This window comes from Typopeltis vanoorti, chromosome 6, assembly GCF_054136105.1.
Source record: "Typopeltis vanoorti isolate ZY-2024b chromosome 6, IOZ_Tvanoo_1.0, whole genome shotgun sequence".
NCBI classification, from domain to species: Eukaryota; Metazoa; Arthropoda; class Arachnida; order Uropygi; family Thelyphonidae; genus Typopeltis; species Typopeltis vanoorti.
The window spans coordinates 38906492-39182224 of NC_143554.1; the positions used below are offsets into that span (position 1 = coordinate 38906492).

The 275733-nt window shown below is 35.9% G+C and overlaps 1 protein-coding gene and 1 non-coding gene across 2 annotated transcripts; one reads left to right on the plus strand and one right to left on the minus strand.

Moving 5' to 3' along the window:
• Positions 1–3321: 3321 nt before the first annotated feature.
• Positions 3322–159789, minus strand: LOC150105393 (uncharacterized). The gene is made up of 5 exons (XM_090393951.1): positions 159687–159789; positions 117517–117684; positions 88738–89760; positions 8840–8911; positions 3322–4565 (listed from the first exon to the last, which is right to left on the minus strand). Exons 1-5 carry the CDS (start codon positions 159787–159789, stop codon positions 3322–3324), a joined length of 2610 nt encoding a protein of 869 aa, XP_090250077.1.
• TRNAS-AGA (transfer RNA serine (anticodon AGA)) lies at positions 12870–12952 on the plus strand. Its single transcript has one exon. It is a non-coding gene; the product is annotated as a tRNA-Ser (tRNA).
• Positions 159790–275733: the final 115944 nt, after the last annotated feature.

The following is a 275733-nucleotide window of genomic DNA, read 5'->3' on the forward strand; positions in this document are numbered from 1 at the left end:
ATAGTTCTGAACCTAGCGTATCTTCTCCCGGTGATTTTCCGTTTCTTGTTTCTTTCAGGCTGATTTCTAATTCTTCTTTTGTTTTTTCATTTTCATTAAGTGTTTGCCAATTTATCTGTCCACAATTCTGTATAGAAATTCTTCTAATTTCAATTCGGTGTTTAATTTAATGTTTTCTTTAGTATCTGTATTTAAGTGTTTCAAAATCTTATATACATTGGTTCTTATTTTATATAAATCATGTTCTAAATTAGAAACAAATTTGTTCAATGATTCTCTGTCTTTTTCTGACTTCTCTTTTAGCTATGGCTCTTATTCTTTTATATTCTAATCTTTTACTGCTTAACCATTTATGATAGGCTTCTTTTTTTCTTTTTGATTATTTTGATTTCCTAAGCTTTCATTTGCTGCTGCATTTAGTATCGTTTTTATATTAAGCCAATCTATTTCTATTTCTTCAATTTCTTTTATTTTATCTAAATATTGGTTAATTCTTTGTTCATATAGCCATTGTATATTTGTGTCGTTTAATAATCTAGTTTTATAAACAAATGTTTTAACTTTTCTTTCTGTTCTTGTTATTTGTAGCCAGATGGTAATCTTAGTTTTATTTTAACGAGGAAGTGGTCACTACTTATTTCATATCCTCTGTGAACTCTAACATCTAAAGAGAACTTTGATGTCTTTTCATTTAGGATAAAATAATCTAATATTGATTTCCATCCTCTTGCTGCCCAAGTATATTTATGTTTATAGAAAGAATTCATTATTTTTAGGTTATTATAAACTACAAAGTCGATCAATTTTTTACCATTCCTGTTTAAAGTATGTTCTCCATATATTCCTATATTATTATTAATTTTCGTGTTTCCAATTCTTGCGTTTAAGTCTCCTGCTAATATTACATAATCATTTTTATTTATTTTTATTTGTTTTTATTTTTTGGAGAGCTAAGACGCTTATATGCAAGGAGTGTTCCGAAACTATTGCACACCCGATGCGCTTGGAGTGTGAGTAATCTTGAAATGTGGTTAATCGTGTTATGTTGCTTCATCTCTCAGATTCAGATCAGTATACAGTGGTGTACAAAGTTGTATTAACCTCCCAACCGGCCGAGGTAGATGAACTACAAATACTACTTGAGGATTTCTTAAGAATCAAAACACCAGGCTTTCCATCTTTTATTGTGTGATTACCTTTCTGCGCCGTAATCCTTAACGGCATTTGTAGAGCCTGTAACGGAGCGACCTTTGTGCCTACGTGACTTAATATATTCTCTTTGTTCTCAAGGATAATCACTACTGCTGCTGGTTGCAATTTCTGAAATAAGCTGGCTTAGAAAATGCTACCTAATAATCCTCTCTGTCCCGGTAATTGGCTGAAAACTTAGTTACACTTACCGCAATTAAGAAAGAATACTTCCTCATTAGTCGCACTAAACAGCACGAAGTAGTAGTTTAGTATGTGCAGTGTACATCTTGTTTCATTTGATTAATTCTTAGATATTTTAATGCCGATATTTCTTTTGCAGGCTGATGCACTATTTTTGTCAAAGTTAATTCTGCTTAAACCTGAAACTTGCACCCTTAAACTTGTTATTGCATAAACAACTGAAGTACTGGAAGAAGGTTGTTGAAAAATGTGAAACAGTTTGCAGTATCAAATATCTCAGGCAGGACAGTATGAATGCCACTTGAAATACACCACCAATTATACAAAGACTTGTATGGTTAAGCAACTGTAGATAGTACCGTCGCTGAGCACAAAGTTGATTTTCGAAAAGTGAAAGCTTAAGTAGTTAATCGGAGAAACTCGGCAAATAAGTCAGATCACTACTGAACACTGGATTTTAGCACAAAAGTGTTACAGAACTTGGCTATGATAAAGAGTGAGCAGGCTGGTCGTCACTATATTTACTAGAGAAATGAAGCAGAAGAGCCTGATTGCATATATTAACAATGGAAGGCAATGATTTATTTTCACAGATCGACACTGGAAACAAAAGTTCGGTCTATTATGAAGCGCCAAAATGAAAAATCAGTCTATGGTATGTCACCAAGGACCAAACAGTGCATGCTGAGTGTTGTCTTTTGGGAAAATGACGCATTTTCTCCAGAAGCTCTATAAAGACCCCGAATACAAAAACCAATGAATTAATCTAGCGAGGATCCACCACTCACTGATTTTGCAACACGCAAGAGGACTCCTCCACACGATGTATCGAAGAGATCTGATTTGACGTGTTGAAACTCCCTACAGCATGGACTTGGCTCCCTCATACTTTTTATTTCTTGCTATGTTGATTGTATGTAAATTGAAGACGTATATCACAAGGATATATCTATTTTTGGAAACGAGAAACAAGTCAAAGCAGAAATGAGAACATGTTCCATAAACAACCTAAACCAAGACGTATTTTGAAAAGCAGGTTATGCTATGAAGAAAAGATATTGAAAGGGGGGAAGATTATGTTGAAAAGAGTCTATGAAAATAAATCGGAGACTTCTGATTCCATTTTCTTTTTATCTCGTTGAGAAGGAATAATAATTGAAATGTACTTTAGGATTGTTTGTCGCACTTAATCTGTGGCAAGTGATATTTGATACTACACACCGTTTCCTGCTATTTTTATAAGTTTCTAATGTATATTTTCAAGAAACGCAGACTGAACATTGTCCAATTTAGTTTATTTCTCGGTAAAGGCAGATCTGAAATAAATTATTTTTGTGTGGCACAGTTTTTAATAAAGAATAATCCTAACTGAATTTAGTGACTCAAAATGGTGTCTTTTTGCGATGTACGGACGTGTACTATCATCATCTTTCCACTTAATAAATGAGCCAGTTTAGAAAAATTAAATTGTCAGCTAAATTTCAGAACAATAAAATGTTTTAATAGAAATGCTTTTTACATATATATAATATTTATTTTCAAGGTATAAATATTATTCTTTTTCTTTTAACCACGCTACCGGCCAAGACGTCTATAGACAAGTTTATGATGGATGCGAAGTTCATATTAAAATTATAATATCATTGATATTACATTGAAAATATGATGGATACGAAGCGTATGATGATGCCTATTTGATCCATAATGGCCGGTGAGGTGGTTAATATCCCCGATAAAATGTTCCCTCATAAATATTGCAAAGAGATACCGGTGTAATATTCTTTATTTCAGCTTGATTTATTTATTTCAAAGAATGTTATATCGCATACTATTTTTCTTTCTTTCAGTCTATAATTATGCTAAAATGTTAAAATCACAGTGAATTATAGTCACTATGACTGTTACAAAAATATGGCAAACACATTTTGCTTAACTGCATGTTGTCTCAAACAAAATGCGGTTTTCCCTGATAAAATTCAAAAAGTTGTCCAATGGACAGAAAATCTTATCCGAACTTCCTTCTTTAATCCCTTTTCTGCAGAAAGGGGTTAATGCAGTGACATCTCTGCCATCGTAAACAATTCTGATGAAATAGTTTTTGAAGGACTCACTTCGTTTCGTATCGACTATAGATGGTAACAAATCAAATAAACATTTCATCGGAAACATGCGCAGACCTCGGTAATAAACTTCGAAGATTAGTCTCGATGCGTAAGGTACGACCAAAGAATCTCCAAACCCTAGAGCGGTCGTTAATGGAATCAGAGTAAGGTCATGACCGGAATAAAGGACAAAACGCGGTGCCTCTTTACATCGATTAATGAAATTCCTGATGTGATTTCCTATGCTCACTAATAATCCGTATACGGTAACATCGGAACTTGTTTTAAATTCCTTAGTTGAGATAATATTCTTGCTCTCGGTTGCAAAGAAGTTTGCCAGCATTTTTATGTCCTCATTAGTTGCACATTCCTCCGTCTCGGGTATACAAGGCAATGGAGATCCATGGCATGCATAAGCTAAAAGCGCATCGAGCAGATCATAGGGAGAAGTGACATTGGCTTGGTTTCTATATCGTTTAAGAATGGGATTAAGACGTTGGACCATTTCTTCAGCTCCACTTTGAGAAAAGAACGCTTCCTTTTGGAGATACTGCATGGTCTTAATGAAGTCAATATTCGGGCATTGGCAATAACGTTGCTCTAAACAAAAGCTGGAATTGTCGGATGCTTCGATACTGGGCTGGGAATCAGGAAATGTAGGAAGGAACCCATAAGAAAAAGCAAGAGCACTCTGAAAAGAACGTGATTTTACCGTGCTGTAAATCTTCACCTGCCGTGGGGACCAGTTACAAGAAAGAAGACGATGCTTCTTATTATACACAGACTTCAGCAACTGGCCTAGTTTCAGATGCTGAAGGGCTCCTTTCATCGTCAAATCGTTGAGAACCACGCAAGAATTATAAGAAGGTACCAGCGGGAATTCTGAGAAGGGATCAGCCGAAGAAGGGCGTTTTAAATCTTTCATGGTCGAAAGGTATTCATCAAGAACATCTGAATTCTCAGCACTACAGTCAATAGACGCTAAGTCCCTTACTGGCACTGTTGGGGCTCGATCGCCATGTCGTATCACAACGATGGCCATCTCCAGCGAGTAAGAACTGCCAACTTTACCTGAAACGAAACATTTTAGAAACATTACTCCACTACTTCTTCAATGTAGCTAATCATAAATTTTTACACACAAAAACACAAATATAAAAACCATACATCTTGAAATCAAGAGTGAATTTAATTTATATGCATTTAAAAATACTTCAGACTACCCAAATACTGTATCAAGAAAGCAGCGAGTCGGATGCAGTTTAGAAGCTACTTGGTAGACGATTTTATTAGTGGAGTTGTTTGGGGCTGCTGCAATTGTGTTTGGAACTTTCGAAGGGGGGTATTTATATATTTGTATACATTTGAAACGTTAATGTCTTAAAGTGAAAGTTCAAATTTCACTTTCTGAGTGCTTGCTTTTTTTACATGAGATGTTATTTTAATACACTTCTTTACATGCCTTGAGCACTATGAAAAGAGACACCTATATTTTAGCTTAATTTACATCAAAGCTGAAATATAAGTGTCATTTTCCAAGATGGTCCAACGTCTTAATTTCAGAAAATGGTTAATGCAGTAGTTTTGTCTCCATTGTGGCCCTCTCTTAAACCTCCCGCCCAGTAGCAGCCCGTGCATAAGCACTGCGACACTGCAGTACCCCCAAGGAAAAAATTAAACGTCTTAATTTCAGAAAATAGTTAATGCAGTAGTTTTGTCTCCACTGTGGCCCTCTCTTAAACCTCCCGCCCAGTGGCAGCCCGTGCATAAGCACTGCGACACTGCAGCACCCCCAAGGAAAAAATGAAAAAATTAAATTTTGTTTGTGTTTATAAATAATAACAATGCTAACAACATTATATAAATGCAGTACATCATGTTAAAGGTTACAGCTTATGTTTCGACATTGATTGAATAGTTAATAATTGGAATTGTTCGATTAATGCTTTTGATTACGAAACAAATGCACTGCGATCTAACGCTGATATTAGTTTGCTCTTGCCATTGCACGTTACGTCATTCCCAACTGTAACTGCTCAAACAGCAGTGTATTTTTAATAAGCTTACTGCCTTATTTCTGTGAGATATGAAACGTTTATTATTGGTGCTTGTTTGGTGAATTATTTTTTGTAAATCTTATTTTATTTTGTTAAAATAATATTAATTATTTATTTATTATAGATACAAGGCTGAATTATGACGAGTGTCACTGTTGAAAATATGAAAAGAATTAAATTTGGGAGTGTTGGTGGATAGGGAGTTGAAGTTTAGGGGCACATCGCAAAAGTGACTAAATCAGCTCATCAAATCACTTGGTTGCTGAAAAATACTTTAGCAAGCAGAGACAAACAAGTTATTGTTCCTCTGTATCGAGCCTTGATGAGACCCCATCTAGACTACTGTGCCCAGATATGGGTGCCAGGGTTTCTTCTTGATGGGAAGGAGGTGGAGAGGATCCAGAGAGACGAGTCGCCAAGATGATGGTAGGTCTATGAAATGAACCTTTTGAGAACAGGTTGAAGATTTGTGGGTTGCAAAAATTGGTTGATAGGCGGAAAAGGGGTGATATGATTGAGACATTCAAATTACTGAAGGGTTTTTATAAGATTAATCCAGAACATATTTCTGAGAATAGGACTTGTGGTGGGAGGACTAGGGACCATACATGGAAGCTGGGAAAGAATGTAGTTAGCAGGGGTATTAGAGCTAGGTTTTTTACTTGGAGAGTGGTGAATGAGTGGAATAGGCTGTCAGAGTCTGTTGTGGGTGCTCTGACTGTGAATGAGTTCAAGGCGAGGTATGATAGATATTGTGTGAATGTCGAATAGTTGTTCTTGACATGACGTTAGGGCCTCCCTCGATGAGTCTATCGACTCCTTGGAGTTGCCCGAAATAATAATAATAATAATAATAATAATAATAATATTTTTTTAATTATTGTTACACGAAACAAATGCACTGCGATCTAACGCCCATATTCGTTTGCACTTGTCATTGTTATTGATACGAAACTTTTATCATTGATGTTTGTTCGTGGTGAGGATGAGATATTTTTAATAAAGCAATTTTTAATATTAAATTTATTTATTAATAAATTCGTTACTCATTAGGGGGAAAAAAAGTTTTTTTTTTTTTAATCCGATAGTTGAATTCGTGATCCGATGTTTTAAATGTCATGAACGAGAGTGTGGCAGACAATTGTATAAATATTCATTCTGTGGTCAGTTGTTCGATTGTGAGGTGAAAATGATGGAGTTTCTAGAAGGGCGACTCTACTTGTCTGATCCAAAGATCGACTAACTCTCTAGAACCAACCAAAAAAAAAAAAAAAAAAAAGAGCGGAATTCCCTAGTAAGCCACTAAAATCGAAGAATGTGTAATGGTCTTTCTTCTCGTGATATAGCATTACGAAAGCAGAAGGATTGCCATAATCTTTACTACTACTATGAGAAAAAATTACTTTTCATCAGTATTGTTTTAAGCATGCTCAGATTGCTTCATTGGTATGAAATAGATGTATAAATAGGGTTAGACATAATGAGGCTAACAATTGCTTTACTTACGAGTGCATTTCAAAACCATACATTTATGCTCGGTTTAATTTATTTATTTGTTTATATATTGCTCAGGTTGTTTCATTAAGTGAATTTAAAGTTTCAGCTTGCAAATTTCTATCGAATACTCCTGGCGAAGTATTTTTAAGTTTGAAATAGTTTTATTTTTTTTCTTTGACTATTTATATTGCATTCAAGTTACACTGGAAATGAAAGAGATGTGAATATTGATACACACAGAGAAAATCCATTGAACTGCTTTTAAAAACTCTCAAATTCCAACTCTCTCAAGACACACAACTAGTGGTTAGATAGAATAACGAGCCCCATAGTTCAGTCAGAAACAACTTATTTTGGTTCGAAAAACCTCGGTTCGAATCCAGTCTTTGATGCAGGGAATACAGATAGAGGCTTTTCTTTTGAATCATTTAATAATAAATAATATACACTGTTGTAAATGATCTATTATTGTACATTTTGCAGGCAGAGTGGTTAAAGAAACTGCTTTCCAACTAATATTGAGTTCGAATCCCGCTGCGAGGATGGGTGTTTGTGTTTTTCTTTAGGTTTCATCGCCCATTGTGAAACCGCAACTTGTTAGGATTTGAAATGGCTTGAAAGAGTTCCATGTTTGATCTCTACAATGGGTTTCCAAAACATGTAAGAATAATTTGAAAATAAAAGAAAAAAAAAACCTTAATCCTCCATGGGGGATGATGTAGTATAATTTCACAATAGTTTGTTGTGGAGGGGAGATGCAATCATTGTTTAAGTACAGTGTCAATTTCATCGTCCGGTGTGAGAACACCGGAACATCCTCCTTATTGGAGGCCTGATGTGGCTTGAAAAAATTCCATGTTTGGTCTCTAGAGCAGGAAAACCTGCTCTAGAGACAAAAAAATACAATAAAAAGTACAATGTTTATAATATAAAATAAAAAATATCTTTAGCCTACCCACAGCACGTTTGTGCGATAGATTTCTATAAATCTTCCGTGGGCGGGAACTACACACACACACACACACACACACACACACACACACACACACACACACACACACACACACATCAAAAATTTAATTATGATAATAAATTGTAAACGTATAATTATAAAGAGGTTAAGCCTGATGGAAAATTTTTGTGTAACTACAAAAATCTCGGGATTTTGAACTGTACACCAGGGTTAATGCTTTAGGTTATAACACCCAAATATCATTCCTTTTAAGAAGCACTGTTCTAGGAAAGGATTAAAAAAACTAATTTTAACGCTTCCAATATTTCATCTGAGTCACTGTGACATCTTCAGGGATTACAAATAACACTTGTAGCACACTCAAATAAAACACAATACTAAGTGAAATGCGTGAGTAACTCTAAATTCCTATCTAGGTAGTGCACCCTCTATGGGCATTTGTAGGTTGCCTAGGCTCGCGAGCCACATTCGGTCTCGAGCAATTTTGACTTTTATTGTGTTTATCATAAACAAATGACAAAATCATCTGAAAAAACCTTATGGCTCTTGGACCTACGTAGCTTTCCCCCTTCCCGGTATAGGCTTTTTTATGTATACTGTATCTCTGTAATTTTGCTCTCATATTCTTGGATTTATAAATGTTATCCATAAATAAAATCTTCAGACATTTTTTTAAAAATGAATTTGAATTTTTTTTATTGTTTCGTTTAAAAGAAAAAAAATTCATCATTTACGGACTTCCAGAAGGCATAGAAAACAACAGAATTAGTAATGGAAGAATTTCAGATGCTTAACTTGACATCCAAAACCCCACTTACCTTCCTTTCCGAGTACAATATTTTGTGGCGAATTACAGTACCGCTTAGTTTCCGTATCAGAATACGTCAAATCTGTGAACAGAAAGGAGAAATAATTATGCAATAAGAAAATAATACAAAAAAAAAATACTTTTTATCCTGTTTGATAATGCAAATAAGAAGCATGGTGCTTTTATTTATTTAGTGAGGATTGCAAAGCATCGTTTTCATTGGATGAACTCTTAAATGTTCTAGAGATTTCATGAACGGAGAGATTTATATATATATATATATATATATATATATATATATATATATATATATATATATATATATATATATATATATATATATATATATATATATCATCTCCGTAGTCAGGGCTCGACAAATACTTTCGTCCACTTGCAGGTAGCGAGTAATTTTGCCAGTTGGCGAGCAGCTGAAGATCGGACGAAACAGATTTTCTTATTTATTAAATATATATATATATTTAAACATAATTTTATATGTATATATAAACACCAGATACAGTAACATTGATCAGTTTATGGGGCTCCTATTGATTTATTGAGAGAGATAATTTTTTTTTTTTTTTTTAAAGGAGCTTTCGGCTAGTACATTTTTACGTGTCGAGTAGGATTTTACACCATTTGTCGAACTCTGTGCAGTGAACGTTTACTATGGGATTATGTGAAATCACTATATTCATCATTTAACTGCTACTGTAATGTGTGAATGTTGTAATAAGACTGTTATATGAATGCACTCATGATTAAAAGAAAGAATCCATAGTGGGCTTTTGTTGATGTGGTAGTAGATGATTATAGCATTAATCTGAACGCCTGGTGCATACGCAGAAATATTTTTATGCTACAGTAAGTTGAAACCTAAAAGTTATATTAAATTTTAATGGCAAAATACCTAATGATATGAACTTAGTTACAAATCGTTCAAGTAATCATTATGGTCAGCTTTCTACACACACACACACACACACACACACACACACACACAATGGTGATTATGGTTTTGTTGGTAATACTATGTGATATGTAAAGCATTAAGCCTTAGACCCCTCAATATTTGTGAACCCTTTCACCTTCCTACGTCATTTATGCCTTCTAAGATACCAGCGAAATTTGCAAACTTACAATATAAATCACACTTTGATTTAATTACATTTATAAATTCCCTTTAATATAAAAAATCCCTGAATACTAATATTCAATAGAAGAAATAAGATAAAGAATACTAAAAGTTTAATTAGAAAAGCATTTCTTTTAAAGTAGTTTGAATTAAAAAAAAATAATTAAAAGAACAGTTCGTGTAACTTTGGATCCTTGTACAGTATATTCTGTTCATGGCTCCCACAAGGGCGGGGCTCACAGGGCTCTAGCCTGGGACCCGGAATTAAGGGGAGGGAAGGCATTTGTCGGGTCGGCCAGTTAAATGAGCCTAATAAAAGACAAAAAGAAACTTTAAAATATGAATATGTGCCGAGAGGGACTACTAGCTTTTGCAATTGTTTCCAACCCATATTATCCATCTTTTCGGACTTATGGTTACTCTTCTGAACTTCCCATTCGAAAGGATTTACTTTAGTTTTCGTTCGCCCGTCTCGCTTTCTATGCACGCTTCGTTTCAATGCCGGCTTTACCGGCACACTACCATACCTACGTTGTGATGCTACGGATGCTGAGAGGATTTTATTTTATTCATAAAAAAAAAAAGCTTTATTTGATTAGTTTTAGTTGGCTAAGTTGATCTCAAGAAACTGAAAATTTTCTACAAAATTCTTTATTTGAGAAGAATTTGTCTTATTGGAATTAAACTTTTGCTGGTTAGTAAGTAAAAGAAAATATAAAGCTTTTTAGTTATGATTTTTTGTATGAAACAAATTTAATTATTATTTCTTTTCAGATCATATAAATTTGAGATATTAAAAACATTTAAATAAATTGCTCTCAATCAAGCAAAACGTTCTACTTAAAATAAATAAATTCTCAATGTCTGATTCAAAGTACAAACATAAGTCCGGGGTTCAGAAGAGGAAACTTAAATTCGAGAGAGAATCGAAAGCATCGCGAGGTCGTCAATTTCTAACCAAATTTTTCAAATCTTAAAACGAAAAGGACGTAGTTCCCAGTACTGATCATAGTGAAGGCGGTGATAATGTTTGTCACATTGAAATCCAAACAGAATATCAGTGTCAGATCGAAACTCATAAGGCAGTCGAAAGTCAAGCGACTATTACATGTGAACCTCTTGCAACGGAAGAAAAGGTCTTTAGAAGTTTATTTTTCACTTGGTTAGAATATAATAAATTTAGTTTAATCCTTTATCCAAATGTGAGCAAACAAAGTTTGCGCTTGAAAATATCTTCAGGACTGGGGTAAGGTAGTACAACACCGAGAAACTCGTAGCAAAGGTGGACCAAGCTAACATCACTCCTATCTCAGTATCTCCCATAATGCAAAACACATCTCCTTGCGGATATGTATAATGTTATGCATTAAGGGAAGGGCCACAACCCAGACTAGTTTCGACCTTTATCGAGGTATATTTAAGTAAAGACCTCTCTAAAAATTAGCCTATCCCGAAAGATCGCCCAACTCAGCGTTGTTCCACTCAGTGACAGGCCCATCCTGTCACCAAAAAGAACTTCTCAGCGTTGGCTCTACCCAGTGGTAGGCTCACCCCACCACCAACCAGAGCCATAATCTCAGCAGTGGCCCTACTCAGAGACAGGCAAAAACCTAGCACAAACAGAGCCTCTCATATGTCTTTTTAGTGGGAGCCAGGCCCAGAAGTGGAGATACCAGGCAGAAGCAATGGCGAGGTCATCTTTACCTATAGGAGTTGCCAAAAGGTGTGCCACCTTTTTATTAAATTACCTGCTGAAAAATCTGATATAAAATGTGATGACCTTTACTTGGTCCAGAATAATCTCAAAACAACATGCGGCAAGAGATAGTACGAACTATCGGCTTTCAAGAATTCCAAAATATTTATAAGTAGCCAGGAACGACTTAATCTTGCAATTTTGTGCATCGAAAGTGATTTTGCTAAGCGAATTGATTTTACTGACATTATTGACAAACGCTAGAAAATATACTTTGAAGTAATTTTGAATATTATTATTAGTTTGTATTATGTATGTTGGTAGTTTTTTAAATAAATATTGCTTTTGTGTTATCACTTAAACTAATTGATCCTAAACCCTGTAGACTGTATATAGCAATGTGTTGTCCTTAACCTGAGCGACAGATAGGGGGCCCGCCAAAAATCTGGCCTGGGGACCCGCTTCAGGATGTGGGTGCCATGATTCTGTTTTATTGGTAATTTCATATTAGAAATAAATCTCATACGTAAAAACAGAAGGCAGTTGGGAATTTTCAGAATTAGTTGCACTGAATATAAATTTTTTTGTCTGATTGCATTCAGGCGTCCTTTTCAATGCCGAGCTCGGTATCTTCCGACTGGCTTTAATTGGAAGATTATTCCTACTCATACACATTGCTGTATACTTTTATACCCAAAATATTAGAGACATCCTTAAGCTGAATGGAATGCACTATACTGGCTGTGTGTTGCTCGTGCTGACACGTGGGGAAAGGGGGGGGGTTTGGATATAAAACAAGCTACAAACTGATTCCAGGAGACAAATATGCACATTTAGATTGTGTGTATGAGAGAGAGGAGAATGAATAAACAGGACGTTTGACTTCGTGCGCGGGGTGGGATAGTGAAAGCGAGGTGGGGCCTGTAAGAACATCTTAGAAAGCGTTGCTCTGCTTCGAATAAGATGTGTAAGCGTCTCAATTATATTAAAAACGGTGTGATAAACGAAAACACCAAGTCAACGTCTCGCATGTGATTTGACACAGCTGATCGATGCGAGAGGCAGTAGGACTGATCGAATTATAAGATCCAATAAGCACGCTACTGTTTGTAAAAATTAACAATCAGGGACCGCGAGGAAGTTTATATGTGCCTGCACCGAATGGGATATAGCAGCATATCTCACACGTGGTTTGTCCCAGTCGAAGCAGTCGTGGCCGAGTGGTTAAGGCGACGGACTAGAAATCAGTTGGGGGTCTCTCCGCACAGGTTCAAATCCTGTCGTCTGCGGAGGACTTTTTTTATCCATATACGGTACTAACGTACTATAGGTTAACCAGCCAACCTCTCGTATATGGGCCCAACATAAAAATATATAAAAAAATATGACTATTGAGGGTAATACGCCTGTCCAACAAAAGACGAAGGTGAGTGAAGGGACATCGGCACTGAACACAACACGTCTGAAAAGAGATCACAGATGTAGTAATAAATCTCGATTTCCGAAGGACAAAGATAAGGTGACAACACAAAGCCATGAACCCACCATGCCTTGTTCACAACAATACAAATCTGCGGAATGTTTTGCTAACATTCCTTAGGATGCTTGAACAGCAAGCAGCGAATTATGCGGTACAACACTTAGTGCATCCATTTATGTTGGCTATTTAACCTGCATGGATACCTCAAGAAGGAAACTCATCATGTCATTGGATACATGTTGTTCAGGATGGTCTAAGAATCATAATAAGAAATATAATGGATCGTTTCCAATCCATTCAGTTACCTGATCTCAATATCACTGAACATATTTGGGATGTGGAGTGTTTTCTGAAACTCGACAAGTCGATGATTCCAGCTAACTATGCTGTTCTAAACCTTACGGCAGTCGGTTGACGTTATGAAACAGACTGGATAGACAGAAGCAACTAAAGCTATGAAGTCATGCATCATGTCTGTAATTACGTGTTCTTCTAACCGGTTTGACGGTTTTGCGGGTTGAAAACCCCATTCCACTTCCGTTTGAACACCTTCAGTTGAAAGCCCTAAGAAAGAGGCAAATATGGTGGTGGTCATGGTGGTCTACGACTCTATTTGGATATCACTAACACAAAAGGCAATTGTATTGTGTATTGTGTTAGTGATATTGTGAAGTAATGCACATTTAAAATATCTCTTCTGGTTCCCATCTGCCATACGGCCGCGGGAGGGTAGCTAAATGCTACCATTCTAGGGAGAGATGATTATGAGCAAGGTGGTTTCCCGTTGCCTTCCTTACCGTAAGTATTTATGACTGTAACCTGTGTGTTCACGGGGGCCGGTTTGCTTGCTTGCGGGATGAAAAACCCCAGATAAACTGGCGGAAAAAATCCTGCTGCCCACGCCCAAGACCGGCTAACTTGGCTATGGCTGAGGAAGATCCTTAAGCTCCTCATGTCGTGGACGGGAATCGAGCCTAGGACACTCCTTCCCCAGGCATATGGTTGCGAAGCGCAAAGCCACTAGGCTAACCGCGCGGACATTTAAAATATAATAAAATAAAATAAAAACTTACTTCAGGAACCATAAATTTCCACTTAATCATACTCGTTCGTAGACTAACACCACTTTTCCTTTTTATTTTCTTTATTTACTGGCTTGCACTACTAATCGTAGCGGCATCGATATCTGAAGTCATGGTATTAAAACCAATGTTTTGATGCTGAAGTTTTGTCATTAATAACCATTATTTTAATATAAACATTCAATGTGATTCTTATTTTTGTTCCTCGGGATGTATCGTTCTGGATGCCAATATTTGAATTCAAACCGGTATAAAACTTACATTGTAATAGATGCTATAATACTCGTTCTGTAGTCGTTTGCACAGGAATAAATATTCGATTGTTACTTTTATTAAAAACTAATCCTACATATCTTATCGTATTTATATGCGAGTTGCAAAATTATACATGGTGATCTTTTATATCTATTCATTCTCACAGACAAAACAAAACTGCTCAAATATACACCAGCTAAAAGAAATGAAGGTAATCTAATGCAGCTTATTCGGACAGACTGATCAAAACTGTCAGTCGTTAGAAACGCGACTGCTCTAAAGGATAATTTTATGTGTCATCACGTTTGCTAATTTGAATCTTGAAGGAAAAAAAAAGTGACGAGTTGTCTGTCCATACTAAAAATACAGCTTGCATTTCAGAAAATATTTTCCTATTCAGATTATCAAACTGTCAATGACTTGTCGGTTTTGAACAGCAGTGTAATTCTTGCTTCACCGTTGGAAAAGTGGAATGATATATAATAATATAAAAATAATCATTATTATTAATAATTTTATAATAATAAATATAAAATAACAACGTAAAAACTAAATAAATTATATGAAATTTGAAGGATATTTTTAGCACTGCAACCCAGACAAAAATGTTGACTTTTTTTTTTTTTTTTTTGGATTTAAGTCCGCGCGGATTCAAGAGGGGTAGAGCTAAGAATCTACACTGTAGATTCTACAGTATTCACAATAATATAAACGGTGTTGTTATATTATTGTCGACTGAGCTGCGCAGGCTGGGTTGGTGTTTTTGAATTACAGCTAAAGCATTTAAAGTTACAAGACCAGTCCATTGTGTCTGTTAATTACGTGTATTCTTTTTCTAGCCGGTGTGTATTTGTGTGAGAAAGAAATCCTACTCCTCATACCTCCTAATACTTAGTTGAGAAGCCCTTATTAAAGAGTCTTTGTATCCTAGAAGGGTTTCGAATCCAAGTCTTCCAGCCAAAGGACCATCCATACTAATGAGATGTTTTCAATTTTGTGGATTAAAAAACGATAGCAATTATACTTGAATCCTCACAAGAAATTATATTATTGTTTTTATTCTATTTACACCTAAGAGTGAAATAAAAATGTGTACGTTAATCAATGTCACAACCAGTACCGTCGACAGGGTGTAGCATAGAAGCAGCCTGTCTCGTGGCACGCATTAATAAGGGAGCTCGTTCAGCCATATTGCGGTAGGTGCCGTCGCTACGTAAACAATTCCTGTTAGTGTAACAAGTGCGGAAAGAAGTTTTTCCAAGCTTAAACTGATTAAAAATTATTTGCGAACAGCAATGACCCAAGAAAGATTGGTTGGTCTAGCAACTATATTGATAGAGGTGGACATAGCTTACAATTTAAATTTAGAAGAGCTTATAAACAGTTTTATTGCGCGATATCTCCGTAGAACAAACATTTAATAAATATTATTATATAATCCTTTTGCATTAATGTTTATCTTGTAATAAAAACAAAATAGCAATTGGAGATTTTCTTATAGTTTTGTTTTATAATCCATCAGCGGCGATATTTAATTGCTTGCCTCAGGGCGCGATCTAATCTGGCAACAGCCCTGATCACAACTGTGCTTAGAGGCAGATGATTTCAATTCTATTGTCTTAGAATTCCATAATATACAGCGAAGTTCCTTTTGACATGTATGTTACTATGGGTGATGGAAAGGGTGACGTATACTTTACGTTTTAATCAAGAGGGAAAAATACCGACTGAGCTAGTTCGATACCATCGATTCATCGAAATCATTTGTGACTTCGATTGAATCGATGGAATAACAATCTTACTTCGATGTATATATAATTCATAATTGCAACAGTTGTTTAAAAAAAAAAAAGTTCAATCGGTATAGACGAAGCCCTTTGGAAAGACCTGGGTTCGATTCTCGTCCATGACGTGACGAACCTTTATCTGGTGTCTTTCAACGAAATAAATTAACTGGTCTCATTCGGTGGTACACGGTTGTTCACTCGGAAACCGGACGTTTCGTCCCTCAAAACAGGTAAACCGGCCCCGTAAACACACACACACACACACACACACACATCTGCAGACATAAATATATTTTCCCCAACGTCAGGCCGGTTGGGGTCGCTTGAAATCGTATCACGTAAATAGCAGACCCTGCACCAAGCCGGATAACGTGAAGAAGAAGACTTCATTTTATATAATTTTTATATCGTGTTCTGTAAATATATATTTGTTACCAGAAAAGAGTACTAACATATAATTAACAGAAATGGTAATAATAATAACTGAAATCACTGTTCAAAATGTAGTAGCAATGTTTCATAATACTTGTTCGTATGGATGACGTCTGTGTACACAGCTGATGGCATACTGATCTCGAAAACTATCCAGGAACTAGAGGTTGGCTGTAATTTAAAATATATCGATGACGTCAATTTTGATAATTGAGCGAAACTGTTGTTGCTATAGTTATGAAATTGTTCGAATTTCAAAAGAAATTTGCATTCTCATTTAAAACAGTAATGTCAACCAACCGCCAGCTTCAAAATTCCAGTCCAGAAATAAATGGTCAGCTCGGTTGAATGATGTGACCTATAGCAGTGCTATGCATATATATATATATATAAAGATAAGTCGAAATTTGAAATGTTTTTATGTCATGTTTTTTGTCCCACTCTTCCCCCCCCCTCAACTCGAGGGGTTGAGGGGGGGAAGAGTCTCCAGGTATATATATATATATATATATATATATATATATATATATATATTTTTTTTAACCTTCTTCATATCCTGTCCTAAGTTTTATTCCATTTGTAGTTGTTGCTTACAATGTGTAAGAAATTTCCAAATTCGATCGAAAAAGGGTGAACGATAGAATTGGCTCGGAGTAAGAAACCCAGACATGGGTTCCTTACTCCTAGATATTTGATATGCTTCTCAATTGCATTTGATATCATTCTCGATATTGAAAGTGCTCAAATAATTTCTGCCCATGTATATTACCAGTTGGCATGCTGAATACGAATTATAAATTGGAATCGAACCAGGATTGTAAATTTTGCTATCATTTCCATGCAGATAAATGTTGAAATAATCACATCTTTGTACTAGCCCCATCACCGAGATAAGACCAAATCTCTGCCCCTCTCACAACTTTTTTGGAATGATACATTCCTGTTTTCTTATAAAAATCATGAAGCAAACCTCTCTTATCTTTCGGCTTAAAGAAGCTTATAACTTAAGGTATTTTTCGCGAAATAGCTGTCGATGGTTTTGATTTGTTAGAAGCATTGCTTCCTTTATGCTCCAGTAATCATTCTACAAAATAATGCCGTGTTTAGCTGCTAAATGTTTTCTCATCGTTGAAACGTTTCCAACTTTGACGCTCTTGTTGGAACATTTAAATGAATTGAGCATCTGAGTTTGTTACCGCCTTGAAAAATCCTCAAAATTTTCATTCAATTCTTATCTGCTTATCCTTTTTAAACTATACAAAGGAAAATATTTTCAAACTTAAAATAAAAACAAACATTCACGACCACACGATGCACATATGCTAAGCCTAAGCAGTTCCTGCCACATGCAGATTGAATGAATAAATTGCCGTCGTCACACGTGTGAAATGCACGCACGCACTCTCTCTCTCTCTCTCTCTCGCACACAAATATATAAAGCTTAATTTTGTTAACCTGTTTACTTTTTACTGAATCAAGAATAAACACAGAGCACCGCCTTACAACGATCCTCTCATACGACGGTTTTAACGACACGACGCCGCCGTGAATCAACGGATATGCAGTTTCTGCAGACTTGCTCTCCGCTTTTCTTTCTTTCTCTCTCTCTCTCTGTATGTCAGTGTTTCGCTGTGAATTATAAACTGTTTAGAATTATTATTTTATTTTAGCATTGTCAATAATGGTAGATAAAAATCAAAGTAAGAGTACTGTTGCTTCCAGTGAAAGGAAATCTCGAACACGTATCGTATTACACTAGATAGGTCGCAGGCTAAACTTATCTCGCACTGCTGTGGTTACAGTTGTTTATCATGCGTATCAAGGATTTAGGCCTAGCATGGCCTGTTCCGCCTTAGAAGTCATCGTTGAATCGTTTAAGACTACCTGGTTTTCTTTTTCCTAATGGCTTGTACTTTAAGGCTTGTTTTAGGCTACAGTTGTTTAATAACAATATTTTTAACAGTTGTTTTGGGTTTGCGAAAATTATTCCAAATTTTTCTTTGCGTCTGACGTAAATAAAGTCTTTTTAACGTCATTTATGCACGTATATGACTGCTTCTTAAAACATTATTAAACCATTACAGGCAGTGGTGAGTTATGGAAATTTTAACAAAAGGCTCGCATAGTCGAGCAAAAAAAAGAAAAAAAAAAGGCCTACTTTAGCCCTTATAATACTTATATTGCGACTTTGTAGAGCTTCTGACAGATATGATAATTCCTGTATCATATCAATCATTAATGGTAGACCTTTTAAAAATTCCAAATTGAGAAGTCGATTGAAAAAGCCCTTATATTTATCGTTCGATGCAAAATGCGTGCATAAAGCCGGGTAATTTCTCCACAAAGCAAGAGCCGTTCGTAAACTGCATGCTGCACATCGTGGTCCAAACACTCGGCAGATCTAAAATTTCGATACCAAGGTCTTTTGCAATCTTTTTAATTCTCGTTGATTTTTTGGTAATTGATGATAAAAAGCATATAATTTATCCATAAATATTTCAAAATGATTTATTTCTTTAATGTTTTTTATCGAATCGTCTAATGCTAAGTGTAAACGATGAGCGCAATGCCAAATCGCAACGTTGGGATATTTTGTAGAAGTTTGATTGCAACACCTGATTTGTTTCCTAACATTACACTAGCTCCATCAGAACAAACTGCAATGAAATTATTTTTTAAATAGTTATCAGAAAATCCATAATGAATTTAAAGTAGCATGTATACATTCCGGTGGTATTTTCTAGTTCTACAAGATTATTAAACAAGAAGAACAAGGGGCTCGCAAATTTTAGAAAAATTTAACAAAGGGCTCGCGCGAGCCCCTTATAGCTCACCACTGATTTCAGGCATCTACGGGAGAGGGGAAAGAAGAAAAAGGAGACTGATTCGATATATGAAAGGGGGTGGTCTGAAACCTCACATGTTGTAAGACCGCAGTACGTCCGTAGAAAAAGTGATATGAAGGTGAGATATTTTCTGAATCCAGTCTCATGGTCGGGTTTTTATAATGGGCCTTCGTGACAGTTTTGATTCAACTCCTGGTCTTTCTAACTGAAGAATAAATTTCGTTGCTACGGAGATATTCCTTGTGTTTGTAGTTGCGGAGTTTGGAATCGGATATGATTTAGAATTAATGCCAGGATACGAAAGACCACAAAATCAGTCTATTATGTCTGACGACTGCACTCTTTCTCGCTAATATACACATATACAGGGCTCGACGAATTATGAAAAACCTTACTTGCCATGCAAAAAATTTACTTTCCCAAGACTTCCATGTCCCAATAAGTCAGTAGGGGTTGTACATTATGATTAATGGTTCTACCTAGGTTGGAGATATTATTATTATTTTTTATTAAATAAAAATATTCTGTTTTGTCCACAGTGCAGTTACTCGCCACAGGCGAGTGTATTTATTGAGCCCGTGTATATTATACGAGGTGTGGCTATTAAATAACAAGACTGGTTGCAAAAAATGTGGTTTATTATTACAATTGTACAACTTAATTGTTATCCCCTTCAACATACTCCCCTTCTCTATCTATACGCCTTTGCATACGAATTTTCCATTGTTGGAAGCAGTGCTGCAAGTCGTCAGGTGTTATCTGCCTCGTATATTATTATACAAACACCTCCTCGAGTCGAGACTCATCAAGGGAGGCTATAGTAAGATGCATTCTAACAGAGATAATGTTTATCATACCTCATCTTAAATTGTTTCACTGTTTGCACACTCACCATCCCATTTAGCAATGAATTCCACTCATCAACCGCTCTCCATGCAAAAAAAAAAAAAAAAAAGTCATGCCGCACCACACCTTTATACAATTTCCAAGAATGACCTTTTGTCTCTATCCTCTTCCCTCCTTCAACGTTTGAAAAATATCCTCGAAATCTATTTGATAAGCACCCTTTAGCAATTTATATGTCTGAATCATATCGCCCCTCTTCCGCCTACTGACTAGAGTCTGTAATCTGCATTCTCTCAACCTGTCGTCATAGTCAGTATTACACAATCCCGACATTGCTTTTGCTATTCGCTTCCGAACTCTTTCCACAGCTTGCTTCTACCTAGGAACGCAGGTGACCAAATCGAGCAGTAGTCCAGATGTGGTCTTATCAGTCTTGTACAGCGAAATGACCACATCCTTATCTCTACTTGTCAGTGTTCTTCTTAGTATACTGGCATTTGCGCTGTTTTTATTTTTTTTTTGCAATATGTCCCCTGAACTTTAATTCTTTATCCACCAGTATCCCAAGATCACACGCTTCCTCCACTTCCTGTAATACAATGTCTCCAATATGATACGTAGCTTTACTTTTTTGAGATCCAAAATGCAAAACCTTACATTTACTGATGTTAAATTGACATCCCCACTTGGCTGCCCACATAGCACTTTATTCAGATCGCTCTGAATCACTAGCACATCTGTATCATTCCTAATAATTTTTCCCAGCTTAGCATCATCCGCAAACAGCTGAATATCAGCTTGCAGACCACTCGCAGTATCATTAACAAACAAATTGAACAGCAGTGGCCCCCTGTGGGGGACTCCACTGGTAACTCTCCTCCTCAGAGACGTGGCACCTCTATACACAACTGTGATATCGATTAGAAAGCCAGTCTGCTATCCAATCAACCAAATGATTTTCCGATCCCATTTGCCTTAACTTATATACCAGTTTATTATGTATGTATTTGTGCATGCGTCTGACAACATCTCTCTCTTTCTTATATATATATATATATATATATATATACATAAAGTTATGCAAATACAGTAAAAATGTCGCTAACGTTACCATGAATCCTGAGAACGAATTTCATATCCGGATTCAGAGTATTGCAAGAAAAATAAGAATAAAAATGCTTTTTTCTTTGTAATCCATTGAAAAAATTTAAACAAACCTAAATGTAAGCTGTTCTTTCAAAATTTATTTTCTTTACCTCATAAAACGCTTTACTTATATATCAAGATATTAAAAAAAAAAAAAAAAAGCTACAAACACACTAGGGTAAAATTTCGAAATATCACTTATAATTAATTCTGTCTTCAATGTTGAATAGACTGAATTTGGAATTTTCTAATTTACAGTCATTAATGAAAGTAAAATAACACTAGACTACAGAAAATAAGTAGGATAAATTCACATAAAATTTATATATGCGCATTAATATAGGTATGCAACGGCTTTTTCCATTTTTTTTCTACTGAAAATTTTTAGCTTAAAAATTAACATTGTCAATTTTTGCCAAATTAAAATTGGAGGATTAACTGTTAATAATAATAATAATAATAATAATAATAATAATAATAATAATAATAATAATAATAATAATTACCTTCAGAAAGAGCTTTCACAATCATAATTACAGCAATGATAAATCTATAGTTTGTCTTCAACGTCATTATTTGTTTAATCACTTAACTGCTAGAGTTGTTTTTTAAATATCTGCTAGTCAGTATATGTCACGTCTAGTTGAGGAAGACCATGGAAATGGTAACTGGCAGATTTGTAGATGATGAATGCACCTTTTGAGCCCGTGTATATGTTGTGTGTGTATATATAGATGTGTATTTGTGCATGCGTCTGACGACAGCTCTCTCTCTCTCTCTCTCTCTTTGTTCAAAAGCGCATGAATAAGTCATTTCCTTGAATGTCATATGACGTACGTTAGCAAACAGCACGCATATTCGCCAACTGAAGAACACCCTCAGGAATCAACATGCTATCAGCTAATCAGATTTTGAATTAGGGATTATCCTAAGATATCATACGTCTCTTCAGGGCTTTTGTACTTTGACGCCTCCTCAAGTTGCCCGAGTGTCACGCTGCCTCACTCCCTCATCAAATATGCGAGAAAATGTAAATACCAAAAAAAAAAAATATATAAATAAAATTACTCTTTCAGTAACTTAAATAATTACATATATTTCGAAATCACACTATAAATAATAGTTTTTTACTGTACACTCTTGAATCTTTTGAATATTATTTTTAAAGTTTTTAAAATGTATTAAATTGCTATGTTTCTAATCTAAAAAACTAGTCTGTAATTTTTGTAAATAAAAAAAGTAACTTATTATATTAAGGTCCGCGCGGTTAGCCTAGTGGCTTTGCGCTTCGCAACCATATGCCTGGGGAGGGAATGTCCTAGGTTCGATTCCCGTCGGAGACGTGAGGAGCTGAAGGATCTTTCTCAGCCATAGCCAAGTTAGCCGGTCTTGGGCGCGGGCAGTAGGGTTTTTCGGCCAGTTTATCTGGTGTTTTTCATCCCGCAAGCAGGCAAACCGGCCCCGTGAACACACAGGGATACAGCCAAGAATACCTTGAGGAATGGGAGTGACCATTCTATCCTCGTATTTCGGGTACGAAATCCAAGCATGCTTGGAAATTTGTGGGCCTTAAAGGCCTGTTAAAGCCATTGGGATAGATATTAAGGAAATCTAAAAGATCGGGTTTGTTTTAATTTAAACTTAGTAGACGGGTAATTATAATCACTGGTCTTGTTTTAATTCTTTAATCGAGCGGCAGCAGACCAAGTTTACGCATGAGAGATGATACTGGTTACGTATATTGTACACAAACTGACTTCGAATGAAATCGCTATTCACTAAAAAGTTACAGCCTGCATCCGTTTCCAATTTCAGCTTATCATTTTATAGTATAGAGTAGATAAAGCACATTTCCTTTTGGGCTGGTATATTGCTATGCATTATCAGAATTTAAAAAAAAAAATACTCGAAAAGCTAACTATCGCTGCGTCTCCAACACTATTTCAGTTATTATACTGTGTTTATGCATACCGACTATGTAATGAAATAAAATTTCGAAATCGAAAAGCCATAAAGCCAGATAATTAGGATTGCAAAAGGGACGGACAATTTTTATTATCCAGTCGAGCCTCCGTAGCTCAGTCGGCATAGACGAAGCCTTTCGGTCAGAAAGAGAGGAATATATATAGCTTCATCCTTTATTAGGAAGGGCCCAACCATCGCCCTCCAAAGGAATGGGGAAACCCCATACAAATATTATATTATTATTTCCAGTTTTATAAAGACACACACACACACACACACACACACACACACACGCACACACACACACACACACACACACACACACACACACACACATATACATATGTGTGTGTGGTGTGTGTGTGTGTGTGTAACATTGGAAATTCCAGTTTAGAAAAAAAAAAAAAAGTCAACTACAGTTTTATTAACTCAAACAGACAGTGATACAATCCAGTTATACCGAAATTGGCCTCTCAGCGGTTCGATACTTCGTATGTCAGATTGTTATATCATTATACAGCCATGAACGTATGTGTTAAGGTTGGTTAAATAACCAACCTACTCTTAAAAACTTTTTCAACCGTCCAATAATCATCATATCGAGCAATAAAATTCGTCTACTTCCCTAAAATTGCGAATACAATTGTTTCTGTATAAATTATTCTTCACTGAAAAAAAAAAAAAAATGACATAATTAGAGCTTAGAATAAAAGTCGTCTTAAATAAAACCTTCTAAAGTCAGCATTGCGAGATTAATATATTGAAATCTCTCTCTTCTTTTCCTATTCCTGTGTAGTAGCATATTTAAATTTCCACAAACTGTTATTGAAAGAATGGAAATACAGATGCTAGAATGCTAACGGATGAATTATTATTCATGATGTGAATGATACCGGAAACATCCAAGAACCACATTCGCGTTTGGTGTGTGTCGGGGGGGGGGGATATAAGAATCAGCAGTTGCAAGAGATTCATATAATGCAAAAGCACGAAAAAGTAAGTGAGAATAATTTCCAAATTTCGTTAGATTTTGGAAACTAATTAACCACACCCAACGAAAACAAAAAAACAAATATTAATAAGTTCAAATTTATCTTACTAATAATAGAAAAGTGTCACCAAGCAAAGAATTATTAGAGCTTATTCTGTTGAATTCGTTTATATTAGTGGCATAACAAAACACAAAGTGGCAGCATGAATAAAAGTATTTCCTTCTAGTTAGACTGAATTTTTCTTTTCTGCATACAAAGTAAAATATGTGCTATCATAATAAACCTTTGGAAGTAACAAAAAATGTAGCCTCTGTACAGTACACAACTATACGGAGACCACATTTTCGTGGAACCACAAATGGTTAACTTGTGGATTAATTAACTGTGTAAACATACAAACTACGTTTCTATTATTCTCAAGTCCCATGGAATTACATGACTCTTCGGATTAACTACGAGATTAGCTCGTATTAGAAATCTATACTATATACGGTATATCACTTTTCTTATACAAAAAATTGTCAATTTATGTATAAAGTAATACTAATGAGATTAATCATTGTGAATCTTTTAAGAAACTATTCCTAAGACTCCTATCATCATCTACTTATTTTATAAAACCACGAAGTATATAAGCCGATTCAAATCTGCATTTTAAGTACATTATACATAAAACGAAATACAACTTTTGTTTCACAAAAACACAAATATATTTCAATAATAAACTATGCAGAAATTTAAGGTAGTTATTCACGGAAACAGCTTTCATTCGGATGATTACCTATACATTTCCAGAGGAGGAGGAGAGTTTGTCAAAATCAGAATCTCACTAAGGCTGTTCTTTAATATTAACAAACTGGGAGGTTTGTCGCAGTTCCTGTCATGTACATGTAGCAACAGTTGGTATTTCAGTAGTCTGACTGTCCAATTCAAAATTGCAGAGTTGTATGGTGCAGTATTTAGAAAATCAACAATTTCTAATTGAAATTGGGGGAGGGTGATGTGAGGGAGAAGAATTCCCGATCTTCTGGAAATGTGCGCTCAGGTTGGCGAGTTCTGCCTCTATACGTTTCCAATTTATAAAATCTGTATTACTGCAATGGTGTAAAGAATTTTAATAAAACTATTATTTTGGGGAAAAAATACTAATTAATACAAATTCTTTTCAAAAATGCTCTGTTAATTAATTAAACTGTTGGTATAGTTCACCCACCATTTATAGATCCCTTCTTGGCTTGGTGCCAAGAATAGTCGATTCATGCTGAAGGGGAGAAAGAAATGATGTACGAATTGGTCGCCAACATGCGAAATCACGTGCTTTCTTGTCTGTCGCTGTACTAGTACTAGCTTGATTTTTGTTGTTCCTTTTTTGCATTATTTTTTTATTATTCATTTGTATGATTGTTCCAGTACAGTCAACAAGTTCTATTGTTACACGTTTCAGTAGCTCTTGCAAAAGAATATTGAATAATGTGCTGACATTCTGCGAAAAAGAATCGTCAGAAGGCCGTCTTCTTGTTCCCCTTTCTCAAGTCATAAAACGTGCAAGTGCAATTGCGGGCGTATCGGGGTCGATTGTTAAAAGAATTCGTAGGGAATCAAAAGGTGAAGGTAAGCCAAAATTTAAATCTCCTAAAAAAAAAAGCGCGAACCTTTGGTGATCAGTTTAAGTGAAAGTGATGGCGATTCGGACACCGATTCCAACATTTTTTTTTGCATGCTATTGAGAGTCACACGAAGTCATAAATAATTAATCAGTTTAGGACATTAAAGTGTCTCAGTTCTCTCAACTGTAAGTTTAGAATATCTAAGTTCATTTGAAATAATTTCCATTTTTCGGTATATTTTTATTTTATAGAAAACTTTCTTAAAAATAAACTTAGTTACATTTTTGTTTTATGCTATACTTTTTTTAATTTTATTAACACTCTACGTACATTTTTCCAACTGTTATACAAGCAAAATAGTTACACTTTAAAAACAGCAATGTTCGTAAAAGAAAAGCTAAATTTTTCGACCTGTAATAATAAACAAACTCATCCCAGAAGACAGACTGATTACCCTATTATCGGAATGGATTCTCCTTTTTCTGACATGCGCAGAAGTGTCGAGGGACCTCTAATCGGTGGGCGAACTATAAACATGATCATATTTAGGAAAGCCTTTCTACCTCCATACAAGCCCTGCTAAACTACCAACAATTGGTAAGTTAGAGAGTTTAGAATTCGGAATCTGAATATCAAATTTGGATAATTGATTCCTCGATTAGCAGTAGTAGCGATGTGCCCTTTGGCTGAACGACTTCTGAATGAATGCTTTTTCTTTTATTTTCTTTTTTCTTCCCTGTGGTTTAGCAGTTTTTGTCAATAGCTTCCGGTATTGAGACTACATGTTTTAAGATAAATAACGAGTTTAATAAATATATAAACTACTTTTTCTAATACTCCTGACGATGTAAATCGTCAGATTTACATCGTCAAGGGTATTAGTAAAAGTTGTACAGAAAAGAGACAAACAATTAACTACACATATTAGATGTTATCAGAACTTCACAATTTGTACATATAAAAACATTAATTTTATTATGTGAAACAATGCTAATTGCTGCTATCACATTACGTAGCACATCGTATCCTAGGTCCGCGGCAGTTAGATTTTTGTGACAATGTATACAGTAATTAATTTAACGTTTTTATTCTGGTTGCTTATTTCTATGTACCAATTGTGAAGTTTTGATAATATCGAATATGTGTAATTAATTTTTTCTAGTCTCTTTTCTGTACGACTTTTGCGAATACCCATGACAATGTAAGTCTAACGACTTACAAAACTTGTTGGGATATATTTTATTAAACTCGTTTTTTATCTTAAAACATGTGGTCTCAATACCGGAAGCTATCTACAGAACTACTTCTGAGCTGAGGGTGAAACGGGCTATTTAGAATGAATGACGAAGTAACAGTCGAAAAGATAGTGGATTGCGTTTAACGGTTGCATTGCGAGTGGAAAATGCCATGTCTCCGTTAGGGATAAAACACACATACCTCGTTCGTCTTATATCGATTATTAACATATGTTCTTCAGACACGAAAAAAGTTCCTCACACATCCTGTTATTTATTTTTTGGTTTTTCAACCGAAAAGTGTATCGTTCTTTCGATGGCGTTCTTCGATTTTAGGTATTTCAATCAGGATGTGGCGTTTGCACACCACAGCACTTGACCGCACGAAGGAAGACTTAGTTTCGAATTTAGTCGGCGACTAGAACAAATTTTTCTAAGCCTTTTTTTCGACCGGTATTCTAGTCTCCAAAACTAATCAGATGTTCAAATCTCACCACTGATATCAGGGAAGATGCCGAAGTTCACCTTCATGCTCTTCCAACACGACTGTACAGTCCAAGCTATGCAAATGCGGACAATGTCGTTTTGGAATATTACATTGTTGTTTGGATCATGAGATGCACTTGATTACCCAAAATGTCCAAATAATCACTTGCAGTAATTCTACCATGAAGAGTAATAACAGGACCAACACCAACAGAATACCACGGTATTGCTTCCCAGACCATCACAGAATCCTCCCCCCCCCCACCTCGCCGTGCTTTACTGTTGGAACCACGCTTCCTTGGGTGGACTCCAAACGTAAACTCATCTTGATGTAGGAAACAGCGTGAAGATCGACTCATCTGACCATATCACACCTTTTCAGTTTTCTAATGTCCTGGTTTGACGGTCGTGACACTATCGTTTACGCAGAGCATCCTTTTCAGTAATCAGAGGTTTAGCAATCGCATCTCTATCGTGAATATTCGATTTATGAAGCTAGCGTTGGACAGTTCTTGTGGAAACAGGTTCTGCAAGATGAATATTTTATGCTGCTACCTGTGCTGTAGTAGTTTGATTTTTTGAAATAGTCTTTCTCAACGTTCGACGTACTCTTTCTGTAATTTTTGGTTTTTGCCCACTGTTTCTCTTCGATGATGTTGTCTTGCCATGCAGGGCCGCGCCAACCAGAGGGTGCAAGGGTGCACCGCACCCGGGCGACATTTTATGTAGTTAATATCTAATTTGGATTATACGATGCAGTATTAGGGGCAGCCGATAAAAGTTTGCACCCGGGCGGCCAATACCCTTAGCGTGCCCCTGTTGCCATGATTTATGTATGCCGACATAACCTTAGAAACTGTCGATCTCGATACACCTAATAATATGGCAGTTTTTGTCATTGATGTTCCAGCTAAACTCGCGCCAACGATTTGTCCTCTTTTACGGACAAGTTTCTCATTTTCCTATTTTTTTTTTAAAACACAAGTTATCACTCAGTACAATCACTAATACACTTGCATGAGAACTAGCGTAAACAAAACAAGAACATTCAGTGTAGCCAACACATTCTTTTCCTAAATATCTTAGTGTCTCCATTATTTACAAGCCTTGGTATATACGTATGGGTAAATTGCGTGTTTTCTCCTAGCTGGGATGAAAACCCGATTTTACTGAAGGAAAATCCCCCTACCCTCGTATGAGATTAGGTGACTCACCTTTAGCTGAGGAGCCGTGATAATGGTTCTCCCAGTTCTAGATGGGATGCAAAGCCAGTTCTTTCCAATGAAAGATCTTTGTCAAAACATTTGAACTACGTAAGCTCTATTTTTGTGATATGCGCGAATTCTAGTAAAGCGATCCACGTACAATAATAGATTTCCCTGTACTGTTATAACATTTAGAACAAAATTTCAATCAGATATATAGATCTGTCAAATATTATTACTTGCATTAAAATGGTTTCCTCTAGAAAATCAGTGTTAATATTAATCAACGGGTGAGGTCTGTTCCAAAAAAAAAATGCTCAAATGTCACTTTATAGTAGAGGTTAGGCCGGATACGCGTGTGCGCCTCACGTCCTGACTCCTAACTGACGAATGCGCGCTGCATGTAAAAAAGGTCGGTAATGTAAGGCGTCCCGGACACCGCCAGGCGAAAAACAACTTGAAGTTTTTGCTAAATGTTATTAAAAATCGCAGTATTTTTTACAATATATTTAGTGAACAGCCACATTTAATAAACACTAATAATAAAACTTTTCAATAATAATTAAGGGAATACAAATGTAATTAAGGGAATACAAATCCCTTGTTGTTCAACTGCCGTAAGCAAAACTCTAAGATCGAGAACTGCGAATCTATGAGTTTCATATATACCGAAAAACTATCGGCGAATCCAAGTGTAAATGACCACTTGGTAGTACAACACCAAGGCAACTCGAAGCAAAGGTGGAGCAAGCTCCCTCACTATCCTTGATATTTTCTCATAATGCAAAAACACAGCCCCTGTTGTTGTACTACCAAGTGGTCATTTACACTTGGATTCGCCGATAGTTTTTCGGTATATATGAAACTCATAGATTCGTAGTTCTCGATCTTAAAGTTTTGCTTACTGGCAGTTGAACAACAAGGGATTTGTATTCCCTTAATTATTATTAAGGATGCCAGAAATATAGCCGTTTGGCTTTCAATTTATGTTATAAAATAAAACTTTTCATTTTTTTTCCTACTCAGTTCAGCGCTCCGATGCGACGCATCGCCTGCAACCCAGAGGTATATAATTTCTTGGTATCTTTGTAGAAAGTGCCTTGCGTTTGTTATCTTCTTCTTCTACGCGTTATTCCCGCTTCCTATGCAGGGTCCGCGTGTTACTTTTAGATGCGACTTCTTGTTAGTACTACTCCCAACCGACCCGTCGCCTGGTCTGCCGCTGGGGGGGATATATTTTGGACTGTAGAGGCGTATGTTCACGGGGCCGGTTTGCTTGTTTGCGGGATGAAAAACGCCAGATAAACTGGCGGAAAAAACCCTACTGACCGCGCCCAAGACCGGCTAACTTGGCTATGCCTGAGGAAGATCCTCAAATTCCTCACGTCTACGACGGGAATCGAACCTGGCATATGGTTGCGAAGCGCAAAGCCACTAGGCTAACCGCGCGGTTTGCCTTGCGTTTGTTATCGATTATTTTATTCCGACGTTAGAACTTATTCTTTTTCAGTTTTTCAGAGAGGGTTGGGAATGAATGAAAAATGTAAATATATCTTCTGTAATGTAATGTAATGAAAAATGAAAAATGTATCTTCTAGATAGTTCAAAAAATAGTTTGCCAAAGGTGGAGACAGAGGGCTACCCGTGGCAGTACCTTAAACTGGTCTATAGATCTTGTTTTTCCAGCTGAAATATCTTAATTGTATGACAATTTCAAAAATCTTTGCAATATCAGGAGGGTAATCATCATATAGGTATTCAGTTCACCATGGAAAAAGAAAAGGCTGGTGGTTTACCATTCTTGGACATTTGCCTAACAAGCACAGCCTCCAGTAATTACGGTGGATATCGTGTAATTTATCAATTGCATATTCAGTTTATGCAACAGCCTTTCATGTGGTATCCAATCAAATACCTTAGAAAAATCAAACATTATCAATAGTATATTCATTCCCTTTATTCAACTAGGCCGTAACATTGTTATAAAATATTAGCAAATTGCTAAAACATGAAAACCTTTAGAATACCCATGCTGTTTGCTGAGTACAGCCTGATTGTCTACTCATTTCTGTATCCGGATTCTTACCAACTTTTCTAAAATATTCATTACCACACCAGAGCTACTGTGATAGTTCAAGTAGTTAGATACATCAGTTTTTGTAGTGCCCTTGTACAATGAAACTATCGTACATTCCTTCCATTTCTGCGGTATCATTGCAGAGCTGAGACTCAAGTTATGCAAACATGTGAAAAGCTTAGCCAGTGCAGGTGAACATTCCTTTAGCAAACAGGCTGCTATTCCATTTGTCCCTATTGATAAATTCTTATCTAGGTTATGAAATAGTTCTTCAACCTCATTTTGATGAACCTTTATAACTATTCATTCAGTTTAGCAGTAGCACTGTGCACCATGTTACATACAACTGGTTGATATATCTTAGCAAAGTGAGTACTCATTAATTGAACAATCTCATTAGCTTCCAATTAGATTCAATATATTTTGATTCGACTTCAGCACTGAAGATTGTCCTAATTATATGGGATATATTCAGTGGCGGCGCTAGGGTCTTTGCTGCCCGCATGCAATTTCTATCTAAGCGCCCCTGTAACGATCCGGGCGTGTGTGTGTACCCCGGGCGGAAGCGCCCCCTTCGTAGCGGCGCCAGCATGCTCTGAATGCCCGCTTCCGCCGACCCTGTACAGTGATATACTAAGCTTTTGATAGACTGCCACATGGGAAGCTGTTAAATACACGAAAAAAAAAAGGGATTGGATAACAGACCAGACCAGTGAGTTGGAATGGTGACTGGCTGACAGATACTGTAGGTATCAGATAGTTCTCTGTGGAAGTGCAGTAACGCAAAGGAGAGAGTCATTAGTAGTGTTCCACAAGGGTCTGTATTGGGGCCATTGTTATTCAATTTGTATATTAATGATATTGGGATGGGTTTAACTGGTAATATGCAGTTGATTGCAGATGATGCAATATTGGGAGAACAATGCAGAGTCAAGCAGATGTTATGTCCTTAAAGAAGGCCACAACATCTTACACTTTGCAACAATGAACTGTCAGTTCATTGTTTCAAAGTGTGAGATTTTGAAATAACGATGGGATGCAAATCCTCCCATCCCAGAGGTACAAGAGATGTGATATCTGGCATTGGTGGACAAGGACCAAGAGCCAACATTGCACAAGTTGTGAAGTCATCATTACATCGGACAATGGCAATGATGACGAGGATCTTGATGTGCAGAAATAAAGCAGTTACGATTCCATTGTATAAGGCCTCCTATGGAATGTTGTGCACATATTTGGTCACCGGATTTGCATTACAATTATGTTACAAAGAGTCCAGAGAAGATTCACAAAAGTGGTAAGTGGTCCTTGGAACTTGGAGTATGAAGACAGATTGAAAGAATGTAAATTGCAAAGCCTCATGAAGAGGAAATTTATATGATTGAGACCTATACGTTAGTCAGGAGTTGAAATAGATTGACATGGAAGAAATTTTTCATAAAATGGGGAGAGTGGGGGGAATAGAACAGGTTTACAGGAAACAACAGTTACCTGGAAACTGTATAAGGAGGGTGAGCAGAGCAGTGAGGACTAGGTTCTTTGCATGGAGAGTTGTTGGTGAGTGGAATGTATTGCTTGAGTGTATTGTGAATATAGACACATGCGAATCAGTTTAAGCATAGTTGAATAAGTTTTGTCTGTGTGATAGTATGTACCTCCCACAATGAGCCTCTCATGCTATGGTGGTTAGATGTTAATAATAATAAATTAGATGTATACATGTCATTATTTAAATTAATTTACACAGATCTAAGAGTTTGGTTAGAAATGAAACAGTTAAAGACTAGAGACCACATATGAGTGTTCTGAGAAAAACTGAGAGTGAACAGATGGCATCAATAGCAGAACCATATTAGATGTTTGGAAGGAACTCGGGAATGTGTGATTATGTATATTTGCTAAAATGTTATGTCCTAATTTACTATTAGGACAAGATTTTGGTAAATATCCATTTGCTTGCAGTTAGTTAACATGAAAATAAACATCAAATTCAAATAAATTTTGAACAGGGTTCATATATCAATATTTCTATGGAGTCCTTTGAAAAAATATCTCAGTAATAAAAGATGTAGTTATGCGGAAAGGACTGAAGATATTGCAAGCAATTCTATTATTTCAGGGAAAATCAGTCAAATAGCAACTGTTCAAACATAAATCTGTCAGGTCAAGAAGATCAGATTGATCTCTTTCATTCCCTCTATATCCTTCTTCATGAATACTATTCCAGCTTATTATTCCACCTCTCCCATTGCAAATTTCATTTTATACATTCCTCTCGGGATTTTCTTTTTGCAAGTCTGAACTACTTTAGAACAGAAATTTACAGGTATTCGTCTACACTATTTAGTTCCAATACATTTAGAAATGTCCATATTACATATTCTGTCTTTCACTTTTTACCTACACTGTTCTCAGAACTTTCATTTTTATTTTATATTCTACCATTATCCATATTTGTTAATGCCTTTGCTTCATAAGGGAAAAAACTTCTGTTAATCAAATCTTACTCTACAGTGAGACTTCAGTATTTCAAAGGAAGGCTACTTGCACTAGTGCAGAAGCCTTAGCTCCAATAACTCAAGGAGTTATTGGAGCTAAGCGAGCTCATATCAATTATTGATATGAGTTCACTTATAGAATAATATGATAATACTATGATTAAAGTTACATTATTGTTAACTTCTTATCAATAACTTTCCTCGAAATTAATTTTTTCTGACAGGACACTAGTATTGTTTGATCTTATATTTTGTGTCTTCCAGGATACTACTAACTGCATAAAAGTATTCCTTTAGGTCACTTTATTGCAATTAAAATACCTGCTTTCCTTTTCCATTCTGTTAAAGTGACTATACACTACCTTAGATTAGTTCTGTTTACACATTCCAGAAAGCAAACAATGTTGAGTTCCTTCCTAATGTCTTCATTTTTATTATGATTCTGCCACATGTAGTCTGTTTGCGAACCCTAATTTTCCCAAGAAATGTTTTATACAATATATACAATAAAAATATACAATATAGGCTCCTAAAGCGAGCATTTTTTAATTTTTTTGTGAACAGTTTAGAAAATAAATTATAATCCGAAATATCTTGGTCTGAACATGCAGCTAAATCTCTCACATCTTCATTTGTCAAAAATAGTTGAAACGTCAATCCAAACATCAAGTTCAAATTTATGAGTGATCATGGTATTACCTTGATGGACCTGTGATTTCAGTCAGGATTTCTCCTGACTGTAGGTCATAGAGTCCAGCTGTTCCTGTCTTATGATCATGGTATGCTTTCACTTTTCGCATCAGATCTGCCCTTTAGATTAATATTGATATATTTACTAAATTGCGCTCAGAAATAATTCTTCTTTCATATGCTTCTTATGCTGCCATCTTCTATCGAAGGTCAGCAAACAAACTACATTCTTGCATTGATCTGAGCACTTATACGCTGCTCTTTCCTGTCCATCCTACCAAAATGGTTTGTAGAAGCTGATGTTTGCCATTTCTCATGATGTAGCCAAGATAGGATGTTTTTTGTTTCTTGATTTTTTGGATGAGATCTTTGATTTTGCCAATGGATTTTAAGACATTTTCATTGGTTATTTTTTTCTGTCCATGATATCTTTAGCATTCGTCTATATAGCCACATTTCAAAGACTTAAATTTTCTTGATGGTTGCTACCTTCAATGTACGTCTCAACTCCATAGAGCAAAATGGACCAGACGTAACATTTCAGCATTCTGCATCTGACTTCTGTTTAGATCTTTATTGCAGAATAACGTTCTCATTTTCATGAAAGACTGCTGTGAAACTTCAATCCTTGTCTTTATATCTATTTCAGGATCACACCTTTCATTAAGCCAGCAACCAAGATATTTATACCTTGACTTGATCAATAGTTTTTCCATTGAGTATCAGTTTCATTGATGAGATTGGATGTTTGCCGATGACCATGTATTTTGTCTTGTTGATGTTTATATTTATTCCCATTCTTTGTCTTTCTCTGTCAATGAGTTTGAGATCGATGATGTTATCTGTAATTAGCATGGTGTCATCTGTATATTGTAAGTTAAAATCTTTCCATTTATTGTGATTCCCTCTCTGGATTCTTCCAATACCTTTTTAAAGATTACCTCCGAGTATATGTTGAACAAGAGTGGTTAGCCCAAATATCCTTGTCTCACTCCTCTTTTGATGTTAATATCACTGGTAGCAATGTTCAGTGCCATAACGAGGGCGTGGTAAAAGAGGTGCCCGTCACAGGCACAACTAGGTTTGGGGATGCAAAAAGTTAAAAATAAATAAATAGATATAAAAGTCCGCTATTTTATATTGCATTTTTAAATTTCAGCAACACACGCCACTTTAGACATACAAATTCTGCAACACAGCGGAATTCCACTACATTTGGTAACACCAGTGAGTTCCAAATCGTCTCGAGTTAGATGGCAACGACAGCACCTAATATCACGACTTGAACATAACATTTATTTGCAATTGTTCTTGTTTTTGTCTCAAGTAAATTGTTCTGTCGCATCATTAATTATTAATGAATGTATTTTCGCATTTTATGATTTTGTATTTCCAAATTCCCGTCTAATGGTAAACATTTGCATAGATAATCTAATACATTCTTCTGTTATCCTCCTAATGTGTATCTGCCCATCCCAAGTTTATTACCTTCCATATTATAATTTTAATCCCTTTATGACCTCCTTCGATATCATTCCATCTACCTGAATCCCTCGTTTCATGACCCACTCACAAAAATTATTCGCCAGCCCTTATTTACACCCATCAAACCCAGGATCCAATGAAAATCAATCTTCCCACCCTCAATATTTCCATTCATCTACTTTTTGTAGATTAGAGAATTTCAAAAATCATGTAATTATTATTAGTTTTGTTGTCATTCATAACATCAGTTGTGTTATTGCTGTGTTGTAATCAGCACCATCGACAGGGTGTAGCATAGAGGCATAACCTCACAGCACTGCTTAATAAGGGCGCTCATTTAGCAGTATTACGGCAACAAGAGATTTTACAAAAATACAGGGTTAATTTACCAAATAAAAAAGCATTATTTCCCATTGACAGTTAAATATGTGCTTATTATATTTTATTAATAAAAAAATTAGTCATACATACTAAAACTAAACATTTTAGAACCCACTTATTGGATACCTAAGGAAACAACCCATAAAGTATCATACGATGTGAATTTCATAAACTTTTATAGTTTATATATATATATATATATATATTAAATTATATTATGCATGAATTCTCCTACTCAATTAGGGAGTCACTATCGCCCCAACTTTTCATGTTGGAGCGATAACTCGCTCCCTGCAGTAAAAAATATGCCCTCCACAACAGCAACTATACCACAGAAACACGAAAAACAATTAGTTTTATCATGTCACTGAATAAGGTTCAGACATTTGCAGACTGCGTAATATATTTCTCAACAAATAGTGCAATTAGACAACTGGAATATAAACACTAACTAATGAATCGCATCTCCCCTCCAACAGAAACTGCTGTATAGACTCAAGCAAATCACATGTTACAAGTGCACCATGTGATTTGCTTGAAGCTATCCCGTCATAAACGTGTTAAAACTAAGAAATATATAATGCACATCTTTCACTTCTCATTAGTAACTTGTCAAGGATTGTTCATTACGTATCTCACGTCTTAAATTACTGGTAATTTTTCCTTGATATAATGGGAAAGATTACTCTATTTGAGTAGATAACTTTGATTGCACACAAGGAAACCGCTCTCGGTTTCAACAAGCGATATGAGATTTGGAATTTTAACGAAAGACACCGAAGTGAACAAGTTTTTAACAGAACCCCAAAAGTTATAAAAATTTCAGCACCAACCGTTGGAGCAGCTTCTACATTCTCCACCAACACAAAGGATTCTCCCGCATTAGCCACTGACGTAACCATTTGTGGTGATTCCAAAAATGATGAGGTAAACGATGATAGCGACAAACAGGAATTATGAACAGATGATCCACCTCTGGTTCATTCAAGCTTAACTGAATTAAATCTGCCTTCTACAAGTAGTCATGTTTCATGTGAAATTGAAACAGAAGAGAAAAGTACAACTGAACACCAAAACCAGGAAATCGAGAAGCAATGTAATAATGATAGTTATATGGTGGATGTTAAATTAGAAAATATTGATAATGCAAAAATAATAATTTTAATGATCCCACATGGCACATAACCAATAGTAACATACAAATATTTCTTCAACGTGGACCCGAGTTTAAGTAATAAGGAAATCGGCATTTTGATAAAAAATAGTTTGTAAAAACCATGTCAAGCTGATAAATTGGAAGCGAAAAGATGCACTGTTCTGTTTTCCATGTATTCTTTTTGGAAAAAATCAGAATGTATGGACCACTGCGGGGTTTCGAGACTGGCAGCATTTGAATCCTATGTTACCACGTCATGAAAATTCATTATATCATAAAAAAAAAATTACGTCGAATGGAAAACTTTCGAATCAAAAATTAAAAAAGGTGGTTTTATAGACGATCAATTACAAGGAGCAATTTTAAAAGAAAAAGAAACGTGAAGGCATATTTTAAAAGTTATTTTGGATGCCATTCTGCATTGCGTAAAAAAAATAATGACACTTTGAGAGGAACTTGTGAAAAAATTGGTCATCTCGAATGTGGAAAATTTTTGAACACAATAGAATTAATTAGTCATTATGATCCTATTACTGCGCAACATATTGAGTCACAAGAAAAATCAAGTTAATTATTTCTATCTTATAATATAATACAAAATGATATAATTAATATAGTTGCTTCTAAAATTAGACAGCATATTATTTCAAATATTCAAAGAGCAAAATATTTTTCTATTTTATTTGATAGCACACCTGGCACTTCTCACCAGGAACAGATAACTCATATTTTGGGCTATGTTAAACATTGATCCTAACATGAATAAATGTAGCAGTGAAGAAACCTTCATAGATTTTGTGACACATGCAAACACTGGCGAAGCACTTGTGAATGACATCGAATAAAGATTATCAGACGGATTAAATATTAGAAATATAAGAGGACAGTCATATGATTATGGAGCGAATATGACATGTAAATACGAGGGGGTACAAGTCCGGATATTACGTTTAAACAACATGGCGAGGTTCGTTCCATGCACTGCTCACAGCCTTAATTTAATAGACGTTCATGCTGCACAAACATCTGTTCAAATGAAATCATGTTTTTGAACAATTGTTTAACTTTTTTTTTTGTAAATTCTACTAGTAGATGGGATCTTTTAAAGGAAAAATTATCTGTTCGTCTTAAAGGTTTAAGTGACACGAAGTGATCCGCGAAAGCTAACGCGCTAAAAGCCTTACGAAATCAAATGCCTTTAATAATACAACTTCTTAATGAAGTGTGTGATGGACAAAGCCAAGTTACAGTAGACTCTGTAACAAATGCTCGAATGTTGCTAAAATTATTAACAAAATTTAATTTTGTTGCACTATTAATATTTTGGGATACAATATTAGGAAAGATAAAGTAAATTTACTTTTACAAGAAAAAAAAAAAAAAAACAGTCGAAAATGCTGCGAAAATGATAAAAGCTCTAAAAAAATGAAATTGAACAGTACCGAAATGATTTTTTCGATTCTTCACAATTCTGCAAAAAGTTTAGCCGAAACAAGAAATATTGAAACTTATATTCCAGAAAAGAGATGCTGCAAAGTAAAAAATATGCCTGGTGAGAAAGCTAATGATGATTCATGAAGAAATGTGTGAAGTTTTAGATCTAATACTCATACAACTCAATGATAGATTTACTGCTTTACGAGAGGTCGCAAGCGACTTCAATTTTTTAAATGGACACGCTTTAAAAATTATGCAGCTAGATGATCTCAAATGATGTGCAGCTGACCTGGCATTGAAATATAATAGCGACTTAGATGTTCCAGAATTTGTATGTGAAATTGAGAGTTGCAAATATCAAGCAAGCCATGGAAGTTTTTGAAAATTTAGGCGATATGGACGCTTTTCAAATCTTGCAAAAAAATTACGAACTCTCATTGCAAAACACGTATCCAAATCTAGACATAGCATTAAGGATTTTCATAACAATGCCTGTAACAAGATTCCTGAGAACGTTCGTTTAGCAAATTGAAAATTGTAAAATCGTACCTTCATTCTTCTATTGGACAAGAGCGATTGACAAACATGTCTATAATATCAATTGAAAAAGATATTACAAAAACATTAAATTATGACAATATAATAGATGTTTGCAAATAAAAAAGCTAGAAAAATTTCTTTAAAAAATATGCTGAACTTATTTATGTTTTTATTGTATTATACCTATGTTATGTATTTCTTTATTTGTTTTTTTCACTTTATTTCACTGAATATGAATAAAAATTTGTTCTTATTTAATAGATTATTTATTTATACAAATACATAATTGGATTTAGGCAACTCATTTTGATGGGGTTAATAGTAAGTATTTAACATATTACATTTAGTAAAAATTTAACTTGTTACATTTAAATTTTTCTAAATTTTTGGGTTAGGGGGGGGGTGCAAGTTAGACACTTGCCAAAGGCGCTTCATACCCTCGTTACAGCACTGGTAATGTTGTCTAATTGAATGGTAGTTGATTGAGTCCAATACAGATTTCTTATTAGTCTTGTCTTTTTCATCTAGCCCTATTTGTTGAAGGACTTCTATTAAGTTAGTGTGTCTAACCTTGTCAAAAGCCTTTTCAAAATCTATGAAACACAAATTCAAAAAAAAAAAAAAATCATTCACTGGCAACAAAATGCCAATCATGACATGGAATCTTTACATTCTTTACCAAACACACCTAATAACAATTTAATACATACATTTCACAAAATGTATGGGCACTTAAGATTCATTTTGGCCATCAGTCTACATGCTGGTTATTTTATGGGATAGCTACTGAGATGTGATATCTGAAATCATCTCCTATTTTCAATCTGTTTTCAGGGGCCACAAATGGGAGAACATGTTAAAAATATATACTGCAATAACTGTGCCCTAACTGAAATTTAATAATCTTGGGGATTTGTGAAACAAGCAGCTGTCTGACTGAAAACTTCAATGAGTGCTGATAGCAGCGAGATGACATGAGCAGATAAAATAGTTGAATTGCTGGGTGACCACTTTGTAATGGTCTATCAACCGAGAAAGGTCACTGTAATGACAACACAGGTTAATAAATTGGAGGAACTTAGGACATTGCACAATCTCAATGTAAATATGGCCATGAGATTAGATGGGATATCACCTTGGGTTTTACAAGAATGTGCAAGGGAACTGGCAATGCCTCTGACTAGGCTGTTTAATTTATTTTACCTTCTTTCAACTCCAAGAGACTGGAAAGAAGGCAAAATGAGTCTTTTGCATTAAGGAGGCTCTAAGATTATTATTATTATTATTATTTGACACCTCCAGGGAGTCCAAAGGCTGATCGAGGGAGAGTGTGCCAACAGCATTGCAGCAGCAAATTACAGAGCAATTAGTATCTCAGGAGTGGGTGGCAAAAGTACTGGAAAAGGTGGTCAAAGAGAGAATTCAGAAATGAGTGAATGAGGAATAAGAATATTATATTCTATGCAGTAGCATGGCTTTGGGAAGGGCTGGTCATGCCTTATTAATTTACTAACTTTTTATAATAGAGTGACAGCTGAGCTGGAAAAGGGAATGGCCAACATGATACTGCTAGATTTTGCAAAGGCATCTGACAATATCACATACTCTGTTGTGCATATTACAAAAAAATGGTGATCAATATGAAATTGATGATGTGGATAAGAGTGTAGCTAACAGAGAGATACCAAAAAGTAATATATGGAGGAACAAAATCCAGGAGAAAGCAAGTGAGTAGTCATGTGAAGCAGGGTTCTGTGCTGGGACTACTACTACAGGGTAACCCATCAGTCATGAAAGGGTTTAAGATGTGAATAAAGTTTTTTGATTCTTAATATTTTTCATTTTTTTTTTTTTCAGGTATTCTAAGAAACATTTGGAAAATTAATCATGGAAAAGTTCACAACCCAACAAACCAACCAAAATCAATTTTATTTTGAAAATCAGCATTTAATTATTCTAATACAAATAGCATATCGTCACCATTTTAATGTCAGAAATGCTCCCTCAGAAACAATGATTTGTAGCTTGATTGAATGTTTTCAGCAAGAGGATTCATGATCCAGGAGACCAGTCCATTCAACCAGGACAAAGGAAAACATTCAACATTTTCCTCTTTCTCTGGCCTTACTTCTTTCAAGTTGATGACGGTAATGCAGTGACGATTACTGGAGAGCTATAATAGGCCATGACTGAAAATTCTGTATGCCTTGCAGTAGAGGACAAATGCGAGATGTGGTTTCAGCAAGATGGAATAAGTGCCCACACTGCTAGAGCTGGAACTCCTAAGGCAAATTTTTGGTGTGCAAATAATTCTGCAAAGATCTGCAATTAATTGGCCATCACATTCTCCAGATCTGACAACTCCAGACTTCTTCATATGGAGTTACCTGAAGGAAAAGGTGTATGTGAACAACTCCAGACAATCAAACAGTTGAAGGATAGCATTAACACAGAAGTTAGGGTGCTGTAGCTAGAAACATTAACAGCTGTCATGGAACATGATGTAGAAAGGGCTTGTCTTTATGAAGCTGAAAATGGAAAGCATAAGAATTTACATGATGTGGTTTTTCATAACTAATAAAAAAAATTTCCAGGTTCTGTATTTCATTATAACAAAAAAATAAAAATGTTATTAAATATTTGAACCCATTGTGACTTATGGGCACCCTGTATTTAATTTGTACATAAATGATATAGGGGAAATATTCAGTAATTTGATGTTAATGCAAAATTGGATGGAGTAATAGTTAATCAAGATGTGGAGAACTTGCAGGATGATTTAAATAGGCTGTCAGTATGGATAAAAGGTAATGGGCATCACTTCATGTTGAGAAATGTATAAAGTTGTGCATTTTGGGATAAACAGATGAGAAGCTGTGCACCACATTGATGGAGCTAAGGATTTGGGAGTGGTAACAGATAAAATTGAAGTTCAGAGCATATTGCTAAGGTTGCTAATGTAGCTCAAAGGATTATCTGATTATTGAAGAACAACATGTTAACAAGGTGATCAGCAAGCTCAGAGTAGTACAAGGCAGAAGAAGAAAGGTGACCAACATGGCAAGGAAGGCAAAAGCAGATTATCTGAGGAAATTACCTGTGAAGGCCAAGAAGGGAAATCTCAAAGAGCTCTTTCATTATATGGCAAGTAAAAGGAAGGATAAGTGCTGATGGTATCAAAATGACAAGAGAAGACAAAATAATTCATTTACTGAGTGTCCACTTTGCAAGGGTCTATCATAAAGTGAGAATACTCCTGTGATATATTATTATTATTATTATTTAGGCCCCCATGGAGTCAAAAGACTCATCGTGGGAGGTCCTTCCTAAGAACATAAAGTCTGTCAAGACTCATCGAGGGGAGATTCCCCCTAAGAAACACAGTCTATCATACCACTCCTTAAACTCATTGACCGTTCTCGCCCTCACCACTCTATCAGGCAATGCATTCCATGGCTCAACCACCCTCCATGCAAAGAAACCACTCCTCACCCTCTTGCTCACAGTTTCCTTTCGTAACTTCCAGGGATGGCCTCTTGTCATCACTCCTTCCCACTGTTCAACCAAGTGAAAGAACTCCCCAGTGTCAACCCTGTAACCACCTCTCAACAGTTTAAAAGTCTCAATCATATCACCTCTCCTTCTTCTATCTGCCAAACTCTGCAGTCCACATTCCCTCAGCCGATTCTCATAACTATCCTTGTACAGTCCTGAGACCATCTTTGTATCTTTTCCACAGTTAATTTATCCCCTTCAAATCCTGGGGACCAAATCTGAGAACAATAATCCAAGTGTGGTCTGATCAGAGACTTATACAACGGAATGATAACTCTCTTATCTCTGCAGGTCGGTGTCCTTCTCATAATAGCAGCAATCCTCTGTGTTACCTTCACCACCTTTGCAATATGTCCCCTAAACTTCAGGTTTCTATCAATCATCAACCTCATATCTCTTGTCTCCCTAACTTCCTCCAGTATAACTCTTCCCATAGAGTATGCAGCATCCCATTGATGTTTCCCAAACCTCAAGACCTTATATTTTGCTGCATTAAACTGACACCCCCATTCATTTGCCCATCTATCTAGCTTATTCAAATCCTCTTGAAGGGCTACCACATCTGCACTATTACTAATAATCCTTCCCAGCTTTGCATCATCCGCAAACAACTGAATATCCCCTTGCAATCCACTGGCAATGTCATTGATATAAAGGTTAAACAATATAGGTCCTAGTACTGAGCCCTGTGGGACCCCACTTGTAACCTTCTGTCTCCTTGAAACTGCTCCACCATACACAACTCTCTGTACTATCAGACAGCCAATCCTGAATCCAGTTGACCAATCTGACCCATGTGTTACAACTTAAATATCAGCTTATCATGTGGCACCCAGTCAAATGCCTTTGCTGAGTCTAAGAAAATTGCAGTATGCCTTTCCCTCATCTAATGTTCTTGTAACTTTATTATAAAAGGCTAGCATATTGCTAAAACAAGAGCATCCTTTCACAAATCCATGTTGACTCTCACAGATAACATTACCCTCATTTGCCCAGTGCTGTATACGGTCCCTCACTACTTTCTCCAAGATCTTAACAACTACTGATGACATACAGACTGGTCTATAATTAGACACTTATAGTCTGTTACCACTCTTATACAATGGCATTCTTACCTTCCTTCCATTCCCTGGGCACCTTTGCCGAAGCCAGACTTTCATTGAAAAGCCAGGTTAAAGGCACTGTCAGTTCCCTAGCACATTCTCTCAAAACTCGTGGTGAAATACCATCCAGTCGCAAAGCTTTATTGACATCCAGTTCTCAGTATCTGAAACACACTCTCCTCCTGTACCTCTAAACCTCAAACCTGCCCTATTCTTCCAGCATTAAAACTGACTCCTCCAGGAAAATACTCCAATAAAGTGGTCATTGAACAATTCCACTATGTCCTCTGCATCAGTCACTCTATTCCCATTTTTATCCCACAATATCATTCTTCCACAGTCATTTCTCCTCCTACTGGCCACATAGCTAAAAAATTCCCTAGGAATTTCTTTGGATCTTAGGGCCAATCTCCTCTCATATTCCAGTTTCGCTTTCCTTACCACACTAGTCACTCTTCTGGCCTGTGTCTTATATTCTTCACACATCCTCTCTTCAACTGTCTCCTTATATCTCTTCCATAGCCTGTTTTTCACATGCAATTCTTGTTTAATATTGTTTGTCAACCACTTTACTCCAAATTGTGTCCTCTTCTTCACTCGTGGTATACAACTTACCATTGCTGCTAACAAATATTCTTTCACAATTTCCCACGCACTAACGATATCCCGGCCTTCCAATTCCTCCCTCCATGAAACTTCCCGAAGTTGACGTCTAAGACTATTATAATCACCTGCATTATAATTCCACATAAGTTCCCGTCTCTTTGATACTCCTGCATGTCTATTCATTTTCCAAGTCAAAACCATATGGTCACTCTCTCCAACTGGTGGGAGAGATGTCATCTCAGTTATTATCAACTCTTCTGATGCTATAACCAAATCTAAAACTCTTGAACCTCTTGTTCCCTCTGTTACATGTTGCCTAAGACATTTGTCCCTCAAGAATTCTAGAAATTCCATTCCACTATTGCTACATGCATCTTCCTCTCTCTAATTTATACTACTGTAGTTAAAATCTCCAATAACAATCATTCTTCTTGCACTTGCCAAACTTAGCTGTCTAAACATCTCTTGGTCCCCATCCTCCATGCTCCTTGGTCTGTAGCAACACCCCACTAAATATCCTGTCTTGCTTAACTCTACCTCACACCATATGCTCTCAAAATCATTTGTCTCACTTCCTTCCAAAGCCTCCACTCTTAGAGGACATAGGTCATCACTTATCATAAGCAGTACCCCACCACCACGCTTTCCACTCCTATCCTGATGAAAAATGCTATACCCAGTGACTTCTATTCCTGTTATTATATCCCCTTCTGTCAACCACGTCTCAGTGATCCCAATAATTTTTGGGATCACTGAGTAATAGAAACTGATGTGGGAATACAAGTTGTTGAATTGGAAGTATCAGGTAACCAAAAAAGTTTGTGCGGTTTTTGATAGTTTGCTGCAATGACTTGTTTTCTTTTGTAGCAGTTTTTTTGTGTCATAAGGCACAGATACACATCAGTCAATCGGTGCGCTTTCTTGGTGTGTACTCTTTTTCTGTGACTTTGAACCCATTTAAAATGTCAGTTGAACAGTAATTCAGACTTTTTTTTGCTTTATAAATTTAAACTTGATTTGAAGGCTTCAGAAGCATCCCATAAAATATGTGTGGCATTTGGAAAAGATGCAGTAGTAGAACGTACTGCGCAGATGTAATTCAGACTTTTTTTTGCTTTATAAATTTAAACTCGATTTGAAGGCTTCAGAAGCATCCCATAAAATATGTGTGGCATTTGGAAAAGATGCAGTAGTAGAACGTACTGAGCAGAAATGGTTTAAAAAATTTGTTTCTGGTCATGAATCACTTAAAGATGCACCACATTCAGGAAGACTCTCCATCATTGATAATGAAGAATTACGTGCCATTGAAAATAATTCATGATTAACATGTCAAGAACTTTCACAAATGTTTAACATGAGTGGTGAAGCAATTCATTTACACTTGCATCAACTGGGAAAATCATGGAAGCTAAGCAAATGAATTGCACATGCATTATCAGATGACAATAAATTTCAAAAGGCTATCAATTTGTTCTTCACTTCTTTCCTTCACATATTGGGCTATCCTTAGCCCTTCCAAGCCATACCTATCCCAAGGATAAGGTGGCTAGCCTTATGCCTCCTGGTGTGTCCTATGTCTGTAGATGCATATGTTCACAGGGCCGGTTTGCCTGCTTGTGGGAGGAAAAATCCCAGATAAACTGGGGAGAAAAACCCCTGCAGTCCACGCCCAAGACTGGCGAACTTAGCTATAGCTGAGAGAGATCCTTCAGCTCCTCATGGTGGTGACGGGAATCGAACCCAGGACACTCCTTTCCCAGGCATATGGTTGCGAAGCGCATAGCCACTTGGTAAACCGCATGGGCACTTCTTTCACATCATAAAAACGATCCGTTTTTGAATAACTTGCTCACTTGTGATGAAAAATGGATCTTGTACTCTCATAACAGAAAGCAAACTTATCATTGGTTGTCACCAACAATCCAGTACCACACACTTCAAAAGCACCACTTCATCACCATGCACAGCATAGTGGACTGGAGCCGATATTGACCACTACAAGTTTTTTGCTGCAGGCCAAGCAATTATGGCTGTGATCTACCTGATGCAACTCGAGCGTGTGAAGGATGCGTTACTTCAGAAACAGCCAGGACTAGTTAATCAGAAGAAAGTGCTATTCTTACATCAACTTTTTGCATTATCCTATTCTAGGATAATGCAAAACTTACCCATGAGAAGATCTGTGCTTTAGGATTGGAGATACTCTCTCATTGTACAATATTCTCCTGACATTTCTCCAAGTGACTGTCACTTTTTTTTTTTTTGGAGCTAGACGATCACATGTGAAATAGACAGTTCCACAATAAAACCAAGATTGAGGCAGAAGTTGCTAGGTTTATTACTTCTAAAGACAAAACGTTTTATAAAAGTGGAATTTACGAACTTGTATCTTGTTATGAAAGAGTTGTAGATTATGAAGATGCTTATTTTAATGAATAAAACATTTTATGAAAATTTCTGCAGTTGTATAATTTTTATTATGAAAAACTGCATGAACTATTTTGGTTACTATATACTATTGATGCAGAATCTCCATGCAAATAGCCATAGGATTAGATGGGATATCAGCTAGCATATTATGAGAAATGTGTAAAAACTGGCACACAACTGACTACACTGTTTAACTCGAGTCTGAGCTCAAATTAAAGTGTTGTAAATTAACCAATGAATATTTCGAGAGAGGTGGTAAAGGTAATGGGAAAGATGGTCAATGAACAGAATTCAGGAATGAGTGGATAAGAATATGATAGTCTATGGGAACAGAATGGCTTTGTGAAGAACAGGTTATGCCTAAGTAATTTACCTACTTTTTATAATAGTGACAGCTGAACTGGATAAAGATGGCCAAACAATAATAGCAATGGATTTAGCAAATGAATCCAATAGGATTTTGCATGGAACTCTGTAACACAAACAGGGAACATGAAGCTGGTGATATAGATACAAAGATGACTGATGAAGAAATACTAAAAAGTAGTATATGCAGGAATCTAGAAGAAAGCAAGTGATTAGCAATGTCACCTATTTTCTCTCACCTGCAATGTGCAGGGGTGTGTATTATTACTATTTAATCTGTATATCAATGATATATAGGAAATTATTTGAAGGAAAATACTGTGTCTGCCAGCCTGGTTGGCCGAGTGGTTAGCGTATCCGCTCTCCAGCCAATAGGCTGCGGGTTCGAATCCCACATAGGCATGGATGTTTGTGATTGTCTTCCACTTTCATATATTCCTTCACCCAAGTATAGACATACTCTCCCAATATGGACTGGGTCACCATGGGAGCAGTAGACCCAAACCCCCCGCAATGAGAGAGGCTTTCACCCTACAGCAGGTAGAAAAATAGGCTGTTCATCATCATCATCATCACTGTGTTGTCTGCTGATGATGCCAAATTGGGTACTGCAATAGATAAGGCAATGTAGACATTACAGCCTGCAGGATGAATTAAATAGGCTGACATCATGGACAAAATATAACAAGTACCAGTTTTGCTTGATGCATTTTAGGATGAAAAAAATCACTGTGTATCATACTGATGGAACTGTACCCCAGGAATATGGAAGTGTTGGTGGATTTGAGGTTGAAGTTCAGAGGGTATACTGCAAAGGTGGCTCATAGGATTGCTTGATTATCGAGAAAGAACAAGCTAACAGGCTTGTTCTTTCATAAGGAAGTTACCATTTCCCTTTATAAGGCACTCATATGGCTTTATCTAAATTACTATGCACAGGTCTGGTCACCTGGGTTTCTTGGATCCTCTCCACCAGTGGTTGGAGAGGTCTCTGCAACAAGTCTTCAGATTCTGTGAAGGTTCCTGTATAATAATAATAATGCAATTTCAAGTAAAAATAAAACTTGTATGACAGAATTTTATATTATGAAAGTATCAAAAACCAAAGCAAAGGATGTACCATTTCATTTCTGGGTTTTAGTATTGAGGAAGTTTGCCTTGTTGAAAAAGAAAATGTTTCGGTGAAAATTTTCAGGTTACCTGCAAGAAATGTTACTGTCAACTTGAATGTAAAATCTCAAACAAGATCAGGTGATAAACATTCACAATCATTTTCAAAAAATATTCTGCCTGAAGAAGAGCTAGGTAAATTGTAAAAAAAAAAAAAAAACTTTTTTTGAAAAGAACAAATCTCAACATCTAAAATGTAATAATCTGTTTTGTTCTTAATATCAATGAAGGAAATGGGGATGCAGATACCTTAGATAGGGTACAGAGGATTCACTAAGCTGGTGTCAGCTCTGGAATAATATGGAACATGAAGATGAGTGAGGTATTGCAATTTGCAGACCCTTGTGAATAGAAAAAGGAAACAAGGGTGAACAAGAGGCCATCCCTGGAAGCTACATAAGGCGAGTGATCATGGAAGTGAGGTGCAGTTTTTTTGCATGGAAAGTTGATGAATGAAATGCACTGCCAAGAGTGTAGTGACTGTAGAAACTGCAAATGGGTTTAAAGCATAGTCTGATGACATTTTTGTGTGGGAGCATGGACTTTTTCCCATAATGAGTTTTTACTCCACAGAGATTTGATGTTAATAATAAATTAAAGTGGCAGAATGCAAGATGAACAGTAATAATAATAAATACAGCTTTATCTAGTGCTAACAGAAATATAAGCGAAGGCTTCTATTTTCAAATGTTAGTATAAGTAAGTAATCCTGGTAAATGCTCAAGTTAACAAATATTATGCGAGTGTGCTGAAAAGTTGTGCTAATCACCATAAAGGAATTGACATGTCTTCTTATATATATATATGTCCTAAAAGAAAAAACAAATTATTACAATTTGATGAAAGATGAGAGTTAAAGGGTTTTAAGATATGTTTTTGTGTATGATTATCAGAATTTTATCAGAATTTGCTCACCCCCCCCCTTCATATTTGGCATTGCTTATCAAAACAAATTATTGCTGATTTTATTAATACAGTTTTAAATGAAGCGACTCAAAGATCATTAGCTCTTATCCTTGGGTCAAAACAAACAGGGTTTCTTTATTGACTGACTAGTGGTTTTAGACTTTGTCAAAATGCAAGGCTGTGTGTGTGTGTGAGCAAGTGACAATTTTATAAATTCTGTTCTCAGACAAGTGTACTATTTCAAAGAGTAAGCCTAGAGTCTTCATATGAGGTTAGCTAACTTATCTATAGTTTAACTACCCTAAATAAGGATTCCTCTTGTATTATGAGAATCTCAGAGGTGGGAGACCACCTCCCTGCTCATTGGAGGTGGCCTGAACTGGCTTGAAAAGTTCAATGTTTATCTCTTGAATAGTTTCTGGACTATGTAAAAAAATATAAAATTGATAAAAATAGAAAAAAAAAATCATAGCCAACCCACAGTACAAAATGTACTATAGTTTTGTAAATAACCTTTTGTTAGTAGGAGCAACATAAAAAAAACTAAATAAATAAAAAAAATCTCATCTGTGTTTTCTAACCGAAGGATGTCATTATATAAGACATTCCACAAAAAAATTGTACCAAAAATATAAGATGAAAAATTTCAAAAAAGTAAAATATATCTTGAAAGATTGTAAAGTTCACTATGTAGAATAATGACAGGCTAGTAATAATACACTGATAAAGTAATTTTCATTACATTTTGCTGAGTTGAGTTCAACACTGAAGAATAAATTTAAGAAATAAAATAATAAGAGGCCTCAATTTTTATTTTCTGATAGTCACTTCTGTTAAAACACTCATATGTTGGCAATTCCCTTCTTTTTATTTCTGAAGCTATCTGATTCACTACATAACATTACACAGTTCACAATGTATATACAAGCACACCCTTACTATCTGCTGCCAGTTAAAACCTAGAGTTCTATAGTTTGAACAAACAACATATAAAAACATCACAAGGTAAGAGAATGTTCAATGGAAATATTATCATTCTAATTTGCAACAGGCATTAGGCCCTGTTGCTGTTATAAAACAATGATTTTTAGCAACATTTCATGATGCAAATTTAACAGAAACTGCTTACACAAATGAATGTAATTTCTAAATCGTACACAAAATAAAAAAAAATAAAAATTTATCTTCACAAATATCAGGGCATATATATTCAGGATATGCTAGGTGTGCAGTACACACCAACAAATAGCAATATCACCGATATTATATTTTTTGCATTTATTCCTGTTAAAGACTCCCCTAATTGTTTTCTGGCTTTGCATGATTCCTAAAATTAAACACAATATACTAATGCTTCATGAAGGGGGACACTTTTCGATGTGTAAACATTACATCACCTTCGCATTAATAGCCTGGTGTGCGGTCACAAATATGGACACCTCTGAGCGATTTGAACATGTACAGATGGCAAGCAGATCAAATTCTTAACATTCCAGTGGTTTTAAACCATCCAGAAGCAAGGGAGGGTGTGCACTGAGACAACAGCACCTAGAAATCAGTGGCTGTGATTGATTATTGTGTCAACCAATTCAATTGAACGTTGTCATGAGTTGCTGTTTTTGTTTTCTGAGTTTCATTTGTTTTGCATGCATGAACTGTGAACTGACATGTTTAGAACGCCGATAAAGGCAAGTTTTTTAATCTATAATTTTCTATGAATAATTTATAACTTTTTTTGCTGATATTTACAATGGGAAACAGTGTTGAAGATCTATTGAATGTCCTGTTTTCTGCCGGAGCTGTTGTAGATTGTATGATTGTAGTTGGAGGAGATAAGCTTCATCCTCCTCTTACAAATTTACTATTATATTTACACCTTTGAGTAATTCAAATATACCAACCAAATATAGCATTCTCTTTTATTACTGTTTTCTCATATATCTTAAAACAAACACAGTTTGTTTTACACAGCTTTACAGCACTCCGCAGATTTGGTTACATTAATTGCATTGGACCAATTAAGATGAGTGCTGATGTACTATGCACTCTTTAAACATTCATATGTCGATAAAAATAAGATCATACAAATCAAATTATGAATTTTGTAGCACTGGTTGCATAAGCCACATGACAGCACACTCAACTGAAATGGACATATGATGCCACTTCTATATATGTTAAAGATACTAAGTTATTTTAAATATAAACCTGGTTTTATTTATTCCATTTCCCAAGTAAGCAAACAGACAAGTCAGTCAAGTTTGTGCCTGCAAGTCTAGCTGATCCTGTATGTAGTGCAAGACCAAGGCAACTCGTGGTAAAGGTAGAATAAGCTCTGATCACTATTCTCAATATTTACCCTTAATGTAAAGCACATTTCCTGGAGGAGATGTATGATGCTATGTATTAAAGGCAAGAGGCCACTACCCAGACCGGTTTCGATCTCATCAGTGGGAGCCAGGCTAAGAAATACTAAGTTTTAAGTAATACAGAGCTTATAAATATTTTACCAACACAAGTTACCATAAGTGCTTTGACCTTATTAAATAAAAATCTCAGGATGAGAGATAGATGCAAAAAGGTTTTTACCTTGGGTATAATATATGTTAAAAATACCAAAGTGGTATCTTTAACATATATTATACTCAAGGTAAAAAACTTTCTATATATATATATATATATATAGCAAGGAGCACTATAAAATTTATAAAAAAAGTGTGTGCTAAGTAGCATGAATAAAACATTCTTCATCATGTGGGCTGTAGCAAGGTAAGTAAATTTTATATTTAATTATGTGCTGATATTGTCTAAATTGTAGATCAAGTGTTATTGTGAGATATTTCAGTGTGGAGTACAGTTTAGATAAATTTCTTAGGCAATATTATCATAAATTCATTGTTTTTGTTAGCACACTGATACAACATGGCAGTGAAAGGCAAATCATTGCATAGGATGGCATGGATGACAAAGTAAACGGTGTGGATTTCTCAAAAATGGTATGCTGCCATGATTGTAGTATATACGTGTGGGAAGATGTCATGGATATTTATGTAGAGGCTGAATAACAGGAAAGAACGAGAGTGGGTATGTAGGAAATGCGATATTCTGATGGACCATGAGGGGTGCTCAAACATGAGTTTAAATATAATTAGGAAATATGATGTAACTGACATGGCAGTTGAAGATTGTGCGAATACTCTGTGTGTGTGCTTGGAAGTGATAGTGAGGAAAAGAGTTCAATTGACGATACAGTGGGCAATAATGACATTGAAAAACAGAGTGTAATTAATGGTAAGGTGGAAAGCAGGTTGATGCCAAACAAATGTGTGTGACTACTGATAAAATAGCATGAGCGAATGATAGCAAAAAAAAAAAGGAGGCAAGATTTGAAAGCAGAGTTGGTGAAGATGAAGCAGATGCAGAGTGAAATGAAGAGAATTGTAGATATGTATGGAAGAATGAAGACGACAAAAACAAATGTTGCTGCTATGAAAAAAGTAATGAAAGACTGAGTGGCAGGTGATTCGATTATTAGGCGTGGTAAACAAGATGATGCATGAGGTTTGTTTTCTGGGAGGTAAAATGAATAGACTGATTGCGGCATTGGATATGAGGAATAAGCAAGCAAAGGAGTTGGTAGTAGGGACAAATGACTTGACTGGGAACAAGGAGAATGTAAGATTGTATATATCAGGAAGTTGTTGAGAAGGATAAAAGATAATAGTGTGATAGGAAAGGTAGTCAGCATGTTGATCAGGTAGTGATGAGATGAGGCAGAGAGCAAGAATTATGAATGATATGTTAGCAGAAATGTGCGAAGAGAAAGGAGTGCATTTGCTAAGGTGTGGAATGAGCTTGAAGAGAGGGATGGACTGCATTTGAATGATTTTGGTGGGAGTCATTTGGAGAGAGAGACTGTTGCCAGGAGGGGAAATAATGAGTGCAGAGAATGAATCTGAGCAAGTTAAAAGCAATGTGAAAGAGCAGAAAAGTGTAGAGAATGAGAGAACAGGTGTGCAAGGGAAACAGGAAAACTCAGGGTGGAAAGAGAAACACAGCGTGAGAAAGGTTGATGTTCCAAGAGGATGCAAATGCGTGTATAATCTAGGTTTTGTATTAACCTGATATATATTTGTCCAATCTTCAGGTGCCTGGAAACTGTATTTTCTGTTTCACTATGTCAAATATTTTTTTGAAGTTGATAAGTAGCAGACAAGGTGGAAGTTGATGTTCTCTACATTTTTCAGTTATTGGTTATAAATTGTATGTCTATGATCTGTTGTGGAGAATCCTGCTTACTCTTTGCTACTGTTTTCATATAGAACATTCAGAAATGCTCTATATTTAGTATGGTTCTTGTGAACATTTTATATGGGTGGGATAGGAGACATTGGTTTAGAGTTATCAACATCTTTTTCTTGTATTTTAGGGATAAGGATGGTTTTAGATGATTAAAGACTAAGTGAACCTTGTTGCCAGAGTTTTGTAAAGAATGTTTTCTGCCTTGACATCTGCTATTCTTATTTCATCTGTCCCTGATGAAATCCCTTATTTCATCTATCTTCATCCGATTAACTGAATAATTCTACCTCTTCTAGCAGTATCTTTGGTGTGTCTTTATACTCAATTAATTCTATTGGAGCAAGATTTTGTGTGGATGAGTTGGGCTTACTGTATTAATTCTGGATGATTTTTTTCCATTTCTCTTGTGTTTGTTTTCCTGATATTCGGTTGTTCGTCTAGGAGAGCTGGTGTTGTTTCATCCTTAATTTTGTTTCTACCTTTTTTAGGCTCCTTTGCTTTTTTTGCTACTGATTGTAGTTTATTCTAAATTGGGTGTAATCTTCTATCTTTATTCTCAGTAATATACTAATTGTTATACATTCTAAATGTATTACCTGAATCTTTTAATTCTCGTCTTTTACTTAGTAGTTCAAGAGTTTGTCACATGTTCTGCCTGTGTTTTACACTGCTTTATTTGTTGGTTGAATTTGACTAGGTCTTCTAAGCTCCAATCAGTTTGCTTTACTGATTTACCAAACTACTCCCTGTCAGTTAAGTAAGTTTGAGCGCGATTAGTAGTTGGAAGGGTGACAATCGTTCGATGCTGCTGGCACACTCTCCCTCGATGAGTCTTGGGACTCCCTGGAGGTGTCAAATAATAATAATAATAATACATTTCAGTTGTTTATGGTTTGATATTGCTCATATTTATGTTTCCTGTATTTTCTCTGTATGAAGAATGTCTTAAATGATCTGTGATCCAAGCATATGTCACAATAGATTTTTTCAATTGCTCTTAACATTTTCTATGATTCTTTTGCAATCTGTCATAACGTTAGTTTCATTTTTTGTTACTCCATTTGAAAATTGTTCTGTTGTTCATCTTCCTTCCAGAGCACTTTTTAAAGAAAGTTTTCATTATATATAAAGAGTTACTACTTCAGAAAACTCTGTCAGACACTCTTCTTTCATTTATCTTTTGTTGCCCATTATCTCACATATTTCTCCAGTCTGGCATTGAAATTCCCACATACTATTGTAAATGTGATTTTTTTTTTTTTTGTCCATCTGTTTACTAACCTAATTTCCCACTGGTATTTGACCCAACCTTCAATTACGTTCTTTTCTGCTGTGGGTGACAAAGAGGTTAACCTCAGCTTGACTGGGTTCACTGGCATTTCGCTCATTCACCGTTCCTGCTCATTTTCTTTACTTCCAGTTGCTATCCCATCATCCCAATCAATATTGATGTAATTAAAATCACCCAAAATGATCACTCTTTTCCCATTTGCTTGACTAATTTGTTTATACATTTCCTGACTACCCTCCACTACCAGATCTATAGCAACATCCGATGAAGTATTTCATTCTATTCACCTCTATCTCACATCATACCGCCTCCAAACCACTACCACTGTTTCCCCCTTGCATTTCTGCCTTGTATGGACAAAATGGTATAAAGACAGCTGTTGCGGAATGTGTGGTGGAGATACTTAATGAGCAGTTCATAAAGGTCTTTCAATCTTGTGAATGCGACTTCATGGAGAGAGAGTGAGAGCAGTTGATGATGGGGAAGAGAGACTGACTGTAAGTGAGCAAGAGGTGTATGGGGAGTTGATTAAACTAGATGTTAATAAGGCTGTGGGACTTGATAATATATCACCACGTATTCTGAAGGAATGTGCCAGAGAGTTGACACCTGCCTTGACATATTTTTTAATACAAGTCTTGCACTCGGTCAAGTTCCTAAGGAGTGGAAGGAGGGCAAGATTGTGCCACTTCATAAAGGATGTGATCGAACTCAAGCATCAAACTATAGGCCTATCTGTGTGTGTGTGTGTGTCAGGTGTTGTGGTTAAGTTGTTGGAGAAGCTTGTGAGAACTAGGATCCAGAGTTGGGTTGACAACAATGGTATTATCTTTGATGGACAGCATGGATTTGCTAAAGGGAGGTCATGTTTTACTTATTACAATAAAGTGACTGCTTCCTTGAACAGAGAAGGATACACAGTAATATACTTGGATTTTGCGAAGGCTTTTGATAGAGTACCTCATGATAAATTGACAGTTAAACTAGAGCAGATGGGGGAGCAATATTCAGGAAAAGGAAAGTCACTAGTGGAGTGCCTCAGGGGTCTGTTTTAGGGCCATTACTGTTTAACTTGTATATTAATGATATTGGTGAAGATTTGGATGGAGATATTCAGTTGTTTGCAGATGATGCAAAATTGGGACGAACCATGAAGAGTAGTGAAGATGTTGTAGTCTTACAAGAAGACTTGAATAAATTGAGTGATTGGGCACAGAAATGGGAATGTGAGTTCAATGTTGCAAAATGTAAGGTTTTAAAATTTGGAAAACAAAGATGGGATGCAGAATTTATGCTTGGTGAGGATATATTGTTGGAGGTGGAGGAAATAAGAGATCTGGAGGTGATAGTTAATAAGGATCTAAAATTTAGGGGACACATAGCCAAAATTGTGAAGAGGACACAGACGTGTAGAAGCAGGGAGATTCTTGTTCCGTTGTATAAGGCTTTGATAAGGCCACACATGGATTATTGTGCCCAGATTTGGTCACCTGGTTTTCAGAAGGATGAAGAGATGTTGGAAAGGGTCCAAAGATGACTGACTAAGGTAGTTTCTGACTTCTGGAATGTAGAGTATGAGGAAAGATTGAGAAGATGTAATTTGGAGTCTGGTGGACAGGAGGAAGAGGGGAGATATGATAGACCTACAAGTTAGTTGTTATAGGATCAATGCTGGAGAAGTTCTACAGAAAATAGATCAGGGAGAACCAGAGGTCATCCCTGGAAACTGTATAAAGAGGGTGTGAGTAGGGGAGCGAGAGGCAGGTTTTTTTCGTGCAGAGTTGTAAATGATTGGAATGCCTTGCCTGAGAGTGTGGTGTCTGCAAGGAGTTTGAATGTGTTTAAGACATCGTATGATGAGCTGTGTGTGTGTGTGTGATAAAAGGACCTCCCAGATGAGTCTTTGACTCCATGAGGTCTTGGGGTAATAATAATAATAATTTCATTTTCAGTCATCAATCTCCACCTCCCTTTTTACTCTTTCTATCTTCACGAAATACATCATACCCTTCCATCTCTATTCCTGTCAGGATGTCATCCTCATCCAACCATGTCTCACTTATTCCAATAATTTTTGGGTAAACAAACTCAATCAATGCAACCATTTCATTTCCCTTGTTTCTGATACTTCTAGCATTCATATACAAACATAGCAGCTCATTCCTGGATCAATAAGAAATTTCACTGATACCACTTATTGGATGTGACTTCTCCATACTTTCCTTGAACCATTTCTTTTTCTCTTTACTCATCCCAGAACTTTCTTCAAATCTAACTGTTTTTCCTTACATCTCAGGTTATCCCTTCCCTTTTTGTCTATACACGCATTTGCATCCTCTTGGAGCATCAATCTTTCTCACGCTGTGTTTTTCTTTCCACCCTGAGTCTCCCTGTTTCCCTTGCACACCTGTTCCTCATTTTCTACGCTTTTGCTCTTACTTCTTCATTCATAAGCACCACTTCAGTCTCAGTCTCTCCTTCTTTACTTTTCTGCTCTTTCACATTGCTTTTAACTTGCTCAGATTCATTCTCTGCACTCATTACTCCCCCTTCTGGCAACAGTCTCTCTCGAAATGACTCCCACCAAAATCATTCAAATGCAGTCCATCCCTCTTCCTTCAAACTCATTCCACACATTAGCAAATGCACTCCTTTCTCTTCGAACATTTATTCATAGAAAATTATAGATTAAAAAACTTGCCTTTATTGGTGTTCTAAACATGTAAGTTCACAGTTCATGCATGCAAAACAAATGAAACTCAGAAAACAAAAACAGCAACTCATGACAAATAACAACGTTCAATTGGATTGGTTGACACAATAATCAATCATAGCCACTGTTGTCTCAGTGCACACCCTGCCTTTCCTTCTGGATGGTTTAAAACCACTGGAATGTTAAGAAATTGTTCTGCTTGCCATCTGAGCATGTTCAAATCGCTCAGAGGTGTCCATATTTGTGACCGCACACCAAGCTATTAATGCGAATGTGATGCAATGTATACACACACATATATATATATATTAGATTTTCATGCTTTTATAGTACTTAGTGGTTCTATAACATATTTTTATTGAGATATTGCCATATTAAATACAGCTATAAAATGGCTCCAAAAATCCAAGAAATGGAATGCCTAAAAGAGAAATCAAGAGGGTTTGTCCCACTAAAGAGGATATTGAAAATAATTTAACCTATGAAATTGTAAAGTTAAAGCAGATTATTACACAGACAATGGAGGGGTTACAGAAAATCAAATGGTATTTAGAGGAACATAGAGAGGATAAGGAAGTTAACCAGCAAAATGAGGAACACAAGCATGAAATCAGGTAAGTCAATGCATAACGAAAATCAGGTAGGTAACGTTGAAGCTGTAAAAAGATGGATGCTATTTGGTATGGCAACTCTCATAAAACATACCATTGGATGAGTGGATTATAACTTCAAGTTTCCTGGAGCAAAAATTAAAAATATGTTATAACAAAAAAAAAAAGGCATGCAGGTAACTCATTGTCTGTATACAAATGCTAGGAGTATGAAAAACAAAGTGTTAGAATTTGTTGCATTGGTCAATGTGTTGGGACCTCCGATTGTAGGCATTAGTGAGAACTGGCCATCAGAAGCTATACTTCTGATGGCCAGTTCAGAAGTATATTAACACTCTGTACAAGTTAGCTATACTAACTTGTACAGAGTGTTAAGGGTACAATATTTTTATTAAGGATAGGAAAGGAGGGGGCATGTTGCTAATATTAGATAACTCGAATCCAGTTAGAGTTGAGACCTATGGCTGCAATATTAGTAACAGTTTTTCACGTAGCAGTAAGTTTGAAGCCATCTGGTGTGAGGTGAAGTCTAACAAGATCAAACACATAGTATAGTGTTGTTAGAGACCTAGTGGATCAGTTACTAGCGATGAAGAAATGCATTACCAAATAAAGATGATGGGTGAGAAATGACTAATCATAATTGGGGACTTTAATTATTCAAACATTGACTGGATAGGAATGAAATCTCATGAAAAGAATGAATTTATTGACAGCATGCAACAGAAGGAACTCCAGGTCAAAGAGTGTTAGATCTGATTAGAGTGCAAGAGGGGACTTAAGTTAAAGACATTCTTGCCTCCAGTTGGTGACAGTGATCATGTGGTACTAACTTGGGAATTGAGTAAGTTCATGAATGTTCAATTCAGAAAAAGTTACATGCTGAATTGCAAAGCAGGAAATTACAACCAACTGAGGAGTATGTTGAGTTATGTGCCATGGTATCAGTTGTTGCATGGGAAGGATATTGATAACACATGGAAAGAATTAAAAATAGTTGAATGATGCAATATCAGAATGTGTCCCTAGAGTTCAAAGAATAGAGGAGGAGTAATCTTATTAAGTAAGAGATTATTATTATTATTATTATTCAGGCCTCCATGGAATCAAGAAACTCATCATGAGAGGACTTTCCTAGGAAACAGTCTATCATACCACTCTTTGAACTCATTGACCATTCTTGCTTTACCACTCTATCAGGCAATGCATTCCACGGTTTGACCACCCTCTATGCAAAGAGATTCAAAAGTTTTAGTAGATAGGAAGTTTAAGGGCCATATAGTAAAGACTGCAAGCATAACTCAGAGGATAACTGCAAAAATGAAACAAACCTTCACATGTAAAGATAAGTCATTTTGCCTCTTTACGAGGCCCTGATAAGACCTCACTTGGACTATTGCATGCAGATCTGGTTTCTGTGATGATTCTGATACAGCAGAAAATATGCCAAGGAATATTAAAAATGATATTGGGATCGTGGAATACTGATTATGAAGACGGGTTGAGAATGTGTAGATTTCAGACACTAGCAAACAGGAGAAGACAGGGAGTGGGGGTGATATGATTGAGACTTACAAACTTCTGAAAAGGTCTTACAGTGTATCAGCATGATGGAATTTTTCATTTTATGGAAGGTAGGGAATGGACAAGAAAGCATCCTTGGAAGTTGAGAATGAATAATGTCAAAAAGGGAATGAGAGCTACATTTTTCTCTCATAGAGTGGTGCATCATTGAAATGGACTACCAATGCATGTTGTGTGTATAAGTGGTGTGAATGAATTCAAGATGTATTAAAAGAGATCTTCCTTGATGAATCCTTGACTCCCTGGAGGTCTCTCTTTTCCATTGACATTATAATCGGGTCCATTACCTTGCTTTTTGTTGCGACAGTTCCTCCAGAAATGGAACACCACTATAAACTAAGGGCTGTAATTTATATCTGCAGTTTATAGTTAGCTTTATATATTATATAAAATATTCGTAGCTAACAATTAGTTATGAACTTCTTGTTATGGAAGAAGGAGAGCATGAAATTTGTAAATATTTTACAGTGTGCAAACTATATAGGTTTGAGAATCTCTACTCTAACCCCATCAATTTCAATTTATATCAACTTATGTGGCACACCTAACAGCTTCTGCAAAATCAAATATACTACTGTATAAGCATCGCCCTTGTCTAATCTGTAACATCTGTCACCTCAAGATGCCAACTCTCTGACACTGATCCCCCAGAGACTGCTACCATCAGTCCAATTCTGGATTACATACCTCACCAACCTCCCTAACCATATTTTTAGGCCTATAATCTGAAGCCTCAAATATGTCACCCTTTGTGAAATTAGAGGGTTTTATCACTATTTCACATCTCTTTGAGACCTTCCCAATTGCATGTCTAGGATCAAACTCTCTAGAGTCTTGGTGCCTTACTAACCATCTCCACTCAAGCTTTGCATAATATCACATTCAAAGATGAAATGTCTTGATGATTTATTCACTAAGTATTTCAAATATATGATCTGAGGACAAGTGGACTACCGTTTTTATCATTTCTTCTATTCATCACAAATGTAAGAGCTCTGAGATGTTTCTTGGCCTGTTATTATTGGCTATCTGCTGCTCACACTGCACTTTCTTTACCAACAAAGCTGCTTTCATAGCTAGCTATTATTTTCCTCCTGTAACTGATCTCACCATTCATCTTTTTTACACCTACTTGATCCTTTAAAATCCATAAATAGCTGGCAAAGCTACTATAAAATATTATCTTAGTATCTTGAATGTATTTGAAGATTTTTCCAAGATTGGGACCTACTGTACAAGCAACTTCTAGAAAATTCATTTAGCATTTGATATTTAAACACTTTATAATCAACAAACTACTTTACTCTCCTAAAATTGTAAGCAAATTTTATCATTTCTTTAGTAATAGATGCTTCAACAATTTCAAAAAAAAAAAAAAAATTAAAAAAAAGTTTTCCTGAGGTTTAACATTAAAAATGTCATTAATTTTTCTAGAGATTTTGACAATTTTTCATTTTGTACAAAATGATGAACTGTCAAACCTCACCTCATTTTCATTTGACCATAATAAATGAAAATCTGAAAATAATTCTACATTAAATAAAACTAGATGTTACAGAAAACCAGTTAAGAAAAAATAAGGATGACTAACATATTTTTCCTTAATTCATCAACTTAAATAAATCAGTTATTTGACAGTATGGTATGTGGTTGATAGAAAAGGAATAATGCGAGATTTCTTTGGGAATTTCCAAAAAGTCACAGCTATGCTGAAAAAAATAAAATTTAATGAGCAATGCCAAAAGTCTGTATCATAAGCATTATTTTCTTGCCAATATTCATAAATGTTTATTGTTCAATTTAAGAAAAAAAAAGTTTCCCTAAGCTTTGGCCTATGTAATTTATGAGTTACTTATTTTAGTCTTCTGCAATAAAAACAAGAAAATTGTAAATAAATAAATAAAAATAACTTGTTTAATTAATGCCAAAAATGAAATATATACACATATTTACATAGAATGTAAGTTTCGAGATACATAAGGGATGTGGTTTCTCATGCACAATTAAAATTTATCCTCTAAACTCAGTATGTTAACATTGAATTATACCAATTAAAGAGCTATTTGTTAAGTTTTTTAAAAATTAATAAATTCAATATTTCTCCATGCACATATATACAACTACTCTAGATGACAATTTACTTCGAAAAATGGTCTGTAACTCAGTCTCAAAAAATATTAAATATTTCAGTTAATAAACATCAATATCAATCTAACTTTTCTTCAATAATAGCTTTCTTTGGGTCTTAAATTATTTTTAAAAATCCAAAACAAACATAGCAATTTATGCTCTCTCTCTTTTTTTTTAAATAAAAAAATCTGCACAGATTACCTTAAGAAAAACTAACTGACCTCACAGCAGGTCTAAAAAAGAATGTCATATGTGTTACCTGTTTAAAACAGTATTCCATGTAACAGACTAGACATTCAAAATTATGAGTTAGCATTATGCTATGTCAGTTTTGCTTTTCCAACACTTTCACTTTATGAATTGCTTTTTTTCTTATTTTGAGAACACCAATCAAGAGATTTAAAGTACTTTTGTCTGGAATGCACAAATAAATCCATTTTCAAGAAATGAAAAAAAATAATAAAATAACTTTTCCTAAATTTTGATGACAGTTCAACCTTTAGGACAATAATACAGATGACGTTACATTTTTATTTTACAGTGGTCATTTGCTATTAAAATCTTAATATCTATATGTTAGACCATCTCCCAAAACACAAAAACCCATTTGAATCGCTAATCACCACACAACTACATTATATGACATAGATGTTTTGACTATTTCCTAATGTAGATTCGTGTTGTATGCTGTAGATAAAAGCTGCAGATTTCTCCTTTTATGGCTAAGAGAAAAAGTGTAAACAATAAACTCCAAGGTACGAAAAGAAAAACTTTCATTTTATAGTTCTCCTAAAGAATAAAATGACAGGTTCTTAATATCTCTGGAGAAGTACTGATTGTAATTTTTAGTCTGAAAATAATCAGTAACTCCATGTATTAAGTCAATTACTATCACAAAACATCAATGAATTCTAGTGATACTTAATAATATAAATGCAAGTAATAAGAGTACTAGATGAAAAAATATAAGAATAATAAATGCACTTTCTAATCTTGCATCAAAAATATATCTGTACACCACAGGTAAAGGGCACTATGTCCTTTTTTTTTTTTTTACGGAATTGAGTTTCAGGTATATTTTAATGTTTTTTTTGCGCTCTTTTCAGTTGTGCAAAGCACTATCTCCTGTGTGTAATAATAAGCGGATTAGCCAGTTGGAAAGGGCACTATGTGCCATCATGGTATCGAGGTAAAGAGCACTAAGTGGACAAGCAGCCACTTAGTGCTCTTTACCTCGATAAAGAGCACTAAGTGGACAAGCAGCCGTTTACTTTAGGTTATTAGTCTTTTTACAGGAACTATGTCCAGTTAGTGCTTTTTACCTCTAACGCTGTAGGATGACTCATCGCAGACCTGTTGAAACCGGTGTAAGAGCCACATGGTCCGATCGATTCAATTTGTTTGTATTCAGTCTCTTTCTATTAGATATTAGGTAGATACAGTGAGTTATGTTCTTGTTTTCATCTTGTGAATACTCGCCTTATAAAAATGAATTTTGATGCATCCAACTCTTGCAGGAAGCAGCTTGTACGACTTGCGTTGAAGACAGAAAAAAAACTACAAGGAAAAAATAAAGGTGTTAGATCTTCACACAGTGGTCCCAAATGATTGCAAGGTTGACTTAAAAAATGACGACGAAAACAATAGGCGTCATGTTTTTTGTTATCGTACTTTTTTTAAATTTCCGTTTTTATTTTATCAATAATTATTGAAAATAAAATGCGATTTCGAGATAAATTCTTTCAATTCTATTATTCTGTATTTTCTTCGTCATTTATGGTCAACCTAGCAATCGTTCAGGCCACTGCGTTCAGTAAAAGCTGAGAATAAAACATACTGAATATGAAATTCTATCTATACTTTTCTTATCACATTTCACACAAGAAATTATAACAGTTGTGTTGAAGGTTTGTCGTCTATATTAAAGAAAATTCAATGATTAGCACTGGAATTTGAAAATAGCCATAATGCTGAAAATTATGAAGCTTGCTGTTCAAAAGATGTTTTAAACTCAGTTCATGACAGGCAAACATTGATGACAAATGAAATAATGACCAATGATTTGTACTTAAGTGGATGTGAAAGTGATGATACAGATATAGATGTGAATTACATACCAGAAGAAGAAAGTTCAGACACAGATTGTGAAAATTCAAGAACCAGTTTCAGAAGAAAAGTTGTAAACAAATCGCAAATTGCAAAGGAAGGTTGAAAACGTGAGCGAAAGCCAGAAAAATGGATATGTAACAACAAGTGAAAGGCAAGTCATGCAGCAGGACAAGAATATCAACAAAAGGAGAAGACAATTCCGGCAAGAGCAATGAAACCTCCGTGTACATGTAAGTTTAAATGTGTGGAGAAAGTTCCAGAAAACATAAGATTAGAAATTCATATTTGTTAAATTAGGGACACAAAACACACGTGTTGAAAATTTCAACACGTGTGTTTTGTGTCCCTAATTTAACAAATATGAATGCTGATCACCGTGTAACCTTAAAAGATATGATTAGAAATATTCCAGCAATACTGGGATGGAATAAAAGATGTAAATGTCAAACGACAATTTATTAGTTCTTGTGTTGAAGTGAAACAAATATGCAGACCAAGGCCAAGAGATGGTGGTAAACAAAAAAAAAGAATATTGGAAGTTTATTTTCCACTTGGTTAGACTATAATAAATTTAGTTTAATCCTTTACCCAAGTGTAGGCAAACAAAGTTTGTGCCTAAAGTAGTTCAGGACTGAGGCAACTCGTGGCAAAGGTGGACTGAGCTCTTATCACTCCTTGTCTCAGTATCTTTCATAATGCAAAGCACATCTCCTTGCAGACATGTATAATGCTATGCATTAAGGGAAGGGCCATTACCCAGACCTGTTTCGACCTTTATTGGGGTCTCGTCAGTGGGAGGCAGACCCAGAAGTGGTGATACTAAGGCAGAAGCAATGGAGAGGTCATATTTACTTATACGAGTTGCCAAAAGGTGTACCACCTTATTATTAATTTACTTTGGATTTAGAGAAAGATATTAGAAGTGATACACCTTTTGGCAACTCGTATAAGTAAATATGACCTCTCCATTGCTTCTGCCTTAGTATCACCACTTCTGGGTCTTCCTCCCACTGGCAAGACCTCAATAAAGGTTGAAACCGGTCTGGGTAGTGGCTCTTCCCTTAATGCATAGCATTATACATGTCTGCAAGGAGATGTGCTTTGCATTATGGAACATACTGAGACAAGGAGTGATGAGAGCTTGGTCCACCTTTGCTACGAGTTCCTCAGTCCTGAACTACTTCAGGCGCAAACTTTGTTTGCCTACACTTGGATAAAGGATTAAACTAAATTTATTATAAAAAAAGAATAATAGTTTGATGTACATGTTTTTTGTAAATAAAGAAACAGTAAGGGTTTGCAAAACAATGTTCTTAAATACTCTATGCATTTCAAATAAAGTTGTTATTAATGCACTTAAGAAAAGGCAACTTGGCATAATAGTGGAACCAGATTGAAGAGGAACAAACATTCTAACAAATAAAACTGAACAGGAAGTTATTGGTACTGTTTACAATCATATTGCTACGTTCCTATCTTATGAGAGCCACTACAGCAGAGAAAAAACGAGAAGAAAATTTCTAGAACGAGGTCTCACCTTTTCAGAAATGTACAAATTATATTTAAAATTCTGTTCTGAAAACAACGTAGACCCAAAAAAGGTTACTAAAAATTGGTTGTACTGCGAAATTTTCATTAAAAAATTGAATTTATCATTTAAATATCCTGAAAGTGACACATGTGATGTATGCGATTCTTACCTTGCTAAATTACAGTGTGACATATCTGAGGAGGATAAAGAAAAATTAAATTTGATTATGATACCCATCTGCAAGAAGCAAAAAAATGATATGATGAAAAATATAGCGATACAACTGTTTCAAAAAATAATCCAAATAATAAAGTAATTACTGGAGATCTCTAGAAGTGTCTTGCAACACCCCTATTGTCAAGTACTGAAAGTTTTTATAAAAGGAAGTTGTAAATGTTCAACTTCACTCTTTACGATTTGTCAGATGCTTCAGCTCACTGTGTTATGTGGGATGAATCAAAAGCAGGCCGTGGGGGAAATGAAATAATCTCTGCAATCTTGAAGTGGGCAGATCATGTTATACCGAATTCTATAGTTGATAAAATAACAATCTGGACCGATAATTGCTATGGTCAGAATAAAAACATGTCTGTTATTGCGTGTTTTTTTTTTTTTTGATTCTGCATAAATACAGCCAGGTAAAAATTATTAACCACAAATTTATTTTGAAGGGCCATATGCACATGGAAGCAGACACAGTCCACGCTCTGATTGAGCACAAGATAAAAAAGGCTCCCACCTTTAACAATATTATCACCACGAGACTGGCAACAGATGGTTCAAACATGTAAAAAGTTTACCGTACACAATATTGAGTTACAGAACGTGGTGATAATATTGTTAAATAAATATTTCGGTGTTGTACACAAATACCAACAATATTCCCTATGTTGTACACAAAATTTTATGTAAATAAAAAACCACTGAAATTATCACAGTGCAGTCACCTTCATGTATAAAACGGGAAAACATTGGCAGTCTTTTTTTCAAAATTAGTTTTGAACATGATAATCTCCAAGAAGTAAATTTAAGGAGACATGCCAGAAAAGCAGTTACATTTCCACAAACCCTGGTTAAGATTTCTAAAGAATCCAGACCTATTTCTTCACAAAAATACAACGACCTTTTATCGCTTTTAAAGTTTTTGCCGACGAAATGCCATCCATTTTACAAAAGCCTACAACGCACAAATATTGCGACTGACTTTCCATTGGAAGACGACAAAGATTAAAATTTTCTTTTTGTGTAATGTGTCATCAACATTAAAAATCTGAAATAATCAGATGAAGTTTCATTGTACTAACATTACTGTATTCTATTGCTTACAAATGTACTTCATTTCAATAAAAAATTATAAATTGGGTTTCAAGTAACAACTACTGTTTTTTTAATTATTTTATGAAGAATTTACTTGCCAAATAATGACATAGTGCATCACAATTTTTTTTATTTGCTAATTTTTATAATAGAGGTAAAAGGCACCAAGCCCAGTATTTCATAAACAAATAAAAATAATCAAAATTTGAGAACTGGATGTTAAAAAGGCATGAAATGTTTTCATTATTATGTAAAAGAAGTTTAAGAAACTTGTTATTGAAAAATGTGCAAATGAAACAAACATGAAAAAAACTTTCATTTAGCTCTCCTGCAAAATTCAATAATTGTGACATAGTACCCTTTATCTCTGGTGTACAGATATGAAAAAGAATTTTATTACTGTAAATAAACTCTTTGAATCATTATTATTTTTGATACAGCTAGATACACTGTCAAGATCAAACTTGTTGCATAAGAAAGTTTACATGATATATGCTACAACAAAATTAGAATTATCACTACTTTTTATTTTTATTTTTTTATGAACAACATGATGAATGAATTCCTTTCATTTATTATGAAAAACTAAATGTGGTTCATGAGTAGACTATATGGCATCAATGGTGGTACATTATTGTAAGCAAAGGAAAAAACACTTGAAATTATGTGACCTGCATTCTTCTTTCCATTTTATCTAATGGAAAACAAATGACATTCATCAATTATCAAAAATTAAATGTGTGATTCAGATATACTGTATTACATGTTATGTGGCATTTATGAATGAAAATCATCGGGTACTCCAGAGATTGTGCAATTATACAGTCATGTAGATAAACAGGTTTGAAGGTTCATTAGCTTGTAATTATGAAATATTGTTTTCCCAGAGACAGTGCACTAGTCTAATAAGAACCAGCAGACTAAGGTCCAGGTTGAGTGATAAGTAAAGAGTAGATCATTTTATGTGTGTGTGTGTGTGTGCGTGTGGCAAATAAATGATAGAAAATGGAATGTAGGTGCCAGAAAGTGCTATGAATGAATTTAAGGTACAATATGAGAGATACATCAGTGACTGAATGGGCCTCCATGGAGGTTAAGTTAAATTATGTAAGTTAACAATAAAACTTCAATGATATGCTGTTAACATCTAACTACTCTACTCGGAATGAATAAGTGGACTGATAAAAAGTAGAGTACAATCATGCACTAGTAATCTATCTGTAGAGCAGTTAGCATGATCTACTGTCATTTGTTTCTGGTTATCACAATAATAAGCACACTCAGCCTGGTAACAAGAGGTGGCTTTCAAAGAGGGGCACAATATCAGCAAAAGAAAGCTAATATACAAAAGAGAAAGGACAAGCAAAGAATGGAACACACAATCAATAAATAATTTGTGATGACAGAAGCAAGTGCATAGAATAAAATAATTATTTTAAGGCAAAACTTCATGGTCTAGTGACCACAAAATTTTGCTTGAGCACCAGATTCGATATCTATGCAATAATAAAACTCAAAAAGCTGATAAAAGTTATACATTTTAACATTGTTTTTGTATATTAATGGATTATCCTCATGAAGGGACAAGGAATCTAATGAAACAATATTAAATGAAACCAACTAAGTTCAGTAATATTTTAATTAATTTCTGGTGGTGATTTTGCACCAAGCAATGAAATTCATTTACCACCCAGAGAGGTTCAAAATTTCCATGCTATAGTGGAATGCAGACCCGCAGTCTGTTGTTTGGAAAGGCAAAGACACTATCCACTTGACCACTCAGATAATATGAATTCTTGTAATTAATGCACTTTGTTTCCCTTTTATATGCATATCAATGGCAATAAACAATTCCTGACAATTTAAATGCCTCATGAAGGAGCATTTAAATGAAAATTTACAGAACCAATTTCTCATCCCATTCCACCAAGAAATCAGATGTTTAAACTGATATCACCAAGGTCAAAACCTGCTGTTGAGATGTTAGAAAAGGATTACTGATAGTAAATTTATACAAACGAAATCACATAGTTCTAATTTATTAGAACAATTCTAAAATAAGGAAATTTCTGGAACTTTGAATTGATAACAAATAAAATTGTGAATAAAAAACATTCATCATACACTTTTTGATTAGATTAACAAGGCAAATAACTTTTTAATTCTTAAATACACTGTCAACATTATTGAAGAGCATTAGTTGCTTATGATCATACCACATAACAAGAGAAACTAACAAAAAACAATAAGCATAAAGGCTAGAGTAGTAGTTGCACATGTTGATCTCAAATGCAGACTGGTGGAGGTAAGTATTCCAAATTTCATAAGTCTTGAGTAGCTATTTTTTCTCCAGTTTTTTTTTTGAAGGATTATCTCTTAATCTGAAGGATTTTTTTCCAGATTCTTAATGCTCCTTGCTTTAGCCAAAATAATACACATGCAACTACTTTTGCACTTGCAAGAGTTTCAGTTTTTAATAATTTTATGTAATAAATCAGTTTATAATGGTTCAAAAATATTCAATCAAAAAATTTATAACAGTTTACACTGAATTATAATTCTCATTGTTCTCAGTCATATTTATTTATTTATTTTCAATTCAAATTTCTTAGAAATCTTCATCACTCATATGCAAGTTTACTGAGCTGTAAACTTATAATGGTACTGTTAAGTTCTGAATGAAACTAAAACTGTATTAATTTATATTTTCTTCAGAACTTAACATGCATCTTACATTTTGGCATATACTTATCAGTATATATATCTGCCTAATAGATATAAAATCAATTTTATCTGCCTGATATATCTATCAGGCAGATAAAATTGATTGTAAATTACCAGAAACGTTAATAATTTAAGAATCCTTTTATTTATCCATAGTGTTGTAATGCATTTACTGTGAATAGTCGATTGTTTTATCTTTGCTAAATTTGTATAAATACTTGCATATTACTGAGAGAAGGCTAATCGGATTAAATACCGATAGTCAAGAGCAAAACACGTATGCGCCAAGTACACGTGCACTGTGGAAGGAGAGCACGCGACCCCCCCCCCCATCAAAGAGTATGCTCGGGGAGATTGTGGCGCTAGATGCTGGAAGATGTTAGGTGATGTGAGCAAAGAGGGAGAAATTTAATGACGTAGTAAGGAAGCGCTGCGTGGAATTTAAAAGGCGAAGCAGTGCCAGCTCAGGGCCTTTTTTCACCAGTTTTTCTTTAGTTGTCCTATTCATTTATCGATGTGCATTCCCATTCCTTGGAGGGATCGTCAAGGCAGAGATCGTGGGAGAATGCTGAGGAATCCTTGAGAAATCGCCGGTAAAGGATTTCCCCGGCGAAGCTGAGTTCCTGTTTACCGCAGAGTCAGCTAAGCTTTGCTGAGCTATATGACCAGTGAATGCCGAGCACGTGTCTTCATCGCAATAGATATATCCAGTCCAGATCATTCAGTGGGGTAATGCAGACCAAGCAGAAGAAAAAGTGGACCTGGAGGTGATGTTATTATTACTATTATTATTTCGGGCAAATCCAAGGAGTCAACAGACTCATCGAGGGAGGCCCTAACATCACGTCAAGAACAACTATTCGACATTCACACAGTGTCTATCATACCTCGCCTTGAACTCGTTCACAGTCATAGCACCCACAACAGACTCTGGCAGCTTATTTCGCTCATTTACCACTCTCCAAGTAAGAAACCTAGCTCTAACACCTTTGTTAACCACATTCTTGCCCAGCTTCCATGTATGGTGCCTAGTTCCCCCCCACCACCACCACCAGTCCTATTCTCAAAAATATCTTCTGGATTAATCTTATAGAAACCCTTCAGTAATTTGAATGTCTCAATTATATCACCCCTTTTCTGCCTATCAACCAATTTTTGCAACTCACAAATCTTCAATCTGTTCTCATAAGGTTCATTCCACAGACCTGCCACCATCTTGGTCACTCGTCTCTGGATCCTCTCCATCTCAAGAAGAAACCCTGTCGCCCATATCTGGGCACAGTAGTCCAGATGGGGTCTTATCAGGGCTCGATATAGAAGAACAATAACTTGTTTGTCTCTACTTGTTAAAGTCTTTTTCAGTAACCAAGTGATTTGATCAGCTGATTTAGCCACTTTTGCAATGTGCCCCCTAAACTTCAAATAATCTTCACTAACACTCCCAAATCAAAAATCTAGGATTCAGGGTGGCGCAGTATAATATAAATTTTCCCTGAATCCGAAGAAAGAACCAGCACTGAAACAAAGGAATTCCATTGTCTATTAGGAATTTCTTTGTCTTTTACCCACGTGCAATATCCTTAAAGTTGTTAACGGCCCAAAGTAAATGTAGAGACTGCATAAATTAAAGAGTTATTGAGGTATAATTAAGGTTATAACAGAAAGTGTTGAATTAAGGAATTATTAACGATATAGACACGAAGTAAATAATATAAGCAAAGTAAAGGAAAAATATAAGGAAGTGAGGACGTAACAGTACAGCAGTTTGGATGCAGACAAAGTGAAGGAAGAACAGAAATAAAATGAAGATGGAAAAAAATATCACGGAAAGTTCACATAAATGAAAATATGTAGAGGCAAAGTAGTAGTAAATAGCAACAAATAAACTGACCACAGCAGGAATATCATATAATTAATATATTGTGAGAATGGAAATGAAAGAGCCAGTCAAGTAAACTAGATACAACACTATATGTACCTCAGCAACAAATTCCAGGATAAGTTGCATCACCAAGAGAATTGCGTAACGATTATAAGGCTAATTTAGTGAAGCCAGTAGATTAATGGTTGATCAAATCATTGCCACTTTGGTATACTGTTTGAAATGTAATATAGCTTGTTTTTGTGTGAGCGTGTACTCCAGATGATTGCCTTATTATAGAGGTCGAAACATCGGGAAATTAAAATAATTATTCCTAACACAGTTGTAGTCTCCATAATTTTACTGAAATCAAAGCATTCATTATAAAAATTATAGAAACATCGAGTATTATTTTGGTTTTTTACTTTACACGACAGTTATTTCCATAATTTTTACAATGAATTATAAGGCTATATTGCCTACAAGGAAAGGCACCATATATGCACATTTCAAATGAAATCAACACAGTCCACATTACATGTTAAAGAACTACAACAGGTAAAGTATTCATATTAAATAAATATATGCACTGATGCATAATTAGTAAAAAATACAAAAAAACCTATTTAATAACTTAGGTTGACGTTTCATTGATGTGACATTTTGTCTGACAGCAAAATTAAAAACATTAACACTAAACAAAAATGCTTTTTCAATTTTAACATTTCTATCAAAGGTACCATCTTTCTACTTGTAGCATGTGGAGAGAGAGAGAAATAATGTCTTTGATAGATATGTTAAAATCCTGCATTATTTAAGAGTATCACTTAAGTAGCAGTACTTAAGCAGTATTTAAGAAATTACATTTTTCTTTTCATTTACAGTCTGCCTAGATGCACTGATACAAACAAAAGTTTGCATAGGAAATATTTTCATGACTAGCTATTTCTAACGAGAGCAGTTAACTTCATTACAAGTTGCTCTTGTAATCCATAATGCAGAGCACACTTCCTGGAAAGTAATATTATGAAAATAATCACTCTTCAGGCTGGATGTGACCTTTATCGAGGTCTCATCAGTCATATACTAGATCACAAAAAATATTAAAACCTGACCTCCATGGATTGAAAGGACTCATCACAGGAGGTTTATACTCTCTCTCATGCCAAAGGATCATAGAACTGTGCCTTGAACGCATTCACAGTTTCTGCACTCACCGCACTTTCAAGCAATGCATTCCACTCACCAATCACTCTCCATGCAAAGAATCTGCTTCTCACTCCCCCTGATCACACTTTCCTTATACAGCTTCCATGGATAGGCTCTAGTTCTACTGTTCTCTCCCTTTACTCTATGAAATATCTTTGAAGTTAATCTGGTAACAACCCCTCGCCAACATGTTTCAGTCATATCCTCTCTTCTTTTTCTATTCACAAGAATCTGTAAATTGCATTCCCTCAATCTCTCCTCATGTATGACATTCCTTAGACCTGACACTAACTTAGTAAACCTTCTCCAATACATCCCCCCCCCCAAATGAAACCAGGTGACCAAATCTGTTCACACTATTCCATATGTGGCCTGATCAAAGCCTTATACAAAGGAATCATAACCTATTTGCTTCTGCATGTCAATGTCCTTTTCATTATTGCCATAATCTATTGGGATGTTATTACAATTTTAGCAATGTGACCCTTAAACTTCAAGTCTCTGTCCACCATCGCTCCCAGATCTCTCATCTCCTCCACCTCCCCAAAATTTCTCTATTAATTGTATACTCTACATCCCAACCTTGACTGTCAAACTTCAAGAACTTGCATTTTGCAACATTAAATTGATAGCTACACTCATTTGCCCATTCACAGTCTATTTGATCCTCCTGTAAGGCACACACATCTGATCTACTTCTCATAGCCCTTCCCAACTTTGCATCATCAGCAAACAGCTGAACATCTCCAGTAAAGCTGGTCCCAGTGTCATTAACATACAAGTTAAACAATAATGATCCCAAAACAGATCCGTGTGGCACTCCACTAGTGACCCTTCTTTTTTGATACCACTCCTCCATATACAACCTGTTGATACCTGTCCAATAGCCAATCAGCTATCCAATTTACTAGTCCATTATCCAATGCCAACTGTTTCAGTTTAGCTGCTAGCTTTTCATGTGGCAAAGATCTTTGAAAAATCCAAGTATACCACTTTATGTGCATCTCCATTATTGAGTGAATTTGTTACCTTGTTGTAATATATAGGCAAGATTGCTGAAACATGACCTTGCTCCATATCAAACCCATGATGACCATCATAAAGACTGCTGCTACTATTAATACACTTCTGAATCCTAGTCCTTGTCAACTTCTACCTTAACAACCTGGCCTATAATTTGTAGCCTTAATTTTATCCCCCCCCCCCTGTGTTTGTGAAGTGGAACAATTTTCACCACCTTCCATTCCTTCAGGACTTATCCTGTTGCAAGACTCATGTTAAATAGTTACGCCAAAGGTACCATTAATTCTATAAAGCATTAATGCCAGTGTCATCAACTAGCATCATTCTCCCATAGTCATTTTTCCTTCTACTTGGCACATATTGAAAGAACTCCCTAGGATTTTTCTTAGCTTGATTGGCTAACCTCTTGTCATACTGCACTTTTGCTGCCTTTACCAAACTAGTTACCTTCTGGCCTGTTCTTTGTACTCTTTATACAATTAATCATTACCAACATTTATCTTTCGCTGCCTCCACAAGATGAATGTGTCTTCTTCCGGATTTCATGCTTAATCGTCAGTCATCCATTTTACTCCTACCTTATTTAGTCTTTTCATCTTTGGGATATACTCAGACATTGCTGCAGTTAAACAGCTCTTAATCAATGTCCATGCAGTGTCTATATCATTCCCACTCAACTCTTCATTCCATGCTATAGCTCCTAAGTTGTCTCCTAAGCTTTACATAATTGCTTGCCTTATAGTTATCCCCCCCTTCTTTTTTTTTTTTTTTTTTTTAACAGAAGTTTTCATGTAACTGGATTCAATTCATGTGATCACTTTTGGTCACTCTCCCAGCAGGGGGGGGGGGGGATTAGACACACCATTCACATCCTTTGATGATATAACAGATCTAAAACTCTTAACCCTTATGTTCACCCCCCCTTCCCCTGTTATGTACTGCCTAAGATTGTTATCGCTTAAGAACTCGAGAAATTCATTCTCCTTATTTCCATCTCTTTAGCAGCACCCCATGCCTTTCCTATCTTTATGAAAAACATCATATCCCTCCATTTCTATTCCCATCAAAAAGTCATTCTAATCCACTCATGTCTGTGCGGTTAGCCTAGTGGCTATGCACTTCGCAACCATACGTCTCGGGAAGGAGTGTCCTAGGGTCGATTCCCGTCGATGACGTGAGGAGCTTAAGGATCTTCCTCAGCCATAGCCAAGTTAGCTGGTATTAGGCGTGGACAGCAGGGTTTTTCCCTCAGTTTATCTGGGGGTTTCATCCCGCAAGCAGGCAAACCGGCCCTGTGAACACACACGGATACAGTCAGGAATACTTAAGACAATCCCTCCAGCCATAGGTCTGAATTGTCAGCTATGCCGGTCCCTAGCCCAGGTAAAAATAGGGAGGGGGGAGATTGAGGTGGTGTTGTACCCCCCCGTAAAAGGGGCTCACGGCCATTGAATCACCATACGAAATGAATGAATTCACTCATGTTTCATTTCCAACTATTTTTGGGCACATAAACTCAATGTATATCCCATACATTAATAAGAAAAGACTACAACTGAATGAATTCTATTCTTGATTTCAAAATGTAACAATAGTAGCAGCTGAAGCAACTAATATAAGCGATTAGTCTTAATTTCTGGTGTTCTCTGGCTAGTGTGCCTGTTTTACAAGATGAAAAACCTTGGACTGATTAATGCAGCTCTAGTTAAAAATCCTTCATAAAGATTCTTCTCAATCCAGAAGGGATCTGAACCAAGATCTTTCCAGCTGATGAGCAAGTGTAGTGATATCCTCGTGAATGCCTATAAAAGTACTCCAGATATACAGGAAAATCTTGCTTAGCATAAATTCGATATGAGCGATTGAGTGAAATGATACTATTTCCCCTCTTTAAGCAAGTGATTAATCTTAACACCATTTTTTTTACAGTATGCGAAACTTTTTGTCAACAATCTGCTGCGAGCAGTGGCACTTATCAATGTAGTGGCAGTGCTGCAGCTGGCAACACTTGCCATGTGACTCAAAGCTATCATCGCAATTGCACATGCAAACTCTTTTCTCTTGCTCAATCACTTTCGTGATCCAGCTTATCCTTGGTCTGTCCCCTTCTACGTTTGGTGGTTTTCCGTCCTGTAGGGTAATGTAAGGTCATTCTGTTCACCAATATTAAGAAAGCTGCTAAGATCAACAGCCTTCAAGATCTTTCAAAACAGACTTCATTAAGAGAAGAGTGGAGAAGATGGACTCATGAAGTACTCAACATATCCTGACGGAAGAGAATCAATCATAAGGCTTTATTATATTCAGCCCCTGATAAGGAAAAGAGAAAGACTGACAAAGAAAGCAGAAGTAATAAAAAGAGAAGTAATTACATTGGAGGTAAAGCTGGAAGTCAAGAGACATTAAAGTGGCACTAGTAATACAATGATTGTGCAAGACCTGGGATACAGCGAGTCTACAGTTTGGACTATATGAAATAAGAGCAAAGAATACAAAGAACAAGGAAAAGTTGCATGCTTAAAGAAGCAGGCAGATCACACGAAATAGAAGTCATTTAATGATCGAGACGGAATGTCTTTTATCATTCTGGATTGAGGATTATAACCAAAAAAGAATGCCGCTTGGGTAAAAGGAATATTCAGGCAAAAGCTCTCAATATTTTTACATAATTGAAAGATACCAAATTTCAAGAGGAATGTGAAAGTTTCGGATAGTTTGACCTTTTTAAAAATCGAGTTGGACTGCATAACTTAAGAATAACTGGGGAACTGCTCATACTGATAAAGATTCTGCAGTCAAGTTTACTGAAGAATTCCAAAGGATAATTCTGGAGGGTAATTCGATCATCAAATACTCAACATCGACGAAATTGGTCCCTTTTGGAAGCGTTGCCAACAAGATCTTTCCTCACTAAAAAACACATGATGTACTAACCACAGTGATAAGTTTTAATACATAAATAGTTCATCCCAAGTATCTTGGGACATCCTCAGTACAGTAATTCAAACAATACTAGGAATAACATATAATTAGGGCATGATTAGAATGGAATCTCAATGTGCGTGCAGTAACGTGTTGTAGAAGTAAATTAAAATATAACTGAATAATAAAAAAAAAAACATATAAAGAGACTATTTTACAGAATTTTGTATGACAATTTCCCATACTTTAGGAATAGTAAGAACGCCGTTCGGTTTCATCTGTGTAGTAGGGCTTCAGCACTTTCTTTATATAAACATTTATATTTATATAAAGATCTATGTAAAAGTTTCGACTTTTCCCAATGGATCCTATGGTTTCGGTTTTCAACTCCATGTTGAGAGAGACCAGATTTCTGCAGAAAAGGAAAAGTTGCGGTTTGAAAAGGCAAATGTGGTCTTGATGTTCCGAGATGCATTTATGAACAGATCTACCTGTCTATCCAAAGTAAGACAAATTACAGGAGTATGGGATCTCATAAAGGTAACATCAGAGATGAGAATTTGTCCTTAGGAGAAGGTAACAAGTTATAGATCTGGTTGATGGGTTTGTAAGTAGTGACAAAACTGTATTTCTTCATAATTTTTGAAAGATGTTCAGAGATGCCTTTGACATAAGGTATGGGAATCCTATGGGCATCTTCTTGTTGTTCTTCTAGGTTGATGTGTGGGGAAGTGACTGATGATTTTCTGAGTTGTTTTAAGATGAATTAAAATTCTTTTTAAAATTTTTTTAGTGATGAATTAACCACAGGTTTGATTGTATAAAAAAGATCTTTCCTAGCTAAAACTGAAGCATCTCAACCAGGATACAAAGTATCTAAAGATCATCTTATGCTTTTATTAGAAGGCAATTACAATGTAGAAGATGACTTTAAACTCAAGCCTATGTTAGTTTATCATGCACAAAATCCAAGATCTAACATTATTGAAGAAATCAGCACAATTGGAAAAGAACTAGGATTTAATGAATTGGTTAATGAAGATGTGAGAAACTGAAACTTGCTCTATTCTCATTCAGAACAATTAAGCGAGAATGATCTCCTTCAACTAAAAGAACAGCGTGCATATGAAGAAGATGGTAAGGAGTGCGAACAAGATGAGAATGTTGCACCTAAGATGCTATCTGCAAAAGTACTCGAGCTAGTTTTCAATCACATCGTGCATGCTAAGGAAATTTTGTTTCCTTAGCATGCTTAGAAATCCTGATAGGGAATGAAGCCTCGAAGTCTGCCGAAATCTTGATTAAGGGATCGCAAATTGCATGACAAGATGAAAAAGTCGACCACTATTCAAACATATTTACTTTTTTTTTTTTTTTTTTTTGTAAAAAAAGTAGCTGAATCAAATGTTTAAAAATTAAATAAAAATTTAAGCAATTGATTTTTAATAACTTTGATGATTTTATCCTCTAATATAGCTTATACTATAATTTTTGTTTTTCAAATTTACACTAACTGATGGACAAATTATAATTATTCCTATTGTTTATTGTATTCGCTTAACGCGCTGGATTAATTAATCGCGTTAAGCAAGGTTTTCCTGTGGTATAAACATGGTTAGGTATTATTTTGTAAGTGGGTATTCTATATTATGAAATGCCTAGGACTTATAGTGAGCAAAAGTGAGTTAAATAGGGTAACTCACTTCTGCTGGTGATACAATGTTCATAATGAAATTTTCTTTTGCCAATTCAGTGTTTTTTACTCGAACTGTCAGTAAGTAAAAGCATTAATAACATTTTTTTAATGGGGTGCTTAAGGGTCAAAGCTGTATAACTGAGAGGAGACCTCCACATAGCCTTTAAAGGAATGTGGAGAAACGCCCAGGGCTTCTGTCCTAATGTCCAATCCTCAACTTCTTGTGGTGCACCCTGTTGGGTATCTACTTGGATACTGAACGAACGAGGATGGGCTGGCAATTTGGGATTTAGCCGACCAAATTGTATTCTTATTGGTTAAATAAAATTAAAAATGATGGTACAACATGACAAAATTTCATGCCGGCTGGGGCGTCGCCTGGTTAAACAAGGCCCCCGTTGTTTTCATTAGGGAACCAGGGCGAACAGCAAAAAGTCAGCTACCGGAACAAATCTGAAAACAAACCCCAACTCAACATTACCAGAGTTAAAGATCGGTACTATCAACGTGAGAAGCCTGAATGGCAAAGAAATGGAGCTAGCTGAGGAATTAGATAAGTACCAGATCGACATAATAGAGGTGACTGAAACAAAAAAGACCAAAACTGGTCAGATCTTTCTGAGCAATAAATACAAAATGTTATATTCAGGCAATAACAATCAAGGAAAAGAAGAAGTAGCCATAGTATTCAACACAAAATACGAGGCTAATCTTCTTGAATGGCAGTCAGTCTCAAGTACAGTAATGTGGGCAAATATGAGAATGGGGAACTGGACAATGAGACTTATTTGTGCCTATGGTCCCACAGAAGGTTCTACTAAGGTAGAAGTGGATGAATTTTTTGATGCTTTAGAAAAAGCAACTGACACAATGAAAAAGGAAAAGTTGGTCCTTGTTGGGGATCTAAATAGCAGATTAGGAAATGATTGTGAGACATACAAAAATTTTTTGGGAAAATTTGGAGAAAAGAGCAAAGTTAATAATAATGGCAAATATCTGTTGGATTTCTGCTCAGGACATGGACTGGTTATTACTAACACCATGTTCCAACATAAAAATGTGCACAAATTCACATGGAGAGAAGAGGTTAGGAATAAGAAAAGTCTCATTAATTATGTTATTGTTGATAGTGATGTTTTCTCCCTGGTGCAGGACACCAAAGTGTACAGAGGATTTGAAATTGGAAGTGATCACTATTTAGTCTTGAGCAGGATAAAATTGAATTTCATATTGAAAAGAATAACATGTAAGAAAGTTTTAAAGTGAATAAAAGTTGAGCAGCTCTCAGATGTGAACTGTAGACTAAAATACACAAAGATTATTGAAGCAAAAATGAAAGAGTTTGAGAACAGGAATCAAACCTTGGAGATTCAGTAGCAAACTCTGAAGAGAACATTGATTGATTCTGCCAGAGAGGCATGTTGTGAGGTTGTCTGCAAGGATAAAAAAAAATCAGAACTCCCTGGTGGACACAGGAAGTTAAAGAGGCAGTGAAGGAAAAGAAGAAAGGATATCAAAAGTTCCTGTCAAATAAGTCAGCTTGTACTCTTAGAAAATATAGAGACAAATGCAAGAATGCTAAACACTTTGTAAAACTAGCTAAACAAAAGTCATGGGAGGACTTTGGCAAGAATATAGAAGATAAATATCAAGAAGGTGGCAAAATATTCTGGAGGTTGTTGAAGAAGCTTAGGAATGGAGGAAAGAGTGCCATAAAAGGAATTAGAGATGATAAAGGTGACATGAAAATGAGAGAAAAAAGATATCCTTGAAGTATGGAGTAATTACTTTGAAAAACTGCTAAATGAAACAAGCAGTGATGATAGCACAGTGGTAAAAAACACTGACCAGGCATGCAATCAGGAATACATATCCATACTTGAAGTAGAAAAAAGCCATCAAAGGCTTGAAATGTGGAAAGGCAGCAGGACTAGATGATATTCGACCAGAAATGCTGAAGTATGGTGGTATAAGAGTCTTACAGTGGCTGCACTGCATAGTTCAGAAAGCCTGGACAGAGGGACAAATTCCTGATGATTGGAGTAGAGCTCTCATAGTACCCATATATAAAAAGGGAAATAAAACTGAATGTGAGAATTACAGAGGTATTTCCCTACTGAGTGTTCCTGGCAAGATCTATGCAAGTATACTTGAGAAACGGTTGAGAAGAATTGTGGAAGAAAAGCTTGGTGAAGAACAAGCTGCATTCAGGCCAAATAGAGCTGTCAGGATCATATCTTCACTTTACGACAAATAGTCGAGAAAGCATGGGTATATAACAAAGATCTGTATTTAAGTTTTGTCGATCTGGAAAAGGCATGACAAGGTGCCACGAGAGAAGCAATTCAACACGCTGCAGTTATATGGTGTCAATGGGGCATTATATCAAGCAATATTTAGTCTTTATTTGAGTTGTAAGTCAGCAGTTAGAATTGAAGGAAGTACAGGAAGATGGTTTAATGTTAAATCTGGTGTGTGACAAGGATGTACATTATCCCCTCTGTTATTCATTATCTATATGGATTACATTATGAAGGAAAGTGGTATTAAACATGATATCAAAATTGGAGATGTTAATGTCAGCTCTTTGCTTTATGCAGATGATGTTATACTTCTAAATAAATCTGCTACAAGTCTGCAAGATTCTCTGACTAAATTGAATAGCTGTTGTAATAGATATGGTATGAAGGTCAGCAATAAAAAGACAAAGACAATGAAAATAGGCAGAATCATTGAAAATGTCAACTGTGTTGTGAATGGAGAACCCGTGTAACAAGTAAAACATTTCTGCTATTTAGGCACGATTTTTACTGAAGATGGTAAATTAAATATAGAAATAGACAACAGAATCAGCGAAGCTGGTATGGTGGGAAGTCAATTGAATAAATTCATATGGAATAAGAGAGAAATTAGTCGGAACACTAAATTAGCTGTATACAAGACAGTGTTCAAACCAATTTTAACTTATGGATCTGAGAGCTGGGTCAGAAGTAAAACACTTGACCAAAGACTAGAGACCGCAGATATGAGAGTCCTGAGAAGGATTAGAGGCGTGAACAGATGGCATCAATGGCAATATCATATTAAAAACGAGGATATTAGGAAAGAACTTGACATTGTCAGCATCCAGGAATGCGTTAGCAGAGCTAATCTCAGGTGGTATGGTCACTTAAACAGAATGGGCAAGGAAAGATTAGCAAAACAAGTGTTCTCTGCCAGATTGGCAGCAAAACGACCCAGAGGAAGACCAAGATATAGGTGGATTGATACGGTACAAAGTGCTTTAGACAATAGAAATATAAGATCTGATAATGTTGGAGTCTTGACAAGTAACAGTCTGATTTGGAGGAGAATTGTAGATAGGAAATTGATAATGATGTAATTTTTTTCATGTAGTACTATCATATCCTGTACACCCCTTGAGTGTACATTGCAGGAATTTGATGATGATGATGATGACATTTTTTTAATATAGTGCAAATTCATATAAACAAGTTTGCCTCTTCTATGATATTAAAATATTTCATGTTTAAAGAGCCAAGAGATTAATGACAAAGTTTAATATTGAAAAGAGTCGACTCAGTAACAAAATCCTCAGTATCAATGTTAACGATATGGAAAAGTCTTCAATCAATACAACATTGTTAGGGAACATAACTAAGACAAATAAGATCCATAAAGGATTATAGAACTTACCTTTATGCATAATTAAGTGCCAGCCTAGTTGGACAATGCTTCTGCTTTCCAACCAACAGGTTGTGGATTTGAATCCCACTGTAGATATAGCCATCTTGTAGATGAATTTCTTTACTTACTGGAGCCTAAATCACCTTGAAAAAGTTCAATGTTTAGTTGCTAGAGCATACTTTCCAAATTATCTTAGCCTCAATGGCTTACTGTGAGAATTTTGCAGGTCTTCATGGAGGGGATGCACCAAAAAAAACAAGCAATCTTGCATACATTTTGTTAATTTGCTTACATGCAATCTTTCTATACTGAAGATGCAAAGATACTGCATATGTATATAATTTCTTTACATATGCTATTCTAGTGTCATGCATATCCTTTAAAATAGGTAACAAAGAACCAGATACTGGGGAAGTAGACAGAGTTAGCCACAGATGGTGGCTGTAATATAGTGCAGAGTGAAGTATAAATTTTTAGTACAATTTAATTATGAAAAGATGAGACTGCCCCATAAATCATGGAGAGAACCGTGAGTATTAGTCATGCTTACCCAAGAATGGGAGTGAAATATTGTGAGAAATGACTGATTAAGCTTTTCTAGCTAATTTCTACAGGCAGTAGAGCAAATATGGGATGTCATTCAATGCAGAAGGTGGTAAAAACAATGGGCTTGTTCTTCTTCCAGAAGTGGTGGTGGAACCTCAAGTGAATAAATGATGAGCTATAGCTGCAACCCATCAGGATCAAATTTAGAAACACTGGATTATAGAGATTAATGTGAGAGTTCCACTCCCCATTAAAAATGTACGAATAAGCTATCTAGGTTTTACTGAAGAATGGATAGCTGGGATATTTAGCCTAGACCTGGCCAAATAGCAAGAACTATTACTGACAAGACACACAATGACAGACTGCAGGCATCAACACACAATTTTGGTGCGAGCAAGTTTGTAGAAAGTGCAGGGACAACAAAGCATCCATTTTTCACTTGCCTTCTGAGAAAGAGCAAATTTATGCCAAAATCATAGAAAATAACAAAAAATCTTGAATCTACAGGCAGAGCTGAAAATTATAAAGAGCAACATATGAATGAAGCATAAGGGATTCATTTAAATAATGAAACAATTTGGATGATTCATAAACTACATCCTAGGAAGCAAGCTTGAAAAGAATAAAGGTATGCATAATTGTAGACAGCAACTCAATTTCACTAAGTTTCCAGGCATAACTAGGACAGAGAAAGAAAATGTCTGGAAGAGAAAGAAACAGAAATTAAAAAGTTAGAAGGGTTCTATGTAGAAAAGTAGAATGGATAAACAGAAATATAATTAACAGAAAAGAATTTTCTGAGTCTGACACTAAAAAAAAATAATAAATAAATAAATAAATAAAAATAAAATAAAACAAAAAAGACATAGGGGAGAGCTGTGGAAGCGTGATAAAAGTCAAGACTCACTAACTAACTGGTTTATCAGTATCTTAAAGAAAAGACATTTTTAGATGGTGTCTCCACCATGGAATAGTTATGTTCCATGAACTACTACTATTTATTCTTTAGCTAGTTAACCTCTAAGGTTCTTAGCTGCATGAACCAACTTCTTCCCTTCCTTTCTGCCTTGAGCTTTTTCATTCCAGTTCTGAATTCCCATCTCATTTAAGTCTTTTTGGATATTATTCTCCCAGAACATCTGCTGTCTATCTCTGAGTTGCTTTCCATCAGGCTTCATCTTGAATGATTGTTTAGCCATTCTCTCCTCACCCATTCTTTCCATATGTTCAAGCCATCTCACAATGTGCTTGTTTGAATCTCATCAACTAGATGTGGAGGATCTATAGAGTTCATATAGTTCTTGGTTATGTCTTCTTTTCCATTCTCCTGTTGTGTTATCTCTTACAAGTCCATAGACTCTCCTGAGGATTTTATTTTCAAAGATCTGCAATGCTTTTGCATCTTGGTCTGTTATGCTTCAGGTTTCTGCTCCATACAAAACAATATGTCTAATGATTGTCTTGTGTATTTCTGTTCTAACTCTGCTTGATAGAATTTTGGAAGATAATAAATGATGTAATGAATGATAAGATCTATTGGAGGAATGTATTCTAGCTTTTATTTCTGTGCTAATTTTATTATCTTGAGTAATCAATGTTCCGAAATATTGAAGGAGGTGGCACTTTTAAATTTCTGGTTATTATTATGTAACACTTCCAGGGAGTCCAAAGACTCATCGAGGGAGTGCACCTACAATATAACTCTCCACTAACTGCAACTACACCAATGCCATATACCACCTACCACTACTAGTATTTCCACAGACAATCACAAATATCCATGCCCAAGGTAGGATTTGAACCTGCAGCCTTTTGGCTGGAGAGCGTATATGCTAACCACTCAGCCAACCAGGCCGGCTAATCAATGGTAAAATGTTTGTTTTCCCATTGATTGTGATTTCTGTATATATTTAAATATTCAATTTTTATCCTGGTTGATTTGTAATTCTTGTTTTTCAGCAGTGATTGAGTTTTCTAAATGTTGTTCTAATGTCTTCAGCTTTTCTCCAACAAAGCATATATCATCTGCATATTCTAATATTACTGTTCTGTTTATGTTATCTTTAACAATTTCTCGAATGCATTTTTATAATGCTAAATTAAAAAGAATGTGCAAAAAGGGCATCTCCTTGTTTCAATCTTGTCTTAATATCAAAAGGTTCAGATCTAATTCCATTAGCTAATACCATGCTTTGGTTGTCAGTGGTGCAAAGTTTGATCAGCTGTATTATCTTATAAGGTATTCCTAGTTCATCTAATATTCCCCTAAATCCTTCTCTATGAATGCTATCATATGCTTTTCTAAAGTCTACAAATAAAATATGGACCACAGATTGCATTCCCATTTTTTCCCCTAGTATCTGTCAAGTGTAAATATTTGGTCAACTGTTGATCTATTTCTTCAGAATTCCGCTTGATATTTTCACCAATATTTTTCAATTTCAATGCTACTGTCACTACTGTCAGCAGTAGTCATTCATTATTTCGATATTTAATGAGTTCAGCTACTATTCCATTAGTGCCAGGTGCCTTATTTTTGAGCAGCTTTATACTTTCCTCTACTTCAGCTAGGTTGTTATTATTTCTGGTTGACATGTATGATGAGTATTTTGTTTGAAAGACGTAGTAGGTTCATCACAATTTAGGTGTTTGTTAAAGTACTCTCTCCACCTGTTTGCTATTCATCTCTAGTGGCTAGTATTTGTCCATTGCTATCGTTGATGATGTTGTTTTCATATGTGGGCCTGTTTTTTGGTTTTTAGTTTCGTTGAAAAATTTTCTGGTAAATGAATTATTTACTGTAAAGTATTTCTGGATTTCTTCAAATCTGTTCATGAAAGAATTTTCTTTTCCATTGTATTATTATTTTATTGACCTCTTTATGTCTCAGAGGCATGAATATCAGCTGGGTTATTAAGACACATGCGTCTATCTTTTTACTTTTTCTTCATTGAACCACTTTTTACGCTGCATTTTACTTTGAATTCCAAATGAATTTTCTTTTGCTACTTTTATGCTATCCTTGATATGATTCCAGTTGTTTTTGATATTTTCATTCTTCTCCGGTTGTATATTTTTTAATTTCTGTTTTAATTCACACTAATGTTTTCTTCTTTCTTCTGTTATATCATCATCATCATCATCAAATTCCTGACATGTACCCTCAAGGGGTGTACAGGATATGATAGTACTACAGGAAAAATTTACATCATTACTAACTTCCTATCTATAATTTTCCTCCAAATCAGTCTGGAGGAAAATTTACTCGTCAAGACTCCAACATTATCAGATCTTATATTTCTATCGTCTAAGGCACTTTGTATTTTTACCATATCAATCCATCTATATCTTGGTCTTCCTCTGGGTCGTTTTCCTGCCAACCTGGCAGAGAACACTTGTTTTGCTAATAAGATGCAATTTTTAAAAGAAAACCGTGGTTTTCCCTAAGTTTAGCATAGGTAAAATTTACCTTATGTGTATGTATTAAAATTATCACACTAAAATTGTTCAAAATGCAGCAAGCCCATAAGACTTTAAATACATATATTTTGGATGGCTTAAATTTGAAAAAGTGCTTTTTATACTGTACTCATAATCACTGCACAATAGCATAAATTTCAAACAACAAATTACACGATAACCACAGTAATCAACTTCAATGAAATGAAACCACAGATACTTCATATGAAATCAAATATAACCACAGTAATCAACTTCAATGAAATGAAACCACAGATCTTCTGTTATATCTAGTTTGTTAATATTGTATCTCAGGTGATTTGCATGTGCTGAAAAATGTTTATTTTAACCTTAAGTGAGGCACCAATTAGAAAATGGTCACTATCACACTCAGCTCCTCTGAAGCTCCAGATATTCTGAATGCAATTTCAGTCTTTTACTGATTATGATATGGTCTATTTGATTGAATGTATGACCATCAGGAGATTTCCATGTTTGGCTGTGTATATTCTTCCTCATAAACATAGTGCTGCTAATTATTAAATTTCTGAATGTGGTCAAATTAATTAATCTTTATCCATTAATATTTGTCTCTTCATGATGGCTTTGGCTTCCAATAACTTTTTTTTTATAAATTTCTTCTTTTCCAATTATTGCATTGAAATCACCTAATAAAATTATTATATTCTTCTGGGAATTTTTTCTAGGATTAATTCCAGTTTTTCATAGAATTCATCTTTATTGAATCTTCTGCAGGTGCATGTACATTAATAAAGGTTATCTTGAACAATTTTGCTTGTACTCTTAGCTTGCTTATTCTTTCATTAAAAGCTTCAAATTCGATCAGAGATGATCACAATTTTTTCCGAATGATGAAGCCTGTTCCAAATTCATGTTTATCAGAGTTGCTTCCACCATAAAGTAGCAAAAGGTTATCTTTCTTCAAATTTCCTTCTCCTGTCCATCATGTCTCTTGTATTGCTACTATATCTAATTCATGTATGATTTCTTGAAATGCTCCAACTCTGTATAAACTTCTGACATTCCATGAACATATTCGTAAAAGTTCATCCAGTACAAGATAGGGTTGTTGGCCTCATGCCCAACCCCCAACCTGGAAGACTCTCTTTGTTTGATCCCTCAACTGTGACCTATGTAGCTTGGGAGGCGCTGCTGGTACCACTGGTACTTCTGGTATAGCTCACAAATGTTCCATGAATACTAAAAGTAATTAGTTGCGTTAAAAACCATATCAGAGAAGTGTTGTAAGTTTGTCTACCCCTGCTTTTCAATTATTTGAACTTTTAATTTGGCTCAAGTGAATCATCCATGAGACTGTCTGAATCCGAAAGAATGACTAATTCGGTCTTCTTTCAGATTCAGAATCAAAATTGTCTCCTCTTAGTTTGCTGTAAGTTTGTATATACTACATTTTCCTAGCATATTTCATTCAGATTTGACTGGAAGAGACCCACTAGACTGGAAAGAATAATTATTTTGAGATGTTTGTTAGTACAGGGCAGATGTCACTGGTTTTCCATAAGAGATCTGAGTGGTAAAGCTATGTCATGCATGCTTCCCTCTGCTCAGATCTGAAGTTTTATTTCTTACTTAATTTGCATGTGGGGAACTTTTTAGTGTTTTAGGTATTAAAAAAAAAAATTTAATCCAAATCGATGCAATTCTGGAATTTAAAAAACTTACCACAGAAAAAATACTATCCAGAGAATCAAATTAGTTCATAATTTCTAGTAATATAAATTACTTGTTTTCAGTTTAATAAGATTATGCAGGATAATGTCCCTTGCTGAGTAAATGCATTTCCCAAGAAAGGAAGGAAGGAGGGGAAAAGAAGTCTTGAAACCAAAAGCAACTGGCTAAATGTACAGAATGTCTTGAAAGATTAAATCTTACAGTTCTTTAATTCTCTTAAATAATTATAAAAGAAGCCATATTCAATAACTTATTTATATTCATATAAAACAGTTTTTTTAAAATTAAACAAGAACTTAACATACGGTATACTCAAGTTTAAATCAAAATTACATTATCAAAACAAAAATAAAAAAACAGATAAAATTTGGTTTTGTCAACAAGTTATCAAACATGAAAAACAATAAATAAATGTGGAATGCATCCTAGAACATATACACGCACAGTTAAAATTCTGTCTTCACAACTTCTTCTTTGTTTTCTCTCTCTCTCTCTCTCTCTCTTTTTTTTTTTTTTTTTTTGCAGCATGCCAAAATATAAATAAATATTATTTGGAATGTATCAATGATAACAGTAACTATAACAATGTAATGGATGGTAAGTGAATCAATTTAATATAATAGTTTTACTCATAGGAACTAGGCCTGGGATCATAGTGATCATACTCTGAAGTTGAAGACATATCACATGCGGCTTGGTATGTGGACGCATTCATTACTTTAAAAAAGTCTTCACGAATAAATCTAACAAAATGTTCATATGAACAAGGAGACGGACCCAAAGGTTTTGATGGTTTACCATCTTTCTGCTCAATTTTACAAAAAGATGTATGTTTTGTTAAATCTTTGCCATTATATAAAATTTTAATTACATAACTCTTTTTCCCTGAATCTGCAACAGTAGTACTGTACAATTCAAATACTATTCGGGATGCATAGGGAGGAATGATACCATCATCAAATCCTAATGTAGTGGCCAGCGGTGACAAGGTGATGTCATGTCCTGAATACAGAATAAAGCGATGTATATACTTTCCATCAATAATGTTTTGCATATGCTGTAGTAAATTCATCAAGAAACCATGCATTTTCAACCAAGAACTTTTTTTATGTGTGTGATCTCTAACAAACTGTTTCCCTTCCCAATCTAGAAAAGACATTAGATTCCTTACATGGTCAATTGTAATGCAATCATGAGATTCTGGTGCACAAGGAAGGACAGAACCATGGCAGACATATCCCATTAGATTGTCAAACATCACAGTAGGAGAAGTAATATCTGAATGATTTGGATGCAGTTTTACAATTGGATTGAGACGTTGCAGTAGACGGACAACAGCAGGATGAGAGTTTAATAACTTCTTCTGCTTTTTCTCTAAAATTTTTTGGTAGTGATCTAAAAGAGGACACCTGCAGGTCTCTTCATCCATACAGAATCTTGTGTCTGCTGACGAAGTTATCTTAATATTGGAATAGTTAAAGACAGGCAAAAATCCAAAAAGAAATGCAAGAGCACTTTGAAAGGTTCTTGAATATACTGTACTATATATCTTCAACTGTTCAGGAGACCAGTTTCGGGAAAGGAGCTTCCATCGACCGTTGTATAACTTCCCCATTAAATGACCAAGCTGAATATGCTGAAAAGCTCCTATCATTGTCATTTGAGCTGAAGAGCAGTGCTTGTAGACAGGATGAAGTGGGAATGCAACAAAAGGATCACGAACTTTTGCAGGTCGATGAATCAATTTCATATTGGAGAGATATTTATTAAGAAGACTATTGGAACGTGACACACCACAATTAATTGTCGATTGATTTCTAATGGGACGTAATGGAGATCTGTCTCCATGACGTATTACAACAGCTAAAAGTTCAAGTGTATAGTTGGATTTCATTTTCCCTGCAAAAGAAGAAAAAAAAAATTATACAAATCCAATGCTGAAGGACACAAATACCTGAAACTAATTCATATCAGTATCAATTTATAAAGCTAATATCATCATTACAGTTACCTAACTAATAAACAAAATATTAAATAACTAGAAAAATGTGATAAAATTAATGCATACAGTAATTTACGACATATACATAAATCTTTTAAAGTTTTTTGATGTGGCCGAGTGTCACAAAGATAAGAGTTGGAACATGAGGAACAAACCAAAAGTTATAGAGAATGAAAGTGAGTGTTTAAGGAAGTGAATGGCATGCAAAAGGTGTCAAAAGATGTGAGCATCATTATATGTGAATCCCATCCAGGCATGGATGTTTGCGAATGTCCTTCCATGGGTGGGATGTAAAGAAGCTATGGGGTTTTCCGTTTCCTCATCTCTACCTAACTCCTTTATGGAACATTTCGAACAACTTATTCTGGACGTTTTTTTCACCCAAACCATTGATTTGGTACAGATATGTTGATGATGTTTTTACTGTATAGAACTCCTCCTTGTCCGATCTTCATCATGAATTTCTTGAAAAAATCAATTCGATAAACCCAATAATCAAAAGTGGAAGTAGAAGATATTGTCTTCCTTTACTGGATGTTCTCAACCTACATCAACCTAATGGTAGTCTACAGGTCTCAGTATATAGAAAAACCAACTCATATTAGTAAATACATTGATTCTAACTCACATTATCACCCTTGTCAAAAATATGGTGTAGTCAAATCTCTACTAGACAGTGCTCAAAATAAGTTCTACAGATTCTCTTCTAAACAAAGCACTGTCTATTATCAGAGCTACCTTTATCTCTAATGGTTATAATAGAAAAATATCGATAAAATAATCACTAATTATGGTTGTTGTTTTAAATCCGCCTCAAGAGGAAGTTACCAAAATTTGTATTCCATATGTTAAAGGACTTAAAGAAAAAAAAAAAGGAAGAAAAGGAAGACTACTTAACAGATTGACTTACCAGTCCCTTTCTGTCCAGTTCATAAACTTAATACCTTCCTTATCTCTCGTAAAGACAAATATCCTCCTCTTATCGTGGAATTTACAGAATCCCCTACTCTTGCAGTTTGTTATCATAGACAGGCTGGTCATTCTGTACAATTCATCTTGAAGAACATCAAGAATATATTTCACTTAGAGAGACCAATAAATCTGGTTTAGCAAACCATGCATTATCCACAAAAGACAAAACTAGTGTTGCATAAAAGTTATTTTCTTCCAGACTGTACAAAGAAGCTGAAGCACACATTCACAATCCAAACCTTAACAAAAACAATTGCCTTATTAAATTTTCTCAATTTTGGGAAGTTATACTAATATTCCCCATTTGTGTGTTCCATAAATTGTAATTAATTAATCGTTTATATTTAAAAATATTTTAACTAATTTTTATCATAATTATTTTTGGATATCTATTAATGCAGATGAAACTATTCTCCTGCAGCCGATAGTGCATAAATATCACACACTTTCAATCAAACTGGATGTTCTCTTTTTTTGTGAGCATTTTCCTGTAATTAAAAAAAAGCTGAAAATTCTACAAATAAAAAGATTTAAATTAACATAAGTAATTCCATTATTAATTAGTTATAATGAATTCTTTCACTTATGTCAATTAAGATCAAAAAAACATAACACTTGCTAGTGGTACAATGAAATAGATGATGCTTTGCATGGAAGGAATAAAGAGCTATTAGAGATGGCTTATTCTGGACACAAATGACCAAGAAGGTGAGATGAAGGATTCTGACAAAAATATATGAGAGTTGTTGTAAGAGGTGAAGGATAACAGCATAAGGAGGGTAGTTAACGTATGTTGTCTAAGTATGACAGCAATGTACTGAAGTATTGAAGAAAGCAGAGATGATACAATGATTGAGCAATATGAGGTGAAAGATGTAGTTTGTAAATGTATAGGATGAATTTGAAAGAAAGCTGGAGTAACTGAGAGGGATTGCATTTGAATGGTTGTCGAAGAAAAGAGCAAAATATATGAAAGAGATGAAGTAAGTTATGAATATGAAAGAATGAAAAATCCCCTGACCAGGCTGTTTAACTTAAGTCTCAGCTATGGTAAAGGCCCAAGTAAGAAAGAAAGAAAAATAGTTCTGTTAAATAAATTAGGCTCCAAGACTGTAGAAGCAATTATAGACCCATCTTGAGTGGTGTTAAAAGGTATTGGAAAAGATGGTCCAAGATAGAATTCAGGAATGGATAAGAATATGGTACTCTATGGCAGTATAGCTTTATGTAGGCTAGGTCATGCCTTAGTAATTTACTAACTTTTTGTAACAGAGATAGCTGAATTGGATGAAGCGACTGACTACACATAATATATTGTTGGATTTCATGAAGGCATTTGACAGGATAGCACATGGAAGACATGGGAATGAATATGAAGTGGATAATGTGAATATGAAAGTGGCTGATGGACAGATACCAAAACATGGAAGATCAGAATCCAGAAGAAAGTAGGTGAATAGCAGTCTGATGCAAGATTCTGTGCTTGGACTATTGCTGTTTAATTTGCAAATGATTTAAAATACATACATACAGGAAATGGTGAAAAGTATCTAGAGGCAAGTGACAAAAATGTGAATAGTCTGTGGAATGCTGCCTATGATGATAGATTGTGGGTTTGTGGATTGTAATAGTTGGACAGGCAAAAAACAAGGGATGTGATAGAAACATTTAAGTTACTATAAGGAGTTTATAGGACAGATATAAGTGCCTTCGTAACGCAATTGGAAGAACGACAGTACATTGCGCCCCTTGATTGGCATAGCCCTAAGTTCAATTCTCGTCATTATAATTACGGGTAGCTCCATGGAGTCAGTAGACTCATCGCGGAGACCCAAACTAGCAAAACAATATCTGTCATATCTCTTCTTGAATTCATTTACAGACGAAGAGCTCACAATTAAGTCAGGCAATGAATTCCGCTCATTCACCACCCTGAAGGCAAAAAACACTGTTCTGACACCTTTATTAACCACACTCTTCTTTAATTTCCAGGGATGACCTCTTGTTCTTCCATCACTATCACACAGCTGAAACATTTCCCCTGCATCAATCCTATAAAAAGCTTTCAGTAATTTAAATGTTTCTATCATATCCCCTCTTCTTCGCCTATCAAACAATCTCTGCAATCCACAAGCTCTCAATCTATCAATGTAGGGAGCATTGATGGGAGGAATCTTAATGAGGACTTTTTCAATTGAAAGTGAGTTAGCCGATCTCATACAGAGGTAGTAGGGTTTTTTTCTCCTGGAAACTAGGTTTTTTCATCCCGTATACAGACAAATCCATTCAGAACACATGCAATTTACAGACAAAAATACTAGTTGTGGTGGTGGGCGGTAGATGGCGTTGATCAAGATGATTGGTAGATGTGGTGGAGACAGTTTTATAGTGGGTGTCCTCTCGTGATGAGTCTTCGGACTCCTTGGAGGTGTCACGAATAATAATAATAATAAAAAGATGCAGAGCACTTGAGCAGAGAGGCCAGAACAAGGGATCAGACTGGAAATTAAGAGTGGTTAGCAAGAGAATGATGACTAGATTTTTTGCCTGGGGAGTGATGAATAAGTGAGTAGAGTGGGTTGCCAGAGTCTGTTGTGAGTGTTTTGTTTGCAATGCTCCCTTTGTCAGCCCATGTGCACAAGTTTCCAGTCTCAGATTCAATATGTACACTAATGTAATATTTATCATATTAATGTTGCCCTTTTTTCAACTAACTATAACCTGGAGATTTCTGAGATTTCTAGCACTAAATTAATTTGCTTAAATTCACATAGCTACAAAAATTCATTAACGTTTAAATACAAGTTCAAGTAACTGTGCTGTCTAGACCGTAGACACTCTAAATCATAGGTTCCCAAAGTGGGCGGTACTGCCCCTAGTGGGCGCTGAATCTTTCTAGGAGGGCTATAGTGGGATCAGAAGCATTTGGGGGCATTCAGGCGGTGGGTCTTTATAGAAGAAATTAATAATATCCTTTCTTTCAAGCTTACACGGTGATCAAATGCATTTTTGAAAATTATGGAGACAATTACCGTGTTTGAATAAAAACTTTAGTTTAATATAACTAAAATCTACATTCGATGTTTCGATCTTTATGTCAAGGTCATCTTCTGGAGCATACAACTATACACAGAAAACAAGCTACATTACAATCAAATCAAAATGGTTTGTTAAAGACACTGACCAACCGCTACAACAATGATTGGCCTGACCTCTGGTGAAAAAAAAAATATATATATATATATATATATATACAGTATATATATATATATATATATATATATATATATATATATATAAAATTATACATCAACGCTAGAGTCCTATTATTAGTGTTATCTGTTGGTTGTAGAAATACATTGGGCACAACAACAAGTATCTATCTATATACATATATTAACATCATGTACATTCCAGCCAGTTGGTATGGAATGGTTTCTAATACTAGCTGAAGATTGGCTAGAGTCCTGACTTATGCTGGATCTTATATATTAGGCAGGCTGCATGTGTGCCATCCAGATCCTTGGAATTTTCATGCCATCTTTGTTGTTGATATTTGGGTGGTTTATCAGGATTTCGCAGGCTTCCTTAAATTTCCTTTCGTACCAGGTTTTTGTGCGGTGTAAAGAGCAGGTGCTTTTCTAGTTGATTTGGTGTAAGGTGTTGAGTGCGTGGTCTGAGAGGCCTGTTTCACCATAATGGTTATATTTAATCTGTCTAATGTGTTCTTTCTTGCGTGTAGGGATTGTCTGTCCTGTTTCACCAATGTATGGTAAGTTACAGGTGCAGCGGATGCAATAGACTCCATGATGTGCTAATGGGAGGAGAGGATCCTTAGAGGAGTTGAATAAGGTTCTAAGTTTAGTGGGTGGTTTAAAGGTGACATTGAGGTTATAATGTTGTAGGATTCTGTTGATTTTTTCCGATAACCCTTTAATGTATGGGATGGCTATGGTTTTACTGTAATCTAGATTCGTTTTTGTTGTTGTTTTATGGAGTATTTTATTAATAGTATTTTTTGTTATAGCCATTATTCATGAATGTGTCGTTGATGATTTTTAGTTCTTGTTTCAGGGCTCGCTGGTTAGAGCAAATTGTTGTAGCGCTGTTTTTAAGGATGTTAATGACTCCATATTTTTGTGATGGGTGGTGGTATGAATTAGCATGTATGTGGCCAGTGTGTGTCGGTTTTCGGTAGACCACTTTAACCGTCCCTCTGATGTAGTCATTCCTTATCCATGTCTCCGCACCATGGAGCATTGCCAGCGTCACCACCATCTTATACAGCTTTCCTTTCCTCTTACAACTCACTCTCTTGTCGCACAGGACCCCGCTCAGCTTCCTCCAATTTATCTAACCGCATGTTATTCGGTGCTGTATTTCCTCATCCAAGTCACCATTCCTCTCGACAACCGACCCAAGGTACTTGAATTTCTTCCATGAAATTAGCCTTTCACCCTAGAGTCGTATGGCCATATCCTCGTCACAATGTCGTATGCCTTTTCCAGGTCTATAAACACCACTTGCAGATCCACTTGCATCTCCCTATATTTCTCCATCAATTGCCTTAGCGCAAATATCGCATCCGTTGTCCCTGGCATAAATCCAAACTGCTCCTCACCAATTTTCATTTCCTGCTGTATCCTTCCTTCAATTACTCTTTCCCATATCTTCAATGTGTGTGACATCAGCTTGATCCCTCTATAGTTGCCACAGTCTTGAACATCTCCTCTTCCTTTGTAGATTGGGACGAGAATACTTTTCCTCCATTCCTCTGGTATCTTTTAATAACAAATTAATAATATATATTTAAAAATTAATTATTTTCGTGATTTTGCGATTAGATAATCATTTAAAATTTAAATATTGCATTTTAATTCATCTTATGCCCGTCTTACACGATCAATTTTTTAATCAATTTTCTATGTCAATGAAAAAATAGAGCATGTATATATGTGTGTATAATAGGTTATGTTTACAGTAGCAAATATATCGTTATATTTCATTTCAAAATATATCTAAAATATATAAAACCACCTTTCTAATTGATTTGTACAAAAATAAACCCAATTTTATATAATTTAATATTACGAGTAAAAATAATAATGACAAGAAAGAAATAAAATCGTAAATTTTAGTTAGCCTAGTTAGTACTAATTTATATTGCTAACTAGAGGGAAAAAACAAAGAAAATATTATTCGAAACTTATTATACTGTTTTCTGGTTATGTTTTGTAGGTTTGTTGCTTATATCTTGTGTAATTATTTTATTTATTAATTATTATTTATAATTATTCAGACAATGTCGTGGTCAGACGAACAAAATGCGCTTGCATGCAAAATAAAAAATTGAACGTGTCACACAGGATATTTTAACTTCTATTTTTTATATACTTAAAAAATTTATTCATTTTTTGCTATTGTAAAAATTGATCGTGCCATACAGGCTTTAGTCTATCCACGCAGCAGACGAGTCTTAACTAGTAGTATGTTGGTCAACTATTACGTACGTAATTCACTCAATTCAGCATGTTTTGACAGGAATATGGGTGCTTGCAGTGACTTGTTCAAAGCACGAGTATGATGGTATCGCAAACAAGTCAATGCATGCAAGTCGATTCGGGCTAGATTTCAAATCTATAAATACCAGTGGTTTAGGAATAAGTTTCATTATTTTTTGTGTGCTTTGCCAACAATCATCAGTCAAAAGTGTGATAGATAAGTGGAGTCATACAAAGTGTAAATTAAATCTTTTATTTTGTGAATATTTTTGCAAATTTTATTACTTCATTATGTCTGAATATAAGAAGAAATGTCGACAGTACAGTATTGAGTATTTGAAATATTCTTTTATTCAGTCTCCTACAAACCAATTATTACCCATGTGCTTGATTTGCCAAAAAGTTTTCAAATGAAGCAATGAAATCTTCTAGGCTACAAGAGCATTTGACTAAAATGTATGTTGACAAAAAGGATAAAGATTTGTCTTATTTTCAAGTACTAGAAGAAAAATATTTTAAACGTCTAACTATATCAAAACTTTTTATGTCGTCCACTAAACAAGATAATGAGGATTACAAGCTTCTCATAATATTTCATTATTAATCGCAAAAGCTGGAAAACCACACACAATTGGTGAGGAATTAATCTTGCTGGCAGTAAAAGAAATAATAAACACTGTGTTTCATAAGCCAGCGTCAGATATCATCAGGAAAATTCCTTTGAGCAATAATTCAGTGCAAAGAAGAATCGATGAAATGGCTGAAGACGTTGAAAAATCATTGTGCGATTATTTGAAGACATGTCAATTTTCTATTCACCTCGCCCAAATAATGAACCACTACTTTTATCATATGTACGATTCATAAAAGAAGAAAAAGTTTGTCAAGAATTATTATTTGCTGAAAACTTGGAAGCAGATACAAAGGGAGAATCTATGTTTAATATCATGAATAAATTTTTTCAAGAGAAAGACATTCCTATTCGTAATATTTTGTCTGCTGCTACTGATGGTGCTCCAGCAATGACAGGGCGCCACAAGGGTTTCATAGTGCATTTGAAAAAAGCAGTACCAAATGTACTCGCTATACATTGTGTTCTTCATCGTCAACACATTTGGTTGCGAAAAATTTAAGTGAACGCCTGCATGCGTCGCTCCATTACGTTATGAGAGTCAACAAGATTAGAAGCAATTCATTGAGTGACAGATTGTTTAGCCAACTTTGTAGTGAAAATGATGAAGATTTCAATCGTTTGCTGCTTCACACAGAAGTTCGCTGGCTTTCAAAGGGTATTTGTCTGAATCGAATTTACAATTTGTTTGATTCAGTACTAGAGTTCCTAGAAAACAGAGACGACGGATTGCAGGCCAACCTGATTACATCCAAAAATTACATTGCTTTTTTGACAGACCTCTATAAAATATTTAATGAAGTCAATCTACAACTACAAGGTGATGAATTGAATTTAATTAAAACAAACAACGTTATTACCACTTTTGTAGGGAAACTTCTTCTGTTCAAGCGGAATATGGGCTGAGGGGAATATAGCCACTTTTCAAATTTATCAGCAGTGTCTCTCAAAAAGGAAGATTTACTTACATACTGCCAACACTTGGAGGTTCTCCATGCTGATTTCAATGAACGATTCAAGGATATTCTAAACATGAATATACCAAATTGGGTTCTAGATCCTTTCTCACATGTAATTCTAGTGGAAAGGCTTAGACGTTGGTTATGCATTATTACTAAATAGTTTAGGGAAATAACAACATAGACTAGGATATACATTAAAATAACTTTTTAATACAAATCCAATATTTCAGCAACGTCACGTTGCCATTTTCAACAGGAACTTATGAGCAAGGCACTTGCACGCAGGCACAGCAAACAGTAAATGAGGACGAAGCAGGAAGCTATTCTTTCTCCTAAAGTCCTATTGATACCCTAGCGGGCAATGTTGGTATTATTGGGCGATTGGGCTGAGGTCTTCTGATGTAGGTTTTCCAAATTTGAGGCAGTCTCATGCAGCCAAATATGTTGGATTGTTTCTTAGGGCTGAGGCTGATTCCATGAAAAGCCTTTCGTACTTGTATTTACTACGGTGAATGATCGTGGCTTTCTTCCACCGTATTCTATGGCGGGTATCCAGAGCATGGTCTGCAAGACCATGCTCTGGATTGCTGTCCTACTTTAGCCAAACAGGCAGGACAGCCAATATCAGAATTACAGAACACAAGGACTACATCCGGTTCCACCAATACAGCCACTCTGGTCTTGCAGACCATGCTCTGGATACCCGCCATAGAATACAGTGGAAGAAAGCCATGATCATTCACCGTAGTAAATACAAGTACGAAAGGCTTTTCATGGAATCAGCCTCAGCCCTAAGAAACAATCCAAACCTCAACAAATTTGGCTGCATGAGACTGCCTCAAATTTGGGAAACCTACATCAGAAGACCTCAGCCCAATCGCCCAAGAATACCAACATTGCCCGCGAGGGGGGCACCAATAGGACTTTAGGAGAAAGAATAGCTTCCTGCTTCGTCCTCATTTACTGTTTGCTGTGCCTGTGTGCAAGTGTCTTGCTTACAAGTTTCTCACACGTAAGCACAGCAGGATCATCAAATTTAGAAGTGGAACTCATAGAACTCACAACAAATGAAGAACTAAAAATAAAATTCAAAACTGGATACCAAGAATTCTGGCTTCAAAAATCAATACCGACACTGTACCCTAGATTATGGGAAATAGTGCAGAAATTTTTAATTGCATTTCGATCTTCTTATTTGGCTGAGCGTGGGTTTAGTGCTGTAGTGAATTTACTATCTAAGAAAAGGAACTGATTGCATATAACTGAGCATGGCGATTTACGACTGTTTTTAACGAAAGTTGAACCCGATATTAACAAACTTTTAAAAATGCACCAGGCTCATCCTTCACATTAATTTGTTATTTTTTCTTTGTATTTTTACTTTGTAAGTTCGAAATAAACCATCTAATACATTTGATGGTGTTTTAATTATTACAATAAGATTCTTACTAATGTAATGCAATCACTTAATATGTATTCCGAATTTTCATATTTTAATCATTGTATGAAACTTCACATTAATTTGTTATTTTTGCTTTGTGTTTTTACTTTATAAGTTAGAAATAAAGAATTTTGTAATATATTTAATGGTGTTTTAATTATTACAATAAGATTCTTACTAATGCAATGCAATCTCTTAATTGTATTCCACATTTTCATATTTAAACCATTGTATAAAACTGTGCATAATGCTATTCCAGCATACATATTACAATCTTTACATATGGGCTATGTTACACCAAAATCGGTACAGCAATAACTGTGTTCAAGATGAAGCACATATTGGCCACTTCTTTTTAAAAATTTAACTGCATAAGCAGTAATGTATCATTAGTTGCTATTTACGTCAAAAATATCAAACAGCTTGAACCCGGAAAACTGTTATAATTGGGGGCGCTATAAAATTTATGTCTTGCAAAGTGGGCAGTGGCCCGAAAAAGTTTGGGAATCTATGCTCTAAACAAATATGCCTGTGTAACTTGCTGATGTCAGTATCAATTCATCCACACAGCACAGGCAAAAGTAATTAATTAAAGTTTATTAAGTTGGAATGGATTAAAAGAGTGTTTCTCAACCTGTGGTCCATGACGATGGAGCAGGTGGTCTGCAAACAGACTTAAATTAAAGAAATACTTATATATTTTTTAATTATCCAAAAAAAAAAATTAATTAAAATTGAATAAATAAAAATTATTGAAATAAAATAAATAAATGTTCATGGAATGAACATTCAACCAACTGCTTGTTGTTTATTGCTTTTTATTATTGAAGGTTTACCTCCTTCAACCAAGGCTCAGTATATCTTCAGAAGTGCTAAGTGATAGTTGGACAAAGTGTGTCGTGAGTTAACCCAAGTATTTTTATATATTTTGGAAACCTTTCTAATAATGGAAAAGTGGCTTAGAACTAGACTTTGAAAAGAAAAGCAAATGAAACAGGTGGTGCTCACCCTAATTGTGATACACGTGTTGTAACGGCGAGTAAATCTGATACTATTAAAGTAGAAGAAAAAGTAGTTCAAAGAAAAAATACAGTAGGAAATATGAACGTGAACAGAAACCTCAATGTGTTTTGTGTTATGAAGTGTTGTTGAAAGAGTGCCTCAAACCTGCAAAACTCCGACGACATTTAGAAACTAAGCATTGTGATGTGAAAAATGAGCTTATTGAATTTTTTCAGCGACGCTTAGATATTAAATCATAGGGAAGATGTAGTTTCGGCCATAGGTTCAATTAATAGCAAGGCACTGGAAGCATCCTATCTCTTAAGTTTGCGCATAGCAAAAACAGGGAAACCCCATTCTACTGGGGGGGGGGGGGGAATTTCCTACTTCCAGCTATAAAAGATGTGGTAAATAAAAACTATGTTTGGCAACAGGCTACTAAAAGATGTTGATTTGATTCTTCTTTCAAATGACACTTTCGGTCGCAGAATTAATGATACGGCAGATGACGTAGAATCTGTTAATCGAAAGAGTTAATAAGAGCCCTTATTATTCGTTAGAAATAGACGAGACTACTGATGTTACAAATGATGCGCAGTTAATATGCTATGTAAGATATGTGCATGATAATAACATTCATGATGATATTCTGTTTTGTAGAACTTTGTCATCCCGAACAAGTGGAGAAGAAATATTTCACACTCTCAATAATTACATAATACACAAAGGAATCCAGTGGGGAAAATGTATGGGCTTCTGTTCGGATGGAGCTCGTGCCCTTACAGGTAGGCATAGTGGGGTTGTTTCAAAGTTCAGGGAAGTAGCTCCAGATATGAATTGGGTACATTATTTCATACATAGGGAAGCATTAGCCTCCAAAGGAATGGCATCAGAATTTAAAACTGTGCTATACAACGCTTTAAAGCTAGTTAATTATATTAAGGCTCGACCGTTACATAACAGGTTATTTTCAGTACTCTGAGATGACATGGGCAATGAATATATACAACTTTTGCTTCATTCTGAAATTCGGTGGCTTTCCAGGGGCCAAGTACTAACAAGGTTATTTCATTCAAGGCACAAAGTTTTATTGTTTGTAAATGAATGAAATTCTGATTTTGCATCACTCCTTGTTGACAAAGCATGGTTAGCAACACTAACCTATCTTTAAGACATTTTTTCGAAAATAAATGAGCTAAATCTCTCCCTTCAGGGAAATTCTTCAATTGTTCTTGATGCCTACGACAAAATAAAGGCATCAGAGAAAAAATTGTGTTATAGAAAAATGATATTTTTCTTGATTCTGTGTTTCTGGAAAGGAGTTGTGACCACCTCAAAACTCTGAAACAGAATTTCGAAACACATTTTCCGAATAACTTTTATAAGAAATTTCTGGATTTGCGATCCATTTCAGGCTTACGGTCACAAGAACGACCTTTCGTTATGGAAAAAAGAACAATTCACCCTGCAGAGGTCACGGCTGATCTGACAGATACGAACAAATTGTTTAATATAAATATTCTTACACGTATCCAGTGTATAGCTTGGTGGTCATGAGTAGCTGCGCATGCATATATTACGAGTGATATTCCACACTGTTTATGCGATCAGTTTTAGTTTAACACTTATTATGTAAAGATGTGTGATATTTCATGGTGAATTGTATCTTCAAGATACCGTGACCTCCGATGTCAGTATAGCATTGGTTTAGTTTTTTTTTTTTTTTTTTTTTTAATTTACTGTTGAAAATGGCTGGAAACAATATATCAATTGGATAATCCATCAGATATTGAAGAGATTCAGCGATTTTGTTACTCGAGTCCAATGATGAGAATGATAGAGTCGAATGCAAAAGTGAAAGTGATATTTGATAGTAAATTGTATCTGAGAGATACTGCGAACTCCAATGTCAGTATAGTAATTGTTTAGTTGTTTTTTTCTTTGTTTCTTTGTTCAATAATTTCTAGATTGTAACTGAAAATAAATAAACCATAGTGCATTATATCTGTAGCGTTTTTTTTTTTTTAAGTTTTATCGCATTTCAGCACATACTAGTAATGAATGTATCTCTCAGATACACGCGACCTATGTTGCAGTTTTTCCGACCGCAACCTCCACAGGGTTAATTGAGCTTTCAAGTGACAATGGACTTAAAATGCAGTTCCGTGATCTGGTTTGGTTCGATTCTGGATCTTGCCTTCAGTGAGAATTGAATTTCCCGAATTATCTGAAGAAGCAGTGAAAATCGTCATGCAGTTTTCTATAACCTATTTTTGTGAGAAAGTATTTTCATCACTCCTTCAAATAAAAATAAAATACAGACGTCGTCTTAGTGTGTGTGCCTATCTTCGACTGAAGTTGACCAATACTGAGCCTGATATCCAGCAATTCTACAAAGGCCAAGAAGCTCAACTATCTCATTAAAAGTAAGTAGTAATATAATTATATCATATTATTTATTTGTTTAATAAAATTAAAACTTTGTTCAATGATGATACACTTTTATGTTTTCATTATTTTTTTTCACAATTATGTTTTCACATGTATTCAAAACATGCTTTTAGATTTATTATGTTATAAATGGCATAGTTTTCCGCAAATGCTGGTGATTCCCACATAGGTTTTTTTTTAAAAAAATCACACAACTTAGTGGTCTGTAGAATTGTTTTAGGCATTTTACTGGTCCTTGAGCTTACAAAGGCATAGTGGGGTTGTTTCTAAGGTCAAAGAAGTAGCTCTGGATATGAACTGGGTGCACTGTTTCATACATAGGGAAGCATTAGCCTCCAAAGGAATGCCACCAGAATTTAAAACTATGCTATAAAACGCTGTCAAGCTAGCTAATTTTATTAAAGCTTGACCGTTAAACAACAGGTTATTTTCAGTACTCTGCGATGAAATGGACAGTGAATATACACAACTTTTGCTTCATTCTGAAATTCGCTGACTTTCCAGGGGCAAAGTACTAACAATGTTATTTCAATTAAGGCACTTATTTGTAAATGAACATAATTCTGATTTTGCATCACTCCTTGTTGACAAAGCATGGTTATCAACACTATCCTATCTTTCAGACATTTTTTCAAAATTAAATGAACTAAATCTCTCCATTCAGGGAAATTTTTTTAACTGTTCTTGATGCCTATAACAAAATAAAGGCATTTGAGAAAAAACTGGATTCCCACTGGATCCCTTTGTGTATTATGTAATTATTGAGAGTGTGAAATATTTCTTATTCAGTTGTTAGGGATGACAAAATTCTACAAAACAGAATATCATCATGAATGATGTTATCATGTGCATATCTTACGTAGCATATTAACTGCGCATCATTTGTAACATTGGTAGTCACGTCTATTTGTGAAGCATAATAAGTGCTCTTCTTAACCCTTTCAATTAACTAGGATTCTATGTCACCTGTCATATCATTAATTCTGCAACTGACAGTGTGATTAGAAAGAGAAATCAAATCAACAACCTTTTAGTAACTTGTTGCCAAACATAGTTTTTACCACATCTTTTATAGCTGGAAATAGTAAATTTTCCCTGATAGAATGAGGTTTCCCTGTTTTCGCTATGCACTATTAATTTGCTATTATTAAAAACTTCAATTGGCTTATTTTTCACATCACAATGTTTAGTTTCTAAATGTTGTCGGAGTTTCGCAGGTCTCATGCACTCGTTCAACAACACGTCATAACACAAAACACATTGAGGTTTCTGTTCACTTTCATCTCCTCACCAAGTAAACCCGAATTCCAAACATGAACTGTTATATTTTCTACTGTATTTTTTCTTTGAACTGCTTGTTTCTTCTAGTTTAATAGTATCAAATTTACTAGCCGTTACGACACATGTATTACAATTAGGGTTAGCATTACCTGTTTTGTTTGCTCTTCTTTTCAAAGTCCTAGTTCTAAGCCACTTTTCCATTATTAAAAAAACGTTTCTGAAAAATATATAAATACTGCGGTTAACTCACGACAAACTTTGTTCAAGTATCACTTAGCACTTCTGATGATATACTAGCCTTGGTTGAAGGAAACCTTCAATAATAAAAATCAATACACAGCAAGCAATTGGTTGAAATGTGGATAACACATGTTCACTTCAAATCTGACAAAACAGCAAGGAAAGGCGGAAGCAATAAAACTATATTGTTTTTCACTTTACCCCTCTTTTATTATTCGTCATTTCTGCAGCTACAAATTTAGTGGCAGAATGATGAATAATAAAAGAGGAGTGAAGTGAAAAACAATATAGTTTTATTGCTTCCGCCTTTGAACATTCTGATGCTATTTGTTGGTTTTTTAAGGCTCCATTTGATTTCAATAACTTGTATTAAAATTTAATAAGGTTTACTTACTTATTCAATTTTAATTTTTGTTTGGATAATTAAAAAAATATATTTATTTAATTAATTTAAGTCTGCCTGCAGACCACCTGTCCCATCATCGTGTACCACAGATTGAGAAACACTGCTATAGACTAAACACGGATCCACCACTACACACCTGAGTCCAAGCAACAGTCAAAACAGTGGACAATGCAGTGAAAGAGCACTGAAAAAAACAGATTACTTTGTCAGCTGGGAAGGTGATGGCCACTGTTTTTTGGGATTCCTGAGGATATCATGATAGACTATTTGGAAAAGGGTAAGACAATAACAGGAGTCTATTATGCGTCACTGTTGGACCATTTAAAAGAGGAACTGAAGAAAAAAATGGCCAAGATTAGAGCACTAAAAAGTGCTCTTTCATCAAGACAACGAAACGTCCCACACATTGACCATCACAATGGCAAAATTGCACAAATTGAGGTTCAAATTGGTTCCACAGCCACTGTATTTTGTGGACTTGGCCCCATGTGACTACTTCTTTTTCCCAAACTTAAAAATTAGGCTTGGTGGGAAAAAAACTTTCTTCAAAATTTGTCATCAAGGCTGCCAATGACTATTTTGACAAATCCTACTTTTTAGATGGGATGAAAAAATTGGAAACTCGTTGGACCAAATGTGTAGACCTTGATGGAGACTATGTTGAGAAATAAAGGTAATTTTTTTCAAAAAAAATGTATTCAACTTTTGTTTAACCAAACTTTTCAAACAACCCTCATATATGGAATATATGACTTCTACATTGCTTTAACCTTAGTATCAAGTTTAGCTTTCAGTGATGAGTCCTGAATAAAGGATGAAACCAGTCTGGACAGTAACCTTTCCAATATACAGTGGAACCTTGGTTGTCGAACTTAATTCGTTCCTGAAGGCTGTTCGGAAACCGAATTGTTCGAAAACTGAAACCATTTTCCCATAAGAATTAATGTAAAATGGATTAATACGTTCCCGAACCCCAGATAATTGTTCATTTAAACCTTTACAACAGTACTTCATGCATAAGATCATACACAAACATAATGAAAATGCATAAAATCTTACATAAAAAGAATAAACACAATAAATAGATAAAATATATACCAAAATTGATCGCCTCTTTATTTTTGAGTATTGTACAGATCGTTGATTTCGCCATATCGAACTGCATAGCAAGATCCAAGACACGAATGCCATTTTCATGTTTGGATATGATATTTCTTTTTTCATCTCTATCGTGATTCTAACAACTTTTCGCTTTGCTGCTATCACTATTCTTCTGTGGCCCTATGGTGGCTTAATAATAATTTATGAAAAAAAAACAACAAGAAAACACAAAGAAAATCAAGAAAACTCACTGCAAATCCGAGCAGGTGTCTGCACTGAACGAAGGCTGCCACGTAACTGACACTTTCCCGCCTTACAGCTCAGCACGTGGAGCACGTGGTTGGCATTTGCCTGTTCGGGAACCGAAATTCTGTTCGGAAAATATGTTTGGGAACCGAATTGTTCGAGAACAGAGGCGTTTGACAACCGAGGTTCCACTGTATATACATTGGAAAGGAGGTCAGTTTTGCATTACTGAATACTGAGACAACTGATGTGACATTGACACCTCCATGTAGTAAAGTAAACTAGTCAAGAAGATACTTCACATGCAATCTTTGTTTGCATATGCTTTGGAAAGCATTAAAATAAGAATATAATTTCTTGTCAAGTACCATATACTTTGTAACCAAATGAAAAAAAAAACCCTCAAAAGATGCACGATATGAATTTCTATGCAGGTGTGAAGAAAAATTATTTAAACTTCATCATCATCATCATCATCATCAAATTCCTGCCATGTACCCTCAAGGGGTGTACAGGATATGACAGTACTACATGAAAAATTACATCATTACTAACTTCCTATCTACAATTTTCCTCCAAATCAGTCTGTTACTTGTCAAGACCCCAACATTATCAGATCTTATATTTCTATCGTCTAAGGCACTTTGTACCGTATCAATCCACCTATATCTTGGTCTTCCTCTGGGTCGTTTTCCTGCCAACCTGGCAGAGAGAACACTTGTTTTGCTAATCTTTCCTCTCCCATTCTATTTAAGTGACCATACCATCTGAGATTAGCTCTGCTAACGCATTCCTGGATGCTGACAATGTCAAGTTCTTTCCTAATATCCTCATTTTTAATATGATATTGCCATTGATGCCATCTGTTCACGCCTCTAATCCTTCTCAGGACTCTCATATCTGCGGTCTCTAGTCTTTGGTCAAGTGTTTTACTTCTGACCCAGCTCTCAGATCCATAAGTTAAAATTGGTTTGAACACTGTCTTGTATACAGCTAATTTAGTGTTCCGACTAATTTCTTTCTTATTCCATATGAATTTATTCAATTGACTTCCCGCCATACCAGCTTTGCTGATTCTGTTGTCTATTTCTATATTTAGTTTACCATCTTCAGTAAAAATTGTGCCTAAGTAGCTGAAATGTTTTACTTGTTCCACAGGTTCTCCATTCACAACACAGTTGACATTTTCAATGATTCTGCCTATTTTCATTGTCTTTGTCTTTTTATTGCTGACCTTCATACCATATCTATTACAGCAGCTATTCAATTTAGTCAGAGAATCTTGCAGACTTGTAGCGGATTTATTGAGAAGTATAACATCATCTGCATAAAGCAAAGAGCTGACATTAACATCTCCAATTTTGATATCAGGTTTAATACCACATTCCTTCATAATGTGATCCATATAGATAATGAATAACAGAGGGGATAATGTACATCCTTGTCTCACACCAGATTTAACATTAAACCATCTTCCTGTACTTCCTTCAATTCTAACTGCTGACTCACAACTCAAATAAAGACTAAGTATTGCTTGATATAATGCCCCATTGACACCAAATAACTGCAGAGTATTGAATAGCTTCTCTCTTGGCACCTTGTCATATGTCTTTTCCAAATCAACAAAACTTAAATACAGATCTTTGTTATATTCCCATGCTTTCTCGACTATTTGCCGTAAAGTGAAGATCTGATCCTGACAGCCTCTATTTGGCCTGAATCCAGCTTGTTCTCCACCAAGCTTTTCTTCCACAATTCTTCTCAACCGTTTCTCAAGTATACTTGCATAGATCTTGCCAGGAACACTCAGTAGGGAAATACCTCTGTAATTCTCACATTCAGTTTTATTTCCCTTTTTATATATGGGTACTATGAGAGCTCTACTCCAATCATCGGGAATTCGTCCCTCTGTCCAGGCTTTCTGAATTATGCAGTGCAGCCACTGTAAGACTCTTATACCACCATACTTCAGCATTTCTGGTCGAATATCATCTACTCCTGCTGCCTTTCCACATTTCAAGCCTTTGATGGCTTTTTCTACTTCAAGTATGGATATGTATTCCTGACTGCATGCCTGGTCAGTGTTTTTTTATCACTGTGCTGTCATCACTGCTTGTTTCATTTAGCAGTTTTTCAAAGTAATTACTCCATACTTCAAGGATATCTTTTTCTCCTGTTTTCATTTCACCTTTATCATCTCTAATTCCTTTTACAGCACTCTTTCCTCCATTCCTAAGCTTCTTCAACAACCTCCAGAATATTTTGCTACCTTCTTGATATTTATTTTCTATATTCTTGCCAAAGTCCTCCCATGACTTTTGTTTAGCTAGTTTTACACACTGTTTAGCTTTCTTACATTTCTCTCTGTATTCTGTAAGAGTAAAAGCTGACTTATTTGCCAGGAACTTTTGATATGCTTTCTTCTTTTCCTTCACTGCCTCTTTAACTTCCTGTGTCCACCAGGGAGTTCTGATTTTTTTATCCTTGCATACAACCTCACCACATGCCTCTCTGGCAGAATCAATCAATGTTTCCTTCAGAGTTTGCCACTGAATCTCCAAGGTTTGATTCCTGTTCTCAAACTCTTTCATTTTCTTTTCAATAATTTTTCTGTATTTTAGTCTACAGTTCACATCTGAGAGCTGCTCAACTTTTATTCGCTTTAAAACTTTCTTACATGTTATTCTTTTCAGTATGAAATTCAATTTTATCCTGCTCAAGACTAAATAGTGATCACTTCCAATTTCAAATCCTCTGTACACTCTGGTGTCCTGCACCAGGGAGAAAACATCACTATCAACAATAACATAGTCAATGAGACTTTTCTTATTCCTAGCCTCTTCTCTCCATGTGAATTTGTGCACATTTTTATGTTGGAACATGGTGTTAGTAATAACCAGTCCATGTCCTGAGCAGAAATCCAACAGATATTTGCCATTATTATTAGCTTTGCTCTTTTCTCCAAATTTTCCCAAAATATTTTTGTATGTCTCACAATCATTTCCTACTCTGCTATTTAGATCCCCAACAAGGACCAACTTTTCCTTTTTCATTGTGTCAGTTGCTTTTTCTAAAGCCTCAAAAAATTCCTCCACTTCTACCTTAGTAGAACCTTTTGTGGAACCATAGGCACAAATAAGTCTCATTGTCCAGTTCCCCATTCTCATATTTGCCCACATTACTCTACTTGAGACTGACTGCCATTCAAGAAGATTAGCCTCGTATTTTGTGTTGAATACTATGGCTACTCCTTCTTTAAAGGCTACTCCTTATTTAAACTTTTTTATTTAAAATTATTATTAAAATTATTTAAAATTTAAACTTTCAGCTTTCAACTAATACAATAGGTAAAATGAAATAAAAGAATTCTAGACTTCTCAGGCATGAGAAAATGATCATAGTCTTAACCAATCATATCAGAAATGTTGGATATGCTTCATCCATAAATCTCATTAGTAATTTGAAAACCAAGTAGCACACAGAATTATACAGACATGGAAGACACACACACAAGGGATTTTTGTCCACATAAGGTAGACATAAAAGAGGGAATCATGGCAATAGTTTTCAGGTAGTGTGGTGTGAGGTGAAGGTAGACATAAACTGGACAGAGGAGAGGGATATACAGTAATATACTTAGATTTCGCAAAGGCTTTTGATTACTTATAGATTACTGCAATAAGTTGATAGTCAAACTAGAGCAGTTGGGCCTGGATACTAGATTAGTGCATTGGATTGGAGACAGGCTATCTGATAGGTATTAGCAAGTTGTGTATGGGGGGGGAGCAATCTCCTGGAAAAGGAAAGTCACCAGTGATGTACCTCAGGGGTCTGTTTTAGGGTCATTACTGTTTAACTTGTATATTAATGATATTAACAAAGATTTGGATGGAGATATTCAGTTGTCTCTAGATGATGCAAAAGTTGGGATGAACTATGAAGAGTAGAGAAGATGTTGTGGCCTTATATGAAGACTTGAATAAATTGAGTGATTGGGCACAGGAATGGGGATGCGAGTTCGATGTTGCAAAATGTAAGGTTTTAAAATTTGGGAAACAAAAATGGGATGCAGAATTTATGCTTGGTGGGGATATATTGTCAGAGGTGGAAGAAATAAGAGATCTTGTTATGGGGTGATAGTGGATAAGGATCTGCAATTTAGGGACACATTGTCAAAATTGTGAAGACAACACAAAGACTTCTGGAAATAATGCGGAGGACTCTGACCTCTGCATTAGGGAGATTCTTGTTCCATAGCATAAGGCTTGGATTAGGCCACACATGGACTACTATGCACAGATTTGGTGACCTGGTTTTCAAAAGGATGAAGAGATGGTGGAAAGGGTCCAGAGGTGACTGATTAAGGTGGTTTCCAATCTTTGGAATGTTGAATATAAGTGGAAAGGTTGAGAAGATGCAATTTGCCATCTAGTGGATAGAAGGAAGAGGGGACATATAATAGAGACCTACAAGTTAGTAAGGGTTTTTTTTTATGGGATCAGTGCCTGAGAGGTTCTACAGAAACAGTGGGAGATCAGGGGAGAATCAGAGGTCATCCCTGGAAACTGTATAAAGAGGGTGTGAGCAAGGGGGGGGGGTGAGAAGCAGGTTTTTTGCATGCAGAATTGTCTATTATTGGAATGCCTTGCCTGAGAGTGTGGTGTGCAGAGAATTTGAGTGTGTTTAAAGTGCGGCATGATGAGCTGTGTGTATGATAAAAGGACCTCCTAGATGAATCTTTGACTCCATGGGGTCTTGGGGTAATAATAATAATAAAAGAGGGAAATAATGACAATGGTTTTCAGGTAGTGTGGTGTGAGATGAAGGTTAACAGGAAGAGATATTTAGTTGGATGTTGCTATAGGCCAGAGAATGTGAGGGGTGGCGATAAATGTAGCAACTTCAGTTAGTGAACAAGGAAAGAGTGATTATCATAGATGATTTTAATAATAGTGGTACAGACTCTCTATAGTGTATAGACTGAAATCAAAAGACAGTATTTGGGAATAAGGAAAATTCTCAAGTTCTTGAGAGATGGCACTATCTCAGGCAGCATGTAAAAGGAGGGCACACAAGGATTGAGAATTTTGAATCTGATCATTTCCTCAGAGGATATAATTGTGAGTGGGTTTTGCACTTTCTTCCAATTGGTAAATCATGAAGTAATCACATGGGTTGTGGCTAGCCATATGATGACTTCTGTGAGAAAAGGATGTGGAAGTATAAGGCTGTGTTTTAAGTAGTGTAAGATAAGGCAACTCCGATGCTAAGGATTGCATTCTCATAAGCTCTCTAGTCAATTTACAAAATATTTCTAAATTAACAAGTGCTGCCACCCCTTGGTACCTAACCTTAACAGGATATGTTATTGTCTGAAATAGTGTAGGTTCTAGGATCGATTGTCTTAAGTTAGGGGTTAAGTTCAAGTTCTTTATTTCTGCTATTCACTATGTGGATTATTCTTGCTTGAAAAAAAATGGATGGATTTCTTCTTTTTTCAATGGGTTGGAAATATGGGTTGTAGGTGAGCCACCAAATCTATGGGACTTTTAGGCCATCATTCTTGTTGAGATTTGGGTGGTTGATAAACATTTCACAAGCTTCCTTGAATTTATGTTCATGCCATGTTTTGATCCAAATGCAAGGACTGGGTGCCTTACAATTGAAACACCAATCAAGTGATGTTTCAAGTGCATGGTCAGAAAGGCCTGCTTTCTGCATAACTAAAGATACTTGATTTGTTATTTACAGGGCTCCAGAAATCCACTCGCCACAAGTGAGAGAATTTTCAGTCTTGTTCTAAATACATTTAAAATATTATTTTATTATTAACATCTGACCTCCATGCAGTCAGAGACTCATCGATGGAGGTACACACTATCAAACAGAATGCTCATCCAACCATGACTTAAACGGATTCAATGTATTCACGTTCACAATACAGTCAGGCAACACATTCCAGTCACCAACCACTCTTCATGCAAAGAACCTGCTCCTCACTCCTCTGCTCACACCCTCCTTATACAATTTCCAGCAATGGTCTCTTGTTCTACACCCATCTCTCATTCTCTGAAAGATCTCCTCTATGTCAAACTGATAACAACCCCCGACTAGTTTATAAATATGTCTACCCCCCCCCTTCTCCTATTCATGAGACTGCATTTTACATTCTCTCAATCTGTCCTCATACTCCAAATTCCAAAGGCCACTGACCACCTTTGTGAATCTTCTCCGAACCCTTTCTAATATATCCTCATCATCACAAAATCCCGACGACCAAATCTGTGAATGATAATCCATATGAGGCCTTATACAATAGCATCATAACCTCTTTGTTTCTTGGTCCTCTGCATCATTGCCATTATCTGATGTGACGTCTTCACAATTTGTGCAATGTAGTCCCTGAATTTCAGGTCCTTGCCCACTATCACACCCACATTTATCACCTTCTCTGCCTCCTTTAAAGTTTTCTCACCAAGTATACTTTACATCCCATTACCAAATTTCAAAATCTTACACTTTGCAAAATTGAACTGAGAGTTCCACTTACCTGCGCTTTCATGCAATCTATTCAAGTCTTCCTGTAAGCCACATCTGCTTGACTCTGCAATGCTCTTCAAAATTTAGCATACTCTGCAAACAGATGCATATCACTTGTCAAACCCATCCCAATATCATTAATATAAGAATTGAACTACAATGGTCCCAAAACTGCAGTATGCCTTCCTCTTTCGGGATACTGCACTGTCATATACAACTTTCTGATACCTATCTGACAGCTTGTTGTGTGGCAGGCTATCAAGAACTTTTCCAAAATCCAAGTAAATCACTGTATATGCATCTCCCCTGTCCGAGGTATTTGCCACCTTGTTATAGTACATAAGTTAGTAAAACATGATCCCCCTTTAGACAAATCGATGTTGATAACCACACAGAATACTGCTGTTATCAACCCATTTATATATCCTACTTCTCATCAATCTCTAGTACCTTCACCACAACTCCAGATATACAGATTGGCCTATAATTTATAGCCACAGCCTTATCACTACCTTTATGCAGTGGAACAATTTTACCTTCTTTCTACTCCCTTGGAACCTGTGCTGTTGTAAGACTCTTATTAAACAGTAACGCCAGTTCCGCCTTATTGCCATCAAGGTTTATTTCCACAAATACCTCCTGCTCATTCACAATTAAGCCATCCTCTCCTATGTCCTCAACACTTATGCTGCTCATGAATCCACCCTGATGAGGATGAAATCCTTATAAATTGATCACTGAATACCTCAATGTCTTCTGAAGTTACCATTCTACCATTTTCATCTGTTAACATCATCTTACCATAATCATTCTTCCTTCTACTTGCCACATACCTAAAAACTATCTAGAATTTTTCTTTGTCTGATTTTCCAATTTTTGCTCTTACTCTTGTTTTCCTTACTAACTGAATCACTCTGCTGGCTTGTTCTTTATACTCTTTATGTAACTGATTACAGGTATCCCTTGCTTAACGTGGGATTTGATCAACGCGGAAAAATTAATTGAGACAATCCCTTTATATAAGCAGCAAGTTTTAATTAACATGCCTTTAAATTTACCACGCAAAAACATGCAAGCATCGAGGAGTGTTTCCTGGCTGAGAGAAAAAAAGTTGTGAGCATGATGATGTCATTCCTTCCATTAAGCATTAAGAGGAGGTGTATTACAGCTCCAATTGTTCTGCTGTATTTACAAATTACGTTCTTCGTAAATTTTTTCATCCGAGAAAGAATTGAATCCAAATTCTCTTAATGATTTGTGTGAGAATGTGAAAGTTTTATTTTTCCACCAAATACGACATCATTGCTACAACCCATGGACATAGGCATCGTTGCAACTTTTCAAAGCCTATTTTCTTAAAAAGGCATTAGAATGGGAGAAAATGCGAATACACTTCAAGAATTTTGGAAGAATTTTAACATTAAGCATGCAATTGAAAACATTCATGCCTGGTGGGAGCTAGAAGGGACACTTCTGATATGCTCTACATAAAAATGGAATAACATAATTATAATTACAGTACACAGGACTGAAGTGTGCATTATAATTATGGGTTATCAGCATTATCATTATTATTATATTTATATGAAGACATTATTTCTTCCAAAAGTGTTGGTTCTTTCAAGATGCACTCATAAAAGTCAATACATGAAATGTCAAAGTGTGTCTTGATCCCAATTATTGCTTTTACAGTCTTGGTGTTGAAGTGGTTCTTTTCATCAGATCACAAAGAACTCATGAGAGAAAAAAAATTCTCTCTATAGCTGCATTTGTTCCTGGGATTGCTATAACAAACAAAACAATTGGCAGTATGTTTTCGTAGTGGATGTTTTTTTCTTGGAGCACCACATCACCCTACTTTATGTCCATTTCAGCATTTATGTCCTTCCATTCTTCCATCTTGGAGTTCACAACATTATTTATATGGCTGACTTCATGAAATAATTAATCTTTATCAATAATATTGAATATTTTGCTGTTAACATCACTGATTGCTTTTAGGCTGCTTGCAACTTCTGCCCAAGTTAGTGGAGTTTGCAATTTAATTCAGTGAAATGCTTTCAGTGGCTGGAAATGATAAGTCCATTTGCTTAAATATTCAGGGAAAGTATATTACAAAAAATAAATTTGTAGTGTCTAAAAATTATTTTTCATCAAAGACGCCCTCATCTTTGAACTCTGAAATAACTGATGACATTTTAAATGTTTGAAAGTTCTCAGCAGTTTCAATTCTTCTACAACTTCAAGTTGCCGAAATATTTTCCTTTTCTATTTTCGTTATTGTTGCTGAGAATATTTTCAGCTTGCTTTGCATGAAATGGAGCCAAAGTATTGGTTGGTTACTGAAAAAAGATTTCAACAATGTAGGGCATTTATCTTGTGATAAAAAGTAAGATCTGTGTCCATCATACATGTCAATAATCCTATTCAATTTCTGTAAATGCGTAGAAATTCTTCAATTCCTCTACTCTCAGGAAGTAAATGCGGAAATACTGAAATATTTTACTTACAATTGTTTCGATATCAATAGGCAAAATATCAGCACTTGTCTGTACATGATTATGAACAGCATGAGCAGCATAGCCAATAGTTCATTTTTAACCCTTTGTTGATGAATGTTCATTTTTAACCCTTTGTTGAGTCTTAAAATACATTCTTGGAACCACCTCGTTTGTATCCACCGAAGTTGGTGTTGCAGTTATCTGCAGAAAATGCAATAATTTTCTCAGTCAGCTGTTGTTTCTGCAAAATATCCAGTATATGATTTGCAAGCAGTTCTGCTGTTTTTCCTGTTATGTTCTGAAAATCTATCACTTTAACCTGAATACCTTTATTTGGGATGAAGTATCTAACAAGGACAGGAACCAACTTCAAAGCTCTGTGGTTTGATGTGTCTGCCATAACTGACACATATTTGCTTGTTTCAATTCTATTGCTATTTCTCACATTGCATAAGGTGCCAGTACATTCACTAAAATTGATTGACACTTTGTTTATCCACATGTAAATTTCTTTTAAAATAAACTTCTCAATATTGCAGAGATGCATCCATTGACCTCAAAGAAAGGTTATGTTTCACCGCAACACAAACAAACCTTCTTGAGCTGCAAGACATTTACTTTTATCAGTTAATTTCTCTTTTGAATTTTTCGTGATAAATGATGTAACATCTTGACTTGAACTGTGAGCAGCGGCTGCCAATTTATGTTTTTGTTTCGTTAAATGCTGTTTTATATCAGAACGGTCTCCATGTTTAATCGAAAAAATCAAACGACACACAGTACATTGCAACTTGTTTGTTTTGTTTCGTTGTCTTTCAAGAAGGGATATTCTTCTTTTAAATCCCAAGTCAAACTACACTTCCTTTTCAGCATGATAAAATATCACCACTCACAATATATACTTGCTTTAACTTTCACAATTACTAACAGACTGGCATAAGAAGCACAAAACAATGGTATGCTAGACAAAGTAACCTTGTTACTGCCCAGATGCAGCAGTGCTGCCACTGGTTGCAGCATTTTCATCCTATCACAGAGAGAGAGTGCATTCATAATGGTTGATAATCAAAGTATGCATGGTTTGCATCTCATGCAATCATATGTCACCAGCAGAGACATTATTCTTTCCATATTCGAACATAAAAGAATGAAGCCATACCACAAATTCAACATAGGGACAAAACGGGACTAAAATTAATAAAAAGGGACAATTAGTGTCCTGTTAAGGTTTTGGTGGGACAACGGGATGAGAGTATAAAAAAGGGACACCTGATCACCCTAGTCTAGAAGAACATAAAAAATACATGTCATCATAAGAATGGTCAATCAGGGCTTGCTGACCATGTCTTGGATAGCTTACACAGAATCAAATGGAAAAAAAACTAATATACTTCACCACAAAATATACAAATTTGAAAGACTTTTTTTTTTTAGAATCAGCAGTGGATTTAAAAAATCAATTTAATCTTAATATGGTTATATTAAACTTCTTAAACAAGATTTGAGAAACTTTAATTCTTAGGCATCCCACCCAATAGTCTAGCTAACAGTGCCCATAGGGACACCTCTCATAGGATTTTAGGCTTTCAGTCTAATCTTTTCTGCTTGTTGTTTTGTGCAAATATGTATGTAATTTTGCCATTTTAATATTGTTGACAATATCTCAGTAACTGAGATGAAATATAGAAGTGATTAAATGTGTTGTTTAGTTATTTATATGTGCTGTATTTATTCCATTAAAACTTAAATAAGTTTATCAAGAAAAAGGATATGTTGCAGTTTTAAAATTGATGATGGTCTAGAATTCCCAAGGATTTCAATGGATCACCTACAATCCATGTAGCATCTGGTAAAAGAAGTAATCCATTAATTTTTTGAGCAAGAACAACCAACAATGAATACTAGAATAAAAATTGGATAACAGCATAGTAACTCTCAGATAACCAACAGAAATTTAAAAGAATAGGACTACAGGAAACTAGTAACTGCTGATGAAGTTTTACCAATGCAAATATGGATGTTTTATTCCTACCAGAGGTCAGGCTATGGTTTACCATAGCCTGACCTCTGGTAGGAATAAAACAAAAGAATGACTGCTTTGGTCAACTCTTGACCAAAGCAGCCATTTCTTGACCCACTGTAGTATGTAGCAATGTATCCTGTGATCCAGTATATATATATATCTGTGTGTATTCCTGAAGATGACCTTGATATAAAGATCAAAACATTAAATTTTATTTTAATATAATTAAAACTTTAAATTTGCTAACATGGTATGCCTCCATAATTTTTTATAACGAATACCTTCACTGAATTCATTATGTAATGTAAACATAACTAAAACAACATATAGACAAGAAAGAAATACATATACGCACCTTCCTGTGATAAAGAAATATCACTAGGTGGATTACAGTATTTGAGTGGCTTTGTCATCTTGAAGCTACCAGCTGGAGGCAATCTGTTATGATGAAGAGAATGGGCTAAAGGATGAGATGTTCTTCTCAGTCGAATCTTTGTATGGCTGTTTCGTCCCATTAACGTCACTAGAGAGTGAAAATATGTATTGTAATTACACAAGAGAGGGTAAAAAGATTTAAAAAAATTAAAAAAAAAAAACTTCTGAAAGCTTATACAGTAATTATACACATAGGAATTAAATAGTTACACACTTATTTAAGATAATTCTGATACTGATTTTCTTATCAAAGCATTATGCAACACTTATAATTCAATACAGTAATTACAAATATTGTAAAATTATCTAACACATAAAAACAAGTAAAATGATTAATTTGCATAACTAATTAACTTCCTCTAGAAAAGCTCTTCACAGCAGCTATTTTCAGTGCTTGAAGTCAGAGTAAAAAGTGCAATGGATTATGTATTTATTATTTTTTTAAATTTTTACTGTAACTTAAAAATAGTACAACTGTTTAAAACTCTTATTAGAAATTAGAGGAGGTTATCTTACTTCAAGTCAATATGTTAATAAACATATTAAATTCTGCAGCCTTCTAGATATGTCTAAGAATTTATTCCCCCCACTCCCCATTTATAAATTATTTGGTTTCACAGGCTGATTATAATTGCTTTAGGTTTTTAATTAGCCCATGAAACCAAATAAATTTATAGATTAAAGAAAGAAGATTACAATTTGTAAAAAACAACCAGCATGGCAAAACTTAAATTTCTGTAATATCTACAAAAGCACTAACTTTTTTATGTAGTAAAAGTACTCCATCACATTACAGAAATTTCCTAGAATGCATTCTAGGATTGAGCAAGTTATGTTCTATGATCTTGGTACTTCTCACTCTAACAGTTTGATATTTCTAATAATGGATCTAGTCTTCATAGGTGAAGGAAAGCTATGACAACTCATTGTCAGTCTATTTCAACATAGTCAAAACGTTGTCTGTGCAGGAAATGTACCATCTATCAGAACCCACCAATTGGTCAGGATATGCATCCTCCAGATACTTCATACCCCCCTCCCCCATCTTTAAATTGCTGTGCACCATCAAAATGGCATGATGTATCAACAAGACAGTGATATTGTGTTGTTGCAGGAGCATGCCATTTTGATAGACAGTGCTTGGTTAAGCTCATGAGAAACTAAATGCATTTAAAATTCTACCAAATGTGCAACATGACCTTTCCAAACTGACCATTTGTCAGGACTGCAAGTACTACTTGACCCAAGGTAATCAACTGATGATGTGTTTGGAAGGTTGATGTAGACTTGTTTTTCACTATGGGTCAAAATTTCATACACAGTGAAAACATGTTTGATGAAACGAATACATACATGCACACAGAATAGGCATCATGGCTCAAATTAAGAGAAAGATTATGCCAAACTTTGTTCTCTCTTTTGCCTATGTTTTGAATTTTAGGAGAGCAATCTGAATATATCCTTCCCAGAGCCAAAGTATTAAGAGAAAGATTATGCCAAACTTTGTTCTCTTTTGCTTATGTTTCAAATTTTAGCAAAGCGAACTGAATATATCCTTCCCACAGCAAGCTTAGAAGAAAAATAAGGGAAAAAAATTATTATTATTATTTGACACCTCCAGGAAGTCCAAAGACTCATCGAGGGAGGGAGGGGCACCTGCGCTACAATTCCGTTTCCACCATTCAATCACCAACTGACAGCAACTACACCAACCCCATCTACCGCCGACCACCACTGGTATTTCCACAGACAATCACAAACATGTGTGTAGTGTTCGTGCAAGCTCCTGATAAGATAAGTATTATTTTCAGTTATCGTTGATAAAATTAGTTAATATTGCGTAGTTTTGTTTGCCTTGCGTATTTTAGTGCGTCTGTTTGTGTGTTTTTGGTGTGTATAACTTATTATTTGATAAAACACGTGGCAATAATTATGGCACCTGTACAAAGGAAAATGGCGGCCAGTAATGATGGTTCGCCATCGTTATCAAAGAACAGTAGTATAAAAGAAATGAGTCAGTGTACTAGCTGTGAAATGTACGCTTTACGGAGTGCAGTCGGAGTGTGGATAGATGATAATAAAGGATTGAATGTGTGTAGAAAATGTAGGGAGAATGAGGAATTGAAGTGTATTTCGGATCGTGAGTGTGATATTTTTGTCAACCTTCAGAATGAAGAAAATAGCGATATGACAAGAAACGGCAAGGTTGTACATGAGAATTATGAGAGTGTGAATGGAGAAAGTGTGAATGATAGTATTAATGGTTTCTCAGAGAATAAAAAAGATGAGATAGATGCATTGAATGAGATCGCGTTGTTGAATGGTGCGATAGAAAGGGCAAAACAGCAGCTAGAGTGCATGAAGAAAAGTCGACTGAATGAACCAACCAATAATAAAAGGTATGACAGGAAAAATAGGCGTATGAATGTGAACATGAACAAAATGAAGGATAGAGTGCTGCATGGAGACTCGTTAGTATGAGGTGTGTTAGTAGAGGATTTGACAAAATCGTACCAACCTGGTGCAACCATAAAGGATGTAACTGAGTCTATTAGAGAGCAAAAGGAAAGGGAGAAAGAAATGATTGTTGTGGCAGGTACGAATGATTTGAAAGGAGATAAAATGGAAATGATAGAAGACCTGAATGAATTGTTTGAGGTAGCAAAAGAAAAGAGTGAGAGAGTTAGAATGATTAGTCTTTTGCCACGGTATGACAGTGAAATGTTTAAAAGGAGGGCCATAATTGCGAATGACTTTATGTGTGGGTTATGCATGACGAGTGGTGTGGAATTTGTGGACGTGTGGAGTGAGTTTGATGGGCGAAAGGATCTATATAAGATGGATGGCTTGCATTTCATTGGTTATGGTGTAAGAAGACTTGAGAAAGTGTTGCTGAATGTAGTGGATGTGCAAATTCAGGGAAACTAGATTCGTTAAGGGAGGGGGGAGTAGATATACAGTCCTTAGGGAGGCAGTTGAATGTAAGAATGAATATAATATGCTAGAGCAAATAAGGACAACAAACCAGAGTGGGATAGTTAATATAAGGCATCAAGGTAGGGTTGGGGCTAATGGGGGTCTTAAATTCATGTACACTAATACTAGGAGTATTAGGAACAAGAAGGAAGAGTTTTTGGCCATGGTTGGCACTTCCAGACCACAGGTTATTGGTATTAGTGAAACATGGCTGACTGTGGATGATATAGCTAGTGGGATTGAATGTGATGGGTATAGTGTGTTCAGGAATGACAGAGAGAATAAAATGGGGGGGAGGAGTATTGTTGATGATAGCTGATGAGCTACAGCCAAGGAGAATAGAAGTTGAATTGCAGGATAAAGAAAAGAGCACATTTGAGGCCATTTGGTGTGAGATTGTGGCTAGCAGAACTAAATATACAATCGGGTGCTGCTATAGACCAGGTGATGGAAAAGATGGTGGTGACAGTAGTATGCACAAGCAAATAGAAGAAATGAGTGGAAGGAGGGTGATTATTATGGGAGATTTCAACTATGGTCGCATTGATTGGAGTGAGGAGAGGACACACGGGAGGAAGTAACTGGATTTTATGCGGTTATTAAGGGATAACTATCTGCGACAGCATGTAATGGAAAATACTAGGGGTCAGAGAGTGCTTGACCTAGTAATTACATCTGATGATTTGGCTGTAACAAATATGACCACATTGCCACCAATCGGTGAGAGTGATCATAGGGTCTTGACTTGGGAGGTGGCTAAAGGTGTAGAATTTTCAATTAAGACAGGGTACACGTGGAATTATCAGGCTGGAAAGTATGACAAGCTTAGGAGTTTGATTGGCTCAGTGCCATGGCATGTACAACTGCAAGGACTAGAAGTTGATAGTGCATGGGAGGTGGTTAAGAAGTGCTTGCATGAAGCAATGGCTGAGTGTATACCTAGAGTCCGAATAATAAATCAAGTAGGGGTTAAATGGATGAATAACACCATTAAGCTTGAGCTGCAAAAAAAGAAATAACTATGGAGGGAATTTAAGGATAAAGGTGACCGGTAGGCACATGAACGGTATAAAGCGCAGGCCAGAAGGGTGACGAGCGTGGTAAGAAAAGCAAAAAAGGATTACGAAAGAAAGGCTAAAGAGAATCCTAAACAGTTTTTTAGATATGTAGCAAGTAAAAGGAAAAATGTACATGGCAGAATGATTTTAAAGAATGCCGATGGTAGGGAGGTAACTGAATCAGTTGAGATAGCTGAGTTACTGAGTGAGCACTTTGCAAGAATATATCATCCAGGTGGTGACATTGCAGAAACGAATAAACCAGTAGATTATACGGGAATTGTGGTGAATGAAGTGGAGGTGAGTAGTCTATTGCATAACCTCAATGTCAATACATCTGTGGGGTTGGATGGTATACCAGCTCGTGTAGTATGAGAAACAGCTAATGAATTGTCAGTACCCTTGACCATTTTGTTTAATTTGAGTCTCGGGTCTGGGTTAGTCCCGAGCGGGTGGAAGGAGGGGAAAATAGTTCCACTGCATAAAGGTGGTTCCAAGACCGCTGTTGTAAATTACCGACCGATTAGCATATCAGGAATCATTGTCAAGGTCTTAGAGAAATTAGTCAAGAAAAGAATACAGGATTGGATAGATGAAAATGGGATATTGTATGGGGGACAACATGGTTTTGTGAAGGGTAGATCATGCCTCAGTAACTTGCTCACGTTTTATTACACAGTGAACTGGATAAGGATAATGGGTTTACAGTGATACTACTGGACCTTGCCAAGGCCTTTGACAGGATACCACATGGAACCCTAATCAGTAAACTGGAGCAGATGGGGATAGATACAGGGTTGGTAAGATGGATAGGAAGGTGGTTGAAGGAGAGATACCAGAGAGTGGTTTATTCAGGAGTGGAGTCAAAACGACATCTTGTGACTAGTAGAGTGCCGCAGGGCTCTGTTCTTGGACCACTGCTTTTCAATTTGTTCATTAATGATATTGGAAAGGATTTGAGAGGAAGTGTTCACTTGTTTGCTGATGATGCAAAGTTGGGTAGAGCAATTGTGAGTGCACAGGATGTCAAAATTTTACAGGATGATTTGGATAGTTTGGAGGACTGGGCTAGGAAAAATGGATGTCAGTTTAATGTGGCAAAGTGTAAAGTTATGCACTTTGGGGTGAAAAGAATAGCAGCAGTATATCGCATAGGTGGAACCGTACTCCAGGAGATCGATGAGGCCAGGGATTTGGGAGTGCTGGTGGATAGGGAGTTGAAGTTTAGGGGGCACAATTCAAAAGTAACTAAAACAGCTCACCAAATCACTTGGCTTATGAAAAATACTTTAACATGCAGAGAGAAGCAAGTTGTTGTTCCTCTGTATCGAGCCTTGGTAAGACCCCATCTGGACTTCTGTGCCCAGTTATGGGCACCAGGGTTTCTTCGTGATGGGGAGGAAGTGGAGAGGGTCCAGAGACGAGTGAACAAGATGATAGCAGGTCTGTGGAATGAACCTTATGAGAGTAGGTTGAGGATTTGTGGGTTGCAGAAATTGGATGATAGGTGAGGGAGGGGTGATATGATTGAGACATTCAAATTACTGAAGGGTTTTTATAAGATTGATCCAGAAGATATTTTTGAAAATATGACTGGTGGTAGGAGGACTAGGGGCCATGCATGGAAGCTGGGCAAGAGCGTGGTTGACAAGGGTGTTAGAGCTAGGTTTTTTACTTTGAGAGTGGTGAATGAGTGGAATAAGCTTCCAGAGTCTGTCGTGGGTGCTACAACCGTGAATGAGTTCAAGGCAAGATATGATAGATACTGTGTGAATGTTGAATAGTTGTTCCAGACATGATGTTAGGGCCTCCCTCGATGAGTCTGTCGACTCCTTGAAGTTTCCCGGAACAACAACAACAATAATAATAATAATAAAAAACATCCGTGCCCACGATGGGATTCGAACCAGCAGCCTTTTGGCTGGAGAGCGGATACGCTATCCACTCGGCCACCAGGCTGACGTTTATTACTAAATAAATAATAATAAAATGACATTCCAGGAGAATGCAGAACATATTGCATAGCCGAATAAGAACCAAAGTAAAGCATATAAAAAATGTCATGGATATATGAAAAAGATCCAAGTAATATTTAAGAAACTGTTGATAATCTAGCTGGGTTTCCCAAACTGTGTTCCGTGAGAAGTTCTCCTGGAATTTGTCATTTTAGTTTTCTAAGCATTTTTCATGAATAAATATTTTATAGTGGAAATATTCTGAGGAGAATAATATTCGTGAATATGTCGAAAAGCTCAGGTCCAGAATGCCTAATAACATCTGTGTATTGTTAATTTTCACACATCGAAACCTTTCAACATTTGGGAAAGGGAATATCGCAGTTTATGACCAGTCATAAAAATTGCCTGCAAGCGGATTATAACAATGGGCGGCATATCCTCTGTTCTCAAAACTGAAGGAAATAACATCTGTGTTGCAAATGTTAGTGACTAATCAGCAAGGAAGTATAAAGAAAATTTTTCCACTAAAATTGAAGATCAAGGTAGTCTGTATCCAGTTCTCAAAGTTCGTAACGTAGGATGAAAGTTTTGAAACCATAGTTCCGTGATTTTTTAAAAGTAATAGGCCTACAGATTTAAATTTTAATAATAGACAAGGGACTTTGTTTAATTTTGGTATTAAGAAATCTCTTATTGAAGGTGTTTGTAACACATACAGATAGTAAGTCATCCACCACCAGCCTGCAAAACAATCTCCAGGATGTACGAAAGGAGGGGAAAACTACAACATGGGAGAAAAAGTCTGCATTCACTTGTAAGTACTTATATTATAAATTTTTGGTGATCAGAATGAGATATGTCAATGAAAATCAGCACAAATTAATTTAATGATGTTGGCCTGGGAAACTACAATATGCTACAAGATTTTATTAGTCCATTGACTGATAACTGATTTAAATGTAATTTTATATTTGTCAACATGTCACACTGTATACATTAGTGATTATGCCACAATTAATTATTAATATTGTAATGTGTTAATTAATTAATAATTAATGATTATTAATTATTTAATAATTACTTAAATATTAATTAGTACATTACATAATAACCAAGGCGTTCCATTAAAATTTCTGGATTTGTGAAGTGTTCCGTTGTAAGAAAAGTTTGGGAAACGCTGATCTAGCTTTTGCAATGGCAGAGACAAACTGAAGGAGGAAAAAAAACTGATGTATTGGACAAGTTAAATAAATGGATAAATTAAATGCACACTTTGTAATGGAAAATAAAAACACTTCAGATTTGCACTGATCAGTTAGCATATCTTTTACTAAAAATGGCAAAATAAGCACACCACCAAGAATAGTCGTCATTAATAATAGGAAGAAGTCAAATAATTTTTAGCTCACCTGTCAAGATAACAGAACTAAATATTTAATATGGCTATAAAGCCCCTAAAAATAAAGTGAGAGGGCTGCAGAACTAGATGTAACAAACAAATATTGGAATTCCAGTACAAATACTAAAAACTGGATTTTAGCAACTGCCTTGAAACACTTAGTTTTTCATCAGCCAATCCAAAGTCGGCTATTTGGTGAAAGTATGCAGATGACATTTTTTTTGTCTGGAAGCATAACATTGCAGACTTAAGTTTTTTAATTTTTTATTTCACTCAAATTCTTTCCACCAAAAATCATATAACATGAATTGGAAAATGAAGGCAAATTACCCTTTCTCAATGTCTTAATATCAAAAAAACATCCGGGGATGGATTCACTTTAGACATTTCAGAGGCTATTTCAGTTTCTTATACTGGTATTCTCACCATCAAAATTGCCAACCACCTTAAAACCCATAACAGCGAAGTAGCCTTCATGCTTATTCTCACCATGCAACAGTCTCCTTCATTCTCATAAGGACAGTAACCTCTTCTACAAACATTCAGGGATCTATAGAATCCTTGTTTCACCATACCCATCCACCCACACCAGACTTGCAGAAATTTCAAAATAAGAAAGAAGGAACATCTTAACAATGTGGCTTGTAACAGAGAGGAAGGTCTGGTTTATGACTCTTCCAACACACATCATGATATAGATTGGGACAAAGTCTACATTATATCTAGAGGATAACTTACTTTCTTATCAGATTAAAGAATCCAGCACCGTTATTTTTTCACATGGCTCACTCAACAAAAAAAGGACTCATCTTAAGTGATATCTGGAAATTGCTGATTAAATTGCTGCACACATGTGACTTTAAATTTTCAGTTAATCATCTCCAAACAATGATAGAAAACAGTTGACTCATGGAACACTTCACTGTCTCTGCATATTTTGACTGTTTATACTACAACACTTTCTTTCTTTCTTTTAATTTTTTTTTTTTTTTCAATTATCTTTGTATGTACTTGTAGTGAAACTAACTGGTGTCTCTGTCAGTCTTTTTATCGTTTTAATGACCAACAAACTTAGTTTTATAATAAGGTAAGGACTATATGTATATTTTTACTCGGAGAATTGTGAATGAGCAAGACGGGTTGCCAGAAACATTTGTGGGTGCGCCATTAGTTATTGAGTTTAAAGAGATGTATGATAGGTCTTGTGTGAAGAATAGTGTTGGGTCTAGTGTGATAAGTCTTTGAACTTGATGGAGTTATCTAGATGATGATACTATAATAATAAAAGTGCATCCAAGTCAATTTGATAATTTGATAATTGATAATTATAAAATCATATAAAAGAACTAAAACAGTTATTATTCTGGCATATCCACATGGAAACAACTACTATGCAAGAAAATATTCCCAACTGAATGCAACTTAATGCAGAAAAAAATATCCTCTCCAACTCGCACATCATTCCTCCTCTTATCTAACCCATTCCACAGATGGCGTTTCCTTTCCTTCATACCAAAAGTTCCACAAACCTGACACTACCTTACTTACTGACTTGAAAGCCAAGTCATCAAAGCAGTGAAAAGCAGTCCAAATGTAAATTGATTAAGGCTTTATACAGTGGAATTGTAACATATGTTTCTCATCACTGTCATATTCCATTGTGTATTCTCAAGTCTTGCAATGTAATCCCTAAATTTCAGTCCATGTCCACCATAATTTCCTTCCTAAGGCCCTTATTTCTTCTACTTCCTGCAATCCAATAAAATCATATGCACATCTCACCTGTCTTTCAAATGTCAAAACCCCAAATTCCAGATCACTCAAGGGACTCACACCTAGTGAGTACAGTAATGGAAATCCCATAGAACCTGATGCTGGACCACACCTTATTTCAAATAACAGAAACCTTACTGTTATCTCTAGGTTGGTCCCTACTCTTCTTTCCAACTTCTCTTTCTTCCCTCTTCATTTTTCTTTCCGAAGCTATTAGAGTACTCAAAGGCTAGAAGTGAATTTTTCCTATACTGCTGAATTTATTACACTAAGCAGTGGGAGTCTGCCTTTTCTCCCCAGGTACTTGTCCCACCTTAACTGTGGACACTAACTGGTTTTTGGGCCCAGTTACAGTAGTAGCCCCAGTGTTGAATTATGGTAGGTCAGATATATAAAAAGAATCGGCCATGTGATTTGACCAGCCCTCAGCACTGTCCAGGGATCTGTCAGCCTGGAAGTGAGAAATTGATTGCTGTAGAAACCAAGGAAGTTAGAAATAAAAAGAAATAAATGAAGTGTTAATATTCAATCTTCTCACATGGAATGTGAGAAGATTGAATCAACTTGGAAAAGTAGAAAACATGCATAGAGAAATGGAACGACATTAAAATACTTGGATTGTCAGAGACATTTTGGAAAGGTGATATGGAATTCTTAAGTACTATTCCAAATGGAAAGGAATATAAAGTTATGGGAAGTGAGTCTAGAAAGAAAGTTGCATTCATTAAGAAAAGAAATTCTCACATTCAGTTATTAATGTTAATAGGAAATCTGAAAGAATAATATCAACTTTAATAGAGACAAACACAACCACCCAACCAACCAAATTGACCATCATTATCCTTTGTCCACAATGCCAATTTATTTAAATCAACCTGCAGAATATCTACATCACTTTTATCAACTAATGCTCTCCCCAGTTTTGCATCATCACCAAACAATTGCATATCCCCTCTTAAATCTTTCCCTATGTCATTGATATACAAATTAAAGAGTAGTGGCCCCCTAGTACTGAATCCTGAGGTACTCCACTAGTCACCGTCATTCTCCTAGATTCTACTCCACCATATACTACTCTCTGATGTCTGTCCATCAGCCAACCCCCTTATCCATGCTACTAGCCTCATATCCATTCCGATCCTTTCCAGTTTTGGTAATAGTTTTCCATGTGGTATTCTGTGAAATGCCTTGGAAAAGTCTAGCAGTTCATGGTATAGCCATTACCTTTATCAATGCTACTGTCACTTTATTATAAAATGTGATAAGTTACTAAGACAGAAAGAACCTACCCTTCACAAAGCCATGCTGTCCACTATAGAGTATTGCATCACTATCTGCACACTGTTGTATTTTACCTTTCACCAACTTTTCCAATACCCTAACAACCACTCCTGATATATTAATTGTTCTGTGGTTTGCTATCTCTCTCTTGAAGCCATCTTTATGCAATGGCATTATCTTGCTCTCTTTCTACTCCCTTGGAACCTAGCTAGAGATGAGATTTAGATTGAACAACTTCATCAGAGGCAATGCCAAGTCTCTTGCACATTCATGTAACACATGGGCTAATATGCCATCCAATACCACTGCTGTGTTCACATTCATATTTTTTAATATGTTGAACACTTCTTGTTTATCTACCTCAATGTTGATATACATCTCTGTAACATCAGCAACTGTAAAATCACAACTACCTGGATGATACAACTTTGCAAAATGATCACTCAGCAACTCAACTATTTCTTTTGGTTCAGTCACCTTCCTACCATGAGCATTGTTTAAAGTCATTGTACCATAGTCATTTTTCCTCTTACTTGCTACATGATGAAAAAAAACTCTTTTGGGTTTACTTTGGCCTGTTTGGCAAATTCTCTCTCATTCTCTGATTTGGCTTTCCATACCACACTAGTCACTCTTATTGCTTGAACTTTGTACTGCTAATGTGTATGCTGATCACTTTTTTCTTTATATATTCCTCCACAATGTTTTCTTTTTTTCCCCCTTGCAGCTCTTGCTTTATATCCATACTCATTCACTTAATTCCAACTTGGTTTATCCTCGTGACCTTGAGTATGTAGACCTTGGTTACTGATACAAGCAATCTCTGACCATTTGCCATGCACTACTGACATTCTTTCCTTGTATTTCTCAAGCCATGGCACTGTTCCAAGATGACTTCTTAGTTTCTCATAATCACCAACCCCATAGTTGAACATAAACCTCCTCTTGACATAGAATTCCATGTGTTTGGCAACTTCCCAGAACAAGATTGAATGGTACTCCACCCCCCCCCCCACCAATTGAAGGTGGTGTTTACCTTGGTTACTGATACATCTTCTGATGTTACTATCAGATCCAATACCCTCAAATCCCTTGTCCTCTCTATAACATGTTGTTTCATGTAATTATCCCTTAGCAACTGTATAAATCCCACATCCATCTTGCTATACCCCCTTTCCTTCCTCCAATCGATATCTCTGACAGGTAAAGTCTTCATAATAATTGTTTGGTCCTACAATCATTGTGTTGATACATTATTAAAAACAACACCTAAGTCCACAGTAATAACTTTAATTAATAAATAAGGTAGATATTTCATACTAAAGATAATAGTACATCTTCAGCGTTACAAATAGGTAGGAATAGAATACAAGTAACGAATATTCGGTGGATCACCTATTAAAATACAATGTTGTCGCGAGCTAGGAAATGAAAGAAATTAATAAATAATTAATATTTAAGATAATTAGTTTTTTAATGATTACATAAAATAAAAGTCTCCCAGATCTTCGAGAGCAAGGCAATCATTTCGATTTAAATTCGGTCGGTGTAAAAAAGCTTCACAACTTTCTTTAAAGAGGCTTTCATATTTGAACCTGCATCTATGAAGTAGAATAGCTTTATCCCACTGGATATTATGGGTAGTGGTAATACTGTGTTGTGCTAGACCAGACTTCTGAGGTTTGTTGTAATCAATATAATATTGATGTTCTTTAATTCTTTTTCCACAGAACGGCCAGTTTGTCCAAAATAAGAAACATCACATTCACAAGGAATTTTGTAAACGCCAGCCAAAGACAGAGATGACAGTTTATCTTTTGTAGAAGGAAGAAATTTTGTTGATAGGAATATAAGTGGGAATCAATTGGTACTTTTTAAAATTCTACCTATAGGTTCTGAGATTCCTGGAATGTAGGGGATTGGAACTCTGCGAACTGATGAAGAAGCCTTAGGTATTGGAACATAAGATTCAATTATCTGTTGGATTTGATAAGGGTGGTAATTATTAGATACCATTAACTTTTTAATGATGGAAAGTTCTTGTTGTAAGATTTCTGGAGAAGAGCAAACTTTATGTGCCCTATTAATTAGAGATTTAAGAATGCCAAATTTTTGAGATGTATGGTGAGCAGACATTTTATGAATGCATCTGCCAGTAAACGTGGGGTTTCGAAAGACACTTGTAGATAAGGTACCAGAAGAAGTTCGAGTAAGCAGGATGTCCAAAAATGATAAAGTACCAGAATTTTCCTTTTCCATAGTGAATTGGATACAAGGATGAAGGTGGAAAGCTCATCTTCAGTATGTGACCAAATGGCAAAAACATCATCGACATAACGATACCAAAGAGATGGTTGAGGGTGAATGGATGAAAACAGTCTCCTCAAATTGTTTCAAAAAATAGTTAGCCAAAGGTGGAGACAAAGGACTACCCATGGCAGTACCTTCAACTTGTTTGTAGAACTTGTTTTTCCAACTAAAATAACCTGAATGGATAACAAATTCGGAAATTTTTGCAATATCTGGAGGGTAATCTTTATATAATAAATTGACTGTGTCGGCTAATGGGATATTGGTAAACAGAGATATAATGTCAAAACTGACTAACAACTCAGACTCTTTGTTTTTTAAATCCTTGATTTTTTCCAGGAAATCTGTTGAATTTTTTATGTAGGATCTTGAATATCCAGTGAGAGCACTTAAAGAACGAGACAAGACTTTTGCAATTCGGTAAGTAGGAGAATCAATGCAATTCACAATTGGTCGTACTGGATAGCCTTCTTAGTGGATTTTTGGGAGACCATATAGACGAGGAGATCTTCCAAACTAGGTGTGTGATTTATCCACATAATTTGGGTCCCAACTGATGACCTCATCAAGTAATTTATTTAATTGTTTAATCTGTGAATTTATAGGATTATGCATGATCTCTTTGTAGGTAGATGTGATTTGTAGGTTTGTAGGTAGATTGATTCTCCTATTTACTGAATTGCAAAAGTCTTGTGTGACATGTTTGAAGTGCATGGTCTGATAGGCCTGTTGTACCATAGTGGAGGTATTTAATGTGCCGTTTGTGTTCATTTTTTTTTTTATTGGGATGATGTGTCCTGTTTCCCCTGTGTAAGGTAGGTTACAGGTACAATGAATTTTGTAAACCCCTGGGGGGGGAAGGTATGGAAGAGGATCTTTCGAGGAGCTAAGTAAATTTCTTAATTTTGCCCGGGGATTTGAAGGTTGTCTTAATATTGTATTTGAGTAGTGTCCTATCTATTTTATCTGAAATGCCCCTAATGTAGGGTATGGCATTCTTGTAATCTTTTTTGCTTTCAATGACATTTTTATGAAGGATCTTGTGAACTTTTTTTTTTATTATTATTATAACCATTTTTTACAAATGTTTGGTTAATGATCTCAAAATTCTTGGTTCAGAGCTTGTTCATTGGAGCAAATTGTTAGGGCTCTGTATTTGAGGGTCCTGATGACTCTCAAACACAGAGGATGTTTTTTGTGTTGGATGGTGGTATGAATTTTTAGATATGTATTGGCCTGTATGTGTAGGTTTGTGGTAGACAAGTGAAGGAGAACCAGCCTGAGAGAAGACGTGTGACGAGTGTGTCTAGTAAAGGAAGAGAGTTGTTATTTTTAATTTTGTGTTGTTCATTCAGGTGGCTTAAGAATGTAAAACATTAAAATAGTTCGCAGCTTGTGGAAAAATGGCGAACATATCATCAAGCTCATGCTCAAAGTCTTCCATGTAACAGTTAGCTAAGGGGGGGGGGAGTGTTGAGCCCATGGCCCTATTTTCTTTTTTGTAGGTAAAAATTATTTTGCCACACGAAATACCCAGAGCGAAGTACACAGGCAAAGAGGGCTATGATACTGGGTGGAAATATGTTTTGTAAGAGAAGAATAATATCACCGATTGAGACATTGGTGAAAAGGGCAGTAATGTCAAAGCTGACTAATATATACATTTTGGAAAATTATGGAGACAACTATTGTGTTTGAGTAACAACTTTAGTTAATATAAACCAAAATCAACACTCGACGTTTCAACCTTCATATCAAGGTCATCTTCTGGAGTATATGCACTATATACAGAGACACAAGTTGCACTACAATCTACATGGTTTGCTAAAGTTACTGACCAACCGTTAAAACAATTCTTGGCCTGACCTCTGGTGGGGGAAAAAAAACCTTTACTACATCAACGCTAGAGTCCTATTATTATTATTACGGGTGACTCCAGCGAATCCTTAGGCTCATCGAGGGAGGCCCTAAACATCATGTCCACACAACTATTCGACATTCTCACAGAATCTATCATACCTTGCCTTGAACTCATTCACTGTCATAGTACCCACAACAGAATCTGGCAGCTTATTCCACTCATTTACAACTCTAAAAGTAAAGAACCCAGCTCTAACACCCTTACTAACCACACTCTTACCCAGCTTCCATAGATGTCTCCTAGTTCTCCCACCACCAGTTCTGATCTCAAAAATATCCTATGAATTAATCCTATAGAAACCCTTCAGCAATTTGAATGTCTCAATCATATCTCCCCTTTTCTGCCTATCAACCAATTTCTGCAACCCACAAATCTTCAACCTGTTCTCATAAGGTTCATTCCATAGACCTGCTATCATCTTGGTCACTCGCCTCTGGATTCTCTCCACCTCCTCCCCATCAAGAAGAAACCTAGGTGACCAAATCTGGGCACAGTAGTCGAGATGAGGTCTTATCAAGGCTCGGTACAGAAGAACAATAACTTGCTTGTCTCTGCTCGTCAAAGTATTTTTCAGCAACCAAGTGATTCGATGAGCTGATTTAGCCACTTTTGCAATGTGTTCCCTAAACTTCATCTCCCTATCCACCAACACTCCCAAGTCCCTGGCCTCATCAATCTCCTGGAGTACAGTTCCACCAATGTGGTATACTGCTGCTAATCTTTTCACCCCAAAATGCATAACCTTACATTTTGTCACATTAAATTGACATCCATTCTCCTTAGCCCAGAATTCCAATCTATTCAAATCAACCTGCAAGATTTTGACATCTTCTGCATTGACTATTGTCCTACCCAACTTTGCATCATCAGTGAACAAATGAACCGTTCCCCTTAGATCCTTCTCTATATCGTTAATGAACAAATTAAACAGCAGTGGTCCAAGAACAGAACCCTGCGGCACACCACTAGTCACAGGCCATCTTTTGGATTCTACTCCTGAATAAATTACTCTCTGATATCTCTCCATCAACCACCCACCTATCCATCTCACCAACCCTATATTCATTCCCATATGTTGCAGTTTACGGATTAGAATTCCATGTGGTATCCTGTCAAAGGCCTTAGCCAGGTCCAGCAGTATCACTGTAAGCCCATTACCCTTATCCAGTTCAGCCGTCACTGTGTTATAAAACTTGAGCAAGTTACGGAGGCATGATCTACCCTTCACAAAACCATGCTGTCCCCCATAGAGTATCTTATTTTCATCAATCCATTCCTGTATTTTTCCCTTGACTACTTTCTCCAAGACCTTGACAACGAATCCTGATATGCTGATCGGTCGGTAATTTGCAACAGTAGTCTTGGATCCTCCTTTATTTAACTATTTTCCCCTCTTTCCACACCTTTGGGACTAAACCAGACCCAAGACTCAGATTAAACAACATGGTCAAGGGCACTGATAATTCTTTAGCCACTTCACGTAAGACCTGTGCCAGTATACCATCCAATCCCACAGATGTATTCACATTAAGGTTCTGCAGTTCTTCACTACCAATTCATTCATCAGAATTCCCATATAAACTAATGGTTTCTTCATTCTTTCAATGTCACCACTTGGATGATATACTCTTGCAATGTGCTCACACAGTAATTCCACTATATCGACTGATTCAGTGACCTCCTTACCATCTGCATACCTTAAAATCATTCTGCCGTGTACAGTTTTTTTTTTTTTTTTTTGCTTGCAGCATATTTAAAGAACTGTTTGGGATTCTCTTTAGTTTGCATAGCTAGTTTCCTTTCATAATTCGCTTTTGCTTTTCTTACCACACTAGTTACCCTACTGGCCTATGCTTTATACCGTTTGTGTTCCTGCAGGACACCTTTCTCTTTAAATTCCCTCCAGAGTTGTTTCTTTTTTTGCAGGTCAAGCTTTATGGTGTTATTCATCCATTTAACCCCTACTTGTTTTACTATTCGGACCCTAGGTATACAATCAGCCATAACCACCTGTAAATGCTCCTTGACCACTTCCCATGCTCTATCGACATCCAGCCCTTGCAGTTTTATATGCCATGGCACTGAACCAAGCAATCTCCTAACAATTATCTATTAGTTACAAAATTACATTGAGCTGGAGAGCAACATGTTTATATATATATATATATATATATATATATATTAAAAACATGATATTAAGTAGGCTGAATATGTGCCATCCAGATTCTTGGAATTTTCATGCCACCATTATTGTTGATATCAGGGTGGTTAATCAGAATTTCACAGGTACTTTTCCAATCAACTTGGTGTAAGCTGTTGAGAAAGTTATCTGAGAGGCCTGCTTCACCAAAATCGTTATATTTAATGTGTCTTTCGTGTTCAATTTTATGTATAGGGATTGTACGTCCAGTTTCACCAATATAAGGTAAGTTGCAGGTGCAGTAGATCCAATAAACTCCAGGAAGTGCCAATGGGAGGAGAGGATCCATAGAGGAGTTGAATATGTTTTTTAATTTTGTAGGTGGTTTAAAGGTGGCAATGAGATTATAATGGTGTAGGATTCTATTGATTTTTTCTGATAACCCTTTAATGTATGGGATAGCTCTGGTTTTACTGTAATCTAAATTCTTTTTTGATGAAGTTTTATGAAGAACTTTATTAATGGTATTTTTGTTATAGCCATTATTTATAACTGTGTTACTAACAATTTTTAATACTTGTTTAAGAGCTTGCTGATTAGAGCAAACTGTTATAGCTCTGTTTTTAAAGGTGTTAATAACTCCATATTTTTATGATGGTGGTGGTATGATATAGCATGTATGTATTGGCCAGTATGTGTCGGTTTGTGGTAGACTGTGAAGACACTGCCTGTAGGAAGACTGTGACCAGTGTATCTAGGAATGAGAGAGAATTCTGATTATCAATTTCGATAGTAAATTGTATACGTTCATGTTGTTTGTTCAGGTGGCTAAGGAATGTGTTTAATGTTTGTTGCCAATGTGGCCAGGTAACGAAAACATCGTTAACGTATCTAAGCCACACTGTGGGTTTTAGAGTGAAGGAACCAAGAGCACTTTGCTCAAAAGCTTCCATATAAAAGTTAACAATTGGGAAGGAATAGTGGTGAGCCCATTATCTCATACCTTCTTTTTGCAGATAAAATTTATTTTGCCACACGAAGTAACGGGAACGTAGTACATGGACAAAGAGGGCCATAATGTCGGACAGAAATTTGTTATGTAGGAGAAGAATTGTGTCATTGATTGGGACATTTGTGAAACGGGCAGAAACATCGAAACTGACTAATATATCATCTTTGCCGAGTGTTATGTTTTTAATTTTGTTTATAAAGTGTTGTGTGTTGTTCTTTATATAGGAGGGGGAATGACCTATCAATTCCTTGAATGTCAATGCTAATTTCTTGGCTATGTGATAATTAGGGCTATCTATTCCTTCAACTATCGGCCGAAGCAGCACGTTTTGTTTGTGTACTTTAGGAACACCATATATTCTGGGAGAACAGGCATAATGACACAATTCTTCTCCTACATAACAAATTTCTGCCCGACATTACGGCCCTCTTTGTCCATGTACTACGTTCCTGTTACTTTGTGTGGCAAAATAAATTTTATCTGCAAAAAGAAGGTATGAGATAATGGGCTCACCACTATTCCCCCCCCCCCCAATTGCTAACTTTTATATGGAAGCTTTTGAGCAAAATGCTCTTGATTCCTTCACTCTAAAACCCACAGTGTGGCTTAGATACGTTGACGATGTTTTCGTAACCTGGCCACATGGGCAACAAACATTAAACACATTCCTTAGCCACCTGAACAAACAACATGAACACATACAATTACTATCGAAATAGAAAATCAGAACTCGCTCCTGTTCCTGGATACACTGGTCACAGTCTTCCTTCAGGCAGTCTATATTCCACGGTCTACCGCAAACTGACACATACTGGCCAATACATACATGCTAAATCATACCACCACCCATCATAAAAATATGGAGTTATTAACACCCTTAAAAACAGAGCTATAACAATGTGATCTAATTAGCAGGTTCTTAAACAAGAATTAAAAATTATTAGTAACACAGTTATAAATAATGGCTATAACAAAAATACCATTAATAAAGTTCTTCATAAAACTTCATCAAAAAAGAATTTAGATTACAGTAAAACCAGAGCTATCCCATACATCAGAAAAAATCAACAGAATCCTACACCATTATAATCTCACTGCCACCTTTAACCCACCTACAAAATTAAAAAACATATTCAACTCCTCTAAGGATCCTCTCCTCCCATTGGCACTTCCTGGAGTTTATTGCATCTACTGCACCTGCAACTTACCTTATATTGGTGAAACTGGATGTACAATCCCTATACATAAAATTGAACACGAAAGACACATTAAATATAATAATTTTGGTGAAGCAGGCATCTCAGATAAACAGCTTACACCAAATCGATTGGAAAAGTACCTGCTCTTTACACCATACAAAAACCTGGTATGAAAGAAAATTTAAAGAAGTCTGCAAAATTCTGATTAACCACTCTAATATCAAAATAATGGTGGCATGAAAATTCCAAGAATCTGGATGGCACATATTCAGCCTACTTAATACTTAGTATTATGTTTAAATATATATATATAAACATGTTGCTCTCCAGCCCAATGTAATTTTGTAACCAACTGATAATAATAGGACTGTAGCGTTGATGTAGTAAAGGTTTTTTTTTTTTTTTTTTTCACCAGAGGTCAGGCCAATAACTGTTGTAACAGATGTTACAACAGTTATTGGCCTGATCAGTAACTTTAGCAAACCATGTAGATTGTAGTGAAGCTTGTTTCTCTGTATATTGTGTATATGCTCAGATGATCTTGATATGAAGGTCGAATTGAGTGTTGATTTTGGTTTATATTAAAGTTTTTACTCAAAACAGTAGTTTTCTCCATAATTTTCCAAATCTATTCTGATCACCATGTAAGCTTAAAAGAAAGGTCTGACTAATAAATCTTTGCCATTGAGTGTGATGTTTCTAATGTTGTTTATGAAGTGTATATTTTTTATGTAGGAGTGGGAATGACCTATCTACTCCTTGAGTGTGGTCGCTAATTTCTTGGCTAAGTGATAATTAGGGATATCGATTCCTTCAACTATTGATTGTAGTGGTGTGTTTGAGTTGCGTATTTTTGGCTGGCTGTAAATTCTGGAAGCATAGGCATAATGCAATGCAATTTTTTGGTTATTTCCTCTGGCCATGTAGTCACGATTTGATTAATTCTATTGTTTTCTCTTTGATGCAGTTTGTATGATTGTAATTCACATTTAGTATGTGTTATGGTTGGATACCAATTAGTTAATTTTTTTTCTAGGTATGCTGTCCGATCAAGAACAATGGTAGCATTACCTTTATCTGCTTTTGTAATCACACTGTATGGGTTATTTTTTAAGGATTTAAGGACCAATTTTTCTGTTCTGGTTAGGTTGCAACTTAGTTGTATATTAGAGTTTAATATGTATGATGTTTCCATTCATATTTTTTCAGCTAAATTAGAGGGTAAATTGAAGTGAAAGTGGATGTGCAAAATCAGGGACATTAGAGCTTTTAAATGGGGGGGGGGGGTAGCTGTTGAGTGGATATGCAGACATCAGTGAGACAGTTGAGTGTAAGAACATGTATAATATGGCTAAGTTAATACCATTGGTAACAAACCAGAATGGGATAGTTAGTGTATAAAGCATCAGGATAGCAGTGGGCCTAATGGACTTTTGCACTTTATGTACACTAATGCCAGGAAAATTTGAAACAAGCAGAAGGAATTTTTGGCATTGGTTAGTTCATCCTGGCCAAAGGTTAATGGCATTAGTGAGACATGGCTAACAGAAGATGATTTAATTAGTGGGATAGAATGTGAAGGGTATAGTGTGTTCAAGGAACAGAGAGAAAAGAATAGGTAAGGAGTGTTATTGATGACAGCCGATGAACTGCAACCAAAGAGAGTAAAAGTCTAACTGCAGGCCAGTGAAAATAGCACATTTGAGGCTATCTGATGTGAGATTGAGGCCGGCAGAACAAAATATACAGTTGGATGTTGCTACAGACCAGGGGACGGAAAAGATGGAGATAGTATGCATCGGCAAATATACTCAATGAGTGAAGGGCAAGTAATTATTATGGGGGATTTAAACCATGGGAACATAGATTGAAAGGAGGAGAGGACACATTGGAGGAATGAAATGGAATTTATTATAGCATGTGATGGAATACACTAGGAGTTCGAGAGTGCTTGATCTAGTAATTGCATTTGAGTATTTGTCTATATCAAAAATAACCACGTTGCTACCAACTGGTGAGTGATCATATGGTCCTGACCTGAGAGGTGGCTAAATGTGTGGAAATTTCACAAATTTATATCTGTAATTACAGGGCTGGTAAGTATGACAAGTTCAGGAGATTGCTCAGATCAGTGCCAAGGCATGTGAAAGCGGAAGAGCTGGATGTTGATAGTGCATGGGATGTGGTGAAAGACTGTTTGAAGGAAGTAATAGCAGACTGCATACCTAGAATCAAGAGAATAAATCAAATGGGAGTTAAACGAATGAACACAAGCATTAAGCTAGAGCTACAAAAAAGAAAAATTTGTGGTGGGAATTTAAGGAGAAAGGTGACCATGAACGAAAAAATGTTTATTGCAGGATAATTTTAATGAATGCTGATGGTTGGGAGGTAAATGAATCAGTCAAAATATTAGAATTACTAAGTAAACACTTTGCAAGCGTATATCTTCAAAGTAGTGATATTACAGGAACAAGGAGGGCAAAGACTTATATGGGAACTGAGATAAATGAAATGAGGAGCAAAGCATATTACAGAACCTTAATGTGAATACAACTGGGAATTGGATGGTATACCAGCTTGAGTTTTATGTGAAGATCGAGGAATTGTCAGTGCCCTTGACCATATTGTTTAATCTAAATCTCAGTTCTGGGTTGGGTAAGGGCAAAATACAGGAATGGATAGATGGAAATGGGATACTGTATGGGGGGGGGGGGGGGTCATGCCTCAGTAACTTGCTCATGTCTTATAATAATGACTGCTGAGCTGGATAAAGGTAATGGGTTTTCACAGTGATACTGCTGGACTTTGCAAAAAAAGCCTTTGATAGGATTGAATAATATAAGCACGTAAACACAAGAAAGATATTTAATTAACCAAATATTTCGGTCTGGAAATAGCAGACCATCTTCAGTGGCACTACAAGAACAGTTTTAAAAAAAAAATACAAGGTGGAATACTAACAATAGATCATTTAAAAATAGAACAAGCCGTGTGATGTTATATCACTAAGTATTAAAGGGAATATTTTTAAGCAGAGACATGATCGAAATAAAGATATTAATTAATAATATTAAATAACAAAATTAATATGAATTAATGAGTTATTCTGATTACACTTTCCCAGATTTTTGATATAGATATACAGTCATTCCGATGGAGTAAATCCTCTACGCTTTCTTTGAATAAACGTTCGAATTTATAACGGGATCTATGTAAGAGGCGAGTTTTTGACCAAAAGATGTTGTGGTTAGTTTCAATCCTGTGCTGAGCCAATCCAGATTTTTCAGGTTTGTTGTGATGAATGGAGGATTGATGTTCTTGGATTCGTTTTTCAAGAGAACGTCCAGTTTGTCCAAAATAGGAGAGATTACAGGTGCAGAGAATTTGATAAACTCCAGGAAGAGATATAGTTGAGTGTCTTTAGAAGGAAAATGGAAAGATAATTTGTTAATAGGTGAATACGTAGCCGTTAACTCATATTTCTTCAGAATTCTTGAGATAGGTTCTGAAATTGCGGAGATATATGGAATTGGAACTCAACGTATTGAATCTTTGTTGTTTTGTGGTGGATTATAAGAATCGAGAAGATGTTGAGCACTATTTTCAGAAAAGCCATTGAGTTTCATGTGTTGTTGGATAGTAGAAAGTTCTTTCTGTAGAAAATTAGAAGTAGAACAATTATTTTGGCTCTTCTGATTAAACATTTTATGATTCCTGTTTTTTGACAAAGATGATGGGCTGATTCTTTACGAATATAACGACCTGTGAATGTTGGTTTCCTGTAAACTGTAGTTGTAAGAGTATTTGAAGGTGACCGGATGAGGAGAATGTCTAAAAAAAGATAACTGGTTGTTTTCTTCCATTTCCATAGTAAACTTTATACGATGATGTAAGGAATTGATACTGTTTAAAAAAGAAGGTAAGGAGTCTTTGTTGTGCGGCCATATAGTAAAGATGTCATCTATATATCTTACCCAAAAGGATGGTTGAGGGAAAATAGATGAGAAGAGGACTTTTTCTAGATGTTCTAAATAAAAGTTGGCTAAAGCAGGGGGGGGGGGAGAGAGAGAGAGGACTTCCCATGGCCAGTGTGACCACATCTAGTACTTTTTATAAATTTTTAGTGTTCTAGTACGTTCACCAACAGATCTAGTACTTTCTTCCTTCCGAATAATAATAACAACAACAATATGAGAGTTAGCCATATGAGTTTAATATATTTCTTTTCTCCCACCTCTCCATATATCACATTCAGCGACACAAGCATGATTCCCCCCCCCTTCTCACTGTTTGCTAACTTTCTCTTCCCCCCACCTCCCGAACCCATACTCACGCAATCCTACTGGTATTAGCTAATGAAAATATATTCTTTACTATTCAAACACCCCTCACGCATTATAAGATCACTACAGCAATGAAAAAAACAACTGGAAAAATTAAATATTTTAATATGAGTAACACCAGCTAGACTTAGTCGGGCTTTCTTCGACCAAGAGGAGTGGCTGTGGAACTGTCGACATGGATAAGGGGTGGAAGCTCTACTACTCTGGTGTGAGCCCAACAATGTCTGCTCAGGCAGGTGTGGGGGATACTCACAAGCCCCCAGCTGTCAGATTGTGTTGCTGAGTGGATCCCATTTTGGGGAACGGGTATGTGTGTTAAGGCTTCAGATGAAAAACCATGATTTGGCTGTGGTGCAAACCTATGCACCTAATCTGGAGTCAGAATGCTCTGCCTTCCTAGAGGAAGTGGATGCTGCTTTTGACAGGGTGGCAGACAGGGGATCAGTCCTGCTAATGGGTGACTTCAATGCACATGTTGGAATAGATGACCAGACATGGAGAGGTGTGGTTGGGAGGAACGGCGCCCCTGACCTTAACGCGAATGGGTTGAAATTACTGGACTTTTGCTGTACTAACAGCTTGTCCATAATGAATACTTTCTTCCAGCACCGAGAAGTCCATAAGTATACCTGGTACAGGGATACACTAGAACAAAGGTCTCTGATTGACTTCTTTATAGTCTCAAAAGACCTATTTTCCTCAGTGTTGGACGTTCATGTAAGAAGAGGGACAGAACTGTCAACTGACCACCACCTTGTTGTGTGCACTCTACGGCTTCAGAAACCAGATGCTACCATCAATGCTGGTAGGCTTAAGAAGCTATACTGCATGAAATGGGAAGCATTGGAAAATGAGGCTGGGAGGAAGAATTTTGCAGATGACATTTCCTCCAGGTTCAAAGAGATTCCCAAGCATACTGCAGATGTTGAGGAGGAGTGGAAGCTGTTCAGAACAGCTGTCACTGCCTCTGAACTCTCATGCTGTGGCAGAAAGCGGCTTGGCGTGGCAACGGGCAGTAAGAAAAGGACACCTTGGTGGAACCAAGAAGTCCAAAAACTGTCTGGACAAAAAAGGAGTCCTACCTAACATGGCTTAGGGTAAGGTCAACTGAGATGCGTTTGCGGTATGCTGAGGCACGAAAAGCTGCTGCTGAGGCAGTAAAGATAGCAAAGCAGAAGGCTTGAGAATCCTTTGGAGAAAGATTAGACTCATCAAGTGCAAATGCAAACAAAGTATTCTGGCATCTTCGAGGGAGGAAATCGTGCACAGCAAGGGCAATTAAGGCCTCTGATGATGCACTTTTAACAACCGAGAAGGATATCCTCCACAGATGGAGGGAATACTTTGAGAGCCTTCTTAACCTAGGTGGCCCAGCAGTTGTGGACATCCAAGAGGTGCAGATCGGGGCAATGACTAGTCTCGCAGAAGAAGAGGTCCATTTAGCTATAAAATCGCTGAAATCGGGCAAGGCTGCTGGCAATGATGAAATTCAGCCCAAAATGCTAAAAGCCTTAAATCGAGACGGTGTTCTCTGGCTGACTCGAGTGTGTCAGGCTGCTTGGATATCTGGGCGAGCACCAAAGCAATGGCAGACTGGTATTATTATGCCTGAAGGGAGACCAGAAGGATTGCAGTAACTATCGTGGCATCTCTCTGCTCAGTTTGCCTGGGAAAGTGTATGCTAGGTGCTTGGAAAGACGGTGCAGGAGCATAGTCGAGTCAAAGTTCCAGGAAGAAGAATGTGGCTTTCGTCCTGGTAGAAGCACAACTGACCAAATCTTCACTTTAAGGCAAATCTTTGAGAAATCTTGGGAATATGCCAAGGATGTCTACACATGTTTTGTGGACTTGGAGAAGGCATATGAGTGGGTTCCTTGGGATAAGCTTTGGCAAGTAGCACAGGAGTATGGAGTGGTTGGCCAACTATTAGCTGCAATCAAGTCCCTGTATGAATGCCAGGAGTTTTGTGTCAGGGTAAACAGCACAAAGTCTGAATCTTTCACAATCTCCATTGGCCTCCACCAAGGGTGCGTTCTCTCACCCCTCATTTTCATAATATTTATGGACTGGATTGATAGGCACAGTCAAGGCAGTGAGTGTGTCAGAATTGGAAGATGTAGCATTGGATGTCTGCTTTTTGCAGATAACCTAGTTCTGCTTAGCTCTTCCACAGATGACCTCCAGCAGACCCTGGATAGGTTTGTAGCTGTTTGTGCAGACGCCGGAATGAAGATCAGTGTGGCCAAAACTGAAACATTTGTGGTCTCAAGACAACCATCCCGTTTAAACATCTTGGGTTCATATTCACGAATGATGAAAATGAGACGTAGAGCTATATACTTGAATTGGCTTATCAAGCTCAATATTGCGGGAGCTTGGCCGTTCGGTAGTATTGAAGCAGGAGTTAAGCCATAAGGCAAAGCTGGCTGTCTTCAATACAGTCTATGTCCCTATCCTCACCTATGGTCATGAGAGTTGGGTAAGGACCGAAAGAATGCAGACACGAATCCAAGCAATTCTTGTCTGCATGCAAGCGACTCATGTCCGGCTGAAATGAGGTTCCTTCGAAGGGTTGCAGGGGTGACAAGACTCGACAGAGTCAGAAGCTCTGCAATTCAGGAAACCCTCAATACTCAATCGCAGCTTCTCTGGGTTGAAAGATCACGGTTACGTTGGTAGTGCACCTGGTCAGAATGCCACAAGAGAGGCTCCCTTAGCAAGCCCTCTTTTCCAAGCCAGAGGGTGGGAGACCACGTGGAAGACCAAGGACTCGCTGGATAGATTATATCCAAAACTTTGGGTGGACACGTTTGATAATCCCACCAGAACACCTGAGCTTGGTGGCAGGGGATCGTGACCATTGGAAGTTCCTCTTGCAGCTGTTGCTCCCACAACCCAATTAGGAAAGGTGGCCTTGAAGATGTATGTATGTATAATATGAGTAACCACCTTTTATTTATGCACAGCGTAAATTGGACCCATTGAAAAGATAAATCCTGCCGACAATGGTCAGTTTTTAGACATAGAAATGTATATCTAGGGGCATTACGAAGAGCTTGATGAAGAATGGCAACTATTAAAGACTGTAGAAGCATTTGAAAAAAGTTTTTTTGGAATAAAATTTTTGAAATGAAAAATGTGTTTTTTTTTTTTTTTTTTTTGGAATAAAGGTTTTAAATTGAAAAATGCTGTAGGAGAACAAATGTTTCCTAATTTAGCAACATTAGTTATAGCTGTATTGTACCTCCCTTATTCATCAGCTGCAATTGAAAAACTATTTTCAGCAATAAAAATAAATAAGAATAAAATAAGAAATCAACTACAAACTCCCTTGATGAATGGACTCCTTTTGACAAAAGAAAAATTGAAACTTTCACCAGCTACAGATTTTACTATTTCTGAAGAGTTAATTAATTTAGCAAAATCTACTAAAAATAATGAATAAATACTTCCAGTGTTTTTGTTTGTGAACTGGCACCCCCTGTATATGTATATATGTAAATAGCATATTAAATAAATGAAAATATAATGTTACATTATTTTAAATACTAAAAATTATATATTAAATTAATACACATATTAAGTGCTAGGATTACAACTGGGACTTTTATGATGAATGACAACTGCTGCTCTTGGACTCATAAATGACTACAATGAGATAAGTTTTGACTTTTTTCATTTCATTTTTGTCGTACATGTGTTAATTTAGAGGTTTTACATTGAGTTCATCTATGATAATAAGGTAGTGATATCTTAAAATGCCAAAAACAGAGTGAAACGAAAGCAAATAAAAATCTAGTACTTTTTTTTCAGATTTAGTACCTTTTTCTTGAATAAGTTGGTACGAAATATTTTTGTTGAGTGGTCACCCTGCCCATGGCCATTCCATCTACTTGGCTGTAAAATTTGTTTTGACATAAGAAATATCCAGAGTGTATTACGAAATTGAATAGTTTTATAATGTCTTCTGGAAAGATGTCAGCAAGTATTTTAAAGTCTCCTTGAGAGGTACATTTGTATATAAAGATTCTATATCAAAGCTCACCATAAGATCTGTAGGTTGCAATGAGACATTTTTCAATTTTTCTAAGAAATCTGAGGAGTTTTTTAGAAAGGAACTAGAGTTGTCTATGTGAGATTTCAATAATTTAGCTAGATATTTGGCTATACGGTAAGTAGGAGAATCAATACAATCTACTATTGGAAGAAGAGGAAAGTCAATCTTCTGTATTTTAGAAAGACCATAAAATCTAGGAGGTTTTGCAAAATGAGTTTTAAGTCTTTCAATTGTGTCTCTATCTAAACTGATGACTTCATCTAAGAGGGAATTTAATTTCTTTAGTTGTCTGTTGGTTGGATTATTTGATAGGATACCACATGGAATTCTAATCAGTAAGCTGGACACATGGGGGTTGGTGAGGTGGATAGGAGGATGGTTGATGAAGAGATCAGAGTAGTTTATTGAGGGATAGAGGCCAAAAGAAGGCCTGTGACTAGTGGCGTGCTGCAAGGTTCTGTTCTTGGACAGCTACTGTTTAATTTGTACATTAACAATATAGGAAAGGATCTGAGAGAAACTGTTCAGTTGTTTGCTGATGATGCAAATTTGAGTAGAGCAATAGTTAATACAGATGATCAGCAAACAACTGAACAGTTTCTCAGATCCTTTCCTATATTGTTAATGTACAAATTAAACAGTAGTGGTCCAAGAACAGAACCTTGCAGCATGCCACTAGTCACAGGCCTTTTTTTGGACTCTATCTAAAAAAAAAAAAAAAAAAAAAAAACAATTTTGCAGGATGATTTGGATAGATTGGCAGACTGGGCAAAGGAGAATGGATGTCAGTTTAATGTGGCAAAGTGTAAGGTTATGCATTTTAGGGTGAAAAGATTATCAGCTCTATACCACATTAGTGAACTTGTACTTGGGAGTACAGGTCCACTGATGTGGGAGTACTAACTTAAGTTCCCCCCCCTCCTAAACTTTAATTCCTTACTAAATAAGGAATTAAAGTTTAGGAGGGGGGGGCATACAGCAAAAGTGGCTAAAGCAGCTCATCAGATTACTTGGTTACTGAAGAATACTTTGACAAGCAGAGACAAACATGCTATTGTTCCTCTTTATCGAGTCTTGATAAGATCCCATCTTGACTACTAGGCACATATCTAGTTGCCAGGGTTTCTTAGCAATGAGGAGGTGGAGAAGATCCAGAGGTGAGTGATTAAGATAGTAGGAGGTCCTGTTCTCGTAAGGAATGAACCTTATGAGAACAGGTTGAAGATTTGTGGGTTAGAGAAACTGGTTGATAAGCAGAAAAGGGGTGATATGTTTGAGACATACAAATTACTAAGGGGTTTTTACAAGATTAATTCAGAGGAACTTTTTCAGAAAGGTCTGGTGGTGGGAGAACTAGGGGCCAATCGTGGAAATTGAGTAAGAGCGTAGTTAACAAGGATATTAGAACTAGGTTTTCTGCTTGGACAGTACTGAATGAGGGAATAGGTTGCAGAGTCTATTACGGGTACCATGAATGAATGAGTTCAAAGCAAAGTATGATAGATATTGTGCAAATATTGGATAGTTCTTGATATGATGTTTGGTGCCTCCCTCGATGAGTCTAAGGACTGCTTGGAGTAGTCTATAATAATATATATATATATATATATTTTTTTTTTTTTTTCTTCCTCTTTACAGTGCTTTTATTCCACCTTTGTGCAGGATCTGCTATGATTATGTGACTGTGGGAAACCCAAACTGGATTGTCACAGAGTCTAGCAGTGGAGGTCAACTGCTAGACTTATGATTTTTGTGAGTGTGGGTGTGTGTTCATGGGGCTGGTTTGCCTGTTCTTGGGTACAAAAAAAAACCTGAGTTTCCTGGTGAAAAAGACTCCCTACCTCCGCATGAGACCAGCTAAACCCACCTTTAGTCGAAAGAGACCAGATAAAGGTTCCTCACATTTTGGACAGGAATCAAACCAAGGTCATTCCAACCAAAGGGCTTCATCTATAGTGACTGAGCTATGGAAGCTCAATAATAATAATAATATATAAACACAAATATACATTACTGATAAAAGAAAGTAGCAGATAAATATCATGAAAGTAACAATGCAGGCTATTGAAAACAGCTTGAAATGAAGGCATATGTACTGTAAATGGAATTAGAGATGAAGGCAACAAAAAGTGAAGATATTCTGGATGTCTAGAGTAATTACTTTGAAAAACTGTAAAATGCAAGTAACGAAACAAGGGTAGAAACTATTCAAGAGGAAAATGCAAGAGGATGTGAAGTTATTAGCTCCTTTATACAAGTTGCCTGAGTCCTGAAAATAGTTCAGGTGCAAACCTTACGCTTGGATAAAGGATTAAATCAAGAATCCTTTGATTCTTGATTTAATCAAAGGATTATGATTATCAAAACTAACATTTCGTAGCTGTTCTTTATTTATGAGTGGCCGGACGTCGTTTCAATTTACTTTTGTAAATTGAAACGAAGCAAGCCCATGTTACGAAGTGAGTGCTTTCCTATCTTGAGTGAGAGCAAAGTGACAGAGTGATATGCCCCCCAGAAAAATCTCGATCCGCAACCTAAAAACACGTCAATAAAAAAAATTGTCATCCACATTTCAATGTATGAAAATTTTTTTTTTAGGAAGGTGGGTCATTGTAAAAATTCGATGCAACAAGAATAAATTTTGTATAACGAACACATTGAGTTTTTACAGTTAGGCAGAACCCAGAACACCTGTAAATAGTCTTTTCTCTTAACATTTTGTATTGTATGTAACATATGTACAGCCCAACGGGAATTAGCTATCTCTTTGAACAAAAGATGTAAAACTTTCAAGGCTAAGGGAAACGCTCTGCAGTCAGAAAGCCGTTTGAAATTTTTTTTACGAGTTTAACCATAAGTGACCTCAAGGTCAATGCAAAAAGGGAGCGGCAAGATTTCAAATGGATGTTCCGCTGGCTGACTTAATGAGATTAGAAAACGAAGACGGAGAAGAAAGGGCTTGTCGAAGGTTCCAGAATCAGGAATCATATGACAACATAAGGGATACGCATAAGTGCATGGGGTTTAGAAAACTGAACCCAGGGTCTCAAAACTGATGGAATATAAGATGGAACTTCCAGAGACACAGGGAGTTTTTTTGCACAGAGAAGAAATGAGCATACAAGGAGTCGATGTGATAGAAAGCCTTAGAGTGAAGTCCTGACGTGTCAAGGAGGAAGCCAGAGGAGGGAAGCTATGCCGCGACCCATCAATTAGCCCAGAAGCATAATGACCAGGGGATGAATCAGTAGAAGAGCCAAACTTCTCTATGAGCCGTTCCGCTTATCTAAGTCCGTGAAGGCCCTGACAATTTGCAACGCTTCGCCAGTGTATTAACACGCCGATGAATCGTCACCCACATCCCGTGAGCCAACCTGATGAATGGCCAGTATCCCAAGGACCTGAAGGAGGAGAGATCAAAAACCCCAGATGAAGAAAAGGAAACATAGGAAGTCACAGCCAATGGAATTGGAGAGTGCAACCTAACAGAAGACAGCCCATGTGAGTTAAAATACTGTTTTATTTAGACTGTGTGATGCTATAAGAATAGGTTGTAGAACTGGAAAAATGCATGCAAGAGGGACATTAATAGCCAGAATAACTTTTAGAGACTTGTTCTGTCTGGATTTTGATGATTGCATCTGAGAATGAGAATAGCTTTGATGATTGCATCTAAGAATGAGAATAGCTTTGATGATTGCATCTGAGAATGAATATAGCTAATTCCTAGGAAATATTTTGGGTTATGATTTTTATCTAACACCTGTATATAATCTTGTATGATTTTTCTTAACTAAGTTTACAATATGTTATATTAATCGTAACATGTCCTTAACGCCGATTATTCAAGTATTAAGATGTTTGTTAATGATATTTCTTTAAGCTAGATAGATAACATGATGTGTGCCTTATATTAATTGAAGATAGAGATATGCAGGTGTTGAGAAGTTTGTCGATGATAATTCTTTAAGATAGATAGATAACATGATGTGTGCCTTGTATTAATTGAGGTAGAGATATATGCAAGTTTGTTTTTAGAGTTTTTTTTTGAGAATTACAGAGGATCACCCTCTGTCCTTATAGTGTAAAATATATGCCTGTTTGTTGACTATTAAATCCAATGTTGCATTTTAAACGAAATTTTTGCCTGATCTTATTTTCAATTGCAATGCATTGATTCTAAATAAAATCGAACCTAAGCGGGAAATGTTGATATAAATAGTAAGTGAGAAAAGGGCCAGGACTGCAAAGCAAATTGATAACTTGGGGACGATAAAGAGTTTTTGTTGTGAAAGATTTAATAACCTACTGGAAGTACTATATTTCTTGCACCATATCGAGGCATGAATGGCGCAGTCATAAATCTAAATAAATATTTTCATTGCTCTAGGGTAGAAGGAGTATAGAATACAGAAGGTAGGAATCTAGAGTACAATAAGGGGAACGTATAAAATTAAGTGCCGAGAATATTACACTGCCGCAGCAACACCGGGATATTAAAATAAGTAATAGGAAACACAATATATTACAATGGTGCAGCATCGACAGGATATATAACCAAGGAAGGAAAAACCGACACATTTACAATGGCACAAGAGAATGCATGGATTTGTAGAAAGTGCAATACTTTGTTAGACTACAAGTTAATGAATGCAAAAGAGATTGAAGAAATGAAAGTTAGCATAAATGAAAGAAAAGCAAACAGAATGAAGAAGCAAAAGGAAGTAAAGTAAGGTGAGACAGAATAAGAGGTAGCTGAATGAAAACTGATTTTTCAATCATTCAGCTACCTCTTATTCTGCGACAAAGTGAAACTGCTGGAATGCAAGATTTGAAGAAAGCTATTCAAAATGAAAAATGAAATGAGCAATATGCTGAGATATTAGACATTTAGTGGAAATAAATGAAAGAGTGCAAACTAATAGGATGAAAGAAAAAAGAGAAAAAGAGGTGATGAATGATTCAAGAATGGCAGTGTATGGAGATTCTATTGTTAGAGGACTGGTTAATGAGAGAATTCGTAAGATCTACTATCTAAGAGAGAGAGAGAGAGAGAGAATCGGCAAGATAATTCTGCTTTAAACATCAGTAGGAAACGAGTGGGAACAAATGATTAGATGGACATAAGGAGAATGTGAGAGCAGCTATCAGGAGATTACTGAGGAGAGTGAAAGATTTTTGAATCATTCAGCTAAAATAGCAGGAAAGGTTGTCAGTGTGTTGGCAGCAAGGTATCACAATGATGAGTTCAGACAGAGAGGCAGAATCATGAATGCATGAGAGCAGAGCTGTGTGAGGAGAAGGGAGTAGTTTGTAGATGTATGGTATGTATTTGAGGGAAGAATAGAATTACACAGACATTATGGATTGCATTTGAATGGCTCTGGAGTGAACAAACTGGAAAAACTATATAGATAACATGATGTGTGCCTTATATTAATTGAAGAGAGATATATGCAGGTATTGAGAAGTTTGTCGATGATAATTCTTTAAGATAGATAGATAACACGATGTGTGCCTTGTATTAATTGAAGTAGAGATATATGCAAGTTTGTTTGCTAGATGTGCAGTGCATAAGCAAGAGATCAGAAATAAGAGTTGAAGTGAAAGCAAGATGATGAAAGCAAGAGATCAGAAATAAGAGTTGAAGTGAAAGACCAGGAGAGTGGTATGGAAGAGACTGAATGCCTGGATGGAAACAGTAATGGTGTGTGAGAGATGAGAGAACAGGAATACAAAAGGAACAAGTAAATGGGGGACGGGACTTGGGTGGATAGGAAGCCATGGCATAGGGAGAGTGGAAGTAGTAGTGAATGTATGTATGGGGATGATAAGCACAGAAATGGAATATATCAGGATGTGTGTGGGAAAGTTGAGACTGAGCAGATATGTGGTAAGTGGTGATAAAGGTGATTGGGCTAGGACAGGTGTGATGGGGAAATCGCAACCAACAAGTGGCTTGGGTAGGACTGGTTATAGACCTAAAAGTGAACTGCTGTGTTTATTTACAAATGCCAGAAGTATCAAGGGAGATGAAATGGTCTCATTGATTAGTTTATTCATCCTAAACTTGCCAGAATAAGTGAAACATGGTTGAATGAAGATGATATCCTAATGGGAAATAGAAATGGAAGGGTACAGTACTTTTCATGAGGATAGGAAGGACAAGAAGAGAGAGGGAGTACTGCTGATGATAACAGGGGAATTATGTCCACATAAAGGTAGACATGAAAGAAGGATATAGTGGCAATGGTCATGAGGTAGTGTGGTATGAGGTGGTGGTTGAACATGAAAACATATTTAGTTGGATGTTGCCATAGGCCAGGAAATGTGGAGGGTGGTGATGATGAAATGTATAAACAACTTGGATTAGTGAAAAAAGGGCTGTTTCCAAATTATTATGGCCAACTTTAATTATGGTGATATAAATTAGAATGAAGAGATAGCAATTGGGAATAAATAAAATTAATTTCTTGAGAGATAACTATCTCAGGCAGCATGTAAAAGACATGCAAAGATTGAGAGTTTTAGATCTGATTATTTCATCAGACAATGTAATTGTAAGTGGGATTTCACATTTTCCTCCAATTGGTGATATTGATCATGAAGTGATCACCTGGGTTGTGGCTAGCCATATTCAGATTTCTGTGAAGAAAAGGATATATGTGGAAGTACAATGCTGATGATTATGACAAGCTTATGAGACAGCTTGGAGCTATAGTGTGAAATGGGGGAGTTGAATAGTAAGGAAATAGATACCTTAGGAACTGACAGAAATATATAACAGCATCAATGTGAGAATGTATTCCGAAGGTCAAAAGGCTGAATAACGTAGGTGTAAAATGGATGAACAAGTGGATTAAGCATGAAATCTGGAAGAAGGTGCTTTTGAGATAGCATAAGATGAATAATGATAATAATCAATTGTATGAAGAGTATAAAGAGAAGGCCAAGAGAGTGACTCAGTTGGTAAAGACAACAAAAGTGCAGTATGAGCAGAAAATAGCAAATCAAGCTAAGAAAAACTCTCGAGTTTTTTTCAATATGTGGCAAGTAGAAAAAAAATGAATGATTACGGTAAGATATGTTAATCGATGAAAGAGAGGGATTGGTAACTGCTGCAGAGGACATAGTTGAGGTATTCAATGAGCAGTTCATTAGCGTGTTTCATTCTTAGTGTGAAATCAGAAGCTCAAATGCAGAAAACAAAATGAGAGAAGACTTAATGGTGAGCAAGCAAGGGATACATGAGGAGTAAGTAAGCCAGATGTCATCATCATCAAATTCCTGCCGTGTACAGGATATGATAGTACTACATGAAAAAATTAAATCATTACACTTCCTATCTACAATTTTCCTCCAAATCAGTCTGTTACTTGTCAAGACTCCAACATTATCAGATCTTATATTTCTATAGTCTAAGGCACTCTGTACCGTATCAATCTACCTATATCTTGGTCTTCCTCTGGGTCGTTTTGCTGCCAACCTGGCAGAGAACACTTGTTTTCCTAATCTTTCCTCGCTCATTCTGTTTAGGTGACCATACCACCTGAGATTAGCTCTGTTAACGCATTCCTGGATGCTGACAATGTCAAGTTCTTTTCTAATATCCTCGTTTTTAATATGATATTGCCATTGATGCCATCTGTCATGCCTATAATCTTTCTCAGGACTCTCATATCTGCGGCCTCTAGTCTTTGGTCAAGTGTTTTACTTCTGACCCGGCTCTCAGATCCATAAGTTAAAACTGGTTTGAACACTGTCTTGTATACACTTAATTTAGTGTTATGACTAATTTCTCTCTTATTCCATATGAATTTATTCAATTGACTTCCCACCATACCAGCTTTGCTGATTCTGTTGTCTATTTCTATATTTAATTTACCATCTTCACTAAAAATCGTGCCTAAGTAGCTGAAATGTTTTACTTGTTCTACAGGTTATCCATTCACAACACACTTGACGTTTTCAACAATTCTACCTATTTTCATTGTCTTTGTCTTTTTATTGCTGACCTTCATACCATATGTTTTACAACAGTTATTCAATTTAGTCAGAGAATCTTGCAGAGTTGTAGCGGATTTATTTAGAAGTATAACATCATCCGCATAAAGCTAAGAGCTGACATTAACATCTCCAATTTTGATATCATGTTTAATACCACTTTCCTTCATAATGTGATCCAAATAGATAATGAATAATGGAGGGGATAATGCACATCCTTGTCTCACACCAGATTTAACATTAAACCATCTTCCTGTACTTCCTTCAATTCTAACTACTGACTTACAACTCAAATAAAGACTAAGTATTGCTTGATATAATGCCCCATTGACACCATATAACTGCAGCGTATTGAATAGCTTCTCTCCTGGCACCTTATCATATGCCTTTTCCAAATCGACAAAACTTAAATATCTTCTTTGTTATATTCCCATGCTTTCTCGACTATTTGTCATAAAATGAAGATCTGATCCTGACAGCCCCTGTTTGGCCTGAATCCAGCTTGTTCTTCACCAAGCTTTTCTTCCACAATTCTTCTCAACCGTTTCTAAAGTATACTTGCGGTAGGGAACACTCAGTAGGGAAATACCTCTGTAATTCTCATATTCGGTTTTATTTCCCTTTTTATATATGGGTACTATGAGAGCTCTACTCCAATCATCGGGAATTCGTCCCTTTGTCCAGGCTTTCTGAACTATGCAGTGCAGCCACTGTAAGACTCTTATACCACCATACTTCAGCATTTCTGGTCGAATATCATCTACTCCAGCTGCCTTTCCACATTTCAAGCCTTTGATGGCTTTTTCTACTTCAAGTATGGATATGTATTCCTGCCTGCATGCCTAGTCAGTGTTTTTTTACCACTGTGCTGTCATCACTGCTTGTTTCATTTAGCAGTTTTTCAAAGTAATTACTCCATACTTCAAGGATATCTTTTTCTCCAGTTTTCATGTCACCTTTATCATCTCTAACTCCTTTTACAGCACTCTTTCCTCCATTACTAAGCTTCTTCAACAACCTCCAGAATATTTTGCCACCATCTTGATATTTATTTTCTATATTCTTGCCAAAGTCCTCCCATGACTTTTGTTTAGCTAGTTTTACAAAGTGTTTAGCATTCTTGCATTTGTCTCTATATTTTCTAAGAGTACAAGCTGACTTATTGGACAGGAATTTTTGATATGCTTCCTTCTTTTCCTTCACTGTCTCTTTAACTTCCTGTGTCCACCAGGGAGTTCTAATTTTATTTTATCCTTGCAGACAACCTCACAACATGCCTCTCTGGCAGAATCAATCAATGTTCTCTTCAGAATTTGCTACTGAATCTCTAAGGTTTGATTCCTGTTCTCAAACTCTTTCATTTTTTCTTCAATAATCTTTCTGTATTTTAGTCTACAGTTCACATCTGAGAGCTGCTCAACTTTTATTTGCTTTAAAACTTTCTTACATGTTATTCTTTTCAATATGAAATTCAATTTTATCCTGCTCAAGACTAAATAGTGATCACTTCCAATTTCAAATCCTCTGTACACTCTGGTGTCCTGCACCAGGGAGAAAACATCACTATCAACAATAACATAATTAATGAGACTTTTCTTATTCCTAGCCTCTTCTCTCCATATGAATTTGTGCACATTTTTATGTTGGAACATGGTGTTAGTAATAACCAGTCCATGTCCTGAGCAGAAATCCAACAGATATTTGCCATTATTATTAGCTTTGCTCTTTTCTCCAAATTTTCCCAAAAAATTTTTGTATGTCTCACAATCATTTCCTACTCTGCTATTTAGATCCCCAACAAGGACCAACTTTTCCTTTTTCATTGTGTCAGTTGCTTTTTCTAAAGCATCAAAAAATTCCTCCACTTCTACCTTAGTAGAACCTTCTGTGGGACCATAGGTACAAATAAGTCTCATTGTCCAGTTCCCCATTCTCATATTTGCCCACATTACTCTACTTGAGACTGACTGCCATTCAAGAAGATTAGCCTAGTATTTTGTGTTGAATACTATGGCTACTTCTTCTTTTCCTTGATTGTTATTGCCTGAATATAACATTTTGTATTTATTGCTCAGAAAGATCTGACCAGTTTTGGTCTTTTTTGTTTCAGTCACCTCTATTATGTCGATCTGGTACTTATCTAATTCCTCAGCTAGCTCCATTTCTTTGCCATTCAGGCTTCTCACGTTGATATTACCGATCTTTAACTCTGGTAATGTTGAGTTGGGGTTTGTTTTCAGATTTGTTCCGGTAGCTGACTTTTTGCTGTTCGCCCTGGTTCCCTAATGAAAACAACGGGGGCCTTGTTTAACCGGACGACGCCCCAGCTGGCATGAAATTTTGTCATGTTGTACCATCATTTTTAATTTTATTTAACCAATAAGAATACAATTTGGTCGGCTAAATCCCAAATTGCCAGCCCATCCTCGTTCGTTCAGTATCCAAGTAGATACCCAACAGGGTGCACCACGAGAAGGTGAGGATTGGACATTAGGTTAGAAGCCCTGGTCGGTTCTCCGCATTCTTTTAAAGGCTATGTGGAGGTCTCCCCCTCAGTTATACAGCTTTGACCCTTAAGCACCTCCTAATAAGGCACCTTATACATAATAACCCCCTAATAAGGACCCTTAAACACCCCCCCCCCCTAGTATGCCAGATGTCAATAAGGCAAAAGGACTTGATGACATATCAACATGTCTTCAGGGAATGTTCCAAGGAGTTAGCTTTACCCTTGACCAATCTGTCTAACAAAAGTCTTGCAACACATACAAGTCCCAAAGGAGTATGGTGATAAAGCTAAGGTGATAATTATAAGGTGATCTGTATATTTGGAGCTGTAATTAAGGTATTAGAAAGGTTAGTGAGAGATAGATAGAAAAGTGAGTTGATAACAGTGGTATTCTTTGTGCTTGTGTCTGCATGGATTTGTTAAAGGGAGGTTGTGCTTTACCATCTTGCTTATGTACTATAACAAAGTGATGAATGTATAGCACAAGGGAGAATGCATATCAAATTTTGCAAAAGTTTTTGATAGATTGCCACACCACACGTTAGTAACTAAACTGAAGCAGATATGATTGGATGACAGACTAGTGATATGCATCAGCAAGTTGTGTGTATGGGGTTGGTGACACTATCTTGAAAGAGGAATTCACTACTAGTGTGCAGAAAGAGTCAGTTTTGGGACCACTGATATTTAATATGCATATTAATGATATTGGGATAGGTTTAACTGGTGTTATATAACGTTTGCAGATGATGCAAAACTGGGGAGAGTGAGGAGGAATCAAGCAGATGTTGTAGTCTTACAGAAGGACTTCAAGTGGGTAACAGTATGGAACTGTCAATTCAATGTTGCAAAGTGTGAGGTTCTGAAATTTGGTTGGCAACAATGGGATGTAACGTATACACTTGGCAGGGAAGTTTTGGAGGGAACTGAGGAGATAAGAGATCCTGGAATGATGGTGGCAGACAAGGATCTGAAGTACAGAGAGCACGAGTTGCGAAGATATCGCATCAAGTAATGGCAAATGATGTAGAGGATCTTTACTTGTAGAACTAAAGAGGTTCTGATTACATTATATAAAGCCTTCATCAAGCCTCATATGGATTATTGTGCACAAATTTGGTCCCCTGGTTATCATGGTGATAAGGATATACTGAAAAGGGTCCATAGAAGACAAAGACCAGTTACAATCTTAGCAGATGTCCTAAAAGAATACACAGAGAAAAATGTAAAGAGAGCTTAGCCATGTGTAAAATAGCTAAACAAGTCATGAGAAGAGTTCAGTAAGAATATAAAAGATAAATATCAAGAAGGCAGCAAAATATTCTGGAGGCAATTGAAAAAACTTAGAAGTGGAAGAAAGAGTACAATAAAAGGAATCAAATAAAGGTGATAATAAAATATGATGACAAAGGTGACATGAAAATTGAAGATAAAGATATGCTAGATATCTGGAGTAATTACTTTGAAAAACTGTTAAATGAAACAAGCAGAAAATATCCAAGAGTAATGCAAACAGGGGTATATCACGACTAGTTAAAAAAGATATAAATCAATTGGAAAGAGAAGGCCAGGTAGATCTCAAAAAAGGATATTAGATGGATAATGAGACCGGAACAGACCAATATGGTCTATATCCATAATTAACGTTATGAGCATGATGATAGTTAGAAAAGCTATCAAAAGCCTGAAATGTGGAAACACAGCTGGAGCAAATGATATTCAACCAAACATGCTCAAATATGGAGGTATAAAAGTTCTGTATTAACTATAATGAATAATTCAGAAGGCCTGGTCAGAGAGTCGAATTTCAGATGATTGGAGTACAGCTCTCATAGTTATCTATAAAAAGATGAAATACAAGAATGCGAGAATTACTGAAGAATTTCTCTACTAAGTGGTCCAGATAAGATTCATGCAAACACACTTCAGAAGAGTCTAAGAAAATCTGTTAAGAGATACTTGGAGGAAAAACAATCTGAGTTCAGGCTAAACAGAGGTTATCAAGGTCAGATTTTCACTTTACAAGATAGCTAAGAAATCATGGACCTGTACTTAAGTTTTGTAGATCTGGAAAAAGGCTTACAACAAGGTGTCCAAAAGAACAGCTTTTCAAAATGCAAATATAGGGAGTAAATGAAACATTGTACAGGGAAATACATAGTCTATATTTAAGTTGTAAGTCAGTAGTCAGAACTGAAGGAAATACAGGATCATGGTTTGATGTAATATCAGGCGTAAGACAAGGGTACATTATGAAAAAAAGTTAAATCTGATATTAAAATCAGAGATAGCAAACTTAGTTCTTTGCTTTATGCAGATGATGTTGGCATGAAAATCAGCAATAAAAAGACCAAAACTATGAACATAGAAAAGTTCAGTTGCATTCTGAATGGAGAACCTATAGAACAAGTAAAATATTTCAGCTATTTAGGCACAGTTTTTAGTGAAGACAGCATATCAAATATAGAAACAGAGCTAGTACAGTTGAGAGTCAGATGAATAAACCACTGTCATTATACAAGACAGTGTTCAAACCAGTTTTAAGTTATGGATCTGAGAGATGGGTTAGAAATAAAGCACCTGATTAAAGACTAGAGACCACAGATAAGAGGGGAGTGAACAGATGACATCAGACAAAAAAATATTAGTGGTGACAATGAGCAGTAGATGGCATTGCATAGATGATGGAGATAGGGAGTTGTAAAAGTAGGCACCCTCCCTTGATGAGTCCTTGGACTCCTTGAAGGTGTCATGTAATAATAATAATAATATTAAGGAAGGAACTTAACACTTAGCATTCAAAAATTTGTGAGGTGAGCTGATCTAAGCTATGGGCACTTTGGTATGGGCAGTTGTTTCATGCTAAAATGGTAGAGAAAAAAAAAGACCCAGATGTAGATCAAGATCTAGGTGGACTGATTAAATCAGAAGTGCCATAGTAAGACCAAGATATCAGATATGACAATACTGGAGGGCTGACAAGCAATAGTCTAATTTGGAGGAAAATTATTGATAATTTTATAAGTAATTATAAGTAATAATATAAACACAATTATGTAATGCTGTCCTAGTAGCCTGTACATTCCTTGAAGATGCATATCAGGAAATTTATAATGATGAAATGGGCCAATAAATGGGTCATACTAGTTACTAAAATACTATCAATGTTATTATTAAACAGTTTAGTTTAATAGTATTGACTCCAATCTATTGACTTTGATCTCCAAAATTTCTCACATATCAAAAAAATTTTCTTTATTTTTGGAGAGAGTCATTGCAGCCAATCCAAAGCACGTCAGGTGTTATGAGCAACTGGATAGCAGTGTTCGGCTGGGAGGCTATTCAGATATATGCTTGGGGAAGGCATTTTAACATTATTAAATAAATGAATAGAGAACTTTTGCTAACATCTGAAAAATATTAGACAATAGAATTCACAAAGCTGATATTATAAGGAGTCAAGTGAACAAATTTATATGGAAGAAGAGAGAAGTTAGTCAAATCCTAGTCTAATTTTAACTTGGGGATATGAGAGCTGAGTTAGAAATAAAACAGTTAATCAAGTACTGAAGACTTCTTCAGATATGAGAGTTCTGAGAAAAATTGAGAGTGACCACATGGCATCAATGACAATCATATTAAAATAAAAACGTTATTAAGAAACCTGACATTGTTAGCATTCAGGAAATGTGTGAGCAGATCTTATCTCAGGTGTTATGGTCACTTTCCATTTATGAAATACACCAATGTCATGTTCTCCAAATTCTCACTACCACATACACACATTTCTATCGCGTGCTCCGTCATCAAATTATAGGTTATGTAAATTACAAATATAAACTGCAAATTATTCTTAGATTTTTAAGTATATTGTTTTATGCTTTTTTGAAATTTCATATCTGCTCTTATTCCACAACGTAATGTAGTCCGCAACTTTTCTTCTTCTTCTAAGATTTTTTTTCCCTACATGTTCACAGGGAGTAGTGCATATTTGAGATTAAATCATGAAACCCGCGTCAATACAGCTTACAATTCTAGGGCATCTGGAGGCCATGTTATTGATACAATACATACTATATATATACAATGCACAGGAAAATGGTTTTAACGTTAGTAGTAAGCACAAGTGTGTTCGAATATTTATTACCTGTACAAATCATTCCAACAATCCATACAACTAGCAAAGATCCAAAAAACAACTTATGCCTTGATATAAATTTCATAATTGCTGATGCACTGTTATCTATCATACCGGGTACTTTTTTTATTATTATTATTTTACTTTTTCCTTGACAAGCAACACCCTCTATTGGTACATATATGGATCAAAGAGTGTTGACTAATTAACAAATTTCAAAGTTGGTTTCGGTATGTTATATAACAAAATTATATTCACAGGTTATGTTCATTCGTATGAACATAACAAAGTTATATTCATTCGTATGAACATAACAAAGTTATGTTCATTCGTATATAACATATACGAATAACGAATGACATTTCTGGCTAGATGGGTGAAGTAAAATTGCTTTTCGTATTCCCCTTTGTCTGAAATGAAAAACTTTGAATGGAGTGTTTATGAGCCACATGCTCGCCCAGTGAGGGAAGTGAAATTAGCTTTGTTCAGCTGTACTTAAGATATATTTTGGCCTTTTATATTTGTAGCTTTCCGCTTCATTATATTCCGAAGCTTCCTTGATCAAAGGGTTTGGGTGGTTGCTAGTCTTGGTAAAGAACTTCACTGCTAGATCTAGAAGAAGGGAAGAGATGTAAGGAATGTTGACTTCTCTATGGATCTGGGTGTTTCTGATAAACCAAGGGGCATCCAGAATCATTCTCAGGCACTTATTCTGCAATCTCTGTAGTTTTAGAATATTTGTATTTGCGCCCCCCGCATGGTGTGGTTCCATGCGGGGGACGCATAAGTGATGACCGGCCGAATCACCATCTTCTAAATTGTTAATTTTGTTTATGTATCCAATTTGCTTTGTCTGTTGATTACAGGGTAAAGTTGGGCTATGACCTTGGATGTCTTTGAGGTAATGTGTCTTATATGATTGCTGAATAGAAGTTTTCTATCCAGGATCACTCTGAGATGTTTGACTTCGCTCTGCCATGGAATCCCAAAAGATGAATGTCCTCCATATTGTGAATTTTCTTCCTTGTAAACAGTATGGCTGAACTCTTCTGTGGGTTAACTTGGATCCTCCAGTCCGCCAGCCATCTCTCTAATATATGTATACTGGTTTGCAATCTTCTAGTTGCCAGTTTTGGATTCAGAGATCTTGCCATTAATGCAGTATCATCTGCATATAATGCAGTGAATGTTGTTCTCAGGTTCAGAGGGATATCTGCTACGTAGACTGAGAACAAAAGAGGGGTCAGAAGAGAGCCCCAGAGTACTCATGCGAAAACCCTGCATCTGTACGAAATCGATTCTCCGACCCTGATCTGCATATATCTGTCCTTCAAGTATGAATGGAGTATTCTTATCAACTTGACTGGAAAGTCGAACTTTCTAAGTTTGTAGAGAAGGCTTTGATGCCACACTTTGTCAAACGCCTTCTCTGCATCGATGAAGATGGCAGCAGTACTGATTTTCCAATTGAAACCTTTCGTAATGATTTCTACTAGCCTATGGATTTGTTGAGCTGTATTATGGGCCTTGCGAAAGTCAAACTGCTCATCAGGCAAAACTCCTAACCTATCCGTTTCTGCTTGGAGTCTTGTGAGGATCACTTTCTCTGTTACCTTTCCGAGGCTGGACAACAGGCTGATTGGTCTATATCTCTCCGAAAGATGAGGGTTTTTTCCTGGCTTCTTCAGTGGCACAATGGTGGCTGTTTTTCCACGCAGTGGGAAAATGCTGGAATCTGAAAAATTGCATTGGTACTATTGATGATATGAACTATGGCCTTTCTTGGGAGTAGTTTTACTATTCGGTTAGTTATGCCATCAGGTCTTGGAGCTTTTTTATTATTTAGGTGTGACGATATTTATTACTTCAACCGGAGTAGTCGGAGCGATGTGTTCAGAATTAACAGTGTGCTGCCATAAAGTTGATCAAACATGCCGGTGAATTTTGTACGTAAGATTAATATTAAGGTTTGCATAAGATGGATTGCATTGAGATTCAAGGTTATCTATTACTGCTTCAGCTTTCTTTTCATCTTTGTGAACTGTCCCTTTCTTTGTTTGTATAGGTGGTATGAGTTGCTTTTTGGTGCGGATGGCTCTTAGAAATTTCCAGACGGAGTGATCTTCAGTCTTGATGTTAGCCAATTTGGATTCCCATTGGTGGTTTCTGTGTTTTTGAAGAGCTTCGCGTACTTGTCTATTTAGGTTATTCAGTATTTATTTTGGCTTGTGGGGGGTTCGGGTGTTGTGGTATCTCTTTCTGGCTCTATTTTTTGCTCTGATTTGATCCATGATTTCCTCTGGGATACGATTGGTTGGGTTGAAGACAGTGGATTGCTTGACTGATTCTATTGCTTTCTGAAATTGTATGGTTAAGTTATTTATTGCTGTGTCAATCTCTTCCTTTTTACGGATATTGTGCACTGAACCAATATAATCTGGAAGAACCTTGGCTAACCTATCCCAAGGTATGAATGTGTGTGGAGAAGAGAATTGATCTGATGAACCTAGATTAAGCACTATGGGACTGTGGTCAGAAGATAATTCGTTAACTGTTTTCAATTTATATTGGTATCTTATATTTTTGAAAATGATGATGTCTAGCACACCTGAGCTACAGGCTGAAGTGAGACCTGTCACCACTGCAGATTTCGGCATTGCGTAGTTGAATAGTGTGTAGCCTTTGGAGTTAATTGAAGAGTTGTGCCAAGCTGTGTGTTTTGAATTGAGGTCTCCTGCTATTATTATGGAATCATTTTGTCCAAGTATGGAGTCCAGATCAGTAGTTAACAGAGGTATATAAGTAGCATAAATCTTGAGACTGCCAGCATTGCTGATATGTACCTCCACCCTGGTCACCTGGAGGTTTATGATTTGAGGGTTGGCTATTTTATTATGATTCAGGAAACTGTTAATATATATGGCAGTGCCTCCCCCTCTTGCATCAGTTCTGTCATTCCTGTACATCCACGGATTTTAGGGTTATTGGCTGATCTTAGGTGTGTTTCACCAATCAGGATGATATCAGCACTGAGATGAATTGCAAATTCTAGAAGCTCCAAGACCTTGTTCGTTAATGCATTCGCATTCCATGCCACTATCATGAGCGACTTGGGTTTAAATTTTTTACTCATCACAGATGGCTGTTATAATGGTTTGAGTGCCTTGGAGGAATCTCTTTCTTGAAGATGGTGAAGAGCTGAGTCTTGCTGAATTCCTGCAGCATGGTAGCAGTTAGAACTGATGTTAGGTTGGAACCCTCTGGCTCGAGAGATGTGGGTAACTTAGTGCTTGCAGTCTCAGCATATGTTTTTTGGAGCAGGTGCTGGTCTGGTGTCCCTCACCGCACATCAAGCACCTGTAGGCTGTCTTACATAATTTTTGGGTGTGCCCAAACTCTTGGCACCTATGACATTGTCCAGCAGATGCCCTCTTTCTAAGTGGCTCAGTTGTTATTTTGAATCCGCATACTACAGTTAGATCGTAGATTTGTTTCTGTGTGTTGCTTATTTCCACCAGCACCAAAGGCATTGGTCTTTTATCTGCTCTGTGCATCCTGTTCACTTTTACAGTAGACAGTCCCTGTCTAGAAAGATCAGTGTTCACATCTTCAGAAGTGATACCCTCAGCAATTCCATGTAGAACCACCTTCAGGTTCTTTTCGCTGGGTAAAGTGAGGGCGTGGTATGGGACATTAACAGTGTCCATAAATCTGGTCATCTGTCTGTAATCCATGACAGTAGTGGGGTGTATTTTAACTCCCTCATCTGAGTTTTTGGCCCATGAGAATGAGATGTTTAGTTCTCTGAGGGCTGACGAGACAGGGATCCATTTTTCCTTATCCCTTAAGATGACTGTAGGTATCTTTTCTTTAGGAACATTGAGTGCTTCCATCCCTGTTGTTTTGGGTTCTTCAACACTGGTGGAGATTTTTCTCTTCTTTTTGATCATTTGGAATTCGGTATGTGATTCCAAGGTCTGATAACTGCTGTCTTGGGATGTAGCGTCTTCCATACTTGGGGAGTGTGCAAAATCTGATTGCGTCAGAGTTATGGGATATTAACTTATGTCATCCATATTGTCCTCTGTGACTGCTTAGGGGGGGGGGGATGTGTCAAAGAGCTTGACTTTTCCCGGCCAATTATCACTCAGCAGCTTTCCAAGTCTGAGGAATTCCCTGTATACTTCCCCGAATTTGGCCTCATTCAGAAGTTTTGCATGACAACAATAATTTAGAAATGTGTAAAGACACAGATGGAGAAAGAGTAGAGATCGCTCAGGTGTCCCGAGCAGGTTGCAGGTAATCCTATGGACTTTTGAGGATTATTATTATTATTATTATTATTATTATTATTATTATTATTATTATTATTTGACACCTCCAGTGAGTCCAAAGACTCATCGAGGGAGGGTATGCCAACAGCATCGAACAATTGGTCCCCTTCCAACTACTAACCGCGCTCAAACTCACTTAACTGAGCCATTAGTAGCAGAGGCTCTACCAATCGACCAACCTTTGCCGGGTTCACTAGCAAATCCCGTATACACTCTCAGGTGTCTACCAGCAATAAAATACAACTAGCTGTCCTACAGTAGGGAAAAGAACTGTCACGAATTCACTTGGCCACAGATTGAAATCCTACTTCCTTAAATAAAACCATAAATCCACCACTGGTCCTCATTGCGAGTGGGGCCTGCCGGCCATCAAATCTCTTGCATGTTTCATGCAGAGGGGGAGACAGTAGGAAACAAACTGTGTCTCTGCCAGTGCAATGCGCGTTTCGTGAAAAACCTTGTAAACAAACTAATCAGGCTCAGTCTAAAATAATATGCCCGTTCACATCAAAAGTCAATCTAATCTTCATTCTTCATTCCTATAACATATACAAAACACTTCTTTTTTTTGTACACGTTATATACAAAAAAGTTTTGCATTATCACGCTTCTGATTTTGGATTATTAGTAATGCGAAAACATGATATCGCCTTGCCTTCCTTATCAAAGTTTATCAACCCAATTAAAAATAAAAATAAAATAAATGAACTATAATGAATTATTAAGTCATTGTTCTACTATTGATTTCAAGTTGATATTTAGGTTTGTGTTTTTAATGACCATATATACGTGTCTCCATAGTGTACTTGGAACACATTGTGCCCTTCGACTGGAAAAGACCCGAGTACGCATGGCCGTACTTATGAACAGGTGCAGAGGGACTCTATCTGGGTACCTCGAAAAATTAATGGCCTCAAACAATGAGACAAAGTCTCCGGAGCACTCCAATCCCGGCCGCCTCGGGAAAAGTGTAAGTACGACCCTGCGAGCGATTCTCGTTGTAAAGAGAAGAATATTTATATGGGTTTTTCAGTTGAAGATGAGTTAGTCCCATCTCATGCGAAGGTAGCAGGGTATTTTCTCCTGAAAAAAACCAAAGATATCGGTATTGTTCATATCCGCCATGATAGTGATGCACTCAGGATTTAATATTGGGGGGGGGGAGTTGAATAGACGATTTGAGAATACATTCGACCTATGACTGAGCATCTGCAATGATCGCCAATGCATGATACCCGTGATCTCCTCTGGCCCGGATCGGGCAAACGAAGTAGTGCTCGGTTCGCCCGAGCACTACTTCGTTTGCCTTGTGTTCACAGCGGCCGTGATTCCCGAGAGCTAAAGGGTATTCCCACTTTATGTGACCACTAATTCATAAGTAGTATAGAAATGGAAGACACGACACAACATAAATAAAAAAAAAAGAATTTTAATTAGGAAAAGATTTTTGGAAATTTTTCTAGTTTTTTTTCCTTTTTCTTTGGGGGGTTCCAGGGCCCTATCCCCCCTCCCTATGGATGCGCTACTGTGCCATAACAACAATTGCAATTTCATCATCATCATCATCATCATCATCATCATTCATATCAAGGATTTAGCCCTAGCACGGCCTGTTCTGGCCTTAGAAATCATCGTTGAATCTTTTAAAGGACGTCCTGGTTTTCTTTTTCCTAATGGCTTGTACTTTAAGGCTTGTTTTGATAATCTTTCTATTTTCATTCCTTCAACTTGTTAAATCCATTTATGTTTATATTTTTTATTCTTTTCTAATACTGATTCTTGGTTTAATTCTTTCATTTCTTCGTTTCTTTTGTGATCAAATAGAGTATACTTTGCAGTTTATCTCATAAACTTTATTTCTGCTGTTATTAATCTTTGTTTGTCTTTTTGTTGTATTGTGCTGATTTCACTTCCATACGATAAGGCTGGTAGGGCTAATGTATTGTATACTTTCAGTCTGGTTTGTTTTTGAACTTTGGTTTAAATATAGAGTTAATTACACCTGTTATTTTTAAATATTTTGCAATTTTTACGTTTATATCTTTTTCATTTTCATATGTGATCATACATCCTAGGTAGTTAAATTAATTCGCCTCTTTTAAGATCTTGTTATTTATTATTTATTACTATCTAAGTTCTTGCTGGATCTTGTCCTTTAAATGCCATAGTTTTTGATTTTTCTGTTGATATTATCATACCATAATCTTTGGCCATCTCATTTAGATCTAAAAATAGCATTCTGTAAGTTGTCTTCAGAATTTGTAATTATTATTTGGTTGTCAGCAAAAAGGAGAGCGTTTAAGTTCACAGCAGGAGAAAGTTTAATACCTTGATGGAAATTTTTATTCCATTTTATTATTATTTCATTTTAGGTAATATTAAAGAGAGTTGCTGAGAGGTGGCATCCCTGTCGGACCCCTTGGTTTATCTCTCTCGTATATGATAGCTCATGATTTAATATTATTTGTATTTGATTATTTTCATATATACTTATGATAGCTTTTAGGATATTATTTGGTATTTGTCTTTCTTTTAATATGTTAAAGAAAATGCTTCTTTTAACTTTGTCAAATGCTTTTTCAAAGTCAATAAATGCAATATGTGTTTCTAAATTGTATTTTTTTCTTCTTTTTTCTATTATTAATTTTAGGCAAAAGGCTGGGTCTATACAAAATCGTCCTTTTCTAAATCCATTCTGCACTTCTAAAATAAAGTTTTCGGAATATTTCATTAGTTTGCTATTTAATATTCTGCTATATTTTGTAACAGGGATTTAGTATACTTACGCCTCTATAGTTTTTAGGGTCATCTCTATTACCTTTTTTAATTATAGGAATCTCAATTGCTTTTTTCCATTCTATTGGGGGGGGGTTACCAGTCGAATAAATCTTATTTAAAAATAATAGGAGTCTTTCTTTGAATCTTGTCCTGCACATATTTATATAGTTCTGAACCTAGCATATCTTCTCCAGGTGATTTTCCGTTTCTTGTTTCTTTCAGGCTGATTTCTAATTCTTTAATTATTTCCTTTTCATTTTCATTAAATGTTTGCCAGTTCTCTTTTTTAAAATATTTATCTGTCCACAATTCTGTGCAGAAATTTAGAAATTCTTCTAATTTCAATTCGGTGTTTAATTTTATGTTTTCTTTGGTATCTGCACGAAGGCAATTTACAGACAAAAAATGCTGTTTGTGGTAGCAGTGGGCAGTAGATGGCGCTGTGTGGTCAATGGTGATAGTGTCGTCTGTTAGTAGTAGTAGTACGATAAAGTGCCAAAAGGCTATTTTTTCGGCGACAGTAAAATTCGGACTTGTGATGAGTGGTAAAGCTGGTGAAAGTCTTGATCATTACGCAGAATGAATGCTCGCTTATACGTATACTTTTAGAACACATTCATACGCATTTCACTGATGTAACTCTAGTGATGTTATTTATTTCTGAAAAACTTGACACAAACTTGCTTTACAAGATTCTTGAAACTACAAAAACATTATAATTTGCCTTCAAACACTAATGTTGTACTTATTCTTTCACTTCGGGCACATTTAAAAAAAATGGATACCACACACAGCGGAAACTTTGCTAATCAAGTCCTAAGCGTCGTCTGCTTCTGTCACGACTGCAGCGCCTCCTCGCCAAAGTACACAGTTTTAAAGAGAATTCGCAAGTCTTTGTGACAAAAATCTTTACAGCTCCCTTTGGGGGAAGCACATCCGTCACAGGAGTGTCGATGTTGCATCTAAAAAAAAACTCAGGCGAGTAATTGACTCTAAAATACAAGAAATGAGGTGAGAGCTTTATGGTGCGATGCAGCTCCCACACACACAAAAAAAAAACTATATAATTATCATTAACTAAACATCAAGAAAATATATAATCATTATTAAGAAACAAGCCAATAGCATTAATTAATTATATCAGTTTTTAATCTGGAAAGGGCATCAGCGTTACCGTGACGACTACCCTTTCTATATGTAACAGTCAGATTATAACGTTGTAGGGCTAAAGCCCATCGGGACAACTTGGCACCATGAGGGGCACTTTTAGTTAGATAGGTCAGAGGGTTATGATCTGAAATTACCTGTATTTCAGCACCAAATACCCATGTGTCAAACTTTTTCAACGCCTCCAAGACGCAAAAAGCTTCCCTTTCAATGGTTGACCATTTCATTTGACAGGAATTTAGTTTCTTACTGAAGAAAGCAATGGGCAATTCTTTTCCTTGTTCGTTGTTTTGAGCTAAACATGCGCCAATTGCTGTTGCTGATGCATCCGTATACAACTGGAACGGCTTGTCGAGATCTGGAGTATGCAAAGAAGGCATTTTTATAAGCTCTTCCTTGAGTTTCGTAAAAGCTTCATCAGCATCAGTAGTCCAAGGAATGTTGTTTGGGACACTTTTCTTAGTCAGATTTGTCAGTGGTAATACAATTTGGGAGAATCGTGGTATGTAGTCACGGTAGTAGCTAGCCAGTCCAAGTAGACTTCTTACTTCCTTCTTTGTTGCTGGTGTCGCTAAACCTTTTATAACCTCGACCTTCTCTGGGTCTGGAGAATGTTGACCGGATCCAATCAAATGACCTAGGAACTTCACTTGATTTTTCCCGAATTCGCATTTTTCTAGGTTTACTGTTAAACCCACCTCTCTTAATGTTTTGAAGACTTCATCTATGTGGGTGAGATGTTCAGACCATGTTTTAGAAAATATAGCCAAATCGTCGATATAAGATCGGCAGTATGCCTTATGAGGAGCTAGTGCTTTATCTAATGATTTCTGGAATGTGCTTCCAGCGTTCTTCATTCCAAACGGTAAGACATTCCATTGATAGTGACCAGAATGCGTCACGAATGCGGTGAAGGGCTTTGCTTCCTTTTCCATAGGGATTTGCCAATATCCCTTGGTGAGGTCAACTACAGTGATAAATCTTGCTTGTCCTACCTCAAATAATAAATCTCTAGCTATTTTCATTGGATAAGCATCTGGAATAGTAAAACTATTCAGCAATCTAAAGTCAATGCATAGTCTGACACTTCCATTTTTCTTAGCCACACAAACAACGGGATGAGCCCATTCACTGACACTTGGCTCAATGAGACCCATATCTAACAGTTCTTTGACTTGTCGATCTACTTCCTTTTGAAGAGTGATTGGCACCCTATAGGGTTTGAGTCTCTTAGGGGAACAGTTCTCTGTAACTTTGATGGAGTGTCCATCAACTTTGGCATGACCAGGTTTGGAACTAAAAACATCTGCATATTTCCGGAGGATGTCAAAAAGTTCTTGTTTTTGTTCTTCCGTCAAGAGAGCTTTCATATCCTCAAGGTGTTTCCTAATATCTTCAACTGATTTATTCATCTTGTCAGCAGGTGCATAGTGGAGTGTTCCGAAATCTTCATCTAGTTCGAAAACTAGACCGACATGATTAATTCTTTGAATATATGGTCGAAGCTTATTTATGTGGAGCTCCCTGATACTTCCATCCTTCATCTCAACCTTCGCAGAATGTGGTCTAGTAAGTTGGACGACTGTAGCAGGTCCTGTCCAAGTATTTAGAAGCTTATGAGAGGATGAAGGTAACAATACTAAAACCTTTTCACCAACCATGAAGGATTTTTCTTTGGAACGAAGATTATATCTGGAGGAGTATTGTTCTTGAGACCCTTTGGCATTCTCGGATGCAATTTCATGAGCTTTTCTTAGATTTTCAAGAAGCTCTTGTAAATAATTTTCAACCGAGCGAGAGGCAGCAGTTGGGATGACTCGTCCACCAGTCCAAATTTCTTTTAACAAAGATAAGGGGCCTGGAGGTAATCTTCCATATACCAACTGGAAAGGTGATAACCCAGTAGTGCTATGTGGTACTTCTCGGTATGCGAATAGAAGATAGGGAAGATGTAAATCCCAGTTTCTTCCATGTTCCTGTATATTCTTATTCATCATCTCTTTTAAAGTTCTGTTCCAACGTTCAACAGCGCCCATACTCTCAGGATGTCCTGGAGTGGAAAAACGTGGAGCTATGCCTAGCAGATCTTCAAAAGCTTGAGTGACTTTAGATGTGAAATTCGTACCTTGGTCGGTACAGACCATTTTAGGAAATCCAGTCTGAGTAAATATCCTCATTAGAACGTTACATGTAGTTTTAGCACTTATTTCCTTGACAGGTATGGCTTCGGCCCATCTAGTGCATAAATCAACAGCACATATTATGAATCGATGTCCTCTTCCCGATGGGGGTTCTAACGGTCCGATACAATCCACGCTCCATACCTCAAACGGAGCTTCTGGTCTGACGATAGGTCGTATGGGGATTCTATCTCTATATGTAGCAGTCCTTCTCATTTGACATTCCTTGCAGCTTTCGCAATATTTTTTCACGTCTTGTTTAATGGTAGGCCAAAAGAATGAGTACTTGATTCGCTGACGGGTTTTCTTTTCGCCGAGATGGCCAGCAAGAGGGATTTCATGTGCCATCTTTAAGACATTCTCTCGTTTCACACGCGGTAGCACTACTTGTCTAATATTCTCGCCACAAATATGTTCATTATGAAGCAGAACCCCATTGTCAAACGCATAGGAATTTTTCTGTCTTTTTGCCCATTCAAAACACCTTCGAAGCGTCTCATCATCCTTTTGAAGTTTGCCGAATTCGAATTTTGTTTTTTCTGGTATACACTCATTTTCTTCACCTGGTGGGGACTCTATCGTACTTACTGCCAATGCTGTACTGGTTATTTTCGAAGGCATGTCTTCATCTTCATCATCTTCTGACCGTTTATCGCTTAAATCTTTTGATTTCAGAACCGGTGTCTCCCAATGATGACTACTCTCATGTAGCTCGACGCTTTCGACCAGCATTTCATAGGCAGAGGAGCTCAGTAGCAGATCGGTAACCAGTTTTCTTGAGACAGCACATGTGACTGGAACATTACCATGTAAATTATCATCAATTTTCATTTCAAAAATCCTTAAGGGTGTTATTTCATTTTCTCCGAAAGCAGAAGATATTTCTATCTTACTTTCTCCATCATGGGGCGTATCTGCCACTAAATCTTCGCGCACTACCGATATTTGCGCTCCCGTATCTATTATTCCATTTAAAACCCTACTTCCACATTTGATTTTGACCACCTTCAAATCATCTACATTTCGATCAATGTCCACTGATTTGGATACTGGAATGGAAATTTTGGCAGTCAACACACCTGATTTATCGTCATTCCCAGTGGTAGACGTTTGAACTAGGTTACTGTGTGCTGTAGTAGGAGTACCTTTTGATTGACTATTTTTCATACAAAACTTGGCAATATGACCTTCCCTTCTACAAGTAAAACAAGTTGGTTTGTAGTGAGGCTTGTATGAATCATCATTTCGCCACGGCTGGTACCATCTCGGTGGACTTTGAGAGGGAGATAACTTATTTTTGAATGTTCGCTCAGCAGGTGGAGTATAAGGTCTAAACTTTTCAGTAACCTTGTCCTTCGGAATAGCTCCGATGGGCTTCCTTGATGTACTACGAACACTGTCGTATTCGTCCAATCTGTCAGCTAACTTGGTTGGAGAAACGAATTTTGTCCAGTCGTCTAAGAGATGTTCTCTCACTTCATGTGGTACTTTCTTCTTCAGTTGATCCGTAATAATTAGATCTTTTAACCCTTCAAAATCCTTGATATCAAGGCCACCAATCCACTCTTCGAAATAATTAGTTATTTCATAACAGAAATCCCTCCAAGATTTTTCAGCAACCTTTTGGTGCATCACAAACTTTTTTCTGAAACTTTCAGGATTCAGTCTAAATCTCTTTAGTAGAATTGTTTTAATATATTCATAATCTTCGCAATTTTCTTCTGACTCTATACCAATTAATTGGACAATCTCAAATGGTAACAAAGTCAAGAGACATGATATCCAGTCTTTAACATCTATTTTTGTTCTCTTAGCTTGTCTTTCAAACAGGGATAGGTATATCACAATGTCATCCTCTTGTAATCTAAACCTAGGCATTAGCTTAATTAGTTCAAGACAATATGGTTTATTGTCACTGGATACTGGAGTTGAGGTTGGTTGAACACGCGCTTCAATTTCCAGTTTCTTCAACTCGAACTCCATTTGTTCTCTTTTCTGTTGGGCCCCCAATTCATCTTTCCGGCATTGGGCTTCTAGTTCTTCCTTCCGCCGTTGAGCTTCTAATTCTTTCTTCATCAGTTCTTCCTCGAGTCTGGTACTAATAATCGTCTCCAACATCCCTTTAACAAATTCTTCTTCATAAAATTTACTTTCCGTAATAATCATTTTAAGATCTATCACTTTCATTTCAACAGTTGGCTTCTCTCCCAATTCTTCAGCCAATTTACGTAAATCTTCCTTTCTACCTTTGGTTAAATAAGTCATGGTGCTAAACAATAACTCTCTTTACTGATAAAAAAAAATCACCCTAAAAAAAAGAATCAATTGCACTTTTTTTTTTCTTTTTTTTTTTTTTTAAAAGCCCAAAAAGAGATGTATACATTTGGCGATTATGGGACTCATAATTAAATTCAACATATCATTTGTAAACATAGATAAATCTTACAATATTATCAGATAAAAACTTCAACTACACAATTTACTACACTTTCAAATACACAAATATATATATATATATATATATATATATATATATATATGTGGATATATAAAAACAAAACAAAAAAATAGTTCCGATTTTACACCGCTACTATATAATAACTGAAATCTCGAAACAGAACTATCAAAACAGTATGCAAAAATTAACTATGATAACACTGTCGTGTTCTTTCTCTGGCGAGAAATCACAAGTTCTGACTGTTCCAAGATGGAACTAACATGCAAAACAGGACAAATCGGTAACTGCAGAACAAAATAAATTTAAAATGAAAAAAAAAAAACAACTATTCTGAACTATCTGGGACGAAAATATAGCTTGAACACTGGCGTGTTTTTCATTTATCCAAACTGTTGTACTACTGTTCCAGGATGGAACAAAATTTGAATACTGACGTATTCTTTCTCTGGCGAGAAATCAAAACTACTACTGTTCCAGGATGGAACAAACTACGAACACTATTTTTTTTTTTTTGTTTTGTATTAAAACAGACTTTCGCCCAAATAATCAAAATAGAACTCTAAAACATGGGAGCATGCATTTACATAACGAATTGCTCTCACCTTGTAGGTCCTATCGACTGCGCCAGTAAAATTCGGACTTGTGATGAGTGGTAAAGCTGGTGAAAGTCTTGATCATTACGCAGAATGAATGCTCGCTTATACGTATACTTTTAGAACACATTCATACGCATTTCACTGATGTAACTCTAGTCATGTTATTTATTTCTGAAAAACTTGACACAAACTTGCTTTACAAGATTCTTGAAACTACAAAAACATTATAATTTGCCTTCAAACACTAATGTTGTACTTATTCTTTCACTTCGGGCACATTTAAAAAAAATGGATACCACACACTGCGGAAACTTTGCTAATCAAGTCCTAAGCGTCGTCTGCTTCTGTCACGACTGCAGCGCCTCCTCGCCAAAGTACACAGTTTTAAAGAGAATTCGCAAGTCTTTGTGACAAAAATCTTTACAGTGTCGTCTGTTAGTAGTAGTAGTACGATAAAGTGCCAAAAGGCTATTTTTTCGGCGACATAAATTAAGTTAAGGGGATAATAAATCCCGTATTATTTCAGTATATTTCATCTGTCAAACATCTTTTACGATGTTTGACAGATGAAAACAGAACCTTACATAAACAACAACAAACAAACAAACAAACAAAAAAAAAAACAGATAAAAAAAGTGAGGCAAATAAATTCTGGAGTAAAGCAGAAGGAAAACTGGTATAATTTTTCGGGAAAAATATGAAACAAGTGGACTGTAAAATTGGTTGAAGAGCCTGTCCCGAGTGATGCAGCACACCAGGGGCTGCACCGCCTCGATGTAAGCCTTCGCAGCTCGGGTTTTATCAGGCCGACCCCCTCCTGTGTGAATTAGATATAAAACGATTAGAACGAAAAGGCAAATCCGGAGGATGGAGGAGTTTAAGTCACAAGTCGCGGCTATCGGAGGGATTCTGCTTATCGTGTTATCCTAGGAGCTTTTGGATTTTGAATGATCAGATATAGTATATAGTATATGTTATAGTCGAATAGAATAGTATACGATATAGTATACAGATTGCGTCAACTAAATTCGTGATCAGTGCATCTGCAGTGGATTAGGATCGTCTACAACGGAACAACTAAAGAAAGTGCATGAAAGAAAATCCGGACATTGTAAGTAAATTTTCTATTTACTATTACTCATCCACTACCAACTAACAGTAGCATACCGACAGAACCAAACGGAGGAACTAACATTAACAAACTTTAATTAAGACCTACTAATAACACTCTTCAGGAAGATAGGTTTAGAACTGGGAAACCAGATATCCGGGCACTGTAACACTCATGCAGTCACCGCCAAACGACGAAGAAACACATGGCCCCATCGACTTAGAAGTTGAACAACCAGACCCCTCCCCACAAGAACACTACTCTAACACGGAAGACAAGACTGAAGATTTTGAAGTAATCAACAGAAACAAAAGACGAAAGGTCACGGACACAGTTGAACAGGAAACACCAATGGGCATCAACCAACACAAAAAAAGAAAGCATCCCTCCAGTTATCCTCCGATCGAAGGAAAAATGGTCGGAGACAGCAAATATCATGAAAAATAGCCAGATCAAGTTCTCTACAGCAAGAAATACAGCAGAGGGAATACGAATACAACCCGAAACAGTTACAGACTTCAGAAACCTCACTAAAAAACTAGACGACTCACTGATCCCTTACCATACGTTCGCATTAAAAAGCGAGGAAAAACTTAAAAGTTGTAATAAGAGGAGTAGTAGAAACAATCACAACAGATGAAGTTAAAGCAGACCTAACAAGACAGGGCTTCCCACCCATAAAAGTCTCGAGAATGCACAGGGGAGACAAAACCCCGATGCCGCTAATCCTAATAAAGATAAAAAAAGACAAACATGACATATACAATCTAAGAACTGTGTGCGACCTCATGATCAGAATGGAACCATTTCGAAGTAGGGCATCAACCGGACAGTGCCACCGATGCCAAAAGTACGGCCACGCCCAGAGCCAATGCAAGGCAGAGTTCAGATGCCTGAAGTGTGGAGACAAACACCCCACACCTTCCTGTACTAAACCCCGTACAACTCCAGCAAAATGTGCAAACTGTGACGGCCCGCACCCTGCAAATTATAAGGGATGTCCTAAACACCCAACCAACGAAGTGACAACACGGAAAGCAAGAGAACCAAGCTCCACAACAGACACACGCCACCCACATCAAAACCAGTAATTCCCACGACTACCCGCATAAACACAACATATGCCGATATAGTAAGAACAAACCAAGAGCCTCCCCCACTCACCCACAACCAACCACCCAACTCGGCCAAAATAACAGCCGCCATAGGCGAAATTCTACTCGCATTCAGTAAGACAAACCCCACCCAAGACTCAACAAAACACTTGATGAAAAACGCACAAGTAATCTTCTCTACCCTCACTCATAAATAACACAATCAACACTAATAATTTACCACAGATAATATATTGGAACTCAAACGGCATACTCAACAAAATGCACGAGCTAAGAGAATTCATACAACACATAGACACAGACATAATACTAATAAACGAAACCCACCTGCGTCCATCAGACAACCCAAAACTAAGGAACCGACAGAACAACAGCCAGAGGTGGAGGAACAGCTATCTTCATCAGAAAACAACTCAGATTTAACGAAATAAAACCCCCACAGCTCACAACCCTAGAAGTCACAGGACTACAGGTTCACCTAGCCAACACAAACAGTCTCAAAATTTACGCCACATACAACTCACCAAACAAACACATATCTACCACAGACCTGTCGCAGCTACTAGACAATAATGAAACCATTATAATGGCTGGTGACTTAAATGCTAAACACACAGCATGGAATAGCAGGATTGCAAACAAAAGCGGCAAAATTTTACCCAATTTCACTGCTAACAGGAACATTGTAGTGGCAGGATCGATCGAACCAACACACTACGGCACGATCGGGCGACCAGACGTATTAGACATCGTTATCATGAAAAACGTGAACCATCAATACCAGCTAATAACAATAAACGATCTAAACTCAGACCATAACCTAGTCCTACTCCAGCTGGGTGCTACACCAGACAAACCCTACCACCACAAACTGGACACAACTACCCACAAAAATCAAGGACACTATAGGACCCATACCTATCATTTCCACGAAACAAGATATCGAAACTGCAGTCTCCAACCTAGAAAAACAAATAACGCTAAGCCTAGCAGCAGTAACCTCGATTACATCCAGCACGAAACCAAATCAACTCCCAGAAGACATCCGAAAACTCATTCGGCACAAAAACAAAATACTCAGACAATATCACAAAACATTAGCGTCACAAGACTGACAAGAACTCAACAAAGAAACTCAACTAGTCCGCTACGCAATCAAAGATTTCCGCAACCAACACTGGGAAAACACACTCCGATCTATACAACCAAATAACTCAGCACTATGGAAGCTCCTCAAAGGCCTTTGCAACACGTCAAGCTACGTACCATCAAGTCATAGGGAACGTGGTACGGTCTACCGTGATGACGAAAAAGCAGAAGCTTTCGCAGACAGTCTAGAGCTACAATTCAGCCCCAACTACAAGAACGTAGACCTAACATTTATCACAAAATTACAATGGGACAACAAGCTTACCTCCATCTCCACAGCAGATCATTCTATATGGAAATTCCTAAACAACCTCAGGATCAAGCGCAAATCCCCCCCCCTGCAAGCAGAACAGCACCTTGCATACACAGATGCTGACAAAGCGGAAGCCATAGCAAGAAACCTAGAAAAACAATGCAGTCCTGCATATGAGAAACTAAACATCATATACAAGATCCATCGTAAAGTCAGGTTCACAGTAAATCGTCCCGATGTCAATCCAAGTCCTATAATGCCTACCTCACCTATCGAAATAATCGGCATCATCAACCATCTCAAGATCAAAAAAGCCCCAGGTCCTGACGGCATCACTAACCAAGTCATCAAGGCACTACCACACAAAGCCATAGCACATCTGGCAAACATCATAAACTCCATCCTCAAATAGCAGCACTTCCCCCAGTCATGGAAAATAGCCGACATCATCCCAATTCACAAACCGGGCAAACCCACACTTACCTGAAAATTACCATCTCATCAGCCTGCTATCCAATTTAGGGAAAATAGCTGAGAAAATCATCCTCATCAGACTCCAAGATCATGTCAACCAACTAAATATCATTCCAGAAGAACAATTCGGCTTCCGTCAAAATCACAGCACCACCCATCAAATCCATAGACTGGTAGAAAACGTCACCACAGGATTCAATTGGAATCAACACACTGGAGCTGTCTTCCTAGACATCTCAAAGGCCTTCGATAAGATCTGGCACTAAGGCCTCCTCTACAAACTTATCATCGCTAACCTTCCACTAAACATGATACACCTGATCAAATCATACCTCTCCAACAGGGGGATACAAGTCAAAATCAATGAAACAGTCTCAACCCAATGGAAAATCCTCACTGGAGTTCCTCAAGGATCACTGCTAGCCCCGATCCTGTTCAACATCTATATGGCAGACATCCCTCAAAATTCTCTCACATCCACCATCGCCCTTTATGCTGATGACACGGCTATTCTAGCTAGATCTCGTCAACCACTTCTCGTAACCAAAAAACTACAAGACACCATCCTGAATCTAGAAAAATGGTTTAAAGACTGGCGACTACAATTAAACCCCCAGAAAAGTATAACGATACTCTTCACAAGAAGACGAGCATCCCCCAAAGGAGACATCACCCTGTTCAACTGTAAAAAATTCCCTGGAAAACTGAAGCAAAATACCTAGGAATACTTCTCGATAAGCGATTATGCTTCAACAGCCACATCAAGAGCATATGCACCAAATCTTCAAAAGTTATCGCCCAGCTGTACCCCTTGATCAACAGACACAGCAAACTAAGCTCAACAAATAAAATACTACTGTACAAGACAGTGATCCGTCCCACAGTCATATACGCCTCGCCAGCCTGGAGCCATACCTCCAAGACAAACATCCTCAAGCTACAAAGACTACAGAACAAATGCCTGCGAATGATTCTGGACGCCCCGTGGTTCATCAGGAACGCCCAGATCCACCGGAACATAAATATCCCCTACACCTCTCCACTACTACGCTCCATAGCAGAGAAATTCTTTATGAAGACATCTACGCATCCAAACCAACTAATACAGCAAGCCGGAAACTATGATGGTAATGACCACTGGAAACATAAAAGACCAAAAGCCATCCTAACACCCAACGACGAATAACCACTTCTGCCCACTCAGGGCGAGCTAAAATAGCTCACAAATCTCTCCCATCACTGCTCCGAAACAGACAACAGGGAATATGAAAAGCGTCAAGCTTCACCCTCTGCGCCATATATGTCCTGCGTCCTGCGTCCTGCGTCCTTATCACAAAAATACACCGACAGATGCGGCATACACTAAAGCACCACAACCAACAACCGAATATCCGCCCAACATCTCCAAAAGAAATACGCGAAATAATTAAACACCTTAAAAATAAATAAGTGCCGGGTCCAGACAAAATCACTAACAAAATAATCAAACATCTACCACACAAAGCACTCATGCACATAGTCGCCATCACAAACGCGATGCTCAGGCTCAGCTATTTCCCAAACCGTTGGAAGACTGCAGACGTAATCCTGATCCCCAAACCAGGAAAAGACCCGAAATTCCTACAAAATTACCGACCCATCAGTCTCCTCTCCTGCCTCGGAAAAATACCCGAAAAAGAAATCCTGACCAGACCACAAGAAATAGCCGCCAAAAAACATCATCCCAGACGAACAATTCGGGTTCAGACCACACCACAGCACAGTACAAGTACAAATAATCACAAAATACATCACACACGGTTTCAATTGGAAACAACAAACCGGTGCCATTTTTCTTGACGTAGCCAAAGCTTTCGACAAAGTATGGCACATAGATCTACATAAACCACTAACAGCAAAAGTACCAATACATCTAGTCCTCCTGATTAGCTCATACTTCAAAAGCAGAAAATTCCGAGTAAAAATACAAGGAATAATATTCACTGAACGCAAAGCCACAGCCGGAGTTCCACAAGGCTCACTACTCTTCCCCCTACTATTTGCCATCCAGAAGACAACGTTTTCTGCCTACTACGCAGACGACACAGCCATTTTAACCAGATCACTATGTCCTAAATTGATAACAAAACGTCGACAAACTGCAGCAAATGAACGTGAACTCTGGTTCAAAAACTGGAGGATCGACGTAAATAGAGACAAAAGTGCAGCAATACTGTTCACAAGAAGAAAAAAATCCCCCCACAACTCAGTAAACATATTCAACAAAACAATTCCATGGGTAACAATAACGAAATACCTAGGAATACAACTTGACAAACAACTACATTTCAATGCACATACATATGCGCCAAAGCAAACACAGTCATTGGGTATGTTTGGGCTACGACTGTGTTTGCTTTGGCGCATATACCCACTAGCCAACAGACGTAGCTGCTTAAGCATAGACAACAAACTATTCATCTACAAGTCAATAATAAGACCCATAATAACGTATGGATCACCCGCCTGGAGTCACACAGCACCTTACAACATCAAAAAACTCCAAACAATACAAAATAAATATCTAAGAATGTCATTTGACGCCCCGTGGTTCATACGAAACACACAACTCCATCGAGAAGCAAATATACCGACAATTCTCAAATTCCTCCAACAAACGGCCACAAATTACTTCACACTATCAGCCACCCACCCAAACCAACTAATAAGGAAAGCAACAGATTATAATGAACACGACACATTGAAACACAAACGCCCCAAAACAAGCCTACTATTCCAAAGCTAACTATAAACCACACAGCCCGAATAAGGCGAGCACTTGCTCAATAACTATTGAGCAAGTGCCCCTTCCCTCAAGAGACAGACACACAAGACAAAGGGAGTAAAAGCCAAGGGCTTGGTTCTTCATCACTCCAGTTTAAGTCACAAGTCACAAGGCAAATCCTTGTGGTCTTGTTAGTCATTGCCCCAAAGCCTTCTACTAAATTTCTTGAGGATCCATGAAATTACTTCACACTATCAGCCACCCACCCAAACCAACTAATAAGGAAAGCAACAGATTATAATGAACACGACACATTGAAACACAAACGCCCCAAAACAAGCCTACTATTCCAAAGCTAACTATAAACCACACAGCCCGAATAAGGCGAGCACTTGCTCAATAACTATTGAGCAAGTGCCCCCTCCCTCAAGAGACAGACACACAAGACAAAGGGAGTAAAAGCCAAGGGCTTGGTTCTTCATCACTCCAGTTTAAGTCACAAGTCACAAGGCAAATCCTTGTGGTCTTGTTAGTCATTGCCCCAAAGCCTTCTACTAAATTTCTTGAGGATCCATGAACTGGCATGGCTGTGTTGATGTCGTCAATGTAGACGTCTAGCCAGTCGAAACTTATTTTATCGTGCGGAAGGGTGAACGCTGGCTATGTTTCTGTATGGTGCATTATTATGAACAAGTTTTCTGCAACTTCTATGGGTCCCCTATATCTTCTTAATATTATACCTCCATTTATATGCCTATCTTTATGAGGGATCAGGTTCGTCCGATGTGGTTTCTTTTTATCTTCTTCCTCTGGGTTTATGGGACGCTTTTCTGTGGCATTAGAAGCCTCCATTTCCTCTGCGTCTTCTTCTTCATTTTTTTTAGATTCCCGGTTATTATGCTTCTTTTTTTTCTTGTTTTTCTGTGCCGAAAATTCTGTAGCGGTGACTGCAGAGATCTCCATTCCTTCCTCTTCTGTGTCTTCTTTGATGTTTTCTGCATTAGAATCTTCTCTTATGTTGTGGTCATTCTTTTTCTTTACCTCTGTTGAGGTTTCTGTGGGGCGGTTGGGTTTTCTGTCGTTGTCGTGACAGTTCCGGCGTTTAGTACAGGGAACTCCTCTTCATTTGCCGATTCTGATTTCTCCTGTTCTGGTTCTCCTATTTCCCTAGATTTGGCAGGTATGACAGTGCCCCTATTCTTTCGGCATGCGTCCTGCTGGCACAAGCATTTATCTTCTGTGTTAGTTCCCTACATTTCAGACAAGGTGCCTGACACTCATCTAGGTTATGTCCTGTCGCTATGCAATTCCTGCATTTGTTCTTGGGGCAGCCTTTACCTAGATGCTCCAGAGAAGCTCACTTATAACGCTGTTTCTTAACTCCAGGGTAGTTAAGTACTATCCTGGCAGAGCCTAGAAAGACAAAATTGGGAACTTCGGCCTTCATTTCCATACGGAAAGTTACCTCGCCAGTCTTCCAGTCGGGGAAGTCTGTATCGTTGGCGACTTTACGTCCCATACGACTCCCCATTTCGAAAACACTTTGTTGATTATTTCGGTCTCCCTCCCCTCAAGATATTCTACAGGGAACCTCACTGTCCTTATTGTCTTGAAAACACTCCCTACTACAAACGAAAAATTTTTTTCCCTTGACGTTCTAGTTCTTCAGTTAACTTGTTCCTGGTTTCCACATTCTTTACTACTACCTGGAAGCTGCCTGTTCCACAAGGGGTAAAGCCAATTATATTTTCTGCCCCTACCGCATCGCTAAGAGCTTTCTCCAACGTCCTCTTCGGTATGTCGGCGTCCACTTCGATGCCTCACGGTGAAAACGAAATCATGACTTTGAAAAAAAAACCAAGTCGCAGAAAGGAAGGACCTTCGAACCAGGGCCAAGCGTTCCCTGTTTGCCGAAATCTCCTGCTAGACTAGCTAGAGACGGAAAACTGCAAAACAGGCACAAGGCAAAATTAGACAAAAGTAGAAAAAATAGATTGCAAACGATCTTACCATTAGGATCAGGGACTGAATTCTGGAACATGGAGCTCTCTCTCTCTCTCAGGGTGGCTGGAAATAGGAACTTCTGGCAATCAGTGAGTAGGTAGACACTGGAATATCAAGGTTTTAACTTGCCTTAAAGGGTGAAGCAGATGCTTTTCATATTCCCTGCTGTCTGATGAGGAAAACCGTGAGAGGGGAAAATATTAATGAGCTTGTTGCTCGCCCTGAGTGGGCCTGAGGATTAATCATTGAGGTTGCAGTTTAAAATAGCTTTTGGTCTTTTGTACTTGGTGTAATCTGTTGCATCATAATTTGCAGCTAGTTGAATTAGATTATTAGGATGCACAGATGCTATTGAAAATAACTTAGTTGCTATAGTCTTCATGAAGGTATAAATATAGGAGAATTCTGTGTCAGTGACGTTGCACAGTGCGTATGAACCATGGTGCGTTCAGGATTATTCTGAGACATTTATTCTGCACACGTTGTAGTTTGAGGATATTAGTATTAGCAGCATGACTCCAAGCCGGAGAAGCATAGATGAGTATAGGACGAATCATCAATTTATTTTTAAGTCGTTTGATTCTGGTACCCAATTTGCTATTTCTATTTATTAGAGGATAGAGCTATGCAATGATTTTGGATGTCTTTAAACATTGAGACTTGATATGGGAGCTGAAAGTCAATTTTCTGTTCAACAGAAAATTGACTGGCCAATACCACTGTATCATCTGCATATAAAGATTTGATTGATGACAGTGGGTTGTGCGGAAAATCACACATATAAATGGAGAAAAGAGTTGGTGTCAGTAGTGATCCTTGTGGGACACCAGCCATGATGCGTTTTTGTATGGAGAGTGTGCCATTTAACTTAACTTGCATGCGTCTATCGTAGACGTATGGTCTGATCAGGTGAGCCACTTCCAATGGTATTCCAGATATCATTTTATATAGCAAGCTGTAGTGCCAGACTTTGTCGAATGCACTGGCTATGTCAAGGAAAACAGCCCCAGTGCATTGACTCCAGTTAAATCCCGTGGTAACATATTCTACCAATCTTTATACTTGTTGTGTAGTACTGTGAAATTGTCGGAATCCAAATGCTCCTCAGGAAGAATGTTTAATTTGTGCACTAGTTCCTGGAGTCTAGTGAGAATGACTTTCTCGCTAATTTTGCCTAGATGAGGAGATGAGGCTAATTGGTCAGTAGTTTTGAGGTGATCGAGGGTTCTTTTCCAGGTTTATGGATTGGGATTACATCTACCAGTTTCCAGTGGGAAGGAAAATATTTGTAGTGTAAGATGGAGTTTATAATGTTAGTCAGATGCACAATAGCTGTGTGGGGTAGTAGTTTTATCACCCTGTTTGTGATTCCATCAGGTCCAGGAGCCTTTTTTTTTTTTAAGCTTCTTGATTATGTCGTATAATTCTACAGGTGATGTGGGTGCAATTTGACTAGAGCATGTGAGAGAAAGTTTGAGCGAAGATCTGACATGTCGACGAACCTTGTATATGTGATTGAAGTCGAGATGGTCATATGAGGGTTTGCATTGCTTTTGTAGAGATGTTACTATTGACTCGGCTTTGTCTGCGTCGGTATGGATAAGGCCAGTATCTGTTTGGAGAGGAGGAAGAAGTTTGTTTTTATTCTCGATGTTTTTGATAAGATTCCATATGCAGTGATTGCTAGGAGAGATAGAATTCAATTTTCCTTCCCAAATTTGATTTCTGTGCGCTGTGAGGGCATCTCTAACTGCAGAGTTGAATCTGTTCAAGATTCTTTTATCTTGAGGTGCTCGCGTGTTGTGATATCTTTTTCTTGCTCTGTTCTTTTCTCTGATCAAGTTCATAATCTCTTCTGGCAAGTGGTTAGATCTGGGGGAAGTTCCGGAAAAAGGTACTGCTGCAACGACAGTGTTGATTTGTTTAGTTAGATCCTTTATAGCTATTTCAATTTCCTCTGTGGATTTAATCAATGGTACAGGACCAATATATTTTGTGAATACTTTGGATAGCTTATCCCGAGGTATATATGAGTGGAGGGAGGAGATAGGTTATCCTGGTTTCCCAGCTTTAATTGAATGGGATTATGGTCAGAGGAAAGATCATTTAGAGTCACTACACCAGTGATGGCGAACCTTTTTACCCAGGTGTGTCAAACATCTTCTTTTTTTAAATATTGACGTTGTTGATGTGCCACTTGCATACATGCATTATAAATTTAACTACTTAATCATAGATGGTGACTTATACATATCACATTTGGCTATTTATTTAATAGGACATTGATATACAATCTATGAATTCATATTATACAATTAATTAATAAACTGCAATTACTGAAATTAGTTTTTTCATCAGAATACCAATATTTTTCAACATCCAAGGTGTGTCACCTGAAACCCTCAAGTGTTGCACATCCCCTTGGGGAGATGTATGATGCTATGCCTTAAAGGAAGGGCCACTACCCAGACCGGTTTCGACCTTTATTGAAGTCTCGTCAGTGGGAACCAGCCACCAAATCTCGAAAAATACAGATTAGCAATAATGGGATTAAGTGAATCGAGATGGATAGGAACTGGAAAAATCAAATTAAAAAAAAAAAATAAATAAACTCTAGTCACTACTTGATCTATTCTGGGAACCAAAATACGAATGACTACACAAAGGGAGTTGCATGCACTAATCATGAAAAAGAAAGCTCATGGTGCATCAATGGAATGGAATCCAATATCGGAAAGAATAGTAAAAAAAAAAAAAAAAAAAACTAGATGAAACGAAAGAAGGCTAAATTTAAATAGATGAAACGAAAGAACGCTAAATATAAAGCTCGCTCCAGAATAACAGCTATACACCCAGTGTCCAAAAAGAAACCGAACTTTTCGACAATAGAATACGCTATTGGCGCCACATGTTGTATCTTTTTGTTGTCGAAAGCGGCAACTTCATTATTGTTGTGTCAACTGTTTATGACATTTGTTTCATTAGAAGCCGAGTTATACTGCCAAGAGTGACAGTTTGTTTTGACGAACGGTCGGAAAATGAGTTTCAAACAGAGAGCTACGAATGACTTTTGTGTTAAACTTGGTAAACGTTTTACCGAAACGCATCAAATGCTTCAAAAAGCATACGGTGATGAATGCTTATCCCGTATCATCTGCAAATTCTAGATTGTAGAGTTGGTTTGGAAATACATAATTACAATGGTTACTTCAAAACCAACTTCACGATCTAAATTTCGCAAATGATATCTGCTTACTTTCACAGAAGCACCAACATATAGAACACAAAACAACAACACTTGTAGACAATCAAAAAATTTGGTCTTAAGATAAATAAAAATAAAACGATGTTGATGTAAAAAATGCAAAGCAAAATAAATAAATAACAATAGAAAAAACACCGCTTAATGAAGTAGAACAGTTTATACACCTTGGCTCAATAGTATCAATAAAAGGAGGAACTACTGACGATATAAACAGAAGGAAACAACTGGCTTATTCCACTTTCAAACAACTTTAAAATATTTGGAAAAACAATAACTTGTCTATAAAAACTAAAATAATAATTAACTCAAATATAAAGGCAATACAAAATACTAGTTGTGGTGGTGGTGGCGGTGGGCGGTAGATGGCGTTGATGGAGATGATTCGTAGTAGAGATTCGGTGTAATGGTTGAGACAGTTGTTGGTGTCCTCCCATGATGAGTCTTCGGACTCCTTGGAGGTATCAGGAATAATAATAATAATAATAATAATAATAATAATAATAATAATAATAATAATAATAATAATAATAATAATAATGTATGGATCAGAAACGTGGATGCTAAACAAAAAGACAGTTATCGTTGTCCAGGTCCTTAAACAAGTGTTTAAGAATGATACTGGGAATATATTGACCAAAACAAATATCAAACGAAGAACTATGACAGAGAACAAACCACGAACCCATGTCGCAACAGATAGGCGAAAGGATATGGAGATGGTTGGGGCATGTGTTGAGGAAAGAAGATAAAATAATAGTAAAAACAAGCTTTAGATTGGTACACATAGGGTAAAAGAAGAAAAGAAGACGGGGAAGGCCAAGAGAAACACGGAAAGAACAATACTGAAAGAAATAGCAAATATTAATAAAAACTGGAACCAAATAAAAACAACCAAAAAAGAGAGTCCGGTGAAAAATAGTGGTGGAAGGCTTATGCTCCCAGATGGAGTGAAGAGGATTAAGTAAGTAAGTAATGCGGTTTCTACTGTTGATTTTCTTGAATTTACAAGATGACAAACCTGAATTTACGAGGTTATAAAACCCACTTGCCCGTGCCAGAGATCGACTAACTCGGGCACCGGTGTTAATAAGACTTAGAGAAACTTCTAACTGGCGATTAGAACAGATCTTAGGATGCTCTTTCTTGATTTCATACAGCTTAGGGCCACTGAGCTACACAAGCATAGTTATTAATAATAATTTTCCAGATTTCTAGCATGGAGAAATACATTGTTAAGTATGAGATTTAGGTGATGCTGGAGTACGTCAGAACTTTCATTAAACAGACGGTCATATTTATGTGAACATACAGTATGTGTGGTAAATTGGCATTATTCCAAAGGTTCCTGTAGGTATTAGTCATACCTTACCTTAGTTGAGCCCATATGTTCTGTTAATTTGAGGAAATGTATGAAATGCTTCAGAAAGTTATCTAGAAGCAAATCGGCCTGTTTGTCCAAAGCAGAATCGCTTGCAGTTGCACGGGAAGAGTGCAACTCCTGATAGCAGAAGAGATTACATTTTAACTTTGGGAGATAGTATCGATGAGGTAATTCAATTTGTAGGTTTGAAAGTTGTGGAAATATTATATTTTAAGGTTCGAGAAAAACGCTCTAAAATGCTTTTAATATACATGACGGCGATTTTGTGTGAATCCTCTCTTCTATAGGAGTGGGTACTGTAACTGTTGAGAAGACGGTTTCTTTAATTCTAAAAATTCGGTTTTGATGTAGATCAGAAGAGAACAGATAATATGAACTCTGTAAAACAAAAAAGGCATTTATTAATGCATATGCTTTGAGGGATGATGAATTCCAATGAATATATCGAATGGAAAAGGAAGATTTGCAAATAACAGGCATTGATAAGAATCATCCAATTCTCTTTTCATAACAACGTTAAGGGAAGGGAAAATATCACTATCTACCAATAATTCCATAACTCTGTTATTTGAAGTTATGGAACAATCCAGGTTTGTTAATAACATAAAATCCGATGTACAGATAGTAGGAAGCGTTATATCGTCGTAAGCTTGTAGCAGTTGAATACAGTTGGTGTGGCAACATGACATGAACTCAGTGACTTCGAGAATGATGTAATCGTGGGCTGTCACATTGGTGTCATGTCCATGTGTGCCATTTCCGCTCAACTGGAGCATCCAAAATCAACGGCTGGCGATGTGATCAACAAATGGAAACGTTCTGTCATCAAAGGTGCAGGGAAATACTGAGGGCGGCAGCCGAAAATGACTGATAGGGACAGGAAGGTGTTACAACAGGTAGCACGCAAAAACTGGCTACAATCAGTACTGACCATTCGTCATGAGTTCAAGAGTGCCAGTAACACCATAGCTGGTACCAATGCTGTATGAAAAGAACTTCATTTACTGGATATTCAAGGAAGAGCAGCGGCACACAAGCCAAATATCACAAGAACGAACAAGGGGGGGGGGGGATCATCTGGCCATGCCACAAAGCTACAGCTGTTATGGAATGGTACAAAGAGATGGGTGTTAAACAACTGCACTGGCCTGCACATAGTCCTGACTTCAACCCCATCGAACATCTGGGGGGGGGGGCGAACTGGGGCGGCGATCGAAGTCCAGATCAGCAAGTCGTCGAGAAATGGAGACAAATTTCATTTGATATCTGCCACACATTGGAAAACCTTCCTCAAAGGGTGCGGAGGTGATCATAGCCAAAGGTGGGTATGTCCACCTTTGGCTATGATTAAAGAACAAATTAAAAACCAGAGCAACGCAAGCTCTACTTCGCTAACGAAAGAACTTCGCGATCTAATTGCCTCAACGGTAAACAACTTGATGGAGGATAAATACAAAAAACTCGACGCCATCATTTTGAACTTTCCGACGGAAAACGAAATATCATTACAAGAGGACATCAACAAACTATCTGAAGAATGCAACATCTATCTTAAGAATATCGCCAAGTGCCATCGTTTCGGGCCTGTAAATAAAAGGACGGAAATAACTTTTCGCGCCTAATAAAAGTGGCTTGCAACACGCCGACAAGCACTTCGAAAATAATAACAGCGATCAACAACAAGTTCAAAGACACCTGTCCCTAATTGCGCATACGTGCACAACCAGACTTATCATTTGCACAAAGGGAACGATGACGGCAGCTTCGAAGACAACTCAAAGAAAAACGTCAAAATGGTGACAACAGTTGGACCATTGACTATCGCCAAGATAAACTGGTGAAAAAACCAAGTGATGCCACTAGCAGCCACCATGGAGACCATCATGCAGACACCACATAGGAAATGTCCAAGACCCATGCGGTCCAACATATGACTCACAAAACCCTATACATCCACTTCACCAACATCCGTGGCCTGAATTCCAACCTGAATAGTGTCCACTACCACCTACAGTCTACCAAACCACACCTACTCTTCCTGGCAGAAACTCAAATCTCACCTCCCACCCAGCACCACTTATCTCAACCTTCCAAACTACTCACTCCTTCGTCCTTAGGGACCACCCTTACTGCGCATACATCCGCTCTGACATACCTTGCCATGGTGCACCCAACCTAGAATCACCCAACTTTCACCTTCTTTGGTTAAAAATATCCCTTCCCCACTTAGTCCAATTCATCTGCTGTCTCTATCGCTCAACCAACACAACCAACCACTCTGAGCTCTTTACCCCCTTAACATACAAAGACGTCTGTGATACATCTTTTGTTTATTGCACCAAAATGGATTTTGTATTTTGGTTTCACATATAAAGACAACCGAATATAGACGCTAGACAATCTTGTGCCTATTTCCTTTCAGCCGAGAAAAGTTGGCAACGGAGTGTATCGACTATTTCGTTTGCGTTTGCATAAATTCATCATTATTTTTCAAACAATGATAAATTTGATCGAGTAAATCACCCTCGCCCAAAAAATTGGCAGAAAATCGACCGCTTTCTGATTTTTAATTAGTACGTTAAGGGGTTAATTTCCTCTCCCTAAAAATCGACTTTCTCCAATCTCACTTTCTCAACAGCGAAATCATCCTCCTAGGAGATTTTAACGTCCACAACACTAGCTGGCTTTTCTTCTCCAGTTATACAGATCTTGCAGGCAGAGATGCCAAAACATTTGCCATCACTAACGACCTTACACAACTTGTCCAGATGCCAACCAGAATACCAGATAACCCAAGCTACTCCCCAAACACCCTAGATCTCTTCCTCACCAATGACCCCTCCAAATGCACAGTGAAAGAGTGAGCCTTCTGGGCAATTCTGACCACAACCTAGTGCAAATCTCCTCCCCATGCAACAACGTTTACACAGACACCCCCCTACAAGTGCCAAGTGGGACAGCCTCTGCAACCTCTATGCTGCATTCCCATTGTTGGACTATTGCTTCCGGCCTTCCAACCCAAACATATGCACCGAACTTATTACCAAAGTAGTCCTCACCAGCATGAATACATACATTCCACACAGCACACTGAACTTCCATTTCCTAAGGAAACCCTGGTTCTCCAAAAGATGTGCCAAGGCTGTTGAGATGAAACACCAAACATACCACAACTGCATGAAATCAAGAACCTCATCCTCCTTCAAAGTTTACACTGAAGCCCATAATAGATGCAAAAAATAATCAATGCTTCCTAAACAGAATTCGAAAGAGCAAAAAGCAGAAACTGGCAGCCTGTCCAAAACAGCAGCCGAGCCTTTTGGTCTCTCGCCAAAGCAATTGGTTGTAACTCCTGTCCAACACTATTCCCACCCCTATCATACACAGATGACTTTATTGCATCATCACCCACAGAAAAGCCAATCGTCTGGCTTCATACTTTGCTTCAAATGCATGCATAACTGACAATGATAAATGTCCCCCAACCATTCCAGACAGAAAACACACAATTCCCCCTATATCCTTTTGCCAGAATGAGATTAGAAAAATACTGTCCAAATTAGACACAAAACGTCTACTGGCCCTGATGGCATTTCCCCAATTGTTCTGAAAGTTTGTGCTTCAGAACTGACCCCTATCCTATATCACTTATATATACTCTTACTCCACTGGAATCTATCCCACAAACTAGAAATTGCCCTATATTCAGCCAATTCCCAAGAAGGGTGACAAGCCACTGCCATCTAGTTACCGCCCTATCTCGCTTACCTCAATCCTGTCGAAAGTAATGGAAAAAAATCATCAATTCCCAACTCCTACACTATCTTGAAGACACTCACCAAATAAATGACCACCAGTATGGATTCCGCCACTGCCAATCAACAGGAGATCTACTCACATACGTCACCCATCACTGGACGAATGCTATGGAGAGGTTTGGCGAATCTCAAGTGGTTGCACTAGATATCTCCAAAGACCTGGTCAAAGATCTCCTTTGACTGGGTCTGGCACAAAGGCATACTAGGCAAACTATCATCATTCGGTCTGACCCAGGACTTCTGTAGTTGGATTGCCAGCTTTCTGTCTGCATGCACACTGTGTGTGATGATGGATGGCTCCCTATCCTCTCACTAATCAATTAATGCTGGGGTCCCACAAGATTCTGTCCTCTGACCAACCCTCTTCCTGCTATATATGAATGACCTACTGCAATTTACTTCCAACCCAATACACAGTTCCGAACGACAGCACACTACACTCCTCGTTTGCATTTGATAAGCCTTACCCTTCACAGCTCACCTCAACCTACAGATCATTAACCACTACATCCTCAACTCAGATCCCTACAATGTGTTTCGGATAACCTCATAAATTTCAACCAATAAAACCCAGTTCTGTACTATTTCCCATAAAAAAGAACCATTTTTTTCCCAGTATACTTTTTGACGATACCCAAATTTCCAGACAACTTGAGATCCCACTTCTTGGAATCATCCTCACATCAAACCTCTCCTGGCATAAACATATCACAACCATTGCATCCTGAGCCTCAAAAAAACTGGGATTTCTCTTTCGCTCAAGACGTTACTTCACCCCTGAACAGCTATTAACATTATACAAATCACAAATCCTCCCAGCAATTGAAAACATATGGGAATAAATGAGCCACGTTCTTGGCACGAGCTCCCGTTTTCCATTTTTCTATTATAATACGTGTCGCCAAATTTACGATCATATATCTCTGCGATATATTATATTTTCTTTTGAACAGGCCCCATTTCAATTAAAACAGCTCGTAATTTTTCATCACTATTTTCCCCATTCTCCTGGATCTTCTAAATTTACAGAGGCTAGCAATGTGTTAGTTTCGTGGCCAACTACAACTATATCTTGTTGTAGTTGACTAAATCCTAACTATTTTTCACTTAAATAATGTTCAATTATCTTGTTCAATAGTTGCAATAGTACTTTCTTGAAAACTGGATGATGTGCATGGTTCTTCAACTCTGATTTCTGATGTATCCAGTTGGTTAGTTACAATCTGGGACTCTTCATAAATTTTAACAAATTTATGAAGAGTCCCAGTTTGTTTCATAATATCTGCTTCTTTCGCAGCATGATGCTTACGATTTTGTGCACCGAATAACTTTTTTTTAAATTTTTGATTCCATTTCTATTTTATACCCACAAGACATTATTACACAACACGACACAGAGACGAAATAATAGTCGGCACTGCGCTACTGTCAGTAGCCTACTGAGATGCGTACCATATGACTGGTTAACTAGTAACAAATGTTTTGTACGAAAATTTGTTTCTGCGCATAAAAACCGTTCATCGTTTCACTTTAGATAGATTGCAGTAAACACAACAGTCTTCAGGCAAGCATTTAGCCTGCTCTAGCTGCAAATTGTAAACAGCCGGCTGATCAAAGAGGTGGCATATACATTTTTTAAAATTTTTTATTCGGTGTATCCGGCCTTATTTATTTTAATATTGATCATTCTAAGAATTTTTTGTTTTTATGATAAAAATTTTGTTTCTTAAAAATTAACTTATGAACCGCTCCCTGGCGGCGGCGTCCCCATCGTAGCGGCGCCCGCATGCTCTGTATGCCCGCTTGCGTCGGCCCTGTTTGTAGCAAATCTATCTTAATGATATGTTTTCCATACAGAATGAATAACACAATTACCTTGCAGTACATGCCAGGCCTGTGTAACTCAGTGGAAGTGGTGCTTGCATCCTCTGTGCCAGGCTGTCCAAAGGTAGACTTAAGTTCAAGTCTAGTCAAGGACTGAAGGAACTTTAACTAAGTTTTTTCGACTGGTTCCCGAGAGTCGATCTTTGGCATAAGCAAACGGGTTTTTCTCTCAGAAACTCGTGTTTTACATCCTGTAAACTTAAGAAAATAGACCGTAGAACCCACATTATTTCAGATAGTAACATATCCTGTTAGGGTTAGTTACCAGGAGATTGCAGTACTTCTATGCCCGTCTCTTCATCGGTTGTCGCTTAAAAATTAGCGACAGTCATGGGCCAGCTACCTCTGATTGGTTTGGGTGGAGATTGAACTGCACACTTAGTCTCCAAAAGTTGATGGGTTTAAAGGCCTCTTCTACCCCTCCCTAAAAGGAAATAAACAGCATTAGATGATTTTTTTACTTTACTTACTTAATCTTTCTTCTTCTTAATTCTTTCCTCTTCTACCTTTTACAGTGTCGATTTCGTTTTCATACTTTGAAACCGCAACCATACTCGAGAATAAGATGGCTAGCCCTATGCCTCACCGGTGTGTCCTACATTTGTAGATGTATATATTCACAGGATCGGTTTGCCTGTTCTGGGGGGACGAAAAACCCGAGTTTCAGGTGGAAAAAAAAATCCTACCTCCTTATGAGAATGGCTAACTCAGCTTTTGTCGAAAGAGACCAGATAGAGGTTCCTCACGTCAGTGATGGGAATCGAATCCAGGTCTTTCCTACCAAAGGACTTTGTCTATATCGACTGATTTATGGAGCTATGGAGCCTCTAGATCAACGTTTCTCAACCTTTCTAAGCCCAAGGACCAGTAAAATGCCAAAAATAATTCTACGGACCACTAAGTTATGTAATCTTTTTTAAAAGAGCTTGTGTGGGGATTACCAACATTTGGGAAAAACTGTACCATTCATAACATGATAAATCTAAAAGCATATTTTGAATACATATGGAAACATAATTAATTAAATTTAAAGTAAACGATTAAAAGTGTATCATTATTGAACAAAGTTTTAATTTTTATTAAACAAACAAATAATATGATAAAATTACATTACTGAGATGGTTGAGTTTTAATGAGGAGGTTGAGTTTCTCTGCTCTTGCAGAGTTGCTGGACAGCTGGCTCAATATTGGTCAACTTCAGTCGAATATCGGCACACACATACATTAAGACGATTTCGGTATTTTGTTTTTAATTGAAGGAGTGATGAAAATCCTTTCTCACAAAGATATGTTGTAGAAAACTGCATGACGGTTTTCAATACTTCTTCAGATAAATCGGAAAATTCACTTCTCACTGAAGACGAGATCTAGAATCGAGCCAAACCAAGATCACGGAATTGCATTTTAAGTCCACTCTCATTTGAAAGCTCAATTAACTGTTCTTTTTTGATAACAAAAGGTCGTTCTCGTGACTGTAAGCCTGAAATGGATGGTAAACCCACAGAAATTTCTTATAAAACTTATTCGGAAAAGATATTTCAAAATTCTGAAACAGAATTTTGAGGTGGTCACAAACCTTTTCCTGAAACTGAGAATCAGTGGCGTCGCTTGCTCATTTCGGTTGGGTGTGCTGTCTTGTGGGTATGTAACCAGGACACAAATTTCATGTCAGTTTGACCATATGTATTGGTGTGCATCCACAGAAAATTTTCAAAGGAGGGGGGGACAAAGCTTGGAGACAAATAATTACATCAAGATATTTTCATAATTGTTGATTTAATTTAATAATTACATCAATAAACGTCTTTTAGCTTTTTTTATGTAATTATTTGTCGATGTAAACTATAAATATATAAACGAATAATTAATAAATACATTATTTTCATTTTGCACCGATTTTAATGATCTTTAATTCTTGGAAAAAAAAGTATTCAGAATTAATAGTTTTTAGCAGAATTTCATATAAAAAATTGATCGGAATATTTTATTAAAAATCAACTAATTAATTAATCCTAAATTAAATTATTTCAGTTTAAAAGCAAAAAAAATAATAAAACTAACAAGTAAAAGAATATTAAATTACATACACTTACCTTTTAAAAATGTATTTTTCTGTTTAAATTTGCTTCACTATAAATTTACAATTTACACTTCACTCAGTAACTCACTAGATGCAGAGGAAAACTAACCAGTCGCTGTTCACAAATCAGAAAAAGATTAACCAGAAACAGGAACATGTGTTTTATTGCAGCAATAAAACACGTGTTCTATGGCTACCCTGCTGTGGGCCGAAACAGGCCAATCCATAATAAAATTTTAAGACAGACAAAGCATTCCCAAGGTCGATGGTATAAGATTACATATCTCAATCAATTTTATGATTATAATTTGTGGAATTTTTTAATCGATCTTGGAGGAAGTGCCCCCCCCCTCCCCTGCGGACGCCCATCATGATCGTGTGATAGCATTTTATAGATGTATGAAAGTTTTGAGAGGGCATAGTGCATCAGCGCTCATCCTAATTGGTCCAATGCAATTAATTGCAGGATAACTTTAAATACTTCTGCCAAGAGTGGGGGAACAATCTGTTTTAGGATTTATTAGAAAACAACAATGAAGGAGAATGCTATATTTGGTTAGTATATTTGAAATACTCAAAGATGAAAATATGTGAACCATTATTTATAAGACGTGAAAATAAGAAAGAATAAGTGTAAGTAGAAACACTTTCATTAATGGTAAACGAATAATTAATAATTATTATTTGTGATATGTCTGTCCTATAAGTTGCTGGGTAGAGCGAATAGCACGATCCTATAAATTCTAAACATGAATAAGTAAATTTATGATGGAGAATTTAAAAAAAAAAAACTTATGATGAGAGACAGACAGAGAGAGAGAGTATTGCAGGAATAAATATGGTTTGATGGAGCAGCAAATCATCTAGTAAAATTTGTTGCACATGTTTTGTGTATTTCTCTGGTTTGTGTATATTTCGCACCGTTTTCCAAGAATTTTATTTTGTTCACTGAGACTCAGTATACATTACATCCGATCATTTCGGAATTATCCACACACACACACACACACACACACACACACACACACACACACACACACACACACACACACACACACACACACACACACACACACACACACACACACACACACACACACACAAAAACGAATGAATTTCGTAAATTCATAATTTTTTTTTTTTTTTTAGTATGAGCTGTTGTTCTGTCTTATCAATCTCAAATATGATGGTATTTTTGTCGTAGATCAGTGGTCTCCAAACTTTTCGCCTTGAGGGCCACATTGGGTTGTTCAGCGGCCCGTAGTCAAAAAAAAAAAAAACTCTGGAACTAGATATAAGAGTTTTATTGAAAGCAGATAAAAACTGATTACAGAGTATGTGAGATTAAATTATCGTATATTAATGACAACGAACACTATCAGCAAATTCTCATATTTTTATCACAAATTATAATAAAATCATTAATGTGAATGATGTAACTGTGTTTGTGTTTTTAAAATCTTATTAAACTCAGGTTCAAATTTTGAAGTGCTTCAAAAAACTCGTATAATTTCGAGTGTTTTTGTCAATGAATACAGATCGAAAATTTGTTTTTATTTCGTTTTTTGCTCGTTAGTTCATTTTAACTGTTTTTACCGACTTTTTGAAGTGTTCTTATTTCGTGCGACATAAATTTTTTTGTTGATAAAAAAAGTTTATTCGGATGTAACTTTTATATTTCGTTTTGAATTCTTTTAAATTTTTTTCTTCGTTAGTCCATTTTTACAATCAGAAAGACCGTAACTTGGATTACGGTTACTTTTTGCTATTCAGGAATATATTTTGAACACAATTTTAATTAATGCATTTGAAATCTATAAACACCATGTTTTTTTTTTTTCTTTTTTTTCGGATTCTTATTGAAAAATTAATCCAATTTTTCAATAAGAATTCAACAGGGGTCTCCAAACTACGCGGGCCGTAATTTGGAGACCCCTGTTGTAGATCAACAACATCTTATAATACACAGAATATTCATGTTTATTCAGGAATAGATATTTTTTACTGTCTGTTGTTTCTAAATACTAGAATAAAAATGTCTATACACCGTTAAAATACTTTGCAACCTCAACAGATGCTATTGTAAAATTTATATATCTTTATGATATATAATGTGTATAAATTTATTATTGATTGTGTTTACTCCTCTGTGATCTTATATCCTTTCCTTAAATCTTGGCGTATATTGTATTATTTTTTATTTTACTTATTATTTCTTTAACTCTAAAATTTTGTTCTATACAATTCTTACAGACTCTACCCTTATTATTACCTCCAACCCTAGGCCAATATTAGTGTATTGCCCAGGTGCAGGGCCGCACCAACTCAAGTGTGCAAGGGGTTCTCTCTCGGGCAGCAACATTGATAGGGCGGCATTTTATGTAGCTAATATCTAATTTGGATTATATAATGCAGTAATAGGGGCTGATAAAAGTTTGTACCCGGGTGACAAATACTCTTGGTGTGCCCCTGCCCACGTGTGCGAAACTCTAAAACAAAGGAAATGCCTCTGGCTAGAGCCAATTCCTTTGTTAGAATACTAGTGTTAACCCTGTTTCAAATTTAGGAAAATTTATTTGTTTACGCTGCGCCACCAAAATTCTATAGATAAGAGAAATTTCTTTATCTAAGAGCAAACACCTGGTATGGTACACGATCCTGTATCCTTTCTTCTTTATTTCTAACCACAATAATCGAATATATTCTTATTTCGCACTGCAGTCGTGACTATTCCCAATATATTTACGCACAGGTTCTCTTTATGAGTGGTGCATTCAGATTAGTGATTAGTCAAGTTATTTGGTTGACAAGAAAAAACTTATTCATTACTAATAAAGCAAGTTACAATTATTTTTATAGACACTAACTTAACTAATGTTGATATGAAAGGTAAATAAGATAACTCGACGTAACATGGACATTCTAATTCCCTTACAACATGAAATATTATCAAATACTATTAATATGGGATATCCTTCTAATTACTTAACACTCCTAGATTATTTTCACACAATTATTTGTTCAAGAACTACCCGACAAACTAAAATATTTTCACACTGCACTTTCCCAAGTTTTCTGACTGATCAATCATTCCCTATTCATTGTTCAACTCCTAAAGTCCTACAACATTTCATAAATCACAATTCTAATTAGTCTCTTTTACTGTCACAATCTAACGATATGTTCCTTTGGTTCTTGCTTCTGGAAAGTAGATATGCAAATACGATCACGATTCGTTGCCTATCATGTTCATCTTCTCGGCCTACACTGACCTTCTGCTATGCCGAGACTGGAACCGATAAAAGGCAAAAGCCAAAAAGCAAAAAGCCTCGTTTTCGTGTCGCAAAAAACTATATACTCCCTCGATGACCTTCACACGGCACCTCAATTCCTCTGCACTCTGTTCCGATGCTTCTCATTCTCGTTCACGGGAGCCCCCCCCCCCCCGTGCAACATACACCTTTGCGTACGTGATGGCCTCAGGTTATGATTTAATCTTCTTATCTTGTCTGGGATTTTAGCCTTAAGTTCACATACTAACATATACTTCACCCATTCCTAAATTGCTTCCCTTTTTTTTTTTTTTTCAATAAGACATTTGACAATACAATATTCAGCAAATTTCAAATCAAGGATGTTATTATCAATTCATTTACATTTAGTTTCCTTTTATTGATGAACAAATATTACATCGAGAATTTAGATACTTGTTAAATCTGAATGAAAGGCAACACATTATAAATTCTCTTTCATCCAAGATTTACGACTATACTGCATAAGCAAAAGAAAAAATAATTAGCATTTTTCTCCTAACATCCACTTTCAAATTTTCAGTTCCAGAAAACATGCATAACAACTGTTTGTAATATACATCGGATACGAAAAACCCTCAAGTCATGACAAGTGACAACATTCAATTTGATTGGTTGACACAATGAAACCAATCAGAGACGCTAGGTGCTGAGTGAGCACAAAATTTTAGATCACCTGGCCCCACCTTCTCAGTGGTTTCAAAATATTAGAAAGCTAAGAATTTGAGCTGCTGCGCCATCTTTACATCTTTTCGAAGGGCTCAAAGATGTATGCATTTCGAAAGCACACTCAGGCTATTAACGCGAATGTGACGCAATGTTTACATGGCGAAGAGTGCCTTCTTCATGAAACACTAATGCTTTATTACCCTCCTGAAGAGAATAATGAAGCATTAGAATATTGTGTTCAATTTTAATTTTGAAAACAATTGACGGAGTCTTTAATAGGAGAAATGCAAAAGTATAATATGGGTGATACTGATATTTTGTGGATGAGCATCGCACACCCGAAATATTCGCCTGTGTAGTCAGAATCAACAAAAATATCATTTTCCACCAAAAAGGATTCCACTGTTTGAAAAGGTGCAAACTGTTTGTCTTTTACATAAGTAATCCATAACACCAGTTTTTTCTCGAATGCCTTTATTTTGTGGTAGGCATCAAGAATGGTTGAAGAATTTCCCTGAAGGTAGAGATTTGGTCATTTATTTTCGAAAAAAATGTCTGAAAGATAGGAGAGTGTTGATAACCATGCTTTGTCAACAAGGAGTGATACAGAATCAGAATTATGTTCATTTATAACAAATGAACAAATTTATAACAAATTTATTACATTCATTTATACAAACAATAAAACTTTGTTCCTTAATTGAAATAACCTTGTTAGTATTTTTTCCCTGGAAAGCCAGCGAATTTCAGAATGAAGCAAAAGTTGTATATATATTCACTGTCCATTTCATCGCAGAGTAGTCAAAAAACCTGTTATTTAGTGGGTGAGCCTTAATAAAATTAACTAGCTTTATAGTGTTGTATAGCACAGTTTTAAATTCTGGTGCCAATCAGTGGTGCACAGGGAGGGGGGGGCCAAGGGGCCCTGGTCCCTCAAAAGAAAAAGGAAATAAACACTAGAAAGTTTCCAGAAATTTTTTCTAATTAAAATCCATTTTTTTATTTATGTTGTGTCTTCTATTTCTACACTACTTATCATGTATTGGTGATCACTGCAGATGCTCCGTCATAGGTCGTATGAAATACGCAGTGTGTATTCGTAAATCGTCTACTCAACTCGTCCCCCCCCCCCCAAGATTAAATCCTGAGTGCGCCACTGGTGCCAATTCTTGTACCCAGTTCATATCTTGAGCTCTTTTTTCTTGGCCTTAGAAACAACCTTGCTATGCCTGCCTGTAGGGGCACTAGCTACATCCGAACAGAAGCCCATACATTTTTACCACTGGAACCCCTTGTGTATTATGGAATTATTGGGAGTGTGAAATATTTCTCTTCCAGTTGTTTGGGATGACAAAGTTCTACAAAATAGAATATTGTCATGAATGTTGTTGTCGTGCGCATATCTTACGTAGCATATTAACTGCGCATCATCTGTACCATAAGTAGTCTCGTCTATTTGTAACGCATAATAAAGGCTCTTCTTAACTCTTTCGTTTAACTGAGATTCTACGTCATACCTGCTATATCATTAATTCTGCGAAGGACAGTGTCATTTGAAAGAGGAATCAAATCAACAGCTTTTAGTAACTTGTTGCCAAACATAGTTTTTACCACATCTTTTATAACTGTAAGTAGTAAATTTTCCCCGACAGAATGAGGTTTCCCTGTTTTCGCTATTTGCAAACTTAAGAGCTAGGATGTTTCTAGTGCCTTGCTATTAATCGAACCCATGGCCGAAACTCTATCTTTTCCATGACTTAATGTCCCTAAGCATCACTGAAAAATATTCAATTGGCTTATTTTTCACATTACAATGTTTGATTTCTAAATGTCGTCAGAGTTACTAAGGTTTCATGCACTCGTTCGACAACACTTCATAGCACGAAACACATTGAGGTTTCTGTTCACTTTCATCTCCACACCAAGCAAAACCCGAATTCCAAATATGAACTGTTATATTTCCGACAGTATTTTTTCTTTGAACTGTTTGTTTCTTCTACTTTAATAGTATCAGATTTACTCGCCCTTACAACCCATTATCACAATTAGAGTTAGCATCACCTGTTTCATTCTTTTTCCTTTTCAAAGTCCTAGTTCTAAGAGCCACTTTTCCATTATTAAAAAAACGTTTCCCAAAAATATATAAATACTGGGGTTAACTTATGACGCACTTTGTCCAAGTATCACTTAGCACTTCTCAAGATATACTGAGCCATGGTTAAGGGAGGAAAACCATCAATAATAAAAATCAATAACCAACAAGCAATTAGTTGAAATGTGGATGACACATGTTTACTTCAAATCTGACAAAACAGCAAAGTAGTAGGGTAGGCACTTCTGACAAGATCAAGATCAAGATAAGATAAGGAATCGTGACGTCATTGGTTGATAAGAAGATGACGTCATTCCAGTGCCGGATTTACGTATAAGCTAAAAAAGCTACAGATTAGGGCCTCGCAATCTACGAGGGCCTCAAATAAAAAAAAAAAAAAACAGACCAGCTGATGTAATTTAAAACAGTGGGGGCCTCTGGGTTTTCTATAGCTTAGGACCTCAGCAAGTCTAAATCCGGCCCTGCATCATTTTGTGTGTGATATGAGTTTGGAATGTTTGGAATTTCCCTGGGGAAATATCTGTCAATGGCTTCAGTTCTTGTGTTTTGGTTTGCATATGGTATTATGGTTGATGATTAGAGATAAGTATTCATGTTGTGATTGGTGGGGCACTTCTGACTAGATCAAGACCAAGATAAGATAAGGAATCGTGACATGAATGCTTGTTGTTATCAGATGTAGATAAGTGACATCATTTGATAGTTGTAAATAAGTGATGTCATTTGTTAGTTGTAAATAAGTGACGTTATTGTTTTGAATGGAAAAGTAAGATATATTAGTGGATAAGGATTCGTGTCGCTATTGGTGGGACACTTCTGACAAGATCAAGATCAAGATAAGATAAGGAATCGTAACATGTATGTGTGTTATTATAAGATGAATATAAGTGATGTAATTTGTTAGTTGTAAATAAGTGACGTAATTTTTGAGCTGTAAATAAGTGACGTAATTTTTGAGCTGTAAATAAGTGACATTATTGTTTTGAATGAAAAAGGGAGATATATTAGTAGATAAGGATTCGTGTCGTGATTGGTGGGACACTATGAACCAAATAGGGGTAGGGTGAATGGGGGAAGCGATGTCAGTGTTTTGGATGTGTATTGTTATCAGTTGTAGATAAGTAAATAGTTTCCATATGGAATTATGGGTGATGGATAGTGATAAGATAAATTTTGGAATGTTTGGAATTTCGATGCGGCCCCCCTTCTGTTAGGGACATCACGCGGTGTGTTGGGTTCGCGTAAGAATTGTGGGTGTTATTTAGAGATAAGCAATCGTGACGATATGTGTTTAAAAATTTCTGGGGAACATATGTCCCTCTGTGATATCACATGGTGTTTTGGTTTGCTTATGGAACTGTGGGCGATGTTTTTTAGATAAGATATCTTCGAATTTTCCCAAGGTGACACACACACACATCCGTCATTATCGTCATCTTTTGTCTTTGGTTGTCTATAGATGGCTGTACTAATTTTCCAATAGAGTTTGGGGTATTTCTTTCCTGTTAAAGGGTGGGAATTCTTAGAGTAGAGGCGTGATGGCGGCAATGATTAGGCTTTTCTGAATAATTTAATTATATGCTGGTATCCCTCAAACACACACTTTTTTTTTACATACCTCATACATATTTTATTCTATATTCATATTCTAAAGACTATAGGAATTCTTAGAGTACAGTCATACTCCGACTTACTCTACCGCGATTTACGCGAATCCGGAGTTACGTGGTTTCTTATATGTACGTATTCCCATCCCACTTCACGCCTCACCACTAGTCATATCTTTCAGGTGCCAGCCACATTCGCCAGTGTCGCACATGCTGTGAACAAGCACTGATGTGTTTCGCGTGGTCTCCATTCATACACGATTTTTATAGTCTACAAACCTAGCGATTACTTAATGTTATGTTCATGATAAAAATTTTATCTCATAAAAAATAATAATCTCATCCAAAAGAAGCAAGTCTGATTCTTCTACAGCTAGCAAGAAAAGAAACACATTGACTTTGGAAACAAAACTCAACATTATTAAGGATTTTGAAGGCTGAATGAAAATTTTTGAGCTAGCAAAGAAGTTCAATCTACAGGAATCCACAGTAAGAACAATCATAAAAGAAAAGTTTACAAATTTTGGAGGACATAGATTCTAACGAGGAACGAATTGTAGCCACAAGGCAAGGAATACAAAAATCATTAGCTTCCTAGGAAGAAATTTTGCGTGCTAAGAAAAAGACATTATGCAGTGAGACGAATCTATTAGATTTTATGAAACCATCGACATCGAAATAACTTTCTTTTTTTATGCACGAAAAACTACAATTATGATTATATTTCTTTAAAAATACAGGTGTTTTTGTAAACCTTTGGTCCCAATTGTATGTTTGTATATATAAATTACATGCAAAATTATACTCCTAATTTCGCGAATTTGACTTACCTGCTTTTTGTTGGTCCCACCTACCATGTAACTTCGGGGTGTTACTGTATAGTAACACCCCGAAGTTACATGGTAGGTGGAGCCAGCGTTTAGGCTTTTCTGAATAATTTAATTATATGCTGGTTTCCCTCAAACACACACTTTTTGTTTCCAATAGCTCACACATATTGTATTCATTATTCATATTCTAAAGACTATGGGAATTCTTTCTAGAAATTCTAATGAAAATTTAAATTATTTACAGTCCTTCCAGAATGGCTCTTAAAAATGCGAATATTCCAACACTTTTTTTCCATAGCTCATACATATTTTATTCTATATTCATCTTCTAATGACTATGGGAATTCTTTCTAGAAATTCTAATGATAATTTAAATTACTTATAGTCTTTCCAGAATGGCTGTTCTAAATGCGAATATTCCAAAAAAAGATATTCCAAAATAGTTGAAATTTATATCCACTCCACAACACAAACGCTCACACAGAACCATATTTCTGTAAATAACCAGAAACTATAGTTGACTACATCGTTTAGATTTCCATCCGTTTGGTTCCATTTGTTTTCTTGGAGATGACTCATTAATTTCTGTTCATAGATTTTGACCTCTATCACACTATGGAACTGTTTGTATTAATCACATCCTGTGATGTATGAGTTGTGGTATTGTTCAAAAGGTATCATTTTCCCACAGTTGGAAGTTTCTCAAATACTTACATATGACTAAGTCATTAGCATTCACATGATTGGGATGACACATATCCTAAAATTATTCATTCCTGATTAAAGATTTTATACTGTTATTGTTTTCAAGTAGATGGCTTGTTTGTTTGTTTACATTTTGTGTACCTAGGAATCTGGAATTTATTTCAAATGAATATTATCTCTGTAATATATACTTTGTTAATTTCTATGTTGCCTTTTATTTGACAGTAATATTATTAACAAATTGTATTTACTGAATCTAACATACAGAAATTAAATAAAGTGAAAAAGACAGTATTTTTCTTATTCTTCTGATTTAACATTTGCACTGATGTTCATAGTGTATGATTTGCCACTGGTGTTTATGTGTATGTCATATCATTTTTCTCCATGTGACATTTCAAAACAAGTTGAACTATGGTTTTTACATAGTTCAACTATTTATATATATATTTTAACACAATTATTATATTAGATATTCTTTCCATTACAAATAAATAATTATTTATTCTTATTTGAAATTAAAATTAACTCAGAAAGAAAGAAAGAAATAAAGAAAAATTGTAAAGAAAAAAAAGTTTACCCATCGAATAAATATTTATGATCACAGCAAACAAGAAATTCATCAGCTTTTTCAAAGTTTACCACAAATAAATAGTTATTTATTATAATTATTATTATTATTTCACTGATTATTAGCTCTGATCTTATATTTTATGTTAACTTTCTGTTACAAAATTCTAAACAATTAGAAGTTTTCACAAAGAAACTTTCAAAGAATTTTGTGGCTCACCCATTATTTTTACATTAAGGAACACAAAACACCACAACACAATACACCAGCTGCAGTGGATGAACGATTACCTTACGTCCAAAGTCACTCGACTATATTGTTTTTTTCTTATAGTACTGTCTACCCTTACTATGCCCTACCCTGACGGTTCCTTCAAAAATGAACCTTTTGTGCAGATGACTCAACGACATGTTTTCCATTCTGTTGGATATACTGTTGGCATGTTTTTATCTTACTTTGTGTGGGGAAAGGTAAAATTTGTATTTGTGTTATCTGCAGAGTAGAAACATTTTTTCTGTACCAAACTTTAAGAGTTTAAGTCACATTTTGGGGTTAATTATCTACTTTCTCTCTGTAAAACAACCAAATTCTAACAGTTCGGAGTTTCGATTATGTGAACGAATTTTTTTCAGATAACTCAAGGAATGTCAGTAGGTAGCATTAAACAATTTCTAAAATAATCAATTACATGGATATCAGTTTTCAACACCTTTTTTTCCATTCCTGGCATTAATTTCACAGTAGTGATTTTTCTTTTTTACAATAATTAAACAGAATGCATTAAGGTATAAAGTTATGGATTTAAATATCAAATTCTAATCAGAAGAACTGAGTAAATAATTCACTGTGGAAAAACACAACAACAAAAATACAACATCTTTTTTCATTTCAGTTTACAATTGCATATTTAATTTTGCTGAAATACTATTTACAAGTATATTCACAGAGAAAAAATCAAAACATGTAATTACCTAAAAATATTTCACAGAATTTAGTTTACACTCTTAACATTTTCCAGAGTTCAATAAAGAAAATTTTCGTTATTCACTGTTTCTTGGTTACATTATATCAAAATAGCTGGTCATGCAAAAGAGTTTTTAGACCAGATACCATGGTAAGCACTGGTCCATACATTTGATACTGTGTCAGTCTGGAAATGACACCATGCCTCCCTAAACTTTCTGTGTATTCTTTTGTCAACAAATATACACAAATAGTTTTAGTAAAATGTTCGTAAATGTCCCAAAATAAAGAATCTTCATCAAATTGGATAAAATCTTGAAAGTCTAATTTTACCATTGATGAATTTAAATGATTAGAGTTAATTTTCCCCATGATATGAAAAGCTGGTAATTCAGTTTCCAAAAATAGTAAATTATTATCAATGTCATACATTTTTGTTGAAAATCTCTCAGCTTCTTCACAACTAATAGAGAAAACTTTACTTCCATCAGCTGCTGTATCATTGAGTAATAGGTCCCCATCTTGGCATTTCTGAATATAACACTCACCGAGGTCCATTTTGTAGTCAACTCTTCTTTGCAAATAGCCGAGGATATCAGACCACTTCCTGCATAACTTTTCCCAAGGGCCCTCAATAAATAGTTCACAATTTACGTGTCTTCTAAAATAATAATCGGATTCCATCCTTTTAGAGCTATGTGAAGAGTTTTATCTCGTGCTATTTTCCTGAAGAAAGAAAAATTTCAATAACTTTTTTGGGTCACCCATTATTTTACTTTACTTTAATTTTATTTTTTTATTTTACTTTTAATTAACCCCAAAACGTGACATTTAACTCTTAAAGTTTGGTATAGGAAAAATGTGTGTACCCTCCAGATAACACAAATACAAATTTTACCTTTTCCCACACAAAGTAAGATAAAAACACACCAACAATATATCCAATAGCATGCAAAAACATGTCGTTGAGTCATCTGTTGATTAATCGTTCATCCACTGCAGCTGCTGTATTGTGTTGTGGTGTTTTGGGTTTGGTAATGTAAAAATAATGGGTGAGCCACAAAATTCTTTGAAAGTTTCTTTGTGAAAAGTTGTAATTGTTCAGAATTTTGTAACAGAAAGTTAATATAAAATATAAGATCAGAGCTAAAAATCAGTGAAATAATAATAATAATTATAAATAACAACTATTTATTTGTGGTGCCAAATGAAGTAATCTTAGAAGAAGAATGAAGGAAAACGAATATGCAAAATCTACAGTGGGTGAAAAACATGAATTTTTGGTTATCATTGCTATGATTGATGTACAATTTCTTTTGAATAAGACTTCAAACTTATTTCCTAAAGAAATTTGTATCTCTGATGGAATTATTGTAAGATATGCATTGATAAAATCACCTTGAATTTAGAACAAATTACCTGAAAGAGTTAAAAAACAGAATTCTTGGTTAATAAACTATAACCATCAGCTGAAGTGGGAAATTGGTTCACTATCTCTGGACAAACTAAGAAATTGGATGATAGAATCAACATGCAAATATCAAATATTACTCGCCAAAGGAAGAGAAAAATTAAAAACATTAACGAGCTTTATAGGGAGGCCTGTTCTTGATGTAAATGAAATTGGATGCCCAAAACGTGAAACATAATGTCTACTTTTCAATTCTTTTCCAAAACATAATGAAAGATTCTGGGCTTTTAATAATGCTCAGAAATATATGTATTGGTTTCAAAAAAATAAATATGCAATGCTTAATTTTACTACAGTAATAAATTCCCAACTATCACCAAATGAAAATTAACTTTCAGGTGAGAGTCACATTGTCAAAAACCACATGATGGCAATTCCACAAGCATGGGAAGAATCTTTGAACAATGGCACAAATATAACAATAAGAAGATTAAGGAACAAAAAATAGATTGTATTTTTCACTTTATTTATTTTTTGTATGTTAGATTCACTAAATACAATTTGTAAATAATGTCACTAATATAAGATGTGTAAATTTAAATGAACAAATTGGATGTCGTTGATGTGTTATACAAATTTAAGTAAGATCATAACGTTTTTTTCCTTGTGAAATTTCATGCCACAAACTAACCAGAAACTTTTTTTTTTTTGAAAATCCACTCGGTGAAACTGTGTCAACTCTTGGAAGCAAAAGGAAATGGGTATTAAATTAATCAGCAGAATTTTAGTGGAGAATATTTCACCTGAAAAGTGACAAAAAAATAAAAAGGTATCGTAGCTTGCAGATAACAAGTGAATCAACATGCATATATCAAAAAATACTGGCCATTGGAAGAGAAAAATCAAAAATCATTAACGAACTTAATAGCCAGACCCGTTCTTCGTTTAAATGATACCAAATGATGAAAACAATATGTGCATGAATATCAAAACTTTGAAAAAGCTGACGTATTTTTTGTTTGCTGTGATCATAAATATTTATTTGATGGGTAAACATTTTTTTCTTTACAATTTTTCTTTCTTTCTTTCTGAGTTAATTTTAATTTGAAATAAGAATAAATAATTATATATTTGTATTGGAAAGAATATCTAATATAATAAATTGTGTTAAAATATATATATAAATATCCCTACTGTGAAATAAATGTTGGGATGAGAGGACAACAGTCAATTCGGTCTAACGGAAATGAGTGAGTTTTACATAGTTGAACTATGGAAAAACCATAGTTCTTGTTTTGAAATGCCATTCATGAAAATGACATGAATTACACGTAAACACCAGTGGCAAAGCATACACTATGAACATTAGTGCAAATGTTAAATCAGAAGAATAAGAAAAATACTGTCTTTTTCACTTTATTTAATTTCTGTATGTTAGATTCAGTAAATACAATTTGTTAATAATATTATAGTCAAATAAAAGGTAACATAGAAATTAACAAAGTATATATTAAAGAGCTAATATTCATCTGAAATAAATTCCAGATTCCTAGGTACACAAAATGTAAACAAACAAACAAGCCATCTACTTGAAAACAATAAGAGTATAAAATCTTTAATCAGGAATGAATAATTTTAGGATATGTGTCATCCCAATCATGTGAATGCTAATGACTTAGTCATATGTAAGTATTTGAGAAACTTCCAACTGTGGGAAAATGATACCTTTTGAACAATACCGCAACTCATACATCACAGGATGTGATTAATACAAACAGTTCCATAGTGTGATAGAGGTCAAAATCTATGAACAGAAATTAATGAGTCATCTCCAAGAAAACAAATGGAACCAAACGGATGGAAATCTAAACGATGTAGTCAACTATAGTTTCTGGTTATTTACAGAAATATGGTTCAGTGTGAGCGTTTGTGTTGTGGAGTGGATATAAATTTCAACTATTTTGGAATATCTTTTTTTGGAATATTCGCATTTAGAACAGCCATTCTGGAAAGACTGTAAGTAATTTAAATTATCATTAGAATTTCTAGAAAGAATTCCCATAGTCATTAGAAGATGAATATAGAATAAAATATGTATGAGCTATGGAAAAAAAGTGTTGGAATATTCGCATTTTTAAGAGCCATTCTGGAAGGACTGTAAATAATTTAAATTTTCATTAGAATTTCTAGAAAGAATTCCCATAGTCTTCGAATATGAATAATGAATACAATATGTGTGAGCTATTGGAAACAAAAAGTGTGTGTTTGAGGGAAACCAGCATATAATTAAATTATTCAGAAGAGCCTAAACGCTTCCCACCACTAGACTCCACAATACTCTAAGAATTCCCATAGTGTTTAGAATATTAGAATATGAATATAGAATAAAATATGTATGAGGCATGTAAAAAAAAAGTGTGCGTTTGAGGGACACCAACATATAATTAAATTATTCAGAAAAGCCTAATCACTGCCCCAATCATGACTCTACTCTAAGAATTCCCACCATTTAGCAGGAAAGAAATACCCCAAACTCTATTGGAAAATTAGTACAGCCATCTATAGACAACCAAAGACAAACGATGACGACAATGACGGATGTGTGTGTCACCCTGGGAAAATTCCAAGATATCTTATCTCAAAAACATCGCCCACAATTCCATAGGCAAACCAAAACACCATATGATATCACAGAGGGACATATGTTCCCCAGAAATTTCCAAACACATAACGTCACGATTGCTTATCTCTAAATATCACCACAATGCAATACCCCCTTCTGTCAGGGACACCACATGTATGCAAACCATTTACTTATCTACAGCTCATAACAATACACATCCAAAACACTGACGTCGGTTCCCCCCCATTCACCCTACCCCCATTTGGTTCATAGTGTCCCACCAATCACGACACGAATTCTTATCCACTAATATATCTCCCTTTTCCATTTAAAACAGTAACCTCACTTATTTACAACTAACAAATGACGTCAGTTATTTACATCTGATAACAACAAGCATTCATGTCACGATTCCTTATCTTATCTTGATCTTGATTTGGTCAAAAGTGCCCCACCAATCACAACACGAATCCTTATCTCTAATCATCACCCATAAAACTCATGACGTCACACACAGAAAGATATCATCTTCTTAACAACCAATGACGTCACCATTCCTTATCTTGTCTTGATCTTTATCTTGTCAAAAGTGCCTACCCTACTACACAGCAAGGGAAGATGGAAGAAATAAAACCATGTTGTTGTTCATTGTAGCGGCGGAATGTTCACGGAATGAACATTCTGCCGCCATTTGTTGATACTTTTTAAATATCCATTTTATTTCAATAATTTTTACGTATATAATTTTAATTTGTTTTGTTTAGATAATTAAAAAATATATATTTATTTATTTAATTTAAATCTGCCTTGGGTCCACCAATGAACTACAGGTTGAGAAACACTGTTTTAAATGATTATGATTTAAAAAATAAATAAATAAAAAAAAAATATATATGTATATATATATATATATATATTCCGGCTCCTGGCTTCTCCACGAACATACACTCTCCATTCCGATCTGTCCCTGACCATATCCTTCAGAACCTCCAAGTGCACCACAGTTGCTTCTTTAACTCCACTGACCCATCTAGTTCTTCGTCGTCCTCTTCTCCTGCTATCATCAACTATAGCAAGCATCATCATCTTCTCAAGAATGTCATTTGCTCGCATAATAATGCCGAAGTATGACAATTTTTGCTTGATGATCATAGCTTCTAGGGAGAAATCTGGCTTTATTCTGTCTATCACTGATTTATTGGTTTGCTTTGCAGTCCATGGTATTCTTAGTAAGCGTCTCCAAACCCATAATTCAAATGCATCTATCTTCCTTCTTTCACTTTTTCTCAGGGTTCAACTTTCACATCCATACAGCGCCACAGGGAATACCATTACTTTCACGATTCTTATTTTTGTTGTGAGGCTAATATCTTTATCTTTAAAGATCTTTCTTAAATTTATCATTTCTTTTTTTTCTGAGTAATAACCTTCTTCTAACTTCTTCAATACAATAACCATCTTTATCAATTCGGGATCGTAGGACCACAAAATTGTTGACTGCTTCCATTTTCTCCCCATCTACTTCAAAATCATTAAGTTCACATGTTGCCATAAGTTTTGTCTTTTTGAGGTTAAGTTTAAGACCATATTCATCACTTTCTTCTTTAATTTTCATAATAAATTTCTTCAAATCTTCTTTGCATTCTGCTAGCAAGGTAGTATCATCTGCATACCTCAAATTATTAATATTTTTTTCAGCCAATTTTAATTCCAACTGGAGACTCCTCCCGCCGTGCCATTCTTAAAATGTATTCGCTGTACAAGTTAAACAGGTACGGAGATAAAATACATCCTTGTAGCACCCCTTTACCTATTGTGAAATACTCAGTTTCTCCAAGGTCTGTTTGGACAGTAGCTTCTTGTTCATAATAAAGATTCCTCAGAAGGATAATGAAATGCTCTGGGACTCCCATTGTTCTTACACATTCCACAGTTTCACATGATCTACAGAGTCAAAAGCTTTGCTATAGTCAAGGAAACAAAGGTAGACATTCTTGTGATATTCCTTTGCTCTTTCTATTATCCATCTTACATTGGCGATTTGATCTCTTGTTCCTCTGCCTTTTCGAAATCCTGCCTGTTCATCTGGCATTTCTCTCTTCATGAATGGTTCTAGTCTTTCCTGAATGATCTTAAGTAAGACTTTACTTGCATCAGAAATCAGTGCTATAATTCTGTAATTTTCGCAATCTCTTGCATCGCCTTTCTTCAATAAAGGTATATAAAATGATTTTTTCCATTCCCTAGGCTATGTATTTATGATCCAAATTCGCTGACATAGAGCTGTTAAAATTTTAACTGCCTCTTCTTCCAGGGCTTTGAGCAGCTCAATGGGTATTTCATCTCCTCCTGGTTCTTTCTTACTGGATAGCTGTTGCAGTGCCCACCTTACTTCACTCTCCAGTGGTACTGGCTCCTGTGTAAAATCCTGCTCTTCAGATTTCTCAGTAATTTTGGTGTCCTTTCTGTAAAGGGCTTCTGTATACTCTTTCCATCTTTCTTTGATGTCTGCAGCTTCTGTAAGATATCCTTTGTGTTTATTTTTCAATATTGTCACCTTGGCACTAAACTTCCCTGTTAGTTCTCTGATCTTTTTGAAAAGATCTCTTGTTTTTCCTTTCTTGTTTTGGTCTTCTGTTTGTTGGCATTCCTGATTAAAGTATTTTTCCTTGTCTCTTCTGGCTTGTCGTTGAAACTCTGCATTCAAATGCCGTACTTCCTGCAAATTTCCTCTGGCCATCATTTTCTTCCTTTCCTGAGCATGAGAAATCAGTGCTATATGTATAGAAGGAATAAATGACTTTTTTATGATTCATTTTTCATAAAGTTAGGCCAATTTTGCCGCCCCAAAAAAACTTGTTGCCCCGCTCAAATGCACGTGTTGCACCGTCGGTAGAGCTCGCCCTGATAATAATAATACTTATAAAAACGGTGTTATCAAACGCAAAATGAATGTTTCTGCCATTCATGAGAATTGTCTTTCAATTACTAACCTTTGATCTGTTACTATATAAATAGGTACATGATCGTGAGATTATCTGGTACTGTAGTGGTACTCAGGAACTGCACTTCATTGGTCACGTGACTAAGCATTAGTTTTAATTTTCGGATTCCTTATCTTACGAATATTAGGTTTCACCTCTGTCAATCAATGAGCTCATTTCCTCATAACGGAAGAACTCGACCGCATGAATCTTTCTTATTACAACAATTTTTAGAATACAAGTACTTGAAAGCGGCAAGTCATGCTGGTTTTAATAGCTATTGATGAATGAGAATGGATCAGAGATGTTCCGATGCCTACCCTCTTACGGAAATTTAAACGAATTTATTATCGTTGTGGCGTGACGTTTGTTATCTTATCAAATGTTTTCGATGACTACTTAGCAAGGCGCGTCCTTTTTGGTTCAGAAGACGATTTTACTATTTCATGTAAATTGGCATTCTGCCTGAATTCTAATCTGACTGTAGCTTTTAGAATATCCGGGTCAAGCAACATGAAGATTAAGTAACTTCTTGTTATCGTTAGGGAAAACGAACAGGATAGAAATAACAGAAACATGAAACTATAGTAATTATTCTTAAAGGGTATCAACAGCGAGAGAAAAAAAAAAATGCTTATCGAAATCATCTAATGCTGTATGGTTTTTAAGCTAAGTTCATTTCAGCCTTGAAATGAACTCGATTTGATAAATAAAAACTTTAAAAGAAGCAAGTCATGCTTCTTTTAAATAAAAACATTTCTGCTAATTAAAGAACTCTCCTATTATTTTGCAAATTTCCTGGTTTTACATATTCGTACTTTAGATTGTGATTCACTACAAATTTTTGAACAATCAGCTTGCTAGATAAGGGAAAATCTTCCTAATACTAGCTACCTTATTTTATTTTATTTTATTTTATTATTTTTTTTTAATATATGTTTATCTCACTCACGAAAGATCTTATAATTATAAACCTCTTACATGTTTGGCCATACGACTAAGGGTATACTGTTTATTTTCAGGTCTGATTAGCCAACTGCGGTGCGAATCCCCCCCCCCCCCCCCCGGGAACGGCTGCCAGTCAGTACACAGGGATGAACTTGATGACAACGGGTTAGGTTGTTTTTTCTTTTTTGATCAGCTGGCGTATAATCCTCTTGCCATCTAAGTTCGTGCAACTTAGATGGCAGGGCAACTGTGTAGTGGTATGACGCGAACATTATCGCAAGCCGACTGGATACTCTCTGTAGCGACATGCCATGAGCTGTTCGACATACTTATTGCAGAGGAGGAGGAGGAGGAATTCCATAAATTTGTCAGAAAACACAGACTCTATAACAATAAATGATCGCCCCCACTTGCAAACTTGATTTCCCGCCTTTACCGCTTCAACTCAGGTGACTGTGTGACTGACCCTTTCGATTATTATATCTGAAAGTTGATCACATAGAATCTCATTATACACACAGCAAGTTAATCTCATTTGGAGACTCCAGATAATTCAAACTGATTTTAGGGCCGTATTATACACAAGCGCACGAGGCTCTAGTTGGTGGTGGCAGAAAAATTAGGACTAATTTAAGGACCGAGCCTCAAACAATGAGATGGGACTTCGGAGCACTCTTGCACCCACTTCTAGAAAAGTGTAAGTACGGTCATGGTTACATTTCTCTAACTTTGCAGACCAACCTGGAAGGAAAGTAGGACTATTTGCAATCAGCAATGATCTAACAAAAATTTCACCTATCCGATAACCCATATCATTCTACCATGGACTTTTTCTTAATATCTTAAATTCAGGATTAATCTTCATTATTTTGATTTTGTTTTGGTTTATTTTTAAGCCACACTTTGATGCTCACAGATTTAAATTATCTTTTTTCTTTGCATATGTTGGTGCTTTTGAGCTAGCAAGCTTATGTCGAAACCAAACTCTAAGTCATTTAATTCATTTTTTCATCCCTTTGCATATTGATGCTTTTATTTATTGTATTTCTCACCATCCAATATATATGGATTACTATTAAGAAGATTTTTGGGGAGAGTATGTACCCCTGCCTTACACCTATTGTTGTTTTTATTTCTTTACTTAAATCCCCTTACATATTATCTTGATTTTATAATTGTCATATATTGTTATTACTAAATTAGTTATTTTCTCTGGCACTTGCACTTTTCCAGAGGCGGGCGGGACCCTAGGAGCCAGAGTGCTCTGGGGCCCCGTCTCATTATTTGGGGCCCTTAAATTGTCCCTAATTTTCGGGGCCCCTGGCTAGAGCCTTGGGGCCTGTGCATAAGTATGGCCCTGTCTGGCATAACTGTAATATTTCATTAATTTCCAAATTACTTCTCTATCGAATGCTTTTTTCTCAGAGTCCATGAATTCCAAATACAGGCTGCTCTGCCATTCTGTTGATTGTTCAATTATTATTCTCAGAGTTATATTGATCTATGCATGGTCTATTAGGTCCAAAAACTACTTGTTCTTTCCTCAGTTTCGTTCGATTTTATGCTTCATTCTTTCTAATATTACTCTAGTGAAGATTTTACTAACTGTGCTCATTCATTCTTTGGTATTTTCACCAATAATCCTGTATTCCTGTCATCTGCCCATTCTTCCTTTATCTATATTTCATTCAGAGGGGGGGTACAGTATCTCTGTGGATTTATGTATGTCTGCTTTAAGTAGTTCTGCATGTATATTGGCTATTTCTGCAGCATTGCCATTTCTGAGTGTTTTTATTGCCTTAATTATTTCTGCTTTCGTTATCTCTCGTATATTTAAATTTAATGTTTCCATTTCAGTATTTTCTGGGAGTGCAGTTTCTTGTATTGGGGTTTTCACTATTCAATATTTCCTGAACGTGTTCTGTCCATCTCTTTTCTATCTGTGTCTTTTATATCTGTTCTATCCATGCCTTTTTCCCTCGTCACGATGTTTCATTGTTTATCTCTTATCGGTCTTGTTTTTCTCATATTTTTCCGGTTATCTTCCTTGCAATTTTGAAAAATTTCTTGGAATCAAAGTTTGCTGCAGCCTGTTCAGCCTCTTTACAGAGTTCTTCAATGAATTTTATTTTACCATATGTTACAATTTTCTTTACTTGTCTATTTTTATCCTTTACATTTTATTTATCTCCTTTTCCTCTTCTTTATTTTCGTTTTGGAGTAATTTTCTTTTAATTTCTTTTCTCACTTAAAAGCATTGTTTTATCTGCTATCCTTCGTTTCTGAGCTCGCTCCTGTTTTACAGGTATTTCTTTAGCTGTTTCATTGTACAACTGTTTTATATGTTATCGCTTTCTTCTATATCTTCATCCCCCCCCTCACTTTGTGTTATTGTTTCAAATTTGCTTTTGATTGTACAAGCAAAGTTTTCATGATGTTCTTGTTTTTAATTTACTTATATTGTACCAGTTTCTCCTGCTCCTTGATTTAAATAGGTATCCTTGATAGTTTCTTTTCTTTTTTTCCCTTCCCCCTTCACTTTGTATTATTGTTTCATATTTGCTTTTGATCGTACAAGCAGAGTTTTCTGTAATGTTCTTGTTTCATAATTTATTTATATTGCACCAGTTTCTCCTGCCCCTTGATTTAAATATCTTTGGTAGTATAGACCATATACCCACCAGCAGTATGTGGTTTGTGTATCGGTCTGCTCCTCTCCATGCTCCCACATCCTGCAAGGAGGATCGCCATGTTCTATTTATGATTATGTGATCTGTTTGGTTTTTAACTTTTAATCTGATATTGTGATGAAGATGGTGACAGAAGAGGTGAGATAAGACGCGCCTTGGACAATGTTGTATGCAGGTGGCATCCTGCTGTGTGCAGAATCAAGAGAAGAAGCGGCAGCTAAACTGGAAAGATGTAGGAAAGTAATGGAAGAGAGAGAGCATGAGGCCGAGCAGAAGTAAGACAGAGTATGTGTGTTGCAAAGTGGATGGCAGCCAAGAGACAGATCTGGAGCTAGAAGGAAATGTCATAAGGAAGGTTAGGGAATTTACACACTTAGGTTGAACAGTGAAGGAGGATAGAGAGGCTGAGAGGGAAGTGGGATGCAGGATACAAGCTGGATGTAGGAATTGGGGAGAGAGAGGGATGGCTGGAGTGCTAAGCGATAAGAGGATGCCGATCAATCTAAAAGGCAAAATCTACAGTGAGACCGGCTATGATGTACGCTATGGAAGCTGTGGCCCTGATATCATCAGGGCCACAGCTTCCATAGCGTCATAACATCGCAATAACATCAGCAGGATCCAGGTAGCGGAGATGAGAATGCATAGGTGAATGTGCAGTGTGACCAGAAAGGATCATCTGAGAATTGACTATGTAAGGGGGAACGGTGAAAGTTACGAACTTAGAGGCGAAGATACAGGAGGCAAGGTTAAGGTGATCTGGTCATATGACGAGGAGGGAGGACGAGTATGTGGGAAAAAAGATCGTGCAGATGGATGTGCAGGGGAGGAGGATGCGCGGGCGACCAAAGAAGAGATGGAGGGAGCTGGTGGAGGAGAACTTGAAATGAAGAGCTTAGAAGTGGTTACAGCCCAAGACAGGAGGATGAGGAGGAGACTCATTAAAAACAGCGACCCTACTTAAGTGGGATAAGCTGCAGAAGAAGAAGAATCTGGTGAGATCCAGGTTTGTTTATGTATATTCTTATGTTGAAATATTGTACCTCTATGATTAAGTTGTTAAATAGGCAGAAGTCCTTGAATAATATTTCATTTTCCTTTTCATCTCCCAGTCCTTTTCCCATCACTACTTCGTATCCGCTGTTGTCTTTGTCTACCATTGCATTTGCGTCTCCCAAAAGTCAGATCAAATCTCTTTTGCTACTCTTGCCTAACTCTCTCTGTAGAAGGTTATAAAAATATTATTTTTTTTCCCAATCAGCACTGTTTTTAGGGGCGTAGGTGTTTATTATACCAGAGATAATTATTTCTATATTTTTTTAAAATTTATTTATTTCGTCGGTATCAGAAACGTGGCATTTTATATTTGAGACATTGCATTATCCAGTTGCAAAAAAAAAAAAAAAAAAAGTCTCTAAATGCCTTAAAACGGCCCTGCTTTGAAGCAAGTCACAAAAATTTTCTTTAATTGAATAAACTTGATATTTTAAGTTTATTTTTTTTTTTAACTTAACATAAGGAAAGCCTTTGCAAGAACAATATCTGGATAATATGATGGATGAGAAAGACTTTCAATACCAGGCGTGTATTGAAAGGATTTATATTGCTCTGTTTTACCGAGAACGCAGAAATTGCTGGTGGGTGGGGAAGAAAGAAGCCATTTTCAATTTTTACTTCTCCGAATATTTTCTTATTCCTGGGAATGTTTTAATATATTTGCTAACTGGAAAATGTTCATGCAACACAATCTGCTACTGATTAAAAACTAAATTTTAAACATAATAATAATCACCATAGCCTTGGACTTCGAAGAAACATGCATCCTTATTTAAGTTTCAGTTGTAAAACGAATTCCATTTTAAATTTGGTAAGAAAGCATCATTTTCTGGATATGTGTAAACGCATAACAGAGCATTAGAACAGGCTACTGCTCATGTCGCAGTCAAAAATATCAATATAAAGAGTGTGATGCAAAGTATATCACTCCCCCGTTGGTGAGATAAACTCTGCCAGTGGTTAGTATTTATCTTATGTGAAATATTAGCGAATCATATTTGAAAATCGCAAGATATTCTTTTAAATTCCTGTAGCTTCTGATTGAAATAAAAAAAAATAAATAAACACATCAGTGACTCTAGTAGTTCATATCAATATCACATTGAAAGAACAGTATGTAAGAAAGCTTAAAAAGAATTAGAGTTGAGCATACTTTACAGGGAAACAGTAGACTCGACTATACAAACATTATTAAAGAAAAAAATTAAACAGATTGAAAACAAGAACTAAATCTTGGAGATTCAGTGGTAAATGCTGATGAAGACAGTGATTGATTCAGCTATGGAGATATGTGGTGAAGTTGCCTGCAAGGATAGAAAAATAAGGAGCCAATGGTGAACACAAGAAGTTAAAGAGAATAAGAAGAAAGCATACCAAAAGTTTCTAACAAATAAGCTCGAAGATACCCTAAAGGAATACAGAGAAAAATGTAAGAGCGCTAAGTCATATGCCAAAGTAGCTAAATGAAAGTCATGGGAAGATTTTGGTAAGAAAATGGAAAATTAATATCTGATGGAAAAAGGAAGGAAGGTGGCAAAATGTTCTGGAGGTTATCGAAAAATACAGAAATAAGAAATTAAGGAAAGATTACTGTAAAAGTAATCAGAGATAATTAAGGTATGAAAACTGGAGATAAGGATATCCTCAATGTCTGAAATAATTACTTTGAAAGACTAACGAAACAAGCAGTGACAGAACCATATTAGAAAATTTTCAAGAGGAAAAGAAGAGTACATGTCAATACGTAAGGTAGAAAAAAGCCACCAAAAACTTGAAATATGGAAAGGAAGCTAGAGTAGATGATATTTGGTCAGAAATGCTCAAATATGGAGGTATAAAAATCTTGCAGTAGCTACACTGTATAATTCAGAGGGTCTGGTCAGAAGGTCGAATTCCAAATGACTGGAACAGAGATCTTATAGTACCCATCTATAAAAAAGGGAATACAGAGGAATTTCTCTACTAAGCGTTCCAAATAAGATTTATGCAGCATACTTGAAAAGAACTTGAGAAAGATTGTGGAAGAGAAAAGAACAAGCTGGGTTCAGGCCAAATAGAGGTTGTCAACACAAAATTGTTAACTTTACGACAAATGGTTGAGAAATCATGGGATTATGACAACGATCTGTACTAAGTTTTGTAGATCTGGAAAAGGATACAACAAGATGCCAAGAGAAAAGCTTTTTAAAACACTACAATTATATGGAGTAAATGGAACAATACAGAGAACAATGCATAGTCCTTTCATGCATGGTTTGATGTAAAATCAGGTGTAAGGCAACGATGTACATTATCTACACTCTTATACATAATCTATATGGATCACATTATGAAGGAAAGTGGTATTAAACATGATATCAAAAGTAGATATGCCAAACTTAGTTATTTGCTTTATGCAGTGATGCTATACTCCTAAACACATCTAGTGCAAGTCTCCAAGATTCTCTAACTAAATTGGATAACAGCGGTAACAATTTGGCATGAAAATCAGCAATAAAAAGACTAATGCTATGAAATAGGCAGGTATACTGTAAACTTCAGCTGCGTTCTGAATGGTGATTCGATAGAACAAGTAAAATATTTCAGCTATTTAGCTACAGTTTTTAGTGAAGATGACAAGTTAATCTGAAAATAGAAACAGAATAAGCAAAGCTGGTCTGATGAGTAGTCAGCTAAATAAGCTTTATATGGAATAAGAGAAATTAGCCAAAACACCAAACCGGCAGTATACAAGATAGTGTTCAAACCAGTTTTAAGTTATGGATTTGAGAGTTGGGTCAGAGATGATGATGATGATGATATTTTGAAATTTCGCTTAGAAACCAATAGCACCTTATTATTATTATTATTATTATTATTATTATTATTATTATTATTATTATTATTATTATTATGCAGGCAGCACGGACACAACACAAAATATTTAAGGTGAAACACTTATGCCTCTACACAGTCATGTTAAAACACTTCTACAGCCCAACATATAGACTGCTGCAGCGGTCGCAACCTTTTTGGAATGAAAAGCCATTTTTAAAATTATATCTGTTAAAAAAAAATTAGGGAGCCGCACGCAGTGATGAGCAATCAATGGTTCGAGTGCTGCAGGCAGTCCTCTCAGGTTTTTCGTGTATTTGATTTACTATTTAATTGCTCATCACTGCTTTAAATTTAGAAAATACATTGAAAAATAATATAATTAAATTATTTATTCATTTTTTTTTACAGTAACACGTTATCATACTTGTAAAACACAGGGGGGGTGGCATGTCACACGAAATTATATGATATTTTTAAATATTAAATAATAAAACAAAGAGCCGCAATTATTCATTTAAACAGCCTTAGGTTGCCGGCTGCTGCTATAGAGTAACCAGAACAACATATCAGATAACAAGACCACAGTCAACAAATTATATAACATATAAGTACAACAATTACAATCGCAAAGCCACCGGAAACGTCTACATACCTGACATGAAAAACAAACTGCCGTTCGACAACAGAAACCTAGGGACATACAGAGAGTTGAAACAGGCGCTATATAAATATTATAGCGAGAAAGAAAATTAGAGAAATTCCTGTTTCTCTCTCTCTCTCTCTCTCTCTCTCTCTCTCTCACACACCTATGACAAACCCCTCTCAAAAAACACCACTACAAAGACACAAACAAACACACCATGTTCAAATGCAACCCTACTTGCAAAAAAAAAAAAAAGTTCAACTGTGTAATTTTACACAGTTTAACTTTTTTTTTTTTGTTTTTTGGAAAGTTGAAGCTTTCCAAGCACGTACCAACAAACAGTAAAATCAACACTTGGCTTGCGACCAGTATAGAAACATAGCCACAAAACCACCGCCATCTATTATCTCCCTCAGATAAGCTATGTAAAGCTTCGATGAAGAAATTAAAAATTCCTCCCAAACTATTTTATTATATTAGTTTTTCACTCAAAAAAAAAAAAATCTGTACAATCATCACTGTTAATATTAGAACATGCGTTGTAAATGCACAATACAGAGGCAAAGAGTGTTATTAAAATTTTTAACTGAAACTGAAATACAGTGTAGGAAATTTTGAAAAATTATACACAAGATAACTATTGTATACATATGTGTAAATATTTTAGCAATGAACAAAAATATTGAGAACTTTTATTGTTAAAAGACCATAAGATTTAATGATTACAAATACAAGGGCCAACAAGTTTCATTAGCCAATGTCTAGCATTTTCAAGGCTGTACTGGTGTGAAAATGCTAGACAGTGGCTAGTGAAACTTGTTGGCTCTTTGTATTTGTAATCATTAAATATTTTAATGGTATTTTAACAATAAAAGTTCTCAATTTTAACAGCTTAGACCAAAAATGAACAGTTTGCACAAAAATATTATTTAAAAAAAAATTATTATTATTATTTAAAAATATTATTAACCTGCAAGTATCTGTTATTCACAATTGTAATGTATTATAAATATTATATATATTGTATTATATTATATATATATATATATATATATATAATATATTGTATTATATTATATATATATATATATATATATATATATATATATATATATATATATATATATATATATATATATATATATATATATATAACGAATTTATATATCTTTATAAAGAATTTATATATCTATATAAAATATATATAAAGAATTGAATGACTAGAACAGAGATTTAACAGATATCTACATAGTCAGTCCCATCACTTCCCTCCTCATAAGCTTGGAATAATTTTCACCTTGGGACATAAAGCCCGTTCTCTTCTGGATGACCCAAATGAACTTCTTACAGAAATAAACCATCTCAAAACTTCTTTCGAAGTTAATGGATATTCCAAGAGAATCGTTGAAAGATTACTTCTTAATCCTCTTAGACATCACTCAGAAGAAACAAATAGATTCAAAGGCAATATATCTATTCCTTACATAAGTACAGTTTCACATAAATTAGCAAAAGTTCTAAGAAAGTACAATATCAGAACCTTGTTCACTCCACTTCCAAAGATCCGTTTCTTAATAAGCCACCCAAAACCTTGTCATCATCAACTCAAATACCCTGGTGTATATAAAATATTATGTGACTGCGAAATGATGAAAACCAAAGTCACAAAGTCTGCTGGGAAAAATCTACTAACATATTCCGTTGCAATGATGAACTAGAGAGAAAAATCGTGCAATCTAGAGAAATCATCTTCAATCCTGTTCATCTAAATAATAACTTGAGCTACAACCTCCCAGATTGTCATTCAGCTGTAATCATGTACTGGCGTTCACGAGATGTATTAGCACGCACTTTCCCAACAATACAACTGACGAAAGAACAGCTTTAAATACAACCGCAACGATTTAATGTCAGTTATATATGGAATAAGATTGGAGGAATCAATCGACCGTGAGATGCGGTGATTGATTCATTCAATCCAATACCCTTGTAGGGTAATGGATGGCAATGCTGTAGCTAATGAAGTTGTAACTGAGGCTCGGCTATTGCTGTTACCCTCCTGCCATGATCAGAGCTTTAATAGCTCAATAACACCTTATCCCTACACTGTCCTCTACAGATAACGGGGAAGATGAAAAACATTCTTGCTTCGCCCCTTTAAGTCAGTCCTTATAAGGAATGTCAGTTATGTATAGAGACGCTCTATGATGTTCATAGTTTATTTAAGCTTCAGTGTTTTAGTGTTCTTTCTTTTTTTTTTCTTTTATTATGTCGCCTGATGAAGGCTGTTACAAGCCGAAACTAGTCGTGTTTTTATATTAAAACCTTTTTATATTAAAAAGTTCTCGGTTCTAGTCATTCAATTCTTTATAAAAATGTGTATATTAACCAAGTTAATGATCATTCTTTATATGATCAATGGTCAATTATATGGTTAATGATCAATGTTTTTTTCAGTGTCTTTTTTTCAGTGTCTTTTAATAGCTTTCTATGTTCTTAACGCCTGATGAAGTCGATCCCGACGAAACACGTTGCGTATCAAATAAATTTCAATTTGTTATAATTCTGGGATTTTTAATCAGTTTATATAAATAATGAATAATGAAAGGTACACAGAGCATCTAACTTCAGCAATAATAATAATAATAATAATAATAATAATAATAATAATAATAACAACAACAATAATAATTTTTTTATTATGTCTCAGATAAATTACATACATAAATACAATAATAATTATATATATATATATATATATATATATATATATGTATGTATGTATGTATGTATGTATGTATGTATGTATGTTAAAGATTCCAAGCTATTTTAAACCTGGTTTTTTATGTATGTAATTTATCTGAGACATAATAAAAAATATTATTATTATTATTATTATTATTATTATTATTATTATTATTATTGCTGAAGTTAGATGCGCTGTGTACCTTTCATTAGAGACCAAATATGGAACATTTTTCGTTTTTTAAGTCTTCAATAATGGGAATGGTAGTCTCACATATGGCGATGAAAATCGTTCAGAAAAACGCGAGCAGTCGTTTTTGTGAACTTTGGAGGGGAAATGGAAGCGATTTTGGTAGAGCAAGTTCGCGAGAATAAGAAATATTATTACTTAAATGAATTAGATAGCATTCAGTAATTTTTAAAGGTGATTTTTGATGCACTACTCTAAATGTAAAAGCTGAATTTTAAGCTTTAGGAGATTTGGGATTTCTATGTGATTAATATCATTAGTTATACAAAAGAGCAGGGGGGGGGGTAGTAGCTCGAATATACAGCAGACTTAGCTAAGGCTGGGATGTCTGTGTATTGCGCCTGTGAATTGCATGTGTTCTTTTGGCTGGTTTACTGGCATCAAGAGATAAAAGAACCTGAGTTTCTAGAAGGAAAAACAATTCTACCGCAATATAATATCTACTAACTCACCATCACTTGAAAAGCAAAGCAATGTCATTTATCACCAGAACTATCAATAGGATTTGAGGTGGGTGGGAAAACTTCGTTTATGGTTGGGGTGTCTATAAAAAATAACAATAAATAAATATATAACGGGACATCAAACTGGTGTTGAGTTTCGAGATTCCCCCTCCACCCCCCCAAAAAATGAAAAAAAAATTATACGGACTAAAATTTACTATTTTGATTACAAAATTTATTGATGTAAATTGAAATAAAGTTTAGTACCGTACTTGAAAAGGCACTCTTGTTCGCCTGTCATGATATTTTAATATAAATAATCGTGTGTTTCTACCAGTAATTAAGTAATGCGTAAAATTTAATAAGTAGTAAATAAAGATAAAAATTAAGTTGGCATTAATTTTATTTAATAATAAGAAAGCCAAATTGGACGTAAAATACAACTATTTTTGTGTGATTTCCTCTGTTTTATTATAATCCGCTGCGGAATCTCATATTAAAAACAAAATAAGTTTGTTTATCTCTTATTTAGGAAAGCTCTCTCTCTCTCGCTCTCTCTTTCTTTCTTGTTTGAAATGATAACGTGCGATATCTATATACGAGGCGAGTCTGGAAAGTTCTGATAAACACCTGGACAAAAATGATATTAAAGCAACTCATATAACCAAAAAAAAAAAGAACATATCAGGATATAAGAACATAAGTTACCTTCATAACTCTACTACTAGTATCTTCTTTCTTGTGGTTATATCAGTTGCTTTAATATCATTTTTGTCTAGGTGTTTATCGGAACTTTCCAGATTCCCCCCCCCCTCGTATCTTTCAGTTCTGTTAGCGCAATACATCATGTACGTGTTGAAGCAGTAAAAGCTAAGTATTACTCTAAATTAAGAAAACCAAAGTGCAAGAATAATGCAACGGCGCACAGGAAGGAACCTCAGTTCTTGTGGTCCAAGAGAGAAAGAGAGGGAGAGAAAGAGAGAATTTGGGGAGTCTGCGATAAATAAATTTGTTAACATTACCATATTAGTATGTTCATTTCCCATTTCATGAAACAAAACAACAAAAGGCATAAAGGCCTCCTTGTACAATACTGTGTAAACCAAAGAGCTTTTATGCGTATTTCAGTTTTTTTAATAAAAATATATATTTTATTGATTGCTAAAATATTTATACATGCAATAAACATCTTGTGTGACATTGCACCTTATAATTTTACAGAGTTCAGCACTAAGTGCTACAATTCCTACATTGGATTTCAATTAAAATTTTTGATAATACTTTTTGGCCTTTATATTATGTATTTACAACACATGTTCTTCTAATATTAACAATGAAGATTATACAGAATTTTTGTATAATTTTTATTTTTTTATTTTATTTTTATTTTATTTTTTTTTAAATTTGAGAAAGAGTGATTAAACATACAAATTTCTGCATTTGCTTATAAGGATTATTTGCAGATGAGTGAGGCAAGTTAATCCCACCTACTTCGAAGCTTGGGTTAGCTTTTATGAAGAGAGTGGGATTTAGCCTTCGCTATTTGTGTTGTTGCTAATGTTTATGTATGGGATGTAGACATTGGATGCTAGTGATTTGTGATGTGTATATTAGTGTTAATGATTTCTTAACACTTTCATTGCCAAGCTGAAAATTGGAATTTCGTGGGGTGGCCAATTTTTTTTAAATTTTTTTATTTAGTTAGCGACGTCCACGCGATAACGCGTGATAGGCCGTTTGGTGAGAACTCGCATCGCTTGATCGCGCGATATCGTTCATTGCCAAGCTGAAAATTGGAATTTCGTGTGGTGGTCAAATTTTTTATATTTTTTTTATTTAGTTAGCGACGTCCACGCGATAACGCGTGATCGGCCGTTTGGTGAGAACTTGAATCGCGCGATATCGCGTGATTGGCAATGAACGTATTAACTTTGTTGGTATATTTTCCAGAGTTCGTTTTTTAATGTTCTGTATTTATCTACTTGTTTTAATTTTCTTGGTAGGTTGTTGAGTAGTGTGGTTATCTGATGTGATCTCACAAAAGAACCGTATGAGTTGTTGAAGGGTGTCGGGATGTAGAGAGTTGTTGTAGGTCGTGTTATACGATATGTGTCTCTGTTGTTTCGATAGGTGTTGTTCAAGTAATTCCTTGTTAATGTCATGTAGTGTTTCAGGTTTTTAATGCTCAGAATTTTGTGTATCGCCATGTAGTTGTCGGATATTAGTTGTTGCGTGTAAAGGTGTCCAGATCACTGTTGACACGATTTTCCTGTGTAGTGTTTCTAATTTTGTTAGGTGGCTGTTTGATGTATTTGCATAGACTGTTATTCCGTATCTGAGTATGGATTCGCAGATACCGTGATATAGGAGTTTTTTTATGTTGGGTGGAATAATGTCTTTAACTTGGAAGAGTTTTGCTGTGATGATCCAGAGTTTGGTGTGTAGGTATTCTATATGTTTTGTCCATTTAAGGTGGGAATCTGTATAGAGACTGAGGTATTTTGCGAGTGTTACAGGTTTGATTTCGGAACATTGGCAGGTATTTTTGTTGATGATGCAGCGGTATGTGTGGCAATGTATCGATAGTGATGCAGGGGTATGATTCTTGGGTTGTGTATTATCAACATCTGTGTTTTGGTGACGTTGATCATTAGTGAAATATTATAAATGAAAGAATGCGTATTATTCAGCAACATAGGGCAAAGATCGCCCTAATACTATAAGAGCAGCATAAGCACCAGCGGGCATCACATCTGAGAAGACATCATGACGCATACGTTCCCGGAAACAAGAAGTCCCGTATGTTGATCGGTGAAGTTACCCAGCCTGAGGCCATTGGGTGAAACGATAAGAGAAAATCGAACTCGGAAAGGTGGCCCTCTAAGCGAGCGTATAAAACCCGCGACACGGAAGTAAATCACTCCGTTTTTTCTTGCTCCTGCATTTCTCTTCGTGTGCTCCAAGAGTTCATCGCAGTTCAGCTCTCATTTTGAGGGCTGACTTACGAAAGGATCCGGCATGACACCGCAGCAGATTTCGGCAAGATCAACTGCAGGCCGTCAATGAGAGGGCAATCGACGTAAAAACCTTAGCAGAGAGATAGCGCCCAACTCAGGTGTGCACATGTAACCCACATGGCGATAAGATCAAGACAACCAGAATCGAAACAAAGAAGGAAGGACGGAAGAAAACCGATAAAGAATAGATAAGTACTCTCGCTTGTTCTAGCCCTTTTGAAAATTGACTAACAGTGTTAAGAGATTGCATCTTAAAATTTGTAATGGAAGAAAGAGTGAAGAACTAAGATTTATGTAAATGACTATGCTTTTGAAATGAACTTTAAGAACTTTCAGTTAGATAAGATTCTGTCGTAATTAATCCGAGAGAGATTATAAATGTGCTAAAATGCCTTAATGTCCGATTGAGCTGTAATTAAGAATGTATTATATGTTGAGTTATTGAATTTGCTAACATTTTGAAGTCAATGCATAATTGTTTTAAGAGTGAGAGGGTGAGAGAAAGGTAGAAGATTAAATTAGAATTGATAACTACTTTAACTTGTATGGCATTATATAATGAGTTTAATAAATATTTTGGTTCCTTACTTACATGCGTTTCTGATCATGATGACTGACCCTGACCCTTCATAAAACTTCGAACCTGTGATCGTGTGTGTGTGCGGGAATACCAAATTGAAAGTAGTAGGGCACGACTGCAAATAAAATAAGTCAGAGAACCCAAGACTTCTAAGAATTCAGTTAACATTATTAGTGGCACCTGATAATCTGTTTATCCTAAAGTTTATCTCTAACTTTAAGATCCAGGCTGGCACAGATAAAAAATAAATTTTGCCTGAGTGACCGGGATAACTCATAGAATTCAGGGTAAAGGTAATCTCTGGTGGCCCTTAAAAGGTTAAATTACGTAAGAAAAGGTATAAAAAAGCGAAACATAACGATAAGACTAAAATTAATGAAGATCACATAACAATGACCCAACCGACTTAACAAAGAGGTACATGCGATAGAATTTGATATAGCGGCTGAAGTAGGAAAGGATAAAGTTAATTATATTGCCTCGATATATAAATATCAGAGATATACAATGCAACAGATCAATGCATGATAGTGTTAGTGAGTTATTGAGTATTATTTCTTCTCTTGTTGTGGAGTTAATGGTAGGGTTTATGTTGTACTGACTTAGTATATCAAGATATGTGTTAGTGGTTGAAGAAGTGTGGTCAAGAGTATTTATATTAATGTCTCCTATTGGGATGAGCCTGTGTGTTGTACACGGTTCGATGCCGCTTAGCCATGTTTCTACCTCGTGAAGAAAACTGAGTGGATTATTATCTGGGGGTCTGGATATTGTGTTTATTATGTATTTGATACTATTTTGGCTATTTGTGAGTTCCAAAATTAGTGTTTCCGCATGTTCGAAATGAGGTTTTTTTTCTGTCACAGTGTATTTTTCTTTGATAAATGCCACAATGCCACCTCCTCTTTTGTTTGGTCTACATAAGTTGTAGATTTGATAATTATTTATGTTGTATGCGTAAATTTCTGTGTCGTTTATTGCATCATTGGTCAGTATTAGCGCATCTATGTTTATCATGGCATAATTGAGCTGTGTTGTCAATGTAAGCCAGTGCTTTTTTATACTTCTTATGTTTGTGTGTATGATAGTGAAGTTGGTGTTGGTGGAAATGTTGTCTGACCATTTCTTAAAAGAGTCAATGACCTTGAAGTTTATGTTGTCTGACTGGATATGTTCAGCTATGTTTGAGATTACAGGTTTTTATATAGTTTTTAAATGAATTCTAATCTTAATTATTAAGGATGTGAAAAGCTAGTGTTTTATATTGGTAGGTTGTGTAAGTCGGATTCACCTGTAATTATGTATACTCGAGTGTTTTCATTCTTTCTCAAAAATATCTGGGAATTCTTTGTCCACAGGAACTTGTAGTTTTTCTCTGTTTTTATCTTCCTTGCTTGGTATAGAAGATTTTTGAAGTATGGAGTCCAGTGTTCCATTATATAGATTGGTGTTGGGAGTTTCTTATCAGTTAGGATCGTTGTCGGCATAGTTTATTTTTTTTTACATTTTTAAATAATACTAAACTCTAAAAAAATCAATCTAAAGCAAGGGTTCTTCTTTATATGGTCAAATGGAAAAATTCATTCTGAAATAAGTCAGGTTTGGGATTATTCCTTTTTCCCCCATTACATGCATTATTATTATTATTATTATTATTATTATTATTATTATTATTATTATTATTATTAAACAGTAGCAACAACACAAATAGTGAAGGCTAAATCCCACGCTCTTCATAAAAGCAAACCCAAGCTTCGAAGTAGGTGGGATTAACTTGCCTCACTCATCTACAAGTAATCCTTATAAGCAAATGCAGAAATTTGTATGTATAATCACTCTTTCTCAAACTTTAAAAAAATAAATAAATAAATAAAAATTATACAAAAAATTCTGTTTAATCTTCATTGTTAATATTAGAAGAACATGTGTTGTAAATACGTAATATAAAGACAAAAAAGTATTATTAAAAATTTTAATTGAAGTGTAATGTAGGAATTGCAGCACTTAGTGCTGAACTCTGTAAAATTATAAGGTGCAATGTCACACAAGATGTTCATTGTATGTATAAATATTTTATCAATAAAAAAATTATTATTATTAGAATACAAAAAATGGAAAAATTTGTATGAAATTCACTGTAAAAAATATATATGTAATATGTAAATATATGTAAATATGTAAATGCTCTGTAAGATGATAAAAAATAAAATGTTTTAAAAAAAGATGTATATAATTTTTAGAATTTTTAAATTTTGTAATTTCTATAATTTTATAATGTAATGCATGCAAGATATAATAAAGTGTTAAAAAATTATTATAAATTTAAAAAAATATATTATTATTATTATTATTATTGTTATTATTATTATTCGGATCCTAAAATTATAGATAATTTTGATTCATTTAAACTCACGGTGAAAGACTTATTAAATGCACACATGGATAAAATTAACAAAAAATTCGATGAGTATGAACATTACATACAGTTTAATAACGAGACCTCTGAACAAATGTTAAGAACCATGCGAGAAATAAAGACGAAATTAACGGTAGCGATAGAAACGCAAGAAACACTCCAACGCGAAAATCAAGAATTGCGGAAAGAAGTAAACACACTCAAGAGTCAAATGGAACACATGCTACAAAAAGAAAGAAAAAAAAGAACTTCAAATTGAGGAAATAACGAAAGAAAATACAGAAGACTTAAGCAACATAATGCAACTGATCGGCAGCAAAATTAGAATTCAAATCGCAACCACAGATATTACCTATATCAACCGAGGCCCACAAAAAAATAAAGAGAGACCGCCACCAATCATCGCTCGTTTCACCAACACAAATCTGAGAGACTCCATTCTTACAGCATGCAAGAAAACAAGGCCGACAACAGCGATCCTAACTGATAAGAAACTCCCAACACCAATCTATATAACGGAACACTGGACTCCATCCTTCAAAAATCTTCTATACCAAACAAGGAAGACAAAAACAGAGAAAAACTACAAGTTCCTGTGGACAAAGAATTCCCAGATATTTTTGAGAAAGAGTGAAAACACTCGAGTATACATAATTACAAGTGAATCCGACTTACACAGCCTACCAATATAAAACACTAACTCTTTTCCATCCTTAAGAATAAGATTAGAACTCATTTAAAAACTATATAATGGAATCTCAAACATCGGCGAACATATCCAGTCAGACAACATAAACTTCAAGGTCTTTGACTCTTTGAAGAAATGGTCAGACAAGATTTCCACCAACGCCAACTTCACTATCATACACACAAACATAAGAAGTATAAAAAAAACACTGGCTAACATTAATAACACAGCTCAGTTATACCATGATAAACATAGATGCGCTAATACTGACCGAAGTTGCAATAAATGACACAGAAATTTACGCATACAACATAAATAATTATCGAACCTACAACTTATGTAGTCCAAACAAAAGAGGAGGTGGAATTGTGGCATTTATCAAAGAAAAATACAATGTGACACGAAAACAAACTCACTTCGAATATGCGGAAACACTACTTTTAGAACTCACAAATAGCCACAATAGTATCAAATACACAATAAACACAATATACAGACCCCCCCCCCCCCCCAGATAATAATCCACTCAGTTTTCTTCACGAGTTAGAAACATGGTTAAGCGGCATCGAACCGTGTACAACACAGGCTCATCCTAATAGGAGACATTAACATAAATACTCTTGACCACACTTCTTCAACCACTAACACATATCTTGATATACTAAGTCAGTACAACATAAACCCTACCATTAACACACGAACAAGAGAAGAAATACTCAATAACTCACTAACACAATCATGCATTGATCTTATCAACATACGGGCTCCCATCCATACATATACATCATCAGTAATTAACGTAAAAATTGCCGTTCACTACTTTGTCTCAACTTCGTTTTATTACGTTTCCTACCCCCCCTCCCACCACCACCACCACAAAAGTCGACAAAAACTCGATCATACTAAAGAGCATTGTCGATAACCAAGTAAAAAATACAGACTGGAATTTCCTACTTAAAATTAACGATCCTGTAACATTATACGAGAATTTTCAACTAATGTTCACAGAAATGTACAAAAAAGCAACAAAACCTACACGAACGAGGCGACAAACAGACAGCAATCCATGGATAAATGACGACATACTAAATACTATTACTGAAAAATAAAATCTATGAAAAAAACTTAAAAAGTCACCCAGTAACACACATTTACAAACCTTATACAAAAACACAAGAAATAACCTAATAACAAAAATTCGCAGGGCAAAAAGACGATACTACTTCAAAAAATTCATGGAATATAACAACAACATTAAGTAAACATGGGCTACACTCAACGAATTAATAACCCGAAAAAAGAAAACTTCAGCACAAGAATTTATTCCAAAAAGCTTCGGTCAGGACACAAACCAAGAGGAGCTTGCAGACTCATTCAACCATGCTTTCACAAACAACATCACACAACTCAAAAAAGACAAACTACTAACGATCAACAAAAAACTACCGACACAAAGTCAACAACAAACGATGTATTTTCTAACCATAACAAAACAAGAACTGAAAGAAGCAATCCTACAACTAAAACCAAAGACTACTCCAGGAATAGACAAAATAAGACTCACAGACCTTATAACACATTTTGAACAAATAAATCCAATACTTTTGAAACTCGTGAACATAATATTCGACACAGGCATTATTCCACAACAACTAAAAACTGCAGTAATTACGCCAATATACAAACACGGCAATAGAAACGATACTCAGAACTACAGACCAATAGCTACACTACCAGTCATCTCAAAAATTCTAGAAAAAATAACACACACCAGACTACAGAACTATTTACAGAAGTACAACATCATCTCACAAAACCAATACGGATTTCAGAAAACAAAAAGCACCACTACTTTATTAGAAGACATCGCCGACACATTAAACAAAGCTCTCGACAAAAGCAAGTACGCCGTCCTCATACTGCTGGACCTAACCAAAGCATTTGACACACTTGAACATGACATACTACTTACCAAACTATACTCAATAGGTATAAGAGGAACACTGCATACATGATTCAAGAACTACCTCTCAAACAGAACACAAGTAACAAAAATAAGTATATGTCACAGTCGGAGTATACAAGTAAAACACGGTGTACCTCAAGGTGCCATATTATCACACACTCTATTCAACATATACATTAACGATATTCATAACATATCCATAAGAAGTCAAATATTTCAATACGCAGATGACACTGCACTACTAGCAATCCACACAGACATTAACACAGCTCTCTGCAAAGCACAACAAGACCTAAACGAAATCACAACAAGACCTAAACGAAATCACAACATACTTGCACCAAAACGCAATTCTAATCAACGGCACCAAAACACAAATGTTGATAATACACAACCCAAGAATCATACACCCTACATCACTATCGATATATTGTCACACATACTGCTGCATTAACAGCAAAAATACCTGCCAATGTTCCGAAATCAAACCTGTAACATTCGCAAAATACCTTGGTCTCTATATAGATTCCCACCTTAAAGGGACAAAACATATAGAATATCTACACACTAAACTCCGGATCATCGCAGCAAAACTCTTCCAAGTGAAAGATATTATACCACCCAACATAAAAAAACTCCTATATCACGGTATCTGCGAATCCCTACTCAGATACGGAATAACAGTCTATGCAAATACATCAAACAGCCACCTAACAAAATTAGAAACACTACACAGGAAAATCGTGTCAACAGTGATCTGGACACCTTACACGCAACAACCAATATCCGACAAGCACATGGCGATACACAAAATTCTGAGCATTAAAAACCTGAAACACTACATGACATTAACAAGGAATTATTTCAACATCACCTACCGAAACAACAGAGACACATATCGCATAACACGACCTACAACAACTCTCTACATCCTCACACCCTTCTCTACATCCCCACGCCCATTATTAATTTTTATTAATAATAAATATTATAAATAAATATAATAAATAAATAAGTATCAATAATAAACATTAATAATAAAAATTTTATTAATAATTAATTATTAATTTAACTGACAGGCAGCACAAATTGATAAAAGACACATTGGAATTTCGTCAAGAATTTCATTCTCTGAAACTACAATATGAAGTTTTAAACCAACAGCAACATAAAGAAGACCTTGTCATAAACGGTCTTCCAGAAACCGAATCCACAGAAAATCTCAGAGACGTAATTTTAAAGTTAGGCCATGCAGTTGACATCCCCCAACAGCATAATGATATTAAGACCATAAATCGGTTTCCCAGGAAGAACAGAAAACAAGGCTCGCCACGACCCGCACCAGTCATAGTTCGTCTGACAAAGCCAGCAGACTGAAAAAACCAGTAGTCAAGGATTTAAATGCATCGCAAGACAATACGCCAATCTTTCTATCTGAGTATTTAACACCTTTCAATCAAAATCTTTTGTACCAGACAAGAAAAGAAAAAAAAAAGTATCAATTTTTATGGATCAAAGATGGCAAAATATTCTTGAGAAAGTCACAGACTTCAAAGTCTATACAAATAAAAAGCTCGGAAGATATAGACAGGTTGCCAGAGTGAAACAAAAGACTCCAACTTAGTTCAATAAGATCTCAACACAACAAAAATGAATGTGAACCACCATCAGATAGATGTAATTACACCAGAATACATCAGTAATGGTACTTTCGAATCCCTTGATGCATGGAAACAAAACACAGTACAAGCGAGAGGTCTCTCAATCTTGCATATTAACATCAGAAGTATCCGAAAACATTGGTTATTATTACAGGCTTACCTGAGGAATTACACTGATATTATTGATATATTGATTCTTACAGAAGTATCCATAACTAATGACGAAGCGACTGCTTTCCAAATTCCAGGTTTCCAATAACATAGATCATGCCGCTAAACAAAAAGAGGGGGTGGAATATTAATATTTATCAAACAAAAATTAATAGCAAAAGAAACGGCCTATCAGTTTGAGCATGCTGAAACCCTCTCCCTCGAAATCACTAATACCACGAATACACAGCATCCCATAATACTAAATGCTATTCACAGGCCACCAAACCTAAAAATTCTTACACGAACTCAATTGCTGGCTTTCATGCCAAGAAATATGCTCAACCGAACACCTAATGATAATTGGCGACATAAACATAAATATTGCAAATGAAAACCAGAACAACGCTGTACATTACCTAGACACACTATCCATTTATAATCTAATACCAACAATAACATCATGTACTAGAGAAGAAATATTCGGAAATATTATCACTGCCTCCTGTCAAGACCATATAAACGTCCGAGCACCACCAAATAGTTACACTGCATCAGTCATGAAGTGCAAAGTAGCAGACCATTACTTCACCGCTCTAAACCTGCACACCAAGACAATACCCATGCAATGTCCCACAGAAGAAATGCGACAGAAAACAATAACAGACGAAGAAATAGTCAACCACGAAATAAGAAAAACAGACTGGGAACACCTGCCATCAGATTCAGCAGATATCTTATACAACAACATTAAACTCACACTGGAGGAAATATATAAGAAAGCTACAAAGTCCGAATTCATCCAAAAACAACACAAAATCCTTGGATAACACAAAACTTAATCCTAGAAATACACAGAAAGGACACTTTATGGAAAGAATTAAAGCGATATCCAAATAACACAGCTTTAAAAACTGAATATAAGATAACAAGGAATCGCCTTACAACACAAATCGGAAATGCAAAAAGAAGCTACCACAGAGACAAACTAACCTCCGCACAAAACAACATGAAACAAACCTGGCATCTGATTAATGAGATGCTAGATTTTGTTCCCAACACCACCGCCTCCGAAACCATAAAACACAGCTTCATGAAAGACGCAAAACCTATCCAACAACTAGCAAATGACTTTAACCAATACTTTGCAGACTCCATCCAAGAACTGCACAGAAATATTCCCCCAATCACAAAACGAGACCCTCCACTTGGACCACAATCAAAACAGACATTATAGTTCCCAACCATAAAAGAAGCAGAACTTCTCTCAGCAATACATCAAATCAAACCAAACAAAGGCCCAGGAATAGATGGTATCAGACCTAAAGATATAAAGCAACATGCAACTAGTTTAAGTCCTATCCTACTAAAACTAATAAATAAAATATTTAAAACAGGACAGATACCAAGTATGCTAAAGACCGCCATAATCACACCCATATACAAACAAGGAAAAAGAAATTTAATCAGCAATTACAGACCCATTGCAACATTACCAATTATCAATCAAATTATGGAGCGGTTCATACTGAAGAAACTCACAGCATATACTGAGATCTTTCATATTATCCCCAAAACACAACATGGTTTTCAGAAAAATAAGGGAATAACATCTCTCTTGGAAGACTTTATAGACGTAATTAATACCGCCTTAGACGAAAACAAAATTGCCATGGTAGTCTTTATAGATCTAACTAAAGCATTCGATACACTTACACATCAAACCTTGTTAGAAAAGCTGAGGCATATTGGAATAGACGGGCCTCTTCACAGGTGGTTTACAAACTACCTCCAAAATAGAAAGCATATCACACGTATCGGATCAAACCGAAGCAGAGAGCTACCAGTAACCTGTGGAGTGCCACAGAGAGCTGTACTCTCCCCAACTCTATTCAACATTTACACGCACGATATTAATCAGTTACCACTCAAAGGTAAGATATTCCAATACGCAGACGATTCAGCAATAATATCCATCCATAATAAGGCAAGCATAGCCCAAACAAATATGCAACATGATATAAATCTGATCATAGACTGGCTCACGAAAAACTCCATACACCTAAACTCAGAAAAGACAAAATTAATGATATTCAGAAATCCACTGACTCGACCAGTTGATAACAAATACATAACCATCCAACATCCACTTTCCAACATAAAAAACACACAGAACAGCAAAACCACTACAATCACTCAGGTTGAAACAATACGATACCTTGGAATTTACTTCGATGCAGATGTGAACTGGAATAGCCACATAAACCATCTACACAACAAACTCTGAACAATAAGTGGCAAACTCTACAGGTTAAAAGACATAGTTCCCATACGCCTAAAAACACTAATATACAAAGCATTATGCCAAAATATACTAAGATACGCTATAACAACGCATGCTTTCTGTGCACCCTACAAATTAAATAGATTAATGTCGCTACAGTACAAAATGATAAAACTGATCTTTTGGGAACAAAGAGAAAATAACGACCTTATATACATTGCAATGTCAGAACACAAAATACTGACAGCAAAACATTTATGTCACTATGCAGCCTTGCTAAAACATTATTCGATGCCAACTACAGGACAGTTAGAAATACATACCGTATAACAAGATCTCAGACTACTAAATATATCACATATAAATACAATAATCACTACGGAAAGGCCACGCGAAACTTCTACATCCCAGACATGATAAACAAATTACCTTTTGAATACAGAAACCTTACAAACTACAATAGCCTGAAAAGAGCTCTAAGGACATACTACGAACAAGAAACAGTCACACAAAATACCATACAAACTTAATGAAACACAATGTATTCGCTCAGGCTTCCAGTTCAGCGACGCCTCAATACATTCCAAGTTATTATGTGTGTGTGTGTGTATGTGTGTGTGTGTGTGTGTTAATGTGAGTGTGCGTGTGCGCGTGTGAGTGCGCGCGTTTCTGAATCATAGATTTCGTAGCTTCCCAGCACAGCAAAAAAAACAAACAAACATATAATAACCAACTGGTGTCATCCTCAGATAAGCTTACATATAAGCTTCGAGGATGAAAGCAAAGAAATTAGTTCTCATCCAAGATGTATCATATGTAACCAAATGCAAGTAATGTACGTATCACATGAAAACCAATGCATGTAATGTAATGTATGTATTGTATGTAAACCAATGTACGTAATGTAAATATCACATGTAAAGAAATGTATGTAATGTATATAACAATTGTAACAAATGTATATTATAACTATAACATGTATGCAATGTAAAAAAAAAATTCTTTTAAAAGTAAATCATGAGTTTACACCGTATGTTTGTGAGAATAAATAAACATAATATTTAGATTGCATATGTGTAAATACTGTTGTATAACCACACCTTTTCAAACTTGAAAAAAAAATAATAATAAACCACAACATGTAATATTATACAACTTATGCAACTCTGAACAATGTAATTGTAAATTATTATTATGATTGTTATATAAAAAAAAACTGTTATCATCATTACTATTTAAATCTCATTATATGTAGCACAAAGTGCTGAACCTTGTAAAATAATATACTGAATAGATGATCGTTGTACATGTAAATATTTGAAAGAACAATAAAAAAAAATTATAACCTTCCAAACATTAGCCTACTCCCAACACAGCAACCAAATCAATTATATATATATACAGTATATATATATATATAACCGGTGTCATCCTGAGAAAAGCTCATTAAAAAGCTTCGAGGATGCAAGCTGAGACATTACATCTCAACTGAGATCAACAGAAAGGAAAAAAAAAAGGATTATTTATTATATTGAGTGCTGTAGTTACAGCGGTTAAAAAGCAAAAATTTAAAAATATATATAACTTACTGTTATACTATAAATGCTGCTAAAAATGTAACCTTATCCAATTGCAAATTATAAATTACCTTCCATAGTAACTATTATTAACGCATTTTAGAATACAAAACACGGAAACATTTTATGAAATTCACTGTAAAAAATATATATATGTAATATGTAAATATGTGTATATATGTAAATTCTCTGTAAGATGATAAATAAAATGTTATTACAAAAAAAATTATTATTATTATTATTATTTGAGACCTCCAGAGAGTGAAGAGCTCATCGAGGGAGGCTATAAATCACCCAAACCAGCTGTCATACCTTCCCTTAAATTCATTCACACTAGATGCACTCCCTACCCCCCTAAGGACAAATTATTCCACTCACTCACTGATCTCGGGGAGAAATACCTAGCTCTTACTCCTTTCTTGACTGTGAATAAACTTAACTTCCATGGATGCCCCTGTGTTTCTCTCCCCACCTTCCATATAACGAAAAATTTCATCAGTTGATATCCTATAACACCCATTCAAAAGTTTACAGACCTCTATCATGTCACCCCTCTTTGTCCTGTTAACTAGAGTGAAATCCACATACTCGCAATCTGTCTTCATAATCTAAACCCATAATCTGGATATAATCTTTGTAACTCTTGTTTGCATCCTTTCCACAGCTTCTTTATCCCCTTGGAACTAGAAGACCAAATCTGCACACAGTAATCCAGGTGTGGTCTTATTAAAGCCTTATGAAGAGACAAACTGACATCCTTATCCTTGCATATCAAGGTTCGCTTTAACATCACAATTATCCTCTGAGTTGCATTTGCAACTTTTGCCATGTGACCTTTGAACTTTAAATTCCAATACGCCAATATCCCTTGCCTCTTCAGTTTCTTGTAGCGTAAGCCCGGTAATATAATATGCCGGTGGAAATCTCATCACAATGAAGAGCATAACTTTACAGTTACTAACATTAAACTGGTAGCCATTTTCGTTTCCCCAAATTTCCAGTCTATTCAAATCATTTTGTAATTGCTGAATATCAGTAGCATACCTGATTGCACTGCCTATCTTTGCATCATCGGCAAACAATTGCGCACCTCATGTTAGATCCTTTTTGATGTCATTAATTTATAGATTGAACAATAATGGCCCAAGGACTGAACCCTGAGGTACACCGCTGGTCACCTTAAATCTGGCAGATTCCCTTCCACTGTATACCACTTTTTGATATCTTTCTATCAACCATCCCCCTGATCAGTCAAGAGTTTATATTCCAATCCCATATTCTCCAGTTTATGCAAAAGTCTTTCGTGTGGTATCCTATCAAATACCTTAGTTTGAATTCACAAATACCTTTATCCAAATACCTTATATTATACAAATAAGGTATTTGGATAAAGGAAATGGATACACCATAGTGTATCCATTTCCTTTATCCAACTTGGCCATAACATTGTTATAAAATATGAGCTAATTGCTAAAACATGACCTTCCTTTAGTAAACCCATGCTGTTCCTTGCAGAGTATAGCATGTTTGTCTTCCCATTTCTGTATGCGAGTTCTTACCAACTTCTCTAAAATCTTTCCTACCACACCAGAGATATTGATAGGTCGGTAGTTAGACACATCAGTTTTTGCCCCACTCTTGTGCAATGGAACTATCATACATTCCTTCCATTCCCGTGGTGTCATTCCTGAGCTGAGACTCAAGCTATACAAACATGTGAAAGGAGTAGCCACTTCGGCTGAACATTCCTTTAGCAAACGGGCTGATATTCCATCTATCCCTATATCCAGGTTATGCAATGAACCTCTAACTCTTCATCCAATGTAGCAGTAGCACTGTGCACCATATTACATACGCTTGGTTGATATATCTTAGCAAAGTGAGTACTCATTAAATTAAATTATTTGATATGCTGTACCTGATTGCACGAATATAGTGAATATTATTTGTACATAATGTGGGAATGTGTTTATTAATAATATTACTTGATATGCATAAAATATGAGTTTTCTGTTAAATTACACTAGGCATACTGTTTATAGAGTATCCTATTCTTCCAGTATGACTGCAGGTTGGAGGTTATATGATTTATTATTTTTATATAAGTAAAGTAAAAGTTTAACCTTTACTTTTTCAGTGAGTTTATTTTATGCTAAAAAGCTGGATAGGAAAATTTATAATAAAAGATAGCTTTACAAATCACCTATAGTACTTTCAGTTTGAAAAAAAAACAACAACTTAAAACTTGCGTATGCAAAAAATATAAAAAACAAAACAACTTAGTAATAATAGGGATCGGCAACTTGACTAGCGGGCCACATTCAACTTTTATTTTTAATAATCGGGCACAAGAGTTTAATTAAGAGAAAATAGTGACTGAAAAAATACTTAAGTTATCAATTTTTATTATATCAATCTTAAAATCTCAAAAACTTGGTTGTCGTCGGATGAAGTCGCCTTTGTTATTCCCACTCATGATGACTCATATGATTGAATCGCGCCAAGTTGTATCGCGATATCACGAAGTATAGGTATAAAATTATTTTTAATTTATTATTCATATTATAAAATGTATTATTTAAATAATTCAACATACGGGCCACATGACATGTAAGTATGGTCAACCTTTTCTAGGCTGCCAAAAATGCACGTTTGGGCCATATGTCGGTCGCCGGTTGCCGACCCTTGGTCAACACAAATGACAGCAGAAAATTATCTGTAGTACTTGCTATCATTTGAGAAACACTTCTTATGATATGGCAGACTGCCAGGAAACGTACGATAAAGAGCTCGTGCAGCTTAAGTTTTGAAAACAACCTTTAGATTGTAATTCATGTGATACTCTGAATAAATTTCAGAATTCGTGATGGAAAAATAATTTGCTACATCTACATCCGAAACGTTGTTGCAGTTTTGGAGTGGAGGAAATGAAAAAAAGAGTCACATTTCTTATCAGCGTAAATAAATATATTTGTATATCTGAAATGATATCATGTCATAAAGAAGTCAAACCACATTCCTATGATAAATAACGAGTTCTCCAATTGTCCAGCTTAAAAGTTCAGAATATTACGGATTATCTTTAAATGCTGTCACTCTTCTGGAACACTTACGTGAGGCTTGGTGTGTGTGTCTCTCCTCCCTAGACATAGGTCAAGAATGGTGTCGCAAAAAAGTTGGAAGCATATTTAGAAAGTTTTGAAATTTGAAAATAGGAATATTATCACATTTTTAAAAGTCGGCTATAGTAACCTAAATTCCGTAAATTATTACTGCCATCAACGGCAAATGTGATTTCAAAAAAGTTACCCTTTTAAAACCCACCTACGATAATCTAAATTCAGTGAATGTGACTTCAGCGAATGAAAACCAAATATACGCAACCGGTGGATTGTTTGAACTTCTTCCAACTCGTCTTGTTTATTTTATGTAAAATGATCGAAAGAAAGTTACATAATAGATTTACATCCACACACGCACACACACACACACACACTTTCTCTCTCTCTCTCTCTCTCTCAGGGCCGCATTTATACTTTTGGAGACCCGAGGCGCAACATCATTATGAGGCCCTCAAAAATTAGCATTTTTTTTAGTTTATTGAAAATAAAAGTCAACATTTCCATAATAACTCATTTTAATAACACAATACCATTGGTATACATATATTTGCATTTTTAAAAAAAGTATAAAAATAAATCAGTTCAAATTTAAATAAAAAAAATATGAACTAAAAGTTTTTTTTTTCTGGCTTTTGTTTTAGCAAATATATCTATAATTTCATCATAATTGATCGAGTCCATTACATCTGATTCAATGCATAATAACGACAGGTCACTTGTTTTATTTTGGTGCAAGTTGTTTCTTAAATAATTTTTTATTCGTTTCAACACTGAAAATGAGCGTTCAGCACTTGCATTTGAAATAGGCATCGTCAAAAATATTTTTAAAATTGTTTCTACGTTCGGAAAAGTAGACCTTAACCCATCGTTTATAAATTTGTACATATTTTTAATTGAACAATTTTCTTCCTTTATCATTATTAAAAATTGCTTAACTTCATCAGCAAATAGAGCCTGTGTAGCTCAGTTGATGTGGCATTTGCATACCACGGCGCTTGGCCGCACGAAGGAAGACTTGGTTTCGAGTCTAGTCGGCGACTAGAGGAAATTTTTCTAAGCCTTTTTTTCGACAGGTTCCCGAGTTAGTCAATCTCTGGCACGGGCAAGCGGATTTTTCCTCCCGTAAACTCAAGAAAATCGACCGTAGAATCCATATGATTTCAGACATTAAATATATTGTGTTAGGGGGTTAGGGACCACGAAATGGCGGCACATTTGAGCCGTCTCTCTTCACTGTGTACCGCTTATTAGTGATAGCCTTGGGCCATATATTTCTGATTGGTAGCAGTGGAGATTGAACTGACCACTCAATCTCCAAAAGTTAGATAGGGCTAAATGGCCTTGCCTACTCCCCGTATACGGGAATAAAAAGCCGTTAGCTGATTTTTTTTTTTCATCAGTAAATTTTTCTGGATCAATATCAGTCCCATAAGTTTGTAAAATTTTATCAATACTAGTCTTGTACTTGTCTTGATCTATATCTTCCTTCAAAAAAATGACAAACATATCTAATATATCGAAATAGCTTTTTATTCTTTCATTAATATCCAAAATTAGTTTATCGCAAATGACATTAAAAGTGTTCACAACGAAATTTTGTTTCCCGTGTAATATAATCTCATTGTTAGATTGTGAAGCTTCGTCACTCATTTTTTTTTCGTTTTTTAACTCTTTTCTTTTCATCTTTACATTTTGTCTCATCTGTTAATAAATTCGCTTCTTCATTTACAGCAGCAAAACTATTTCTTATATCTAAAATAAAACCAACTAAAGAGTGTAACAAATTATTAGCTAAAAACAAATCCATATCGGGATCTTGTAGAAATTTACTAGTAGCATTTATTCCTTGTAAAATTTTGTCCCACATAACTGTTAAAATTGCTGTTTCTGGTTTGTCAAAATGTTCAGCCAATGATGGGCTCTCTAATTTAGAAATAGGTTTTTCATGAGGAGAAATGGATAGTTCAAGTAATGCGTCTTTAATTTGTTTATATCCACGTTTCAAAGCCAATATAGTGTCAGCTCTTGCGGACCACCTCGTTTCACTTAGTCTTTTAACTGTTAAAGATTTTTTTTTCTAAATGTTTACGGAGTATACCCCCATTTTCTTGTTGAAGATGAAAAGTAATTATATACATATTGAATAAAACAAAAATATTGCACTGCTTCCGGACAAGATTCCACGGCATAGTGGCCAATTAAATTTAAGGAAAGACTACAGCATGGTATAAAATGTGCAGAGGGACTACGTTTTTTCAGCCTAGCTTGTAAACCTGTATAGCTACCTTTCATATCGGCAGCGTTATCATAGCTTTTCCCTCTGCACATTTTTATATCTGAAGATAATTCTTCTAATTTTTTAATACTGCCTCTTCTAATTATAAGGAATTGTGTTCTGTAATTCTGATGAACCCGATAAATGTTTCTCTAATGTCAGAATTTGTGGCAACATATATCATATCTAGTTGGTCATTATGGGCAATGTCTGGCGTTGAATCGAGTATTATTGCAAAATAAGCAGCTTCCTTAATTTCTGATATTAATATTTCTCTTGTTTTTTTTAGCTATTAACGCTATGAATTCATCACAAGTATGGTAAGAAAGATAATTTGATCTGCTAGAACCACACTTGGCGTACATTTTAAGTGATGTTTTAAAAAATCATCAAATTCACTTAAATAATGTAAACACGATAAGTAATTTCCGCAAGAATCAGAAAAAATACCATTTCTATTTCCTCTAAATGCTAGCCCTAGTTTACTCAGTAACTTAATGGTAGCTATTATTCTTTTTAAAACCTCTCTCCAATAATTTTCTTCAGACTGTATTTGTTTGATGAATTAAGAATCAATTCGACTATTTACAGAACATGATTTTCTTTTGCGATATGTGCACATCGCTCGTATATGCTCAGTAGAATGCTCGTGTTCACATAAGGTTCATGTTATATTTCCCAGTTATTAAAACCCTTCATTAAGCTATTATTTGACTTAGAAAACAATCTACAAACAAAACAGTAAATTGCTTTGCTGGTTTCTGAAAAAATTAGCCACTCTCGTTTCTCCTTTGTTCCATTCGCCTTTTTACAGTAAAAATGTGATTCATTTGCATTTCTGTCATATATTCTATTGCGTTCTGTGTATTCTTTTTTTAAATTTTCGATTTTACCAACATTCTGGGGCATATTTATTAAAATATGCTCGATAAACTGTTCATTAATAGTAAGTGGCCACACTGCTATATCGGTAGGATAAGAGATAGCTGGCTTGCTGGTAAGTACAGACTCCGATTGAAAATTTTCTTTAGAATCCTCTTGATTTGTTTCATTTACTTCTTTCTCTCCTATGTTTTCTACATCATTTTGATGTTCTTCATTTTCACTTTCATCTCCTCCTGATAATGATACCAATGTTTCGTTTTCATTCTGAGAACTGTGAAGTACAACTTCAGTTCTACGAAATTCTTCATTTTCAGAATGAAAGAAAGACAAAATTGTCCCCTTTTGACTATTTAGCTGTTTTTCATTTTCTCTAAGTCGTTTTCTTTTACTAGCTCCGGATTCAAATTTTCTTTTCATCATTATGTGAATTAATCTATCAAAAGCGAAATAAATATTTTTTTAAATCCAAAATAAACTATAAATAAAATAAATAATTACGTTAAAAGCTTATAAAGTACGAAAATAGAAACACTAGTATCTTGGTTTTTGTTAAAATAATCGAGTATCAGTAAAATAAGGTTAATAATTAATTGAATAATATATTCTTACCATTATGTTAATATATTCTTAAAAAATGAACTGAAAAATCAATTTAATTTATAAATAATAATAAACTTGAAATTCAAATACTCTATTTATGTGATATAGAAACTGCTCTTACCCAAATAATTAATACAAATATCAGCAGCACACACAAAAAAACCTCTGTTGTCACTGGAACGGGTTTCAAAATGCCTTCCAAACGTCCAGGACGTCTATAGACGTCCAGCTAAATCTGGATATGATTCAGCCCACCTGTTTGAAAGAACCTGGATAAGAAGTGCAATTTGACCGTCAGGTCCATTAGGTGTGATAAACTCTCACGCTGAAGAGAACGGTTAATCGCATTATCTCACTTTCGTAGCTGCCTTTTATCACACCTTCTAATGGACCTGACGGTCCATTAGAAGGTGTGATAAACCCTCATGCTGAAGAGAACGGTTAATCGGATTATCTCACTTTCGTAGCTGCCTCTCACTTGCCTATAACAAGTAACGCACTTCCAAGAAACGCACATTATAACGAATAGAAAAATCATGTCAGAAATATTATTCACCAAGATTCTAATATCAGCAGACATAACATTTTCTTCTAGATTAGATATCTAAAGTAACTGAACCTTTGCTACTATTTTACACTAAAATGAATGGGTATGTTCCCCAAGTGATTTACTTTTGTGTCTGTTGTCTTGCGAACGATTTATGAAATAAATTCTCTGAAATATCCGCAGATTAATTAGGTCTATACCCCCCCCCCCAAAAAAAAAGAAGATTATGAAACGCATATATAGCACCTTTTCTTTGAAAATAATTCAAATCCTCTTTTTCAAGATAATTGTATGAAATAATTTCTAATTTTTCGATAATAAAAGTGAAATTGATTATTATAAATTAAGAAATTATTTTGGCATAAATAATGTATAAGCACTTAAACGAAATGTCAGTATTTCTGTTAGGATATCTGTAATCAACAATCGAAAAGAAAACAAGACATTCTTGATGTATTCTGCGCTACAGCTTGAGGCAATTTAGTGCGACTTTAGTGTTCTCCCCTTTCTTTCTCAATAGCTGAGAGTAATAATCCTTCAGCTTTTCCTCCAGCTAAGAGGATATTACCAAGTATTTATAAGTCATAGATTATTTCAGAAATAGCTTCCAGCAGCAGAAGAAGTAATATTTAGATTTTTTTAAAGAAACACAAACAAAAATAATACTACTGAACTTTCTTTTGTGTGGTATGCATATAAACAATTTTGCATGGTGAAAATATAGCATATTATTTCTAAAATTTCCCATACTTTCAGCAGACAATAGAACAGCTGGTTTTAGATTGCAAATAAATAGTACAGAATTCTGATTGTCTGAAAATCTGATTATCGTAGATTTTGAATACTGTCTAGAAAAGCTTACAAACCTGTAGAAATTTACAGTAGTTATGCAAATGAGTTCCAGGAGAGGATAAGGGGGGGGGGTACATTAGAAAGTCTTCAAAATGACCAAAAAATTTGAATCATTCCGTATATGATATTTTTCATATTATATTTTCTACATATCTAGGAGGATATGCACGGGATATTATCGTAATATGCGTAATACAAATAAATAAAAGACGAAGGCGAAGAATCACTGCTAAAATATCATTGGATATATATTTTTGATACCAAAAAGACTAACAATCGGAAACCGAGTAATGAAATTTAGCATTTTAACATTTTTTTAAAATTTTGTCTTTATGAATAACAAAAAAAATCATTTCTAAAACTGAAATGTGGTGATCCATATAATGCTATTTGGCTAGAAACGACAACAAAATGACATATTTATTTCAAGAAATATTATTTAAAAATATAAATATTTGACATAATATTTTCCATAAACATTAAAGAAGTATAAACAGTTAATTTCCAAAGGGCTATTTACAAAAATATCTAATTCAAAATATACAGAGACAAACAAGGCTATTTTTTTACAACATTCTTATGAGACTTGACCTAAGCAAAAAAATCGATGTAAATGTGCTTTGGAATATTTAAGCTACAATCGAGTTTTTAGAATATTGATAAGAATAACAGTCTAAAAATCCAGGTAGTCCAGCGGAAACCATCTGTGACAAAATGAAACTAGTTTATTTATTTAAAACCACAAAAATACAAATTTATTAAGTATATCTTTATAGAGTTCATAATTAAAAGGACTATAATAATAATAATAATAATAATAATAATAATAATAATAATAATAATAGATTTCTACAGATGTGTCTCATCCTTTTTTGGTATTATCAAAATTATCAAGTTATTCTGAAGTATTATGAATTTTGCTATTTTATTATTATGCAGCTAATATTTCTTCAAATGCAGCACTTTTTACAACAAAACTGGCTAAGTTATGTTGAATATATCTGTTCGCAAATATACTCAAAATCCCTTTGACCTTATAAAAAGGAAGAATGCTGATGAAACTTCATTAGCATTCTATCTGTTAAAATGTAATTACCCTCCCCTCCTCGCAGTTAACGGATTATTGCAATTATGTGCACTGTATTTCTTGGATTGACCCTTTTTTTTGCTACACAATTTACTTATTGTCTCTCTTCCCAAATAAAAACAAATTTCACATGTGCGAAAATAAATGATCAAAATGTTTGTTTGCATTGGAAATATTATGACAAACATTTATATTTTTTAAATAACATTTATTGAAATAAATATGACATTTTGCTTCCTTTCCTTGCAAAATAAGATCATATGGGTCGCACATTTCAATTTTAGGAACGATTTGTTTAATTTTTTTTATGAACAACAAATGGTGTTAAACTGAATTACTCTGGGTTTCCGATTGTGAGTCTTTAATTTATATCCAGTGGTATTTTATCAGAGATTCTACGCCTTTGTCATTTGCTTAAAACTGCAACAGTATACTTAGGAAAAATAACGATTTCAAACAAAAAGAAAGTGCGCACATGTTATCTAGCAGTATTTGTGTGTGCGTGTGTGTGGTGATAATTTTGGGAGGGGGGGGGAGTTAGCCATTAAAGGCGAATTAATTTTGTTATGAAAATTTTGGAAATAAAATTTCATTTTGATGCATGCACCTACATATGTTTCAAAAGATAAACTGTAGGGAAAATATCGCTACTTCAAAACTGCTGCATAATATCTAAATTAGCCGAAAATATGTACATAACAGTTGACTTCATAACTGCCGTTTATTTTGATTTGTAGTGAGTGATTAGGGGGGAAACCAAGAAAGTTGAAATGCAAAAACCTACAGATTACGTTATAAAAATTATGCATTACATGATATGATTCAAGATTTACGTATGATAACTAACCTTCGAACTAAGATTATGAATAAAATAGAAAACTTAATTTAGAACAGATGGAGGTTGTATTCATTTTTAGATTCGGATTTTCATGAATTTCTAAAATAATTGTTTGACAAAAATAATTATCTTCAATCGAGTTCTTGGAGAATTTTTAAATGTATTGGCGATTAAAATAATTAGCAACAAAATTCATAGTGACATTGATCTTCCAGAGTGATACAATATGAAATGAAGAAAGTATGAAAGGATTTTTTATTTTACGCTGGATTAAAAACTATAATTATACAATAAAAACAAGCAGCAAAATGAATATAACTCATAGGTATTTAGTCTGATAACTTAAGATTCCGGTTACCAAGCAAACGGCAAGCGTTTCTTGCTGTAGGCCACAGAACATAGCTACTACGTACGCCAGGTAATGTAGTTAAGTGTTCTTTTCAGCGTGAAGGATTATCGCACTTTCTAATGGACATGACGGTCAAACTACACTTCTTATCCATGTTCTTTCAGCAGGTGGACAGAATATTATTCAGGTTTGCTGGACCCGTATATACGTCCAGCAAAGAAATGGTACGCTTACATACATGAATTTTATGGAATACAGGAGTTCCTGTTAGTTTTATATTCTAAGGAAAGAACAATGTATTTCAAATGGAAGCGGGAAGCCTCACAAATTTTTCAGCAGCTTCTAGGTTTTATATTATGAATTTAATATTTAAAAATAAGTATTTTGTTTTGCAACTATTTTTTATTTTTTATTTTATTGTTCTTTGTGAGGAGTGAGGTTTTAAAATGAGGCCCCCCCCCTAGAGAGTGAGGCCCATCTTGCGCCTAATGGTAAATGCGGCCCTGCTCTCTTTCTCTCTCTCTCTCTCTCTCTCTCGTATTAATTTATATATATATCGTAAAATGAGTTGAGTGACTTAAACCGAGAATTAGGTAAAAAATGGGGTTTAATAGTAAAACACGACTAGTTTCGGCTTAAACGGTTTCATCAGGTGACATTATAAAAGAAAAGAAAAAACACTAAACACCGAAGGTTAAAAAAAATTATGAACAACATAGAGAGTCTCTATACATAATTAGCATGAAAACGTTGTAGTTGTATTTAAAGCTGTTCTTTCGTTTGTTGCATTGTCGGGAGAGTGCTTGCTTGCAGCATCACGTGAACGCCAGTACATGATTACAGCTGAATGACTATCTGGGAGGTTGTAGCTCAAGTTATTATTTAGATGTTCAGGGTTGAGGATGATTTCTCTAGATTCTACGATTTTTCTCTCCAATTCATCATGGCAACGAAAGATGTTAGTAGATCTGTCCCAGCGGACTGTATGACTTGGGTTTTCATCATTAGGATCAGCCGAGAAAAGGATATGGCTTGATAAGGAACTGGCTCGCTGTCTCTTGTATGCAATGTCCCTCATGTGTTCCTCCATACGTAATTCAATAGATTTGTCGTCTGGCCGAAATAAGGAATATCACAATCACAACATATTTTGTATACACTAGGATATTTAAGATGATGATAATGACATGGTTTTGGGTGGCTTATTAAGGAGCGGATTTTTGGAAGTGGAGTGAACAAAGTTCTGGAATTGTATTTTTTTAGAACCTTGGCTAATTTTTGTGAAACTGAACTTATGTAAGGAATAGATATATTGCCTTTAAATGTATTTATTTCTTCTGTGTGATGACTAGGAGGATTAAGAAGTAATTTTTCAATAATTTTTTCAGAATATCCATTAAGTACGAAAGTAATTTTGAGATAGTTGATTTCTTTTTGTAGTTCATTTGGGTCATCAAGAAGAGAGCGAGCTCTATGTCCCAAGATGAAAATTATTCAACGTTTTGATGGAGGGAAGTGATGGGACTGACTATGAAGATATCTGTTGGTATGTGTAGGCTTTCTATACATCGAAATTTTAAGTTTACCAGAAGGGCGGGTCAGTTTTACATCTAGAAAAGGCAGGGAACTATCAGTTTCAAGCTCTGCTGTGAACTTTATACTTGGATCTCGACTATTGAGATTTGTTAATTGCGACTAATTAACAAATCTCAATATGAACTTCTCAATAGGAACTTCTCAAAACCCCACATCAAAAAGTTGATGTGGGGTTTTGAGAAGTTCCTATTAATTTGTACTCTTTTTAATGTTTCAAATTTTCTGGTAAGATTTACTTTGTTATCATATTGTATTTGGGCTTCTTGAGATTCACAGTTTATATTAAAGATATGCGAACTCTCATTATCTAAAGATTCTTCTAGTATTTGAGCTAAAGTTCTTTTTTTTTGGTGAACAGAAAAGAGAGAGTACGTTTTATATCGGAGATTCTTTCAGCCAGTCGGTCTAATTTAGCTTTATGATAGACTCTCCTCGCACGTTCTGTTGTTATATTCTCTTTAAAAGAAATAACTTTAGGAAAGACAGTATGGAATTTGCAACTTTTTTTTTTAGACTAACCTGTTGATGCTTAGTCCTATCCTCCTTTTCTTGCAAATTCCATGCTGTCTTTCCTAAATTTATTTCCTTTAAAGTTAAAGAGAATATAACAACAGAACGTGAGAGGGAGTCTACCACAAAGCTAAATTAGACCCTACTGGCTGAAAGAATCTCTGATTCTTTAATGCGAGATTCTTTAATACGATGCCATAAATGCGAGAAATGTTGTCTTCTGTCTTGCTCAATGAAGGCGTTCTCCCAGATGTCGATTTTCAATGTGACCACAGTCAGCTTTAAATTCATTGCACCAAAAACACACCTACTTCTTTGACATCACCTTTTCACACAGCAGTCAGTTCACCATGAATGTCACTTGGTGAAGACCTTTTGCTTACAAAAAAAAACGAATAACTTCACGGCCCTGTTTTGGATAACAATCTCACGGTATCCGCCATCTTGCAAATCGAATTAACTGAGACGACAGTACCGCCACGGCAGAACGCAGAACGATACTGTTTTGATGGGTGAAGCCTAAATGCTTTTCATATTCCCCTCCATCTAAAAAGTTAAGTTCTTTGGGTGGAGAATTATTGAACTTTAAGCTCGCCCTTAAAGGGCAGTGAGATTAACTGTGTTCAGCTGAGCATAGAATTTGATTATATGATAATCAAATTTGATTATATGATTATTTGATAATTTGAGCATATGATTTGGGTCTCTTGTATTTGCAGAAATATGCTTCATTATAGTCTGAAGCTTGCTTGATAAGTGGGTTTGGATGATTAATTGTCTTAATGAAGAATTTTTCAGCTAGGTCATGAAGAAGAGATGTGATATAGGGAATGCTGACGTCTCTGTGAATTTGGGAGTTTCTGATAAACCACGGAGCATCCAAACTCATTCTCAGACATTTGTTTTGTATTCTCTGCAGCTTCTGAATATTTGTTTTCGAAGTATGACTCCATGCAGGAGACTCCATGCACGCGTAAGTTATGACTGGGCGTATTACCATCTTGTATATGAGCAGTTTGTTCTGAGTATCGAATTTACTTTTTCTGTTGATCATGGGGTAGAGCTGCGCTATTGCTTTGGATGTCTTTGAACTTATGTGTTCTATATGGTTGGTGAATTGTAATTTTTTATCCAGAATTACTCCAAGATATTTGACTGTATTCTGCCATGGGACATTAACACCTAGTAAATGTATATCTTCTTTGATTTGAGACTTTTTTCTAGTGAACAGTATGGCTGAGCTCTTCTGTGGATTGGTTTGAATTCTTCAGACCATAAACCATCTTTCCAGCTTGTGAATGCTGCTTTGGAGTCTCTTAATAGCTAGTTTGGGGCTGAGAGATCTTGCTAATAATGCAGTGTCATCAGCATATAATACAGTGATTGTTGAACTTGGGTTTTGAGGGACATCAGCAATATAGATAGAAAAGAGCAAAGGGGGCCCAAGAGTGAGCCTTGCGGCACTCCCGCCAGAACCTTGCGTCTGGTTGATACGATTTCATTTATTTTGACTTGCATGTATCTGTCTCTGAGGTAACAGTGAATTATGTTAACTAGATTAGTAGGCATATTGAATGTGATGAGCTTGTAGAGAAGATCCTGATGCCAAACCTTATCAAAAGCCTTTGCAGCATCTAAAAAGACTGCGGCTGTATGAAGGTTCCGGTTGAAGCCTTCGGAGATGTATTCGACCAGCCTGTGGATCTGCTGAACGGTGGAGTGTTTTTTTCTGAATCCAATTGCTCATTTGGGATTATAAGTAGTTGGTCCGTTTGTGATTGAAGCCTAGTAAGGACTACTTTTCCGCAATCTTTCCAAGGTTAGGCAGAAGATTGATAGATCCGTAGTTTTCAGGGAGTTGAGCATTTTTCCCATCTTTTTGATTGGTGTGACATCTGCTATTTTCCATGTTAAAGGGAAATACTGGAGTCTGAGGATGGCATTAATTATGTTGACTAGATGCACAATGGCTTTTCTGGGGAGTAGTTTAATTATTTTGTTTGTAATTCCATCTGAGCCTGGAGCTTTACTGTTGTTCAGGTGGGTTATAATGTTTATAACTTCTGTCGGAGAAGTAGGTGTGAGAGGTTCTAGGTCATCTTTTTGTTGTGTTATGGCCTGCTAACTCGGCGGTGAATCTTGTAGATGAGATTGATGTTCAAATTTTCATATGAGAGGTTGCATTGACTTTCCAAGCTGTCGGCCAGAGCCTCTGCCTTTTCTTTATCAGTGTGAGCTATTCCTTTCGAGGTTTGAAGTGGGGTAAAAGTTGTCTTTTGGTGCGGAAGGTTCTCAGAAAATTCCATATGGAGTTGTCCTCAGGGTTTAATTTTGTTAGCTTAGATTCCCATTTTTGGTTTCGATGTTTTTGAAGGGCTTCACGTACTTGTCTGCTTAATTTATTCAAATTTGCTTTATCTTGAGGGGCTCTTGTGTTATGATACCTCTTTCTGGTTTTGTTTTTCAGTCTTATTAAATCCATAATTTCCTCGGGGATCCGTCCACTAGGGTAAGAAACTGTAGTTTGGGTAATTTACTTTATTGCATTTTTGATTTGACTGGTAAAGTTGTTTGCAGCCATTTCTATCTCCTCTTTAGTGTGAATAGTAGGGACTGGGCCAATGTGATCAGGTAGGATTCTGGAGAGTTTGTCCCAAGATATGAAAGAGTGGGGAGGGAGAATTGTTCTTGTGTACCAAGTTGAAGCAGAATAGGGTTGTGATCTGATGAAAGTTCATTTATTGTTTCCAGCTGATATTGGTATCTGATGTTTTTGAGGACGACTATGTCAAGTACATCTGAACTTCCAGTTGATCTGTGATGGGTGGGCTCTGTGGCTCCAGTTACAACAATAGAATGTTGCGTTGAGTAATGATTTAGAATTCGACCTTTGTCGTTGATTGTGGAGCTATACCAGGCTGATGTTTGGCATTAAAGTCACCAGCCATGATGATGGAGTCTGTGAAGCCGAGAATGGAGTCCAAGTCAGATACCAGCAATGGAATACTGGGTGGATTATATACAGCATAGATTTTAATATTGCCAGCATTGTTGGTATTAACTTCAATGCCTGTTATCTCTAGGTTCTTGGTTTGGGGATTGGTCAGAACATTGTGGCTTAGGTAGTTTTTAATGTATATAGCTGCTCCTCCTCTGCTGCAGGTGAGTTTCTCTGCTTTGTGCATAGTATAGTTCCGTAATTTGGGATTATTAGCTGGTCTGAGATGTGTTTCGTTTACTAGAATTATACCAGGAGTGTATCTGTGAGTGAATTCTTGTAGTTCTAGAATTTTGTTTTTGAGTCCGTTGGCATTCCATGCGGTTATCATGAGAGAGTTGAGATGGAATTTTCTTCTATTCATTGTTGAGGGTTATCAGAATTGAGTGGATACCTTGTAGGAATCTTTTCGTGGAGGACTGCGAAGAATTCGTCATACTGAATTCTTGTAACATGGTAGCTAGTGAGGCAGTTAGTACTGATGTTAGATTTGAGCCTATATGGTCATGAGATGGACTAGCCTTTGTTCGTGCTGCCTCTGCATAAGTTTTAGGCATTTGTTTCCTTTCTTGAGTTTTCGGGCTAGAGATAGTTTGGACTGGGGTGTGACTAGCACGGCTGTCTTGAGCATCGCTGAATTGCGTTGGAAGGGTAGTTTTTCGTAACCCTCGGTTATTTGGGTGTGTAATGCATCCCTCGTAGTTTGCGGGGTGAGGTCCTCCACAATTGGTGCATTTAGCTGGAGTGGATCTTGGTTTTGTACACATGACGGTCTGGTGGCCCTTGCCACATTTTAAACACCTGTAATTTGCCTTGCAAAGTTTTTGGGCATAGCCAAGCTTTGGCACCTATGGTACTGCCCAGCTGTCGACTTCTTCCTTAGTGGTTCAGTAGAAATTCTGAGGCCACATATCGTTGTTAATTCATAAATTTCTTTCTGCGTCTTATCAATTTCTACGAGTATCAGTGGCATTGGCCGTTTATCTCCCCTGAGCATCCTGCTCACTTTTACTGGTGTTAGGTTCTGACTCATAAGATCAGTGGTGACTTCTGCACAGGTGACACCCTCGGTCACTCTGCGAAGCACAACCTTGAGATTTTTCTCACTGGGTAAAGCAAAAGTATGATATGGAAGACTCTTGTTATCCATTAATCTTGTCAGCTGTCTGTAGTCAGTGACTGAGACTGATTGGATTTTGACTCTTTCATCTTGATTTTTTGCTCAGTCCCTTTTCGGTGTTCCTTGGGGCTTCTAATGTTGGTGTGTGTGTCTTCATCCATCTGGTCTTCTACGGTTCTTCTTCGTTTGTTAGAGTGCTCCCCTTGAGAGATGTTTTGACAGGGTGATTTTGGTGACAGAGCAGCAATGAGATCCTCTTGTGAGATCTCATTCTCCTCTTCCTCTCCATCATTAGAGTGAATATACTCTTTTATAAATCCTGGCCAGTCAGTTTCTAATTTGCTTATTATGAGTTTGAGTACCTCTAGAGACTGCTCCTTGTTAAGGTTCTGGATGTGATCTTTGATGTTGTCCATCTCAAAATGGCGATTTCCTGCCAGCAGAAATTGGTTAAAAGGAGTATAATAATCCCGCAAAGCCGGAGCCTGCCAGCAACGTATCCTGTAGACCTAGACGGACTACTAGCAATGTATAATCCCACAGGGCTTGAAGCCTGCCAGCAAATGTCCTGTAGACTGAGTTGGTCTACTAGAAAAGTCTTCTTAGTACCTACTAATTTGGGAAAAGGAGTATCAATATCTCACTTGGCCACAGTTAGAAACCTACCTCCCTATAAAACCTTAATACCACCACTGGTCCTCATTGCGGGTTGGGCCTGCCGGCCATTTGACCTCTTGCAAATTTAGTGCAGAGGGGGAGACAGTAGGAATCACACTGTGTTAGCACCAGTGCAATGTGAGATTACTGAGAAACCTTGTATGCAATGTAATCAGGCCCAGTCTAAAGTAACACGTCCGTTCTCATTAAAATCCTCCACACTCGCTCAAAACCATTCATTCCATTCATTCATCAGTACCGCCACACTGCAATGAAAGTGTTTTTAAACGTTATTAACGGGTCTATCTGTCCACTGCGTTTTTTCTCATCGCCTTTCACCATTATTAAGAAAAAAAAATTTACCTTACTTTTCGAAAATTCTCGTAATAATTTCATTAGTAATTAGAGGTTCATTCCACAAATTACTATATATCAGAGTTGAACCCCATTTATTATTATTATTATTATTATTATTATTATTATTATTATTATTAGGACACAAACCAAAAGGAACTAGCAGACTCATTCAACTATGCCTTCGCAAACAATATCACACCACTCAAAAAAGACAATCTGCCAAGATCAACAAAAAACTAAAGACACAAAGTCAACTACAAACTATGTATTTTCCACCCATAACTTAAAACAGGAACTGAAAGAAGCACTCCTACAACTAAAACCAAAGACCACTCTAGAAATAGACAAAATAAGACTCACAGACCTTATAACACACTTTGAACAAATAAATCCAATAGTTTTGAGACTCGTGAATATAATATTCGACACATCCATTATTCCACAACAACTAAAAACTGCAATAATTGCGCCAATTTATAAACATGATAAAAGAAACGATACTCAGAACTACAGACCAATAGCTACCCTACCATTCATTTCAAAAATTCTAGAAAAAATAACACACACACACGCACGCACGCACCAGACTACAGAACTATTTACAGAAGTACAACATCATCTCACAAAACCAATACGGCTTTCAGAAAACAGAAAGCACCATCACATTATTAGAAGACATCACCGACGCAATAAACAAAGCTCTCGATAAAAACAAGTATGCTGTTCTTATACTGCTTGACTTAACCAAAGCATTTGATACACTTGAACATGACATACTACTTACCAAACTATACTGAATAGGTATAAGAGGGCCACTGCATACATGGTTCAGGAACTACCTCTCAAACAGAACACAAGCAACAAAATAGGCACATGTCACAGCCGGGGGATACAAATAAAACACGATGTCCCTCAAGGCGCCATATTATCACCCACTCTATTCAACATATACATTAGCGATGTTCATAACATGGCCATAAGAATTCAAATATTTCAGTACGCAGATGACCCCACACTACTACTACCAATCCACACAGACATCAACACGGCTCTCTTCAAAGCACAAGACCTAAATGAAATCACAACATACTTCTACCAAAACGCAATTGTAATCAACGGCACCAAAACACAGATGTTGATAATACACGACCTATCAATCATGCGTCCCACACCACTATCGATACACTGTCACACATACCTCTGCATTAACAACAAAAAAAACCTGCCAATGTCCCGCAATCAAACCTGTAGCACATGCAAAATATCTTGGTCTCTACATAGATTGCCAACTTAAATGTACAAAACATATAGAATAGCTACATACCAAACTCCGGATCATCGCAGCAAAACTCTTCCAAGTAAAAGACATTATTCCATCTAACATAAAAAAACTCCTACAGTGATTTGGACACCTTATACGCAGCAACCAATATCCGACCAGGACATGGCGACACACAGAATCCTGAACATTAAAAACATGAAACACTACATAACATTGATAAGGAATTACTTCAACATCACCTATCGAAACAACAGAGACACATATCGTATAACACGACCTACAACAACTCTCTACATCCCTACACCCTTCAACAACTCATACGGTTCTTTTGTGGCATCACATCAGATACTCAACAACCTACCAAGAAATTTAAAACACATAGATAACTACAGAACATTAAAACACGAACTCTGGAAAATATACCAACAAAGTTAATATACCATTAACGCTAATATACACATTACAAATCACCAGCATCCAATGCCTACATCCCATCCATAAACAGTAACAACAACATAAATGGTGAAGGCTAATCCCACTCTCTTCATAAAAGCTAATTCAAGCTTCGCGGTAGGTGGGATTAATCCGTCTCATTCATCTGCACGTAATCCCCATAATAAAAGACTGCAGATTATGTAACAAAACAGTCAGTAAGGTGTATAACAATCATGAAGATACTGATAACATTATTCAGATAAACTCTGCAAAGCTTCGAGGAAGAAGCCACCCAAAGAAACATGTAAATATTGTAATCGATTTAATAAAAAATGAATCATTGTAAATATGAATGTGAAAAAAGATGTAAAACACATTGTTAATATCATTATTTATGCAATTAAAATAAGATATTTTCCTAGCATTCTGCACTGAAAAAAAAACTATATAAATAGATAGATAATTGTGTAATCTATCCTGTGTAACTGAACTATCACTGATTATAAACTCTTACTGAAATCGTTCTTACTAGTAATAACACGAATTGTTGAACTATATCACTGTACAAAATATGCGATAAATTGGAATGAATCTGAATTGAACCACAAGTGAAAAATTATAGTATTATCTATCAAATTGTATATAATTATATTAAATTGTATGTATTATATAAATATGTGTATTATTCGTATTATATAAATTGTATGTATAATTAAATTGTATGTATAAGTATATAATTTATTTGACAGATAATAAAGTATTATTTGACATTGAAAAAATTATTGCTATTATTATTATTATTATATAAGGCATTAACGGTATAGTATTAACCTCTTGTAGCATACATGCTACAATACTGCGGTGTGGAAGGCAAAGAGAAACCACCACATTATATTCCCAAGTGAAAGCAATGGAAGTTAAAAATGAAGCCAACATGGGCGATGGAGCCTTCACTGAAGGAGTCATGCCGGCAGGAGAGGTAACCAGGCTCCTCTGGTCGACAGTCAACGAAATCCTGGTATTATTCAAAAATGAAGACAAGAAATAGGCTGAATATTGGAACCTGAAATGTAAGAATCCCACTAGAATCAGGTAAACTAGAAAATGTAAAAAAAAAAAAAAAAAAAAGAAATGGAAATGGAGAGACTTAAAATATAAATTCTGGGCATTAGTGAGACGAGATGGGAGGGAACAGGATGATTGCTGGAGTGGAGAATTTCGAATAATATATTCAGGACAAAAGAAGGGACAGTTAAGCGTTGCAATAATGCTCCAGAGAAAAGTTGGAAATTTATTCACTACAATAATTAATCACAGTGACAGAATCATGGCGATAAGCATTCAAAATGAACCAGTAAAACTCAATATTATAATAGTCTACATGCCAACATCACAACATGACGATGAAGAAATAGAAGAAATTTATGAACAAAGACAAGAAATCTGGAACAGCTTTAATGACAGAGACAATACAATAATAATGGGAGATTGGAACATTATAATTGGAGAAGAGGGCAATAGTAATATTTCAGGGAGATTTGGTCTTGCACGTAGGAATGATAGAGGGAAGTAAAATGCATTATTTCAAGTTCCGAAAAGAAAAAGATACACCTGGAAAGCACTTGGGGATTCCAATAGATATCAAATTGATTATATATTGGTCAAGAAAAGATACAAATCAAATAAAAAATTGTAAAAGATATCCAGGTGCCGACATCAGTAGTGACCATAACCTTGTCTTAATGAAAACAGAACTTAAACATAGGAAACATAGAAAACAATAGGAAACCTTGAAATATTAAAGAGTAAAGAAGTAAAGAGAAAATACCAAGAGGCAACTAATCACAACATTTCAGTAACCATAAATAGTCAGAGTAATATTGAAAAACAATGGAATATGATTAAAGAGTCTAGGAGTCTATTACAAATGCATCAATTCAATTATTAAAAAATATAGAGAAAGGAAAAAGAAAACATTGGATAACAGATTAAATACTTGGCCTTATGGACGAATGAAGAAAATATAAAAATGATGTTAACGAAGAAGATGTGGCAAATACAAATATCTTAAAAATCAAATTACAAGAAATTGTAGACAAGCGAAAAAAAGAATATCTGGAATAACAATGTAATAACGCAGATGAATTATTTAAAAAATAAAACATAGAGGAGAGAGAGAGAGAGAGAGAGAAAGAGCCTGTAAAGAAATTAACAAACTGACTTCCTAAAATGAAAAATTACTCATAGAATTTGAAAATATATTAATGGAATGGAAGAAATATCTTGAAAATCTCTATTATGACAACGAACTTCATGTCGATATTAGCACAGAAATTCAAAATGAAGATAATCTAGGACCCTCAATAATGCGAGAATTTGAAAAAGTACAGGGTGGCCATAAAATAACTTTCCCTCTTTGGATGCTACTGTAGCTAAAACAAATAAACGGAATGAGACCAAATTTTATATTGAGACCTTTGAAGGCATGGGGAGATCATTTCCGCAAAAAAAGATTTAGTACCAAAAAGTCGCTTATAGGGGAAATTTTGGCGCTGGCGGAACCGAAAACAAGCGGATAATTACATTAAAGGCAGATAATATGGAATAATAACATTTCGACGGTGTAAGCGACAGCCGCGTCACTCATTCCAGCTGGATATATGGTTCGTTACAATGATAATAAGAATAATAATAATTAAACTAAAACAACAACTTGCAATAGACACAGAAATTAGTGTAGTTATTGAACTCACAGGAAATAATGTTTTATTCATCAGAATCAGGGTCCTCTGGACCACATACACGATTTTCAATGTACTGACATTTCTTGTGTACAACAAATTGCATCCGGAGCGTAAGCAGTCGGATTGGATGTTCATAACAGCCGTTTTATGTTCTCTTTCAAGACATGCAAGTTGAGAACGCCACCAGCATATACAACGGATTTCAAATACTCTCACAGCCAAAAGTAACATGGAGTGATGTCCGGGGAGCGAGGCGGCCATGCCGTCGGAAAGAACTGACTGATAACCCTCTCATTACTGAAATGCTGGCATGCTCCATCCTGTATAAAAATTATGGAGTCCCAACATTGTCTTTGTTGCAATGCAGGAATGACAAAATTTTCCAGTATTCGTCAATAAATCTCTCCAGTAATGGAGCAGGTTACGGGAACTGTAGGGGTAATACGCTCAAAAAAGTATGGTCCTATTATGAAATTGGTTGTGAAGCCACACCACACGGTTACTTTTGGAGAATGCAGTGGTACATGCTGGATTGCTTGGGGATGTTCAGATGCCCAAATTCTGCAGTTGTGAGTGTTGACCGACCCATTCAGATAAAAATGAGCCACATCACCCACAATATTCTCCAAGGCCAGTCATTGTCGACCTCCATTCGGGCAAGAAACGTTAGCGCGAAGGTCATGCGCTTATCATAATCTGCGGTAGTTAGTGCTTGCACACGACTGAACTTATACGGATAGAAGTGAAGCATTTTTCGTAAGTTTTCCAGACTGTACCATAAGACATTTCAAGTTTGGGAGCTATGGCACGAGCGCTTGGACCAGTACTGGTCCCTGTATCGTCGAACACCGCAGTAACAACGTCTGTTACTGTCTCTTCTTGCACTGCTTTCCGTCCTCTGCCAGATCTAACTCCTAGTGATCCAGTTTTTCCAAACGTCTTAATCATAGCTCTCAGTGTTACAGATGACATAGGACCTGTACAGGTTTATGAAGCCTTCTAAATTCCCGAAGGGCCACTACGGCATTGCACTGTTTAAGGTAAAAACAACTTAACAAGTAAAGCACGCTGAGGCAAGGTAGGACGCATATTGAGCAGAATTCGTCAGTCATTCGAATAACTGCCTGAAAGTTCCCAATCCCTTTTTAAATGGAATTGGAGCGCTGCTGTCACGTACGCACAGTAAAATTTGCATAATCATTTTTACCTGCATTTACTGCAAATATTGACTGTTCGGCGACTTTGGTACCAAATCCTTTTTTCGCGGAATTCATCTCCCCATATCTTCGAAAGTCTCAATATAAAATGTGGTCTCATTCCGTGTGCTAGTTTTAGCTACAGATATCTCCAAAGAGAGAAAGTTAATTTATGTTCACCCTGTACTCAGTGGCATATTTAGGTATTTGCCGTCCCTAGGCCAGCAGAAAGTGTCGCACCCCCCATGTTTAATGAACATGTTGATTTACTTGCATAACCTATTTATATCGTAAATTCATAATGTAAATAAATAAATAAATAAATAAATAAACATATATATATATATATATATGACAGAATGATCATTGACTCGGTTAACATACATAGTTTTATGAAAAAATTGAATGACTAGAACCGAGATTTAAGTAAAAAGGTTTTAATATAAACACACTACTAGTTTCGGCCTGTAACAGCCTTCTTCAGGTGCCATTATAAAAGAAAAAACACTAAACATTGAGGGTTAAAAGACTATGAACAACATAGACAGTGTTTATACATAATTAGCATGAAAACGTTATAGTTGTATTTGAAGCTGTTCTTTCATTTGTTGCATTGTTGGGAAAGTGCTTGCTTGCTGCATCACGTGAACGCCAGTACATGATTATAGCTGAATGACTATCTGGGAGGTTGTAGCTTAAGTTGTTATTTAGATGAACAGGATTGAAGATGATTTCTCTAGATTCCACAATTTTTCTCTCTATTTCGTCACTGCAACGGAAGATGTTAGTAGATTTTCCCCAGCAGACTTTGTGACTTTGGTTTTCATCATTAGGATTAGCCGAGAAAAGGATATGACTTGATAATGCACTCGCTCGCTGTCTCTTGTAAGTAATGTCTCTCATGTGTTCTTCCATACGCATTTCGACAGATTTGTCTGTCTGCCCGAAATAAGGAATATCGCAGTCACATAATATTTTATAAATACCAGGGTATTTGAGTTGATGATGACAAGGTTTTGGGTCTAGAGAAATCATCTTCAATCCTGTTCATCTGAATAACAACTTAAGCTAGAACCTCCCAGATAGTCATTCAGCTGTAATCATGTACTGGCGTTCACGTGATGCAGCAAGCACGCACTTTCCCAACAATGCAACAAATGAAAGAACAACCTCAAATATAACTACAACGTTTTCATGCTAATTATCTATAAGACTGTCTATGTTGTTCATAGTCTTTTAACCCTCAATGTTTAGTGTTTTTTCTTTTATAATGTCACCTGAAGAAGGCTGTTACAGGCCGAAACTAGTAGTGTTTTATATTAAAACCTTTTTACTTAAATTTCGGTTCTAGTCATTCAATTTTTTCATAAAACTATATATATATATATATATATATATATATATATATATATCGGTCTGTATAGTTATGCAGAATCTGATTACATGCCAATATGCTTGCAGACTAAACTTATAATGAGGAAATGAAAAATATTTCTCTACTTGTGAGAAGATGAGGCATATAAGGAACATGTTATAATTACAAAAATGAGAGGCCGGAAATTTCCGTCGCCCCTCGAAATTTGCCGCTCTAGGAACGAGCCTATACGACCTATACCTAAATACGCCACTGCCTGTACTCAGAAATGAGTAAGGGAAAAAGTTTAGGTGTAGGCAATATTCCTATAGAACTACTACAAAATTTATGTGACGAGACAAAAACCTTACTCTATGAATTAATAGCCCAAATTTATGATAGAGGAGAAATACCAAAGGAGTTTATGAAACCAACTATAATACCCATACCAAAAACTAATAATGCTAATAAATACAGCCAAATTAGAGCAATAGCTTTAATCCCATGTCAGTAAAATTCTACTAAAAATTATTCAAAATAGAATTTATTCAAAAATAGATTGTCTACTGGATGAAGCCAATTTGGATTCAGAAAGAATAAAGGAAGAAGAGAGGCAAAATTGTGTTTAAGAACAATAATAGAGAGAAGAACAGACTTAGTAAAAATACTTACATTTGCTTCCTTGATTTAGAGAAAGCATTTGATAAAGTAAACCTACAAATACTCCTAAATTGCCTAATTAATATCGGCATAGACTTGAGGGATAGGAAAATAATTTAATAATATATAAAAACAAAATGGACAGATTAAAATCAATGATAAGGAAAAAATAATAAATATAGGGATTGGAGTAAGACAAGGATGTATACTTTCACTATTTTTATTTAATTAATATATTGAAAATGCCATTCAGGAAACTAAAGATGAAATAAATAGTGGCATAAAGATAAATGATGAGCAAGTCATGTGTTCGAGATTTGCTGATGACATAGTTCTTGTAGCAGAAAACAGAAGAACGTTAAAAACAGTACTAGAACTACTAAATAATAACCTTAAAAATATAAAATGAAAATCAACACAGATAAGACTAAAATCCTTGTTACATGCAAAACCCTTTTCAATATAGAGCATATAGACATCAACTGGAAACAAATAAAACAAGTAAAAAGCTTTAAATACTTAGGAAGCCTAATAACAGAAGATGTCAGAAAAAGAGAAAGACATAAGGTCAAGAATAAACAATGAAAAAGCCCAGTTCTCTAAGATGAAAAGCATTTTAACAGGAAACCTCAACCCAGAATTGAAAAAAAAAAATAAATAAATAAAATAATAATAAAGACATTGATATGGAGTATTGCACTGTATGGATGTGAAACCTGGATTCTAAACAGAGAAAACGTAAGAAGATTGGAGGGTTTTGAAATGTGGTGCTTGCACTGCATGAACAACATAATATGGACAGAAAAACAAATCAAACGAACAAGTCTTGAGAGAAATAAACGAAACAAGAAGTCTAATTAGATCAATCAAAATTAGAAGAGATAAGTGGTATATGGACATATACTTCGGCATGATGGACTTGTGAAAAGAATAACTGAAGGCAAAATAGAAGAGAAAAGAAGAAGGGGGCAGATCAAGGAAAAGCTTTTTTGACTAAATCAAAGAAAGCACCGGTTTGAGGAGTTGCCAGGAGATTAAGAAGAAAGTCAATGACAGAGAGGAATGGAGGAAATTGCTGCTGAGCTTCCTGTCCCAAGATTGATGCAATTGATGATGATGATTAATTTATGTATATTAATTTTTCATTGTAGTAAAATGAAAGAAGTATTCAGCACCAAAAGATTTTTCATGGTGTTAATAATAATAATAATCATAAAAATAATATTTTTTTAAACTAGTTTAATACTTTATTTTGTCTCAGATAAATTGCATACATATAATATAAAATTTAAGCAATGATACTACATTTTCTTTCATGCGATTCAAGAACAATTTCTAATAATTAATATCCTTATAATTTGCATAATGTGGAAATGCTACAACAGGATAATTCATGTATTATTAGTAACAATTATCATAGTACAATAATTTATGTGTACTATTGTTAAAGTTAACATTGCATGTTGAAATTGAAATTTTTTTTTCAAAGTTTGACAAAATATCAATATCTACATACATACCTACATAATATGATCATTCATATAAATAATATATAAATATGTTTAACATCAATATTTTTTTTTTGAACTGTAATAAGATTTTATTTATCATCATACAGGTTATTTAGATATATACAATAAAGCATACTATTACAATTCTGTTCAGTACAAAATGTAGAGTACAGTGCTTTTCTTAAATATAAATGTACATTTTTTTTTCAGTATCAATATCATAGCTTATTATTATACAGCCTATTTACATATACACAATTAATAATAATAATAATAATAATAATAATAATAATAATAATAATAATAATATTTAAAAAAAACATTTTATTATGTCTCAGATAAATTACATACATAGATACAGTAATAATTATGTATACACGTGTATATATATATATATAATATTTATAATACGTTACAATCGTGAATAACAAATACTTGCAAGTTAATAATATTTTTTGAAATAATAATAATAATTTTTTAATTAAACTTTATGATTATATATTTAAATTACATGTAATACTTACATTGCATACATATTCACATTTGATTACGCATGATATATTCTTTACATACATTTGATTACATATGATATATACATTACGTGCGTTTGATTCCATATGATTGGTCCATTACTTTACATTACATGCATTTAATTACATATGATACATACATTGATTACATTTTTTTTTAATTTCAATCCTTTTTTTTTATTATTAAAATTATGATTGCATATTTACAACACATAATATTACATATTTACAACAGGTTTAGTTCTGGTTTTTTTTTTTTTTTTTTTTTTTTTTTTTTTTTTTTTTTTTGTAACAATGAAATTCTTACTGATTTTTGCTTTCTTTTCTTTTTTTCTATATAATGTATTATATTCTTTCTTTGGGAAGCATTTCTGATTTCTTCCTGGAAGCTTAGCAGAGCTTATCTGAGGAAGATAATAGAAGGCGGTGGTTTCATGGTTATGTTTCTATACTGGTCGCAAGCCAGGTGTTGATTTTACTGTTGGATGGTACCTGCTTGGAAGACTTCAACTGCTATTACACAGTTCAGCATTTTTTTTTTTTTTTGCTGGTAGAGTTGGATTTGGACATGGTGTGTTTGTTTGCTTGTGTTCTTGCAATGGTAGTTTTTGAGAGGGGTTTGTCATAGGTTCATAGGTTTTGTGTGTGTGTGTGTGTGTGTGTGTGTGTGTGTGTGTGTGTGTGTGTGTGTGTGTGTGTGTGTGTGTGTGTGTGTGTGTGTGTGTGTGTGTGTGTGTGTGTGTGTGTGTGTGTGTGTGTGTGTGTGTGTGTGTGTGTGTGAGGGGGGGGGGGGGAGAGAGAGAGAGAGAGAGAGAAACAGGAATTGCTCTGATTTTCATTCTGGCTATAATATTTATATAGCGCCCGTTTCAACTCTCTGTATGTCCCTAGATTTCTGTCGTCGAACGCAGTTTGTTTATCATGTCAAGTACGTAGAAGTTTCAGGTGGCTTTGCTGTGGTGATTGTTGTACTCATATGTTATGTAGTTTGTTGACTGTGGTCTTGTTATGTGATATGTTGTACTGGTTACTCTATAGGTTGGGCTGTAGTAATGTTTTAACATGACTGTTTAGTCACATAAGTGTTTCACTTTAAATATTTTGTGTTGTGTCTGTGCTACCTGCATAAGTGCGGGTTTTTCCCAGAATATCAGTTTTACCATTTTATCTTGCAACCATTGTAACCTGTTAAGTCTGTAGCCTGTGCAGAATGCATATGATGTGATTGCATATCTTAAAATGTTTTCACATAATGCTTTGTGTGAAAACATTAGTATTTTTTTATGTGTGTTGGGGCAATATCTTTTAATCTGTATAGTTTGCTTGCTATTATCCTAAGCTTGGTGTATAGGTAGTTTGTATGGCTATTCCAACTTTGATCAACATCGAAGTGAAGTCCGAGATAGCGTGTTGTTTTTACCTGTGTGATGGTTGTGGTTTTAGGTTCTGCACTTTGTGCATAGGAGGATGAATATCGGATAGTGAGATATTTAGTTTCTATGGGCAGGGTTTGGGAGTTTTTGAATATATTAGCTTTGTTTTTCCAGGGTTTATATATATGCTGTTTTCAGTTAACCAGTTAGTGATTTGATTGATGTCGTGTTGCATATTTGTGTAAGCGATATTTGTGTTGTTGTGAATGGATACTATGGCCATGTCGTCTGCATACTGGAAGAATTTACTTTTTAGGGGAAGATGGCTTATGTCGATATGTTAAATAGAATGGGAGATAGGATAGCTCCTTGCGGTACTCCACAGGTTATCTGTATCTCTTTGCTGTACACTGATCCTGTAAGTGTGATGTGCTTCCTGTTTTTTATGTAGGCTTTAAACCACTGGAGTAGACGACCTCCAATTCCGATATGCGTTAGTTTCGTTAGCAAGGTTTTGTGTGCTAGTGTGTCAAATGCTTTTGTTAGGTCAATGAATACAACTAATGTTATTCTGTTTTTATCCAATGCAGCGTTTATTAGGTCTATGAAATCTTCCAAGAGTGTTGCTGTTCCTTTATTTTTTTGAAAACCATATTGTGTTTTGGGTATGATTTGAAATTTTTTAACGTATGTGGAGAGTTTGTGGTGCACGATGCGCTCCATGATTTGGATGATTACAGACAACGTGGCGATGGGTCTGTAATTACTTATAATGTTTCTTTTTCCGAGTTTATGTATGGGTGTGATTAATGCAGTCTTTAGTGTTTCAGGTATGTGTCCCGTTTCGAAGATTTTATTTAACAATTTTTGTATAACTGGACATAGGTTGGTTGAGTGTTTCTTGATGTCTTTTGGTCTTATTCCGTCTATCCCCTGGTCCTTTGTTAGGGTTAATTCGTTGAATTGCCAGTGATAGTTCTCCTTTTGTTACTGTGGGGAACCACATTGACTGGGTTGCTCGTGCACCTAGTGGAGAATGTTCGTTTGTGTGAGGAAAGGTTGTTTCTTGTAGTTTTTGGACAGAGTTCACGAAGTGCTGATTAAAGTTGTGTGCCAACTGTTTGAGGGATTTGGGGTCGCAAGCAAACCTACTGTGTTTTATTGTTTCTGAGGTAGTGGCTCTGTGTTATTTTGTCCAGCATTTCATTAATCAGGTGCCAGGTTTCCTTTATGTCATTCTGAGCTGTTGTTAATTTGTTGCTGTAATAGTTTCTTTTTTCTGTATTGTTAGGAGATTCCGTTTTCTTTTGTATTCAGCTTTTAAAAGCGATATTGTTTGGCGACTTCTTAAGTTGTTTCCATAGGGCATCTTTTCTTTGTATGTCTGTTATCCACAGATTCTGTTTCGTTTAGGGGCGTATTTTTATTTTTGTTAATGCTTTGTTATATATTTTGTTAAATGCAAGTTCAAGATTATTATATACAGCTTCTGAAGATGCTATCTGCATCCAGTATGTTTTTCTGATTTCGTCATTTACTGTTGTTTCGTTTAGTATGCTATAATACTGTTCTGTAGTCTCAGTGAGTTTTGTGGGTTTTGGTTCAGTGTGTAACTGCAATGCTGTGAAATAATGGTCTGCCAGTTTGCATGTTATGACAGCTGTTGTGTGTCTGTTTAGAGGGGCCTGTATATTTATATGGTCAATACAGGATGAGGTTGTTGTATTTCCGATTACCTCTTCTTGTGTATACGACTGTATGGATGGGGTTATGTTATATGTTGATAAGAGGTCTAGGTATTGTTCTGTGTTGTTATTTATGTTCCTAATGTTTATATTCATGTCTTCTATTATTATCAAGTATTCTGAGATGCCTTCTTTCGTGGTTGAAAGCCATTTGTTTCGTTCATATAGAAAATTTCTGGTGCTTAAGTTGGGTGGTCTGTATATTGCGTTTAATATCAAATAGTTTTCTTGTTTGATGTTTTTAATTTCGATGCATATGTTTTCTGCATATTCTAATTTATAGTTTATTTCTGTTAATTCTAGTTTATATTTGGTGAATATTATTATACCAGCCTCGTTTTGTTTGTCTGCAGTGTTTGTGTTGTTAGAAGCGTAGCATTTGGTAGATGGTTGCCTCTTCGTTTGTCATAGATACTTCAGTCAGTATTAAAATGTCTATGTTGTCTATTTCTTCCTTCAGATAAGCTTGCAGGGTCAGCCAGTATTTTTGAATGCTTCTGATGTAGACGTGGAGAATAGATAGTCCTTTTTTGGGGATAGTCACTTGTTTCCATTCTGTTATTGATTTCAGAATGTGGCAATTATCATATTCCTGGGTGATTACATCTGTTTGATGGTCTGCGTTCATGTAGTTTGGTGTGCTGTTCCTCCTTTATGAGTCGTTAATATTCCTTTTAATGTGGCAGCCTGTTGAGGTCTTCTACAGATTTTATTTCGATTGGTTTTGCGTCTTGTGTCGTTTTAAGGAATATTTTGCTGTCTTTTATCGATATAAACTTTTAATTTTTTTCTCTTTTTACTTTCATTGTTTGGTAGAATAGTTTTTGGTAATATGGAGTTAAGTATCCGGACAAGTATATTGTGGTATTGTCGTGGTCTCCTTTCAGATCCTTGACTATTGGTTTTTTTAAATCCTGCCAATTTTTATAATAATAATATATATATTTTTTTATAGTTTATTATCTCTCAAATAATTACATGAATATACTAATATTTAGGCAACAATGCATCTTTTTCTTGCAAAATGGTTCAGTAAGAATTATAATTACTCTTAATATAATTATCATTTGCAGAATTTTTCATTGACACAAGAGTAAAAAGTGTGTATAATTACCATTAATATTAATCATAGTAATCGTGTTTATTATTAATGACTCACAAGTTAAACAATATTACTTATGTTGCAGTTTACATAGTAATAATTTTTTTAAATTTAAATTGTAAATTAAATATATAATTTTAAACTTAAATATATAACTGAAGTATTACTATCACATTTTCTGTTTACTACTAGAATTCATTACAGAATGTTAAGTGAATAATGTTAGATAAATACTGCTACTGGGATGTAACTCAACTGCACCCTCGAAGTTTTGTAATTAGCTTATCTGAGGGTAATACTGGTTATATATACATATATTTGTTATTGATTTGGTTGCTGTGTTGGAAGTAGGCAGATCTTTGGGAGGTCAAATGAATGATCTGAAAGGTCGGATCAAAGTGAAATTTCCGATATATCCTGTGTTATTGCATCTGTCTTGATGGTTCACGTTCTTTTTTTTATTGTGGGCTTCTTTTTGAACTATTAAGGAGGCTTTTTTCTTCGCAGTGGCAGCCTTTCTATGTCTTCTGTGCTTTTAATTTGTATCGGCTTTGAAGTTTGTGACTTCCTTATGAATATCTTGGCATCTCTGGTACACAAAAATTGGTAATTTGTTTCCATTTTTGCTTTTCTTGTTTGGTACAACAGATTCTGGTTGAATGGTGTTAAATATTCGGATAGGAAGACTTGTGTATTGTCTTGCTGTGCGTTCAAGTCCTTGCCAACTGGTTTTTTCTGCCTGCTGGCTTTTATGAGATTGTCTCTTGTGGACTTGCTCTTAAGACATCATCATCATCATCATCATCATCAAATTCCTGCCATGTACCCTCAAGGGGTGTACAGGATATGACAGTACTACATGAAAAAATTACATCATTACTAACTTCCTATCTACAATTTTCCTCCAAATCAGTCTGTTACTTGTCAAGACTCCAACATTATCAGATCTTATATTTCTATCTTCTAAGGCACTTTGTACCGTATCAATCCACCTATATCTTGGTCTTCCTCTGGGTCGTTTTCCTGCCAACCTGGCAGAGAACACTTGTTTTGCTAATCTTTCCTCTCCCATTCTATTTAAGTGACCATACCATCTGAGATTAGCTCTGCTAACGCATTCCTGGATGCTGACAATGTCAAGTTCTTTCCTAATATCCTCATTTTTAATATGATATTGCCATTGATGCCATCTGTTCACGCCTCTAATCTTTCTCAGGACTCTCATATCTGCGGTCTCCAGTCTTTGGTCAAGTGTTTTACTTCTGACCCAGCTCTCAGATCCATAAGTTAAAATTGGTTTGAACACAGTCTTGTATACAGCTAATTTAGTGTTCCGACTAATTTCTTTCTTATTCCATATGAATTTATTCAATTGACTTCCCACGATACCAGCTTTGCTGATTCTATTGTCTATTTCTATATTTAGTTTACCATCTTCAGTAAAAATTGTGCCTAAGTAGCTGAAATGTTTTACTTGTTCCACAGGTTCTCCATTCACAACACAGTTGACATTTTCAATGATTCTGCCTATTTTCATTGTCTTTGTCTTTTTATTGCTGACCTTCATACCATATCTATTACAACAGCTATTCAATTTAGTCAGAGAATCTTGCAGACTTGTAGCGGATTTATTGAAAAGTATACCATCATCTGCATAAAGCAAAGAGCTGACATTAACATCTCCAATTTTGATATCAGGTTTAATACCACATTCCTTCATAATGTGATCCATATAGATAATGAATAACAGAGGGGATAATGTACATCCTTGTCTCACACCAGATTTAACATTAAACCATCTTCCTGTACTTCCTTCAATTCTAACTGCTGACTCACAACTCAAATAAAGACTAAGTATTGCTTGATATAATGCCCCATTGACACCATATAACTGCAGCGTATTGAATAGCTTCTCTCTTGGCACCTTGTCATATGCCTTTTCCAAATCGACAAAACTTAAATACATATCTTTGTTATATTCCCATGCTTTCTCGACTATTTGTCGTAAAGTGAAGATCTGATCCTGACAGCCTCTATTTGGCCTGAATCCAGCTTGTTCTTCAGCAAGCTTTTCTTCCACAATTCTTCTCAACCGTTTCTCAAGTATACTTGCATAGATCTTGCCAGGAACACTCAGTAGGGAAATACCTCTGTAATTCTCACATTCAGTTTTATTTCCCTTTTTATATATGGGTACTATGAGAGCTCTACTCCAATCATCGGGAATTCGTCCCTCTGTCCAGGCTTTCTGAACTATGCAGTGCAGCCACTGTAAGACTCTTATACCACCATACTTCAGCATTTCTGGTCGAATATCATCTACTCCTGCTGCCTTTCCACATTTCAAGCCTTTGATGGCTTTTTCTACTTCAAGTATGGATATGTATTCCTGACTGCATGCATGGTCAGTGTTTTTTAACACTGTGCTGTCCTCACTGCTTGTTTCATTTAGCAGTTATTCAAAGTAATTACTCCATACTTCAAGGATATCTTTTTCTCCTGTTTTCATTTTACCTTTATCATCTCTAATTCCTTTTACAGCACTCTTTCCTCCATTCCTAAGCTTCTTCAACAACCTCCAGAATATTTTGCCACCTTCTTGATATTTATTTTCTATATTCTTGCCAAAGTCCTCCCATGACTTTTGTTTAGCTAGTTTTACACACTGTTTAGCTTTCTTACATTTGTCTCTGTATTCTGTAAGAGTAAAAGCTGACTTATTTGACAGGAACTTTTGATATGCTTTTTTCTTTTCCTTCACTGCCTCTTTAACTTCCTGTGTCCACCAGGGAGTTCTGATTTTTTTATCCTTGCACACAACCTCACCACATGCCTCTCTGGCAGAATCAATCAATGTTTCCTTCAGAGTTTGCCACTGAATCTCCAAGGTTTGATTCCTGTTCTCAAACTCTTTCATTTTCTTTTCAATAATATTTCTGTATTTTAGTCTACAGTTCACATCTGAGAGCTGCTCAACTTTTATTCGCTTTAAAACTTTCTTACGTGTTATTCTTTTCAATATGAAATTCAATTTTATTCTGCTCAAGACTAAATAGTGATCACTTCCAATTTCAAATCCTCTGTACACTCTGGTGTCCTGCACCAGGGAGAAAACATCACTATCAACAATAACATAGTCAATTAGACTTTTCTTATTTCTAGCCTCTTCTCTCCATCTGAATTTGTGCACATTTTTATGTTGGAACATGGTGTTAGTAATAACCAGTCCATGTCCTGAGCAGAAATCCAACAAATATTTGCCATTATTATTAGCTTTGCTCTTTTCTCCAAATTTTCCCAAAAAATTTTTGTATGTCTCACAATCATTTCCTACTCTGCTATTTCGATCCCCAACAAGGACCAACTTTTCCTTTTTCATTGTGTCAGTTGCTTTTTCTAAAGCATCAAAAAATTCCTCCACTTCTACCTTAGTAGAACCTTCTGTGGGACCATAGGTACAAATAAGTCTCATTGTCCAGTTCCCCATTCTCATATTTGCCCACGTCACTCTACTTGAGACTGACTGCCATTCAAGAAGATTAGCCTCGTATTTTGTGTTGAATACTATGGCTACTCCTTCTTTTCCTTGATTGTCATTGCCTGAATATAACATTTTGTATGTATTGCTTAGAAAGATCTCACCAGTTTTGGTCTTTTTTGTTTCAGTCACCCCTATTATGTCGATCTGGTACTTATCTAATTCCTCAGCTAGCTCCATTTCTTTGCCATTCAGGCTTCTTACGTTGATAGTACCGATCTTTAACTCTGGTGATGTTGAGTTGGGGTTTGTTTTCAGATTTGTTCCAGTAGCTGACTTTTCGCTGTTCGCCCTGGTTCCCTGGCGAAAACAACGGGGGCCTTGTTTAACCGGGCGACGCCCCAGCCGGCATGAAATTTAGTCATGTTGTACCATCATTTTTTTATTTTAGTTTAACCAATAAGAATACAATTTGGTCGGCTAAATCCCAAATTGCCAGCCCATCCTCGTTCGTTCAGTATCAAAGTAGATACCCAACAGGGTGCACCACGAGAAGGTGAGGATTGGACATTAGGTCAGAAGCCCTGGTCGGTTCTCCGCATTCCTTTAAAGGCTATGTGGAGGTCTCCTCTCAGTTATACAGCTTTGACCCTTAAGCACCCCTGCTCTTAAGACTTATAATAATAATAATAATAATAATAATATTTGTTTCTTTTGTTTCTTTGGGAGGCATTTCTGATTTCTTCCTCGAAGCTTTACAGAGCTTATCTGAGGAAGATAATAGATGGATGTTGTTTTGGTTATGTTTCTATACCGGTCGTAACCCAGGTGTTGATTTTACTGTTTGTAGATATTTGCTTGGAAGACTACAACTGTTTTTACACAGTTTAACTTTTTTTTTACAAGTAGAGTTGGATTTGGACATGGTGTGTTTATGTCCTTGCAGTGGTGTTTTTTGAGAGGGGTTTGTCCTAGGTTTTTTTTTTTGTGTGTGTGTGTGTGTGTGTGTGTGTGTGTGTGTGTGTGTGTGTGTGTGTGTGTGTGTGTGTGTGTGTGTGTGTGTGTGTGTGTGTGTGTGTGTGTGTGTGTGTGTGTGTGTGTGTGTGTGTGTGTGTGAGGGGGAGAGAGAGAGAAAGAGGAATTTCTCTAATTTTCATTCTCACTATAATATTTATATAGCGCCTGTTTCAGCTTTCTGTATGTCCCTAGGTTTCTGTCGTCGAACGGCAGTTTATTTATCATGTCAGGTACGTCGAAGTTTCGGGTGGCTTTGCCATCATGATTGTTGTACTTATATGTTATGTAGTTTGTTGACTGTGGTCTTGTAAACTGATATGTTGTTCTGTTTACTCTATAATGTAAAGTTTTAACATGACTGTGTAGTGGCATAAGTGTTTCACCTTAAATATTTTGTGTTCTGTCCATGCTGCCTGCATAAGTGTGGGTCGTTCCCAGAATATCAGTTTTAACCATTTTATCTGGCAACCATTGTAACCTGTTAAGTCTGTAATCTGTGCAGAATGCATATGATGTGATTGCGTATCTTAAAATGTTTTCACATAATGCTTTATAGATTAGTATTTTTGTGTGTGTTGGGGCAATGTCTTTTAATCGGTATAGTTTGCTTGCTATTATCCTGAGTTTGTTGTGTAGGTAGTTTATATGGCTATTCCAACTTTGATCAGCATCGCAGTGAAGTCCGAGACAGCATGTTGTTTTCACTTGTGTGATAGTTGTGGTTTTAGGTTCAGCGCTTTGTGTATAGGAGGATGAAAGTCGGATAGTGAGATATTTAGTTTCTATATTGTTATTATTAATCTGCATGGTTTGTGGACAAGAACGTAACTATATTTCGCTTGCCTCCACAAAAAGCCCTGATCTTAATCCTATTGAACATTTGCATGATAAACCGGAACATCGAATGAGGTGAAAGGACGTCTGACCAACAACATTCCAGGATCTCATTACATGCTTACAGGAAGTATGGTTCAGAATTCCAATTAATTGTTATAACACACTTGTGGAAAATATTCCTCAAAGAATTGCTGTAATCACTGCAGCAAAAGGAGGTCCTCCATCTTATTATGGTGGGTGCCATGGATGTATTGTTCTTCACATGCTAGGTGTCCATTTACTTCTTTCCAAGCAGTGTACGTGTAATATACGAGGGTGGTCTGAAAAGTTCTCAGCCTCGATCATAGGTGGCAATACTATCTGCAAGATTTTATTCTAAGTTGGTACATCTGTCATACGCATCCATGTGAAATTGCTAATCATTCTATTAAGTACTTTGTTTTATACAGTTGTCTGAAGCAAAAGTGTTG

Excerpts from the sequence above, each read along its gene's own strand:
- LOC150105393 (XM_090393951.1), bottom strand. The coding sequence starts at position 159,789 with ATGATAGATAACAGTGCATCAGCAATTATGAAATTTATATCAAGGCAT. Across the intron at positions 8,912-88,737 it reads TGCAGATTCAGGGAAAAAGA|ATTTGACGTATTCTGATACG; the intron begins GTTATGTAATTA and ends TTCTGTTCACAG. Across the intron at positions 4,566-8,839 it reads TATTGTACTCGGAAAGGAAG|GTAAAGTTGGCAGTTCTTAC; the intron begins GTAAGTGGGGTT and ends GTTTCGTTTCAG.